A 288,358-nucleotide genomic window follows, 5' to 3' on the forward strand; every position below is an offset into this window, starting at 1 on the left:
TAACCCCAAAAAGGCCATTTGCAACACCTGACAGCCAGCATCAGCAGGGGTGGCAAAACTAGCAGCCTGACCACCACCAGCATGATCAGGCACATGGCAGCAAAGCAACCGACTTTGTGGGCCACACCCCAGGGTCCAGGAACAGTGTCTGCGGGTGGCATCATTGCTTCTTCTGCTGTTGTGCATGCAAGCCAAACCCCAGTCCATGGTGCATGCGAAGATACCTCCTGCCCTGCACCTGTCGTTGCACACTCTCAAGTAGCAGCATCAGGAAGCACGTTCATGTCCTTGTCCCAGTGCAGCGTTCAGTTGTCCATACCCCAGTCCTTGGAACGCAAGGGCAAATATGCAGCCAACAGCCCACAGGCCACACTACTAAATTCTCACATTTCACGACTGCTTGGGCCGAAATGTTGCCTTTTAGGCTCATGGAGACTGAAGCATTCCGCAACCTGATGGCGGCGGCCGTTCCTTGGTACTCGGTCCCCAGCCGCCACTATTTCTCCTGGTGTGCCATACTCGCATTACATAAGCACGTGTCCCAAAACATTAGCCGTGCCCTCAACAATGCAGTTACTGGGAAAGTCCACCTAACCACGGACATGTGGACAAGTGCTTGTGGGCAGGGATGGTAAATCTCGCTGATGCCACACTAGGTTAACATAGTGGAAGCGGGACCCAGTCGGACCTTGGGACGGAACACGTCCTCCCGACATCAAGGATTATGGGCCCTAGGTCAATCGAGGCTTGCCCCCACTGTCTACAGCTCCTGCACCTCATCCTCTTCAGCCTCCATCTTCAAAATGACCACATCAGTCACAAGCTGGAAGCACTGCAGCACTGCCTCGGCCAAGCGACAACAGGCTGTGCTGAAGCTAATATTCCTGGGGGAAAAACCACACAATGCTGAAGAGTTGTGGACAGCTCAGAAAGAGCAGGCAGATCTGTGGCTCACACCGCTGAACCTACAGCCAGGCATGGTTGTATGTGACAATGGCCGGAACTTGGTGGCGGCTCTGAGGCGAGGCGAGCTCACACATGTACCATGCCTGGCCCATGTGCTTAACCTCATGGTTCAGCGGTTTCTCAAATCCTACCCGGAGCTGCCTGATCTGATTGTTAAAGTGCGCCACCTGTGTGCCCATTTTAGAAAGTCACCTACAGCTTCCGCCGCCCTTGCCGTGTTTCAGCAGCGTTTGCAGTTTCTGGCTCACCGACTGGTGTGTGATGTCCCCACGCATTGAAACTCTACACTGCAGATGTTGGGAAGGATTTGTGAGCAGAAGAGGGCAGTTGTTGAGTACCAGCATCAACAAGGCCGTCCATATTCAGTTCAGACTCCACATATAAGACCTCAGGAGTGGATATGGATGTCAGACATATGTACCATCCTCCAAAACTTTGAGGACTCCACCAAGATGGTGAGCGGCGATGACGCCATAATTAGAGTCACCATCCCGCTTCTCTGTCTTCTGAAACGCTCTCTGCTCACAATCAAAGAGGATGCATTGCAGGCGGAGCACGATGAGATGGAGTAAGGAACTATACAGGGTGATTACAGACAGCCCAGCCTCATCTCATCCCAACATGAGGAAATGAGGAAGAGGAGGAGTAAGAAGAACAGGAGCTAGTTTCATGCGCTATAGATGGTGCTACCTGCACAGCTGTCATACCGTCTGTTCAGTGTGGATGGCCAGAGGACAGAGAGGAGGAGGAGAGCATGGTTAGTCATCCTCTTGGTGAGGACACGGAAGTCTTGCCTGTTAGTAGTCTGGCACACATGGCTGAGTTTATGTTACGCTGCCTTTCCCATGATCCTCACATTCTCAAAATTTTGGGTGACAGTCATTACTGGTTGGTGACATTTCTAGACCCACGCTACAAGGAGAACTTTATATCTCTTATTCCTGAGGCGGATAGGTCTACAAAAATGTGGCTGTACCAGAAGGCACTTGTTGCGCTGGCGGCAGAGGTCACACTTCGTTGGACAACCAAGGACTACAGGCGAGAGAGACACAATTTCAATCCAAAAGAACACTGTCAAAGTTCTGGGAGAGTTTTCTCAGCCCCTCCCATCGCACAAGCCCTGAGGTGCGGGGTACTCTCACAGGGAGTGCAAAGTTTGGGAAGATGCTGAGGGAGTACCTTGCCGACCGTACCAACGTCCTCCGTGATTCTTCTGTGCCTTATAATTATTTGGTATCCAAGCTGGACACGTGGAATGAACTGGCTCTCTATGCCTTGGAGGTCCTGGCCTGTCCTGCCGCCAGCGTTTTATTAGAGCGGGTTTTTAGTGCCGCTGGTGGAATTATAACTGATAAGCACATCCGCCTGTCAACTGAAAATGTTGACAGGCTGACTCTTATAAAAATGAACAAGGGCTGGATTGGGCCAGACTTCTCAACACCACCGAAATATAGCAGCGTAACAAACTCAAATCCAGTGTCTTTTCTTGGGAGGTGTATTCCCATGCACTTTTTCACATCCAGACATGGGTATACGCTTCCTGATTTTGGCTATTTGCTCTTGTCCTCCTCCTTCTCCTCATCCTCCACCACCATATCACCAGGGTGACCGTGGTCCGTGATGCAACACCCACATAATTTTTTTAAAGGGTGTTTATGATGCCCGTAAAAACAATAAATTTTATACAGTATGTTCATGTATACCCCCCAGGGGTAAATGTTTGTCAGCCCATACACTTATTGCATGGGCGTTACTAGTATAGGAGGCCCGCTCCTTTCTAATGGGAACATTTTTTTATGAGGCCAAATTTTTGGCAACCCTTGCATTCACTGCATAAGCAAACACAATGAGAGACCCACTTCCTAATAATGGGAATTTTGTTTTCAGGAGGCCCTCTGACCTTCACGTCTCTTCCAAGGGGCATTGGAGTGCCTCCAAATTTTTGGCAACCCTTGCATTCACTGCATAGGCAAACACAATGGGAGACCTTCTTCCTAATAGTGGGAACATTGTTTTCAGGAGGCCTTCCTCTAAGACTCTACAAAGGGGTATTGGAGTGCATCCAAATTTTCAAAGTGGTATTGGGGTGCGTCCAAATTTTGGGCAGCCCTGGCACTCACTGCATACGCAATAACAGTATAAGAGACCCACTCTTTAGTAATGGGAACAATAAAACATAGCCGGCTGATGGTTCTCTAAGAATAGTGAAGGCCGACTGCTGGTCCTTTAAGAATAGTAAAGGCCGCCTGATGGCCCTATAAAAATAGGCTTTGTGACTTTCAGAGTCCCTCTTTCATAAATTAAACACGATGTGTCTCATGATATCTCACACACCACATGGCCAGATAAGGTTGTAAAATGTTAAAATGACATTTCCTGGTGAATGCATTTGTTACGGTTGAAAGCAATGCAAAAGTGAAAAAAATGCATCAAAAACTCTATGTGTGAACATTGCACAAGGTGTGGAGGAGCATTTTTGTTTTTGGTTATTTATTTTGCTTTATATACAAGTCATTACCCTGGAAAGGATGTTCCTTAACATATTTCCCAGGAAAATCCATTTTGGTTTCGTTTTGGTATGTTTTATTGTAAGTCCGTAAAAGTGGCATAATACCTCTGACAACGTTGCTGACAGAAGTGACCTGGGAGTCAGAAATTCTTCCAGGGGACTTCCCCATGCTGTCCCCATGTCATTTGAGCACTGTTCCCATCGATTTGGGCAATTTTTAAGCCCTCTGCAGACCGCCGGGGGAAGCCGCCTGGAAAATGCTCGAGTTTCCCATAGACTTACATTGGGCTTGTTGCTTGGGTCGAGCACCCGAGTATTCCAATGTGCTCGACCTGAGCATCGAGCACCCAAGCATTTTAGTGCTCGCTCATCACTAATGCTGATTGTTTTAATGGTGTTAATTGTTATTTCTTACAGGCATCCTACAAGAAAAGGTCGTAATATTAGGTTGTTATCAATGTTTACGAACGTTATACCAATTTCACAATGCCAATTTGTATATAAAGTTATCCAACTTTCACCACTCTCAGAATTGGTCAGATTGACCAAGTAAGACGAATGTCAAGGACGACATTCAAAAAGGAGGGAAGATTGTGATATGCAGAAGTAGTGCTGTTGCTTTAAAAGCATTCAGCAACTATTAGAAGTAACACAAGCACATGAGACAGGAAGTGTTGTGCTCCAGTAGCATTCAGCAACTAGAGGTGTTAACACAGTCACAGGAGAAGGGGAGTGTTTTAGCAGAGCTCCAGAGGGATTGTGAGGAAGTTGTTTACTGTCTGGCTGGAGCCGAAGAGAAAGGTGGTGTGTGTGTTCTGTAGAGCCCCTGCCAGTGAAAAGGATTCAAGTCAGGAGTGAAGCTAAGCACAGGTCAGGTAGAGTTCCTGAATTAGCAGTGCAGAGTATTGTCAGGCAGAAAGATAAGAACTGGAAGAAATGGTGTCACAGGGATCATCTCCCTCAGCAAACCCTCTGCCCCTCCTCCATCTCACTGTGCTGTAAAGAATGCTGTGTTCATTAATGTGCCTTTGCATTAGAACTGTGCTGTCCTGTACTACTGGGAAGACTGTGAACTGCTGTGCTGCTAAGGAAACTGTACAGTTTGTCACTGGAGCCCGATGCTCATAAGATTTAACTTGCACTGGCCGTGCAGCTACTTATTGAATGCTACTGTTCTACTGTGTATGAGGACTCTTGTCAAGTGTGTCTGGTCAGCAAGTGAAACAACCTACAAGTCTGTGCCTGAGAGTCAATACCCCTGTGTGCCTGAGAGAAGCTGCAGCACATAGTCTATGGTTGCCCTGAGTAACGGTTCCCCAAGGATTCCAAAGAATTCATGTAACCTGTCTCGCCCCTATCTGAACCTAGCGGCGTGCGTGTAATAGATAGATAGTGGTGTGTCTCTCAAAAATTCCTCACATCTTAGTAGTAGTAAGTTTGGCCATATGTGTTGTTTCTGTCACATTTACTCTGATCACTATCCTATTGGAGAGTACTTTTTGTCTACTTACTCCAGGGATGTAACATTTTGTATGTGTAGAAGAAATTATTGAAGAATGGATAAAGAATGATGAAAGACTGGTGTTTTTGCTTTTTTCCCCGTTCCTTTAAAGCGTGGAAAGGAGATAAGTTATTTCAAGAATAGGAATATTTCACATCTTTATTGCTATCTTTTCCCTAGAGTTCTTCCTATTGACAAGCTGCTTTGCACAGTAGTGGATCCTTGAGCTTGCTGTTATTAAACCAATTGTAATAAAGATAAAACCAGCAGTTTTCAGTCAGTAAATGAGCAGGATCACAGAGCGCATGTAAATAGCCCAATTAAGTAGTTAGAAAACAAAACTCTGCCATGTGTCATCAATCAGCCATAGTCAGACAAGAGCCATCTGGGAGCACAAATAATCTTTTCAATCCATGCTAGCTGTGCAATCCTCTAGTGACAGGAAGGAGATAAAGGAAACACTGGAGTCCTTCAGAAGGCATAGGACAAGATGTAGTAATATTCTATGCCATAGTATATTCACACATTTTCTGCATTTAGGCCTAAGGGGCATATGCAAGCTGCAGGATTTTACTGATGTAAGGGTGGAGGGGATGGCGTTTCACCCTTCTGGTAATCCATGTTATCTTACATTTTCATACATTTATTTTACTGTACTATATGTATTATCCTCCTGGAAGCTTCAGTTCCTAGTAGTCAGGGTTGACGGGGTTAACTGTAGGGCCGGTATATAGATAGGGAGGAGGATTGGGGATCTGTGAGTCAGTTCCTGTTTTTATAGTTAGTTTGTTGGTGAGAGAGAGACAAGAAAGGACATCCTCTGAGAGGAAGAAAAATTATCATTGGGTATGTGTGGGAAGGAACCAGTAGAAAAAAAGAAAAAAAGAGAGGGGTCGCTCACTGGTCTATTCGGGTGCTCTGAAGAAAAAAGTAATCTCAATTGCAAAAAGAACTTCGGCACTCCATACATGAAAATATAAGAAATATTGTATCTGGACTAATGTCACTTTGAAAAATGAAGGTTTTTTTGCGCATAATTTGGCCAATTTATGTGTGCCCATCAACCACGACAAGGTCACCTTCGTATGATGGGAAACTACGCTACACTACCACTGGATATGCCACTCTTGGGCTGTAAGCCTGTATGGACAATATGTCTCTGCTTGGGCTTTTAACCTACAATGTATGGGCTGGTAGAGCTAGTTAAAACCACCTGTGACTGAATGGGAGGGACACATGGTCAGAAAAAAGGCTGTCAAACTTCTAATAGTGTGAACACGTACCTGGAGTGCCGAAGTTCTTTTTGCAATTGGGAAGGAACCAGTGTCAAAAGAAGCAAGTTTTATCAATAGAGCTTCAGTGGCGGTGGAGTTCTCCCTTACACGGGCAAGTCTGGGAACCTACAATAAGAAAATATAGGAACATATTTAGAAGAATGTTGAAAATGTCCTTAGTGCTGGACAGACCTGGAAGCTGCGGTCAGTGAGATGGTGTCAGCGGGTTTGGGCACATATAGGAAGACGATAGTGGAAGAACCTCCCTTATATCTGTTTCCAGGAAATATTAGTAGGAGTGCAGTGCCACAGGGCAACACATTGACCCGGGTGGTACTACACTGATGTGGAGGTTCTCTTCCTAGACTGAACTTACAGTAACGTTCATCATAAACATTGTGTCTCCGTCAGTATCCACTAAGATTTTGTCTCTGTATTACACAGAAGAGGACTGCAAGTCTATTGCCTGCTATCCTTTGTATGCCGGTCGGTTTGTTTTTAGCAAATAGTCTGGTTTCCTCATCCTTGGGTTAAAGTGGTCCAGCGACAAACGGATCATAGCAGAGATAAATTTTATGGTCTCTGAAGCAACATTACCACACACACACACCCAGGTACCTTTTTTTCCTGAAGTAGGCCATGGTGTGGGATACGAGTACCTTGCCTACAGCTACCACCACTAGCCCCGTTACAATGAGCAACCCATTCTTCACATTACCGAGGACTCTAATCCAGAATTCCAAAGGTCGCAAAAGTTAAAAGACTAGATTTACTGGCAGTGGCCGGCAGGGAGTAGTATCAGTCTCCTACACACTCCAAAAGATTTCAGGCAACTTGGGGGATAAAGGGTGAGAGAACTAGCTCTGTGACAGGATGGAAAAGATGGACAATACAACCACCTTTTATCTGAGAAGTGTGTCACAAACTATTATGACCTTCTTCGACACAATGCGAACAATACATGTGTCATCTCCTTTTCTGTACATACTGCTGAATTCCAGCAGTGTGTGGGAGTTTAGCATTTATTTTGCGGAGACTAGTCACTTTCCTATCCACTTGTGTTTTGCTGCAACGAGCTGGTATAAAATGAGCTCTCTGCTGCGAGCCATGGTTAGGGCTCTTTTCTATATAAACACCAGCAGACAGTCTCTGGCTGCCAGTTATTTAGTTACTTCAGCTAGACCTGGAAAAATTGAAACTTTGCTCTAGATTCTCTATGGGGTTAAGGTCAGGTGAGTTTGCTAGCCAATCAAGCTCAGTGATACTGTTGTTTGTAAACCAGGTATTGGTACTTTTGGCAGTATGGACAGGTACCAAGTCCTGCTGGAGAATGAAATTTCCATCTCCATAAAGCTTGTCGGCAGAGGGAAGCATGAAGTGCTCTAAAATTTCCTGGTAGACGACTGTGCTGACTTTGGTCTTGATAAAACACAATGGACCTACACCAGCAGATGACATGGCTCCCCAAACCATCACTGATTGTAGAAACTTCACACTGACCTCAAGCAGTTTGGATTGTGTGCCTCTCCACTCTTCCTCCAGACTCTGGGACCTTGATTTCCAAATGAAATGCAAAATTTACTTTCATCTGAAAACAACACCTTGGACAACTGAGCAAGAGTCCAGGTATTTTTCTCCTTGATCCAGGTAAAATACTTCTGGCGTTGTCTATTGGTCATGAGTGGCTTGATACAAGGAATGTGACACTTGTAGCCCATGACCTGGCTACGTCTGTGTGTGGTGGCTCTTGAAGCAATGACTCCAGCAGCAGTCCACTTCTTGTGAATCTCCCCCAAATTTTTGAATTACCTTTTCTTAACAATCCTTTCAAGGCTGCGGTTATCCCGGTTGCTTGTGCACCTTTTTCTACCACACTTTTTCCTTCCACTCAATTATCCATTAATATGCTTGGATATAGCACTCTGTGAACAGCCAGCTTATTTAGCCTTTTGACCTTTTGCGGCTTACCCTCCTTGTGGATTGTGTCAATGACTGTCTGCTGGACATCTGACAAGTCATCAGTCTTCCCCATGATTGTGGAGCCTACTGAAACAGACTAAGGGACCTTTTTTAAACGCTTAGGACACCTTTGCAGGTGTTTTTTTTCAATTATTCTAATTTACTGAGATAATGACTGTTGTGTTTTCATTGGCTCTAAGCCATAATCATCAACATTAACAGAAATAAACACTTGCAATAGATCACTCTGTTTGTAATGACTCTATATAATATATGAGTTTAACTTTTTGGATTGAAGATCTGAAATAAATTTACTTTTTGATGATATTCTTATTTAGTGAGAAGCACTTGTACATCCATTTACAGGGGTTTAAGGGTGAAGGCTGGGGTTCCTCTGGAATATGCCAGAGAGGGTGGCTAGTGCCATGTCTGCCAAGGTAGCTCTTTTGAGCCTGTAGCCTCTGACAGACATAACATAATAACTGGCCCAAATAAATGATGGATCCTCTCAAAATGGTGGTAGATCAGATTCAAGACCTGTCTCATTAAGTCCAGAGTCATGCCGGGCGGTTTAAGCATTATGAAGCCGCTCAGAGCGAAACCTCTGCAGCACCACCCTTGACCATTTCTGAACCCAAGGTTAACCTGCCTGACTGGGATTGAAGTAGCATATCTGGCTAAAAAGCTCAGCCATCTTTCATGAATCGGATGGGCAAATGTGACCACGCCTGGCTCCTCCCAGCCCAGCAGAGTTAATACAGAGTGACGTAAAAATTCCAATAGTTGCAATTTCTTCCGCAACTCAGCATTGCACAAAATATTGCTACTATTCAAAGCTTTTTTTGTGGCGGAAAAGCTTTGATGAATCGGCCCCTAAGTGTTGGAAACTTTAGTAGCACAACTACAGGGAACACAAATGATTACAGAGTGTCCCCTCAAATCATGTTATGTAGGACAGGATAGGTCTTCCAGAACAAGATATGAAGATTGTCAGCACTTTTCATTGTGGCAAAAATAAGCATCCTGAAAAAGAGACATTTGTTAACTTAGAATTCCCTTACAGGGTATATAAAAATGGCTCTTCCAAACAGAACAGTCACCATGGGTCCAGGTTCCGGTCGCCGCACTAATTTCACCCAGTCACATCCACAAATTGCGACTGTGACTGGCTCCATGTGCTCGTCCCCATAGTGGACGAGTGTAGGGACATCTTGTTATTGACATGCTCTAGTCTGGTCCGTAACTCAAACCAGACAAGTGCATGCAGCAATTTTTTTCACACAGACCATTGGTTCATGTGAAAATTTGTTAATGTGGTGCACATGTACTCTGGTTATTATTGGATCAGTGTGCTTGTTGAGCACATAAGCATCTGGACAAACCCTATGTCAAAGCTTGTGAGACCTTGTATTCAGTTTCTTCAAATGTCCCAAGAACTGAAAATTGGAAATCACAGTTAACTCTATCCAAAACAAATCTTATAGTTACTTTTTTTATTTTAAAATTTTTATCTTCTAATAGTCAAAGAAAATTGTTCTATAAAGAAATCCTTTAGTATGCCTATAGGTTAATTCAATAGCATATATTCCCTCACCATAGATTCTGTTTTTCTTTTTCGATTGAGCATGTATGTTCCTTGCTGAGGTAATGTATTGTGAAATCATTTTGCTTTAAAAGATCATTAAAACTAGCAAAATAAATAATTAAATATGATAAAGCTCACTTAGGTATTGATTTTGTGGACAGTTATTGAATTTTACCAGTTTATCACTGGGCTTGTTCATATGAATTGTATTGCCGCCTGTAGAGAACGAACATTCATACAGGGTACCTGATGAAGCAGCATGAGGTTTCCATTGGAAAATCACTAATACTTTTCAATGCCTCTTGGCCCCTGCTGAGCAAAATCCTGTATTTGGAACTGATCAGATATGTTGTATTACTAGTTGGCGATTCTATATGCAACAACAAGACTTACAATTAGCTATGCAGAAATCTGTAAATTACAGTAGAAAATTGCATCTTGTTTACAGCGTCTTATGCAATGTTGTCCCATTGAAAGAATAGAATCTATTATGTATATTCACGCAATAATATGAGTGTTTTATCGTTTCATAGTTTTAAGGATGAAAGAAGATAAAAGTCCATTGAGTTAGACCTATAACCTACATACTAATATGGAAGGAGGCAAAAACCTCATGAGGCAGATACTATTTGCCTCATATCAGAGCAAAAATTCCATCTAGACTCCATATAGTAGAGTAGTCCCATGGATCAACCTCTAGTGATGAGCGAGTGAATTCGTTACTATTTGCTATTCGCACGGATAGTACTGTATTCGGGTTACTCATTATTCGGTGAGTAGTTGTGTACTCGTCTCACTATATTCGGATATCCCGCCTGCAGTTTTGGCGCCTCCTTTGCAGTCACTAAACATGCTGGGCTTCTTAACCAATCACAGTAATGCCGCAGACATCTTGATTGTGGCATTACTGTGATTGGCTGGCCGCCCAGCGTCATTTGGTCTATTTAAGCCCTGCCGCCGCCATTTTGTGCACATTGCGTCCGGAGCCTGCATTCTACAAGCATAGGGAGAGATCGCTGAGCTGCTAGGGAGAGTGTTTAGGCTTCTTGATCAAACAAAAACCATTGTAAGGGCTACCTGCAGTGTGTACTAGTTCTGTGTGTTTAAAGGAGCCGCTCACTAGCTCCATAATACCACCAAAAAATTGCTCTTTTCAGAGCTGAAGACTCACAACAAAGTCAGAGTACAGGGAGGGAGAGATTATGTATTAGGTAGGGAGAGGTTAAAGTGTTCTTCCAGTGTCTCTTAAAACAGCTCTCGTCAGAGGCAAAGCAATATTTTTCCTGCACACAGAATTAGCATTGTGTGCTGCCTTTTTTTTCTTTTCAGCACTGGTCTATTTTCCCTTCTGTTTTAGAGGTCAGAGCCTGCCTTCTGTCCATATTAGCGTACGTAAAAAGTCTTTGGTTGTCCTGCACAAAGCAGTAGTCCAAACATTTCCTACTGCCTGCTACAAACAAGCACCAGGCCATTTTAACCACTATTTTGGAAGCCACCATTCCAAGGGCCTCCAATCACAAATAGTAGTTAGGCAGGAGTAGGAATACTGTCCTGGTTTGTCCACTGCACAATGTGCATAGGCTTTCTAAAAATTAGCCCTCTGGGCTGAGTCATGGTTGACAAGGGAAGGAAACATGGGAAGGGGGTGACATTAACAGCAGTAGCATGAATCTGCATTTTTGGTGAATTTACGTTGGCTTGCTCTCATCCGGAGGGATTACAAACTGTGGAGATATCCAGTCCTTGTTGAATTTAATTAGAGTAAGTCTGTCTGCATTTTCTGTGGAGACGCGTGTGCGCCTATCAATGATGATTGCCCCAGCGGAACTGAAAACACACTCAGACACCACACTAGCAGCCGGGCAGGCCAGCATCTCCAAGGCATATAACGAGAGGTCAGGCTAAGTGTTCAGCTTAGACATCCGATAATTAAAGGGGATTGAAGCATCAGAAAGGACACACGTATGGTCACTTAAGTACCCCTTGACCATGTTCTGCAACTTATCCCTTCTTGGCATTGTTACAGGCACAGATAGCCTTTACTGTTGTGCTGGTCTATTGAAAATTGCCCAATTTGTGCACATTTTCCCCCCACCTCTGTTGGAGCTGGTGTTCTTGTCTCTCCCCATTATCCCTTGGTGTTGAAAACAGCCGGTACCTCTGCCACCAGCATTGTCTGAGGGTGATGTTTTCAGCAACTGATCTACAACAGCCCTCTTGAACAATTCAATTGTAAAACTCTTTGTTGACTCCAAAAGGAGAAAAGTAAATTTCTCCTTGTACCGTGGATCGAGAAAGGTGGTCAACCAGTATAGATCGCTCTTGTCACCTGCACCTTAAAAACATCTCCAGAATCCGACCTTTTCTCACCTTTGAAACTGCTAAAATTCTTACTGTTGGTCTTATTCACTCTCGTCTGGACTACTGCAACTCTCTTCTGATCGGTCTCCCTCTTACCAAACTTTCTTCACTTCAATCCGTCCTGACTGCGGCAGCCAGGGTCGTATTTCTGTCCAGCTGCTTCACCGATGCCTCCATTTTGTGCCAGTCATTACACTGGTTTCCCATTTGCTACAGGGTCCAATATAAACTCATCACTCTCACCCACAAAGCTCTCCACAGTTCTGCACCACCTTATATCTCCTCTCTCATCTCTGTCTATCGCCCTACACATGCCCTCCATTCTACAAATGACCTAAGACTAACATCCCCCATAATCCGAACCTCACACCTCCGAACCTCTCCAAGACTTCTCTCGTGCTCCACCAGTTCTCTGGAATGCTCTACCCCAGATGAACCGACTGATGCCTAGCCACCACATCTTCAACCGCGCTTTAAAAACCCATCTCTTTAAATAAGCCTACTACCTCAATCACTCAGTAAGCAAACTTTCCCCTGTTCCCTCCTTCTAAATATTATTCTGAATCTGCACCCTACTATTCATCTGTCTCCATACCCTCCATGCACACGATAACTACACTCGATACTTGATTATTGCACTTAAACATAGTGGCTGATGACCGGATCATGCAGTCTTATATGAAAATCCCTACTTATAATTACCTGACCTGAAATAACAAGCACTTTTCTCCTATTGTGTCCACCCATTGCCTTGTTGAATGTATGCTTGTGAGCAGGAACCTCACTCCTAATGTAACTGTTTAAACTGAATTTATTATATTGTATTACATGTCTCCACTTAATTGTAAAGTGCTGTAGAATATGTTGGCACTATATAAATAAAAATTATTATTATTACTGTTGGATAAAATGTGTATCATGCGAGGGTCTAGCCACAGACAATTACACATTGCAAAAAGGCAAATGTTCTGTGTCCCCAACAGTAGAGACAGTACCCATCCTCTCCGCACGCTGACTTGCCTTCTCCTCCTCCTCCACGTCCTCCTCTCCAGCCCATCCAGGCTGGACAGACATAAAGCTTGGGTTGGGTGTCCCCTTTTTAGCATTACGAGTCCCCTCGGTAGCACAGAAAAACAAGTTGTCTCCCTCCTCATCACCCAATGTTGACTCAGAATATTGGCTAGGCTGGGTAATGTCACCCACTGGGAAATCTGGCTCCATACCAACATACTGGGCACTCAAAGCTTCCTCTTTGAGATTATGCAGTTATTGTTTCAAGAGACACAGCAGTGGGATGGTTACGCTGATAATAGCCTGATCATAGCTCACCAGGTTGGTGCAGTACTCAAAGTTCTCAAGAACCTCACAAATGTCAGCGATCCACACCCACTCGTCAGTTGTTATGTGTGGTGGCTGACTCTCAGTCTGACTGGCATGCTGAAGCTGGTATTCAGCTAATGCCCTCTGCTGTTCACTAATCCTGCAACTAGGCCTAGCTTCTGTGTCGTGTTGCTCTCTTCACCTGTCACTTGGTAGTAGGACCTTCTGCTGGCAACCACTATACCTGGGCGCCGTGGCCTTCGTGGTTCCTGATCATGTTAAGGGTTTAGCTTCAGGTCGGCCAGGGACTTGTAGTCCTCCTGGTATGACGGTGATCCCTACTGGGTATAAAGGGACCCCTGTAGGCGCGGACCCGGTGTCCGGTTTGTATACTCGGGGTGAGCCTATGATGCTGCTCTGCCCCCTCAACTCCTCTCTCCTCTTTTTCTTCGGCCACACTCGGGGCCCTCAATACAGAAGCAGCCGTGCTGCGTCTTCACTGCTCTCAGTGGCAGCACGCTCTCTCTCAGACTGAGACTCTGACTGAACTGTCTGGCTCCACCCTCCATATATATATCCCTAATGGACTCCCTCTGGTGGTATGAGGTGGAAGGGTAGAGGTGTTTGTTAGTAATGAGGGCCTCTTGTGGAGAAGTCCGTCCATGCACCCTTTTGGGTCCTGTGGTATCTGTTGTATAGCAGGGTGCCACACATATATCCTTTGTCCATTGACTTGCACAAGTGATATATTTGAGCTCGTCTAGTGCAGCTTTATTTTTCCGGTTCACAGAGTTCAGCCATACCTGAGAATCATAGGCCGCACTCACTGCTACCTTCTAGTACTCCATGTCTCTTGGCTATTTTCTCTGTAGTCTCTGCCCTTAAATGAGTTAAATAATAGTGAGGGCCCTACAATATGAATAAGTGAGGGCACTCTCAAATGTACACAAGAGACACCTCCAAAATTTCTAGAGGAGTGTACTTCAAAACGTATGTTACAGGGCCACACGAGGGCTCTCACAAAACTCATCTTTCCTGCCTACTGCAGGCCCTCTGAACATTTGAATTTAGGGCCACAGTATCACATGTTGGTGGAGGAGGAGGGTCAAGCCCAACGCTACAATGGGCACATTGTAAACTGCTATGGAATATGTGACACGCCCCCAGGGCAGTGGGGTACTCGGTGCCCGGGCCTATGGATGCTGGGGGGGGATATGTCACAGTGGCTGGCCCGGTCCGTGGCCCAGGGCGGTCAACAAAAAGGGGATAGTTTATATGGGATTTGTAGTTTGATCGTGACGCCACCTGTGGTTTCTGGTAATTTGTACCTGCACTGCTGCAGACCTCTGAGGCATTTGATAGGCAGCTAGGATGGAACAGCTCCCCACAGGTGGAGCGGGCCTCAGGGCAGTGTAGAGTTTGATGGTGGGTGGTGATGTTGGGGCTTGTAGTGCAGTCGGGATGGCGCAGCAGGAGTAACTGACAGAGACAGGGGATTCGCTTCAAAACCTTTACTGGTGCGGATGTCAGGTACGGTCCAAGGTACTCGGTAGGAAGGGTGCACTTCAGGACTTCTCCCCAGTGAGCGGGTATAGGGCCTCCTGGTCTGTGTCTCCCTCTCTCTAAGCTCCTGGCCAGCCTGCAACTGGGCCTAGCTTCTGTGTCGTGCTGTTCCTTCACCTGTCGCTTGGTAGTAGGACCTTCCGCTGGCAACCACTATCCCTGGGCACCCGGGCCTTTGTGGTTCCTGGTCCTGTAATGGGTTTAGCTTCAGGTCGGCCAGGGACTTGTAGTCCTCCTGGTATGCCGGTGATCCCTACTGGGTATAAAGGGACCCTGTAGGCGCGGTGTCCGGTTTATATACTCGGGGTGAGCCTATGATGCTCCTCGGCCCCTTCAACTCCTCTTTCCTTCCTCCTCTTGCCTCCGGCCACACTCGGGGGCCTCAATAAAGCAGCAGACGTGCTGCGTCTTTACTGGTCTCAGCGCCAGCACGCTCTCAGACTCTCTGAACTCAGTCTGACTGAACTGCCTGGCTCCACCCTCCATATATATATCCCTAACGGGCTCCCTCTGGTGGTATGAGGTGGAAGGGTGGAGGTGTTTGTTTGTAATGAGGGCCTCTTGTGGAGAAGTCCATCCATGCACCCTTTTGGGTCCTGTGGTACCTGTGAACAGCAGGGTGCCACATATGTATTCCACTAGCTGAGTGTCAATGATGAAGGGACCGCCCAACTGTCTAAGTAACAGCTGTCCCTCCAAAACGCATGTTACAGAGCCACCTGAGGCCTCTCAGGTCAAAGATCAACATACCTACTAATACGTTATAACTGTGCTTGTAAAGTGCTGGGGAATAGCGAACTAAAAATCATGTATGACAGAGGGACCTACAAAATGTATGTCAGGGCCCTCCCAATTGTAAAAGGCGATTCTAAAAAAGCCACAACAGTATGTGTGAACAAAGGCTAAAAGGGATATTTTTTGGTTTCTCTGGTTTATTTAGCCTTAAATACAAGTGATTATGCAGGAAATACTGCTTCTTAACCTTTTTGGCCGGTTAAATTCAATTTAGGTTAGGTTTGGTAGTTGTTCTTGTGTGTCTGTAAAAGTGGCGTAATACTGCGACAAACTTATTCCCAGAAACCATATGTGAGTCAGAAATGCATGCAGGCATATTCTCCAGGCTCTTCACATTCTGTTTCATCACTTTCCCATCCATTTCAGCCTTTTCCTCAGGCCCCCAGACCCCTTTGTAGTGTCCAGCAGAAAATTACTCGCATTTCCCATTGACTTACATTGTACTCGCTATTAGGAACGAATACGCAATTATTACAAGGTACTCGTTACGAGTATAGCGATTATGAATGTTACGGTACTCGCTCATCACTATCAACCTCCCATTTCTAAAATGTAGCACCCATAGCCTGTACTATTATATTTTTCAAGGCAGGCGTTCAGGTCATCCTTGCACTCTTTTAGTGAATCACCCATTACACTATGTTGTGGCAGTATGTTCCATAGTCTCATTTCCCTTAGGCTATGTGCCCACGATGCAGAAATGCTCCAGATTTTTTCCTGAGCGTTTCTGCATCTCCTTGGCAGAAAAAACGCATGCGGATTGTACATGCAGATTTCCTGCCAGGGACAAGCGGAAGTGAAGCGTTCCTCACATGCATTTCCGCATGCGGGTTGTCTAGCGCTTTCCAAGAGATTTTAGCATCACTTGGAAAGTGCGTGACAACTTGGTCACACTATATAAATCCATGCAAACGGCATGAATTTATATAGTGTGACCGAAAGAATGTTAAAAAATAAAAAATAAATATATACTTACCTTCTGATGGCCCCCGGTGTCCTTGTCTTGGCATGCCGGCAGCTCGCGGTCCTTTAGTCTACCGCGAGCTGCCGGCAAGCCGAGACAAGGACCCCAGGGGCCATCAGAAGGTAAGTATAATATTTATTTTTTATTTTATTCTTTTTTTTTACAGGTTCTATGGTACCCGGGTCCGGAGGAGAGTCTTCTCTTCTCTAAACCCAGGTACCATCCGCACATTGAAACGCATGGAATCCGCATGTACAGATTCAGTGATGCAGATTCCATGCGTTCCAGTGCTGCTAATTTTTCTGCAATGATAATCCGCAGCGGAAATTTCCGCAGCATGTGCACAGCACATGCGGATTATCATTGGGGAACATGGCAGGCCTTCTACCATGCGTTTTTTAAGCGTTTCTGCAGCAGAATTGCTGCTGCGGAAACGCTTAAAAAACGCATAGTGGGCACATAGCCTTACAGTAAAAAATTGCTATCTGTGATGATCAAGGCAAGGACAAGGTACTGTATTTTGGTTCCCTAAACAGGTGGGGCCAATAGCTTCCCCCACCACCAAGCAAACGAATGGGTCAGAGACTAAGGTAATAGGACCTGTAAAACATTCTTCCTCCCCTCAAGATGTGTCAGGTAAAAAGCTCAGACGACCACTTCCACTAGAATTTTTAACTTTTTCACCAAAAAATACCAACAAACGTAAACAAAAGTTGTATACATTAGGGTTCAATTTCACAGGAATAGGAATCATTTATTGTTTGTGGACCATTTACACAGTACCAAGGACAAAGAGCGATATTCATCCCTGACATTCTATACTTTCAATTTCAAACCCAAGGATTTGATTTAAGTAATGAGAAAGCAAGCAAAGATGTCTCCAGCAGGACCAGGGTTGTGTATATCTTGTTAAAACTTCACTTTTAATTTCAAATTATAAAAGCCAAGGATGAGTTACAGAATGAGCACTATAGCGGCTCTTAGAGAGATACATGCAGAAACAAAAACAAAAAGATCTTTTTTGTTTCTGCATGTATCTCTCACTCATTTTGTATTTCCACTAATTTTGTATTCCATTCTATCTCATGTCCAATTTTATGTAGTTTTTGTGCTTTTTTGCTGTAGTTAATTTTAGCTGCCAATAATGGGTTAATTCTCCTCTGGGCTGTGGTCCAACACCTGAAGCAATCACCAAAAAGTGTTTTTTATTTAACTTCAGCTAGTAGGCTTAGTTCTCACATTATTCCATGAATAAGGTTTAGCCGAAACGCGTTGGAATGTGCTGTACCTAAGAGCCGCTATATTGCTCATTCTGTAACTCATCCTTGGCTTTTATAATTTGAAATTAAAAGTGAAGTTTTAACAAGATATACACAACCCTGGTCCTGCTGGAGACATCTTTGCTTGCTTTCTCATTACTTGAACTTTGGAGCCCGTGACCTGGGCGTCTCCGCTGCAAGACTTCGTTGGGACTGGATGAGTCTGGCTATTACATGGTGAGCTGACATACGTTTTCCCTTTCCCTTTCCCCTTGTTTTTTCATTGTTACTTGGATGGTCCTATTAGTCTTGCTCCCTATTTTTGTTGTCTAATATACTCTATTCTCCTTATATTGAAATGGAGAACTATAATGATGAAAACAAACGACAACAGAAATTAGCCTCCATTTTTTCTGTAAATACAGAAGCCAGTACACCCACAACTAGCGGCTCTTCAAACTGCGATTTTAAATCTCTTTTTAAAGAATTGGAATCAAAAATGAGAAAAGAAACAAAAATGTGGGGGGATTGCACTTTTTTAAAATCCTATGTCTCTAGAAACATGATCCCGCGTGGATTAAGGATAAAAAAATCCTGCACTTTTCCTTATCCAGAAAATTTCAAAAAGGAGTGGGATGAAATACTCTCTACATGTTCGTTAAATCTGATGTCTTTGATTATTAAATATGAAGATATGGAACTTATAAAAATAAAGGAGGAAATTAATTCTGTACGTGGCTCAATAAATTCTTATGGGCACAATGAAGAAATTACAGCATTAAACAAAGAAATCCTTCAAAAAATTGAAAAACTGGAAAATGAACTGATTGAAAATAAAAAATCTAAGTTCAACAGAGACCTACAGGATTATGAAACTAATGAAGTTTACTCCTGGAAAGCTAATAGACGGTTAACCAGAGGAAAAGACAGGTACAGAAACAGATCGGTCAGCTTTGCCAGCTACAACACCTCTGTTAACTCCTCACTGTCAACATCAAGGGAAAACGGGTCAGATACCTCACTAAATTCAGAAGCCAGCTCATCATACAGTTTAAGATCAAGCAGTGATAAACATTTCTTGACTTCAAAAAACGATCAAGGAGAGGGGGCAAGAAACATAAAAAGAAAATAAACGAAAAAACAACATCTTCACCATTGGTAATGACTTCAGAGATATGGAACATTTCTTCTTACATCCTATCAGAAAATCAGATAAATGTCTTATCAAAAGGACTGAATTTTGCACCAACATCGGAATTTGATCTGTTTAAAACTATTCTTGATGTCAACAAACTGGCTAGAAATCTTACGATCAAATGTCATTTTTATAATGAAAGAGAGACACGTGATTTACTTTTTACTGAGGATCCTTTGCATGAAGCACAAGAATTGATTCCACCATTAAAAGACTTATGTAATCTAACACTCTTAAGAAATCTACAATCAGACTCTAGAACTCCAGAAATTTCACTAAATAAGTCTTTCAAAACACATAATCCCTTGTTTTATCCGCTTAAATCTAGACCAGCGGTATTAGACAACTTTCAAGAACTAATTGAAAGAGACTTGGTCAATCTGAATAATAACCATACCTTTGCTCTGCAGAATTTGAGAAAAGAAGAGCAAAAAGCCCTAGAGGAAATCAAAGAGAACAAGGATTTAATAATTAAAAGAGCTGATAAAGGAGGGGCAATAGTGGCATTAAATGCAGGTCTTTATAAAAAACTTAATTTAAATATGCTCAATGATAACACCATTTACCAAAATTTGCCAACTAATCCAACTAGTATTATTCAAAAAAATTTTTTTTCTTTATTGAATGAAGGCCTAAGTTTGGGAGCACTGGATAAAAAAATCTTTGAATATCTTGCTATAGAACATCCTGTTATTCCCATTCTCCACTCACTTCCTAAAATACATAAAGATGTCTTTCCCCCTCCGCTTAGACCCATCATCTCAGGAATTGGCTCTCTTGGTGAGAGACTTGGAGAATGGGTGGATCATTACTTACAACCTTTGGTTGTTGATATACCAGGATATATTAGAGATTCTAAAACCATCGCCAATACTTTTGATGGATTTGAGTGGAACAGGGATTTTGAATGGCTTACATGCGATGTAGAGGGGTTATACCCCTCTATACCGCACGATATTGCCATTCGCTGTTTAGATAAGTTTCTTGAAAAATATAGCTCTTATGAAACCAATATACAAAATTTTCTTATTTCAGCAGTAGGATTTTTGTTGAATAATAATTTTTTCACCTTTGATGGTCGCTATTATCTGCAAAAACGGGGAGTCAGCATGGGGGGAAAATTCTCCCCATCATTGGCTAATATTGTCATGGCCACCTGGGAAGAGACCGATGTTTTTTCAGATTCAAACCCGTTTTTGAAATATATTGCTTGGTATGGGCGATATATAGATGATTTACTTCTTGTTTGGACAGGCTCTCCCCATCTTATCACAGATTTTGTTAAATATATCAATAAAAATAATTATAATCTTAAATTTACATCTCACACTGACAAAAAATCTATTAACTTTTTAGATGTAACACTTGAAGGTAATGATGATATGAAGCGAGTTTTGATCTCACCATTTAGGAAAAAAACGGCAGGTAATAGCATTCTGCAAGCAAGCTCTTGCCATCCTCCCCACAATATTAAAAATATCCCAGTGGGAGAAATGATCAGGTTAAAGAGGAACTCCTCAACAGAAAAGAGTTATCAAGAGGCAGCCTCCAGCACTAAAAACAGACTAGCTTTAAGAGGATACTCTAAAGGCATTCTAAACAGAGCAGAAAAAATAGTAGCTAATATAGACAGAAAGGATTTATTGAAAAATCGATTCAAAAAAGAACCAAGCAGATTTAAAAATACGAAAAAAAAGGTTGTGTTTACTACACAATTTAGCCCACAGTTCAACAGTATTGTCAATATCATAAAAAAATATATACCCATGCTAAATCAGGACCCCACTCTAGTGAAAATCATGGACAATTGTTCCATAAAATATATAGCTAAAAAAGCTCCCACTATAGGTTCACTGGTTTCTCCGAGTCTTTTTTGTACAAAAAATTCTCATTTTCCATCAGAAACCTGGCTCACTTTAAAAGGGTTTTATAATTGTGGCCATAGTAGGTGCATTTCTTGCAAATACGCACACAAAAGTGTTTCCTTTCAGTCTGAAATCACCAAAAAAATATACAAAATCAGCACCTTCTTAAACTGCAATTCAGAAGGGGTTATATACCTTGCAGAATGTATTGCTTGTAAGCTACAGTATGTAGGCTGTACCACAGGACCTTTAAAAATACGCATCCGTCGTCATATGTCGGATGCATGTAATCCTAACAGCCTAAACAAATCGACAGTTTTGTCCACCATGGAGATCTAAATAACTTCAGATTTAAAGCAATAGAAAAAGTTTTTAAGCCGGAGAGAGGTGGTGACCACAGGAGAAAAATCCTGAACCGAGAATCATTCTGGATTTTTCTCTTGTGTACTAGATTTCCACAAGGTTTGAATGTGAGACAGGATCTCATTTTACAATACACTTAGTCTCACGTATTCATGTTCGACAGTACTTTGATAATATATTTCCTTTGTGGTCATAATAGAATGCACTGTCTAACTGTTTAACTGCTTTATTGTTCAATGCTTATATTTATGACTTTTGCATCCTTTTTCCATAAAAGGGAAAAAAAAAAAGAAAAAAAAAAAAAATTTTTTTTTTTTTGTTTTTTAATTTTTTTTTCAAAGATATATATATATATTTTTTTTAATGGGACTACATATACTAACTATATTTATACTCTAATGGTGTTTAAACAGTCATGCTCACCAGACATAAAGGATGCTTAGTGATTATTATGATCATTATCATGTGTTTTACTGCTCCACGGCATAAAAGATCTTTTTGTTTTTGTTTCTGCATGTATCTCTCACTCATTTTGTATTTCCACTAATTTTGTATTCCATTCTATCTCATGTCCAATTTTATGTAGTTTTTGTGCTTTTTTGCTGTAGTTAATTTGAGCTGCCAATAATGGGTTAATTCTCCTCTGGGCTGTGGTCCAACACCTGAAGCAATCACCAAAAAGTGTTTTTTATTTAACTTCAGCTAGTAGGCTTAGTTCTCACATTATTCCATGAATAAGGTTTAGCCGAAACGCGTTGGAATGTGCTGTACCTAAGAGCCGCTATATTGCTCATTCTGTAACTCATCCTTGGCTTTTATAATTTGAAATTAAAAGTGAAGTTTTAACAAGATATATACAACCCTGGTCCTGCTGGAGACATCTTTGCTTGCTTTCTCATTACTTGAACTTTGGTAGCCCGTGACCTGGGCGTCTCCGCTGCAAGACTTCGTTGGGACTGGATGAGTCTGGCTATTACATGGTGAGCTGACATACGTTTTCCCTTTCCCTTTCCCCTTGTTTTTTCAAGGATTTGATTTATTCTGTAACTGTTGATGATTTGAATAGTGTACTGACTCATTTGCATCAACCATTTAGGAAAATCAGAGAAAGATAGCATTTGCATAATGTGGAACTCGGTGTAATGTCCCTCACATCCTTCGATATGATATGATGTCCCCGCAGCTCCCAGTATAATGTCACCCACATAATATGATGTCCCCACAGCCCCTCACTCAGTGGCCAGATAATATAAGAAAAATGAAAAAAAAAACATATCCTCACCTAATCCAAGCTCCCCGTCCACCGCAGCCTCCATCTACTCTTGTATCTCCATTAGCAGTGGGTGGCACAATGGCATCACTAAATGATGTCCCTTGCGTCCCCAACAGGACCCAGGTCAGAAGTAGCCTGCATCTTGCTGGAGTTACCGGTGGAGAACAGCTACCTATACTTTTAATTATATTATATATATATCAATTATATTTCGTATCAATGTTTCAAATGTGATGTTTTTAATTTGTGGGTCAAAGTGTGTATTAATATAATAAATACTAACATTTTAGAACATACAATTCTTTATCTTGACTGACATGCAGGACATAGCAGTGCTGAATGTGTAACTACGGATGAAGCAGTGCTGAATAAATTACTAAGGATGTAGCAGAGCTAAATGTGTTAGTATGCAAAAAGCAGTGCTCAATGCGTTATTATGGATGAAGTAGAGCTGAATGTGTTACTATTAGTGATGAGCGAACGTGCTCGCCATTGCTCAGTACTCACCCCAGCATCACTGGGCTCGGCGAGCAATTCCGGGTTGCTCGGGCGGGAACTCGGGTCCCCTCCCTGCATATTTGGCGCTCTTTAGAGAGCCAATGAACATGCAGGGATTGCTTGCCACGCACTGTAATGCCGTAGCCATGTTGGTTGTGGGCATTACACACAGCTACGCTATGCTCGTCACAGTCTACCCCAGAATCAGACACAATAGGGAGAGGTGCTGCTGCGTCAGGGAGAGATTTGCTTGTTCATAGTTAGTATAGGTATTCCACAACATACATATATATATCTCCAACTGAACTAACTGAGGACTAATCCAGCTGCATATAATCAGTGCTAGGCAGGCAGTGTATGTGGAAGACTGCAGTGTATAACAGCACAAGATGGTTCATTGAATGTCCTGTCTGCTGCTGCTGTAATAATTACAGATATTTCTAGACAGCCCCAGATATCAGGGGTCAGGGCAATTTTTTTTTTATCTTAATCCTAGTTATTTGCTTAAAAAGCAATCCAGAATACATCATTTTTCTGCTCACTGCAGAATAAAGCCAGATCTGTTCCATAATACAGCGATAAAAATCTAGAAATTTGAACTGAACGTGGAAAATATTGGCCTCCTTTTCCATTCTGTTGCAGTGTGTCGGTGAAGCTATTCACACTAGGTCGCCGTGTAGAATAATATTAGTAAATTACAGGCCTACAATTTAAAGCCGTGGTTCTCTGTCAGACATATCACCGTAAAGACTTCTAAAATCATACATTTCTTCCATTTTCATTCCATTGCAGTGTGTCAGTGAAGCTATTCACACTAGGTCTCTGTGTAGAATAATATTAGTAAATTACAGGCCTACAATTTAAAGCCATGGTTCTCTGTCAGACATATCACATATAACTGCATTCCAAAATCAGTCATTTCTCGTGAATGTGGAAAATATTGTCCTCCATTTAAAATGGGCAAGGTGCGTGGCAAGGGACGGGGAAGTGGACGTGATGGTGATGATGCATGCAGAGGCCGAGGACGTGGCCGTGGGCAAGCTGAAATTGTGCCACAACAAACACCCACATCTTGTCGCTTGACCTTCCTGTCTCAATTACTAGGGGATGGCAGAACACCACTATTGAACACAGAGCAGTGTGAAAAGGTTATTGGTTGGACAGCAGATAATGCTTCCAGTCACTTTGCCACCACCTCCACCCTGTCTTCCACACGGTCAAGTCTCAGTAGCTGTGAGTCTGGACCGCATATTCCTCACCCTAATCCTCCTTCCTCCCACCACGCCGAGTACCCAGAGACAACTGATCCCACACTTGGACACTGCAAGGTGGCAGTCGGTGGCGAGTGGCATGTCAGTTTCAGTGATTAAATCATCACCCTGGCCCGCTACAGAGAAAGGGGACTCTGAGAATCCGTGTGTGTGTGTGTGTTGTGTGTGTTGTGTGTGTTGTGGTGCTTCCGTGGAGGAGACCTCCATACTCACTTCTGACCCGCTGTCCCGGGTGTTGAGTCTTTTAGCATTCAGAAGGAGAAAACCAGACCAGCTTAAAAACGTAAAAACTTCTTTACTTGCTGCCAGTCACATACAGGGAGTAACAAGTGATACAGTCTCTTTGTGATCTCTTCACATACAGCGGCACTTTACCAGTGATGAAAGACACGGACACTGATTTGGATATGAAGATTAACGCCGAATGCTCCAGCTCTATGGGTAACTCCATTCTCTGTCCCATTGCCTGACCTGCTTGAATCCACCTTCCTGATGTGGTTGTCCTGTTAGGTGAAGTTCCCAAATTGACCTCTCCATGTACTTCTGTTCTTGCTGTCCCCACTATCTAGACTGCTTGGATTCAGCTTCCAGATAAGGTTGTCCAAAAACTCCCAGAATGTGAAACACACACACACCCTTCTCCTGCACTTTCTCCTGTGTCCTCCTGACATGTCCTCACTAATCACTGTCCCTCACTCAACTAGAATTGTTTGCCACCAGGAAGTCTCTCTGTTCTTTGCTACAAATGCCCCTCCCACACTGGAGCAGCTCACAAGACTATTAACTGTTTCAACTACTATAGTGCCCACATCTGTACTCTCATACCCAGGGCCGGCGTCAGCACCCGGCGCACCCGGGCAAGTGCCGGGGCCCTGAGCAGGTGGGGGGTCCACTCGCAGTCGGGCACCCCGCCAGCGCCCGTCCTTCTCCCCTGCTTTCTCAGGGCCCTGGCAGTCGGATACTTGCCTCTCATCATGCCTCCGCAGATCCGCTGTCTTCCTGCTGTGTGCTCCCTGTGACGTCTCAGGTCAGAGGGTGCGGTGACGTCTTTCCACCACGCCTTCCCCTGAGCCATCACAGGCAGCGCAGAGCGGGAAGACGCCGGCGATGCTGGAACCTGGACCTGAGCAGCGGGAGCAGGTGAGGAGTGAGGTGAGTATTTGATTTTTTTTTTTTTAAATGTATGGAGGCATGGGGAATTATATGTGGGGGTGACATCCTGCATGGGGCATTTTAAAGAGAGGGGTGTGACATACTGCATGGGGCATTTTAAAGAGAGGGGTGTGACATACTGCATGGGGCATTTTAAAGAGAGGGGGGTGATATCCTGCATGGGCCATTTTAAAGAGAGGGGGGTGATATCCTGCATGGGGCATTTTAAAGAGAGGGGGGTGATATCCTGCATGGGGCATTATATGGTGGGGAAAGGGACATCCTGCATGGGGAATTATATGGGGGGGTGATATCCTGCATGGGGCATTATATGGGGGTGACATCCAGCATGGGGCATTATATGGGGGGGGGAGTGATATCCTGCATGGGGCATTATATGGGGGGAGCGACATCCTGCATGGGGCATTATATGGGGGGAGCGACATCCTGCATGGGGCATTATATGGGGGGTGACATCCTGCATGGGGCATTATAAGGGGGGGCAGCCTGCATGAGGCATTATAATGGGGGAACAGCCTGCATGGAGCATTATATGGGCGCCAGTATCCTGTACGGAACGTTTTATGGGGGCCAGTATTCTGTACGGAGCGTTATATGGGGGCCAGTATCCTGTATGGAACGTTTTATGGGGGCCAGTATTCTGTATGGAGCATTATATGGGGGCCAGTATCCTGTATGGAACGTTTTATGGGGGCCAGTATTCCATACGGAGCGTTATATGGGGACCAATATTCTGTATGGAGCATTTTACGGGTGCCAGTATACCAGGGCCGGCGTCCGCACCCGGCACACCCGGGCAAGTGCTATGGGACCCGTGAGCGGAGGAGAGCGGTGTCAGCGCCCGCTCCCCCCGCTTGCTCAGGGCCCCGGCAGCTTGCACAATACTTACCTCTCCCCGTGCCTCCGCAGCAGCTCCGGTCTCTTCCGCGGCTGCAGCACTGTGACATCTCAGGTCATAGGGTGCGGTGACGTCTTTCCACCGAGCTCTCTCCTGAGCCGTCACAGCGCAGAGCGGAAAGATGCCGGCGACCCTGAGGAGTCCGGAGCAGCGGTAGCAGGTGAGAAGTGAGGTGAGTATTTGATTTTTTTTTTATTAATGCATGGAGGCATGGGGCATTCTAAGGGAGGTGGAGTGTGACATCCTGCATGGGGCATTATAAGGGAGTGGGGGGTGACATCCAGCATGGGGCATTATAAGGGAGTGGGGGGTGACATCCAGCATGGGGAATTATAAGGGAGTGGGGGGTGACATTCTGCATGGGGCATTATAAGGGAGGTGGGTGTGTGACATCCTGCATGGGGCATTATAAGGGAGGTGGGTGTGTGACATCCTGCATGGGGCATTATAAGGGAGTGGGTGTGTGACATCCTGCATGGGGCATTATAAGGGAGGTGGGTGTGTGACATCCTGCATGGGGCATTATAAGGGGGTGAGGTGACATCCTGCATGGGGCATTATAAGGGGGGGGGGAGGTGACATCCTGCATGGGGCATTATAAGGGGGGGGGAGAGGTGACATCCTGCATGGGGCATTATAAGGGAAGGGGGGTATGACATCCTGCATGGGGCATTATAAGGGAAGGGGGGGTGACATCCTGCATGGGGCATTAAAAGGGGGGGGGGAGTGACATCCTGCATGGGGCATTATAAGGGAAGGGGGTGGGTGACATCCTGCATAGGGCATTATATGGGGGGGGAGTGACATCCTGCATGGGGCATTATATGGGGGGGGGAGTGACATCCCGCATGGGGCATTATATTGGGGGAAGTGACATCCTGCATGGGGCATTGTAAGGGAAGTGACATCCTGCATGAGGAATTATATGGGCAGGGGGGAACAGCCTGCGTGGGGCATTATGTGGGGGGGGAAAGCCTGCGTGGGGCATTATGTGTGGGGGGGAAAGCCTGCGTGGGGCATTATGTGGGGGGGGAAAGCCTGCGTGGGGCATTATGTGGGGGGGAACAGCCTGCATGAGGCATTATGGGTGGGGCACAGCCTGCATGGAGCGTTATAAGGGGGCCAGTATCCTGTGTGGAGCGTTATATGGTGGACAGTACCCTGTATGGAGCGTTATATGGGGGCCAGTATTCTGTATGGAGCGATTCGCTGGTTTCTGAGCTATTGTGTAATTCACAATAGATATCTGTCATGTAATGTAAGAAGGGAAATCTTTGGCATTATATATATTTCTCTGCCGTATCTGTGCATCATGAATTGTGGTATGTGTTAAAGGGGCCCACTGAGACTCTTTTGCCCAGGGCCCACAAAAACCTGGAGCCAGCCCTGCAGTATACTGTGTGCAGCGATTCGCCGGTTTCTGAGCTATTGTGGAATTTATAATAGATATAACTCATGTAATGTAAGAAGTGAAATCTTTGCATTGTACTATACCTATATTTCTCTGCGGTATCTGTGCATCATGAATCGTGGTATGTGTTAAAGGGGCCCACTGAAGCAAAAAAATAAGAAAGAGACAATGTAATATGGAAATGCGCACCTATGAGTCAATAGTGTTAAATCAAAAAATTCCAAAATTTATTAATGTGCACTGACACAAACATGCTAAAACCAATTAAAAACAGAAGCCATACAAAAAGACCATGTCCACAAGTAATCAATGACCTGAAGGTACAGATAATGACATAGATCAATTGCTAGGTACACTCTCCCGTAAGAACATGTTACAAATAACCGCCATACATCAAATACTGCAGTTTGGCTGAACAAAATGGCAGGTATAGAGGATCATATAGGCAGAAACATGTAGGTATATAGTATAATAAAGATATAGAACTCAAAACCAGGCGTCCCTGGAGAAAATATTTAACCTCAGTATAGCACCTATATAATGGCTCATATAACACATGTATAACTATACCAGTGTGCGGGCAAAAAACCTGAAATGCAGATTAGTGTAGCCACTCCAACCTGTCAAAGGCAGTGTTATTCATATATACCCCCATGTGGTGGGATGAAGAGGAATGCATGTGGATGTAGTGGGGAAAATGGGAGAGGGACCATAGAAGTCAATACGGCTTTATCAGGGCAGGTCCTGATGCTTGAGCGTCAATGCACATATTTATAGTTATATATATACACAATATGATTACCTGGTTCCACAAACCGGTGTGCGGAGCGCACTATCTCCGGAGCAGGAAGAGGAAGTAAGTGAAAGAACAAGTCACATGAGAGGTATCACATGACACCTACCCATAAGGCAAAGCGCTGTCAGCGCCTGCACAAACCAATGAAAAAACAAGTGTGGGCAAAAACGCCCACACACAATATGGAGCGTCGGTGAACGAGGGACTGAATGCATATGTCAATGCGAGCATGGATTCTCCTGCAGGATGGTAAAGATTAAATGCAAATCAACAGATGTGAAACTATGTATAATAAGTAAAGGAGGAAAAGGAAGGGGAAGAAAGAACGATCAGAGATAGCTAATATATAGCCCAATAAGATATGGGATATTTAACCCAAATAGTCATCATTGAAGATCCATATATTAAATGGGGGGGGAAAGGAATAATGAATATGAAGAGAAAGATGTGCGCATCCAGGTGCACATGGACACACACATCAGAGAATGTAACATGCAACATGCACAGCGACGTTATTATGTACATGTGCATGTTCAAATCCCTGAGGACAAAAAGCCACCAATAAAACATAATAGGACAAATATGTTTAGTAAGGTATATTTAGAGATGCTAAGATTTATTCAGGGCCACATATCACGGCTCATAATTGGTTTGGGGCGCAAACTGCATGAGCAATATAAAATAAGCCAAATGATAAATAAGTAGGATAGAGGGAATATATATTTTTTGATGTAATGAGATTGACTCCCTGTCAATTCTATGTAACAACAGATCAAGATAGTAGAAGCTCTAGCGACATGATGTGATCTTCCGGAAATGTCTTTATTAATAGAGTTCATTACCCAGTGCATATATGCAGTACGAATTGATTAAGGACCCCAAAGATAATTCATGCCAGTCAGATAGGGCATTACTGTGATGTTGCAACAATTGTCCAGGAGTTTGATTCCCACTCTTTATAGAATAAGGTAGTCCCATCCAAAGAGAAATCCAAAGAAAAGAGCAAGAGGACAACAAAGATGAATGAGGAGGCAGATTCATATTCCTTATCCAGGTTAACCCAGAAAGCCAGTGTAGAGGAGTTCTTTGTTGAGGCCCAACGGAGCAACCGAGCGTAGTGTAAATATCCACCTGGATTCCAAGCGTAATAATAATTTGTGGTTGCTACCACCTCTGTTGTTGTTGTGGATTTTCTGTAAGCCAAAGATAGAAACATTATGAGGTTTGCCACCATGTTCGGTCAAGAAGTGTGAGGCTATAGGGGTAAGTGTTTTTTCTTTACTAAAATCCGAAGATGCTAAATATATAGTAGATAGATGTTTCTGAGCCCACCTCCTCAGTTCTTGGGATGTTTGGCCACATATACTTTAGGGCAGTAGCAAATAATTGCATAGACGACATTTTTCGTCTTGCAATTAATGTATGGTCTAAGTGGATGATGCTGATTGTCCAAAGGATTTAAAAAATAATTTCTTGTGGGACGCATGTAGGGGCAGACGTTGCAATCTCCACAAGGAACCCCTCAAGGAGAAACCACGGTTCAGCCTGACAGTATGTCTAACAAAATGGCTGGACATGAGCAAGTCACAAAGAGTGGGGGCCCTCCTGGCAGCCATCAGGGGTTTAGGACTAACAATAGAAGAAGTTTGTTTATCAAAGGTGAGTACAGACCAATGTTGATTTAAAATATTCCTCACCTGATTGCAACCCATACTGTGACTGGTAATGAACCTGGGGGCAGTGTCCGATGGTCGATGACGTGGTGTCAAGAGGGATTCCTGGTTTTGAATCTTGGTCCTCTGGAAAGCCCTCGATATAATCTTTTTAGGGTATACCCTTTGCTTGAGCCTCTCCATTAGCTCCCTCGCCTGTTTATAGAAGTCACCGTCTTGGGTAGAATTCCGTCGGATATGCAAGAACTGAACTGACTGACAGGAATCCCTTTCCTAGTATGTGATGAGTGGAAGCTGTTATATCGGAGCAAGCTATTGGTAGAGGTGGGTTTGCGAAAAAGATCAGTAATCAGTCTCTGGTCCGAGATGGTAATCCTTAGGTCCAAAAACGTGGCGGTACTAGACGAAATAGATTGGGTTAAGAAGGTGTTATGGTTCAAGTCACAGATGAATTGTGAGCAATCTTCCTCTGTGCCCGAGCAAACAAAAAATAAATCGTCTATGTACCTGTGCCAGTGGGATACCCATTGTTGGAAGGTCGTCATCTGAGACACCACCGTTTCCTCCCACCATCCTAAGAAGATATTTGCATATGCGGGCGCACACCGTACGCCCATTGCCATGCCTGAGATTTGATGGTAGTATTGTCTATCAAACAAAAAATAGTTATGACAGAGTATGAAATTTAGCAAATCAATAATAAAAGTTTTATACATGCGATTTTGATCCTCCATTTGATCAAGAAAGAAGGTGAGAGCTGTAACACCGTCCTTATGAGCAATATTGGAGTATAATGATTCTATATCGCAAGTTATAATTAATGATTTGTCTGGAAGAGTGATGTCATGGCATATTTTGATAAAGTAGGAAGAGTCCCTGATATACGAGGGTAAGGAAATGACCAAAGGCTGTAAGAAGAAATCCACATAAGAACCAGCATGTTCACAGAGGCTCCCTATGCTAGAAATGATGGGCCTTCCTGGTTGCCGCTCGATATCCTTATGCACCTTAGACAAAAGGTAAAAGGTAGGTGTTACAGGATGTTCTACCTCAATAAATTTGTTTTCATTAGGGGAGATGACCCCGAGATCACAGGCTTGATTTAGCAGCCCCCGGAATCGTTTGAGATATACCTGTGTTGGATCCGAGGGCAATCTCTGGTAGAACCGGAGGTTGTAGAGTTGTCTCGATGCCTCCTCTAGATAGAGGTGTATGGGCCAGATGATGACGTTGCCCCCCTTGTCTGCCTCCTTGATAAGAAAACTATTGTTATTTTTACTTTGGACTTAGTAAACTTTGGAATTTTTTGATTTAACACTATTGACTCATAGGTGTACATTTCCATATTACATTGTCTCTTTCTTCTTTTTTTGCTTCAGATTATCTTGTCAATGTAGGTATTTTGCACCCGGTCATTTTTTGCCCTATGATTGGCACTGGTGTACCCCCATTTACATATATCTATCAAGGGGCCCACTGAGACTCTTTCGCCCGGGGCCCAGAAAAACCTGGAGCCGGCCCAACTAATACCTAACCTCTAGCTGTCTCTTAACCCATCAGACATTAGATATTATACATGCTCATATATAAACATAAAGTAAGACATCATGTGCACAAAGAGGGAAGAGGTGCATGACCGTCCCGGTCACCCTCTTACAAAGCTGTTCACTTTTCCATTTGTAGATTTGGGCCTCTTGACCGGCCAACTTCAAGCGAGTCAAGAAGAGAACGCTTGTAGCGATGGCCAAATATTGGAGCAGCCACGGTCACACAAAGGTAACGGTGATAAAGTGCAATTACTGTCGCAAGAGGTGGATGATGATGATAAGACACAATTGCCATAAAGTCAGGAGGAGGACCAGGGTGCAGAAGTGGAAGACGAGATGGTGGATGATATAGTAACTGATCCAACCTGGTAGGGGGGCAAACAGAGTGAAGACAGCAGCACACAGAGGGAGGGAGGCGTGGCACCACAACAGGTAGGAAGAAGCAGTGTGGTGGCCACAGACACAAGGTGGTAATGTGTTCCTCGTAACGCCAACACGACGGAACTTGCCAGTACAACTGTTAGTTCTTCCCAAGTCTGGTTATTTTTTAAATACTCTGCAGATAACCCCAAAAAGGCCATTTGCACCAACTGCCAGGTCAGCATCAGCAGGGGTAGCAAAACTACCAGCCTGACCACCACCAGCATGATCAGGCACATGGCAGCAAAGCACCCGACTAAGTGGGCCGAACCCCAGGGTCCAGCAACAATGTCTGCGGGTGGCACCACTGCTTCTTCCTCTGTTGTGCATGCACGCCAATCCCCTGTCCATGCCAAGATGCCTCCTGTCCTGCACGTGTCATTGCACACTCTCAAGTAGCACCATCAGCAAGTACATCCACGTTCTTGTCCCAGCGCAGCGTTCAGTTGTCCCTACCCCAGTCCTTGGAGTGCAAGCGCAAATATGCAACCAACGCCCCACAGACTACAATACTAAATTCAGTATGCACTCGAAATGTTGCCTTTTAGGCTCGTGGAGACGGAAGCTTTCCGCAACCTGATGGTGGCAGCCGTCCCTCGGTACTCGGTCCCCAGCCACCACTATTTCTCCCGGTATGCCATCCCCGCATTACATGAGCACATGTCCCACAATATTAGATGTGTCCTCAACAACGCAGTTGCTGGGAAAGTCCACATAACCAAGGAAAAGTGGACAAGTGCTTGTGGGCAGGTACATCTCGCTGATGGCAAACTGGGTTAATATAGTGGAAGCCAGGACCCAGTCGGACCTTGGGACGGAACACATCATCCCGACGCCTAGGACTGCGGGCCCTAGGTCAATCAGGGTTGCCCCCACGGTTTACAGCTCCTACACCTCCTCATCCTCTTCAGCATCCATCTCCGAAATGACCACATCAGTCGCAAGCTGGAAGCACTGCAGCACTGCATTGGCCAAGCGGCAACAGGCTGTGCTGAAGCTAATATGCTTAGGTGACAAACCACACAATGCTGAAGAGTTGTGGACAGCTCTGAAAGAGCAGGCAGATCTGTGGCTGACACCTCTGACCCTACAGCCATGCATGGTCGTGTGTGACAATGGCCAGAATCTGGTGGCAGCTCTGAGGTGAGGAGAGCTCACACACGTACCATGCCAGGCCCATGTGTTTAACCTCGTGGTTCAGTGGTTTCTCAAAACCTACCTGGATCTGCTGGATCTGCTTGTCAAAGAACGGTGCCTGTGTGCCCATTTTAGAAAGTTAGCTACAGCTTCTGCCGCCCTTGTCGTGCTTCAGCAGCGTTTGCAGCTTTCAGCTCACCGACTGATCTGCGATGTCCCCACGCTTTGGAACTCTACATTGCAGATGTTGGGAAGGATTTGTGAGCAGAAGAGGGCAGTTGTTGAGTACCAGCATCAACAAGGCCGTCGGTATTCAGGTCAGACTCCACACATAAAACCTCAGGAGTGGACATGGATGTCAGACATCTGTACCATCCTCCAAAACTTTGAGGACTCCACCAAGATGGTGAGCAGCGATGACGCCATAATTAGTGCCACCAAACCGCTTATCTGTCTTCTGAAATGCTCTTCTCTCAATTAAAGAGGATGCATTGGAGGCGGAGCACGATGAGATGGAGCAAGGAACCATACAGGGTGATTCCACACAGCCCAGCCTCAACTCATCTTAACGTGGATTGGGTGACGAAGAGGAGGAGGAGGAGGAACAAGAGATATTTTCCTGCGCTATAGACGGTCCTACCTGCACAACTGTCATACCGTCTGTTCAGCATGGATGGCCTGAGGACAGGGAGGCGGAGGAAGAAGAGGAGGATGAGGAGTAGAGCATGGTCAGTCGACCTCTTGGTGAGGACATAGAAGTCTTGTCTGTTTGCAGTCTGGCACACATGGCTGAGTTTATGTTATGCTGCCTTTTCCGTGACCCTCTCTTTGTCCAAATTTTGGGTGACAGTCATTACTGGTTGGTGACGCTTCTAGACCCACGCTACAGGGAGAACTTTCTGTCTCTTATTCTCTTGCAGGACAGGCCTAATAAAATGGTGCAGTATGAGAAGGCCCTTGTTGTGGAATTATTAAAAAAATCCCATCTTGCAAAAGAGGTCACAGTTCGTTGGACAACCAAGGAGTACAGGCGAGAGAGCCACAAATGCAATCCAGCAGAGGTAGGGGAACACTGTTAAAGTTCTAGGACAATTTTCTCAGACCCTCCCATCGCACAGGCCCTGAGGCGCCAGATACTCTCTCAAGGAGTGCAAAGTTTCGGAAGATGGTGAGGGAGTACATTGCCGACCGTGCCAACTTACTCCATGATTACTCTGTGCCTTATAATTATTGGATATCCAAGCTGAACACTTGGCATGAACTGGCTCTCTACACCTTGGAGGTCCTGGATAGTGTTGAGCCACCCCTGTAGTGTTCGGGTTCGGTTCGGTTCGTCGAACACCGGGATGTTCGAGGAACTGTTCGTCGAACTGTTCGTCGAACACCTTAGAACACCTTCGAACACCGTTAAAACCAATGGCAGGCAAACAAAAACACATAGAAACACATAGAAAACACCTTCAAAGGTGTCCAAAAGCTGACAAACTGCTCAGAAGACGCTTTCTTTAAAAAAGCCGGCCGGCAATTCAGCAGCGGCATACACCGGTACCCGACAATTTAGACAAGAAGGAATAGAGCATCACACATAGATTAGATAGATAGAAACATGTCAGTCACACATATAAGAAGCACAGTGACAGTGTTGCTTACTGTACTTGTCATTTAGTGTAAAGGATTTATTAAAAAAAATAATAGTGTTTTCATGCACCGTCTCTTTAAAAAAGCCGGCCGGCAATTCAGCAGCGGTACCCAACAATTTAGAACAGAAAGATAGAGCATCACACATAGATTAGATAGATAGAAACATGTCAGTCACACATATAAGAAGCACAGTGACAGTGTTGCTTACTGTACTTGTCATTTAGTGTAAAGGATTTATTAAAAAAAATAATAGTGTTTTCATGCACTGTCTCTTTAAAAAAGCCGGCCGGCAATTCAGCAGCGGTACCCAACAATTTAGAACAGAAAGATAGAGCATCACACATAGATTAGATAGATAGAAACATGTCAGTCACATATATATGAAGTACAGTGACAGTGTTGATTACTGTACTTGTCATTTAGTGTTAAAATAAAGGATTTATTATTTAAAAAAATTGGCGTGGGGTTCCCAGTAATTTTAGTCTCTAGCGGAGGTTAAGCAGACGGCTGGGGCAGATGTTTGAAGCCTGGGAAGGGGGTAATACCCATGGAGCTTCCCAGGCTACTAATATCAGCCCCCAGCTGAATATATAGCCTTTACTAGCTATTAAAATGGGGGACCCCCCCCAAAAAATGACGTAGGGTCCCCCCTATTTTAATAGCTAGCAAAGGCTAGGCAGACAGCTGGGGGCTGATATTAATAGCCCTGGAAGAGAGCCATGAATATTGGCCCCCTCCCAGGCTAGAAACACCAGCCGTCAGCCATCCCAGAAATGGCGCATCCATAGGATGCGCCAATTCTGGCACTTAGCCTCGCTCTTTCCACTGCCCTGTAGCGGTGGCAGTGGGGTAATAGGGCTGGGGTTGATGTCCGCTTATAATGCCAGCTGACATCAAGCCCAGGTTAGTAATGGAGAGGCGTCTATAAGACACCCCCATTACTAACCCCATAGTCAAAGTTAAAAAAAAAAACACAAACACCCAGAATAAAGTCCTTTAATTGAAATAAAGACACAATTCTTTATTGTTCTAAATTAAACCATACTTACCGTCACGCCCATTCCAGCTGAAGCCAACGATCTCCTGCAATAAAAGTAAAATAATAAACCAACATCATCCTTACCTTTCCATGGTTCCCACGACAGCTTCAGCTCTGCTACATCGAGATGACAGGCTGGACCGCAGCAGAACGCTGCCATCCAGCCTGTCATCCCGCAGACATTGAGAAGCACAGGCATGCTTGCGCTCCTCAGTGTCTCGCTGTGACGGCATAAAGATGAGACGAGTTCATGTCCAATGAACTCAGCTCACCTCATGCACGTCACTGACAGCGTGGGAGAATTCTCACGCTGAAGCGCTGAGTGCAGGAGAATTTTCCCACGCTGTCAGTGACGTGCATGAGGCTGATATTTAAATTTGGCGCACAAATCGGTGATTGGTCGCGGGCAGCGTCCGCGACAAATCAGCACAGTAGTGTTTAACTTTGGCGGCAAGATCAGTGATTGGTCGCCGTCAAGACGGCGACCAATCACCGATTTGTGCGGCACATTTAAATAGTGGTCGCGACCAATTGGATGTCAGCACCGCTCCCCGGTCCTCCCTTTACACCCTAGCCGCTGATGTCCCCACAGTATCCGCATGGTGTTACAAATGGCCGGACATTTGTGTTAAAAATCGCTGATTGGTCGCTGGCGCTGCCCGCGACCAATCACCGATTTGGGCGCCAAATTTAAATATCGGCCGCGACCAATCACCCATCTTGGCTCCACATTTAAACACCGCTGTACTGATTGGTCGCGGACGCTATTTAAATGTGGCGCCAAAATCGGTGATTGGTCGCGCCCAGCGTCGGCGACCAATCAGCACAGCGGTGTTTAAATGTGGAGCCAAGATCGGTGATTGGTTGCGGCCGATATTTAAATTTGGCGCCCAAATCGCTGATTGGTCGCGGGCAGCGCCAGCGATCAATCAGCGATATTTAACACAAATGTCCGAATCTTTGTAACACCATGCGGATACTGTGGGGACATCAGCGGCTAGGGTGTGAAGGGACGACCGGGGAGCGGCGCTGCGGGTCGGGATACTTCTGCTGCGAGTAGTCGCTCATCTCCCGGCTTCTCGCAGCGGAAGTATCCGACCAGGCAGTGGCGCTCCCCGGTCCTCACAAATACGATTCGCTGATTGGTCGCGCTCTCCGCACGCGACCAATCAGTGATCTTGGCGCTAAAGTTAAACACCGCTCTGCTGATTGGTCGCGGACGCTGCCCGCGACCAATCACCGATTTGGGCGCCACATTTAAATAGCGGCCGCGACCAATCAGCGAGCTTGGCGCCAAATTTAAACAACGCTCTGCTGATTGGTCGCGGACGCCAGATGCGTCCAATCAGTGAGATTGGCGCCAAATTTAAACAACGCTCTGCTGATTGGTCGCGGACTCCAGCCGCTACCAATCAGCGAGATTGGCACCAAATTTAAACCCCGCTCTGCTAATTTGTCGCGGATGCCGGCCGCGACTAATCAGCATTATTGGCGCAAAATTTAAACACCGCTCTGCTGATTGATCGCGGTCGCCGTCCGCGACCAATCAGCAGTATTGGCGCCAAATTTAAACCCTGCTCGACTGATTGGTCACGGTTGCCGGCCGCGACCAATCAGCAGTATTGGCGCCAAATTTAAACCCCGCTCTGCTAATTGGTCGCGGATGCCGGCCGCGACTAATCAGCAGTATTGGCGCCAAATTTAAACCCCGCTCTGCTAATTGGTCGCGGATGCCGGCCGCGACTAATCAGCATTATTGGCGCCAAATTTAAACACCGCTCTGCTGATTGATCGCGGTCGCCGTCCGCGACCAATCAGCAGTATTGGCGCCAAATTTAAACTCTGCTCGGCTGATTGGTCACGGTTGCCGGCCGCGATCAATCAGCAGTATTGGCGCCAAATTTAAACCCCGCTTTGCTGATTGGTCGCGGCCGGCAACTGTGACCAATCAGCGATTTTGGCGCCAAATTTAAACCCCGCTCTGCTGATTGGTCGCGACCGCCGGCCGCGACTAATCAACATTGTTGCCGCCAAATTTAAACACCGCTCTGCTGAATGGTCGCGGTCGTGACCAATCACCATTATTGGCGCCAAATTTAAACACCGCTTTGCTGATTGGTCGCGACCGCAACCAATCAGCATTATTGACGCAAAATTTAAACACCGCTTTGCTGATTGGTCGCGACCGCGACCAATCCGCATTATTGGCGCAAAATTTAAACCCCGCTCTGCTGATTAGTCGCGACCGCCGGCCGTGACCAATCAGCGATATAGTCGCCAAATTTCAACACCGCTTTGCTGATTGGTCGCGGTTGCCGGCCGCGACTAATCAGCATTATTGGCGCCAAATTTAAACACCGCTCTGCTGATTGATCGCGACCGCAACCAATCAGCATTATTGGCGCAAAATTTAAACCCCGCTCTGCTGATTAGTCGCGACCGCCGGCCGTGACCAATCAGCGATATAGTCGCCAAATTTCAACACCGCTTTGCTGATTGGTCGCGGTTGCTGGCCGCGACCAGTCAGCGATTTTGGCACCAAATTTAAACACCGCTCTGCTGATTGCGCCGGGTCAGCCGCATACATATTCTAGAATACCCGATGCGTTAGAATCGGGCCACCATCTAGTTTCATGAAATAATTTAAAAAAAAATTGACGTGGGGCTTCGCACTATATTTGTGTCCAGCCAGGTACAGCAGGCAGGAACGGGCTGCCCCCAACCACCAGCTGCCTATTTGTACCTGGCCAGACACAACAATATAGGAAAGCCCTTTTTTTCTTAATTATTTCATGAATTTCATAAAATAATTAAAAAAAAAAAAATACGTGGGGCTTCGCCCTATTTTTGTGTCCAGCCAGGTACAACTAGGCAGCTGGGGGATGGAATCTGCAGCGCAGGGAGGCCCAAGCTTTCTAGGTCCCCCCCCCCCGCTGCAAAATGCAGTCCGCAGCCGCCCCGGAAAATGGCGCATTCATAGAAGCGCCATCTTCTGGCGCTGTACCCAACTCATCCAGGGCCCTGGTGCGGTGGCTCACTGGGTAATAAAGGGGTTAGGGCCAGCTTGGCATTATCAGCTGGCCCTAAGCCCGAAATTCATGGGGTCACGCCAATATTAGACATGACCGCCATGAATTTCTAGTAAAGTATTTAAAAAAAACACAACACCCAGAAAAAAGTCCTTTAATTGAAATAAACACACAATTCTTTATTGTTCTACATTAAACCATACTTACCATCACGCCCATTCCAGCTGAAGCCAACGATCTCCTGCAATAAAAGAAAAATAATAAACCAACCTCATCCTTACCTTTCCATGGTTCCCACGACAGCTTCAGCTCTGCTACATCGAGATGACAGGCTGGACCGCAGCAGAACACTACCATCCAGCCTGTCATCCCGCAGACACTGAGAAGTGCAGGCTTGCTTGCGCTCCTCAGTGTCTCGCTGTGACGGCATAAAGATGAGCCGAGGTCATGTCCAATGAACTCGGCTCACCTCATGCACGTCACTGACAGCGTGGGAGAATTCTCCTGCACTCAGCACTTCAGCGTGAGAATTCTCCCACGCTGTCAGAGACGTACATGAGGTCAGCTGAGTTCATTGGACATGAATGAGCTCACCTCATGCACGTCACTGACAGCGTGGGAAAATTCTCACGCTGAAGCGCTGAGTGCAGGAGAATTTTCCCACGCTGTCAGTGATGTGCATGAGGTGAGCTCATTCATCTCCAATGATCTCAGCTCACCTCATGCAAGTCACTGACAGCGTGGGAAAATTCTCCTGCACTCAGCGCTACAGTGTGAGAATTCTCCCACGCTGTCAGTGACGTGCATGAGGTGAGCTGAGTTCATTGGACATGAACTCGTCTCATCTTTATGCCGTCACAGCCAGACACTGCAGAACGCAAGCATGCCTGCGCTTCTCAGTGTCCGCGGGATGACAGGCTGGATGGCGGCGTTCTGCTGCGGTCCAGCCTGTCATCTCGATGTAGCAGAGCTGAAGCTGTCGTGGGAACCATGGAAAGGTAAGGATGAGGTTGCTTTATTATTTTTCTTTTATTGCAGGAGATCGTTGGCTTCAGCTGGAATGGGCGTGGTGGTAAGTATGGTTTAATTTAGAACAATAAAGGAATGTGTCTTTATTTCAATTAAAGGACTTTATTCTGGGTGTTTGTGTTTTCTTTTAACTTTGACTATGGGGTTAGTAATGGGGGTGTCTTATAGACGCCTCTCCATTACTAACTTGGGCTTGATGTCAGCTGGCATTATAAGCTGACATCAACCCCAACCCTATTACCCCCTGCCACCGCTACAGGGCAGTGGGAAGAGCGAGGCTAAGTGCCAGAATTGGCGCATCCTAAGGATGCGCCATTTCTGGGGTGGCTGACGGCTGGTGCTTCTAGCCTGGGAGGGGGCCAATATTCATGGCACCCTTCCTGGGCTATTACTATTAGCCTCCAGCTGTCTGCCTAGCCTTTGCTAGCTATTAAAATAGGGGGGACCCTACGTCATTTTTTTGGGGGGGTCCCCCATTTTAATAGCTAGTAAAGGCTAGGTATTCCGCTGGGGGCTGATATTAGTAGCCTGGGAAGCTCCGTGGGTATTACCCCCTTCCCAGACTTCAAACATTTGCCCCAGCCGTCTGCTTAACCTCCGCTAGAGACTAAAATTACGGGGAACCCCACGCCAATTTTTTTTTAAATAAATCCTTTATTTTAACACTAAATGACAAGTACAGTAATTAACACTGTCACTGTACTTCATATATATGTGACTGACATGTTTCTATCTATCTAATCTATGTATGATTCTCTATTCCTTCTATTCTAAATTGTCGGGTACAGATGCTGAATTGCCGGCCGGCTTTTTTAAAGAGACAGTGCATGAAAACACTATTATTTTTTAAAATAAATCCTTTACACTAAATGACAAGTACAGTAAGCAACACTGTCACTGTACTTCATATATATGTGACTGACATGTTTCTATCTATCTAATCTATGTGTGATTCTCTATTCCTTCTATTCTAAATTGTTGGGTACAGATGCTGAATTGTCGGCCGGCTTTTTTAAAGAGACAGTGCATGAAAACACTATTATTTTTTTTTAATAAATCCTTTACACTAAATGACAAGTACAGTAAGCAACACTGTTGTAACATACCTGGCGGCGTCCTTGCATAGTGGTCCATCTCCCACTGTGCAAGAGCGCGCACTTGATCTCCAGTCCAGGGTGTCTCTCTGGCTTCCCTCCATGCTGTCTGTTTGCTTCTGTGTCTGCTGCTTAAGGGCGGCGCCCGATCACTTCCTGCTTTTTGTACCTGCTGCAGGCACACCCCTTGTGCGTCCTCAGCCTATTGCTGTCTATCACCTGGTATTTAAACCAGCTGCCCCAATTAACTGATGCCTGAGCATCTTGCCCTTTCAGTTGGCTTTTGTCTTTGACATGCCAGGTCCTGTCTATGTTACCTGTCTTGCAGTATCTGTTTCCATGTCTGTACTGTGTCCTATCTGTGTACCTTAACCTGCAATCTGTACTCGTTCCTTGCCTGTTCGTTCCGCCTTCCTGGAGGCTGTATTTCCAGGCCAGTCTGAACACGCTCCTTGCCTGTTCGTCTCGCCTCTCTGGGGGCCGTATTCCCAGACCCGCTCCTGTATCCCGCTGCAGTGTCGGTCTCTTCCGTACACTCAGTTCCAGTCTGAACTCTCTCCTATCTTTTACCTGTTTTTTCTCTATGTCCGTTCCTTTCCTTTTTCTGCAGAGTCTGTACTCGTACCTAACTCCTGCTCGTTGTCACTGTACTTCCGTTTGTGAGTTTGTGGTCCACTCGCTACTTCTCTGCAAGTACCCTGTGGGTATCTGGTTCTGCCTTTCCCTTCTAGTCTGTTCTGTGTGAACAGAGCCTTGTCCACCGCGTCTGCGGTTTTCGCTTTGCTCAGCTCTGTCCGCCGCGTCTGCGGTTTTCGCTTTGCTCAGCTCTGTCCGCCGCGTCTGCGGTTTTCGCTTTGCTCAGCTCTGTCCGCCGCGTCTGCGGTTTTCGCTTTGCTCAGCTCTGTCCGCCGCGTCTGCGGTTTTCGCTTTGCTCAGCTCTGTCCGCCGCGTCTGCGGTTTTCGCTTTGCTCAGCTCTGTCCGCCGCGTCTGCGGTTTTCGCTTTGCTCGGCTCTGTCCGCCACGTCTGCGGTTTTCGCTTTGCTCGGCTCTGTCCGCCGCGTCTGCGGTTTTCGCTTTGCTCGGCTCTGTCCGCCGCGTCTGCGGTTTTCGCTTTGCTCGGCTCTGTCCGCCGCGTCTGCGGTTTTCGCTTTGCTCGGCTCTGTCCGCCGCGTCTGCGGTTTTCGCTTTGCTCGGCTCTGTCCGCCGCGTCTGCGGTTTTCGCTTTGCTCGGCTCTGTCCGCCGCGTCTGCGGTTTTCGCTTTGCTCGGCTCTGTTCGCCGCGTCTGCGGTTTTCGCTTTGCTCGGCTCTGTCCGCCGCGTCTGCGGTTTTCGCTTTGCTCGGCTCTGTCCGCCGCGTCTGCGGTTTTCGTTTTGCTCGGCTCTGTCCGCCGCGTCTGCGGTTTTCGCTTTGCTCGGCCCTGTCCGCCGCGTCTGCGGTTTTCGCTTTGCTCGGCCCTGTCCGCCGCGTCTGCGGTTTTCGCTTTGCTCGGCCCTGTCCGCCGCGTCTGCGGTTTTCGCTTTGCTCGGCCCTGTCCGCCGCGTCTGCGGTTTTCGCTTTGCTCGGCCCTGTCCGCCGCGTCTGCGGTTTTCGCTTTGCTCGGCCCTGTCCGCCGCGTCTGCGGTTTTCGCTTTGCTCGGCCCTGTCCGCCGCGTCTGCGGTTTTCGCTTTGCTCGGCCCTGTCCGCCGCGTCTGCGGTTTTCGCTTTGCTCGGCCCTGTCCGCCGCGTCTGCGGTTTTCGCTTTGCTCGGCCCTGTCCGCCGCGTCTGCGGTTTTCGCTTTGCTCGGCCCTGTCCGCCGCGTCTGCGGTTTTCGCTTTGCTCGGCCCTGTCCGCCGCGTCTGCGATTTTCGCTTTGCTCGGCCCTGTCCGCCGCGTTTGCGGTTTTCGCTTTGCTCGGCCCTGTCCGCCGCGTCTGCGGTTTTCGCTTTGCTCGGCCCTGTCCGCCGCGTCTGCGGTTTTCGCTTTGCTCGGCCCTGTCCGCCGCGTCTGCGGTTTTCGCTTTGCTCGGCCCTGTCCGCCGCGTCTGCGGTTTCGAATTTGTCTCCCAGTCTGTACTGGACCCTACCCAGCCTGCGCTCTAGTCTGCCTGTCCCTGTATTCCCCGGTGTGGGTCAACAGCTGTGTCCGGAGTCTGACCTGGAGTAGACCCTGGTTCCTCTGCTCGGTTCCTCCCTGGTGCACTGGCGTCGTATGCCGTCGTGCGACCTTGGTCGGATCGGGCAGATACTTAGTTACGCCCCTCCAGGCACTCTTCGGTTCATGGCACAGTGGAATCACTACATAAACAAGCACACGCCAGTCAGTCCGGGCGTGTGCATTACAGCATGCTCAGGCCATGGTTCCCGTTGAGCCCCACGGCCTTCGCTCTCTGAGAAGTTTTCCAGCGAATACATGCATTAAAATAAATAAATAAATTTTTTTTTTTCCCTTTAGCTGAGTTCCAGGCGAATTACGCACCCGTCCAGATGGATCTATCTGCTCTCGTTCCTGCGTATCCGCTACGTTATTATGGGGATCCAAGACAAAGTCGTGCATTTGTGGAGCAATGCATGCTACACTTCAAGTTCTACCCTCTGTTTTCCCACCGATCGGGTTAAGGTGGCATTCATTATGTCTTACCTGGCGGGTGATGCCTTGGAATGGATCAACCCCCTATATGAAACACAGGATCTGATCCTCCTGGACCTAATGGCCTTCCTGGTGGCCTTTCTAATGGTCTTCGATGATCCTAACCCGGAGGCTCCTGCTGAAGCTTCACTTCCCAATATTCCGGAGCAGCCCCAATGGGTAATGTGTGTGGGTAGCGCAATAGTCCTGCAGCCCAATGAGACTACTGCCCACCCAGAATCCTCACAGGGTGACTACGCTTTCCGGAATACTTCTCCCAACCTCAAGAGGCAGTCCAGACGTGCTAGACGTAGAGGCAAGCCGTCACGCCAGGGTCTGTCCTCCCTGAGACCTCCTGACCCCAACCTTTGAAGTCCCTAATGAAGCTTCATCTCCCTGTATCCCGGAGAAGCCCCAACGGGTAATGTGCGTGGGTAGTGCACCAGTTCTCCTGCCCGAAGAGACTTCTGCCCATCCAGACTCCACACAGGAGAACTTCCTGCACCCGGCATCAGATGCTTCACCCACTTTAACCGGTGTGCATGTCCAAGGATGCTCCAAAGCTGTGGTTACCTCAGAGTCTGTGCACTTCTATTACCTGGCGGAGGACCCACAGTTGCCTCCTGAATCCTCCGGGATACCACTCGATGACAAATGGAGAGAGACTTCTCTACACCCGGTACTCGATACTTTGTCCGCTTCGTCCTGTGAGCCTGACAATGGGTACCCCAAAGTGGTAGTTACCCCCGAGTCTCTACACCCCTCCGACCAGGCGGAGGACCTCCAGTTGTCTCCTGAACCCTTCGGGGTGCTACCTGGTAGCGAAAGGACAGAGACTCTCCTATACTCTGTACCTGATACCTCGCTCGCTTCGTCCAGTGAGTCCAACCTAGTGTACTCCGAAGCAGAGGTTACTCCCGAGTCTCTACACCCCTCCGACCAGGCGGAGGACCTCCAGTTGTCTCCAGAACCCTTCGGGGTGCTACCTGGTAGCGAAAGGACAGAGACTCTCCTATACTCTGTACCTGATACCTCGCTCGCTTCGTCCACTGAGTCCAACCTTGTGTACTCCGAAGCAGTGGTTACCCCCGAGTCTCTGCACTCCTCCAACCCGGCGGAGGACTTCCAGTTGTCTCCTGAACCCTCTGGGGTGCTACCTGATAATAAGTGGAGAGAGACTTCCTTGTGTGCTGTTCCTGGTACTCCACTCGTTTCGTCTGTTGCTGAGGATGGCTGGATAGGAGGTAGCATCCTAGCTACCCAGATGAGACCAGTTTCTCCAGTGGACAGTGGAAGTGATCTCCTTGAAGTAAAGGATTGGCCCTCGAATTCCCTGCGGAACATTCTGGCAGGCCTGAAGAAGAGGGGGCGTAAGGGGGGGGTACTGTAACATACCTGGCGGCGTCCTTGCATAGTGGTCCATCTCCCACTGTGCAAGAGCGCGCACTTGATCTCCAGTCCAGGGTGTCTCTCTGGCTTCCCTCCATGCTGTCTGTTTGCTTCTGTGTCTGCTGCTTAAGGGCGGCGCCCGATCACTTCCTGCTTTTTGTACCTGCTGCAGGCACACCCCTTGTGCGTCCTCAGCCTATTGCTGTCTATCACCTGGTATTTAAACCAGCTGCCCCAATTAACTGATGCCTGAGCATCTTGCCCTTTCAGTTGGCTTTTGTCTCTGACATGTCAGGTCCTGTCTATGTTACCTGTCTTGCAGTATCTGTTTCCATGTCTGTACTGTGTCCTATCTGTGTACCTTAACCTGCAGTCTGTACTCGTTCCTTGCCTGTTCGTCCCGCCTCTCTGGGGGCCGTATTCCCAGACCCGCTCCTGTATCCCGCTGCAGTGTCGGTCTCTTCCGTACACTCAGTTCCAGTCTGAACTCTCTCCTATCTTTTACCTGTTTTTTCTCTATGTCCGTTCCTTTCCTTTTTCTGCAGAGTCTGTACTCGTACCTAACTCCTGCTCGTTGTCACTGTACTTCCGTTTGTGAGTTTGTGGTCCACTCGCTACTTCTCTGCAAGTACCCTGTGGGTATCTGGTTCTGCCTTTCCCTTCTAGTCTGTTCTGTGTGAACAGAGCCTTGTCCACCGCGTCTGCGGTTTTTGCTTTGCTCAGCTCTGTCCACCGCGTCTGCGGTTTTCGCTTTGCTCAGCTCTGTCCGCCGCGTCTGCGGTTTTCGCTTTGCTCAGCTCTGTCCGCCGCGTCTGCGGTTTTCGCTTTGCTCAGCTCTGTCCGCCGCGTCTGCGGTTTTCGCTTTGCTCAGCTCTGTCCGCCGCGTCTGCGGTTTTCGCTTTGCTCAGCTCTGTCCGCCGCGTCTGCGGTTTTCGCTTTGCTCAGCTCTGTCCGCCGCGTCTGCGGTTTTCGCTTTGCTCAGCTCTGTCCGCCGCGTCTGCGGTTTTCGCTTTGCTCAGCTCTGTCCGCCGCGTCTGCGGTTTTCGCTTTGCTCAGCTCTGTCCGCCGCGTCTGCGGTTTTCGCTTTGCTCAGCTCTGTCCGCCGCGTCTGCGGTTTTCGCTTTGCTCAGCTCTGTCCGCCGCGTCTGCGGTTTTCGCTTTGCTCAGCTCTGTCCGCCGCGTCTGCGGTTTTCGCTTTGCTCAGCTCTGTCCGTCGCGTCTGCGGTTTTCGCTTTGCTCAGCTCTGTCCGCCGCGTCTGCGGTTTTCGCTTTGCTCAGCTCTGTCCGCCGCGTCTGCGGTTTTCGCTTTGCTCAGCTCTGTCCGCCGCGTCTGCGGTTTTCGCTTTGCTCAGCTCTGTCCGCCGCGTCTGCGGTTTTCGCTTTGCTCAGCTCTGTCCGCCGCGTCTGCGGTTTTCGCTTTGCTCAGCTCTGTCCGCCGCGTCTGCGGTTTTCGCTTTGCTCAGCACTGTCCGCCGCGTCTGCGGTTTTCGCTTTGCTCAGCTCTGTCCGCCGCGTCTGCGGTTTTCGCTTTGCTCAGCTCTGTCCGCCGCGTCTGCGGTTTTCGCTTTGCTCTGCTCTGTCCGCCGTGTCTGCGGTTTTCGCTTTGCTCTGCTCTGTCCGCCGCGTCTGCGGTTTTCGCTTTGCTCTGCTCTGTCCGCCGCGTCTGCGGTTTTCGCTTTGCTCGGCCCTGTCCGCCGCGTCTGCGGTTTCGAATTTGTCTCCCAGTCTGTACTGGACCCTACCCAGCCTGCGCTCTAGTCTGCCTGTCCCTGTATTCCCCGGTGTGGGTCAACAGCCGTGTCCGGAGTCTGACCTGGAGTAGACCCTGGTTCCTCTGCTCGGTTCCTCCCTGGTGCACTGGCGTCGTATGCCGTCGTGCGACCTTGGTCGGATCGGGCAGATACTTAGTTACGCCCCTCCAGGCACTCTCCGGTTCATGGCACAGTGGAATCACTACATAAACAAGCACACGCCAGTCAGTCCGGGCGTGTGCATTACAACTGTCACTGTACTTCATATATATGTGACTGACATGTTTCTATCTATCTAATCTATGTGTGATTCTTTATTCTTTCTATTCTAAATTGTCGGGTACAGATGCTGAATTTTTTAAAGAGACGGTGCATGAAAACACTATTATTTTTTTTGATAAATCCTTTACACTAAATGACAAGTACAGTAAGCAACACTGTCACTGTACTTCATATATATGTGACTGACATGTTTCTATCTAGCTAATCTATGTGTGATTCTCTATTCCTTCTATTCTAAATTGTCGGGTACAGATGCTGAATTGCCGGCCGGCTTTTTTAAAGAGACAGTGCATGAAAACACTATTATTTTTTTTAATAAATCCTTTACACTAAATGACAAGTACAGTAAGCAACACTGTCACTGTACTTCATATATATGTGGCTGACATGTTTCTATCTATCTAATCTATGTGTGAAGCTCTATTCTTTCGGTTCTAAATTGTCGGGTACCGGTGTATGCCGCTGCTGAATTGCCGGCTTTTCATGTTTCACTGTTGGCACTGTTCCCATCGATTTGGGCAATCACTGTAATGCCACAACCACCATGGCTGTGGTATTACAGTGAGTGGCAGACAATCCCTGCATGATTGGTGCTCAAAATAGCACCAGACATGCAGGACACGCTTTTGGTGCACGAACAGTTATCGAACATAACCTCGAACAGCCGAATTTTTTGCAAATCGTTCGGGTTCGTCGAACAACTCGAACACCGCCCAAAACAGCTCGAATTTGAGATTGGCGAACAGTTCTAGTCGAACACCGCTCATCTCTAGTCCTGGACTGCCCTGCCCCTATTGTTTTGTCAGAGCGGGTTTTTAGTGCCGCCGGTAGAATTATAACCTATAGTCGCATCCGCCTGTCAACTGCAAATGCTGACAGGCTGACTCTTATAAAAATGAACAAGGGCTGGATTGGGCCAGACTTCTCAACACCACCGAATGATAACAGAGTAACATAAACTCAAATACAGTGTCTTTTTTGGGGAGGTCTAACCCTACTACCATGCACCTCTGTCGTCACACCCGCACATGGGTATATGCTTCCTTATTTTGTCTATTTGCTCTTGTCCTCCTCCTTCTCCACATCCTCATTATCCACCACCATATCACCATCATATGTACCATATCAACATATCTACGTCTCTTGCAAGGAGAATTGGAGTTCCTCCAAATTTTTGGCAGACGTTGCTTCACTGCATAGGCAAACAGTAAGGGAGACACCCTTCCTAATAATGGGAACATTGTTTTCAGGAGGCCCTCCAACCTCTACATCTCTTGCAAGGGGCATTGGAATTCCTCCAAATTTTTGGCAGCCATTGCTTCACTGCATACCCTTTAACTGTATAGCAGACCCTCTCCTTTCTAATGGGAACATGTTGTTGCTGTGGCCCAGCTCTATGTGTCCTTAAATTGCTAGTGGGGTTTTTTCCCAAATTTTGGCAGCCCTTGCAGTCACAGCATGGGCATTACCACTATAGGAGACCCGCTCCTTTATAATGGGAACATTTTTTTTACTGAGACCCTCCTCTATGTCTCTTCAAAGGGGTATTGGATTGTGTCCAAACTTTTGGCAGCCCTTACAGTCACTGCATACACAATAACAGTATAGCAGACCCATTCAATAATAATGGGAACAACAAAGCATAGCCGGCTGATGGCTCTCTAATAGTGTTGAGCAAGAATGCTCGACACTGCTCGGTACTCGCCCGAGCATCTCACTACTCGGGATGTTCGGCGAGCACCGAGCATTTCCAGGTTACTCGGGCGGGAGCTCAGGTCTCCGCCCTGCACGTTTGGCGCTCTTTACAGAGCCAATGAACATGCAGGGATTGCCAGCCAGTCACTGTAATGCCGCAGCCATGTTGTTTGTGGGCATTACAGTGATTGGCTGGCCGCACAGCGTCACCTCGAGTATTTAAAACCGGGCGCCGCCATCTTGTACACAGTCACTCCGGATCAGACAGTGTAGGGAGAGTGCTGCTGACCTAGGGAGAAATTTATACTGCGAAATAGGTAGTGTAGGATCTCTAAAGCCTGCCAAATCAAACAAACAGTCCTTCTCAGGACTAATATCCATCCCAGATATCAGGCAGGCAGGCTGTATAGGAGACGCAGTGGTTATACCAACAAACGCTGCATTACAGTCCTGTGTGCTTCTGCTGGTCAAATTGCTAGACTTATTCCCCGATCTCAGGGGCCAGGAAAAATCCTTTTTTTTTTCATCTAAATCCTGTATATTTTTTTTTCCTCAGTCAGACTGTCCAAATACGCATCTTATTAACCTTTTGGTATCCCCCCCCCCCCCCCCAAAAAAAAAATTGAGTGTGTCTGTGACTGTTCAGACACCAATATATCTGTTTAAAAGAGTCTGGTGTAGGCCAGAAAAATATAACTGTGGTTTTGCAGTTCCACGGGTCAAATCTCTGTATTATCCTGTTTTGGGCATTTTTTGCCATAAAAAAAAACAGTAATAGTGTCTCCCTGATTGTTCAGACACAAATATATCTGTTTGAAAGATTCTGGTGTAGGCCAGAAAAGTATAACTGTGGTTTTGCAGTTCCACAGGTCAAATCTCTGTATTATCCTTTTTTTGGCATTTTTGGCCGTAAAAAAAACTGTAATAGTGTCTCCCTGACTGGTCAGACACAAATATATCTGTTTGAAAGATTCTGGTGTAGGCCAGAAAAATATAACTGTGGTTTTCCTCTTCCACGGTTCTAATCTCCTTTTTATTACCCTTTCTCCATTGATAGTGCGAGTGTAAGCTATTTTACTTCATTTACAATGGGCAAGGCGCGTGGCAAGGGACGTGGAACTGGACGTTCTGGTGATTGTGCGTGTAGAGGATGGGGCCGTGGCCAAGGTGAAAATGTGCCACAACCAACAGCCACATCTTCTCGCTCCCAGTTCTTGACTGAATTACTAGGGAAGCACACAACAACAAGACCACTATTGCAAACTGATCAGTGTGAACAGGTTATTAATTGGATAGCAGATAATACAGGAAGAAGCAATGTGGTGGCCGCAGACAGAAGGCGGGCAACCGTTCCCTGTTACACCAACACGAAGGACGTTGCCAGTACAACCGGTTTGTCTTCCAGAGTCTGGAATTTTTTTAAAGACTCTGCTGATAACCCCAAAAAGGCCATTTGTACCACCTGCCATGCCAGCATCAGCAGGGGTGACAAAACTACCAGCCTGACCACCACCAGCATGATCAGGCACATGGCAGCAAAGCACCCGACTTTGTGGGGTGAACCCCAGGGTCCACGACGAGTGTCAGCGGGTGTCACCACTGCTTCTTCCGCTGTTGTGCGTGTAATAGAACCCCCTGTTGTGCGTGCAAGGCAATCCCCTGTCCATACTGCATGCAAAGATGCTCCCTCCTCTTGTTAGAACTCTCCTGTTAGGTTTTTTCCATCTTGCTGGTCACATGACCTTGTTTGCCTATTTAATCCTGCACCGCCCTCCTGGCCTTGCTGGACTTCATTGTAATTTCCACTCTTAAGTTAGCCTGGTGCTTAGTTACCTTTCTCAGTCTGTTTAGCTTGGTCTTCGGACCTTTATGTTCTATGTTGTGTGCTTGTCTTTTACTGCTACAATTTCTGCTAGGAGGTGCCCAACTTTATCCCAGTCCCTAGTTCTTGTAGGGATCTAGCTTAGTTCTATTGTAGGGACAGATCTCCTTTCTTTCCTTAGTGCTTGTAGCAGATCTTAACAGTAAGTCCAGCCCAAAAATATCTCTAAGGAAAGACTTCCAGTTTCCATCATGGTGTCGGTTCAGGATTTGGCTCAACGTCTGCAGGGACTCTCTCTGGAGGTGGCCGAGCTCCAACAACACGTGAGTAGCTGTTCTGGAGCACATTTTGTGGAGCCAAAGGTACGTTTGCCTGATTTATTCTTTGGTGATCAACAGGAATTGTTTTCCTTTAAAAATGCTTGTTTATTGTATTTTCGTTTGAGACCCAGATCCTCTGGTGATGAATCACAGCGCATAGGGTTCATAATGTCACTTTTGCGCAAAGAACCTCAGGGATGGGCCTTTTCTCTCCAACCTAGTGATCTATGCTTTAGATCAGTGGATAGTTTTTTTTCTGCTTTGGGTTTGTTGTATGATGATCCTGATTGTGTCTCATCAGCTGAGACTGAATTAAGACATTTGAGGCAGGGATCAGGTAATGTGGAAAAATATTGTTCTCACTTCTGTCGGTGGTCTGCCCAGGTGGGGTGGAATCATTCAGCTTTGAAAAGTTTGTTTCTTGCGAGGCTAGGTGAAAGGGTTAAGGATTTGCTGATTGCTTATCCCACACCAGGAAACTTGCAGGAGGCTATGCAATTAGCTATACGGGTGGACAGGAGACTGCGTGCAAGGGTTAATGAAAGTAAATCCTCTGCCATGTCAGCTCCGAGTCTTGAGAGGGTCTGTACTGACATTGGAGAGCCAATGGAGATCGGGGCGATGGCACCCCGCTCTCAGGAAAAAGACCGCAGATCTTCTGAAGGTTTGTGCTTTTATTGCGGAAAATCTGATCATTTTATTAAGAACTGTGTACTTCGTATGAACAAAGAAAAAAAAAGGTCATTTATTCCCGTATTGCCTGTTTAAATTCTAAGGGGGTATTTCTTTCTGCTACTACCACTGCTCAGGAAGAATTAATTGGATTTCGGATATTTGTGGAATGTGGTTCTACTCTGAATGTGATTGATGGGGGATTCTTGGAAAAACTTAAATTAAAACCCAAACCTTTGTCATCCCCTATTGCTGTGGTTTCTGTCGATGGCTCCCCCTTGAAGAGTGTTACTCACAAGGTCTGTGAATTTCCCCTCACTATTAATGGTGTTCATCAAGAAAATTTGGATTTGGTGGTATTAAATAATTTGCCTTCTCCAGTAATTTTGGGGTTACCCTGGTTAAAATTGCACAATCCTGTACTGGATTGGTCTACCAATGAAATTAAGTCCTGGAGTCCTAAGTGTTATGACAAGTGTTGTAACGGACGTATTGCTGCGGTGGAAAAAGGGGAATTACCTGTACCTATTCAGGATTTTTGGAGAGTTTTTTCTGAGGAGGAGTCACAAATATTGCCTCCCCATAGAGACTATGATTGTACCATTGAATTTGTCCCTGGAGCGACTCTTCCTAAAAGTCATTTATTTAATCTTACTATTCCTGAGAGAAAGGCTTTGGAGGAATACATACAGACTAGCTTGGCCGCCGGTCACATTAGGCCTTCCAAGTCTCCTGTGGCTGTTGGATTTTTTTTTGTTAAGAAAAAGGACGGCGGTTTACGTCCTTGTCTGGACTTTCGTGAGATTAATAAAATTACTGTATGCAATCCTTACCCACTGCCATTGATTCCTGATCTGTTTAACCAGTTAGTGGGGGCCAAGTGGTTTTCTAAAATTGATCTCCGGGGGGCATACAATTTGTTGCTCATGAAGGAGGGTGATGAATGGAAGACTGCTTTTAACACTCCTGTGGGTCATTTTGAGAACCTGGTTATGCCTTTTGGTCTTACCAATGCTCCAGCATTTTTTCAGAATCTTATTAATGACATCCTTAGACCTTTGATCGGCAAAAATGTGGTTGTGTATTTGGATGACATTTTGATTTATTCGCCTGATCTGGAGTCTCATTGGCGGAGCGTACGTGAGGTATTACAGTTATTAATTGACAATTCGCTTTTTGCTAAGCTGGAGAAATGTGAGTTTGCTGTACAGAGAATTAGTTTTTTGGGCTACATTATCTCCAGCGAAGGCTTTGAGATGGACCCTGTGAAGGTTCAGGCGGTTCAGGAATGGCCTAGGCCTATTGGTTTGAAATCGATACAGAGGTTTTTGGGTTTCGCCAATTGTTACAGAAAATTCATTAAAAATCTTTCTATTATTGTCAAACCACTGACCGATCTCACCAGGAAAGGTGCTAATGTGGTTCAGTGGACTACTGAGGCCATTGAAGCTTTTGTGTTTCTAAAGGAGAGGTTCAGCTCTGCTCCTATCCTTATGCAGCCTGATGTGACTAAGCCGTTTTTGGTTGAGGTTGATGCTTCTTCGGTGGGGGTTGGTGCGGTGTTGTCTCAGGAAATCAAGGATGGAGTACATCCCTGTGCTTTTTTTTCAAAAAAATTTTCTGAGACTGAACTTAATTACGATATTGGTAATCGGGAATTGCTGGCTATTAAACTCGCATTTGAACACTGGCGTCATCTCTTGGAAGGTGCTGATTTTCCCATTCAGGTTTTCACTGATCATAAAAATCTGATCTATCTTGATGCTGCCAAGCGCTTGAATGCCCGTCAGGCTAGGTGGGCACTTTTTTTCTCGCGGTTTAATTTTTCCGTTACTTACATCCCGGGTACCAAGAATGTTAAAGCTGATGCTTTGTCTCGCAGCTTTTCTCCCATGGTCGGTGCTGAGGAGGAGGGGAGCATTTTACAAGAAGGTGTTGTGATTGCTGCATTGGACTCCGTTTTGGAAGATGAGATTCTTAAAGCACAGGAGAATGCCCCATCTAACACTCCCCATGGGAGGTTGTTTGTGCCTAGGACCTTTAGGAGAGATTTGTTTGTTGAGTGTCATGAGTCTCAGTTGGCAGGTCATCCAGGAATTTCTGAGACCAAGAGACTTGTGGGTCGCAGTTTTTGGTGGCCTGGATGGCAGAAGGAAGTCATTAAGTGTGTGCGTCAATGTACGGTGTGTGCTAGATCTAAGTCTTCACATACTCCTGCAGCGGGGTTGCTTTGCCCTCTGGAGGTTCCTAGTGCACCTTGGACACATCTGGCTATGGACTTTATTACTGACCTTCCCCCCTCTGAGGGTTTCACAGTCATCTGGGTGGTCGTGGACCGTTTTAGCAAGATGTGTCACTTGGTTCCTTTCATCAAACTGCCCTGCGCTAAGACACTCGCTAAGGCCTTTGTCAAGGAAATTGTCCGACTACATGGCGTTCCTACTGACATTGTTTCAGATAGGGGACCTCAGTTCGTGGCTCATTTTTGGCGTGCTTTTTGTGACAGGTTGGGAGTTCATTTGTCATTTTCATCCGGATATCATCCTGAGTCTAATGGCCAGACAGTAAGGAAGAATCAGGATGTTGAGCAGTTCTTGCGTTGTTTTGTGGCAGCAATCAGGAGGGGTGGTCTGAGTTTCTGCCACTTGCTGAGTTTGCTCTTAACAACCATACATCCTCTTCTGCTGGTTGTTCTCCTTTTTTTTGTTGCTCTGGGAGACATCCGTCTTTTGGGTCATTCTCCAAATTGGTATCGGCTGTGCCTGAGGAGGAGAGCTTTTCCGGTGACTTGGAGAGAGTTTGGACGGATGTGCGTGGTAATCTTCAGGAGGCTAACAAAAAATCTAAGAGGTACTTTGATAGGAAACGGCAAGAGGTTTTGTTTGCTATTGGTGACATGGTTTGGTTGTCCTCTAAGAATCTGTGGTTGAGGATTCCTTCTAAAAAATTGGGTCCCAAGTTTGTAGGGCCCTTTAAGGTGTTTCAGGTAGTTAACCAATCTGCTGTTAGGTTGGAGGTTCCGACCTTCTGGAAGATTAATCCGGTGTTTTATGTTTCTCTGTTGAAAAGAGCTTGTGTGTCGGATGGAGACGTCTCTGCCACTGTTCCTCCGGTGATGGAGGACGGGGAATACGAAATTTCCCGCATCCTAAATTCTAGATGGTATAGAGGGAGTTTGCAGTATCTCGTCGCTTGGAAAGGTTTCGGACCCGAGGATAACTCATGGGTGAGGGCGGATGATTTTTCTGCTTCCAGACTTGTCAGAGCGTTTCACAAGAGGTTTCCTGATAAGCCTGGGCCTAGGGGATCCGGAGGATCCTCATAGAAGAGGGGGTACTGTTAGGTTTTTTCTAACAGGAGAGTTCTATCTTGCTGGTCACATGACCTTGTTTGCCTATTTAATCCTGCTCTGCCCTTCTGGCCTTGCTGGACTTCATTGTAATTTCTACTCTTAAGTTAGCCTGGTGCTTAGTTACCTTTCTCAGTCTGCTTAGCTTGGTCTTCGGACCTTTATGTTCTATGATGTGTGTTTGTCTTTTACTGCTACAAATTCTGCTAGGAGGTGCCCAACTTTATCCCAGTCCCTAGTTCTTGTAGGGATCTAGCTTAGTTCTATTGTAGGAACAGATCTCCTTTCTTTCCTTAGTGCTTGTAGCAGATCTTAACACCTCTCAGTCTTCACTTGTTATGGCAGTTTCTCAAGAAACAGCATCAACGTCCACGTCCACGTCCCACCGCAGCGTTCAATTGTCCATATCCCAGAGCTTTGAATGAAAGCGCAAATTCGCAGCCAATGCCCCACAGGCCACAGTCCTAAATTCGCACATTTCACGACTCCTTGCGTTGGAAATGATGCCTTTTAGGCTGATGGAGACGGAATCCTTCCACAACCTTATGGCGGTGGCCGTCCCTCGGTACTTGGTCCCCAGCCGACACTATTTTGCCCGGTGTGCCATCCCCGCACTACACAAGCACGTGTCCCAAAACATCTGCCGTGCCATCAACAACGTAGTTACTGGGAGAGTCCACCTGACAACGGACACGTGGACAAGTGCTTGTGGCCAGGGACGGTACATCTCCCTGACGGCACACTGGGTAAACATAGTGGAAGCCGGGACCCAGTCAGACCTTGGGACGGAACACATCCTCCCCACACTGAGGATTGCGGGTCCTATGTCATTCAGAGTTGCCCCCACAGTATACAGCTCCTGCGCATCATCCTCCTCCTCCTCCTCATGTTCAGCCTCCATCTCAAATATCACATCAGTTACAAGCTGGAAGCACTGCAGTACTGCCTCAGCCAAGCTGCAACAGGCTGTGCTGAAACTCATAAGCTTAGGTGATAAACCTCACACTGCTTGTGAGTTGAGGACAGCTGTGAAAGAGCATGCAGATCTGTGGCTGAGACCGCTGAACCTACATCCAGGCATGGTTGTGTGTGACAATGGCCGTAACCTGGTGGTGGCTCTGAGGCGAGGCAAGATCACACACGTACCATGCCTGGCTCATGTGCTTAACCTCGTGGTTCAGCGGTTTCTTAAATCGTACCCCAAGTTGCCAGATCTGCTCGTCAAAGTACGCCACCTGTCAGCTCATTTTCGCAAGTCGGCTACAGCTTCCGCCACCCTTGCTGTGTTGCAGCAGCGTTTGCAGCTCCCGGCACAACGACTGGTGTGTGATGTCCCCACACATTGGAACTCTACCCTCCACATGTTGCAAAGGATTTGTGAGCAGAAGAGAGCAGTTGTGGAGTACCAGCTGCAACAAGGCCGTCGATATTCAGGTCAGACTCCACACATAAGACCTCAGGAGTGGACCTGGATGTCTGACATATGTATCATCCTGACAAACACCAAGATGGTGAGTGGCGATGACGCCATCATTAGCGTCAGCATCCCCCATCTGTCTTTTGCAATGCTCTCTGCAGAGAATTAAAGAGGAGGCATTGCAGCCAGAGTATGATGAGATGGATCAAGAAGCCATAGCAGGCGATTACACACAGCCCAGCCTCATCTCATCCCAACGTGCATTGGGGTACAATGAGGGAGAGGAGGAGGAGGAAGAACAGGAGCTGGTATCTTGCGCTATAGACGGTAGCACCTGTACAACTGTCATACAGTCGGTTCAGCCTGGGTGGCCTGAGGACAGGGGGGAGGAGGAGTAGGAGGAGGAGGAGGAGAGCATGGTCAGTCATCATCTTGGTGAGGACACGGAAGTCTTGCCCGTTACCAGTCTGGCACGCATGGCTGACTTTATGTTACGCTGCCTTAACCGTGACCCTCGCGTTGTCAAAATGTTGGGTGACAGTCATTACTGGTTGGTGACACTTTTAGACCCCTGCTACAAAGAGAACTTTCACTCTCTTATTCCTGAGGTGGAGAGGTCTACAAAAATGTGGCAGTACCAGTAGGCCTTTGCTGCAGAACTGTTAAAAAAATTCCCATCTGAACACGCTAGCGGCAGAGGTCACAGTTTGTTGCCCAACCAAGGCGTACAGGCGAGAGAGACACAACTCCAATCCAGCAGAGGCAGGGAACACTGTCAACATTCTGGGACAGTTTTCTAAGATCCGCCCAGCTTACAGGCCCTGAGGTGCGGGGTACTCTCACAAGGAGTGGAAAGTTTCAAAAGATGGTGAGGGAGTACCTTGCCGACCGTACCACCGTCCTCCGTGATTCCTCTGTGCCTTTTAATTATTGGGTATCCAAGCTGGACACTTGTAATGAACTCGCTCTGTACGCCTTGGAGGTCCTGGCCTGCCCTGCCGCTAGCGTGTTATCGGAGCGTGTTTTTAGTGCCGCTGGGGGAATTATAACTGATAAGCGCACTCGCCTGTCAACTGACAATGCTGACAAGCTGACCCTTATCAAAATGAACAAGGGCTGGATTGGGCCAGACTTCTCATCACCACCAAATGACAGCAGAGTAACATAAAGTCAAATCCACTGTGTTATTTCGGGAGGTGTATTCCCATGCACCGCTTCACACCCACACATGGGTATACGCTTCCTCATTTCGGCTGTATTTTGCTCTTCTCCTTATCCTCAGCCTCCACCACCACTATACCACCAGGGTGACCGTGGTCCGTGTTGCCAGCATTGCAAGTTCCTCCGTCCTAATTTTTGCCAGCTTTTGCTTGGAAGGCATAGGCAAAGACTATCGGAGACCCACTCCCCAATAATGAGAATAATGTTTTTAATATGCTGTACTGCATGGCTCTTGTAAGGGGCATTAAAATCATCTTGTTAAGCTACTGCAACCTCCACGTCTCTTCCAAGGGGCATTTAAACCGTCTTGTTAAGCTACTGCGACCTCCACCATTCTTCCAAGGGGCATTTAAACCATCTTGTTAATCTACTGCAACTTCCACGTCTCATCCAAGGGGCATTTAAACCGTTTTGTTAAGCTACTGCGACCTCCACGTCTCTTCCAAGGGGCATTAAAACCGTCTTGTTAAGCAACTGAGACCTCCACCACTTTTCCAGGGGGCATTAAAACCGTCTTGTTAAGCTGCTGCAACCTCCACGTCTCTTCCAAGGGGCATTTAAACCGTCTTGTTAAGCTACTGCGGCCTCCACCATTCTTCCAAGGGGCATTTAAACCGTCTTGTTAAGTTACTGCAACCTCCACGTCTCTTCCAAGGGGCATTTAAACCGTCTTGTTAAGCTACTGCGACCTCCACGTCTCTTCCAAGGGGCTTTTAAACCATTTTGTTAAGCTACTGCAACCTCCACGTCTCTTCCAAGAGGCATTTAAACTGTCTTGTTAAGCTACTGCGACCTCCACGTCTCTTCCAAGGGGCATTTAAACCGTTTTGTTAAGCTACTGCGACCTCCACGTCTCTTCCAAGGGGCATTTAAACCATTTTGTTAAGCTACTGCAACCTCCACGTCTCTTCCAAGAGGCATTTACACTGTCTTGTTAAGCTACTGCGACCTCCACCTCTCTTCCAAGGGGCATTAAAACTGTCTTGTTAAGCTTCTGCGACCTCCACGTCTCTTCCAAGGGACATTTAAACCGTCTTGTTAAGCAACTGAGACCTCCACCACTTTTCCAAGGGGCATTAAAACCATCTTGTTAAGCTACTGCGGCCTCCACCACTTTTTCAAGGGGCATTGATATTGTCTTTTTATATCACTGCGAACTCCACCATTCTTCCAACGGGCATTGCATTTCCTCCTAATTTTAGTCAGCTTTTGCTTTTCAATGCATAGGCGAACACTAAGGGAGACCCAATCCCCAATAATGGTAGAAGGTTTTTAGTATGCTGTAATCCACATCTGTTTCAAGGGGCATTGCATTTCCTCATAATTTTTGGAAAGCCTTCCATTCACTGCTTAGGCCAACAGTGCACAGGAGACCCAGTTGCTATAAATGGAAAAAACGGTTTAGTTAAGGCCCTCTGACCTCCATGTCACTTCTAAGGGGCATTGGAGTGCCTCGCCAATTTTTGGTAGGCATTGCACCTCTCTTTTTGGTACAGAAACATATCCTATTAGACATGTGTGGTTGACTGTCCTGATATTGATGTGAATGGTCCCTGTTCCTCCTGCTCTTTCTCCTTTTCCACCACCTCATCCATCATTCATCACCTGAAGCTTTATTTAACGGGAGTCATAGAACTGGGATAATAGCAGGAAAACATCCAGCAATCCTCGGAGGAGGTAGGATATGCGCCAAAATGCTGACCACCTCAGGCCTAGCCGCTACTACATACATGCGCTTGCATTCCAAGAAAACAAAGCAGATGCTAACTTCTATCATCATCATCATGCTCCTCACCTTGGCACTCTCAAATCCCCTGAAGGAGAAGCCAGGGCCCACCGGAGGAGTCTGGTTCTCTGGTGGGCTCGTCCAATGCTGCCCTAAAGCAGGCCAGGCTAAGAAAAGTCTGTGAGGAAATGTTCCAAGGGGAAATAGGGGCGACTGGGGACCGTTTATGGACACCCGGCCTCCCCCAGGCGGCTGGGGACTGTGTGTGGACACCCGGCCGCGGGGCGGCTGGGGACCGAGTATGGACACCCGGCCACCCCCTGGCAGCTGGGGACCGAGCGTGGACAAATGGCCGCCGGGTGGCAGGGGACTGAATATGGATACCAGGCCGCCGACACAGCTATGACATGGTGGCCGGCGACTGCCTCCACATGCCTAAAAGGCCCAATTTCAAGTGCAAGCAAGCTAACAGTATGGTATTGCAGCCTGGGGGTGGGTGGGTGGCAGGTTGCACACTTGCGCTTGCATTCCAAGAAAACAAATCAGATGCTAACTTCTATCATCATCATCATGCTCCTCACCTTGGCACTCTCAACTCCCGTAATGGAGAAGCCAGGGCCCACCGGAGGAGTCTGGTTTTCTGGTGGGCTCGTCCAATGCTGTCCTAAAGCAGGCCAGGCTAAGAAAAGTGTGTGGGGGGATGTTCCAAGGAGAAATAGGGGTGGCTGGGGAACGTTTATGGACACCCGGCCGCCCCCAGGCAGCTGGGAACCGTGTGTGGAAACCCGGCCGCCGGGCGGCTGGGGACTGAGTATGGATACCTCGCTGCCGAAGCAGCCATGAGGTAGTGGCCAGCTTCGGCCTCCTCCAAACTAAAAGGCCCCATTTCAAGTGCAAGCAAGCTAGCAGTATGGTATTGCAGCCTGGGGGGTGGGTGGGTGGCAGGTTACACACTTACGCTTGCATTGCAAGGAATGTGGGAGGTACAATTGAGCACTGCCCTGGACAAGGACTTGCATGGGGATAGTTGCAAGTCTGCATCTTCTGATGCGGAAAGGATCACTTCTGATGGGCACACTTTTAGGCAGTGACCTGGGTGTCAGAGATGCTTCCAGGGGTCTTCCCCATGCTGTTCCCACGTCTTTTCAGCACTGTATGCATGTGTCACACAGCACATGGCCAGATAAGATAGTAAAATGTTAAAATGACATTTCCCGGTGAATGCATTTGTCACGGTTGAAAGCAATACAATAGTGCAAAAACGCATAAAAAATGCTACTTGTGAACATAGCCCAAGGTGTGGAGGAGTATTTTTGTTTTTGGTTATTTATTTTAAATTATACACAAGTCTTTACCCTGGAAAGGAAGTTCCTTAACATATTTCACAGGAAAACCGTTTCAGTTTTATTGTGAGCCCATTAAAGTGGCTTAATACCTCTGACCACGTTGTTGACAGCAGTGACCTGGGGGTCAGAAATGCTTCCTGGGGCAATGCCCATGCTGTCCCCATGTCATTTTAGCACTGTCACTATCGTTTTGGGCACTTTTTAGGCTTTCTACAGACTGCCGGGGGTGCCGCCGCAAAAATGTTCGGGTCTCCCATAGACTAACATTGGGCTCGTTGCTCTGGACGAGCACCCGAGTATCACGGCGAGCTCGGCCCGAGCTTCGAGCACCCGAGCATTTTAGTGCTCGCTCAACACTACTCTCTAACAATAGCGAGGGCCAACTGCTGGCCCTTTAAGAATAGTAAGGGCCGCCTGATAGCCCTATAAAAATAGGCTTTGTAACTTTCAGAGTCCCTCCATCATAAATGAAGCAGGATGTGTCTGATGATGTGTCACACACCACATGGCCAGATAAGGTTGTAAAATGACATTTCCTGGTGAATGCATTTGTCTTAAAAAATAAAGTAAAAAAAATAAAAATAAAAAATAAATAAAAACACAGTAGGATATTTGTTCAGTATAAAAACCAAACTCGCCAATATAACCTCAATGTAATCACATTGTTCAGCTCCTGCACCTCCTCCTCTAGTTTGGCCTCCATCTCCAAAATGACCACATCAGTCACAAGCTGAAATCACTGCAGCACTGCCTTGGCCAAGCGGCAGCAGGCTGTGCTGAAGATAACATGCTTAATGCTTAGGTGACAAACCGCCCACCGCTGCAGAGTTGTTGAAAGCTGTAACACAGCAGCCTGATCTGTGGCTCTTACTGCTGAACATACAGCCAGGCATGGTCGTGTGTGACAATGGGCGGAACCTGGTGGTGACGGAGAAATGACATCCGGAGTAGATTCGGTTTTCCTCTATGCCAGTCCTTTCACCGAGCTAAAAAATATGGTTGTGGTGAAATACAACTTCCACTGAGAAGCAGTTTCAAACTGAAAAACATTGGGCCCACCAGAGGATTTGATTCTGAGGGCTCAACTTTCTCCCCCGCTCAAGAGCCCTATAGCTGCTGCATAGTTTGCGCTATCTTGGACTCTCCTGATGGAGAAGCCAGGGCCCATCCGAGGATTCTCGGGTGGGCCCGTCCAACACTGCCAAGAAGCAGCCCTGGCTAAGAAATGTGGTTGGGAAGGTTTCCAGACACTCTGTGGCTGCATTTTTAATGTGGACTGGCTCCATACCGTCCCTGGCCACATTCACCTGTCCACGTGTTTGTGGTTAGGCGGTACTTCCCAGTAAGTGCACTGGGGAGGGCACGGGTAATGTTGTGGGACCCGTGCTTGTGGAAGGCGGAGACGACAACGGGAGAAATAGTGGCTGCTGGGGACCGAGTATGGACACCCGGCCGCTGCCATGAGGTTGTGGACAGCTTCCGCCTCCACGAGCCTAAAAGGCCACATTTCAAGTGCAAGCAACTGCCCAGAAATTTGGCAGTTTACTATTGCGGCCTTTGGGTGGGTGGCTGGCTGCATACTTGTGCTTGCATTCCAAGTAACAGAAAACTAAGCAGATCGTGGCCTCCATCATCATCATGGCCTCACCTGGGCACTATAAACTCTCCTGATGGAGAAGCCAGGGCCCACTGGAGGAGTCTTCGGTTCTATGGTGGGCCTGTCCAACTCTGTCGAGACGCAACCCAGGCTAAAAAAAAGGGTGTGGGAAGGTTCCCGGACACTCAATGGCTGCTTTTTTTAATGTGGATTGGATGTGCTTATGCATGTTATTTCTCAAACCACATTGCAGATCAGGCCATTGTCCAACTCTGTAGTCATGAAATTAAAGGCACAAAGAAAGATGTTTGTATGTTGAAGCATCACAGACAAGTGCGAGCTGATATTGGACAGGCTGCAATTGCTTATGCAACAAGGAGCATTAGAGAATTTCCTGGGAGAAATGACACCAGAGTAGATATGGTTTTCCTCTATGCCAGTCCTTTCACCGAGCTAAAAAATATAGCTGTGGTGGAATACAACTGTCACTGAGAAGCAGTGTCAGACTGAGAAACATTGGGCCCACCAGAGGATTTGATTCTGAGGGCTCACATTTCTCCTCCACTCAAGAGCCCCATAGCAGCTGCAAAGTTTGCACCTATCATGAACTCTCCTGATGGAGAAGACAGGGCCCACCCGAGGATTCTCTGGTTGACCTGTCCAACCCTGCCAAGAAGCAGCCCTGGCTAAGAAATGTGTTTGGGAAGGTTCCCGGACACTCTATGGTTGCATTTTTAATGTGGACTTGCTCCGTACCGTCCCTGGCCACATTCATCTGTCCACGTGTTTGTGGTTAGGCGGTACTTCCCAGTAAGTGCACTGGGGAGGGCACGGGTAATGTTGTGGGACCCGTGCTTGTGGAAGGCAGAGACGATACCGAGAGAAATAGTGGTGGCTGGGGACCGAGTATGGACACCTGGCCGTCGCTGCCATGAGGTTGTGGACAGCTTCCGGTTCCACAAGCCTAAAAGGCCACATTTCAAGTGCAAGCAGCTGTCAAAAATTTGGCAGTATAGTATTGCAGCCTGTGGGTGGGTGGGTGGCTGGCTGCATACATGCACTTGCATTCCAAGGAATGGGGTAGGAACAACTGAGCGCTGCGCTGGGACAAGGATGTGGACGGTGATTGTTGTAAGTCTGCAATGACAGAGGCATCTTCGCATGCACCGAGGATCACTTGTGATGGGCACACTTTTAGGCAGTGACCTGGAAGTCAGAGATGCTTCCAGGGGTCTTCCCCATGTTGTTCCCATGTCTTTTCAGCACTGTATGCATGTGTCTGATGATGTGTCACACACCACATGGCGAGATAAGGTTGTAAAATATTAAAATGACATTTCCCAGTGAATGCATTTGTCTTGGTTGAAAGCAATGGAAAAGTCCAAAAACGCATCAAAAACGCTACGTGTGAATATAGCCCATGTTGTGGAGGAGCATTTTTGTTTTTGGTTATATATTTTGCCTTATATACAAGTCATTACCCTGGAAAGGATGTTCCTTAACATTTTTCCAAGGAAAATCCATTTTGGTTTAGTTTTTGCATGTTTTATTGTGAGTCCGTAAAAGTGGCTTAATACCTCTGACAACATTGTTGACATCAGTGACCTAGGCATCCGAAATGCTTCCAGGGGTCTTCCCCATGCTGATCCCATGTCATTTGAGCACTGTTCCCATCGATTTGGGCAATTTTTAGGCCCTCTGCAGTTCGTCGAGGGGAGCCGCCGGAAAAATGCTCGAGTTTCCCATAGACTTTCATTGGGCTCGTTACTCGGTCCGAGCACCCGAGCATTCCAATTTGCTCTACCCGAACAACTAGTACCAGAGCATTTTAGTGCTCTCTCATTACTAGTTACTATGGCTAAAGCAGAGCAGAATGTGTTACTATAGATGAAGTAGAGTTGTAATACATTTGGCTTTGCTTCATTCATAGTAACACATTCAGCTCTGCTACTTCAGTAGTAACACATACAGCTCTGCTTCATTTTCATTTAAATTTGAGGATTTGGTCAGGATTAATGGTGTCCATAATGCTTAGAAATACAGGCAGATACTCATCTATTGTGCAATACCATGAAGGAGGGGTCTGATTGGCTCGAAATTTATTCTGCAGCAGAATAACGACTCCAACATACAGTCAATGTTGTAATGAACTATCATCTGCAGAAAGAACAAGGAGTCCTGGAGGTGATGATAGTGCCACACAGAGATCCAATCTCAACATCATCGAATCCGTCTGGGACTATATGAAAAGACATAAGAATTCTCGCAAGTATATATCCATGAAAGATTGGTGGTTAGTTTTCTAAGATGTTTAGAACAACCTCCCTGCTGGGTTCTTTCAAAAACTATGTGAAAGTGTACCTAGAAGAATTGATGCTATTTTGAAGGCAATTGGAGTCATACAAAATATTAATTTGATTAAGATTTTTTTTCATTCATTTACTTTAGATTTTGTTGACAAAAATTAACTATTTTTAAAGCATTCTGAATTTTTTTTTTCACCCCTGCCTAAAACTTTTGTACTATATGACAAGATGTGTAATAACATCCCTGAAAAGATGTGTAAGAACACTCAGAGGTCTCCTAGGACTATATTAAACCCCTTTCACACAAGCATAACCTTTGTAATGTCAGTGACATCACCATAGAAACAGATGGTAACCCAGTAGTAATGAGAAGCCCATTTAAAAAAATAGTGCACTGACAGACTTTTCATGTTTTTTAAATAAAAAAAGGGTACATAAAATTCTTCTTCTTAGTCTTTCATGATCAGGCAGTCCATTCTGTGAAAAACACTGTCTTAGTCTGACGGTGTCGCTGTCAGAGGTAACACCACCCTGCTATGACCAACATGAGTGATGTGCCATATATTTCAAGGTAAAAAATGCCACTAGTGTGCCAGCACAAAAACATGCACTGCATTGGAGATATCATAAAAGAGTGATACGATGTACTAAGGGACATTCACTCACTTCGATTTTATCTTAGGTTTTGTCTGTTTAGTGGTGAGTGTGAACATGCGCCTACACGTTTCATGAATGCTATTTTATTTCTTTCGGTTTTTATTTCAGGATTTTGCACTCTGTGCAAATAAGTGTAACGGGTCTGGGAGGCGGAACCTCTGAGCTACTATACAAGGGGGCAGTCCTTGTAAGGGAGCGGGTGGCGACCAGGGAAGACGGGCAGGCAGTCACAGCAGGTGAGCGGGACAGTCTCTGGGTGAACGGGCTGGAGGTCACGGCAAGTGACCGGGGCAGTCTCTGGGTAAAGGGTAGGTACGACCTGTGATGGCTGAGCCTCCAGGTAGGCTAGCTGGCAGATGGTAGATGTGTGCTCCCAGGTGAGCAAGCGAGAGTCTCTGGATAAACGGGCAGGAGTCTCTGGAATGGCAGGTAGTCACAGCACGTGACGGCGGAGCCTCCAGGTAGGCCAACAGACAGGCAGCAGATGAGCGCTCCCAGGTGAGCGGGCAGGAGTCTCTGGAATGGCAGGTGGTCACAGCACGTGACGGCGGAGCCTCCAGGTAGGCCAACAGACAGGCAGCAGATGAGCGCTCCCAGGTGAGCGGGCAGGAGTCTCTGGAATGGCAGGTGGTCACAGCACGTGACGGCGGAGCCTCCAGGTAGGCTAGCAGGCAGGTAGCAGATGTGCGCTCCCAGGTGAGCGGGCAAGCTGGTCCATAGACAGACTGACAGAAGTAGGAAGGCAGACCGTCGGACCTCAGGCTAGCAAGCAGGTAGGAGGAATGTCAGGCAGGAAACAGACAGCAAACTGGCAGGTTTCTGGCAGGTAACTGGCAACGGGACCTGAGGGCTGAAGCAGAGTAGTGAACAGTGCAACAACATTGCTCGGGCACCTCCATTTTGGAGGAGGTGCCTTATATATGGTGAAGTCCTCCGGCCATTGGCCGGGGACTCCTTAGGACGGCGCCCGCGGCCCCTTTAAGAGGGAGGGAGCGCGCGCGCGCGCGCCCTAAGCACAGTGGCCGGGAAGGAGCGCGCGCTGCCAGCAGAGCGGGAGGAGGACGCCGGGCTCGGAGCAGAGGGGTGAGGGGAACAGCGTCCCTGCCTAGCAGAGGGCAGGGACGCCGGCGCTACAGTACCCCCCCCTTTAGGCCCCCCTTTTTTAGGCCAGAGAGAAATTTAGCTAGGATGAGAGGGGCATGGATGTTCTCCTGGGGCTCCCACGTTCTCTCTTCAGGACCAAACCCCTTCCAATCTACTAGAAAAAAGGTCTTCCCTCTTACCCTTTTGGTGGCCAGAATGTTCTCTACCTCAAATTCGTTTTCAGCGGAAACCGGAGCAGGAGGCGTACCTGTAGACTTGGAAAAAGAGTTAAGTACCACAGGTTTGAGGAGAGATACATGGAAGGAGTTAGGGATCTGCAAGTTGGCCGGGAGTTTCAATTTATAGGCCACCGGGTTGATCTGACTGATGACCTCCAGAGGACCGATGAACCGAGGCCCTAACTTATAGGAAGGAATCTTGAGCCGGACATACTTGGACGAGAGCCAGACCTTATCCCCTGGACGGAATTGAGGAGGATCCAGACGTTTTTTGTCAGCATGTCTTTTCATACGCTCAGATGACAGAAGGAGTGCGGACCGGGTACTCTCCCATATGGAAGAAAATTTGTTAACAAGAGATTCCGCAGCCGGATTGTCCACAGAGGTGGAGACAGGAAAAGGGATCCGAGGATGCTGACCGAAGACCACAAAAAACGGGGATTTGGAGGAAGATTCGCTCTCGTGATTGTTGTAAGAAAATTCGGCCCATGGCAGGAGATCCACCCAGTCTGAATGGTGGGCATTAACGAAGTGCCGGAGGTAACTGGTCAGGTTCTGATTGATCCGCTCCACTTGACCATTAGACTGTGGGTGGTAAGCGGAGGAGAAGTCCAGGGTGACGTCTAGCAGTTTACAAGTGGCTCTCCAGAAGCGTGAGGTGAACTGTACCCCACGATCTGACACTATGTGGAGGGGCAGTCCATGAAGACGGAAGATGTGGCGGATAAAGTCTTTAGCCAGCTCGGGTGCAGACGGGAGGCCTGGCAGGGGAACGAAATGAGCCATCTTGGAAAAGCGGTCAGCGACCACCCAATTGACCGTACAACCGGCAGAGACGGGGAGATCAGTTATAAAGTCCATTGCTATATGCTGCCAGGGGGCAGCAGGTACTGGGAGCGGAAGGAGGCGACCGGCTGGCAGATGTCTCAGAACCTTGTTGCGGGCGCAGGACACACAGGCAGAAACAAAGTCTATTACGTCCTTGTGCAGGGTAGGCCACCAGTAGTGCCGGGTAATAAGCTGGAGGGTCTTTTTCTGACCGGCGTGGCCAGCTAGTTTAGACGAGTGACCCCAGTGTAGGATCTTCTCCCGATCAGGTACTGATACGAACGTCTTACCGGGAGGGAGACGATTTAGACTCACGGGAGCCACCTGCATTACTCTGGCGGGATCGATGATGTGTTTCGGTTCTTCCTCGAGATCAGACACCAGAAAGGATCGGGACAAGGCGTCCGCCTTGATGTTCTTGTCAGCCGGGCGAAAATGAAGAATAAAATCAAAGCGAGCAAAAAACAAGGACCACCGAGCTTGGCGCGGGTTAAGTCTCTGGGCATGCTGGAGGTAAGCCAAGTTCTTGTGGTCAGTGTAAATTATTACCGGGTGAAGAGCCCCTTCGAGCAGGTAACGCCACTCCTCCAATGCCAGCTTGATGGCCAATAACTCTCGATCTCCTATGGAATAGTTGTGCTCAGAAGAGGAGAAGAGTTTGGAGAAGAAGCCACAAGTTACCATTCTCCCGGAAGATGATTTTTGGGTAAGTACCGCTCCGGCTCCAGAGGAGGAGGCGTCAACCTCCAGGAAGAACTGCTTATTGCCATCTGGGCGATGCAGCACCGGGGCGGAAGAGAGCCTGTTTTAAGGAAAGAAAGGCCTCCTCTGCTTCGGGCGGCCACTCTCTGGGATTAGTGCCCTTACGGGTGAGCGCGGAAATTGGGGCAGTCCGGGAAGAGAAGTGCGGTATGAAGAGGCGGTAGTAGTTGGCGAAGCCCAGGAACCGCTGAATGGCCTTCAACCCCTCCGGTCGGGGCCATTTCTCGATGGCAGACAGTTTCTCTGGATCCATTCGTAGGCCGGTCTGAGAAATGATGTAGCCCAAAAACGGAAGCGAGGTCTGCTCAAAGAGGCACTTCTCATATTTAGCGAAGAGGTGATTCTGCCTGAGCCTGAGCAGGACCTGACGAACGTCTCTCCGGTGAGTCTGGAGATCCGGAGAGAAGACCAAGATGTCGTCCAGGTACACCACTACGCAGGAGTAGAGAAGGTCCCGGAAGATGTCATTGACCAACTCTTGAAAGACGGCAGGAGCATTACAGAGACCAAAGGGCATTACCAGATATTCATAGTGGCCGTCCCGGGTGTTGAATGCAGTCTTCCATTCATCCCCTTGACGGACCTCAGGCTAGCAAGCAGGTAGGAGGAATGTCAGGCAGGAAACAGACAGCAAACTGGCAGGTTTCTGGCAGGTAACTGGCAACGGGACCTGAGGGCTGAAGCAGAGTAGTGAACAGTGCAACAACATTGCTCGGGCACCTCCATTTTGGAGGAGGTGCCTTATATATGGTGAAGTCCTCCGGCCATTGGCCGGGGACTCCTTAGGACAGCGCGCGCGGCCCCTTTAAGAGGGAGGGAGCGCGCGCGCGCCCTAAGCACAGTGGCCGGGAAGGAGCGCGCGCTGCCAGCAGAGCGGGAGGAGGACGCCGGGCTCGGAGCAGAGGGGTGAGGGGAACAGCGTCCCTGCCTAGCAGAGGGCAGGGACGCCGGCGCTACAATAAGGGTGTGGCCTCCCCTTTCTTTGAGCTGGACATTACATTTATATAGCTTCCGATTGCTGGGTGTCCATTAGTCGGGGTCTCGGTCCTGCTCGGCACCTATTCACATTTATATAATTTGACATATGGTAAGGTTTTAATACGAGAGGATAGGATCGTCCCAAATAGGGTCACCTTGACGTGATGGGATACCCTATGTTATTTTCATGCACTATTGCTATTTATTTACTGAGAGGTATTTGCTCACTTTGTTTTTATCTTAGGTTTTGTTTCTTTTTTTTACAAAGTATATTAGAAAGAATTGCTTGGGGGCACAGGGTATTTTATAATTTACACATTTCACTGCAGGTTCCTGCACTTTTATCAAGTTTATTAATATAAAAAAAAACAACCGCTCATTGTATACAAAACTGAACATGATGAAACATCAGGAATAGACTCCCTGCTAAGGGCGTGATTACAATCTGTGCTTGAATAATTCAAATATTTTTATAAATAGAATTTCACAAGCGTGCTATACAAAATTCATAGAGTATAAATAACATTATACCTGAGAAAACATCATTTAAACAGTATATATTAGGGAAAAGATGATTTCCATCTCTGAGTGATAATTTAGCTACCAGTGCTGCAGCATTAAAGTGTGAGACATAAATGATAATTCAGTCAAACAATCCACTTAAAATCCTCTCTGTAAAAACTATTTGGAAATGTTTTTTAAAAGAAATGTATACTTTTTTTCATACATGCTTTTTCAATCTTAGTTAAACCATTGGAAGTCAATGTTTGCATTCTAAAAATCAAAAAAATCTTCTTGATTATTCGAAAGGTTTATATATACTGTGTAATTTAAGTTCTGCGTGTGATAGTACTGTGGCCTTGGACAGCTGCTTCCATTGTTAGTGGTGGTGCTTCTGATGCTGCTAGTGGCTTCCACAGTCTTAGCCGTGGTATGGGTTTTGTTAATTTTATACTACCCTATCCATTGCTATTGCCAGTTTTTCTTTTACCATGCATATTATACAACACTTTTCACAATCTTTCAATCCCATTTATTCAATTACGCAACCCCTGCCAAAAAGGACAAAATAAAAAATGTAAATAGGTACACGTATAGAAAACAAAATGTGGCGATCCCACACAGTATTGGTCTGTTGTGTACAGTTGTAAAATTGGACTACTAAAACATGTGAGCAAAAACAGACATGCACATTATCATTTTTCATATCTATTTTGACTCTTTGCCGGATCAAATAAATAACACTGCAGAAAGACCTACAGTCTCTTGTTCATTTTGTGGTGCTGAGGTTTCCACTTCGATAACACTGTTTTTAGATACTATCAATATGAAAGCATGCAGTTAGCTTGCTGGTATGGTTTTAGTCCCATCACAAGTGTAACTTGGCAATGATCTAGAAAAAATGTGTTGACCCAGCCTATCTATTCTACAGTTTCATGGCTTTTCTTTTCTCCCTTTTTATACAGCTATGCTATGGTCTATGATGTCCTTCCAGTACCTATATTCATCATAAAGTGTCTGCTGCATTCCCTGCCTCTGCTTTTATACAGGCTATGATAGTCCTTTCTGATTGACTGTGTTATACCATATGATGTGATAGTTGTTAGGCATTAAGGGGAAGTCCACCTGGCTGCACTCAAAGTCATGTGAGCCTTCTCTTGCGTGTGTAAAACTGGTTCAGCCTTATTTCGAGCTATTCACACAATGCAAATCACAAATTTTCATGTTTTACAAATACCCCAAAATTTTCCACAAATTCGATTTGCATCAAATCAATTCACTGATCTTCTAGTATGAGCTCATGGCAGTTTCTATGCACCATTTTATCGAATTATACAAAACAAATCTGTAATCTAACCATGCAGGTGAAATTGTATTTCAATTTTAAAAATGTATTCAAATAAATATTTGAAAGGTTATGGCATTGGTACTTTCATTCTCTTGTAGAAGGCCATATGTCAGGAACACACCATAAGTGATTCCAACATCAATCACTTGGTTCTCATATTAGTCTACAAATAGTACTTAGGTCTCACGTATAATGAAGTATACTGCTTATGGAGAAGGTTCCAACCATGTGATATATTGCTTCACATACCATAAAAACGTATTTCCATAATGATTCCTGAACTGTACCACATGGAATCCCTGCTGTTCTTCACATAGTTGCCTTAACTTCTTTTGCTCTATCCAAATCTATTGACAGAGAATTGATTAAATCAGCTTTTATTGCCCTCAGGAGGACGAACAAGGAGAGATGAATTGATGTGACATTGATTGTTCATATCTGCAGCAGCACTTAGAGGAGATTGTGAAGGTTGTTATCCATTGGTAAGAAATGTATTAAAGTGTGACTTCAGTACATTAAAAGAACATAGTAATGGAATATTCAAAGTAATAATTACATCTGCACATCCTCAAATATAAGGACTCACCCACCGTCTATAGTAAAATAACTGACAAATCAATCCAACCTTTTTTGTGATCTGCAAGACCACTCTGTTGCTGCTGGTAAGTTCGGGAGAATGGCTAAAATATTTTGCATGGGGCCTTACAAGTGGACTTCACCTGCCTGTGGTCCAGGGCAAACCTAGTTGAACCATGCATTTTATATATAATAAACGCAAGACAGAATCCTTGACGCAATTGACTCGCCCCCTGGGCCGTGGGGCACTCGGGACCGGGCTTCAGGGCAATGCTGGGAGTAGTGGTGGCGACCCGGTCCCGTGGCTCAGGGTGGTCAGACCAGTGGTAGTCTGCTATGTGCTGTAGGTAATGTCCGACTACGCCACCCGTGGATTGTGGCTATTATGAACCGCCGCTGCAAGGCAGACCGCTGAGGCTGATGGTGTTTGCAGCTGAGGTAGTGTTACTTCCCACGGGAAGAGTGCAGCCCCAGGGCAGTGTAGAGGATGGTGGGGGTGATGGTTCAGAGAGTCCCAGTGCCGTTAGTGCTGGAGGAGCAAGGCGTACACAGACAACGTACTGCAGTTCAATGTCTTTTACTCACAGTTCATATACTCCGGGTCACTTCGGCGCAAGCAGTGACCACCCAAGCCGTGCGGTGTCCACCAGGTGAGGGACTCAGTCAACCCCCAGGCACTTCAGGAGTATGTTTCAGAGCTCCTTCCTATCCTTCCTTCGGCTCATGCCCCGCCAGTGACCAAGCTTTTGTCCAGCTCCCGCGGGTCTATGCGGGCAAACGTGGGCCCCGTTTCCCGCTACCCTATATGGTATGCCTTTCTAGCAAAGTTTAGCAAGGGGTCGCACCAAGTGATGGTAGCGACCTCCGGTTCTTGGCTGAAGATTATTAGCTTCCACCAAATTGGTATCCGGTACCATCTTCTTGCCTGACCCGTCACCCGATTCACGTTGGTCCTTAGGGTCCCTTCCTCCTTCTTATTCCTGAGCCCTTCTGTTTCTTGACCACTTCTTTCCCTTTCCTGTTCCTTCTGTTTCTGTTCCTTTCTTCTGTTCCGGCCTTCACTCTAGGCCTGCCTCTGAGCAGAGCTCCTACAGAGCCTCTGCTCCCTGTCTTCTCTTCTGCGTTCTCCACCAAACAGACTGAACCTGAACTGACCCCTGATCTAAGATGGTGCCCACCTTTTATACTTCCCTCTAGAACATGAGCCATGGTGACCAGCAACCAATGAGCTCCTACCTACGCTCAGGGACCGTCCCCTCCTGCTCCTACATCACCGGGTTTTCCTCCCCCCTCCCCACTCCAGCCAGAGACATGGTCTGTCGTGCCTGCATTACTGTCTAATGGGAGCACCGTTGAGCTGTACCCCGGAAATGGGGTGTGTGTGCTGCATGCAGCTACCTGAGCCCTGGTCCATACTCCATCCTTACCCGGGAGTGGAATATCACACCTCTGGCAGAGGTGCAATACCTCTGTAGTGACCGAGCCCTCGGGGCGCTACACAATCATCCACTTAAGTGTCAGTGTCTACCCTATCAACCTTATATGAGTATGATGCCTTCTGAAGCTATCATGGTGAATAGACCACAGCTAACATAGAATTAAGGTTTGATTCCTCGTTTGATCACTGTCTCCAACCTGGTAGTGACAAAAACTAACACTAGGACAACCTTTTAAGCTCCAAGTCCTGGCACGGGCCCAATCCTGACGCAAAAATTAACACTAGTCAATGCCCACAAGATACTAAGCATTACAAAAAAAGTGAGGGTAATGGTAAAAAAGAGAGTAATCGTGGAAGACATATTAGCATGTTGTTGTCCCCTGCAGCAGGGTAACAATCTTTTTGTATGGACTCTCCTAAGAGAATACACACCACTCAATGCCCCAAAAATTCCTCACTTCTATCATGAATGAGAAAGATGGTAAAAATGAATGAAGTAAATAATGGCTTAGTTTTTAAGCTGTGTCAAAACAACTTTTTTGAGAAATGGCTATGGGGACAAACAAGTGCAATAGGATGTTATCTAGATAACAGTATTGAAGGAATAGCGATGCTGCTCACCTGATGTGGGACACAACGCTAAATATGTATTAGAGTAGAGGTTTCCAGCTACTGCAGCCCCACAGATTGGCAGACCCAATGTAATATTCAAATAGTAGTAGATGCGGGTAACTTGTGCTGCTGGTAGTATATCTGAAGGGGGTACAGGGCTGATTGCTGTGGGCAGGAACTGAGTTATCTTTGCCCTGAAACCCCTCTTCTAAACAGGAATCTGACATGTGTGTGATGTGCTGTGAGATTCGTTCTGTACTCACTTGTCATACGGGTTTCCTTATTACCTCCCCATCCATGGGACTGGATACAGCTGCACACATAACACGACACTTTTTGTCTGGCTTAACAGGTTCAGCTTTACTGCGCAATTCGGATACATGCAGTTGCAGCACACAAAATGAGACATAGTCCCATCCGGTTGATGTTCCCTTTGTTCAGTGTACTATCAGTCCTTGCCTTCATTCTGCCCACACCTCAACATATTCTGTTGGCACCACGGTCTTTCTATCAGACATTACAGCTTTCCTGAGGCCCACCATCTTTCCCTTTCACTATGACCCGGTCAGACTCTTCCACCTAGGGAAGAAAGTCATGCAATCCTATGCCTCTTCTGGGTCCTATTCCCTGGACCGCCCCAGGATCTGCGCAAAACTTCAGATGTGTCCTCATACTGTACTGGAGACTTGTAACTGACAGGACCCTTTGCCACTGCTGCATCCACTGAACTTGAACCAGTCACCTGATCATGCTTTTGACATAACTGCTGAACCGCAGAGAAAGAGAACATAGTGAGAAGGTAAGCAATTAAAATGGAGCTGAAGAACCAAGGGAGTTTTATTGTGGGGCAATTGCTGTGAGGGGTCAATATGGAGATAAAAAAGTGTGAAGGTACAATATGCAGGACAGGATGGGGGGCAGTATTGGGGACAATATGGGAGGGACAGTATGCAGAGGGAGTAAAATCTGTGAGGAGAGGGCATAGCATAGAGACTGGAAGTGTGACGGGTGGAGCAGTAGGAGTGAGTAGGAGACACACTATAGAGAGTGGGTAGTATGGGGGAATATTATGTGAGGAGACAGTATGGGGCACAGAGAGAGGGCAGTGTGGGGGGACATATGCAGAGCAGGAAAATTGTGAGTAGGTGGCAGAGTATAGAAACTGGACATTATGGGGGTACACAATGTGTGGAGACAGCATGGTGAATTTAACTAATAAGGGTGGACAGTGGACCATTATAGCTAATAAGGGTGTACAGCGTGGTGGTCAAAACTAATAAGAGGGGACAATTTGCTGGTTATAGCTAGTAAGGCAGACAGTGTGGTGGTAATGGCTAATAAGGGCAGACAATTTAACGGTTATAGCTAATAAAGACGGATGGTGTGGTAGTTATAGCTCACAAGGGGGGACAGTGTGACGGTTATTGCTAATAAGGGTGGATAGTGTGGCGTTTATTGCTAATAAGAGCGGACAATGGGGGACTTATAGCTAATAAGGGCATAGAAACAGTGTGGGGGCTAACGTTCAGAAAGATGAACAGTGTGTGGAGGTTATAGCTCATAAGAGGCGATGATGAGGCAATATTTTATAAGACAGCACAGAGTGGAGGCCATTTACTATAGAAGAGACTGTGAAGGGTACAAATTTTGTACAGGAATCACAGTGACTGGCAATTACATATTCTGGGGCACAAGGTAGGGCAGATATTTTTTTTAAGTACATTATATTAACAACACTGTTATTTTTAAGGGCACCAAATCGGCATCAGCTGCAGAAAACATGAGAAGATGGAAGTCTACAGACATGAGATGTGGAAAGTCATCATGGTGTCTGGACCAAATGGAGAGGAAAGGGGAGAGAATGTGTATAATCAGAGAAGATGTCACCTTTGAGATACCTGGGTGTAACTGTTCATTTGCGATACAGACAATGTCTTATTGTCTCATCAGTGCTGTGGTTGTTATACTGTTCCGCAGTCTAATTATGGCTGTTAACAACTCCCAGTATCTCCTTACCAATGCTATGGACATACTGTGAGTTGTAGGTTCATATTAAAAAAAAATTATATGGGTCTGACCTTAGCATTTTATTCACATACTAATGATTGTTCTGGTTATGTATTTCTGTACTAATGATGGTTCTGATGCTATACTCATGTACAGATTGTGGTTCTGATGATAAAAACTGTGTCCAATGGAGAACAAAAGATGTGAAACTACAACTCCCAACATTCTAAAACTGATGAGCTGTGCTGTAGTTGGAGCTTGAGTTGCAGTTTTTCACTCAACATTGAGAGAGTTAGAAAGAGAAATTAGTTGGTATGGACTGGAATGGTTGGACTGTACGCAAATATGAAAATCAAATATGAGCTGTCAAATGACGACTGCTCAAACCACTTAAACTGTGAATAAGAAGGGAGAGCTAAATGTTTTGTGCAGTAAAACCTAGATTTGCCTCTGATCATATGGTTGTTTCAATGCAGCCTCACATTGAGTAGAAGTGTGTTTAAAATATACTTTTCCATTTTAGACAATTTTGAAACCCACTGAAGGCACTATTGACGGGCCCAGGGGATGGGGGCGACTCGGCGTTAGTTTTAGACTTGTTGTTAGTTTTGGGGGGATGCCGCGGTGGCCGGCTCCTGGGCCCGTACCCTGGGGTCACTCTTAAAAAGCAAAGGAGGAATGGGGAAAAGGTATATGGGATTGGGAAAAGTTTGTGACGCCACCCGTGGTGTCTGGTGAGGATCACCAGCGCTGCTACAGTCCTGTGAGGCCGGTGATCAGGCACCTTAGATGGTGCTTCTCTCCATAGGTGGAGCAGGGCCTCAGGGCAGCGTAGGAGAGGGGATGCAGGACAGAGGGGACCCAGCCGGGTCGGAGGAGGGATAGGCACACACACGACAGTTCACTTCAGTACCTTTACTGGTGGTGTTTCAGGCATGATCCAGGGCACTGTAGAGTGAAGGGTGCATTTCAGGACTCTCCCCAGTGAGCGGGCGTGGGGCCTCCTGTTTCTTGCATTTTCCTGTTAAGTTTATGACCTGCCTGGAGCTAGGCCTAACTTGGTCTCTGTCTTGCACCGGCTGACCTAGTGGTAGGGCCTTCTGATGGAGTTCACTCTCCCTGGTCTCATGGGCCTCAGTGACTCCTGACCCAGGTATATCAGTCAGCTTTTGGTGTTCCTGGGACATATAGTTCACCAGGGGTTCCAGTAGTTTCTGCCGGTCGTAGAGATCATTGCAGACACGGACCCGGTGTCCGATATATGGTCTTGGGGTGAGCTGGCTAAGCTCCTCTGCCCCCTATGTAACTCGCTTACTACACTTGCCTTCGGCCGCCCTCGGGGCCCTCGCTAGGCTTCACACTGGCAGTAGGCCTTGCTACTCTTCGCCGCTCTTATGGCGTCAGCACGCCTTAGCCTCACTAACCTGAGCTCCCTGAGTCTAGGCTGGACTGGCAACTTCTCTGGCTGCAGCAGACTGACCTCCTCACAGACTAGACTCTCTGTGGACGCCAGACTTAGACTGAACTGCCTAGCTCCACCTTCCCTTTTTATATCCCTATCCAGGCTCCCTCTGGTGGTCTGAGGTAGAAGGTGGAGGTGTGTGAAGGTTACGAGGGCCTTTTGTGGAGGAATCCGTCCATGCACCCCTCTAGGATCTGTGGCACCAATGCACAGCAGGGCGCCACTTTATGGGCCCACCAGAGTTGATGAGCAAGGCAGGATTAGAGGTGTTGTGATGAATAAGCTTGGAGAATCAATACTCAGCACACAAAAGTAGTTTCCAGCAAAAGATTCCACTTTAATGAAATGCGGCCGGGGTTTATATACACCCCTGACAGAAAGGGCTTTATGCCAAGAAGCAAGTAGCTGCTCTGTGGGATTTAGAGAGAGATGTGTCTAGGTGTCTGATTTTACTCAGTTTCTCAGTCATTTGGAACGTGTAGGCGGGGGTTTTTGTGTAAAGGTGCTATGTGATAGATTTAGAGCATAAAATGGGGACTGAGAAGACAAAATGGATCCTGATTTCCCACAAACACTAATGCTGAAAAAAAAAACACATTGGAGATTTGATCATCCCTCATGATTTCATTTCCGCAGTCTAGCCTCAGCAAATTTTCTATTGATACTCTTAAGGCTATAGCACATAATGCAATTATAAAGCTTAGTTAAAATTGTCTGAATTGATCATTAAGAAAGGACTAAAGTCTGAATAGGCAAATATATGTGAGAGCCAATGAATTCAACACTGGCCCTGGTCATTTTATTCCTTTAAAAACTTAAATACACAATTGGGAAATCAGTGATAAAGGCAAAAGTAGGAAATCTAGCACTTAGTCATCTCAACAGCAATACTTAGTGCCAAGAAGATGCATAAAGGCTAATGAAATCTTTTCAGGTGTAGAAAAGAAATGAATGCATATTGAATAGTCATATTAACCTACATAATGAGCAGGATTGCTTTTAGATCTGTAAGAACACAGAAGATGGTGGGATTTGTAGGACAACAATAATACTGTTTCCATATAGTAATATAATAAAAATTTGATCACTTACTAAAAACATTGATATCGTATAAATGAATATTGCAAAATCAATTTTGATTTCTCTGCTTGGCTGTATGATAAACCATTGAATATAATGAGTCAAATGTGATTTCATAAACAAACAGAATGATGCCTACAAACCTGAAAGGGGCTTTTTTTTTCTAGAACTAGTTATACTTTCTTTTATCAATTGGTGGGGGTCAGAGTAGATGGTCAACCAGGATTAGATGCTAACGCCCTATCCTAGCCACATACCAGCAATTTCTTAAACTCACTTTACAGATACAGTTCTCAGCATAAATGAGTACATCCCAACAGATTTGTCAGAAAACCTTTCATTTCCTTTCAGAATCAACATTTTCTAGGGCCTACCATACTACAAAACAATTCCACAAATGTGGGCCGTTTATTGCAAACAAGATGTGTTATTTTGCACACTTAAAAAGTTATTTTCCTAACAGATTCATTGAAGACCATGTTTCAAAAATGAGTACACCCCATTGAAAATCTTAGAAGCAAAAATAAAGTTTAGACTACAAATTTCGAATTAACAAGAATTCAAGCACAGGTGAGTATCATTATTCATTTAACAGGTGTCCAGCAGACAGTTGACTATAAAAGGGTGTTAGTTAACAAAGAAAACAACTCTGCATTTTATGCTGACAGCAATGGCACCACATGGAAGAGAAAACATACTTTGAAAAGCTGGACGGGGACTTTGCGTACCAGCTGATTAGTCCAAGGCAGATGCCGGCAGCTTATTCCCACCCTGATCCCTTAGACTGACAGGTCTCTCCTTTGCACAGACATAGGCTGAGACCTATCAATCTAGGTAAGTTGGGTGGGAAGAAGCCACTAGAGACCTGCCTCGAAGTAGTCAGCCGAAGCACAAAGTCCCCGAAAGGCTTTTTGCATTATGTTTTCTCTAAAATGCCACAGCATTTCAGAATAAAACATACATGACTGCAGCTAGGACAGCCAGACTCACACTTCATGTTTTTAATGACAGGTTTGCTTTAAAAATGTGCAAATGTTATTTTTCACAGAACCACTAGTATGTGATCTGCATATGCACGTGCAGAATTATTTAATTGAATGCAATAACAAACATGATCAGGAGAGTCCCCAAAATAATAACCTTAAAAATGATTTAGACCAGGGGTGGGCAATTAACCCTTTTACCCCCGAGGGTGATTTGCACGTTAATGACCGGGCCAATTTTTACAATTCTGACCACTGTCACTTTATGAGGTAATTACTCTGGAAAGCTTTAACGGATCCCCCTGATTCTGAGATTGTTTTTCATGACATATTGTACTTCATGATTGTGGTAAAAAATTTTTTATATCACTTGCGTTTATTTGTGAAAAAAATGTAAATTTGACAAATATATTCAAAATTTCGCAATTTTCAAAGTTTGAATTGTTATGCCCTTAAATCACATAGATATGTCACACAAAATAGTTAATAAATAACATTTCCAGCATGTCTACTTTACATTAGCACAATTTTGAACCAAATTGTTTTTTTATTAGGGAGCTATAAGGGTTAAAAGTTGACCAGCAATTTCTCATTTTTACAACAAAATTTACAAAACCATTTTTTTTAGGGACCACATCACATTTGAAGTCACTTTGAGGGGTCTATATGACAGAAAATACCCAAAAGTGACACAATTCTAAAAACTGCACCCCTCAAGGTGCTCAAAACCACATTCAAGAAGTTTATTAACCCTTCAGGTGCTTCACAGGAATTTCTGGAATGGGGAAGAAAAGAATGAACATTTAACTTTTTTCACAAAAATGTTACTTTAGACCCCAATTTTTTTATTTTCACAAGGGTAACAGGAGAAATTAGACCCCAAAAGTTGTTGTGCAATTTCTCTTGAGTACGCTGATACCTCATATGTGGGGGAAAGCCATTGCTTGGGCGCACGACAGGGCTCGGAGGGAAAGAGCACCCTTTGTCATTTTCAACTCAAAACTCGCTGTAATTGACAGCGGAGGTCATGTCGCGTTTGGAGAGCCCCTGATGTGCCTAAACAGTGGAAACTCCCCACAAGTGACCCCATTTTGGAAATTAGACCCCTTAAGGAACTTATTTAGATGTGTGTTGAGCAGTTTGAACGCCCAAGTGTTTCACAAAAGTTAATAGCGTAGAGCCGTGAAAAAAGCAAACATTTTTTTTCCACAAAACGATCTTTTATCTGCAATTTTTTTATTTTCACGAGGGTAACAGGAGAAATTGGACCCCAAATGTTGTTGTGCAATTTCTCCTGAGTATGCTGATACCCTATATGTGGGGGAAAGCAATTGTTTGGGCACACGGCAGGACTCGGAAGGGAAGGAGTGACACTTTGGAATGCAGACTTTGATGGAATGGTCTGTGGGTGTCATGTCGCATTTGCAGAGTCCCTGATGTGCCTAAAGGTACCAGGTGCTTCACAGAAAATTATAATATTGACTTGTGAAAACAAAAAAAAACATTTTTTCCACAAAAATGTTAAAAAAAATATTTTCACAAGGGTAACAGGAGAAATTGGACCTCAAAATCAGTTGTCCAACTTTTCCTGAGTACGCTGATACCCCATGTGTTGGAGAAAACTACTGTTTGGGCGCATGTCAGGGCTCGGAAAGGGAAGGAGTAACTCTTTGGAATGTAGACTTTGATGGCATGTTCTGCAGGCTTCATTTCGCGTTTGCAGAGTCCCTGATGTGCCTAAACAGTAGAAATGCCCAATAAGTGCCCTCTTTTTGGAAAATAGACCCCCCATTGAATTTATCTAGATGTGTTGTGAGAACTTTAAACCCCCAGGTGCTTCACAAAAAAATATAATGTTGACTTGTGAAAAAAAAAAAAAAAATTTCCTCAAAAATGTAAAAAAAAAATATTTTCACAAGGGTAACAGGAGAAAGTGGAGCTCAAAATCTGTTGTCCAACTTCTCCTGAGTATGCTGATATCCCATGTGTTGGAGAAAACTACCACTTCGTCACCACTGTCAAATATCAGGGTCTTGATAACTACCTCCTGGAAGTGAAGATATGATGTAGAAGTCTGGCCTGCACATTGTGACAGAAGGAAAGCGCTGTGCATTGCCACCTGTACAAAGTGCACGGCCAACTTCTTGTACCACACCTTGGCCTTTCTCAAAGCACTGTACGGCTGGAGGACTTGATCAGAGAGATCAACTCCCCATATCTACTTCTTTGTACCCCACTACACAGTCTGGTTTGACGACCTGTGTAGTGGAACCTCGTACAGTGCTGAGGGTGCTGCCATCACCATGTATGGTGGTTAAGAGAAGGACTTCCCTCTCTGTCCTTGTACTTGACCACCAGCAGGTGGTCGCTACATTGGGCTCTACTCTCACCACTTCTGAGCAGCTGCCCAATTAGAGTCTTTGGGAGGCCTCTCTGATTTTTGCAGACAGCACCGCAGGCGCTGGTACCTTGCGCAGAGAGGGACTTGAAGAGAGGGACACTGGTATAAAAGTTATCCACGTACAGGTCATAACCTTTATCCAGCAGTGGATGCAACAAGTCCCACACAATTTTCCCACTCTCTCCCAGAACAGGGGGGCATTCAGGTGGTTCAATCCGGGAGTCCTTCCCTTCGTAAACTCTAAATTTGTGAGTGTACCCTGAGGTACTCTCACAAAGTTTATACAGCTTGATTCTGTACATGGCCCTCTTACTGGGCAGGTACTGCCGGAATCTAAGCTGACAATTAAAATGGATTAAGGACTCATCCACGCAGATGTCCCTTTGGGGCACGTACACTTCAGCAAACTTGTTGTTGAAGTGCTCGATGACTGGCCGAAATTTGAAAAGACGATCAGGACACCTTGAATTATCGTTGTAACGCAAGAACTTGTGGATGGCCTCAAAACGTGTCCGGGACATGACTAGAGATGAGCGTTGTTCAACTCGAACTGTTCGCCAATCTCAAATTCGAGCTGTTTTGGGTGGTGTTCGAGCCGTTCGGCGAACACGAACGATTTGAGAAAAATTCGGCTGTTCGAGGTTATGTTCGATAACTGTTCGTGCACCAAAATCATAACTGGATTTTTTCTCAGTAATGATGAAAATTAATGTTAATACGTAGTTTGAGTGTACAGCGGGGCGGGGGGAGGGGCAGGGGATGGATCTCTGCAGGAATAATGAAGATCTCCATTTTTTTTTCTCTTTCCCGCATTTACAGTGGGGAGGTGCAATCTGTCAGCATATCAGCAGCGCACACACGGAGCGAAGTGTTTTTTTTCACACAAGCAAGGGTATGTGTCATTGGCAGTGTATGTCACATGTCCATCTATACTGACCTCCATCAGGTTGCAAATTGAATATAATTTTTTTCTGCATCTACCTCTGAAAAAATATTTGGGCTTCTAGCAGTGTGTGGGACTTGTTCTATTAGTCCATCTATACTGACCTCCATCACGTTGCAAATTGAATATATTTTTTTTCTGCATCTAGCTGTGAAAAAATATTTGGCCTTCTAGCTGTGTGTGGGACTTGTTCTATTAGTCCATCTATACTGACCTCCATCAGGTTGCAAACTGAATATAATTTTTTTCTGCATCTAGCTCTGAAAAAATATTTGGCCTTCTAGCAGTGTGTGGGACTTTCTCTATTAGTCCATCTATACTGACCTCCATCAGGTTGCAAATGAAAAATAATTTTTATCTGCATCTAGCTCTGAAAAAATATTTGTCCTTCTAGCAGTGTGTGGGACTTTCTCTATTAGTCCATCTATACTGACCTCCATCAGGTTGCAAATTCAAAATAATTTTTTGTCTGCATCTAGCTCTGAAAAATTTTTTGGCCTTCTAGCAGTGTGTGGGACTTTCTCTATTAGTCCATCTATACTGACCTCCATCAGGTTGCAAATTCAAAATAATTTTGTGTCTGCATCTAGCTCTGAAAAATTTTTTGGCCTTCTAGCAGTGTGTGGGACTTTCTCTATTAGTCCATCTATACTGACCTCCATCAGGTTGCAAATTCAAAATAATTTTTTGTCTGCATCTAGCTCTGAAAAATATTTGGCCTTCTAGCAGTGTGTGGGACTTTCTCTATTAGTCCATCTATACTGACCTCCATCAGGTTGCAAATGAAAAATAATTTTTATCTGCATCTAGCTCTGAAAAAATATTTGGCCTTCTAGCAGTGTGTGGGACTTTCTCTATTAGTCCATCTATACTGACCTCCATCAGGTTGCAAATTAAAAATAATTTTTATCTGCATCTAGCTCTGAAAAAATATTTGGCCTTCTAGCAGTGTGTGGGACTCATTGTATTAGGCCATCTATACCAAGCTCCACCAGCTTTTAAATTAATAATAATTTTTAGCTGCATCTAGCCCTGAAAATAATTTTTCTTCCCAATAGTGGTAGCAATAGAAATATGGGGCGCGCGACTGGCTTACAAAAATATACGCTTCATAACAAAAAACACCAGCCTAGCGCACTGCATTAATAAGATGGCATCATCGTCTCTCCCAGTGCTAGGCCTACTACCCAGGCTAGCATTCCTGTGCCTAAAACACAATGTATGGGTCCGCGCTAGCCACTATGCTGAGGGGTCTAAAGCTGCTGCTAACGCTTTATAACAATTCAATTGGCAGATTTTCACAGAGCTCTTCCACAACGCCCACCCATCGGGCAACAGTTGCCCACCTTCCCTATGGGATCTAGTGGCGAATAGTTGATGCCATTAATCAGAGCGTCAGTTGCCCCGTCTACGTGGCAAGCATACGGTAAGGCATGGGAAGAGTGGACACGACTAGTAGCAGGCAGACGGGTTGACCAATGTGAACAAGCCAGATCACAAGTCACCATAGAATTTCTCCACCAGCTAATGATGAGGGGCATATCAGGGGCGTCAGCGCAGCGGTGTTTGACCGGAGTAGCATTTCACTTCCAACTACTGAATTGGGGAGATGTGACAAAGATTCATCATCAGACAATCCATAAAAGGGTGGAAAAGGGGTCAGCCAAGTCAGGAGTGTAGACGTCCCGTCTGGTGTCACTAAAACTGATTTCTCACATCATATCCCTAACACCATTAACATGACACTCACAATTTGAAGCAACACTACTGTCTACTGCATTTGTGATCGCCTTCTTCGGGGCGCTATGCATAAGCGAATTAGTCCCTCAATCCAAAATTACCACCAGTGGAGGCTTATTACACCAGGACGTAGTCATAACCAATAATGCAATACGTCTACGCATACACAAATCGAAAACGGTTCCAGCGGGCAGGGGCACTTGGGTACTTCTACAACCCACAAACGGTACACTGAGTCGGGTAACAATAGTAAAAACATATCTAACCATCAGAGCACAAAGTAATTTCTTCCTATCACACATTGATGGAATGCCATTATCAAGATACCAGTTCCAAGCTATATTTAATAAATGCATAACATCGGCAGGGAACCACCCCAAAGATTATGGGACACACTCATTCCTCATAGGCACGGCCACGGAAGCAGCAAGTGCAGGACTGTCAGAAACGGAAGTTCAGAGGATAGGGAGATGGCGATCCACGTGTTTGGCAAGATACATAAGACCGGACTTGTTATCCTAACGTGGTTTGTTTCTTTTACAGGTGACGCTAAGCCAACAGTGTGGGTGATAGGCCACTCGTATATGTATTGGGCAGAAAAAAGGGCGAAAGTCTGCCCAGGCGGGAGGAAATTAGAGTTTCATAACACATATTTCAACTAGAGAGGTATTAGAGGCCTGCTATGGCCACAGGTACTAATGGAGGTAATCAAGGTAGGGAGAGAGGCAAGATGTCCGGTCATTTTAGTTATACAGGCCGGGGGAAACAACCTAGGTCATCACAACAGCGCATAACTAATGGCAATAATGAAACTAGACACTGAGCGCTTCAGAGAATTTTTCACAAAACTAGCTATAGTATGGTCAGAGATTGTGCCGATAGCAGTATGGCAAGGTGCGCGACACATCACGGCCATCGAACGGACAAGGCGGGTAATAAATATTCGGATGGCAAAATTTAGAAGAGACAGAGGCAGTGTAGTGGTACGACACCGACAACTGGAAGGAGATAAAGCAGGCCACATACAGCCCAACGTTGTTCACTTAATGGATATTGTACTGGACATATTCCTGTCAGGACTCCAGGACGGAGTGGAACAAGCGTTAAGAGTGATGGGTGGGGGTCAGAGTCCTGCATACGAGTACGCAGGATCCTCCGTGGCCTGGAAATAGAAAGGACATGTTGGAGAGTTACACTTGTTGGCCAACTTGCCGGAGTGGAGACCCAGGGCATGCTGCAACAAGCTGAATTATTTTAGAAATAAAATGCCTTTCTAATGGAATGAGTATAAAGAGTTAATAAAGCTGTGACCGATCCTCACCCATCCAGTTGTAAGAGTTACATTATTGTATTGTCAAGGAAAGGGGGGCGGTAGGGGGGCTGAGCGTCTGTGTTTGGTTGGGGGTCCCCACAGTCTGCCTAGGCTAGATGCATTTAAAAATTCTTATTAGATACACAGGCGGTGCAGCTTGCTTCGCAGCTGGGCTACTACGCCCAAAGTATTGCCTAGGCTAGATGCAGTTAAAAATTCTACGCTGACTAGCAGACACTGAAGATTTGAAGCAGACCTCTGAGTAAACAGCTCTTCAGACTCAACCATCTGTGTTACCCCAAGTCATAGTGTATGTAGTTTCTTACAGTTAAAAGGGTGGGGGGAGCGACCCAACCCACCTGGAATTGACGATGCCAACGTCACGTAAGACACAACAAGGAGACTCCAAAAAGAGTCTCCATTTTTTCCCAAAATTGTGGCACAGACACCACTTAACCCTAGAACGCATACCTGGGGCCTCGCAGGCCCGCCCTGTTAATTGTTTTCTATTTTCTGCAAGATTACTTTAGTTCGAATTTTGAAACTCTAGGTATTCTTCATGTACATAGTTGTTTGTCATTTGAGTTTGAGTTATTCCATGTTATTTGCACACGGGCCTAAAAGGCCCCAGGTATATGAAAGTGTAGATTTTTATGGTCATGCGTTCTAGGGTTAAGTGGCATCAATTGCCCCACAGTAGCTTAAAACGGTTGGTGAGGTGATTTTACCAAATCCTCAAGGTTTTAGTCTCCCAAGGATAACACAGGGGTAGAAAAGTCCTTGCGAATCCATGATTTGTTCATCTTTATGAACGTGAGTCTGTCTACATTCTCAGTGGACAGACGCGTGCGCTTATCTGTCAGCACACCACCAGCAGCGCTGAACACACATTCAGAGAGAACACTGGCTGCAGGGCATGACAAGATCTCCAAGGCGTGAGTGGCGAGCTCCGGCCATTTTTCCAAATTGGAATACCAAAATGAGCAAGGGTCCAGTGACACAGTCATGGCTTCGATGTTCACTTGGAGATACTCCTGCACCATCCTCTCTAGGCATTGACTATGTGTCAGACTTCTTGTCTCCTGTGGCCTTGCAAAGGATGGTCTAAAAAAGTGGTGAAACGATTCCACAAAATTGCTGTTACCAGCAGATACTGTGTTACTGTTACGGTTTGAGTGATGAAGACTCGACAGTCCCACGGTTGGCAAGTTAGAACTGTGAGATTCACTACGTGCACCACTGGTGTTTTGTGGAAAAGCACATGTAAGATTCTGCAACAGCGTCTGCAGATACTCCTGCATGCGTCAATCCCTTTTTATGGCAGGAATTATTTCGGCAAATTTACTTTTGTACCGGGGATCTAAGAGTGTGGCAACCCAGTAGTCGGGATTACTTTGAATTCTGACAATCTGAGGGTCATGTTGCAGGTAGTGCAGCAAGAAGGCACTCATGTGTCTTGCGCATCCAGGAGGACCAAGTCCTTGTTGTGTTGGTAGCGAGGTAAGAATCATGCTTCCTTCCTCTGCCCTCTCCCCCCAACCTCGCACAACAGAAATGTGATCAAGGTCTCCCTCATCTGATGAGTCTTCCATGCCCATCGCCAGTTCCTCCTCCACTTCTTCCTCGGCTCCTGCACCTTCCTCAACAGTTTGGCTGCTACCATGCGCCCTGGTTAATCCCTCTCCCCCACCCTCCCATGCCTGCCGCCTTGGTGCTGCCGACCGTCTGGACCTTGGAGATGTTATCCCTTCCGCATACGACTCCTCCTCTACTTCCTCCACCTCCTCTTGTCCCACCACCTGACTCTGAATTCTGTTTAATGTGTGCTCCAGCATGTAAATCACCGGAATAGTCATGCTGATAATGGCATCGTCGTCAGCACTAAACATCTTCGTCGCCATTTCAAAACTGTGCAGAAGGGTGTGTGGCGCCCCTGAGGGCTCAGTCGCCACAGAGTTACTGCATCTCACCCAGAGGCGTGGTATCTCACTCTCAGGTAAGGAAGGCATATGGCTCGGGACCCTAACACCTGCATCCAACACATACCCGCAGTGGGGGTAGGGCGAGATTGCTCCTAAGGGAGAGCACAGTCCCAGGTCCCTAGCTGGTGGGAGGGTCCTATGTAGTGGGTGCTTAGAGGAGCAGCTTAGCGGAGCACATGACAGGGAGAGTATAAATAGGAAGCCATCTTAGAAAGAGCAAGCCAGTCAGAGGAGGAAAAGTGACAGGAGCAGAGGCTCGGCATGAGCTCTGCTCCAGAGGCGGGCCTAGCCTGGGAGGCCCAGGACTGAAGGAGAGAAGAGAGGAGTGGGAGCAGGAAGGCTCCAGGAACCGAAGGGACCCTAGGGCTACGGGCCGTGCAGAAGGCCACCCGTACTCCTGCTGCTACCAGGAGGTAGAGGGGTCAGGCCAGATAAGGGGAACCGGTCCCTCAACTAGCGGAGAAACAGCAAGGCTCAACTAGAAACCGGAGGCTGCAGCATTTCATGTACTGCAGGTAAAAGTCCACACCAGTCTCACTAAGAAGGTAGCCACATAGGACCCAGGGGACGGAACACAAGTCGCCCGCCAAGGCCCGAGGATACCGGATAGAAGTGTCACTGGGTGTGAGGTGCAGGGAGAAGGCCAGAGAAAGGACACACAGAAGGGGGTCCTGCTAAGTACTCCGGAGCTATCTGGGGGTGGACTGAGCCCCTCACTGAGTACGCACAGCACGACGGGTGAGATTGCTCTGGTACCTGTAATCTGGACTGCAACAACTGTGAGTAAAGATCTTGGGACTGCATCACACGGACTCTGTGTTCATTACTGACTCCCTGCACTACAACCACCATCATCCACCTACACTGCCCTGAAGCTACACTCTTCCTGTGGTGAGTAATAATACCATTGCTGCAAACCCACCAGCTTCAGAGGACTGTTCCGCAGCGGCGGCCCCTTTTGCCCCACTCCAGAGGTGGCGTAGTCGGACATTATAAAATCCATATATACAAATTACCCTTGGATTGACCGCCCTGGATCACGGACCGGGTCACCGCCACAGTGACTACAACCCCCAACGTCTACCGGCCCGGCTCAGGGTACCCCACGGGCCAGGGGCCGCGTCAACTTCATAGGTCCCTGATCTGAGACCACTCCTGCAGCGTGATTTGCCCCACCTCTGGATCTCGTTGGCCCAGGCTATACGTCAGAACGTATTGCACCAGGGCTTGTCGGTGCTGCCACAGTCGCTGCAACATGGTCAGAGTTGAATTCCACCGTGTCGGCACATCGCATTTCAGCCGGTGAACTGGCAGGCCCAACGACTTCTGTAGAGATGTAAGTCGTTGAGCTGCGGGATGCAAATGGCGGAAGTGAGCACACAGCGACCTTTGCCCTCTGCAGAAGGTCATCTAGTCCGGGATAGTGGGCTAACAATTTATGGACAACCAGGTTCAACACGTGAGCCATACAAGGCACGTGTGTGACATTGCCCCGGCGAAGGGCACCCAGGTTTGCAGCATTGTCGCACACGGCCTTCCCTGGTTGCAGGTCCAGTGGAGACAACCATTCATGAAACTGGGTCTCCAGAGCTGACCACAGGCGGACATGTTAGGTTGCCTTGATCCAAAGGTGGTGCTCTCGATGTCAGAGAGCGCTCAACACCAGCAGGTGTTTCCACTTCCCAATGAACTGACGACCTGCCAATCACACTGGCTGTTGCAGGTAAAGAGGTGGCAGGTCTGCGTCCAAAAACATGTGTGACTGCTGTCCCCCCAGTCACAGATGATGAAGAGGTCGCGGATGCACAAGATGGGGCAGACGGTGGTTGGCCCAGCCTGCTAGGCCGCATTGTAGCACAGTGAGCTTCCCACTGCAGCTTATGCTTCATATCCATGTGACGGTACATGCATGAAGTACTCAAACTATGGATTTTTTGGCCTCTACTTAGCTTTTGGTGACAAATATTACAGATATTACAGATAACACGAGTTGGGTCATCCTTATCATTCTGAATAAATGCCCAGGCTATGCAAGGCTTAGAGCCCATGCGACCTGAAGAGCCACTACGACTTGTGGTCAGAGGCAGAGTTGTGGTTGAGGATGCAGTTGTTGATGTGCTTCCAGTGCTCCGTCTCTGTCCAGGAAGGCGCAACCTAACCTCGTCGTCAATAGCATCTGTGACTCCCCGCTGTGCTTGGTATCACATATCCTAGAAGAGTGTATTGATGGAATCCTCCACAAGAGGCCCCCATAAACATTCACACATCTCCACCTTCCACCTCAGACCAGCAGAGGGAGCCCGTTAGGGATATAAATAGGGAAGGTGGAGCTAGGCAGTTCAGTTCCTCTGAAGAGTTCCTGCAGTAGAGAAGCCTAAGAGAGGTCAGTCTGCAGTGGAGCTCAGTCTAGTCTAGAGAACTCAGTTAATAGTTCAGCAGTGGAGCACGAGGCTCCTGCTAGCTAGATTCAGTAAGGCATAACCGGAATCCCTGGAGAACTACAAGTCTCAGGATCGCTAAGGTGCTGATACGTAACAGAGCCAGGAGACACTTAGGCCCCGCATAGTGGGAGCGTGAACTCCAAGAGAAGGCACTACCACAAGGTCAGCCAGCGCAGGACAGAGACAAAGTTAGGCCTAGCTCCAGGCAGGTCAGAAACTTACTACGCAGAGGCAAGAAACAGGAGGCCCTACACCCGCTCATTGGGGAGGATCCTGATATTCACCCTTCACCCTACAGTGCTCCGGGATGTGCCTGAATTTCCTCCAGTAAAAGGTACTGAAGTGACTACCGTGTCCGTTCCCGTTCTTGCTCTGACCCAGCTGGGTCTCGCCTGTCCTGCATTCCCCCTGCATACGCTGCCCTGAGACCTAGCTCCACCTGTGCGGAGCTATACCATCGAGCTGCCTTATCACGGGTCTCAGTGGACTGCTGCAGCGCTGGTGCTTCTCACCAGATACCACAGGTGGCGTCACGAACTCTTATAAAATTAACAATTATCCACTCTTTTAAAGAGTGACCCCAGGGTACGGGCCAGGGAGCCGACCACCGCGACATCCCCAAGGCCAGGCAAAGGCCCGGGTACCGAGTCATCCCCATCCCCTGGGCTAGTCACATCCTCCTCCACCTCCTCCGTTGACCTCATCGACTGGCTGACTGTGGGTTGACAGTAAGTGGGATCTCCAACCTCGTCATCATCACCCTGTGTGTTATCACACCCGTCGTCCTCAAAGCCAACCTCTTCCTGCCCTGACCGAGAAGTCAAGTTGTCGCTCCAATCAGGTATTTGAGTCTCATCATCGTCTTCATCATTGTCTCCACCAACAGGAGTGACAGTTTGGGAACGAGGGTCTACATTATGCTCAGAACCTTCTTCATCTGGTCCTGGATCCGACTTATAAAGATTCAGGGCATCAGTGCAGATCATTTCCTCGTCTGGATTAACAGAAGCTCTGGAGCAGACCTCCATTTCCCAGGCTATAGTATGAGTAAACAGCTCTGCAGACTCAACCATCTGTGTTACCCCATACTCAGACGGGCAGCTGGAGACTTGGGAGCTGTGAGGAAGCAAGTACGATTGGGGTGACACCTCTGAGGACTGGAGTATTTGTGATGTTGAAATTGAGGTGGAGGAGAGCCCACTTGAAGGAGCACTTGATATCCGCTGAAGCTCCTGCTGTTTTTGTGCCTCATCTGGAATTTGTAGTGATGGGCGTGTCCGTAAGAAAGGGATCGTATCACATTGTCCACGAAAAGAAGTCGACATCTTAGTTTGGCTGGAAGATGGTCTTTCTTCTGCAGATGTTACCCCCCCCCCACCGCGGGGGGGCTCGACCCACCAGCGGACAGGCACCAGTATTGGGAGTGGGGGGCTGGCCGTCAGGGTCCACCGCGGCTCTGGCACAAACCCAGCGACACGGAGGTGGCACGAGCAGGAACGAACTGGCCGTGTTGGCTTCTCACTTTTTGGATTTTAGAAGGGCATGACATGCCTATATCTGTGTCTCCCCCTCCTTTTACTCCTCCACCTCTTTTCTTTTCGCATGACTATATGTACTTGTCACTTTTCCATGTGTTAGTTATGTCTTCTGAGCAGTTTGTTAGCTTTTGGACACCTTTAAAGGTGTTTTCTATGTGTTTCTATGTGTTTTTGTTTGCCTGCCATTGGTTTTAACGGTGTTCGAAGGTGTTCGACGAACAGTTCGGCGAACACACGGGTGTTCGACGAACCGAACTCGAACACTACGGGGGTGGCTCAACACTAGACATGACCATTCGGAACACTGGCGTGTTATACAAAATTTCAACACTCCAGTATTGCCAAAGTTCTGGCTTCTTCAGGATCCCCATATGAAGGACCAGGCCCCAAAACTTCATAATTTCTACTGCGTCTACAGTTCCAAAAATTGATGAGTATACAAATTAGTTTGGCCCACCATGAGGTTTATAAAATCCTCAGAGAAAAAGACTTTGAAAAAGTCCATTTCTGTGAGGCCAGTGGTGTCAAACTTGATTCCTGGTTCCGCCATGAAATCAGGAATCAGTGGCTCATAATTTTCAGGGGGCGAGGTCCATATGGGGTCAGTAGTGGGGGGCGCTGGTTCATCTTCTCTCCTGGGATGACTGCATGGCAGTTTAGCAGCACCTGAGGAGGAAGAAGAGGAGGAGAAGGAAGACGACTAGGAGTCGGAAAAATAAGGAAATGTTGGATCCTCGCCCTCGCTGTCAGTGTCAGAGGCAAGGAAAGCATATGCCTCCTCCGCTGAGTTTGGGATGAGCTGGACATTTTTTTGTTATCTGTGTGGTGTGTGTGTGTCAATACTTTATTTAGAGTGTGTGTGTGTGTCAGTGTGCTTGGGTGTAAATTTTTTTTTCCTGGAAAAAAAGAGAGAAAAAAAAGGAAAAACCGTATGTGGTGCAAACAGTGAGCATGAGTGCGGATTGGTTAACCATGTCACCGATCAACACTTGGCGGCTGCTGGGTGTGCGTGCGGATGTGGTGCAAAGGACGAGGCAGTGTAAAACAGCGAGCACAAGTGCGGATCAGTGATCTGTGGTCACTGATAAGCGCTCGGCAGCTGCAGGAAAAAAAATGACAAAATTCGAGCGATCAAGTACTGATCAAGTAAGGATCAGCAATTAGTGGCAGAAAGGGGGATGGGAACAGGGACAGGTGGATTGGAGTGAATGAGGAGAGATCAGAAAATCCATCTTGTTATCGTCTTTCAGATGTCGTCTTTCAGCTCTCTTCTGCAAGATGTCTTCTGTAGCAAGAGCAGGAGCGACAATTGTGGTGTCACAGGTGTCTATGGCACCGCAAGGCCCAGCATGGCGCACAATCGGACAGCGCGAATGCCCTCTAGAAAAGAAAAAAGTTTAGTGGGAAAAGCGCGAGTGCTGATCGGTGATCTGCGTCACCGATAAATGCTTGACGACTGTTGGATGCATGCACGGAGGTGGTGCAAAGTGAGGGGGGGGGGGAATTGACAGGGACAAAATAAAGTCCTGAAAAGCAGCGAGCATGGACGTTGATCTGTGACGTAGTAACTGGTCAGCGCTCGGCCGCTGCAGGAAGCACATAAAAAAAAAAACTGAGGAGGGGGGTAAAATGAGGGCGGGGGAGGTGGATTGAGGTGGATGAGGGGAGAACAGAGATGGACTTACCAAGGTCTTCTCTGTTCTTCTTTCAGCAGCAGCAGGATCAGGAGCAGGTCTGGAGCAGGATCAACAGCAGACCTGAGCAGGAGCTGGAGACCCAAGCAGGAGCCTGGAGCTTGGAGAATGGAGCCTGGAGACCCGAGCAGGAGCCTGGAGACCCGAGCAGGAGCCTGGAGCCTGGAGACCGGAGCCTGGAGACCGAGCAGGAGCCTGAAGCCTGGAGACCGGAGCCTGGAGACCGGAGCCTGGAGCCCGAGCAGGAGCCTGGAGCCTGGAGACCGGAACCTGGAGACCTGAGCAGGAGCCTGGATCCTGGAGACCGGAGCCTGGAACCCGGAGCCTGGAGACCTGAACAGGAGCCTGGAGCCTGGAGACCGGAGCCTGAAGACCAGAGCCTGGAGACAGGAGCCTGGAACAGGTAGGAAATGGTGTTGTGGTGTCACAGGTGCTTCTGTGGCACCACAAGGCCCAGCACAGAGGTGATCAAATGTGACCTATCTGTAGAAATCCTCACCAAGTGTGAGGAGCTGCAGGGTGGTCTCAGGGGCGTGAAAGGGTGCTGACAGGCAGGTCGCAGGCCGGTCACCACCCGGTTGCCTCCCGGTCAGGTAGTCTGATTGGTGCGATCGATGATGACATCAATCGCACCAATCAGAGATAACTGGGGCCTGGGCAGCATCACAGGGGGTCACCGGGAGGTTACAGGCAGGTCACAAGCCGGTCACCGCCCTGTGACCGCCCTGTCACCTGTGTTCAGGTACTCTGATAGGAGCCATCAATGTCATCATCGATTGCTCCAATCAGAGCTGTCTGGAGGTCTGCACACATCACAGAGGGTCATGGGGCGGTGACAGGCAGGTCACAAGTCGGTCACCGCCCCGTGACCGTCCTGTCACTGCGCAGCCGCGCTATGATCGGTTCGATCAATGTGATCATAGCGGGTTGGGGCCAGGGCTGGGGTTCCTAGGCAACAGCCTTGGATCGGTGCTCTTATGAGCACCGATCCTAGGCTGCACATCACTGTTTCCGGAAACAGTGAGAAATGCTGTGATTGGCTGTTCAGAATTGAACAGCTAATCACAGCGATCCTGGCAGCGGGGGGGGGGGGGGGTGGCGACGCCCCCCGGGATGACAGCACCATCTACCCTGAGGTAAGATGGCGCCGGAAACAATGCAATCACTGTGACTTCGGTCATGGTGCCTCATTAAATATCGCGCATAATAGTGTGTAGCTGGCCCATATGGCCCAGGGCGCAGCTACGTACTATTACTGACTTGGTCAGAAAGGGGTTAATATTAACTTTCACTTAATATTGAGCAGACATACTGTAAGTCTATCTATTGACGAGCTGCTAGTGTTAATATATGTTATGATAGGACTTACTGTAAAATGTATTCTAATCAGTAATAGCTAATCAGTCTTCCCTCACAGTATTATGCCTCCTTACAGTCTCCCACACATTATAATGGCTTCCACAGTTTCTTCACAGAAGTATGATGTCCCAACAGTGCTTCACACACTATTATGAACTCCATATAGTATGATGTCCCCACACAAGTACTGACCAATAACTAAAAAAAAAATACCCTCACCTATCCACATTCCTCCGCTGCTTCGCTCTGTGCCTGAAGTTAGTGACCATCGCACCTGCTGTGCGGAGAGATTAAGACAAACAGGCTGAATGATGGAAAAGGAAGATGGCGGCTATCTTCTCCATCATGTATTCACCAGTATCTGCTCAGATATTGATGAAATTCAAGCTGAAGAGTTGGTCGCATGGTGTGGGACACCACAAGATCCAGCCCTTTGGCTGTTCCAGTCTGCAGGCAATACTTTGCCCAAGTCTGTCATAGACCATAGTCTAAATGGTATGACCCTGGGGAAAAGAGTCTGTGGAATTCACAAGAGTAAAACTTAGAATTAGATAAAATTGGAATTTTGAATTATGATCTTGTGGTGAGAAACACTGGGCTGTATTCTGGCCAGTAAGTAAATGTGTGTTCAGTTTATCAGGACATGACTTTTCCAGCATCATACCTAGCTCCAATATACTATTAGGTTGTCTGGACAAATCAGCTAAAATTAGAAAACTTATTGTGAGAGGAAATTGTGTATGACAAATTGCCCATATTATTGTCAAGGTACTAGCACACTACTATAGTGGACCCATATCTTCCTCAATTACATAGAGGATGAAGGCAATGCTTTGATATTAAATGTTCCTTTATTGGACGATGTGTGGATCAATATGATAAGAGCTCTTCAGACATTCCGTAAAAAGTTTCCTATTCGAGAGGGAGCAGTTGGATATCTCGTAGTCCCAAATGATGAATTTACTTCAAGAGGATCCTTTATTTTGCTCTAACAGAATATCTGATGTCTTGTATACGACATCTGCAGACAGAATCTTCCAGCCACATTAGCATCAAGAAAATCTGTGCACTCTCATGAAGACCCAAAGGCAGGTTCAGCAATAGCTGGAATACAGTGACTTTCATACATCAAGCGAAATTAAATACTCTGCTGCACATTGTGTTCTGCGGTGGGACATCTGTGGCTGTTTGTCTCCCTGACTGATGATTGCTGCTAACTTTTATTTATAGGGAGGCTTCAATATGGCCATTTATCCTGTGCATGACTGTACCTGAAGTTTCCAGCCCCTGGTTCTGGATGATGAATCTCTGTGACTTCAGGCAAAATATCTACCCCTCAATTGTATTCACAACTGCCGCTTATTTAACAGGGCAAAAGCTAAGCAGCAGTGGAAATTATGCTCTAGGAAGAAGATTATTTTGTCCCTGTTACTTAAAAAACTTCAACAAACTTGCAAAAAAATATATATCTGTTGTGAAAATCTTAGAGGGATTATCCTACTGATGAAAATAATTCTTAAAATTCTCTAGACTGGTTAAAACTAATAAAATAAATGATACAACAACCCCCTTTCCACAACGTTCTGTGCCTTCTCATCCTTCACACACCAGCCAGAAATGCCCACTCAGCCAATTTCTCCCCTGAGAAGGGAATCTTCTATCTGCTGGCGGATTGCAGTGCTGACTTAAAGGGGTATTCCTATCTCCAATATCCTATCCCAATATGCAGTAGGTGTAATAATAATAATATTAGCAAATACCTACAATTAGAAATGTAGTATAGTTTTTCTGATTTGCTATGTCTCTTTCCTCATTACATTGCAAGATGCACACATATTCATATATTACGTGTCACTCACACCTTGTATACATGACTCACACATTTCTTGAACCTTACATACATGACACACACAAATCTCTAACACATAACATTTATGTCACATGTCACTTATACCTTATATACATGACACACTTCACTCACACATTACAAACATGACACTCACACATTATATAAGATGCACACATGTCACTCACGCCTTACATACATAACACTAACATGTCACTCATACATAAGGCACATGATACACATGTCTCCACATATTACATACATGACATATGTTACAAATAGTAATGAGCGAGCATGCTCTCTACTGCTCGGTGCTTGTGTGGCGCCCCTGAGGGTTCGGTCGCCACAGAGGTACTGCATCTCACCCAGAGGTGTGGTATCTCACTCTCAGGTAAGGAAGGAGTACAGCTCAGGACCCTAACACCTGCATCCAACACACCACTCCAGGCCGGCTGGAAGGGCAAGACGCACTGTGCTTCCTCCTGAGCCCTGACCCTGGCTGAAGTGGGGGGAACCTAGTAAAGGGGAACCATGTAGTGGATGTGGGTGGAGGACGTAGTTAAGGGGAGCACATAGAAGAAAGATATAAGTACAGACACCATCTTAGATCAGTGTGTTCAGTCAGAGGAGGAAAGTATCAGGAGCAGAGGCTCTCTATGAGCTCTGCTCCAGAGGCGGGCCTGGACAGTGAGGCCCAAGGCTGAGAGGAGGAGGAGAGAAGAGAGGCGAGGAAGCAGAGAGGCTCCAGGAACAGAAGAAGGGACCATAGGCGTACGGGCCGTGCAGAAGGTCACCCGTACGCCCGCATCTACCAGGAGGTGGAGGGGTCAGGCTGTATACAGGGTACCGGATCCCTCAACTAGCAGAAGATTGCACATCTTAACTAGAAACCGGAGGCTGTAGTATTTCATGTCCTGTAGCCAACATTCCATACCAGTCTCACCAGGAAGGTAACTACATAGGACCCAGGGGACAGAACAGACGTCGCCCACCAAGGCCCTCAGATACTGGACTGGGACACTTGGTATGAGGTTCAGGGAGACAGGCAGAGAGGAGACACAGAAGGGGGTCCTGCTAAGTACTCCAGAGATATCTGAGGGTGGACTGAACCCCTCACTTAGTAAACGCAGCATGACGTGGACAGTTATACTGAGCTCTGTAACTTGGACTGCAATAACAGTGAGTAAAGACCCTGGGACTGCACCACCTTGTCTCTGTGTTTCTTGCTGCACCAACACTCCCTGCACTACAACGCCCAGCACAACCACCAACATCCACACCCTGCTCTGAAGCTAACTCTTCCTCTGGGGAGTCATAACATCCTTGCTGCAATACCACCAGCTTCAGAGGACTGTTCCACAGCAGCAGCTTCCCCCTTTAGCCGCATTCCACAGGTGGCATAGTCGGACTCTTTAATAAAACCTATACATATAATTTCCCTTGGATTGACCGCCCTGGGTCACGGACCGGGTCACCGCCACTGTGACTACAACCCCCAGCATCTACCAGCCCAGCACTGGGTACCCCATGGCCCAGGGGGCGCGTCACTCGCCCCAGCATGTCACTGCTCGAGACGCTCGGCACTCGCCGAGAATTTCTGGGTTGCTCGGGCGGGAACTCGGGTCTCCTCCCTGCATTTTTGGCGCTCTTTAGAGAGCCAATGAACATGCAGGGATTGCTTGCCATGCACTGTAATACCGTAGCCATGTTGGTTGTGGGCATTACAGTGATTGGCTGGCCGCACAGCGTCATCAGGTCTATATCAGACCTGGCGCCGCCATGCACGTCACAGTTACTCCAGATCAGACAGTGTATGGAGAGCTGCTGCTGTGTCAGGGAGAGATTTGGTCATGTATTAGGTAGTGTGGGGAGAAAAACCGTACATTACACATTTCCATCTTAACAAACAGTCCTTCTGAGGGCTAATCCATCTGCAGAGATATCAGGCAGGCAGGGTGTATAGGCAGGCGGTGTATATAGCAGACTGCAGTGCATATAGCACAAGAGGCTCCATTCCAATTCTGCATTCTGCTGCTGTTAGATATTTCCATACAAAGGCCCAGGTCTCAGAGGCCAGGAATACTTTTATTTGGATTTAAATCCTCATTATTTGCTTAAAAATCAATCCAGAGAACACGTTTTTTCTGCGCCATTTGCTTGTTTTGGGAGATGTGCTGCTGCATCAGGGACAGATTTGCTTGTGTATTAGGTAGTGTAGGGAGAAAAACCGTACATTACACATATCCATCTTAACAAACAGTCCTTCTGAGGACTATTCCATCTGCAGAGATATCAGGCAGGCAGCGTGTATAGGCAGGCAGTGTATATAGCAGACTGCAGTGCATATAGCACAAGAGGCTCCATTCCAATTCTGCCTTCTGCTGCTGTTAGATATTTCTATACAAAGGCCCTGGTCTCAGGGGCCAGGAATACTTTTCTTTGGATCTTAATCCTCATTATTTGCTTAAAAAGCAATCCAGAGAACACCATTTTTTCTGCGCCATTTGCTTGCTGGCACTGCAGAATACAGCCAGGTCCTTTCCATATTAGAGCACTAGAAATCCAGCTATTTAAAACTGTGTTTTCTCCGTCAAACGGATCACATATACGTTGTCAGAAAATACTGCCATTTCTGGCCTCCATTAAAAATTTCCTTTAGTGTGTCATTGAAGCAATTCACCGCAGTTTGCTGTTCAAACTACTTACCTACAGGCCAGGTATTTAAAACTCTGTTTTCTCTATCACACAGATCACATATAAGTTCACTCCAAACTCAGTCATTTGTAGTGAGCGTGGAAGATACTGTCCTCCATTTAAAATGGGCAAGGCACATGGCAAGGAATGGGGAACTGGACGTGATGGTAATGGTGCATGCAGAGGCTGAGGACAAGGCCGTGGGCAAGCTGAAATTTTGCCACAACAAACACCCACATCTTCTCGCCTGACCTTCCTGTACCAATTTTTAGGAGACCGCAGCACACCACTATTGAACCCAGAGCAGTGTCAAAAGGTTGTTGGTTGGATAGCGGATAATGGTTCCAGTCACTTAGCCACCACCCCCTCCACCCTATCTTCCACACGGTCAAGTCTCAGTAGCCGTGAGTCTGGACCGCATATTCCTCACCCTGAGACAACTGATCCCACACTTGGAAACTCTGAAGAGCTGTCACTTTTCCATTTATAGATTCGGGCCTCTCGCCCGGTCCACTTGAAGTGGGGCAAGAGGAGATCGCGTGTAGCGATGCCCAAATTTATGAGCAGCCACGGTCACAAGAAGGCGACAGTGGGAAAGTGTCACAAGAGGTGGACGATGATGAGACATTGTGGCGCCCCTGAGGGTTTGGTTGCCACAGAAGTACTGCACCTCACCCAGAGGTGTGGTGTCTCCCTTTCTCTCAGGTAAGGAGGGAGTGCTGCACAGAACCCCAACACCTACATCCAACACTACACTACCCCAGGCCAGCTGGAGGAGCAAGACGGCGGGATGTGGAGCCTGAGCTGGAGGAAGGCCATCCCGACCGGAACCTGTATCCGGGAGACCGTGTCATGTTCACCCGGCATCATGGTGAGCGTGGCTGGTATGCCCTGCATGTGTACCATGCCAACAAGGACGCACCGCTGCAGGAAGTCCCTCGTGACCCGGCTGGGTCAGTGAAGAATGAGGAGTACCCCAGGAGTGGTCCCCAGTACTAGGCGTAGTACTGGGACTGCACATAACTGTATATAGTCATCCATCAGGGTGCTGTTTTGCCATTTTGGTTTATAGTGTGTTTTCTTAGGTACCCGTAAGGGTATAGAGACAGTAGGGAAGAGGACAGTGATCTCCCTAAGGACTTACCATTGTAAATAGTTCAGCACTTCTTAAAGTGCACCCTATTGGTTTTATAAGAGCAATCTTTACCTCAGAACAAAAACCCGTTTGGCGTGGCGGAAGACGAGGTCCAGTACCTGGATCGTCTATGCCCTGCAGCCACGCCCAGGGCCTACGTTGAGGGTTTGCGGACGGGTCCCTCATTCTGCTGCTGTTGCACCCTGGTGCAGAAACTTTCTTGAAAAATGTTTTATATGAAAAATGCTCTTATAAAGTTTTACAAATGTAACGTTTAAAAATGATGTGCCTCCCATAAAGGGAAGAATGTTTTCCAGTCTTATATGCGAATGCATTCTAAAATTTTGCATGTCATTTATTCCATGTTTTTTCTTTGTTCCAGCCTGCGGACATGCTGTGTTTTACTGGGTTGGGAATGTGGCGCCCCTGAGGGTTCGGTCTAGAGGTACTGCACCTCACCCAGAGGTGTGTGTCTCCCTTTCTTTCAGGTAAGGAGGGAGTGCTGCGCGGAACCCCAACACCTACATCCAACACTACACTACCCCAGGCCAGCTGGAGGAGCAAGACGCAATGTAGTATTCTTCTGACCTCTGACCCTGGCTGGGCTGGGGGAACCCAAAGTTAGGGGGAACCAGTAGTGGGTGCGGGTGGAGGAAGTAGTTCATGGGAGCACTCATACAGTAGATATATAAATAGGAAAATGCGAAAAAAAGAAAAGCGACAACAGAGCCCCAAATAAGCATAGAAAAAGTATAAATTTATTGAATACACATGTCAAAAAGTGATACATTTAAAGAGCTTAAAGGCACAGAGTGCCACATATGTAGTTAAAAAACCAAGGACACCAAAAAGCCCCCACAACAATAACCCAATGTAAACAGCAATAAAGGGTGTATATTAATACTACCATAAATATATGAATCTGTAACAACTCCAGAAAGGGACATTTCCCAGATATCTGAAAGTATGCAAAAGGAGGGTAAGTAAAGCCTATAAGGAATGAAAGGCAAAAGGATATATAAACAGCCAATAGTTACCCAAATTGCAAGTACCAATAGTGAGTTCAAATAGAGGGAAAAGAGGGGGGGCCTTATGGTGTCACCCCTACGCGCGTTTCGGCAGGCCTTCGTCAGGGGGCATGGAGGTAAAGAGCACTAAGGCCTCTTAAATAGCCAAACCAATGATTAGTAGATGGTGCACAGCTGCTGGGAACGTGTGTATGTGTGCCCAAGGACCTTAATGACGCTTCTCGCGTCATAGTGGGCGGGGCGAGCCGCGGCGTCCGCATCACGTGACGCCCACGTGACAGTCAGCTGACTGGCACACAGGTCCTCACATGGAGATGCAGAGAGCCGCGGCGTGCGCCGCCAGCATGACACGGGAGCGTTCACAGTCACTAGGCAACCCAGTAAGGAATAAATATGTGTGTGCGATGGCAAGGCCTGCACATGATAAACAGCATGTGAAACCAAGCCAGCAGACACGCACATGGTGTAAGGAACAAGGCAGTAAGCCAAGAGAAAAGGGAACAAAAATGTGCATAATAGCAGGTTCATACCCACCAAATGAGCATGGCAAAAAAACCTTTCTTAGTATTTTACAATCAGATATATAGGTATAGTAGCAGTAGTATATAATTATTGTATCAAGGACCAATGTAAATAGCATTATCCGGAAAGAATTGTCATAATTAGGGCAAAGTGGCCCACAAGATTATCAAAAATAAATTTGCATAACAGCCATACATTGAATAGGATGATGAAATCAACATATCCGTAATGTACAAAAACACAGAAAAAGGTTATGTAGCAGCTGACATAGTTGACAAGAAGATGAATCCGCCTAGGAAGCATGAATTGAGAAGCAGCAGGTGTGGAGTTTTGCACCAAATAAGGAGGCTAGAATGGAGACCACAGTGTGTTGACCACGTAAATAGATGGGATAAAAATATCTAAAAAGTGGATAAAAATGTGGAACAAATTAGTAACACATAGCACATAGATTGCGACACAGGTGAGGTTATGAGAGGATGGCCACAACCAGGAGACAATCACAAAAAGGGAACAAAGCTAAGGGACTCGTTCAAGCCCTTGGGATGTACAGTATCTAATTGCCATATCCAGCGGGCCTCCAATTGGGCCAGCCGTTGGCTCATTTTGCCACTACGAATGGTGGAAGGAAGAAGGTCTATACCCCGAACTCTCAACCCAGAACTATCACAATTGTGATGAAGTTTGAAGTGACGAGGAATGGTCCTGAGCGTGGAAGCATCCGCGTGACCTGCCACAGACTGGATGCCCAGAACATGCTCGCGAACTCGAATTTTAAGTTGGCGGGAAGTTAGTCCCACATATATAAGGCCACAAGGACAGGTGGCAAAGTAGATCACGTATCTTGACATACAGTTGATCGACTTACGTATGTCATATGTCCTTGTATGAGATGAATTAAAGAATTGGGTAGCATGTTCAATATTAGGGCAAGCAATGCAGCGGCCACACGGCCTGCATCCAGGCGCAGGACCAGACCCGTCAATAAAAGCCCTTTCCCGAATGGGTTGATAGTGGCTACGGACCAAAAGGTCTCGGAGATTTCTAGACCTCCTAATGGTAATGTTGGGAGAAGGGGGTATAAATTTGGAAATGATAGGATCAGTTTGTAAGATGGGCCAAGCCTTGGTAAGGCAGGAACGCATACGGGCAAATTGGGAGTTATATTGTGTGATAAATCTCACATGATTCTTCTGATTAACCTTAGCTGTATTTTTGTAAAGTAAATCATGTCGTTTAGACCATAGTGCCCGGTTGAACGCCTTTTTAACAGAGCGCCTACTGTAGCCTCTCTCGAGAAACCGTATTTTGAGATCATAAGCTTGCTTAATAAATTCCCGATCGTCGGAACAAATTCGACGTAATCTGAGAAACTGACCAATAGGTACTGAACGAATCATGTACCTTGGGTGTGCTGAAGAGGCATGTAGAAGGCAGTTGGTGTCCGTGGTTTTCCTGAAGATACTAGTCTGCAGGAATTCACGCTCATCTTTTTGAATGGTAACATCCAAGAACGTAATTTTATTTTTGTCGCATTGAAATGTAATAAATATATTGAGATCATTTAGATTGAGGGACTGCATGAAAGATTGCAGTTGTTCCTCAGTTCCCTGCCAAATGAACAGTATGTCATCAATGTACCGCATCCAAAAGGGGATGCGGTCCATTGATGACAGCTGATCGTGTAGGGCAAGGTCCCTCTCCCACAGCCCCAGGAATAAATTAGCGTAAGCCGGTGCAAAGGAGGCCCCCATGGCCGTTCCCTGGAGCTGGAGGTAGAAGGAGCCTTTGAAAATAAAAAAATTATGTGTGAGTGAGAACTCGAGGAGCTCAAGAATGAGTAGTACAATGTCAGCCGGCAAATTAGAATTAGTGAGGAAGAAGTGAGTGGCCTTGATGCCATCTGTATGTTTAATACTCGTATATAGTGACTCGACGTCACCTGTCACCAACAGCATATCCTCACCAAGGCTAAGACCATCCACCTTTTTAAGCAGATCCCCAGTATCCAGCAGGAACGAGGGCAAAGTCTCCACTAATGGTTGAAGTTTGGATTCGATCCAAGAGTTAACATTTTCAAGGAAGCCACCCGTGCCAGATATGATAGGGCGCCCAGGTGGTGTCTCCATATTCTTATGTATCTTGGGGAGAAGGTAGAAGGTTGCTATCGAGGGCTCCACGACTTGTAGCGCCAAAGCCAGCTCTTTTGTTATGACTCCATTCTCCAGCGCCATATTAATGATTTTGGATAATTTAGCAACGAATGACTGTAGGGGATTAAATGTCAGACGTTTGTAGCACAATTCATTAGAGAGTTGACGGTAGGCCTCCTTCTCATAGAGGGTAGTAGGCCATATAACAACATTACCGCCTTTGTCGGCTGGCTTGAGTACCACATCGGGGAGCCCACGAAGCAACCTCAACCTCTCCCTTTCAAGATAAGACAAATTATCATGTTCCACAAAGTGGGGAATCTTATTAAATTCCTTAGACACCACCTGGACGAACATATCAACACTGGCACAGGTGGAAAGTGGAGGGAATTTTTTGGAGCGAAGCCTGATGGAACTGGGGATCTTACCTTCTTCGGTGTCCGCACTCTCCCGGGCCAAGTCTTCCAAAGTATCTAACGCTTCTTGTTCCTCCTCGGTAGGAAAAAGAGAGTGAAGATGTGCATCAAAAAAGTGTTTTTTATAAATCAACTTGCGTGCAAAAAGATGGAGATCTTTAATGGCCGTGAAGCAATCAAATTTGGCCTTCGGAGCATAGGTGAGGCCTTTATTCAAAATGCCAAGGTCGGTAGAACTAAGTTGATAATTGCTAAGATTGATTACCTTATTATCCATCTTTGTTCCCTTGGGGGAGTTGAGATATATAAATAGGTAGACATCTTTACAGTAGGGGAGTTGGTGTAGGGACAGTTCAGAGGAACAGTCTTGGAGCAGAGTCTCTTTAGGAGCTCTGCTCCACTACAAGGGCCCAGGACTGAGGCCCAGGAGGGGAGCAGGGAGTAGGCTCCGTTCTACAGAAGGGATCCTAGGGGGTATGGCGAGTGCAGGTGGCACCCATACACCCCAAACCTGCCAAGTTTCAGGAGGATCTAGGCCGCAAGAAGGGGACCGGCCCCTGGCCCAGTCGTGCAGCTTCAAGCCTCGGCTGGAAAAACCGGAGGCTTCTGACTTCTATAGCCAGGAGCCAAACTCTCACTTCAATCCAAAAGTAAGGTCAAGCAGGTCTGTGCAACTCCGACGGACAGGGGGGACCTCGCAGCACCCGAATAGGATTCACAGTGGGAAGCGCAGGGCAGGAGGGAGTAAAGACCCAGCGTGAAGTCGGCCTAGGAAGGCACATAGGAAAGTGGGGTTCTGCCAGGCACACCCGAACGGCCTGAGGAAGGACTGAACCCCTGCCCGGTGAACGCAGCGCGACGCGGGAGGCTTGCACCAGTACAGTGCACCTGTGGACTGTCTAAGAACTGTGAGTAAATCTTGGATGACTGCACTGAACTGCCTCCGCTCCTTTATTTCGCCATGCCATTTCCCTCCCTGCACTACAACGCCCAGCGTACCTCCATCTATTCTTCACTGCCCTGAGGCCTGCTCCACCTGTGGGGAGCCATTCCATCTCAAGCTGCCCTACCATCTGCCTCAGATGACTGTTGCAGCGCTGGTGATCCTCACCAGACACCACAGGTGGCATCACGAAAAACCCCAAATAATAGAAGTTTCCCCCATTTCACTGACCGCCCTGGGTCACGGACCGGGCCAGCCACTGTGATATCCCCCGGCAACCAGAGGCCCGGCTGCCGAGTACCCCACGGCCCTGGGGGCGCGTAAACACAATTGCCAGAAAGTCAGGAGGAGGACCATGACTTTTATTGCAGCAGATCGTTGGCTTCAGCTGGAATGGGCGTGATGGTAAGTATGGATTAATTTAGAACAATAAAGAATTGTGTCTTTATTTCAATTAAAGGACTTTATTCTGGGTGTTTGTGTTTTTTTGTAACTTTGACTATGGGGTTAGTAATGGGGGTGTCTTATAGACGCCTCTCCATTACTAACCTGGGCTTGATGTCAGCTGGCATTATAAGCTTACATCAACCCCAACCCTATTACCCCACTGCCACCGCTACAGGGCAGTGGGAAGAGCGAGGCTAAGTGCCAGAATTGGCGCATCCTATGGATGCGCCATTTCTGGGGTGGCTGACGGCTGGTGTTTCTAGCCTGGGAGGGGGCCAATATTCATGGCACCCTTCCTGGGCTATTAATATCAGCCCCCAGCTGTCTGCCTAGACTTTGCTAGCTATTAAAATAGGGGGGACCCCACGTAATTTTTTTGGGGGTCCTCCATTTTAATAGCTAGTAAAGGCTAGGTATTCAGCTGGGGGCTGATATTAGTAGCCTGGGAAGCTCCGTGGGTATTACCCCCTTCCCAGGCTTCAAACATCTGCCCCAGCCGTCTGCTTAACCTCCGCTAGAGACTAAAATTACGGGGAACCCCACGCCAATTTTTTTTTTAATAAATCCTTTATTTTAACACTAAATGACAAGTACAGTAATCAACACTATCACTGTACTTCTTATAAATGTGACTGACATGTTTCTATCTATTTAATCTATGTGTGATGCTCTATTCTTTCTGTTATAAATTGTCGGGTACCGATGCTGAATTGCCGGCCGGCTTTTTTAAAGAGACGGTGCATGAAAACACTAATATTTTCTTAAATAAATCCTTTAACACTAAATGACAAGTACAGTGACCAACACTGTCACTGTACTTCTTATATATGTGACTGACATGTTTCTATCTATCTAATCTATGTGTGATGCTCTATTCCTTCTTGTCTAAATTGTCGGGTATCGGTGTATGCCGCTGCAGAATTGCCGGCCGGCTTTTTTAAAGAGAGTGTCTTCTGAGCAGTTTGTCAGCTTTTGGACACCTTTGAAGGTGTTTTCTATGTGTTTCTATGTGTTTTTGTTTGCCTGCCATTGGTTTTAACGGTGTTCGACGGTGTTCGACGGTGTTCTAAGGTGTTCGACGAATAGTTCCTCGAACATCCCGGTGTTCGACAAACCGAACCGAACCCGAACACTACGGGGGTGGCTCAACACTATTTATGACTTTCAGAGTCCCTCCATCATAAATAAAAAAGGATGTGTCTGATGATGTGTCACACACCACATTGCCAGATAAGATTGTAAAGTGATAAAATGACATTTCCGGGTGAATGCATTTGTCTTAAAATATAACGTTAAAAAAAAACAAAACAATAGGATCTTTCTTTAGTATAAAAAACAGCGTCACCAATTTAACCTCAATGTAATCACATTGTTCAGCTTATGCACCTCCTCCTCCATCTCCGAAATTACCACATCATAGTTACATAGTTAGTAAAGCCGAATAAAGACTTGCGTCCATCAAGTTCGACCTGTTAGTTCTGTAATTGCTAAAGTTGATCCAGAGGAGGGCAAAAACCCCAAATGATTTAGCCAATCTTCACCTGAGGAAAAATTCCCTCCCGACTCTGAAACCAGCAGTCAGAATAAATCCCTGTATCAACCTACTATTTTATTCTATTTTTAAGTATATGCAGAAATCTGCCTGGTATCTAGAAATGCATCCAGTCCCCGCTTGAACTGGTGTAGTGAATCCGACATTACCGTCTCCTCACTCAGTGAATTCCATATTCTCACTGCTCTTACCGTAAAGAACCCCTTCCTATGCTGGTGCTGAAACCTTTTCTCTTCCAGTCTTAGTGAGTGCCCTCTTGTTACCGTAATATCCCTCCTTTTGAACAAATCCCGGGCAAGGTCTCTATACTGTCCCCTAACATATTTGTACACATTTATTATGTCCCCCCTCAACCTTCTCTTTTCCAGACTGAATAGTCCTAGTTTTGCCAACCTCTCTGGGTATTGCAGTCCCTCCATTCCCTTTATTAATTTTGTTGCCCTCCTTTGTACCTTTTCAAGCTCATTTATATCCTTTCTATATATTGGGGCCCATAACTGAGCACAGTATTCCAAGTGTGGTCTGACCAGTGCTTTGTACAGTGGAAGAACAATGTTCTCCTCCTTTTCAGCTATACCTCTTCTGATACATCCCATTACCCTGTTTGCCCTTACAGCAGCGGCCTGACTTTGGGCACTCCAATTTAGTTTGCTATCAATCAAGATGCCCAAGTCCTTCTCCATCTCTGAATTCCCCAATGATTTCCCATTCAGTGAGTACTGGTGACTTCCATTTTTCCTTCCCATATGTATGACCTTACATTTCTCCTCGTTAAACCTCATTTGCCATTTAATGCTCCACCTACCCAGCTTATCCAAATCCCTCTGTAGGTCTTCACTATCCTCTTTTGTATTAATTGTTTTACATAACTTTGTGTCATCTGCAAATATTGATATTTTACTATTTATCCCGTTGACTATGTCGTTAATAAAGATATTAAATAACATTGGGCCTAGTACAGACCCCTGTGGTACCCCACTAGTGACGCTTACCCAATCTGAGTATATTCCATTTATAACCACCCTCTGCCTTCTATCCTTTAGCCAGTTAGCTACCCACTTGCAGACATTTTCCCCCAGCCCCATCATTCTCATTTTGTATACCAACCTATTATGTGGCACGCTATCGAACGCTTTTGAGAAGTCGAGATACACGACATCCACTGGTTCCCCCTGATCTACTCGAGAGCTAACCTCCTCGTAGAAGTCAATCAGGTTTGTTTGGCAGGAGCGATTCCTCATGAATCCATGTTGGTTCGGGGTTAATAGATTATTAGCGTCAAGATGCTCCATGATTGCCTCATTAATAAAGCCTTCAAAAATTTTGACCACAACGGACGTCAGACTCACCGGCCGATAGTTTCCGGTGTTACTTTTTGCTCCCTTTTTGAATATTGGCACTACATTCGCCTGTCGCCAATCAAGTGGTACAGACCCAGTCTCAACAGAGTCCTTAAATATAAGATATAACGGTCTGTCTATCACATTACTTAGTTCCCTTAGTACCCGTGGGTGTATGCCATCAGGTCCTGGTGATTTGTTTATTTTAATGTTACTGAGGCGTTTCTGTACCCCAGCTTGGGTTAGATTTGTCATACTTAGTGGAGGATTAAGCTTGTCACTTCTCATTTCGCCTGTTAGTTCTTTTTCCTTTGTGAAAGTTGACGAAAAAAATTTATTTAATAGATTAGCTTTATCCTCATCTTTCTCTATGATTTTGCCTTCATCACTTTTTATCGGTCCAATATTATTCGATTTAATCCTTTTACTATTTATATACGTAAAGAACAGTTTGGGATTTGATCTACTTTCCCTAGCAATACGTCTCTCTGTTTCCTCCTTTGCTATTTTTATTTGTTTTTTGCAGGTTCTCGTTTTTTCCTTGTAACACATTAGTGCCTCCTTGCTGTTTTCCTGTTTTAATCTCTTGAATGCCTCTTTTTTGCTATTTAACGCCCCTTTTACGTTCTTATTCAACCATATTGGTTTCCTCTTATTTCTGGCCCTTTTATTCCCATACGGTATATACCTCTCGCACTGAGTATTCAGAATTCTTTTGAAGGTTTCCCATTTACTATTCGTATTACCTTGATTAAGAACTTTGTCCCAGTCTATAAGTTGAAGGTTTTCTTTCAGCTGATCAAACTTCGCCCTCCTAAAGTTTAATGTTTTAGTTGTTCCCTTATTGATAACCCTACTGAAGGGCATTTTGAAATTGATAATATTATGATCGCTATTACCTAGGTGCCCCCCTATCTGTACCTCAGCTATTCTATCAGGCCTATTAGTCAATATTAAGTCCAACACTGCCTTCCCTCTCGTTGGTTCCTGCACTAGTTGGGAGAGATAATTATCCTTGATATTTGTCAAGAACCTTTTTCCTTTCTGCGATCTACAGGTTTCTGTTTCCCAGTCAATATCCGGGTAGTTGAAATCCCCCATTACAATCACTTCATTATGTTTTGCTACTTTGTCTATTTGTCCTAATAGCAGTTTCTCATTCTCCTCTGTTATATTAGGTGGCTTATAGCAGAACCCCAGTAATATTTTATTATTATTTTTTGCCCCCTCTATCTCTACCCACATGGACTCGACCCCCTCTTCTCCCTCTCCTATATCTTCCCTTAGTCTGGGCTTTAGACGTGACTTTACATATAAGCAGACTCCTCCGGTCCCTTCCCTGCCACATCAGTCACAAGCTGAGAGCACTGCAGCACTGCCTTGGCCAAGCGGCAACAGTCAGTGCTGAAGATAACATGCTTAATGCTTAATTGACAAACCGCCCAGCGCTGCAGAGTTGTTGAAAGCTGTAACACAGCAGCCTGATCTGTGGCTCTCACCACTGAACATACAGCCTGGCATGGTCGTGTGTGACAATGGGCGGAACCTGGTGACGGAGAAATGACAGCCGGGGTAGATACGGTTTCCCTCTATGCCAGTCCTTTCACCGAGCTAAAGAATATGGCTGTGGTGGAATACAACTCCCACTGAGCAGCTGTTTCAGATTGAAAAACATTGTCTGCACCAGAGGATTTGATTCTGAGGGCTAACCTTTCTCCCCCGCTCAAGAGCTTCATAGCAGCTGCAAAGTTAGCGCTATCATGAACTCTTCTGAGGTAGAAGCCAAGGCACACCAGAGGATTCTCTGGTGGGCCCATTCAACCCTGCCGAAAAGCAGCCCTGGCTAAGAAAAGTGTGGGGGAAGGTTCACAGACACTCTATGGCTGCTTTTTTAATGTGGATCTGTGGCGCCCTGCTGCGCATTGGTGCCACAGATTCTAAAGGGGTGCATGGACGGATTCCTCCACAAGAGGCCCTCATAGCATACACACACCTCTACCTTCCACCTAAGAACACCAGAGGGAGCCCGGATAGGGATATAAAAAGGGAAGGTGGAGCTAGGCAGTTCAGTCTACAGTCTGCTGCAGCCAGAGAAGTTGCCAGGTCAGTACAGACTCAAGGAGCTCAGTTAGTGAGCCTAAGGCGTGCCGACGCCATAAGAGCGGTGAAGAGTAGCGAGGCCTACTGCCAGTGTGAAGCCTAGTGAGGGCCCCGAGCGCGGCCGAAGGCAAGCGGAGTAAGCGAGCTACGTAGGGGGCAGAGGAGCTTAACAAGCTCACCCCAGAAAACATATACCGGACACCGGGTCCGCGTCTACAGGGCCGTATACCCCCCTGTAGAGACAACCGGAGACCCCTGGAAGACTTCAGGTCCCAGTATCACCCAAGAGCTGATACGTACCAGAGCCAGGAGTCACGGAGGCACCGCAAGCTGGGAGGGTGTACTCCAAGAGAAGGCCCTACCACAAAGTCAGCCGGTGCAGGACAGAGACAAAGTTAGGCATAGCTACAGGCAGGTCAGAAACTTACTACACAAAGGCAAGAAACAGGAGGCCCTATACCCGCTCACTGGGGAGAATCCTGATATGCACCCTTCACCCTACAGTGCTCCGGAATGTGCCTCGATTTCCATCAACAAAAGGTACTGAAGTGAACTGTGTGTTTGCCTATCCTTCTTCAGGCCCGGCTGGGTTCTCCCTGTCCTGCATCCCTACATCCACGCTGCCCTGAGGCCTAGCTCCGTCTGTGGGGAGCTATACTGTAATGCACACGCCCGGACTGACTGGCGTGTGCGTGTATATGTAGTGATTCCACTGGACCGTACCAGAGAGTGAATGCCTGGAGGGGCGTAACTAAGTATCCACCCGATCCGACTAAGGTCGCACGACAGCATACGACGCCAGTGCACCAAGGAGGGACCGAGCAGAGGGACCAGGTGCTACTCCAGGTCAGACCCCGGACACGGCTGTTGACCCACACCGGGGAATACAGGAACAGGCAGGTTAGGCTGGCACACAGACTGGTGGGTACAGGCAGACACGGCAGGTATGCAGACGGGTGGATGCTGGCAAGCACGACTGGTATGCAAACAGGGAGGTAATGGCAGGTACGGCCAGTATGCAGGCAGGTGGATGTTGGTAAGCACGACTGGTATGCAGGCAGGGAGGTACTGGCAGGTACGACAGGTTGGAGCACAGAGTGGATAGGACCCAGTACAGACTGGGACTCAGGAACAGAACCGCAGATACGGTGGACAAACACAGCAGAGTGAGGCCGCCCGGAGCGGTGAGCAAGAGCAGAGCAAGACGAGGCCGCCTGGAGCGGTGAGCGAGAGTATAGCAGGACGAGGCCGCCTGGAGCAGCGAGCAAAGGGTCAGAGCAGAGCGAGACTGCCGGAGCAGCGAGCAAAGGGTCAGAGCAGAGCGAGACTGCCGGAGCAGTGAGCAAAGGCTCAGAGCAGAGCGAGACTGCCGGAGCAGCGAGCAAAGGGTCAGAGCAGAGCGAGACTGCCATAGCAACGAGCAAAGGGTCAGAGCCGAGCGAGACTACTGGAGCAGCGAGCAAAGGGTCAGAGCAGAGCGAGACTGCCGGAGCAGCGAGCAAAGGGTCAGAGCAGAACGAGACTGCCGGAGCAGCGAGCAAAGGGTTAGAGCAGAGCGAGACTGCCAGAGCAGCGAGCAAAGAGTCAGAGAGACTGCCGGAGCAGCGAGCAAAGGGTCAGAGCAGAGCTAGACTGCCAGAGCAGCGAGCAAAGGGTCAGAGCAGACCGAGACTGCCGGAGCAGTGAGCAAAGGGTCAGAGCAGAGCGAGACCTCCTGGAGTGGTGAGCAAAGGCAGAGGAGGCAAGAACCGCCGGAGCGGCGAGCAAGGCAGAGCAGAGGGGACAGGGCTCTGTTCACACGGAACAGACAGGAAGGGAAAGGCAGAACCAGATACCCACAGGGTACTTGCAGTGAAGTAGTGAGTGGACCACAAACTCACAAACGGAAGTACAGTGACAACGAGCAGGAGTTAGGTACGAGTTCAGACTCTGCAGAAAAAGGGAAGATATGGGCGTAGAGAGAAATGGGAAACAGGCTGGAAGATGGTTAGGGCAGGAACAGACACTGGGAAAGGACACAGACAACAGATCTAGGTATGCGGCCCCTAGAGGGTGGAAGGAACAGGCAAAGAGCGTGTTCACACGGGCCTGGAATTACAGCCTCCAGGAAGGGCAGCTGGCTAGAGTACACAGACAGGACACAGTTCAGACACGGGAACTGATACCGCAAGGCAGGAAACATAGACAGGACCTGGCACATCAGTGACAAGAAGCCAACTGACAGAACAAGATGCTCAGGCAAGGATTCCAGGGAGGAGCTGGGTTAAATACCAGGTGACAGACAGCAATAGGCTGAGGACGCATTAGGGGTGTGTCTGCAGCAGCTACAAGAAACAGGAAGTTCAGCGGGCGTCGCCCTAAGCAGACAGAGCAGAGCAGAGCAGACCATATGGAAAGAAGCCAAAGTGATAGTCTGGACTGGAAATCAAGTGCGTGCTCTTGCACAGTGGGAGATGGACCACTATGCAAGGATGCCACCAGGTATGTTACAGTACCCCCCCCTTACGCCCCCTCTTCTTCAGGCCTGCCAGAATCTTCCACAGGGAATTCGAGGGCCAATCCTTCACTTCAAGGAGATTACTTCTGCTGTCCACAGAAAAAACTGGACTCATCTGGGTAGCTAGGATGCTACCTCCTATCCAGCCATCCTCAGCAACAGACGAAATGGGTGGAGTACCAGGAACAGCACACAAGGAAGTCTCTCTCCACATAATTTCAGGTGGCACCCCAGAGGGTACAGGAGATAACTGGAAGTCCTCCGCTGGGTTGGAGGGGGGCAGAGACTCGGGGGTAACCTCTGCTTCGGGGTACATTTTGTCAAGCTCACAGGATGAAATGGGCGAGGTATCAGGTACAAGGTGTAGAAATATCACTGTCCCTTTGCTATCTGCTGGTACCCCGGAGGATTCAGGAAACAACTGGAGGTCCTCCGCCGGGTCGGAGGAGTGCACAGACTCAGGGGTAACCTCTGCTTCGGAGTACACTAGGTCGGACTCACTGGACGAAGCGGGCGAGTTATCAGGTACCGAGTATAGGAAAGTCTCTGTCCATTCACTACCAGGTAGCACCCCGAAGGGTTCTGGAGACAACTGGAGGTCCTCCGCCTGGTCGGAGGGGTATAGAGACTCCGGAGTAACCTCTGCTTCGGCGTACACTAGGTCGGACTCACTGGACGAAGCGGGCGAGGTATCAGGTACAGAGTATAGGAAAGTCTCTGTCCATTCGCTACCAGGTAGCACCCTGAAGGGTTCAGGAGACAACTGGAGGTCCTCCGCCTGGTCGGAGGGGTGTAGGGACTCGGGGGTAACCTCTGCTTCGGAGTACACTAGGTCGGACTCACTGGACGAAGCGGGCGAGGTATCAGGTACAGAGTATAGGAAAGTCTCTGTCCATTCGCTACCAGGTAGCACCCCGAAGGGTTCAGGAGACAACTGGAGGTCCTCCGCCTGGTCGGAGGGGTGTAGAGACTCGGAGGTAATCACTGCTTCGGAGTACCCTTGGACCGGCTCACCGGTTAAAGTGGGTGAAGTATCAGATACAGGGTGCAGGAAGTCCTCCTGTGTGGATTCTGGGTGGGCAGCAGTCTCTTCGTTCAGGAGAACTGGTGCGCTACCCTCGCACATTACCCATCGGGGCTGCTCCGGGATATTGGGAAGTGAAGCTTCAGCAGGGACTTCAAGGTTGGGGTCAGGAGGTCTTTGGGAGGACAGACCCTGGCGTGACGGCTCGCCTCTACGCCTAGCACGTCTGGACTGCCTCTTGAGGTTGGGAGAAGTATTCCGGAGAGCGTAGTCATCCTGTGTGGATTCTGGGTGGGCAGTAGTCTCTTCAGGCAGGAGGACTAGTGCGCTACCCACACACATTACCCATCGGGGCTGCTCCGGGATATTGGGAAGTGAAGCTTCAGCAGGGGCCTCCGTGTTAGGGTCATCGAAGACCAGTAGAAAGGCCACCAGGAAGGCCTGCAGGTCCAGGACGATAGGATCCTGTGCGTCCCATAGGGGGGTGATCCATTTCAAGGCATCACCCGCTAGGTAAGACATCATGAATCCCACCTTAACCCGATCGGTGGGAAAATAAAGAGGGTAGAACTTGAAGTGTAGCATGCATTGCTCCACAAATGCACGATTCTGTCTTGGATCCCCATAGTAACGTGGCGGATCCGCAGGAACGGGTGCAGAAAGCTCCATCTGGACGGGTGCATAATTCGCCTGGAACTCAGCTAGTAGCAAAAAAAATAAATTTCTTCTAGATGCACGTATTTGCTGGAAAACGTCACAGAGAACGAAGGCCGTGGGGCTCAACGGGAACCATGGCCTGAGCATGCTGTAATGCACACGCCCGGACTGACTGGCGTGTGCGTGTATATGTAGTGATTCCACTGGACCGTACCGGAGAGTGAATGCCTGGAGGGGCATAACTAAGTATCCACCCGATCCGACCAAGGTCGCACGACGGCATACGACGCCAGTGCACCAAGGAGGGACCGAGCAGAGGGACCAGGTGCTACTCCAGGTCAGACCCCGGACACGGCTGTTGACCCACACCGGGGAATACAGGAACAGGCTGGTTAGGCTGGCACACAGACTGGTGGGTACAGGCAGACACGGCAGGTATGCAGACGGGTGGATGCTGGCAAGCACGACTGGTATGCAAACAGTGAGGTACTGGCAGGTACGGCCGGTATGCAGGCAGGTGGATGTTGGTAAGCACGACTGGTATGCAGGCAGGGAGGTACTGGCAGGTACGACAGGTTGGAGCACAGAGTGGATAGGACCCCTTTACAGACTGGGACTCAGGAACAGAACCGCAGATGCGGTGGACAAACACAGCAGAGTGAGGCCGCCCGGAGCGGCGAGCAAGAGCAGAGCAAGACGAGACCACCTGGAGGGGTGAGCGAGAGTAGAGCAGGACGAGGTCACCTGGAGCAGCGATCAAAGGGTCAGAGCAGAGCGAGACTGCCGGAGCAGCGAGCAAAGGGTCAGAGCAGAGCGAGACTGCCGGAGCAGCGAGCAAAGGGTCAGAGCAGAGCGAGACTGCCGGAGCAGCGAGCAAAGGGTCAGAGCAGAGCGAGACTGCCGGAGCAGCGAGCAACGGGTCAGAGCAGAGCGAGACTGCCGGAGCAGCGAGCAAAGGGTCAGAGCAGAGCGAGACTGCCGAAGCAGCGAGCAAAGGGTCAGAGCAGAGCGAGACTGCCGGAGCAGCGAGCAAAGGGTCAGAGCAGAGCGAGACTGCCGGAGCAGCGAGCAAAGGGTCAGAGCAGAGCGAGACTGCCGGAGCAGTGAGCAAAGGGTTAGAGCAGAGCGAGACTGCCGGAGCAGCGAGCAAAGGGCAGAGAGACTGCCTGAGCAGCGAGCAAAGGGTCAGAGCAGAGCGAGACTGCCGGAGCAGCGAGCAAAGGGTCAGAGCAGAGCGAGACTGCCGGAGCAGCGAGCAAAGGGTCAGAGTAGAGCGAGACTGCCATAGCAGCGAGCAAAGGGTCAGAGCAGAGCGAGACTGCCGGAGCAGCGAGCAAAGGGTCAGAGCAGAGCGAGACTGCCAGAGCAGCGAGCAAAGGGTCAGAGCAGACCGAGACTGCCGGAGCAGTGAGCAAAGGGTCAGAGCAGAGCGAGACCGCCTGGAGCGGTGAGCAGATGCAGAGCAGGAAAGATCCACCGGAGCGGCGAGTAAGGCAGAGCAGAGGGGACAGGGCTCTGTTCACACGGAACAGACAGGAAGGGAAAGGCAGAACCAGATACCCACAGGGTACTTGCAGTGAAGTAGCGAGTGGACCACAAACTCACGAACGGAAGTACAGTGACAACGAGCAGGAGTTAGGTACGAGTTCAGACTCTGCAGAAAAAGGGAAGATATGGGCGTAGAGAGAAACGGGAAACAAGCTGGAAGATGGCTAGGGTAGGAACAGACACTGGGAAAGGACACAGACAACAGATCTAGGTATGCAGCCCCTAGAGGGCGGAAGGAACAGGCAAAGAGCGTGTTCACACGGGCCTGGAATTACAGCCTCCAGGAAGGGCAGCTGGCTACAGTACACAGACAGGACACAGTTCAGACACGGGAACTGATACCACAAGGCAGGAAACATAGACAGGACCTGGCACATCAATGACAAGAAGCCAACTGACAGAACAAGATGCTCAGGCAAGGATTCCAGGGAGGAGCTGGGTTAAATACCAGGTGACAGACAGCAATAGGCTGAGGACGCATTAGGGGTGTGTCTGCAGCAGCTACAAGAAACAGGAAGTTCAGCGGGCGTCGCCCTAAGCAGACAGAGCAGAGCAGACCATATGGAAAGAAGCCAAAGTGATAGTCTGGACTGGAAATCAAGTGCGCGCTCTTGCACAGTGGGAGATGGACCACTATGCAAGGACGCCGCCAGGTATGTTACATATACCACCCAAGCTGCCTTAACACCGGCCTCAGTGGGCTGCCGCAGCGCTGGTGGTCCTCACCAGACACCACAGGTGGCGTCACGAACTTTCACATTATTATCCACCCTTTTAAAGAGAGGCCCAGGGTACTACTGCGACATCCTCCAAAATCAACAACAAGGCCCGGGCGGCGAATCCTCCCCATACCCTGGGCGCATCAGATCGGCCATGCTTATGCATGTTATTTCTCAAAACGCATTACAGATCAGGCCATTGTCCAACTCCGTATTCAAGAAATTCAATGCGCAAAGAAAGATATGTGTGTGTGTCAAAGCACCACAGACAAGTGAGAGTTGATGTTGGACGGGCTGCCATTGTTTCTGCAACAAGCTCAATTACAGGACTTCCTGGGAGAAATTGCAAGCAGGGTACATACGGTTTCCCTCTATGCCAGTCCTTTCACCGAGCTAAATACAACTTTTAGCAAAAAAAGTTGTGGACTGGTTCCGTACCGTCCCTGGCCACATTCACCTGTCCACGTGTTTGTGTTTAGGCGGTCCTTCCCAGTAAGTGCACTGAGGAGGGCACAGGTAATGTTGTGGGACCCGTGCTTGTGGAAGGCGGAGGCGATACTGGGAAATATAGTGACAGCTGGGGACCGAGTATGGACACCCGGCCGCTGCCGGCATGAGGTTGTGAAAAGCTTCTGCCTCCACAAGCTTAAAAGGACATATTTCAAGTGCAAAGAGCTGCCCAGAAATCTGTCAGTTTAGTATTGCGGCCTGTGGGTAGGTGGGTGGCTGGCTGCATACTTGCACTTGCATTCCAAGTAACAGAAAACTAAGCAGATGGTGGCCTCTATCATCATCATGGCCTCACCTCGGCACTATGAACTCTCCTGACAGAGAAGCCAAGGCCCACCGGAGGAGTCTCCGGTTCTCTGATGAGCCCGTCCAACCCTGCCGGAAAGCAGCCCTGGCTAAGAAAAGTGTGGGGGAAGGTTCCCGGACACTCTATGGCTGCTTTTTTAATGTGGATCGGCCATGCTTATGCATGTTATTTCTCAAAACGCATTACAGATCAGGCCATTGTCCAACTCTGTATTCAAGAAATAAAATGCGCAAAGAAAGATGTATGTGTGTGTCAAAGCACCACCCACAAGTGTGAGTTGATGTTGGATGGGCTGCCATTGCTTCTGCAACAAGCTCAATTACACAACTTACTGGGAGAAATGACATGCAGGGTACATACGGTCCCTGGCCACATTCACCTGTCCACGTGTTTGTGTTTAGGCTTGTCCTTCCCAGTAAGTGCACTGGGGAGGGCACGGGAAATGTTGTGGGACCCGTGCTTGTGGAAGGTGGAGGCGATATCGGGACATATAGTGCCGGCTGGGGACCGAGTATGGACACCCGGCCGCCACCGGCATGAGGTTGTGAAAAGCTTCTGCCTCTACGAGCCTAAAAGGCCACATTTCAAGTGCAAGCAGCTGTCAAAAATTTGACAATATAATATTGCAGCCTGATGGTGGGTGGGTGGGTGCCTGCATACTTGCACTTGCATTCCAAGGAATGGGGTAGGGACAACTGAATGCTGCAGTGGGACAAGGACATGGATGGTGATTGTTGCAAGTCTATAATGACAAGTGCATGGCGGGAGGCATCTTCGCATGCACCAAGGATCACTTATGATGGGCACACTTTTAGGCAGTGAACAGGGAGTCAGAGATGCATCCCGAGGTCTTCCCCATGCTGTTCCCATGTCTTTTCAGCACTGTATGCATGTGTCTAATGATGTGTCACACACCACATGGCCAGATAAGGTTGTAAAATGTTAAAATGACATTTCCCACTGTATGCATTTGTCTTGGTTGAAAGCAATTCAAAAGTGTAAAAACGCATCAAAAACGCTATGTGTGAACATAGCCCAAGGTGTGGAGGAGTATTTTTGTTATTCGTTATTTATTTTGCCTTATATACAAGTCATTACCCTGGAAAGGATGTTCCTTAACATATTTCCAGGAAAATCAGTTTTGGTTTCGTTTTTGTATGTTTTATTGTGAGTCCGTAAAACCACGTTGTTGACAGCAGTGATTTGGGAGTCAGAGATGCTTCCAGGGTTCTTCCCCATGCTGTTCCCATGTCATTTGAGCACTATTCCCATCGATTTGGGCAATTTTTAGACCCTCTGCAGATCGCCGGGGAGGGGGGGGCGCCTGAAAAATGCTCTAGTTTCCCATAGACTTACATTGGGCTCGTTGCACTGGGGAGGGCACGGGTAATGTTGTGGGACCAGAGCACCCGAGCATTCCAATTTGCTCGACCCGAGCAACGAGTACCCGAGCATTTTAGTGCCCGCTCATCACTAGTCACAAAATATTAAAGGGTTAGTCTTACTCTGCTTACTTCCACATCAAACGGGGTAAGTGACATCACATATTTTTATACCTCTTGATCGTAGACTAATCTCACCAGGTTTTATCAGTGTACATGACATTGCCTGTCCTGCTCACCTTTTGATGTGGAAGTGAGCTAAGCAGGAGTGACTCTTTAAATACCTAGATATGTCATGTCATGCAAGTCAGTGAAGCATTACATACATGCTGTGGATATGTTACAAATTGCATACATGTTGCACAAATCACTTACACATTATACACACATGGTACACACCAAACACATGTCATTCACACTACTATTACACTGCACTTTGCCCCTGGCTTCTTCATGCTGACATCCACACTGTGATAACTACCAGGTCCAAGATGTACAGTGGTGGCCAAAAGTATTGGCACCCCTGCAATTCTGTCAGATAATACTCAGTTTCTTCCTGAAAATGATTGCAATCACAAATTCTTTGGTATTATTATCTTCATTTAATTTGTCTTCAATGAAAAAACACAAAAAGAATTGTCCTAAAGCCAAATTGGATATAATTCCACACCAAACCTAAAAAAGGGGGTGGACAAAAGTATTGGCACCCTTTGAAAAATCATGTGATGCTTCTCTAATTCGTGTAATTAACAGCACCTGTAACTTACCTGTGGCACCTAACAGGTGTTGGCAATAACTAAATTACACTTGCAGCCAGTTAACATGGATTAAAGTTGACTCAACCTCTGTCCTGTGTCCTTGTGTGTACCACATTGAGCATGGAGAAAAGAAAGAAGACCAAAGAACTGTCTGAGGACTTGAGAAACCAAATTGTGAGGAAGCATGAGCAATCTCAAGGCTACAAGTCCATCTCCAAAGACCTGAATGTTCCTGTGTCTTCCGTGCGCAGTGTCATCAAGAAGTTTAAAGCCCATGGCACTGTGGCTAACCTCCCTAGATGTGGACGGAAAAGAAAAATTGACGAGAGATTTTAACGCAAGATTGTGCGGATGGTGAATAAAGAACCTCGACTAACATCCAAACAAGTTCAAGCTGCCCTGCAGTCCGAGGGTACAACAGTGTCAACCCATACTATCCGTTGGCGTCTGAATGAAAAGGGACTGTATGGTAGGATACCCAGGAAGACCCCACGTCTTACCCCGAGACATAAAAAAGCCAGGCTGGAGTTTGCCAAAACTTAACTGAGAAAGCCTAAAACGTTTTTGGAAGAATGTTCTCTGGTCAGATGAGACAAAAGTAGAGCTTTTTGGGAAAAAGCATCAACATAGAGTGTACAGGAAAAAAAAAGAGGCATTCAAAGAAAAGAACACGGTCCCTACAGTCAAACATGGCGGAGGTTCCCTGATGTTTTGGGGTTGCTTTCCTGCCTCTGGCACTGGACTGCTTGACTGTGTGCATGGCATTATGAAGTCTGAAGACTACCAATAAGTTTTGCAGCATAATGTAGGGCCCAGTGTGAGAAAGCTGTGTCTACCTCAGAGGTCATGGGTCTTCCAGCAGAACAATGACCCAAAACACACTTCCAAAAGCACTATAAAATGGTTTGAGAGAAAGCACTGGAGACTTCTAAGGTGGCCAGCAATGAGTCCAGACCTGAATCCCATAGAACACCTGTGGAGAGATCTCAAAATGGCAGTTTGGAGAAGGCACCCTTCAAATATCAGGGACCTGGAGCAGTTTGCCAAAGAAGAATGGTCTACAATTCCAGCAGAGCATTGTAAGAAACTCATTGATGGTTACCGGAAGCGGTTGTTTGCAGTTATTTTGGCTAAAGGTTGCGCAACCAAGTATTAGGCTGAGGGTGCCAATACTTTTGTCTGGCCCATTTTTGGAGTTTTGTGTGAAATGATCAATGATTTGATTTTTGCTTCATTCTCTTTTGTGTTTTTTCCTTGCAAGCAAATTAAATGAAGATAATAATACCAAAGAATTTGTGATTGCAATCATTTTCAGGAAGAAACTGAGTATTATCTGACAGAATTGCAGGGGTGCCAATACTTTTGGCCACCACTGTAGTTAAAGAGTTGGTCTGGCACCTAAAATATATTTTCTAAATGTCTATCCTTATACCCTAATCACTTTTGTAATTTGCTTTATTATACTTTTCCATATCTATCTAATCCTCAAATGTGTTTTTTTTATTGTACTTCCTGTGAACCATTGTTTGAGTGCCGTCTCAAACGTGACATCACAGGAGGCTGGGGCTCCATTCATTCCCCACAGTGTCCATCACCCCTCCTGGAAAAGGACATCATAAGGGGGCAGAGCTGCATTTGCTCACTAGTTTCTTGCATCGCCTCCTGATCTGAAAACATCCTGGATCCTGGGTGATGAATGCTGTGGGGAGAGGTGAGTGCAGTGTCGGCACTCTAAATTTATCTCTGCCACCATAGTCTTTAACTGAGAGTAGACGTCATCAGGGGGAAGAGATAGAAGCAGTGAGTGACATCAATGATTCAAGAAACTGCAGGTAAAAAATGCATATGCACTATAGTGCATTTCTTTAGCACAACTAAATTTAAAACGCATATAATCTGCATATGACTTTATCAATAACGTTTTGTCAAAGCCAAATACCAAGAAGTATCAAAAACAAAGAAGCTTTATTTAAAACATGACTCATCAAAACGAGAAAAAATGCATCATCCATGTTAAAAACCGTACACAAAAATGCAATGAAAAACAGCAAGCAACACAATTTAAATATTAGGTGCAGAAATGATGCAGAAGTTCTGCAGCGTCAAAGACTCAACAAAAGCTCATCATGGAAATGTAGCCTAAGGGTATGTTCCCACGATCCGAAGTCGCTTGCGGCCCCGACTCTGCAGACAGAGCACCTGGGCGGCTTCTGCCCTCATTTATGCAAATGAGTGGCGCAATTTTTTTTTAACGTGCAGACTTTCCTCATAGATGTTAATCTATGGGGAAAGTCCACATGCGGACCCGCAAGAGAAATGAACATGCTGCGGTCTGAAAGACGCACCGCATGTCCGTATCCTCAGGTGATTCGCAGCCTCAGATGCACGCATAGTGGACATGGGATTTCTAGAAGTTCCATCCACTATGCTGTAACATCTGGACGCTGCAGGTTTAACACTGTATAAACATGTAGCATAAAAACTCACAATGGGTCCTGACCGTGGGACATACCCTAAAGCACCAGAGTTTGGATGTGATTGCTATTGCTACACTCTCTACAGCTATACCTTTATGATGTTTGAAGTGATGGACCTAGAATAAGGAATTAGTTACTACATAGTCATAGAAGTCATTAAACTAACACATTGATTCATGTGAATAATCATTTCTGAATTATCCAATCACTTACCATTACTGTAGAGATCAATTCTGTCTTTTTTACACAGCCATTTTCTGAATTTTATTCATTTTATGTGGAAGTCTTTTATCCTTTTTATGCATGTAATCTTCATTGCAATACTTTTTATTTTATTGTTTCATTAAATTGTCACTAGTACATATAGATGTGAATATAATGTTATGTGTGTATGAGTGTTCATTATTTACTAAGATATTTCCAGTATGGCATTAACATTTTAAGAAATTCCATGACTAGCAGATGTGCCACCCTCTTATCCTTACTAGTTTATATCTAGGAGTTGTTATGTTAGCCTAAGATCAGGTAGTGATCAGAACAACTATGTACTATATTGCTGCTTTCTGCCTAACAGGACAACACAATTGTCCACAGGTTCCATTCACTTTAAGACCAGTGTCACAGGAGAGTATGTTATCTCATGCGAGAGAATCAGGCTCATTATGCAAATGTCACTTGGGTCAAACTCTGTCAGAGCTTGAGCCGTGTCAGTGCACTGTGCTCCGATCTTCTCACATGAGATAATCGCAGAACAGGTGCGGAGGAGACTGAGAAAGTATTTTCTTCATTTCTTCCATTGCCAGTGTCCGCGGTAATTGTACTGCACTCAGATAACATCTGAGTGCAGTCTGGAGTTTTTCACACACTCATAGACTTGTATGGGTGCATGTGATCCAATTCTTGGATGCACTCCCAGCATTCTGCGATTATTTTTTCATGCTGAATCAGCAGGAGAAAAATAATTGCAGATCTGAGCTACCCCATAGAATAACACTGGCCCAAGTGCTATCAAATAAAAGAATGCATAGCACACGGCCATGTTATACGCTTGTGTGAGTGAGCCCTCCTCCACACAGCTGTATTATCGGTCTGAGTGCTGTCCGTGGCAAAAACGGAAGCTATGTGGGGCTCATGCCGTATATGAGAGTCTGCGTGAGGCTCGTGTTGTATATAGGGAGACCATGTGCGGCTTGTGTCACCCAGGGGGATATAGGGGGACTCGGTACCCGGGCCTTTTACCTTGCTTAGGATGTCACGGCGGTCGGCTCCCGGGCCTGTACTCTGGGGACTCTCTTGAAAAAGGGGTTTTTAGTGTATAGTTTGTTTCGTGACGCCACCTGTGGTTTCCGGTAATGGTTACCGGCGCTGCTGCAGACCTCCGGGGGTGATGAAATGGCAGCTGGGATGTTTCTGCTCCCCACAGGCGGAGCGGACCCCCGGGGCAGAGTTGATGGAAGGATGCAGGTGAGAGATGGCCAGGTCAGGGGACGGACACTCATACAGGGGATTCGCTTCAGTACCTTTACTGGTGTAACGGCAGGTATGGTCCAGGGTACTTGCTAGGAAGGGTGCACTTCAGGACTTCTCCCCAGTGAGCGGGTATAAGGCCTCCTGTTCTGTGTCTCCCTCTCTCTAAGCTTCTAGCCAGCCTGAAACTTGGCCTAGCTTCTGTGTTGTGTTGCTCTCTCACCTGACCGCTTGGTAGTAGGACCTTTCTTTGGCAACCACTATCCCTGGACGCCGGGGCCTTTGTGGTTCCTAGTCCGGTTATTGCTGGTAGCTTCAGGATGACCAGGGGTCTGGAAGCCTCCTGGTATGCCGGTTGTCCCTACTGGGTATAGAGGACCCTGTAGGTGCGGACCCGGTGTCCGGTTTGTGTCTTGGGGTGAGCCTATGATGCTCCTCTGCCCCCTCAACTCCTCTCTCCTCTCCTCTTTGCCTCCGGCCACACTCGGGGCCCTCAATACAGCAGCAGACGTGCTGCGTCTTCACTGCTGTCAGTGGCAGCACACTCTCTGAACTACTAACTGAACTGACTGGCTCCACCCTCCATATATATATCCCTATCAGGGCTCCCTCTGGTGGTATGAAATGGAAGGGTGGAGGTGTTTGTTTGTAATGAGGGCCTCTTGTGGAGAAGTCTATCCATGCACCCTTTGGGTCCTGTGGTACCTGTGAACAGCAGGGTGCCACAGGCTCTTGCTGTATATTGGAGTCTGTGTGAGGCTCATGCTGTATATAGGGAGACCATGTGGGGCTCATGCTGTATATGGGAGGCTGAGTGGGGCTCATGCTGCATATAGGGAGACCATGTGGGGCTCATGCTGCATATGGGAGGCTGAGTGGGGTTCATGCTGTATATAGGAGGGCTATGTGAGGCTCATGCTGTATATAGAGAGACTATGTGGGGCTCATGCTGTATATAGTGAGGCTATGTGGGGCTCATGCTATGCATAAAAGGATATGTTGAGCTCATGCTGTATATGGGAGGCTATGTGGGGCTCATGCTGTATATGAGAGGCTACTATATGTGGGGTTCATGCTGTATATGGGAGGCTATGTGGGGTTCATGCTGTATATGGCAGGCTATGTGGGTCTCATGCTGTATGTGGGAGGCTATGAGTGGGCTCATGCGTTATCTGGGAGGCTATGTGATGGCCCATGCGGTATATGGGAGACTATATGGAGGTTCATGCTGTATATCGGAGCTGCTGCTGTGAGGGTTCATACTGTATATAAGAGGCTATATGGGGGCTCATACTGTATATAAGAGGCTATGTGGGGGCTCATACTGTATATTGGAGACTATGTGGAGGCTCTTGCGGTATATAGGGAGTTGTGAGTGGGCTCATACATTATACAGGGGGGGCTGTGTGCATGCTCATATGGTATAATGAGAGATGTCAGCATACTTAATTCTGCTCAATATTAAGGTATACAATTAAGACTTCCGATCATGCTAAGTGGGCCGACAAGTCTGGTGACACTATTGCTCCATCAATTAGTCAAATCCCTCATTTACATATCATAAATGGACTTTAGAAATACTTTTTTTTAAAGATCTGTTTATGTGTGTAATGTACAGGAACTGTTAGGCAGGGTATTTACATATGCAGACATAACTGCTGGTGGTTCTGGGATCACGAGGGACCTGACAGGTTCCCTTTAATATAAAATAATTATAATTATTATGTTAATATTAATATTGAGCAGAATAAATTTCAGCCTATTGGTTTGGCCCTCCACAATAGTCATGTGAGAAAATTAATAGTTCAACCCTGCCCTGGACAATTCCTTTAACTCCTGAGCGGTCCATAATCCATATATGTTGCTGCTGCTTTAAATAACACCACAACAGCTTCAGCTCTTGATTCGGTCGCCTCTCTGACACATGCCAAAGCTCGCACACTCAATAGGCAACCCTGGCACACTAATCTGACTAAAGAACTGCGAAGGGCCTCCAGGGTTGTTGAGCGATGATGGAAAAGATCCCACTCCAATGAGCACTTCATCGCATTGAAACAATCCCTCACTATTTTCAAGTACACACTCACAGGAGCAAAACAAACATATTTCTCATCTCTCATATCCTCTCTGTCTCACGACCCCAAACAGCTATTCAACACTTTCAATTCTCTCCTCCATCCCCCAGTGCCTCCTTCCTCTCCTCTCATCTCAGCTGAAGAGTTTGCCTCATTCTTCAAGCAGAAGATTGACACCATCAGACAAGGCTTTTGCCTAAAGTCCCCACAGCCCCCCCCCCTCATATCTACTCAACCTTCCTCCTCCAAAACCAACTTCTCCACCATTACAGAAGATCAAATTTCCTCATTACTCTCCAAATCACACCTCACCACCTGCGAACTTGACCAATCCTGTTCCACCTCATCCCTAACCTTACCACAGTCTTCATCCCAACCCTAACCCACCTCTTCAACCTGTCACTAACAACCGGCGTCTTCCTCTCATGTTTCAAACATGCCTCAATCACACCCATCCTCAAAAAGCCCTCCCTTGACCCATCCTCTGTCTAGCTATCGCCCCATATCACTTCTCCCCTATGCCTCAAAACTACTGGAACAACACGTCCAACTTGAACTGTCCTCCCACCTCTCCTCCTGCTCCCTTTTCGACCGCTTACACTCTGGCTTCCGACCGCACCATTCCACTGAAACTGCCCTGACTAAAGTCACCAATGACCTACTAACCACCAAATTCAAGTGACACTACTCCGTGCTCCTTCTCCTGGACCTGTCATCTGCCTTTGACACAGTGGACCATTCCCTCTCACTACAGACTCTCTCATCTCTTGGCATCACGGACTTGGCCCTATCTTGGATCTCTTCATACCTAACAGACCGGACATTCAGAGTCTCCCATTCACACATCACCTCCTCATCTCATCCCCTATCTGTCGGTGTCCCCCAAGGCTCGGTTCTAGGGCTCTTCTCCATCTACACCTTCGGCCTGGGACAGCTAATAGAGTCTCATGGCTTTTAGTATCACCTCTATGCTGATGACACACAGATCTACCTCTCTGGACCCGATATCAACTCCTTACTAACCAAAATCCCACAATGTCTGTCCGCTATTTCATCTTTCTTCACTGCTAGATTTCTAAAACTTAACACTTAACTTAAACTAAACTTAACGTGCCAGAGCTGGTGTGTCACTCTCCATAAGGAGAAACGTTACCCCTTAGACCTAAAACTTAACATGGATAAAACTGAATTCATCATCTTCCCCCATCTGACCTATCCATCAAAATGAATTGCTGCCCACTCTCCCCAGTTCCACAAGCTCAATGCCTTGGGGTAAACCTGGACTCTGACCTCTCATTCAAACCACATATCCAAACCCTTTCCACTTCCTGCCCACTCCAACTCAAAAATATCTTCCGGATCCGCAAATTCCTCAGCAAAGACTCTGCAAAAACACTAGTGCATGCCCTCATCATCTTCCGCCTCGACTACTGCAACCTCCTGCTCTGTGGCCTCCCTTTTAACACTCTCGTACCCCTCCAATCTATCCTAAATTCTTCTGCCCGACTAATCCACCTGTACCCCCGCTACTCCGCGGCCTCTCCCCTCTGTCAATCCCTTCACTGGCTCCCCATTGCCCAGAGACTCAAGTTCAAGACTCTAACCCTGACATACAAAGCCATCCACAACCTGTCTCCCCCATACATCTGTGACCTAGTCTCCCGGTACTTACCTCCACGCAACCTCCGATCTTCACAAGATCTCCTTCTCTACTCCCCTCTTATTTCCTCTTCCCATAATTGCATACAAGATTTCTCCCGTGCTTCCCCCCTACTCTGGAACTCTCTACTCCAACATATCAGACTCTCTCCTACCATGGAAACTTTCAAAAGGAACCTGAAGACCCACCTCTTTCGACAAACCTACAACCTGCAGTAACCACCGCTCCACCATACCGCTGCACAACCAGCTCTACCCTCACCTACTGTATCATCGCCCATCCCCTGTAGATAGTGAGCCCTCCCGGGCAGGGTCCTCTCTCCTCCTGACTCATTTTGTTCAAAATTATTGTTTCTGCTATGTATACCCCTTTTTCACATGTAAAGCACCATAGAATAAATGGCGCTATAATAATAAATAATAATAATATATGCATCATGAGCGCTTGCTTTCTTCTTTAGAATGTAACATTTGGGAAATTTAATTCCCCAGAAATGCCCTTTAGGATAGGGTCACACCAATGTACTTTCTCTCATCCAAGAGAATCAGTCTGATTATGCTAATCACCTTCTGATTACAATCTGAACACATTTTGATCAGAGTGTGATCATAGTGTGAGAAAATTTTCTAGGATATGTAGAAAATGGAAAAAAATCTTTGCATTCTTTTCCATTCTATCATCCAAGTGTGGTCTGATTTTTTCCATGGATTCATTGTCTTGCATGGCTGAGTTCGATCTGAATATTGGATGCAAATTGTGCATGTGCGAGGAAAAAATCAGACATGTGCAAAGCCCCATTGAATAACGTTGGTCTGAGTGTGATCCGATGTTTTGTCGGATTGCACTAGGACCAAAAATACGGTCATCTACATGAGCTTTAAGACTAGAGATGAGCGGTGTTCGACTAGAACTGTTCGCCAATCTCAAATTCGAGCTGTTTTGGGCGGTGTTCGAGTTGTTCGACGAACCCGAACGATTTGCAAAAAATTCGGCTGTTCGAGGTTATGTTCGATAACTGTTCGTGCACCAAAAGCGTGTCCTGTATGTCTGGCGCTATTTTGAGCACCAATCATGCAGGGATTGCCTGCCACTCACTGTAATGCCACAGCCATGGTGGTTGTGGCATTACAGTGATTGCCCAAATCGATGGGAACAGTGCCAACAGTGAAACATGAAAAGCGGCAATTCAGCAGCGGCATAGACTGGTACCCGACAATTTAGAACAGAAAGAATAGAGCATCACACAATGAGGTGAGCTCATTCATGTCCAATGATCTCAGCTCACCTCATGCACGTCACTGACAGCATGGGAGAATTCTCACGCTGTAGCGCTGAGTGCAGGAGAATTTTCCCACGCTGTCAGTGACGTGCATGAGGTGAGCTGAGATCATTGGACATGAACTCGTCTCATCTTTATGCCGTCACAGCGAGACACTGAGGAGCCCAAGCATGCCTGCCCTTCTCAGTGTCTGCGGGATGACAGGCTGGATGGCAGCATTCTGCTGCGGTCCAGCCTGTCATCTCGATGTAGCAGAGCTGAAGCTGTCGTGGGAACCATGGAAAGGTAAGGATGAGGTTGCTTTATTATTTTACTTTTATTGCAGAAGACATTGGCTTCAGCTGGAATGGGCGTGACGGTAAGTATGGTTTAATTTAGAACAATAAAGAATTGTGTGTTTATTTCAATTAAAGGACTTTATTCTGGGTGTTGTGTTTTTTTTAAATACTTTACTAGAAATTCATGGCGGTCATGTCTAATATTGGCGTGACCCCATGAATTTCGGGCTTAGGGCCAGCTGATAATGCCAAGCTGGCCCTAGCCCCTTTATTACCCAGTGAGCCACCGCACCAGGGCCCTGGATGAGTTGGGTACAGCGCCAGAAGATGGCGCTTCTATGAACGCGCCATTTTCCGGGGTGGCTGCGGACTGCAATTTGCAGCGGGGGAAGGGCCCAGAAAGCTTGAGCCTCCCTGCGCTGCAGATTCCAGCCCCCAGCTGCCTAGTTGTACCTGGCTGGACACAAAAATAGGGCGAAGCCCCACATATTTTTTTTTTAATTATTTCATGAAATTCATGAAATAATTAAGAAAAAAAGGGCTTCCCTATATTGTTGTGTCCAACCAGGTACAAATAGGCAGCTGGTGGTTGGGGGCAGCCCGTTCCTGCCTGCTGTACCTGGCTGGACATAAATATAGTGCGCATCGGGTATTCTAGAATATGTATGCGGCAGACCCGGCGCAATCAGCAGAGCGGTGTTTAAATTTGGCACCAAAATCGCTGACTGGTCGCGGCCAGCAACCGCGACCAATCAGCAAAGCGGTGTTGAAATTTGGCGACTATATCGCTGATTGGTCACGGCCGGCGGTTGCGACTAATCAGCAGAGCGGGGTTTAAATTTTGCGACAATAATGCTGATTGGTCGCGGTCGCGACCAATCAGCAAAGCGGTGTTTAAATTTTGCGCCAATAATGCTGATTGGTTGCGGTTGCGACCAATCAGCAAAGCGGTGTTTAAATTTGGCGCCAATAATGGTGATTGGTCACGACCGCGACCATTCAGCAGGGCGGTGTTTAAATTTGGCGGTAACGATGTTGATTAGTCGCGGCCGGCGGTCGCGACCAATCAGCAGAGCGGGGTTTAAATTTGGCGCCAATAATGCTGATTGGTCGCAATCGCCGGTCGCGACCAATCAGCAGAGCGGTGTTTCAATTTGGCACCAAAATCGCTGATTGGTCGCGGCCGGCAACCGTGACCCATCAGCAGAGCGGGGTTTAAATTTGGCGCCAATACTGCTGATTGGTCGCGGCCGGCAACCGTGACCAATCAGCCGAGCAGGGTTTAAATTTGGCACCAATACTGCTGATTGGTTGCGGACGGCGACCGCGATCAATCAGCAGAGCGGTGTTTAAATTTGGCGCCAATAATGCTGATTAGTCACGGCCGGCATCCGCGACCAGATAGCAGAGCTGGGTTTAAATTTGGCGCCAATCTCGCTGATTGGTCGCGGCTGGACCCCACGTCATTTTTTTGGGGGGGTCCCCCATTTTAATGGCTAGTAAAGGCTAGGTATTCAGCTGGGGGCTGATATTAGTAGCCTGGGAAGCTCCGTGGGTATTATCCCCTTCCCAGGCTTCAAACATCTGCCCCAGCCGTCTGCTTAACATCCGCTAGAGACTAAAATTACGGGGAACCCCACGCCAAATTTTTTTTTAATAAATCCTTTATTTTAACACTAAATGACAAGTACAGTGATCAACACTATCACTGTACTTCTTATATATGTGACTGACATGTTTCTATCTATCTAATCTATGTGTGATGCTCTATCTTTCTGTTCTAAATTGTCGGGTACCGAGGCTGAATTGCCGGCCGGCTTTTTTAAAGAGACGGTGCATGAAAACACTATTATTTTTTAAAATAAATCCTTTACACTAAATGACAAGTACAGTAACCAACACTGTCACTGTACTTATTATATATGTGATTGGCATGTTTATATCTATCTATGTGTGATGCTCTATTCTTTCTGTTATAAATTGTCGGGTACCGCTGCTGAATTGCCGGCCGGCTTTTTTAAAGGGACGGTGCACGAAAACACTATTATTTTTTTTAATAAATCCTTTACACTAAATGACAAGTACAGTAAGCAACACTGTCACTGTGCTTCTTATATGTGTGACTGACATGTTTCTATCTATCTAATCTATGTGTGATGCTCTATTCCTTCTTGTCTAAATTGTCGGGTACCGGTGTATGCCGCTGCTGAATTGCCGGCCGGCTTTTTTAAAGAGAGCGTCTTCTGAGCAGTTTGTCAGCTTTTGGACACCTTTGAAGGTGTTTTCTATGTGTTTCTATGTGTTTTTGTTTGCCTGCCATTGGTTTTAACGGTGTTCGACGGTGTTCTAAGGTGTTCGACGAACAGTTCAACGAACAGTTCCTCGAACATCCCGGTGTTCGACGAACCGAACCCGAACACTACGGGGGTGGCTCAACACTATTTAAGACTTCTATGTTTGTGTTTGGTTATTATTAACCCCCACCCCTTTTGTGGACTGATCCCCATGATTGTACGTGCCCAAACAGATCTGTTAACGAGTGTGACCCTGTGAAGGGCAGAGACTAGTGATGAGCGAGCACTAAAATGATCGCGTACTCGTTGTTCGAGTCGAGCAAATTGGAATGCTCAAGTGCTCGGTCCAAGTAGCAAGTCCAATGTAAGTCTATGGGAAACTCAAGCATTTTTCAGGCGGCGTCCCCCAGCGGTCTGCAGAGGGCCTAAAAATTGCCCAAATTGATGGGAACAGTGCTCAAATGACATGGGAACAGCATGGGGAAGACCCCTAGAAGCATTTCTGACTCACAGGTCAATGAAATCTAACCTAAACCTCCAGCACTAATAAATGAGGAAACAATTGTATATTATTTCAAAAAATTTGTTTTAATTCCAAAGAGTGACCATAATGAGATAGTAACCAATGGAATGTTTCGTTTCGGCTAATTGCCTTTATCAAGGTTATCTGTGTTGATGAAAAATATTACATTTAATAAGGTCACACAAATAATAAAGCCATACATATCACATACGTATAGCGTCCCTGCGGGTTCAGTCACCACAGAGGTACTGCATCTCACCCAGAGGTGTAGAACACCACTCTCAGGTAAGGAGGGAGTACTACCCGGGACCCACACACCCGCATCCAACACACTCCACTTCAGTAGGGAAGGGCGAGATTGCTCCTAAGGGAGAGTACAGTCCCTGGTCCCTAGCTGGAGGGTGGAACCATGTAGTGGGTGTGGGTGGAGGAAGTAGTTCAGAAGAGCACCATCAGTAGGAGTATAAGAAGAGGGGGAACCATCTAGAAGGGTCCAGTCCTGCTCAGCAGAGCAGTGTAGGAGGGTCCAGGCTCCTGGCTCCAGTGCTTAGAGCAGGAGCTGAGTGGAGAGAGGAGTTGGGCCTAGTCTGAGAGGCCCAGGAGAGAGAGTGAGAGAGGACAGGAGCAGAGGGAAGGCTTCAGAGACAGAGGGGATCCCAGGGGCATAGTGAGTGCAGGAAGCCACACGTGTGCCCGAATCTACAAGGCCATAGAGGGAAGTAGTGCCCCTTGCAAGAGACGTAGAGGTCGGAGGGCCTCCTAAAAACAATGTTCCCATTATTAACAACTGGTTCTCCCATACTGTTTGCCTATGCAGTGAAGCAACGGCTGCCAAAAATTTGGAGGAACTCCAATGCCCCTACCAAAAGACCTAGAGGTCGGAGGGCCTTGTGAAAACATTGTTCCCATTATTAGGAAGTGGATCTCTCATACTGTTTGCCTATACAATGAAGCTAAAGCTTCCAAAAATTGGGAGGAACGCCAATGCCCCTTGAAAGAGACTTAGAAGTTGGAGGGCCTCCTGAAAGCAATGTTCCTATTATTAGGAAGTAGGTCTCCCATACTGTTTGCCTAAGCAGTGAAGCAACGGCTGCCAAAAATTTGGAGGAACTCCAATGTCCCTTCCAAGAGATATAGAGGTCGGAGGGTCTCCTGAAAACAATGTGCTTTTTATTAGGAAGTGGGTCTCCCATACTGTTTGCCTATGCAGTGAAGCAACGGCTGCCAAAAATTTGGAGGAACTCCAATGCCCTTTGCAAGAGACATAGAGGTCGGAGGGCCTCCTGAAAACAATGTTCCCATTATTAGGAAGTGGGTCTCCCATACTGTTTACCTATGCAGTGAAGCAACATCTTCCAAAAATTTGGAGGAACTCCAATGCCCCTACCAAGAGACGCAGAGGTCGGATGGCCTCCTGAAAACAATGTTCCCATTATTAGGAAGTGGGTCTCCCATACTGTTTACCTATGCAGTGAAACAACGTCTTACAAAAATTTGGAGGCACTCCAATGCCCCTTGCAAGAGACGTAGAGGTCGGAGGGCCTCCTGAAAACAATGTTCTGATTATTTTGAAGTGGGTCTCCCATACTGTTTGCCTATGCAGTGAAGCAACGGCTGCCAAAAATGTTGAGGAACTCCAATTCCCCTTGCAAGAGACCTAGAGGTCAGAGGGCCTCCTGAAAACAATGTTCCCAATATTAGAAAGTGGGTCTCCCATACTGTTTGCCTATGCAATGAAGCAATGGCTGCCAAAACTTTGAAGGAACTCCAATGTCCCTTGCATTTTCATTTGACAGGCAGATGCGCCTATCGGTTATAATTCCACCAGCGGCACTAAAAACTCGCTCTGACAAAACGCTAGCGGCAGGGCAGGCCAGGACCTCCAAGGCGTAGAGAGCCAGTTCATGCCACCTGTCCAGCTTGGATAACCAATAATTATAAAGCATGGAGGAATCACGGAGGACATTGGTAGGGTCGGCAAGGTACTCCCTCACCATCTTCCAAAACTTTTCCCTCCTTGTGAGAGTACCCCGCCCATCAGGGCTTCTGCAATGGGAGGGTCTGAGAAAACTGTCCCAGATCTTTGACAGTGTTCCACTGCCTCTGCTGGATTGCATTTGTGTCTATCTCGCATGTACTCCTTGGTTGTCCAACGAAGTGTGACGTATGCCACCAGCGTTTTCAGATGGGAATCTTTTTAATAATTCCTCAACAAGGACATTCTGGTACTGCCCCATTTTATTAGGCCTGTCCAGCGTGGGAATAAGAGACAGAAAGTTCTCCTTGTAGCGTGGGACTAGAAATGTCAACAACCAATAATGACTATCAGCCAAAATTTGGACAACGCGAGGGTAACGTGAAAGGCAGCGTAACATAAACTCAGCCATGTGTGCCAGACTGCAAAGAGGCAAGACTTCCATGTCCTCAGCAAGAGGATGACTGACAATGCTCTCCTCCTCATCCTCCTCCTCTTCCTTCTCCTCCCTGTCCTCAGGCCATCCACGCTGAACAGACGGTAAGACAATTGTGCAGGCAGTACAGTCGCAGGAAACTAGCTCCTCTTCTTCCTCCTCCTCCTCTTCCTCATTGTCACCCAATCGGGATCATGACACTAATTGTGGCGTCATCACAGCTCACCATCTTGGTGGAGTCCTCAAAATTTTAGAGGATGGTACAGATGTCTTACATCCATGTCCACTCCTGAGGTACTATGTGTGGGGTCTGAACTGAATACTGATGGCCTTGTTGATGCTGGTAATCAACAACTGCCCTCTTCTGCTCACAAATCCTTCCCAACATCTGCAATGTAGAGTTCCAACGCGTGGGGACATCGCAGATCAGTCGGTGAGCTGGAAGCTGCAAACACTGCTGAAGCATGGCAAGGGCGATGGAAGCTGTATCTGACTTTCTAAAATGGGCCCACAGGCGGCATACTTTGACAAGCAGATCTGGAAGATCCGGGTAGATTTTGAGAAACCACTGAGCCATGAGGTTAAGCACATGGGCCAGGCATGGTACGTATGTGAGCTCGCCTCGCCTCAGAGCTGCCAAGAGGTTCCGGCCATTGTCACACATGACCATACCTGGCTGTAGGGTCAGAAGTGTCAGCCACAGATCTGCCTGCTCTTTCAGAGCTGTCCACAACTCTTCAGCATTGTGTGGTCTGTCATCTTAGCATATTAGCTTCAGCACAGCCTGTTGTCGCTTGGGCAAGGCAGTGCTGCAGTGCTTCCAGCTTGCGATTAATGTGGTCATTTTGGAGGTGGAGGCTGAAGAAGAGGAGGAGGAGGTGCAGGAGCTGTAGAATATGGGGGCAACCCTGATTGCCCCAAGGCCCACAATCCTTGGCGTTGGGAGGATGTGTTCCGTCCCGGGATCCGACTGGGTCCCGGCTTCGACTATATTAACCCAGTGTGCCATCAGCGAGATGTATTATCCCTGCCCACAAGCACATGTCCACGTGTCTGTGGTTAGGTGGAGTTTCTCAGTAACTGCGTTGTTGAAGGCACGTCTAATGTTATGGGACACGTGCTTGTGTAATGCGAGGACGGCATACCGGGAGAAATAGTGGCGGCTGGGGACCGAGTACCAAGGAACAGATGTCGCCATCATGTTGTGGAAAGCTTCCATCTCCATGAGCCTGAAAGGCAACATTTCGAGCGCAAGCATTCGCAAAATGTGTGACTTTAGTAGTGTGGACTGTGGGGCGTTGGCTGCGTATTTGCGCTTGCGTTCCAAGGACTGGGGTAGGGACAACTGAACGCTGTGCTGGGACAAGGATGTGGACGTGCTTGCTGATGGTGCTAGTTCAGCGTGTTCAATGACATGTGCAAGGTGGGAGGCATCTTGGCATGCGCCGTAGACAGGGGATTGGTGTGCACGCACAACGGCGGAACAAGCAGTGGTGTCACCCACAGACACTGTTGCTGGACCCTGGGGTTTGGCCCAATTAGTCGGTGCTGGTGGAGTTCAGGGTGCTAGTTTTGCTACCCCTGCTGATACTGGCCTGGCAGGTGGTGCAAATTGACTTTTTGGGGTTATCTGCAGAGTCTTTAAAAAACAACCAGACTCGAGAAGACCTAACTTGCACTGGCAACTTCCGTCGTGTTGGCGTAGTGAGGAACTCTTTCCTGTCTTGTGTCTGCAACCTCCACACTGCTTCTTCCTGCCTGTTGTGGTGCTACGCCTCCCTCCCCCTGTTTGCTGCTGTCCTCGCTCTGTATGTCCCTCTGCCAGGTTGGGTCAGTTACTTTATCATCCACCACCTCGTCTTCCACTTCCGCACCCTGGTCCTCCTCCTGACTTTCTGGCAATTGTGTCTCATCATCATCATCATCCACCTCTTTTGACAGTAATTGCATTTTCCCACTGTCGCATTTGTGTGACCTTGCTTCCAATATTTGGGCATCGCTACACGCATTCTCCGCTTGACTCGCTTGTAGCTGGCCAGGCGAGAGGCCCGAATCTACAAATGGAAAAGTGAACAGCTCTTCTGAGTGTCCAAGTGTGGGTTTTGTTGTCTCCGGGCACTTGGAATGGTGGGAGGAAGGAGGATCAGTGTGAGGAATATGTGGTCCAGACTTATGGCTACTGAGACTTGACCGTGTGGAACAAAGGGTGGTGATGGTGGTGGCAAAGTGACTGGAAGTATTATCTGCTATCCAACCAATAACCTTTTGACACTGCTCTGGGTTCAATAATGGTGTTCTGCGGTCCTCTAGTATTTGGGACAGGAAGGTTGAGCAACAAGATATGGGTGTATGGGTGCTTGTTGTGGCACAATTTCAGCTTGCCCACAGCCACATCCTCGGCCTCTGCATGCACCATCACCATCATGTCCACTTCCCCGTCATTTGCCACGAACCTTGCCCATTTTAAATAGAGGACAATATTTTCCACGTTCAAGAGAAATGTCTGACTTTAGAACGCAGTTATATGCGATATGTCTGACAGAGAACCACGATTTTAAATAGCAGGCCTGTAATTTACTAATATTATTCTACACAGAGACCTAGTGTGAATAGCTTGACTGACACACTGCAATGACATGGAAGGAAGAAATGGCACATTTTGGAACACTGTTATATATGTGATACGTCTGAGAAAGAACCATAGTTTTAAATAGCAGGCCTGTAATTTACGAATTCTATTCTTCACAGACACCTAGTGTGAATAACTTGACCGACACACTGCAACAGAATGGAAGTGAAAGAAATGTCTGATTTTGGAACAGTCTTATAGGTGATATGTCTGACAGAGAACCACGGTTTTAAATAGCAGTCCTGTAATTTACTAATACTATTCTTCACAGACACCTAGTATGAATAGCTTAACCGACACACTGCAACAGAATGGAAAAGGAGGCCAATATTTTCCACATTCAGTTCAAATTTCTGGATTTTTATTCATTAAATATGAAACAGATCTGGCTTTATTCTGCAGTGAGAACAAGCAAATGAAGCAGAAAAATGGTGGACTCTGGATTGCTTTTAAAGCAAATAACCAGGATTAAGATAAAAAAAATATTGGCCTGGCCCCTGATATCTGGGGCTATGTCTACAAATATCTGTAATTATTACAGCAGCAGCAGCAGGTTCAATGGACCCTTTTGTGCTGTATCATACACTGCAGTCTGCCACATACACTGCCTGCCTAGCACTGATTATATGCAGCTGGATTAGTCCTCAGAAGGACTGTTAGTTCAGTTGGATATACAGTACAGACCAAAAGTTTGGACACACCTTCTCATTTAAAGATTTTTCGGTATTTTCATGACTATGAAAATTGTACATTCACACTGAAGGCATCAAAACTATGTATTAACACATGTGGAATTATATACTTAACAAAAATGTGTGAAACAACGGAAAATATGTCTTATATTCTAGGTTCTTCAAAGTAACCACCTTTTGCTTTGATGACTGCTTTGCACACTCTTGGCATTCTCTTGATCAGCTTCAAGAGGTAGTCACCGGAAATGGTCTTCCAACAATCTTGAATGAGTTCCCAGAGATGCTTAGCACTTGTTTTCCCTTTTGCCTTCACTCTGCGGGCCAGCTCACCCCAAACCATCTCGATTGGGTTCAGGTCTGGTGACTGTGGAGGCCAAGTCATCTGGCGTAGCACCCCATCACTCTCCTTCTTGGTCAAATAGCCCTTACACAGCCTGGAGGTGTGTTTGGGGTTATTGCCCTTTTGAAAAATAAATGATGGTCCAACTAAACGCAAACCGGATGGAATAGCATGCCGCTGCAAGATGCTGTGGTAGCCATGCTGGTTCAGTATGCCTTCAAATTTGAATAAATCCCCAACAGTGTCACCAGCAAAGCACCCACACAACATCACACCTCCTCCTCCATGCTTCACGGTGGGAACCAGGCATGTAGAGTCCATAGGTCATAGTCATAGGTCATAGTTAGTAAAGCCGAATAAAGACTTGCGTCCATCAAGTTCGACCTGTTAGTTCTGTAATTGCTAAAGTTGATCCAGAGGAGGGCAAAAACCCCAAATGATTTAGCCAATCTTCACCTGAGGAAAAATTCCCTCCCGACTCTGAAACCAGCAGTCAGAATAAATCCCTGTATCAACCTACTATTTTATTCTATTTTTAAGTATATGCAGAAATCTGCCTGGTATCTAGAAAAGCATCCAGTCCCCGCTTGAACTGGTTTAGTGAATCCGACATTACCGTCTCCTCACTCAGTGAATTCCATATTCTCACTGCTCTTACCGTAAACAACCCCTTCCTATGCTGGTGCTGAAACCTTTTCTCTTCCAGTCTTAGTGAATGCCCTCTTGTTACCGTAATATCCCTCCTTTTGAACAAATCCCGGGCAAGGTCTCAATACTGTCCCCTAACATATTTGTACACATTTATTATGTCCCCCCTCAACCTTCTCTTTTCCAGGCTGAATAGTCCTAGTTTTGCCAACCTCTCTGGGTATTGCAGTCCCTCCATTCCCCTTATTAATTTTGTTGCCCTCCTTTGTACCTTTTCAAGCTCATTTATATCCTTTCTATATATTGGGGCCCATAACTGAGCACAGTATTCCAAGTGTGGTCTGACCAGTGCTTTGTACAGTGGAAGAACAATGTTCTCATCCTTTGCAGCTATACCTCTTCTGATACATCCCATTACCCTGTTTGCCCTTACAGCAGCGGCCTGACTTTGGGCACTTCAATTTAGTTTGCTATCAATCAAAATGCCCAAGTCCTTCTCCATCTCTGAATTCCCCAATGATTTCCCATTCAGTGAGTACTGGTGACTTCCATTTTTCCTTCCCATGTGTATGACCTTACATTTCTCCTCGTTAAACCTCATTTGCCATTTAATGCTCCACCTACCCAGCTTATCCAAATCCCTCTGTAGGTCTTCACTATCCTCTTTTGTATTAATTGTTTTACATAACTTTGTGTCATCTGCAAACATTGATATTTTACTATTTATCCCGTTGACTATGTCGTTAATAAAGATATTAAATAACATTGGGCCTAGTACAGACCCCTGTGGTACCCCACTAGTGACGCTTACCCAATCTGAGTATATTCCATTTATAACCACCCTCTGCCTTCTATCCTTTAGCCAGTTAGCTACCCACTTGCAGACATTTTCCCCCAGCCCCATCATTCTCATTTTGTATACCAACCTATTATGTGGCACGCTATCGAACGCTTTTGAGAAGTCGAGATACACGACATCCACTGGTTCCCCCTGATCTACTCGAGAGCTAACCTCCTCGTAGAAGTCAATCAGGTTTGTTTGGCAGGAGCGATTCCTCATGAATCCATGTTGGTTCGGGGTTAATAGATTATTAGCATCAAGATGCTCCATGATTGCCTCATTAATAAAGCCTTCAAAAATTTTGCCCACAACGGACGTCAGACTCACCGGCCGATAGTTTCCGGTGTTACTTTTTGCTCCCTTTTTGAATATTGGCACTACATTCGCCTGTCGCCAATCAAGTGGTACAGACCCAGTCTCAACAGAGTCCTTAAATATAAGATATAACGGTCTGTCTATCACATTACTTAGTTCCCTTAGTACCCGTGGGTGTATGCCATCAGGTCCTGGTGATTTGTTTATTTTAATGTTACTGAGGCGTTTCTGTACCCCAGCTTGGGTTAGATTTGTCATACTTAGTGGAGGATTAAGCTTGTCACTTCTCATTTCGCCTGTTCGTTCTTTTTCCTTTGTGAAAGTTGACGAAAAAAATTTATTTAATAGATTAGCTTTATCCTCATCTTTCTCTATGATTTTGCCTTCATCACTTTTTATCGGTCCAATATTATTCGATTTAATCCTTTTACTATTTATATACGTAAAGAACAGTTTGGGATTTGATCTACTTTCCCTAGCAATACGTCTCTCTGTTTCCTCCTTTGCTATTTTTATTTGTTTTTTGCAGGTTCTCGTTTTTTCCTTGTAACACATTAGTGCCTCCTTGCTGTTTTCCTGTTTTAATCTCTTGAATGCCTCTTTTTTGCTATTTAACACCCCTTTTACGTTCTTATTCTACCATATTGGTTTCCTCTTGTTTCTGGCCCTTTTATTCCCATACGGTATATACCTCTCGCACTGAGTATTCAGAATTCTTTTGAAGGTTTCCCATTTACTATTCGTATTCCTTTGATTAAGAACTTTGTCCCAGTCTATAAGTTGAAGGTTTTCTTTCAGCTGATCAAACTTCGCCCTCCTAAAGTTTAATGTTTTAGTTGTTCCCTTATTGATAACCCTACTGAAGGGCATTTTGAAATTGATAATACAGTTATATGAAAAAGTTTGGGCACCCCTATTAATCTTAAGCTTAATGTTTTATAAAAATTGGTGTTTTTGCAACAGCTATTTCAGTTTGATATATGTAATAACTGTTGGACACAGTAATGTTTCTGCCTTGAAATAAGGTTTATTGTACTAACAGAAAATGTGCAATCTGCATTCAAACAAAATTTGACAGGTGCATAAGAATGGGCACCTCACCAGAAAAGTGACATTAATATTTAGTAGATCCTCCTTTTGCAAACAAAACAGCCTCTAGTCGCTTCCTGTAGCTTTTAATGAGTTCCTGGATCCTGGATGAAGGTATTTTTGACCATTCCTCTTTACAAAACAATTCCAGTTCAGTTAAGTTTGATGGTCGCCGAGCATGGACAGCCCTCTTCAAATGATCCCACAGATGTTCAATGATATTCAGGCTGGGGACTGGGATGGCCATTCCAGAACATTGTAATTGTTCCTCTGCATGAATGCCTGAGTAGATTTGGAGCGGTGTTTTGGCTCATTGTCTTGCTGAAAGATCCATCCCCTGCGTAACTTCAACTTTATCACTGATTCTTGAATATTATTGTCAAGAATCTGCTGATACTGATTGGAATCCATGCGTCCCTCAACTTTAACAAGATTCCCGGTGCCGGCATTGGCCACACAGCCCCAAAGCATGATGGAACCTCCACTAAATTTAACTGTGGGCAGCAAGTGTTTTTCTTGGAATGCTGTGTTTTTGTGCCGCCATGCATAACGCCTTTTTGTATGACCAAACAACTCAATCTTGGTTTCATCAGTCCACATGACCTTCTTCCAAAAAGAAATTGGCTTCTCCAAATGTGCTTTTGCATACCTCAGCCGACTCTGTTTGTGGTGTGCTTGCAGAAACGGATTCTTTCGCATCACTCTCCCATACAGCTTCTCCTTGTGCAAAGTGCGTTGTATAGTTGACCGATGCACAGTGACACCATCTGCAGCAAGTTGATGCTGCAGCTCTCTGGAGGTGGTCTGAGGATTGTCCTTGACTGATCTCACCATTCTTCTTCTCTGCGTTTCTGATGTTTTTCTTGGCCTGCCACTTCTGGCCTTAACAAGAACTGTCCCTGTGTTCTTCCATTTCCTTACTATGTTCCTCACAGTGGAAACTGACAGGTTAAATCTCTGAGACAGCTTTTTGTATCCTTCCCCTGAACAACTATGTTGAATAATCTTTGTTTTCAGATCATTTGACAGTTGTTTTGAGGAGCCCATGATGCCACTCTTCAGAGGAGATTCAAACAGGAGAACAACTTGCAAGTGGCCACTTTAAGTAGCTTTTCTCATGATTGCATACACCTTGCTATGAAGTTCAAAGCTCAATGAGGTTACAAAACCAAAAAAAGTGCTTTAGTAAGTCAGTAAAAAGTAGGTAGGAGTATTTAAAACAAGAAAATGATAAGGGTGCCCATACTTATGCACCTGTCAAATTTTGTTTGAATGCAGATTGCACATTTTCTGTTAGTACAATAAACCTCATTTCAAGGCAGAAACATTACTGTGTCCAACAGTTATTACATATATCAAACTGAAATAGCTGTTGCAAAAACACCAATTTTTATAAAACATTAAGCTTAAGATTAATAGGGGTGCCCAAACTTTTTCATATAACTGTATTATGATCGCTATTACCTAGGTGCCCCCCTATCTGTACCTCAGTTATTCTATCAGGCCTATTAGTCAATATTAAGTCCAACACTGCCTTCCCTCTCGTTGGTTCCTGCACTAGTTGGATCCGTTCACCTTTTCTGCGTCGCACAAAGACACGGTGGTTGGAACCAAAGATCTCAAATTTGGACTCATCAGACCAAAGCACAGATTTCCACTGGTCTAGTGTCCATTCCTTGTGTTCTTTAGCCCAAGCATGTCTCTTCTGCTTGTTGCCTGTCCTTAGCAGTGGTTTCCTAGCAGCTATTTTACCATGAACGCCTGCTGCACAAAGTCTCCTCTTAACAGTTATTGTAGAGATGTGTCTGCTGCTAGAACTCTGTGTGGCATTGACCTGGTCTCTAATCTGAGCTGCTCTTAACCTGCGATTTCTGAGGCTGGTGACTTGGATAAACTTATCCTCTGGAGCAGAGGTGACTCTTGGTCTTCCTTTCCTGGGGCGGTCCTCTTGTGAGCCAGTTTCTTTGTAGCGCTTGATGGTTTTTGCAACTGCACTTGGGGACACTTTCAAAGTTTGCCCAATTTTTCGGACTGACTGACCTTCATTTCTTGAAGTAATTATGGCCACTCGTTTTTCTTTACTTAGCTGCTTTTTTCTTGCCATAATACAAATTCTAACAGTCTATTCAGTAGGACTATCAGCTGTGTATCCACCAGACTTCTGCACAACACAACTGATGGTCCCAACCCCATTTATAAGGCAAAAAATCCCACTTATTAAACCTGACAGGGCACACCTATGAAGTAAAAACCATTTCCGGTGACTACCCAATCGAGATGGTTTGGGGTGAGTTGGACCGCAGAGTGAAGCAAAAAAGCCAACAAATGCTAAGCATCTCTGGGAACTCCTTCAAGATTGTTGGAAGACCATTTCCAGTGACTACCTCTTGAAGCTCATCAAGAGAATGCCAAGAGTGTGCAAAGCAATCATCAAAGCAAAAGGTGGCTACTTTGAAGAACCTAGAATATAAGACATATTTTCAGTTGTTTCACACTTTTTGTTAAGTATATAATTCCACATGTGTTAATTCATAGTTTTGATGCCTTCAGTGTGAATGTACAATTTTCATAGATACGAAAATACAGAAAAATCTTTAAATGAGAAGGTGCGTCCAAACTTTTGATCTGTACTGTATATGACACGCCCCCTGGGCCGTGGGGGGCACCTGGAGCCGGGCCTTGTAAATGCTGGGGGTTGTAGTCACCATGGCGGCGACCCGGTCCGTGACCCAGGGCGGTCAAACCATAGTAGTCTATGTGTACTAATTGCAATGTCCGACTACGCCACCTGTGGATTGCGGTTATTAGTAACCGCCGCTGCGCGGCAGACCACTGAAGCTGGTTGTATGTGCAGCAAGGTGATGTAACTCCCCACAGGTAGAGTGTAGCTTCAGGGCAGCGCGTATGGATGATGGTGGTGATAGTGCAATGTGTCGCGGTGCAAGAATGATCAAAGAGTCCAGATGATGTAGTCCCAGGTCTTTTACTCACGGTTAGAGCAGTTCCAGTTACAGGGCCAGTGTAAGAGCCCACGGCGTCCTGTGCTCACGCAGTAAGGGGCTCGGTCGACCCTCAGGTATCTCTGGAGCATCTAGCAGTACCCCCTTCTGTGTGTCCTCTCTGGCCTCTCTCCTTGTACCTCACACCTGGCGGCACCTTTGTCCAGTTTCCTCGAGCCTTGGCGGGCGACGTGTGTTCTGTCCCCTGGACCTATGTGGCTACCTTACTGGTGGCTGGTGTGGACGGCTTGCCGTACTTGAAGTGCTGCAGCCTCCGGTTCCCAGTTGAGTCCTGTTGTCTCTGCTAGCTGGGGGACCCGGTTCCCCTTCTGTGGCCTGACCCCCCCCACCTCTTGGCAGCGGCGGGCGTACCGGTGGCTTACTGCATGGCCCGTGCCCCTGGGGTACCTTCTCGTCTCGTCCTGGAGCCTCTCCTGCTCCCCTTCTCCCTCCTTCAGGATCAGGCCTCCTGACTAGGCCCGCCTGTGGAGCAGAGCTCTGCAGAGCCTTTGCTCCTGTCACTTTCACTCTCCACCACTAACTAACTCACTCCCTGAACCAAGATGGTTCCTTGTTTTTATACTTCCTACTCCAGTACTCCCAGAATCTACGCCCTCCACCCATCCATTACTTAGTTCCCCCACTCTAAGTGGTTCCTCCCCACTCCAGCCAGGGATCAGGGACTGTGCTCTCCCGTAGGAGCAATCTCGCCCTGTGCCCCGGAAATGTGGTGTAGTGGATGTAGTGTTAGGGTCCTGAGCCATACTCCTTCCTTACCTGAGAGTGAGATACCACACCTCTGGATGAGATGCAATACCTCTGTGGCGACCGAACCCTCAGGGGCGCCACATATACATGTTGTGGAATACCTATACTAACTATAAACACGCAAATCTCTCCCTGACGCAGCACCACCTCTCCCTACTATGCCTGATTCCGGGGTACACTGTGACGAGCATAATGGCGCCAGGTCTTACACAGACCTGATGATGCTGTGCGGCCAGCAATCATTATAATGCCAACCAACATGGCTACGACATTACTGTGCGTGGCAGGCAATCCCTGCATGTTCATTGGCTCTATAAAGAGCGCAAAACACGCAGGGAGGGGACCCAATTTCCCACCTGAGCAACCAGGAAATATTCGCTGAGCGCCGAGTTTGTCGAGCACAGTCATGCTTGGATGAATACCGAGCAGTGGCGAGCGTGTTCGCTCATCACTAATAGAGACGTGTAGGTACAGTATTTTCTTAATTCAAACTTTCACTGTTAAGATAGATGAAAATTTTAGTCAAACCTGACAGTTATTTTCTTGAAATGTATGTTTAAGAATTGTTAATAGCAATAGTTTTGTTGGCTGGACTGTCCTGACTAGGGAGGAGGAATACACGAGACTTGGGTATCCAGCAATTAATATAACTGTAAATGGACTGGTATCTGGCTCAGCAAGAAACCTCCTGATCTGGCAAACAATTCGACACATGCAGCACAACCCTGGGATATACAGTGTGTGTTGTAACAAGGCAATAGTGGGTCTCGGTACTAAATAATGCAAATGTTCTGTATAGTAAAAGAAATGTACATTGATATGTTTGCATCTTTACAAATATTAGGAGATGTTTATATGTCCCTTGGAAAATTATAATTGCTCTGGATGCCAACTGTAATTACATAATTATGGAAAGGATTGCAGTCCAGAAAATGTAATATCACTAACAGTATTTGCCAGGGGATTGAAATTGCAAATATATGCTTAAAAAATGCAAGACCACAAATAGGTCTAATTAAAACATAGGCTCCTTTTTGAAAAATGACTATCATAGTAAAGGTAGCCTCTTTTTGGAGGCAAAAATGAACGTCTATAGAGGAGTCCACATTAGGTAAATTCATTTCCTGTAAAAATAGCAAATGGGGCATGGAATCAGTGATATTACTATTATATAAAGGCACAAAAGGGGGATCAATTACAATTTTTAGGCACAAAGTGGCAATTATTACGTAGAGACACAAAATGGAAAGTATCACTGGAGGCATCGGAGCACAAGCTGGTGGTAAATGTGGGGACTAGAGATTAGCAAACATGTTCGGAAAACGTTAGTTCTTTTCAAATTTGGCATGAACGTTGTTCATTCGGATTCATGTTCGGATTCCTAAGCCTTTTGCGCAAAAATCGGCAAAAGTCAGCCTGAAAACGAACATCCCTGGTTTCCCGAGCTTCATCTGCATGACAGCGCAGGAAACAGGGGCAGTGATTGGCGGTAAAAAGCTCATCGCGGGTCATAGACGCCGGCTGATGGGGGTAGAAGCTGTCACAGTAAACAGCGAGCGCAAGTGTTTTTGCCGTGATTTTGTAGTAGCTTTTGCCTGCATTTTTTCAGTGCATTCAATGGCTGAAGAACGTAGGCAAAAACGCACAGAGAATTGACATGCTGAAGATTAGTTTCTATTTTCATTTTTGGTGCGCTTCAATTGCGTTTTTCACTTATTGAGTGCACTGAAAAAATGCAGGCAAAAAACGGGGCAAAAATGCACAGAGAATTGACATGCTGAAGATTATTTTCTTCACCAAACCTGCAAGTCAAAAAATATTCAACATGTGTATGACACTTCAGGCTTCTCATTCACTTTGCTGCGGAAAAAACGTGTTTTTGCATGCGTTTTTTATGTGTTTTTGTACAGCAATGAATGCTTTTTAAGAAATGTGGGACATCGCTTTAACCCTTGGATTACCATCAGACCCGGGGTGAGTATTTTCGCTGCATCCAAAACGCAGCGTTCTAATGCCGCACTTGTTTTGTTAGTACATTGGATCCATCTCATGTAAGACATTTCAATTAGTCAAAACCTGCAGCGGAGACTAGTGTATCCGGTAAAAGAAATTGACACGCTGTGGGTGAGTCTACGCAGCATCAACAACAAGCACAGTGGGCATGGGATTTCTTATGAATGAAATAAATTGAAGAATTAAATAAAAAAAATGGTGTGGGCTCCTGCGTCATTTTCATAACCAGCAGAGGGAAAGCCGGCCACTGGGGGCTGATATTACTAGCCAGGGAAGGGGCCATTAGCCAAAGATGTTCCCTGGCTTTTAATAACAGCCCACATCAGTTTGCTTAACCTTCACTGGCTAGACTACAGTGGAACACCAGAAAAAAATTGACATAGGGTCCCCCTATAAAATTTAACCAGCAAAGGCTAAACAGACAGCTGTGAGCTGATATTAATAGCCAGGGAAGGGGCCATATATCCTGGCCCCCTCCGAGGCTAATAATATCAGCCCTCAGCGGCCCCAGAAATGGCTTATGCATAAGATGCACCAAATCTGGCACTTAGCCTCCGCTCTTCTAACTTGCCCTGTGGCGGTGGCAAGTGAGGTAGTAGGGTTAGGGTTCATGTCAGCCTTGTATAGGCAGCTGACATGAAACCCAGGTTAGTAATGGAGAGACGTCCCCATTACTAACCCCATAGTTGTTAGAACCCTCCTGTTTGTTTTTTCCATCTTGTGTTTTGCGGTCACGTGACCATCTGCCTTATATACCAGCTCCACCCTTTTGGCTGTGCTGGACTTCAGTGTTGTTTGACTGTTTTGCTAGCCAGGTGCTTCAGTGCCTTTCTCTGTCAGTTCACTTGGTTCTTCTGGGACCTCTAGTACCTTTTTGTCAGTTTGTCTTTTTGTGTTCTGCAACAACTTTCTCTGTTCAGGAGGTGTCCCATTTTTGTTCCAGTCCTTAGTTCTTTTAGGGACCCCTCCCCCTATGCTATAGGTCTTCATTCAGACTAGCCAAGGACTAAGGTGGGTCTGTTCGCAAGGAACAGGCAGCCCGCTACATCATAGGGATTCAGCTAAGTCTTACTGTAGGGACAGCTTTCCCCTTTCTTTCCTTAGTACATGTTGCAGATCATAACAATAGTAAGGTTTGGAAATAAACATACAGACTAAGAAAAATCCTTTATTTGAAATAAAAGTCAACACGGTTTTAATAATTTATTTAGAAATGAAAAACCCTGTATACTCACCTAACGCCTAATTCTCTGAAGCCATTGTCACCTGTAAAAAAAACAAAACAACCATATCCCTCACCTGTCCGCCCTGATCACATAATCCCAAGTGTCCCACAATGATGATTTGTAGGACAATCACATCAGCAGGCTATACACTGACAGGAGTGTAATCACTCCTGTGCCAGTGTACAGTGCTGAGCTGCAATGAGTGAGGTCGCTGAAGTTCATCGGCTGAGATCTCCGGTGATCTCACTTATGGCACCACTGCTGGGTGAGAATTTTCTCAAGCGGCACTGCAGTAAGTGAAGTCATATGACAGCAGGCACCGGCTGATGTGGGTAGTAGTCTCATCAGTCGGCGTCTATGACCCGCGGTAAGCTTTTTACCGTGGGTCACTGTCACAGCTGAAGGATCACGCTGACATCTGACAGCATGATGCCGCAGAGCTGTGACCCACGGTAACAATGTTACCGCCGATCACAGCCCGTTTCCCACGCTGTCATGCAGATGACAGCATGGGAAACCAGGGATGTTCGGGGCCCCGTTCGGGTTCATGTTCGGGCTCTAGTTAATGCGATAATCTAAACTATTTTCTAATATACTTTCATTAAAAATTCCCTATCCTTCCCTAACTACATTATCTAACTCATTTTATTTATTTTTTACAACTTCTTTTTTGATTACACCTTGTTTGAGAGTCCTAGTGCATACTGGGATACTCAAACGAAGTGTCATCAGGGGGCTATGTTTGAGTAACCAACCCAGAATGCACTGGGATTCTCACACAAAGTGTCATGAAAAAGGAAGTTGCCAAAAAAAAGAAAAGAAAAGAAAGCAGTTAGATATTGTACTTTGGGGAGGATAGGGAATTTTTAATTAAAGTATATTAGAAAATAGGTTAGATTATTGAATTAACCCCTTCACGACCTTGGATGTATAGGTACATTCAAGGTCGTGTCCCAGCGCAGAGCCCGCATCTTTCCTTGCACATGACAGCTGATCTAATTAACCTCTAATAGCCGCGGGTGGATCATATTTCTGGTCAATTTCTGACAGCGGCATTTAACATGCGCCATGTGGAAATGAATCATAAGACTTGCCCATCGGCGCCCCTGTCAAGTGATCACTGGGTTTTCATGACAGCTGGGGGTCTGCAGAAGACCCCCATGCCTGTCATTCTTAATCTCCTATGAACACTGGCCCATGGCCGGAGTTCATAGGAGATAATGATTTATGCTACACATAGCCGGACTGAAGCCCGGCTATGTGTAGCACAGGTGATCGCATGATCGCAGCTTCAAGGCTCCTAAGGAGACTGTTGAAGCAAATAAAAAGTTAAAAAAAAAATAAAAAAAACATAAAAGTTCAAATCAGCTCCCTTTTGCCCCATTCAAAATAAAACAATAAAAATACACCAATTTGGTATTACTGCATTCAGTAATGTCCGATCTATCAAAATATAAAGTAAATTAATCTGATTGGTAAATGGTGAAACAAGTAATAAAAATCGAAGCGCCAGAATTAGGTTTTTTGGTAGCCACAACATTGCAATAAAATGCAATAACAGGCGATCAAAACATTGTATCAATAAAAACGTCAGCTCAGCACACAAAAAATAAGCCCTCACCCATTCCCTGATCCCGAAAAATGGAGACGATACAGGTCTCAGAAAATGGTGACATTTTTTTTTCTTGCAAATTTCTGTTTTTTTCTCACCACTTAAATAAAAAGAACCTATATATGTTTGGTAGTTTGGTATCTGTGTACTCGTACTGACCTGGAGAATCATATTGGCAGGTTAATTTTTGCATTTAGTGAACATGGGAAATGAAAAACCTAAAAAAACTATTTTGGAATTGCACTTTTTTTTGCAATTTCACCGCATTTAGAATTTTTTGCCAGTTTTCCAGTAAACGATATGGTAAAATCAATGGTGTCATTCAAAATTAACAACTCATTCTGCAAAAAACAAGCCCTCACATGGCCATATTGACCAAAAAATAAAAAAGTAAAAAAAAACTAAAGCGCAAAAATGGAAGATTGCAAGCTGGTAAAGGGGCTAAATAGATAGTGATTTAGCAGGAAAATTGATTTGATTTGTATATTTTGGACCAGCCCTTTAAAGGGGTTTGCCACGAAAGTCTGCAGCAAATCTTTGTGATTGCAGTCTTGTGAATCCTCACAGCGCGCAGTCAGGATTCTCCGGTGCGGGCGGCGATAGCGGGCAGTCATGTGACAACAAGTATGTCACATTCTGACTACATGTGCTTGGCCTCGCTTAATTAATTTGCACTGAGCAAGGATATTGTGAGTTGGGTAAGGAATATTGTAGGCCGCATCTAGTGATGTGATCAGATTGTATCTTTTGTCGTGGTAACTGGCCTCTATTGAAGAAGATGGCAGAAATATGTCATTAGTAGTGTTGAGCGATACCTTCCGATATCAGGAAATATCGTATCGGATTGGATCGGGCCGATACCCAAAAAGTATCGGATATCGCCGATTCCGATACCGGAAACCAATGCAAGTCAATGGGACACAAATATCGGAATGAAAATAAACCCTTTCTTTCCTTGTAGGTTAATTCTACATGAAGTAAAACAACTAAGAATAATGTAGAATGACATGAAAAGCCGGCAATTCATCAGCGGCATACACCGGTACCCGACAATTTACAACAGAAAGAATAGAGCATCACACATAGATTAGATAGATAGAAACATGTCAGTCACATATATATGAAGTACAGTGACAGTGTTGCTTACTGTACTTGTCATTTAGTGTAAAGGATTTATTAAAAAAAATATTAGTGTTTTCGTGCACCGTCTCTTTAAAAAAGCCAGCCGGCAATTCAGCAGCGGTACCCGACAATTTATAACAGAAAGAATAGAGCTTCACACATAGATTAGATAGATAGAAACATGTCAGTCACATATATATGAAGTACAGTGACAGTGTTGCTTACTGTACTTGTCATTTAGTGTAAAGGATTTATTTAAAAAAATAATAGTGTTTTCATGCACCGTCTCTTTAAGAAAGCCGGCCGGCAATTCAGCATCTGTACCCGACAATTTAGAACAGAAAGAATAGAGAATCACACATAGATTAGATAGATAGAAACATGTCAGTCACATATATATGAAGTACAGTGACAGTGTTGATTACTGTACTTGTCATTTAGTGTTAAAATAAAGGATTTATTTAAAAAAAAATTGGCGTGGGGTTCCCCTTAATTTTAGGCTCTAGCGGAGGTTAAGCAGACAGCTGGGGCAAATGTTTGAAGCCTGGGAAGGGGGTAATACCCACGGAGCTTCCCAGGCTACTAATATCAGCCCCCAGCTGAATACCTAGCCTTTACTAGCTATTAAAATGGGGGAACCCCCCCAAAAAAATAACGTGGGGTCCCCCCTAATTTAATAGCTAGCACAGGCTAGGCAGACAGCTGGGGGCTGATATTAATAGCCCAGGAAGGGTGCCATGAATATTGGCCCCCTCCCAGGCTAGAAACACCAGCCGTCAGCCGCCCCAGAAATGGCGCATCCATAGGATGCGCCAATTCTGGCACTTAGCCTCGCTCTTCCACGCTGCCCTGGTGCGGTGGCAGGGGGTAATAGGGTTGGGGTTGATGTCAGCTTATAATGCCAGCTGACATCAAGCCCAGGTTAGTAATGGAGAGGCGTCTATAAGACACCCCCATTACTAACCCCATAGTCAAAGTTAAAAGAAAACACAAACACCCAGAGTAAAGTCCTTTAATTGAAATAAAGACACAATTCTTTATTGTTCTAAATTAAACCATACTTACCATCACGCCCATTCCAGCTGAAGCCAACGATCTCCTGCAATAAAAGAAAAATAATAAAGCAACCTCATCCTTACCTTTCGATGGTTCCCAGGACAGCTCCAGCTCTGCTACATCGAGATGACAGGATGGACCGCAGCAGAAAGCTGCCATCCAGCCTGTCATCCCGCGGACACTGAGAAGCGCAGGCATGCTTGCGCTCCTCAGTGTCTCTCTGTGACGTCATCCAGATGAGCCGAGTTCATGTCCAATGAACTCAGCTCACCTCATGCACGTCACTGACAGCGTGGGAAAGTTCTCCTGCACTCAGCGCTTCAGCGTGAGAATTCTCCCACGCTGTCAGTGACATACATGAGGTGAGGTCATGTCCAATGAACTCAGCTCACCTCATGCACGTCACTGACAGTGTGGGAAAATTCTCACGCTGAAGTGCTGAGTGCAGGAGAATTTTCCCACGCTGTCAGTGACGTACATGAGGTGAGCTGAGTTCATTGGACATGACCTCGGCTCATCTTTATGCCGTCACAGCCAGACATTGAGGAGCACAAGCATGCCTGTGCTTCTCAGTGTCTGCGGGATGACAGGATGGATGGCAGCGTTCTGCTGCGGTCCAGCCTGTCATCTCGATGTAGCAGAGCTGAAGCTGTCGTGGGAGCCATGGAAAGGTAAGGATGAGGTTGCTTTATTATTTTACTTTTATTGCAGGAGATCGTTGGCTTCAGCTGGAATGGGCGTGATGGTAAGTATGGTTTAATTTAGAACAATAAAGAATTGTGTGTTTATTTCAATTAAAGGACTTTTTTCTGGGTGTTGTGTTTTTTTAAATACTTTACTAGAAATTCATGGTGGTCATGTCTAATATTGGCGTGACCCCATGAATTTTGGGCTTAGGGCCAGCTGATAATACCAAGCTGGCCTTAACCCCTTTATTACCCAGTGAGCCACCGCACCAGGGCCCTGGATGAGTTGGGTACAGCGCCAGAAGATGGCGCTTCAATGAACGCGCCATTTTCTGGGGCGGCTGCGGACTGCAATTTGCAGCGGGGGTGGCCCAGAAAGCTTGGGTCTCCCTGCGCTGCGGATTCCAGCCCCCAGCTGCATAGTTGTATCTGGCTGGACACAAAAATAGGGCGAAGCCCCAAGCATTTTTTTTTTTAATTATTTCATGAAATTCATGGAATAATTAAGAAAAAAAGGGCTTCCCTATATTGTTGTGTCCAACCAGGTACAAATAGGCAGCTGGTGGTTGGGGGCAGCCCGTTCCTGCCTGCTGTACCTGACTGGACACAAATATAGGGCGAAGCCCCACATAATTTTTTTTTAATTATTTCATGAATTTCCTGAAATAATTAAAAAAAAATTGACGTGGGGCTTCACACTATATTTGTGTCCAGCCAGGTACAGCAGGCAGGAACGGGCTGCCCCCAACCACCAGCTGCCTATTTGTACCTGGCCAGACACAACAATATAGGGAAGCCCTTTTTTTCTTAATTATTTCATGAATTTCATGAAATAATTAAAAAAAATTGAAGTGGGGCTTCGCACTATATTTGTGTCCAGCCAGGTACAGCAGGCAGGAGCGGGCTGCCCCCAACCACCAGCTGCCTATTTGTACCTGGCCGGACACAACAATATAGGGAAGGCCTTTTTTTCTTAATTATTTCATGAATTTCATGAAATAATTAAAAAAAAAGTACGTGGGGCTTCGCCCTATTTTTGTGTCCAGCCAGGTACAACTAGGCAGCTGGGGGCTGGAATCTGCTGCGCAGGGAGGCCCAAGCTTTCTGGGCCCACCCCCGCTACAAATTGCAGTCCGCAGCCACCCCGGAAAATGGTGCGTTCATAGAAGCGCCATCTTCTGGCGCTGTACCCAACTCATCCAGGGCCCTGGTGCGGTGGCTCACTGGGTAATAAAGGGGTTAGGGCCAGCTTGGTATTATCAGCTGGCCCCAAGCCCAAAATTCATGGGGTCACGCCAGTATTAGACATGACCGCCATGAATTTCTAGTAAAGTGTTTAAAAAAAACACAACACCCAGAATAAAGTCCTTTAATTGAAATAAAGACACAATTCTTTATTGTTCTAAATTAAACCATACTTACCATCACACCCATTCCAGCTGAAGCCAACGATCTCCTGCAATAAAAGAAAAATAATAAAGCAACCTCATCCTTACCTTTCCATGGTTCCCACGACAGCTCCAGCTCTGCTACATCGAGATGACAGGCTGGACCGCAGCAGAACGCTGCCATCCAGTCTGTCATCCCGCAGACACTGAGAAGCGCAGGCATGCTTGCGCTCCTCACTGTCTCGCTGTGACGGCATCCAGATGAGCCGAGGTCATGTCCAATGAACTCGGCTCACCTCATGCACGTCACTGACAGCGTGGGAAAATTCTCACGCTGAAGCGGTGAGTGCAGGAGAATTCTCCCACGCTGTCAGTGACGTGCAGGAGGTGAGCTGAGTTCATTGGACATGAGCTCACCTTATGCACGTCACTGACAGCGTGGGAGAATTCTCCTGCACTCACCGCTTCAGCGTGAGAATTTTCCCACGCTGTCAGTGACGTGCATGAGGTGAGCCGAGTTCATTGGACATGAACTCGGCTCATCTGGATGTCGTCACAGAGAGACGCTGAGCAGCGCAAGCAAGCCTGCGCTTCTCAGTGTCTGCGGGATGAGAGGCTGGATGGCAGCATTCTGCTGCGGTCCAGCCTGTCATCTCGATGTAGCAGAGCTGAAGCTGTCGTGGGAACCATGGAAAGGTAAGGATGAGGTTGCTTTATTATTTTTCTTTTATTGCAGGAGATCGTTGGCTTCAGCTGGAATGGGCGTGACGGTAAGTATGGTTTAATTTAGAACAATAAAGGATTGTGTCTTTATTTCAATTAAAGGACTTTATTCTGGGTGTTTGTGTTTTTTTTAACTTTGACTATGGGGTTAGTAATGGGGGTGTCTTATAGACGCCTCTCCATTACTAACCTGGGCTTGATGTCAGCTGGCATTATAAGCTGACATCAACCCCAACCCTATTACCCCCTGCCACCGCACCAGGGCAGCGTGGAAGAGCGAGGCTAAGTGCCAGAATTGGCGCATCCTATGAATGCGCCATTTCTGGGGCGGCTGACGGCTGGTGTTTCTAGCCTGGGAGGGGGCCAATATTCATGGCTCCCTTCCTGGGCTATTAATATCAGCCCCCAGCTGTCTGCCTAGCCTTTGCTAGCTATTAAATTAGGGGGGACCCCACGTCATTTTTTTGGGGGGGTCCCCCATTTTAATAGCTAGTAAAGACTAGGTATTCAGCTGGGGGCTGATATTAGTAGCCTGGGAAGCTCCGTGGGTATTACCCCCTTCCCAGGCTTCAAACATCTGCCCCAGCCGTCTGCTTAACCTCCGCTAGAGCCTAAAATTAAGGGGAACCCCACGCCAATTTTTTTAATAATAAATCCTTTATTTTAATACTAAATGACAAGTACAGTAACCAACACTATCACTGTACTTCATATATATGTGACTGACATGTTTCTATCTATCTAATCTATGTGTGATGCTCTATCTTTCTGTTCTAAATTGTCGGGTACCGCTGCTGAATTGCCGGCCGGCTTTTTTAAAGAGACAGTGCATGAAAACACTATTATTTTTTTAAATAAATCCTTTACACTAAATGACAAGTACAGTAAGCAACACTATCACTGTACTTCATATATATGTGACTGACATGTTTCTATCTATCTAATCTATGTGTGAAGCTCTATTCTTTCTGTTCTAAATTGTCGGGTACAGATGCTGAATTGCCGGCAGGCTTTTTTAAAGAGACGGTGCATGAAAACACTAATATTTTTTTTAATAAATCCTTTACACTAAATGACAAGTGCAGTAACCAACACTGTCACTGTGCTTCTTATATGTGTGACTGACATGTTTCTATCTATCTAATCTATGTGTGATGCTCTATTCCTTCTTGTCTAAATTGTCGGGTACCGGTGTATGCCGCTGCTGAATTTGCCGGCCGGCTTTTTTAAAGAGAGTGTCTTCTGAGCAGTTTGTCAGCTTTTGGACACCTTTGCAGGTGTTTTCTATGTGTTTCTATGTGTTTTTGTTTGCCTGCCATTGGTTTTAACGGTGTTCGACGGTGTTCTAAGGTGTTCGACGAACAGTTCGACGAACAGTTCCTCGAACATCCCGGTGTTCGACGAACCGAACCGAACCCGAACACTACGGGGGTGGCTCAACACTACTCACAATAAAACATACAAAAACTAAACCACAATGGATTTTCCTGGGAAATATGTTAACCCTAGAACACATACCTGGGGCCTCGCAGGCCCGCCCTGTTAATTGTTTTATATTTTCTGCAAGATTACTTTAGTTAGAATTTTGAAACTCTAGGTATTCCTCAGGTATATAGTTGTTTGTAATTTTTTTTGAGTTATTCCATGTTATTTGCACACGGGTCTAAAAGGCCCCAGGTATGTGAAAAAGTAGATTTTTATGGTCATGCGTTCTAGGGTTAAGGAACATCCTTTCCAGGGTAATGACTTGTATATAAGGCAAAATAAATAACCAAAAACAAAAATACTCCTCTACACCTTCGGCTATGTTCATACATAGAGTTTTTGATGCGTTTTTGCACTTTTGCATTGCTTTCAACTGTGACAAATCCATTCACCAGGAAATGTCATTTTAACATTTAACAACCTTATCTGGCCATGTGGTGTGTGAGACATGATCAGACACATCCTGTTTCATTTATGAAGGAGGGACTCTGAAAGTCACAAAGCTTATTTTTATAGGGCCAGAAGGCGACCTTTACTATTCTTAAAGGTCCAGCAGTCGGCCCTCACTATTCTTTGAGAGCCATCAGCCGGCTATGCTTTGTTCTTCCCATTACTAAAGAGTGGGTCTCCTATACTGTTATTGCGTATGCAGTGAGTGGCAGGGATGCCAAAAATTTGAATGCATCCCAATACCCTTTTGAAAATTTGGACACACCTCAATACCCCTTTGAAGAGATTTAGAGGAGTGCCTCCTGAAAACAATGTTCCCACTATTAGCAAGTGGGTCTCCCAAACTGTTTGCCTATGCAGTGAATGCAAGGGCTGCCAAAAATTTGGACCTACTCCAATGCCCCTTGGAAGAGACGCAGACGAGGGCCTCCTGAAAAAAAATGTTCCTATTATTAGAAAGTGGGTATCCCATTGTGTCTGCCTATGTAGTAAATGCAAGGGTTGCCAAAAATTTGGAGGCACTCCAATGCCCCTTGGAAGAGACGTGGAGGTCAGAGGGCCTCCTGAAAACACTGTTCCCATTATTAGGAAGTGGGTCTCCCATACTGTTGGCCTATGCAGTGAATGCAGAGGTTGCCAAAAAATGGGAGGCACTCCAATGCCCCTTGGAAGAGACGTGGAGGTCAGAGGGCCTCCTGAAAACAATGTTCCCATTATTAGGATGTGGGTCTTCCATAGTGTTGGCCTATGCAGTGAATACAAGGGCTGACAAAAATTGGGAGGCACTCCAATGCCCCTTGGAAGAGACGTAGAGGGCCTCATGAGAAAATGTTCCCATTTTTAGGAAGTGGGTCTCCCATAGTGTTGGCATATGCAGTGAATGCAAGGGCTGCCAAAAATTGGGAGGCACTCCAATGCCCCTTGGAAAAGACGTGGAGAAGGGCCTCATAAAAAATGTTCCCATTAGAAAGGAGCGGGTCTCCGATACTTGTAATGCTCATGCACTAAGAGTTCATGCCACGAGTCCAGCTTGGATACCCAATATTTGTAAGGCACAGAGGAATCACGGAGGCCGTTGGTACAGTCGGCAAGGTACTCCCTCAGCATCTTCCATAACTTTGCACTCCTTGTGAGAGTACCCCGCGCCTCTGGGCCTGTGCGATGGGAGGGGTTGAGAACACTCTCCCAGAACTTTGACAGTGTTCCCCCTGGCTCAGCTGAATTGGAGTTGTGTCTCTCTCACCTGTATTCCTTGGTTGTCCAACGAACTGTGACCTCTGCTGCCACCGTTTTCAGATGGGAATTTTTTTAATAGTTAGAATCATAGAATCATAGAATGGTAGACTTGGAAGGGACCTCCTGGGTCATCTGGTCCAACCCCCTGCTCAAAGCAGGATTCACTAGATCATCTCAGACAGATGTCTGTCCAGCCTCTGTTTGAAGACGTCCATTGAAGGGGAACTCACCACCTCTCGTGGCAGCCTGTTCCACTCATTAATCACTCTAACTGTCAAAAAGTTTTTTCTAATATCTAATCTGTGTCTCCTCCCATTTAGTTTCATCCCATTGCTTCTAGTCTTTCCTTGTGCAAATGAGAATAAAGATGATCCTTCTACAATGTGACAGCCCTTGACATATTTGTAGACAGCTATTAAGTTTCCTCTCAGTCTTCTTTTTTGCAAGCTAAACATTCCCAAATCCTGCAACCGTTCCTCATAGGACATGGTTTGCAGACCAGTCACCATTCTGGTCGCTCTTCTCTGAACTTGCTCCAGTTTGTCTATGTCTTTTTTAAAATGTGGTGCCCAAAACTGTACACAGTATTCCAGATGAGGTCTGACCAAAGAGGAGTAAAGACCGATAATGACTTCACGTGATCTAGACTGTATGCTTCTGTTAATACATCCCAGAATTGTATTTGCCTTTTTTGCTGCTGCATCACACTGTTGACTCATGTTCAGTCTATGATCTATTAGTATACCTAAGTCTTTTTCACATGTACTGTTGCTTAGCTCTATTCCTCCCATTCTGTATATGCTTTTTTCATTTTTATTGCCCAGATGTAGTACTTTGCATTTTTCCCTGTTAAAAACAATTCTGTTGGTTGCTGCCCACTGCTCCAGTTTATTTAGGTCTTTTTGAATCCTCTCTCTCTCTTCTCTAGTATTAGCTATCCCTCCTAGCTTTATGTCATCAGCAAATTTAATCAGTTTACCCTCAATTCCTTCATCTAAATCATTGATAAAGATGTTGAACAATACAGGTCCCAGGACGGAGCCCTGTGGTACCCCACTTGAGACATTCATCCAGCTGGATGTGAAGCCATTTACAACCACCCTTTGAGTCCGATCACTAAGCCAGTTATGAATCCACCTAACAGTTGCCTGGTCCATTGCATACTTGGTCATTTTTTCAATAAGGATGGTGTGAGATACTTTGTCAAATGCTTTGCTGAAGTCAAGATATACTATATCTACAGCATTTCCCTGATCCACCCAGTCAGTGATTCTGTCATAGAAGGAAATTAAGTTAGTCTGACATGACTTGTTAGTTACAAACCCATGCTGACTCTGGTTAATCACTTCATTCTTATCCATGTACTTACATACATGTTGTTTAATAATTTGTTCAAAGATCTTTCCTGGTATAGAAGTCAGACTCACCGGCCTATAGTTCCCTGGGTCCACCTTCTTCCCCTTTTTGAAGATAGGAACAACATTTGCTCTTCTCCAGTCTTCTGGGACTTCTCCTGTTCTCCAAGAATTTTCAAAGATTATGGAGAGTGGTTCTAAAATTTCTTCTACGATCTCCTTCAGTACTCTGGGGTGTAATTCATCTGGACCTGGAGACTTGAACTCATTTATGTTAGCTAAATATTCCCTCACAATCTTTCTGTTTACAGATAACTTGGATTCCTCTATTCCTTTAAAAGGACAGTGAAGATCAGTTGATGTTACATTTTCTTTCTGAGAGAAAACAGATGCAAAATAGGAATTAAAAAGTTCGGCCTTCTCAACATCCTCTCTTACCATTTCTCCATTTTCATCCTGTAAAAATCCTATAGCATCTTTGACTTTTCTTTTACTTTTGACATACCCCCAAAATCCTTTTTTATTGCTTTTGACATCTCTTGCAAGCCTTAATTCATTGTCAGCTTTAGCTAACCTAATACGTGCCCTACAGGATCTGCAGACTGCATTATAATCTTCTTTAGATATGCCTCCCTCTTTCCATTTAATAAACATTTCTTTCTTTCTTTTTAGCATGTGTTTAAGTTCTGTGTTCATCCATCCTGGTTTCCTTAAATGCTTCCCATTCTTCCTACTTTTCGGGATTGTTAACGATTGTGCTTTGAGAATCTCATTTTTAAAAATTTCCCATCCTTCCTGGACATTTTTGTCCTTAAGGACATCCAGCCATTGGATCCCTCCTATTCTCTTTCTGAGTCTCTTAAAATCTGCCTTTCTAAAATCTAACCTTGAAGTCTGAGTCTTCACATGTCTTCCTCCTCTAGTTATCCAAAATTCTATAATAGCATGATCGCTGCTTCCTAGGGTCCCAGCCACCTTTACCTCCTCAACCATTTCCTCCCTGTTTATAAGGATTAGATCCAAAGTAGCAGATCCCCTTGTTTTCTCCCCTACCTTTTGGAAGATAAAGTTGTCAGCAAGAGAGGATAAGAATTTGCTTGACCTGTTAGTTTTACTTGAGAGAGATTCCCAACAAATGTCTGGATAGTTGAAATCTCCCATGACCACTACGTCATATTTTTTGGAGAACTTGGTCATTTGATACATAAAGAGTTCATCCATATCTTCAGCTTGCCCAGGTGGCCTGTAGTAAATGCCTACAATGGTGTCCTTTCCGTTGTTCTCTCCTTGTATTCTTACCCAAACAGTTTCCACAGAACTTCCAGTCTCTGAAGCTTCAATCTCTGTGCAGATATACGCTTTTCTAACATACAATGCAACACCTCCTCCTCGTTTATCAAGTCTGTTTCTTGCAAATAAGTTGTATCCTTTTAGCCTTTTATTCCAATCATGTGTATCGTCCCACCAAGTTTCAGTGATTCCAATGACATCATATTCCTTTTCCTGCATTAGTAGTTCCAATTCTCCTTGTTTGTTGCCCATGCTTTGTGCATTTGTATAAAAACATTTTAGTTTGTGATTGGTTTCTCTTCCTCCCATATTTTTATTATTTAAATTGTTTTGTCTTTGTTCTTCCTTTCCACTTCCAGTAGCAGAGATCTCAATAGTATTTGTCAGCTGTATGGCTTTTTCTGGCCTTTTGCTTCCCTTCCCACATTGTTCTAGTTCCGCAACAAAGGCCTTCTGGTACTGCCCCATTTTTGTAGATCTGTCCGCCTCATGAATAAGAGATAGAAAGTTCTCCTTGTAGCGTGGGTCTAGAAGTTTCATCAACCAGTAATGACTGTCGCCCAAAATTTTGAGAACACGAGGGTCACGGGAAAGGCAGCGTAACAAACTCAGGCATGCGCACCAGACTGCTAACAGGCAAGACTTCTGTGTCCTTACCAAGAGGATAACTGACCATACTACTCTCCTCCTCCTCCTTCCTGTCCTCAGGCCATCCATGCTGAACAGATGGTATGACAGTGGTGCAGGTAGTACGGTCTATAGTGCATGAAACTATCTCCTGTTCTTCCTTCTCCTCCTCTTCCTCATTGTCACGCAATCCACATTGGGATGAGATGAGGCTGGGCTGTGTGTAATCACCCTGAATGGTTCCTTTTTCCATCTCATCATGCTCCGCCTGCAATGCATCCTCTTTGATTGTGAGCAGAGAGCATTTCAGAAGACAGAGAAGCGGGATGGGGATGCTAATCATGGCATTCACCATCTTGGTGGAGTCCTTAAAGTTTTGGAGGATGGTACATATGTCTGACATCCATGTCCACTCCTGAGGTCTTTATATGTGGAGTCTGAACTGAATACCGATGGCCTTGTTGATGCTGATAGTCGACAACTGCCCTCTTCTGCTCACAAATCCTTCCCAACATCTGCAGTGTAGAGTTTCAATGCGTGGGGACATCACACACCAGTCGGTGAGCTGGAAGCTGCAAATGCTGCTGAAGCACGGCAAGGACGGTGTAATCTGTAGCTGACTTTCTAAAATGGGCACACAGGTGGTGTACTTTGACAAGCAGATCCACCAGCTCCGGGTAGGTTTTGAGAAACCGCTGAAACACGAGGTTAAGCACATGGGCCAGGCATGGTACATGTGTGAGCTTGCCTGGCCTCAGAGCCGCCACCAGGTACCGACCATTGTCACACACAACCATGCCTGGCTGTAGGTTCAGCGGTGTGAGCCACAGATCTGCCTGCTCATTCAGAGCTGTCCATAGCTCTTCAGCATTGTGCGGTTTGTCACCTAAGCATATTAGCTTCAGCACAGCCTGTTGCCGCTTCGCTGAGGCAGTGCTTCAGTGCTTCCAGCTTGTGACTGATGTGGTCATTCCGGAGATGGAGGCTGAAGAAGAGGAGGATGCTGAGCAGGATGAGGTGCAGGAGGTGTAGACTGTGGGGGCAACCCTGATTGACCTAAGGCCCGCAATCCTTGGCATTGGGAGGATGTGTTCCGTCCCAAGGTCCGACTGGGTCCCGGCTTCCACTATGTTAACCCAGTGTACCGTCAGCGAGATGTACCATCCCAGCCCACAAGAACTTGTCCACATGTCCGTGGTTAGGTGGACTTTCCCAGTAACTGCATTTTTGAGGGCAGGGCTTATGTTGTGGGACACGTGCTTGTGTAACGCGGGGACGGCACACAGGGAGAAATAGTGGCGGCTGGGGACTGAGTACCGAGTGACTGCCGCCACCTTCAGGTTGCGGAAAGCTTCGGTCTCCATGAGCCTAAAAGGCAACATTTCGAGCACAAGCAGTCGCGAAATGTGAGAATTGTAACATCCCTGGTGGCGTGCTGGCATGGCTTACCATCTCCCACCATGCAAGACCGCCAACTTGCCTATCAGTCCAGGCTGCACACTTTGCTCCAGTACTTGCTGTGTGCATGTCTCTTGTCTGATTGCTTAGGGTGGCGGCGCGGTTACTGCCTGATTCTTAAAGTTACAGTGTGCGCACTCCTAATGCGTCCCCAGCCTATTGCTGTGAGTCACTGGATACTTAAACTCCCTCCATTCAGTAGGAGGTACCTGAGCAACGCTTTCTTTCAGTGTGTTCTGTGCAACTGAGCTGCCAGGTCCTGTCCTGTATCTTGTCTGTTTCCGCCACCCTTTGGGCTGTATACCCAGGCCCTTTACCTGTATCTGTGACTTCCAGTCTGTCTCCGCCACCCTGGGGGCTGAGTTCCCAGGCTCGTTCCTGTATCTTGTTCCTGGTTCAGTTCCTGTCTGAACTGTGTCCTAGCCCTTTACCTGTTTGTCTCTATGTCCGAACCTTCCCTTTTCCTGCAGTGTCTGAACCTGTACTTAACTCGTTGTCTCTGTACTTCTGTTTGTGAGTTTTGTGTCCACTCGCTACTTCATTGCAAGTACCTTGGGTGTATCTGGTTCTGCTTGTCCCGTTTCCCTGCCTCCATATCTACCTCCTGTATTGTAGCTATCTTCCTGTGTTTCCCAGTCTGTTGCATGTGAACAGAGCCCTGTCCTGTCTGCCTGCACTTTCTGCTCTGCGGTTTCGCTCTGCTCTGTTCTGCCTCGCTTGTCCACCGCACCTGCGGTTTAGTTCTGCCTCGCTTGTCCACCGCACCTGCGGTTTTGCTCTGCTCTGCTTGTCCACCGCACCTGCGGTTTCGCTCTGCTCTGCTTGTCCACCGCACCTGCGGTTTCGCTCTGCTCTGCTTGTCCACCGCACCTGCGGCTTCGCTCTGCTCTGCTTGTCCACCACACCTGCGGCTTCGCTGTGCTCTGCTTGTCCACCGCACCTGCGGTTTTGCTCTGTTCTGCTTGTCCACTGCACCTGCGGTTTCACTCTGCTCTGCTTGTCCTCCGCACCTGCAGTTTCGCTCTGCTCTGCTTGTCCTCCGCACCTGCGGTTTCGCTCTGCTCTGCTTGTCCTCCGCGCCTGCTGTTCTTCGCTGCTTGTCCACCGCACCTGAGGCTCTGTTCTTATATCCCAGTCTGTACTGGTCCCTATCCAGCCTGCGTTCCTACCTGCCAGTATCTGACTGTCTGCATTCCTGCCGTGCCTGCCAGTACCCGCCTGTCTGCATACCAGCCGTGCCTGCCAGTACCCGCCTGTCTGCATACCAGCCGTGCCTGCCAGTACCCGCCTGTCTGCATACCAGCAAGGCTTGCCAGCACCCACCTGTCTGCATACCAGCTGTGCCTGCCCATTCCTGCATTCCCCGGTGTGGGTCAACATCTGTGACCAGTGTCTGACCTGGATTAGCACCTGGGCACCTCCCACATCCCCCCTCAGACCACGGAGTCGATTAAGCCGCCTCTGGCGAGGCCCCTAGTCACGCCCCTCCAGGCACTCCTCGGTTCGTGGCCCAGTGGGACCACTAACCACACTCACGCCAGTCAGTCCTGGCATGAGCGTAACAGGAATTTAATAGTGTGGCCTGTGGGGCGTTGGCTGCGTATTTGCACTTGCATTCCAAGGACTGGGGTAGGGATAACTGAACGCTGCACTGGGACAAGGACGTGCTTGCTGATGGTGCTAGTTGAGTGTGCAACGACAGGTGCAGGGCAGGAGGCATCTTCGAATGCACTATGGACAGGGGATTGGCTATATGCACAACAGTAGAAGAAGCAGTGGTGTCACCCGCAGACACTGTTCCTGGACCCTGGGGTTTGGCCTACAAAGTCAGTTGCTTTGCTGCCATGTGCCTGATCATGCTGGTGGTGGTCAGGCTGGTAGTTTTGATACCCCTGCTGATGCTGACCTGGCAGGTAGTGCAAATGGCCTTTTTGGGGTTATCGGCAGAGTCTTTAAAAAACAACCAGACTCGGGAAGACCTAACAGCTGTACTAGCAACTTCCGTCGTGTTGGTGTTACGGGGAGTGGTTGCCCACCTTCTGTCTGCGGCCACCACACTGCTTCTTCCTGCCTGGTAGGGTGCTAGGCCTACCTCATCCTGTGTGCTGCTTTGGGCATCGCTACATGCGATCTCCTCTTGCTCCGCTTCAAGTGGATCAGGCGAGAGGCCCGAATTTATAATTAGAAAAGTGAACAGCTCTTTAGAGTGTCCAAGTGTGGGATCAGTTGTCTCAGTGCACTCGGCATGGTGGGAGGAAGGAGGATCAGGGTGAAGAATATGCAGTCAAGACTCATGGCTACTGAGACTTGACTGTGTGGAAGACAGGGTGGTGGTGGTGACAAAGTGATTGGATGCATGATCCACTATCCAACCAGTAACCTTTTCACACTGCTCTGGGTTCAATAGTAGTGTGCTGCAGTCCCCTAGTGATTGGGACTTGAAGGTTGGGTGAGAAGATGTGGGTGTTTGTTGTGGCACAATTTCAGCTTGCCCACGGTCTCGGCCTCTGCATGCACCATCACCATCACATCCAGTTCCCCGTCCCTTGTCACGCGCCTTGCCCATTTTAAATGGAGGACAATATCTTCCACGCTCACTACAAATGGCTGAATATGGAGTGAACTTATATGTGATCCGTGTGACGGACAAACCACAGTTTTAAACAGCCGGCCTGTAGGTAACTATTTTTAACAGCAAGCTGGTGTCAATAACTTCGCTGACACACTGAAACAAAATTTTAATGGAGGCCAGAAATGGCAGAATTTTGAGTGCAATTATATGTGATCCATGTGATGGACAAACCACAGTTTTAAATAGCTTGATTTTTAGAGCTGTAACATGGAAAAGACCTGGCTGCATTCTGCAGTGCCAACAAGCAAATGGCACAGAAAAATGGTGTTCTCTGGATTGCTTTTTAAGCAAATAATCAGGATTAAGATAAAAGAAAAAAATATTCCTGACTCCTGATACCTGGGCCTATTTCTACAAATATCTGTAAGAGCACCAGCAGACAGAACTGGAATGGACCCTCTTGCTATATGCACTGCAGTCTGCTATATACCCTGGCTGCCTGCCTAGCACTGATATCTCTGCAGCTGGATTAGTCGTCAGAAGGACTGTTAGTTGAGCGCCAAACATACAAGGAGGGGACCCGAGCATCTGCCCGAGCATCTCGGAAGTACTTGGCGAGCTCCGAGCATCTCGAGTACTGAGATGCTCGGGCGAGTACCGAGAACTTGCGAGTATGCTCACTCATCACTAGTAAGGTCCCTAACTTGAGCAATCCCAAAGTTCTCTCCGGACACTTCCAACTCAGAGAAGTTGAGCTTCTCGGTTACCATCTTATCCTCCTCACCGACTATGAACTGGGTTTTGTCCGAGACACTCAGTTCAACCCCTTTTTTCCACAAATCCCAAAACAAGGAAAAGTCTCGCTCCAATATGAGTGGATGTATCAAGTCCTTGACTACCCCAACCTCATGGGACTGGGCACCGCAGTCTGTTCCCATGGTTACTCTGGCGACAGGGTAGTCCTTGGTGTCTCCATATATACAGCAAACGCCCATGGATTTTGGTAGGGATCAACTGGTGGGGAAGTGTAGCCCTGATCAGGGTCACCAGACTTCCGGAGTCCAACAGTCCAAGTACCATCAGACCATTAATTGACACAGCACATGCCTGAGGCCCTTCGCCAGGTTGACAGTCCAAACTACTGGCTGGATAGGTGTAATAGGAACAATGCCGGCCTAGGCTTAAGTCCATTGGTTCAGGGGACATATGACACCAGGCGGCTATGTGTCCAGGATTGTGAAATCACCAAAAGACCACATCCTTAACAACAGCCTTTGGCGGACCCTCAGTAGGATCGGGACGCATCCCGTTTTTGGCTCTAGATACCATCTTTGGGTACTCCAGTACGGAAAAGTGATAATGTCCAATTTCCCATGGGATTTTTCAACAACCTAGTACCTCTCTACGAGGCCAACCAGGTCATCAGCGTTCTGAGGGTCGCACGGGCCAACCCAGGTCTGTACTGGCTTGGGAAGGGAGTGGATGAATCTGTCAATCACCACATGCTCGACTATCTGGGCAGGAGTGAAAGACTCTGGCTGCAACCACTTTTGGACTAGATGTAACAAGTCAAACATCTGCGAGCGAGGGGGCTTGTCATCAGCATATGCCCAGTGGTGGACTCTTTGAGCTCTAAAAGACATAGTCACTTCTGAGCGTGCCAATATCTCAGTCTTTAACATGGCATACTCTTCTGCATCCTGTAGGGCCAGGTCATAATAAGCCTTTTGGGGTTCACCCATTAAATAGGGGGCCAGCATCTCCGCCCACTGCTCCGACGGCAGCTACCTTTTTGAACACAGTCAAAAATGCTTCAACATCCTCACCTTGGGTCATCTTTTGCATAGCTTGCCTTACTGTCTTCTGGATGTATGAGACATCACCTGGACTTGGTGGAAGGGCGGTTTCTCTTCTGTGGACATCCACTGCCAGGAGTTCCATCTGCTGTTGCTGCTGTTGAATCTCCTGCATCAGGAGTTTATTTGTCTCCTGCTGTACCTGCTGCCGCCCTCGGTGCTGCTGCTCTCTTTGCTGCTGGTGCTTCTGGTGCTGTTTTCTTTTGCTGCTGGAACTGCTGCTGCTGGCTTAGGATCAGGTTCTTAATCAGCTCCTCCATTTTATCTGACCGCTATTCCATCCCTCTAGCCGCCTTCACCCAGGACATGCAGCAGTCACACTTGCATCCCAGGGATGTTGCCTGCACTTCTAGCACCAACTGTGGTAGTGCAATTCACTCGGCTCCACAGAAGTAGAGACAGGAACGCTTCTTGGGTTAATCTCCTGCTGGTTTATTAGGATATGGCATAAACCAATGCAAGATTCATCAAAATAAGCATGGCCATCCTTGTACAACGAGAATCAAAAGATAATGAATAGCACAGTCCGTAGGCCAGCGGGGTTCTGCCTGCTCCTGGTACAACAACAAAGTTCACCTAAACACTTCTGTGGAGTTCTCTTGCCTCCACACACACAGACTGGAGATGTCCTTGTCTCCAAACACAAACTAGAGAAAAAAACCTCAGTCACTGGACATTTAACTTCCCCAACCACACCCTTAAGGTGGAGATATGGTGAGTTGCCGTCCCACCCATCCCTGGCAGCTACTCACAAAAAACCCAACCCTGTCATGGCTGATTAACCTCTCTCAGCACATACTGTACATATATATACCACGTGGGTACATATATATATATATATATATATATATATATTGTATACAGTGGGAGAAATAAGTATTTGATCCCTTGCTGTTTTTGTAAGGGATCACATGATACATGAACAGTCTATAATTTGAAGGATAGGTTAATTTTAACATTGAGAGAGAGAATATCCCCCCAAAAAATCAAGAAAATCCCATTGTATAAATTTGATAATTTCTTTTGCACTTTGCAGTGAGAAATAGTATTTTATCCGCTACAAACCATTATGAGTTCTGGCTCCTACAGACCAGTTAGACGCTCCTAATCAACTCATTACCTGCATTAAACACAGCTGTCTTACATAGTCACCTGTATAAAAGACTCCTGTCCACAGACTCAATCAGTCAGACTCTAACCTCTACAACATGGGCAAGACCAATGAGCTTTCTAAGGATGTCAGGGACAATATCATAGACCTGTACAAAGTTGGAATGGGCTACAAAACCATAAGTAAGACGCTGGGTGAGGAGGCAACTGTTGGTGCAATAGTAAGAAAATGAAAGAAATACAAAATAATTGTCAATCGACATTGATCTGGGGCACCATGCAAAATCTCACCTCGTGGGGTATCCTTGATCATGAGGAAGGTGAGAGATCAGCCTAGAACTACACGGGGGGAACTTGTTAATAATTTCAAGGCAGCTGAGACCACAGTCACCAAGAAAACCATTGGTAACACATTACGCCTTAAAGGTTTAAAATCCTGCAGTGCCCGCAAGGTCCCCCTGCTCAAGAAGGCACATGTGCAGGCCCGTCTGAAGTTTGCCAATGAACACCTGAATGATTCTGTGAGTTATTGTGAGAAGGTGCTGTGGTCAGATGAGACAAAAATTGAGTTCTTTGGCATTAACTCAACTGGCCGTGTTTGGAGGAAGAGGAAGGATGAGTACAACCCTAAGAACATTGTCCCAACCGTGAAGCATGGTGGGGGAAAGATTATACTTTGGGGGTACTTTTCTGCAAAGGGGACATGACGACTGCACCGTACGGAAGGGAAGATGGATGGGATCATGTATCGCGAGATTTTGGCCAACAACCCCCTTCACTCAGTAAGAGCATTGAAGATGGGTTGTGGCTGGGTCTTCCAGCAAGGCAACGACCCAAAACATACAGCCAAGGCAACAAAGGAGTAGCTAAAAAAGAAGCACATTAAGGTCATGGAGTGGCCTAGCCAGTCTCCAGACCTTAATCCCATAGAAAACTTATGGAGGGAGTTGAAGCTCCGAGTTGCCAAGCCACAGACTCAAAATCTTAATGATTTAGAGATGATCCGCAAAGAGGAGTGGACCAAAATGCCACCTGCGCAACCTCATCTTCAACTATAAAAAATGTCTGACTGCTGTGCTTGCCAACAAGCGTTTTGCCACCAAGTATTAAGTGTTATTTAGCAGAGGGATCAAATACTTATTTCTCACTGCAAAATGCAAAAAAAAAATTATCTAATTTATGCAATGTGATTTTCTTGAATTTTTTTGGATATTCTATCTCTCAATGTTAAAATTAACCTACCCTTCAAATTATAGACTGTTCATGTCTTTGTGAGTGGGCAAACTTACAAAAACATCAAGGGATCAAATACTTATTTCCCCCACTGTATATATATGTGTGTGTGTGTGTGTGTGTGTGTGTGAAGACATATATTTTTATGTATGTGCTTTGTATGTGTTTACATGCGTGTGTGCTATGTGTATGCATACATACTGTATGTGTGTCACATACAGTGTGTATGTAGCTGTTACACGTGTGTCAGGAGATCCCTTCATTTGGCATTACAGACACCTTCTTAGATCTGTCTCACTCTAGGACCCAGCGGCTACCTTCCTCTTGCTAATTAACACCCTGGCCTGGGTGTATAAATACCTTCACTTTGCAAAAGGGAGGCGCTGATGATATTCACATGACCCCTTGTGAAGGCTTGGAGCAAGTTCAGTTCTTACTTCCTCTCTGGTGCTAGGAGGACTTGTGTGCAATCTCTCTGAAGTCGACTCAAGCTAAGCTACTTCCCCCTTGTCTGTCTCCCCTTGCTGTCTTTAGTGTTAGAAGGGACTGACTAGTGCTCATCCCCCTGTTCCCTAGCCAGACTGTAGCTCTAGGGAGAGACAGGGTTTTAGGTTCCTGCTCGGCGATTGGTGAGAAACTAATATAGGGATGGTAGGGAAGGACAGAGTGATATCAGATCAGCCTAGGAGGTCTCCACCCCCTCTGTCCTTAATGTCTTGGCTCCCTTCCCCGCTCCCTTCCCCTCATCCCTTCGTGTTGCACTTTGTCTTTCCTATACTGTGCGCGACAGTAGCATTAACATTGAAAACACTGGCAGCGCAGATGAGAGTTCACAGATGTAAAAATGTCAGCAATCATCCAAAATGCTTCTGATTTATCGGGTGATTGAATTGTCTATGGTGGAACAAAAATCATTGTTCTTAGCGGGACATCGCCGGTGTAAAATGCAGATGTGCTTCTGATAGCATGATACTGTATGGGGAAAAATGCTGATTATTCTGTCCTCATCAGTCTTCATCAGCAGGTGTAAAGAGGCCAGCAAACAAGCTCGGAACGACTTCAATATGACTTCAGTGTGGGATCTTCCTCTTTAATAATATTTGTAAGGATGGAGGGCATCGCCTAAAATGTATATATATTAATTAAATTGTATTCAACACATCACATACAAAAACATATGAATCGATAAAGCAACAAGAGAAAGAAGTATGCATAGACATGGATCACCAAAAATAAATATATTTTAAATAATTTTAATGTGCAAAAAAATAGACAAACACACCAAAATAAAAACAATTAAAAAAGCACAACGCTTAAACATAGTCATCAGCTACAACATAATATTGTGTTGATCAAACCTTTATAGAAAAGTCAGCAATGGGTATAACTTATACAGCCCTATGTGATACAACCTGGTACAGCCTATAAATATTCATACTCAGATAATACTCACACTGAGGGAATTGTTAATGCTGTGGGCACAATCCACCAACATAGATATACAGGCATCCAAATAAGGCTATGTGCCACGATGCAGAAATGCTGCATATTTTTTCCGCTTCTCCCTGGCAGGAAAAACGCATGCAGATTTTACATGCATTTTTCCCGCCAGGTAGAAGCATTTGTCAAGCGTTTTTGCATGTATTTCTGTATGCGGGTTATCAAGCGCTTTTCCAAGCGATTTTAGCATCACTTGGAAAGTGCTTGACAACTTGGTCACCCTATATAAATCCATGCAACCGGCATGGATTTATATAGTGTGACCAAGTAATAGTTAAAAAAAAAGAATAAGAAAGGTGAAAAATAAAAAATAAAGATTATACCTTACCTTCCAAAATAGGTTATGAATAACAAGTATTACTTTGAAACATGTCAACCGATACTCTGGATGCATCTCTTTTGGGACTAGTTCCTCAGATGATAGATTTATTCTTATATTTATGTGGATTTTTATGGAATTATTTCCCTTTTATGGATGGACTTTTCCTTAAATAAAATTGCATGTTTTATTTGAAGTGCTGGATCAACTGCCTTTGTTACATGGTCTTCCTCTTTAACCCAATTGGCAGATCTTGATTGTGTGGTCCCGATGTTTGCCATGGCAGTGCATGAAGAAATAATGGCCTTAGAGTCTGCAGGCTATAGTGACCAGTTTAGAAGTTATCCAAATTTAGGTGGTAAAAATACACTTTTTCATTCCTGTCATGCCTGTATGACCTCCCTACAATGCCTGGGCATGCTCCTGATGAGGTTGCGGATGGTCTCCTGTGGGATCTCCTCCCAGACCTGGACTAAAGCATCCGCCAACTCCTGGACAGTCTGTGGTGCAACGTGACATTGGTGGATGGAGCGAGACATAATGTCCCAGATGTGCTCAATCGCATTCAGTTCTGGGGAATGGGCGGGCCAGTCCATAGCTTCAATGCCTTCATCTTGCAGGAACTGCTGACACACTCCAGCCACATGAGGTCTGGCATTGTCCTGCATTAGGAGGAACCCAGGGCCAACCGCACCAGCATATGGTCTCACAAGGGGTCTGAGGATCTCATCTCGGTACCTAATGGCAGTCAGGCTACCTCTGGCAAGCACATGGAGGGCTGTGAGGCCCTCCAAAGAAATGCCACAGAACACCAGGATTGGCAAAGTCGCCACTGGCGCCCTGTGCTCTTCACAGATGAAAGCAGGTTCACACTGAGCACATGTGACAGACGTGACAGAGTCTGGAGATGCCGTGGAGAGCGATCTGCTGCCTGCAACATTCTTCAGCATGACCGGTTTGGCAGTGGGTCAGTAATGGTGTGGGGTGGCATTTCTTTGGAGGGCCGCAAAGCCCTAGCATGTGTTATTTGAATGTTCCCTTTTTTATTTTGAGCAGTGTATAATGTTTGTGAAGGAGACCTGCCCAGCCACATGATGTAGGGACAGACATAGTTAAAGATCGAAACTAGCCCAAAGTGGGAGGGGAAAGTACCAGTAAAAAGAGACTGCATCCTGATAGCAGGAAGATTGGAAAGTACAGTAACCAAGGTCAAGTTCAAGTTGCAGTGGGCAAGCATCTATCATTGGAGGCAGTGGGAAGTCTTACTGGAATCCCTTGTGGACATTCCTGTAACATCCAGAGCTCAAGACTCGGTACAGGTACTACGAAGAGTGTCTTAATCTCTTGTGTACAGAGGACGATGGTCATGGAACCACTTGAAGGGAAGGTAACAGATCCTGGGTACACTGGAGGTTCACAGGAACAGTAAATATAGGGATAGTATAGGAGGAACAGATAATAATGATGAAGATGTAATGTACTAAGGAAACAAGTACTAAGAAGTGTTATGCCCTATACTGTGTGTTACAATCTGATGAACTTGAACTGTTCAGTAAATGTTTGCTTGTTGAAACAAACTATGTGTAGCCTGAGTCATGTGCTGCAGCTCCTTAAGATGGAGGCCTGGAGACAACAGAGTCCTGCGGCCTACAAGTGAGTATCACACTCACTTGTAGGCCGCAGGCCTCCGTTGTCTCTAGGCCTTTATCTTCAGGAGCATCACGGACCCCACACCTGGTAGCACATTGGGACTGGGACAGTGGCAGGGTGTTATGGAGCAGAAGCTTGTCCACGGCTACCGCCCACGGGCACTTTACACAAAGATTCACTAAAAACTAGCTATCTGTTATCTAATAATAAAATATTTTGCTTCATTCCACTGTGCATTTTCCACTATAATTTTTCATTGTGTCTATCCCATTTCCTTGACAGCTGTCAAGGTCTTCTTGTATCTAGGATCACATTGGTAACTACATTGCCTTGATTTGCGACAGCAGCCAAGAGGGCTGCCAAATTTAATTGGCGTGATAGAAAATAGATCATGTTACACCCGTTATTTTACAAATTCATCTAATAAATATATTTCCTATGTAGTTAATATAAGCTTCATCCTTGTTACAGAACACAAAAATACAGTAAGTAATAAATTAACATAGCGAACAAACCACCTTAGTTGCCCAGCAAGCCAATGAAAGTCATCTTCATATAGTGTGCCCTTGACTTTGGCCAGACATCATACAAGCCCATTATGTCGCCATACTCAGTTCTACCGCGTCCCGGAGAAGGAGATGCACTGCTGGAGTCTGAACATAAGTTAATTATATCTTTATAAAATGATTTCTAAACCAATTCCCTTTCAAAAGTAGGTGATTGAATTTCAAAATTAGCCAGAAAAATTAATTCCAACAATGCATACCGCCAGGCAATAATGTATTCTAGTACCCAACAATCCTTATTAATGGAAATTACAGCCATAGGTCCCACAAGGAACTATATAGCAAAAAATAGATTAGGAAAATATACTTCTATACCATCTCTTTGCTCACTTATAGGGGGCAGTGAGTGACATTGAATGACCTTGTACAGCAGCAGCTGATAACGACCGTGCATTAAAATCAGATTGTGTAAAGTCGATTCGGTGGATACAGTCTAGCTGAAGCAGATGGAACTGTGTCCTGTACATGAACTCAAAGAGCTGGTAATAACTAGACACAAAAACGACAAAGATAGAAAACAAAAAGGTTATGAGGGCATATCAGGAAATGGAATAGATTCCAAGTTAGCATTGGCAGATAGGTGGTTATTTGCAAGGTGTAAAAGACAGAAAATGGAAAATAACAGGCCTAACAGTCTGGATGCTATTGAGAAGGTAACCTGAGAGGCCAAATACAGATTAGGTGTTCCTCTATATACCGTAATACTTTCATCTCAGGTCAGATTTTTGGTGTCATTTCACGCATCCGGTAGACATAGTAACACTGTCTACAAGGAGTTAAGATGACGCACAGTCCCGCTTATTTTGGTGTGCTGTAAACAGCTTGTTGTGTCTGTAGGGGTGAGAATCATAATGACCTTAGCTTCTGGGCTTCAAGGACACTGGGGATGAGCCATCTGTTTTTGCTGCCCACCACGCCTACATGCTGCATGGCATATGTATCTGGCAGAGGCCCAAGTACAGGGGGGCAGAAGGATGGCCAATGTAACTCTTGCTGTCCTGGTCTTACTATATCATTATCTTTTCTTCTACAATTAAAGCTAGACTACCAGCAATATGTGTCAGCTTAAAATGTAACTTTTAATCAATTTAGTTTAAAACTGTATGTAAGAAATACATTTCTGTAAGTAATGCTCCCATACAGATGGAAATACAGGAGCAAAGCCGAGAAAAAGAAGCCTTACCCACACAAGCTATAAGTACACTAAAATGCAACTTGTCTGATATAAATGAAGCAAACTCATCAGTTTGGTCTTGTTTCAACTTGTTACATATGCAGGGTCCCAGGAGTCATAATGAGGTGGAGGATTTGGTACCTTTTGCGTCCATGTGTCTCGACATTTGCCAACTCGCAGGCCGTGACTTACTCTATTGTGCTTTTAGAACTTGCATTACTCCTCAAATACCCCAGAAGAAGATGCTTCTGCCCTGACGATGGCAGTACCACACTAACTCACATAAATCAGACTAGGTGTCCTTTCTCATGCTTCTAACAAGCTTTTTTATTTAATGGACAAAAATACATCGGTGGAACGGCAACCAGGATAGGAAATTCTTAGACATTGATGTAAACTATATTATGTGCTTCCAGGATGTCGGGTAGCACTTCTATCTAATGGTCAAGGAGATATGTCTTTGGGCACATGATTGTCAGTGTAACATTGATTGTATTTGAAAAACAGCTTTCCATTTTGCAGTGTTTTTAAAGAAGCAATCCCATTTTTATCCTCTTAATATATTGCAATCATCATATTATATGGCACTGTGTACTTACAATTGCTCATTTTGCCCTTCTACCCAGTAAATTATTCTCTTTTCTCTGCTTTGTGTAGAAACAGGAAGTCTATTCTTTCTACATATATCATTCCCCTCTTCAACTGCTGACCCTGCTGCTCCTTCCTCCCCTCTGCCAGGGACTTTTGCTTCCTATTACTTTCCTTCTAGAGCTTAGAAGATTCGGCTAGTCAGTTTTTAATCATGCAATTTCATAGACCTAATGGAAAAGAGAAGAATAAACTACAGGTTGTCCATGAAGTTCAGCATCACACATAGTTACTAGTGATGAGCGAGCGTGCATACCACTGCTCAATACTCGCCCGAGCATCTCACTGCTCAAGATGCTCGGTGCTCGGCGAATATTTCTGGGATGCTCGGATGGGAACTCGGGTCCCCACCCTGCATGTTTGACGGTCTTTATTAGTGTTGAGCCACCCCCGTAGTGTTCGAGTTCGGTTCGGTTCGTCGAACACCCGTGTGTTCGCCGAACTGTTCGTCGAACTGTTCGTCGAACACCTTCGAACACCGTTAAAACCAATGGCAGGCAAACAAAAACACATAGAAACACATAGAAAACACCTTCAAAGGCGTCCAAAAGCTGACAAACTGCTCAGAAGACACAACTAACACATGGAAAAGTGGCAAGTACATATAGTCATGCGAAAAGAAAAGAGGTGGAGGAGTAAAAGGAGGGGGAGACACAGATATAGGCATGTCATGCCCTTCTAAAATCCAAAAAGTGAGAAGCCGACACGTTCAGTCCGCTCCTGCCCATGCCACCTCCGTGTCGCCGGGTTTGTGCCAGAGCCGCGGTGAACCCTGATGGCCAGCCCCCCTCTCCCAATACTGGTGCCTGTCCGCTGGTGGGTCGAGCGAGCCCCCCTGTGGTGGAGGCAGCTCTAAGCTTTTTAATTTAAATTGTCTCTCTAATTTGAATGAATACACTTTAAGTCCGTTTACAAGGAGCTATTGGAGGGCAAGTCTCATGCCAGCAGCCGCGTAATTCCAGCTCCAGTAGCGTCCACTAAAGCTGCTGCAGTTAAAAAGCTTTTATAAGGATCGAGCTCGGCTGTCCACCGCAAGGCATCCTACTGCCAGTCCCAGCCCCTATGCCTTGGGATGCCTCCTGATGACCACTGAGTATCCCGTGGTCCCGAAGCATTTCCTTTGAAAAAATTAAGTGTCCAAACTACAGGTGGTGTAGCTTGCTTAACAGCCGGGATAATCCGCTGACTAGCAGACACTGCTACTAGGCACAAAGTATTTCCTGGGCTAGATGCAGTTAAAAATTTGTAATTAGATACTCTTGTTGGATGCTGAGAAAGCATTCCATAGAGTCTCCTGGCACGCCATATATGATTCTCTTAAAAAGCTTGGGGTAGGGGTCTAGGGGACCCTTTTATAGCCAAAATCACGGCCCTGTATCACAATACGTCACCTAGGCTGAAGATAAATGGAACTGTAGCACCCTGAGGGCTCGGTTGCTACAGAGGTATTGCACCTCACCCAGAGGTGTGATATCTCACTCTCAGGTAAGGATGGAGTGTGGATCAGGACCCGACACCTGCATGCATTACACCACATTGCCGTGGGGCAGGGCGACCAATATGCCTCTGAGATGGGCACGACAGTCCCTGTCCCTGGCTGGAGTGGGGGGAGGGAACACTGAGGAAGGGGAACCCTGTAGTGCAGGAGCAGGGAGGAAGCAGTTCCTGAGTGCATTGACAAGGGAGTATAAAAGGTGGGCACCATCTTAGTTCAGTGCAGAGAAGTCTGAGCAGAAGTGGCAGGGAGCAGGGGCTCTGCATGAGCTCTGCTCTGGAGGCGGGCCTAGTAACAGAGGCCCAGGCCTGGAAGAGGGAGAAGGAAGGAAGAGGAGCGGAGAAGGCTCCAGGAACGAGGAATGAAGGGATCCCAGGGGTGCGGACGGGCGAGTCGCCACCGCACGCCCGAATCCACCTGCGTGGAGGGGTCAGGCCAAAGGGGGAGACCGGTCCCCGAAACCAGTGGAGGCAGGAAACGACCCTCAGCTAGAAACCGGAGGCTGTGACATTTTATGTGGCGCAGCCCCTCGCTACACCCGCTAGGAAGGCACCACATAGGGTCAGGGAAACTGGCGCCAAGTTTACCAACAGGAGGCCCGAGGCAGCCGGACAGAAGGGTTGGTAAGAAAGGCCAGACAAAGGACACACAAAGGGGGTCCTGTGAAGCGCTCCAAAGTTATCTGGGAGTTGTCTGAGCCCCTCACCTGGTGAGCACAGTACGACGTGAGCAGCCGTTACCTGCAGACGTGGTCTGGATAATAAGAACTGTGAGTAAAGGCCCTGGAGTGCATCACTGACTCCGTGTCGTTACTAGTGTTGAGCCACCCCCGTAGTGTTCGAGTTCGGTTCGGTTCGTCGAACACCCGTGTGTTCGCCGAACTGTTCGTCGAACTGTTCGTCGAACGCCTTCGAACACCGTTAAAACCAATGGCAGGCAAACAAAAACACATAGAAACACATAGAAAACACCTTCAAAGGTGTCCAAAAGCTGACAAACTGCTCAGAAGACACAACTAACACATGGAAAAGTGACAAGTACATATAGTCATGCGAAAATAAAAGAGGTGGAGGAGTAAAAGGAGGGGGAGACACAGATATAGGCATGTCATGCCCTTCTAAAATCCAAAAAGTGAGAAGCCGACACGGCCAGTCCGCTCCTGCCCGTGCCACCTCCGTGTCGCCGGGTTTGTGCCAGAGCCGCGGTGAACCCTGATGGCCAGCCCCCCTCTCCCAATACTGGTGCCTGTCCGCTGGTGGGTCGAGCGAGCCCCCCTGTGGTGGAGGCAGCTCTAAGCTTTTTAATTTAAATTGTCTCTCTAATTTGAATGAATACACTTTAAATCCATTTACAAGGATCTATTGGAGGGCAAGTCTCATGCCAGCAGCCGCGTAATTCCAGCTCCAGTAGCGTCCACTAAAGCTGCTGCAGTTAAAAAGCTTTTATAAGGATCGAGCTCGGCTGTCCACCGCAAGGCATCCTACTGCCAGTCCCAGCCCCTATGCCTTGGGGTGCCTCCTGATGCTCTTCACTGAGTATCCCATGGTCCCGAAGCATTTCCTTTGAAAAAATTAAGTGTCTAAACTACAGGTGGTGTAGCTTGCTTAACAGCCGGGATAATCTGCTGACTAGCAGACACTGCTACTAGGCACAAAGTATTTCCTGGGCTAGATGCAGTTAAAAATTTGTAATTAGATACTCTCGTTGGATGCTGAGAAAGCATTCCATAGAGTCTCCTGGCACGCCATATATGATTCTCTTAAAAAGCTTGGGGTAGGGGTCTAGGGGACCCTTTTATAGCCAAAATCACGGCCCTGTATCGCAATACGTCACCTAGACTGAAGATAAATGGAACTGTAGCACCCTGAGGGCTCGGTTGCTACAGACGTATTGCACCTCACCCAGAGGTGTGATATCTCACTCTCAGGTAAGGATGGAGTGTGGATCAGGACCCGACACCTGCATGCATTACACCACATTGCCGTGGGGCAGGGCGACCAATATGCCCCTGAGATGGGCACGACAGTCCCTGTCCCTGGCTGGAGTGGGGGGAGGGAACACTGAGGAAGGGGAACCCTGTAGTGCAGGAGCAGGGAGGAAGCAGTTCCTGGGTGCATTGAGAAGGGAGTATAAAAGGTGGGCACCTGTGAAGTGCTCCAAAGTTATCTGGGAGTTGTCTGAGCCCCTCACCTGGTGAGCACAGTACGACGTGGGCAGCCGTTACCTGCAGACGTGGTCTGGATAATAAGAACTGTGAGTAAAGGCCCTGGACTGCATCACTGACTCCGTGTCGTTACTGCTGCTGCCCTGCACCATCACCCCCATCCTCCGCATACACTGCCCTGAGGCTATACTCCTCCCGTGGGGAGTTATGCTACGCTCTGCTGCACCCACAACACCAGCCTCAGCGGTCTGCCCTGTAGCGGTGGTTCACTCTGACCGCAATCCACGGGTGGCGTAGTCGGACATTTAAACATCAAAACCACATAAATAGTTCCGCCACTGGTTTGATCGCCCTGAGCCACGGAACCGGGTCGCCGCCACGAAGACTACAACCACCAGCATCCACCAAAAAGGGTCCGGCTCCGGGTGTCCCAAGGCCCAGGGGGTGCGTCAGAACATTTTCATCACCTTTCACAATCACCAATGGGACAAGGCAGGGATGTCCTCTGTCCCCTCTCTTATACATCCTAGTGACGGAGCACCTGCTCTCATCAATTCGCCATAACCCCAATATTAGGTGGATTGAGGTGGGAGGCACCGAGTACAAGTGCTCTCTATTTGCTGATGATGTCCTAGTATATATCACTCAATCACATATATCCATCCATGCTGTTATGGCTGAAATAGATCACTTTGTTACATGGTAAAATTTTAAAATCAATGCAGCGAAGTCTGAGGCCCTCGATGTCTCCCTCCCCAAATCCATATAAGATTCCATCCAGTCCAACTTTCCCTTTGCCTGGCCCTCACAGGGTATCAAATACTTAGGAATTCCTATTCATAGAGACCTCTCCCATCTATGTTATCTTAATTTTGGGCCCTTTATTGAACAATTCCATACAGACCACGGTTGGCAAGTTAGAACTGTAAGATTCACTACGTGAACTGCTGGTGTTTTGTGGAAAAGCACATGTACACCGCGTTCCAAATTATTATGCAAAAAGTGTTTAGGAGTGATAAGGGAAGAATTTGTTTGTTTGTCAGTTAAACTCATTGATGGTGATGTGTGTCAGGGCTCTTTATATCACTGTAAGCAATCTCAGACACCTGTGCTAATTAGTTTGGCAGGTGTGTCCAATGAAAGGCAAGACTACTTAAGAAGGCTCTCTCACATTATTAAGCAGCCTACATTTTCTGCCAAAATGGGAAAGAAAAAGGATGTGTCGGCTGCTGAGAAGCAACAAATTGTGGAGTGTTTAGGTCAAGGCATGACTACAATCAACATTGTGCGATGATCAGGATGAAGTGTCTTGGCAATCAAGAAGTATGTAGCTGATTCACAGTACACACGTGTGCGTGCTGATAAGGGCAAATTGAGGACTCTTTCCTACAGGCAATTACGTCAGGTTGAAAGAGCAGCGGCAAAAAAGCCTTGTCATAGCAGCAGACAAGTTTTTGAAGCTGCTTGTGCCTCCAACGTCCCCCGAACAACAAGATGCAGGGTCCTTCAGAGGTTTGCAGCTGTGCATACGCCATCCTGTCGACCTCCTCTATCCACTTCACACAAGCAGAAACGGCTCCAGTGGGCCAAACATTACATGAAGACTGATTTCAAAACTGTTTTGTTCACGGATGAGTGCCGAGCAGCGCTCGATGGTCCAGATGGATGGAGTGGAGGATGGCTGGTTGATGGACACCCCACGCAAACACGGCTACAGCGCCAACAAGGAGGAGGTGGAGTAATGTTTTGGGCTGGAATCATGGGGAGAGAGATTGTCGGCCCCTTTAGGATCCCTGAAGGCGCTAAAGATGAACTCCATAATGTATGTGGATTTTCTCAAACAGCACTTCCTGCCATGGTTCAAGAAGAAGAACCGTGTATTTCACAGCAAGATCATTTTTTTGCATGATAATGCACCATCTCATGCTGCACATAAAACATCTGCATCTCTGGCTGATATGGGCATAAAAGGGGACAAGCTTATGGTGTGACCCCCATGCTCCCCTGACCTCTACCCCATTCAGAACCTCTGGAGCATCATCAAAAGGAGTGTCTATGATGGCTGGAGGCAGTTCACATCTAAGCAACAGCTCTGGGAGGGTATTCTGTCCTCATGCAAAACAATTGAAGCAGAAACCATCCAAAACCTGACAAATTCAATGGACGAGAGAGTTCAGAAGCTCCTTTCGAACAAGGGGTCCTATGTGAAAATGGAACATCACCTAGAATAAAGTTTTGAGTTGAAAACTGTTTGATTTCAGTTTCTAATAACCTGCTAATACTTATAATTTCAAAAATGACAATTTTTTTGGTCTTTATTAAAATAAAAAGCTTGATCGAAAAGTTTGGGGGATCTAAGAGTGTGGCAACCCAGTAGTCATGATTACTTCGAATTCTGACAATATGAGGGTCATGTTGCAGGTAGTGCAGCAAGAAGGCACTTATGTGTCTTGCGCATCTCGGAGCCCCAAAATTATTTTCCGGGCTAGATGCAGCTAAAAATTATTATTAATTTTAAATCTGGTGGAGCTTAGTATAGATGGCCTAATAGGATCAGTGCTGCACACTGCTACAAAGCCCAAATTATTTTCCAGCCAAGATACAGATAAACATGATTAGTAATTTTAAATCTGGTGGAGCTTATTATAGATGGCCTAATAGAATCAGTGCTGCACACTGCTACAAAGCCCAAATTATTTTCCAGCCAAGATACAGATAAACATGATTAGTAATTTGAAAGCTTAAAATGGTTGGTAGGGTGATTTTAACCAATCATCAAGCTTTTACTCTCCCCAGGATGACACAGGGGTAGAAAAGTCGTTTCGGATCCATGATTTGTTCATCTTTATGAACGTGAGTCTGTCTACATTATCAGTGGAGAGCCACGTGCGCTTATCTGTCAGCACACCACCAGCAGCGCTGAACACACGTTCAGACAGAACGCTGGCTGCGGGGCATGACAAGATCTCCAAGGCGTAAGTGGCTAGCTCCGGCCATTTATCCAGATTGGAAGCCCAAAAAGAGCAAGGGTCCAGTGACACAGTCATGGCTTCAATGTTTACTTGGAGATACTCCTGTACCATCGTCTCTAGGCGTTGACTATGTGTCAGACTTCTTGTCTCCTGTGACCTTGCAAAGGATGGGCTAAAAAAGTGGTGAAATGATTCCGCAAAATTGATGTTACCAGCAGATACTGTGGTTCTGTTACGGTTTGAGTGCTGAACACATGACGGTCCCACGGTTGGCAAGTTGGAACTGTGAGATTCACTACGTGCACCACTGGTGTTTTGTGGAAAAGCACATGTAAGATTCTGCAACAGTCTCTGCTGATACTCCTGCATGCGTGCATCCCTTTCTATGGCAGGAATAATTTCTGCAAATTTACTTTTGTACCGGGGATCTAACAGTGTGGCAACCCAGTAGTCAGGATTATTTCTAATTCTCACAATTCGAGGGTCATGTTGCAGGTAGTGCAGCAAGAAGGCACTCATGTGTGTTGCGCATCCAGGAGCACCAAGTCCCTGTTGTGTTGGTGGCGAGGTAACAATCATGCTTCCTTCCTCTGTCCTCTCCCCCCAACCTCGCACAACAGAAATGTGATCAAGGTCTCCCTCATCTGATGAGTCTTCCATCAGTTCGTCCTCCACTTCTTCCTGGGCTCCTGCACCTTCCTCACTAGTTTGGCTGCTACCATGCGCCCTGGTAAAACCATCTCCCCCACCCTCACATGCCTGCCGCCTTGGTGCTGCCGACCGTCTGGACCTTGCAGATGTTAGCCCTTCCGCATACAACTCCTCCTCTACTTCCTCCACCTCCTCTTGTGCCACCACCTGACTCCGAATTCTGTTTAACATGTGCTCCAGCATATAAATCACCGGAATAGTCATGCTGATAATGGCATCGTCAGCACTAAACATCTTCGTCGCCATTTCAAAACTGTGCAGAAGGGTGCATAGGTCCCTGATCTGAGACCACTCCTCCAGCGTGATTTGCCCCACCTCTGGATCTCGTTGGCCCAGGCTATACGTCAGAACGTATTGCACCAGGGCTTGTCGGTGCTGCCACAGTCGCTGCAACATGTGCAGAGTTGAATTCCACCGGGTAGGCACATCGCATTTTAGCCGGTGAAGTGGCAGGCCCAACGACTTCTGTAGAGATGTAAGTCGCTGAGCTGCGGGATGCGAACGGCGGAAGTGAGCACACAGCGACCGTGCCCTCTGCAGAAGGCCATCTAGTCTGGGATAGTGGGCTAAAAATTTCTGGACAACCAGGTTCAACACGTGAGCCATACAAGGCACGTGTGTGACATTGCCCCGGCGAAGGGCCGCAACCAGGTTTGCAGCATTGTCGCACACGGCCTTCCCTGGTTTCAGGTCCAGTGGAGACAACCATTCATGAAATTGGTTCTCCAGAGCTGACCACAACTCCTCAGCTGTGTGACTCACATTTCCCAGACATTTCAAAGTAAAAACCGCCTGATGACGTTGAGCCCTACTGCCAGCATAGTAAGGAGGTGTGCAGGATCGCTTCTGCGCAGTTAGAAAGCTTGTGGCATGACCAGACAGGCTTTGGGTGCAGGTGGAAGACCGAGAGGAGGTTGAGGAGGCAGAAGCAGTGGAGGAACTTTGACATAAAGAGGATTGACGCACAACTCGTGGGGACGGCAAGACTTGGACAGCAGCCCCTTGTCCTGCTGTCACCATAGTTACCCAGTGCCCAGTCAGCGACATGTAACGCCCCTGTCCATGCCTACTCGTCCAAGTGTCTGTGGTGAAATGCACCCTGTCACACACAGAGTTTCTCAAAGAAGCGGTGATGTTGTGTGCGACATGCTGGTGGAGCGCAGGCACACCTTTCTTTGAGAAGTCGTGCCGACTGGGCATCTGGTACTGGGGCACTGCGACGGACATAAGGTCTCGAAAATCCTCTGTGTCCACCAGGCGGAAAGGCAGCATTTCTGTAGCCAAGAGCTTGCAGATGGTGAAATTCAACCTCTTAGCTTTCTCATGGCTAGGAGGAAATGGTCTTTTACTTGTCCACATCTGAGGGACCGAGGGCTGGCTATTGTGCTTAGACGGGGTTGATAAGGGTGTCCCCGGCAAACTGCCGGTCTGTGAGGAAGATGCAGGCGTACATGTTAGGTTGCCTTCATCCAAAGGTGGTGCTATCGATGTCGGACAGCGCTCAACACCAGCTGGTGTTACCACCTCCAAAGAAAATGATGACCTGCCAATCACGCTGGCTGTTGCGGGTAAAGAGGTGGCAGGTCTGCGCCCCAAAACAGGTGTGACTGCTGTCCCCCCAGTCACAGAGGATGAAGAGGCCGCGGATGCACAAGATATGGCAGACGGTGGTTGGCCCGGCTGGCTAGGCCGCATTGTAGCACACTGAGCTTCCCACTGCAACTTATGCTTCATGTCCATGTGCCGGTTCATGCATGAAGTACTCAAACTATGTATTTTTTGGCCTCTACTTAGCTTTTGCTGACAAATGTTACAGATAACACGAGTTGGGTCATCTTTATCGATCTGAAAAAATGCCCAGGCTATGCAAGGCTTAGCACCCATGCGACCTGAAGAGCCACCACGACTTGTGGTGAGAGGCAGAGTTGTGTTTGAGGATGCAGTTGTTGACGTGCTTCCAGTACTACGTCTCTGTCCAGGAAGGCGCAACCTGACCTCGTCGTCACTAGCATCTTCCTCCACCTCCTCTGCTGACCTCATCTCTTGGCTGACTGTGGGTTGACAGTAAGTGGGATCTCCAACCTCATCATCGTCACCCTGTGCGTTATCACACCCGTCGTCCTCAGAGCCAACCTGTTCCTGCCCTGACAAAAAACTAAAGTTGTCGCTCCAATCAGGTATTTGAGTCTCATCATCGTCTTCCTCATTGTCTCCACAAACAGGAGTTACAGTTTGGGAATGAGGGTCTACATTATGGTCAGAACCTTCTGCGTCTGGTCCTGGATCCAACTCATAAAGATTCTGGGCATCAGTGCAGATCATTTCCTCGTCTGGATTCACAGAAGCGCTGGAGTCGACCTCTGATTCCCAGGCTATAGTATGAGTAAACAGCTCTGCAGACTCAACCATCTGTTCTACCTCATACTCAGACGGGCAGCTGGAGATTTGGGAGCTGTAAGGAAGCAAGTGCGATTGGGGTGACACCTTTGAGGACTGGAGTATTTGTGATGTTGAAGTTGATGTGGAGGAGAGCCCACTTAAAGGAGCACTTGATATCCGTTGAAGCACCTGCTGTTTTTGTGCCTCATCTGGAATTTGTAGCGATTGGCGTGGCCGTAAGAAAGGGATCTTATCACATTGTCCGCTAAAAGAAGTAGACATTTTAGTTTGGCTGGAAGATGGTCTTTCTTCTGCAGATTTTACTGTTGCTTTAACACCTACCCCACGGACACAACCTTTTTTCCCCTTCCCAACACGCCTATTCCCCTTTCCACCAGCAGCAGGCCTTTTTCCACTCATTTTGGTGGTTAACTAATTCACAACTCTGGAGTTGTTTGCACAAAAAAACAATGGATGGTAACCGAGCAGAGCTGAGTGGCCAAACTGTGGTATTAGGCCAAAACTATTGGCTGGGTTAGATGCAGAAAAAAATTATATTAGATTTGCAACCTGATGGAGGTCAGTATAGATGGACTAATAGAACAAGTCCCACACACAGCTAGAAGCCCAAATATTTTTTTCAGAGGTAGATGCAGAAAAAAAATATATTCAGTTTGCAACCTGATGGAGGTCAGTATAGATGGACTAATGGAGAAAGTCCCACACACTGCTACAAGGCCAAATATTTTTTCAGAGCTAGAAGCAGGCAAAAAATTATTTTGAATTTGCAACCTGATGGAGGTCAGTATAGGTGGACTAATAGAACAGGTCCCACACACTGCTAGAAGGCCAAATATTTTTTCAGAGCTAGATGCAGAAAAAAATTATATTCAGTTTGCAACCTGATGGAGGTCAGTATAGATGGACTAATAGAGAAAGTCCGACACACTACTAGAAGGCCAAATATTTTTTCAGAGCTAGATGCAGAAAAAAATTATATTCAGTTTGCAACCTGATGGAGGTCAGTATAGATGGACTAATAGAGAAAGTCCGACACACTACTAGAAGGCCAAATATTTTTTCAGAGGTAGATGCAGAAAAAAATATATTCAGTTTGCAACCTGATGGAGGTCAGTATAGATGGACTAATAGATCAAGTCCCACACACTGCTAGAAGCCCAAATATTTTTTCAGAGGTACTGTAGATGCAGATAAAAATTAGTTTTAATTTGCAACCTGATGGAGGTCAGTATAGATGGACTAATAGAGAAAGTCCGACACACTACTAGAAGGCCAAATATTTTTTCAGAGGTAGATGCAGAAAAAAATATATTCAGTTTGCAACCTGATGGAGGTCAGTATAGATGGATTAATAGAACAAGACCCACACACAGCTAGAAGCCCAATATTTTTTCAGAGGTAGATGCAGAAAAAAATATATTCAGTTTGCAACCTGATGGAGGTCAGTATAGATGGACTAATAGAGAAAGTCCGACACACTACTAGAAGGCCAAATATTTTTTCAGAGGTAGATGCAGAAAAAAATATATTCAGTTTGCAACCTGATGGAGGTCAGTATAGATGGATTAATAGAACAAGACCCACACACAGCTAGAAGCCCAATATTTTTTCAGAGGTAGATGCAGAAAAAACTATATTCAGTTTGCAACCTGATGGAGGTCAGTATAGATGGATTAATAGAACAAGACCCACACACAGCTAGAAGCCCAATATTTTTTCAGAGGTAGATGCAGAAAAAAATATATTCAGTTTGCAACCTGATGGAGGTCAGTATAGATGGATTAATAGAACAAGACCCACACACAGCTAGAAGCCCAATATTTTTTCAGAGGTAGATGCAGAAAAAACTATATTCAGTTTGCAACCTGATGGAGGTCAGTATAGATGGACTAATAGAACAAGTCCCACACACTGCTAGAAGCCCAATATTTTTTCAGAGGTACTGTAGATGCAGATAAAAATTATTTTTAATTTGCAACCTGATGGAGGTCAGTATAGATGGACTAATAGAACAGGTCCCACACACTGCTAGAAGGCCAAATATTTTTTCAGAGCTAGATGCAGAAAAAAATTATATTCAGTTTGCAACCTGATGGAGGTCAGTATAGATGGACTAATAGAGAAAGTCCGACACATTACTAGAAGGCCAAATATTTTTTCAGAGCTAGATGCAGAAAAAAATTATATTCAGTTTGCAACCTGATGGAGGTCAGTATAGATGGACTAATAGAGAAAGTCCGACACACTACTAGAAGGCCAAATATTTTTTCAGAGGTAGATGCAGAAAAAAATATATTCAGTTTGCAACCTGATGGAGGTCAGTATAGATGGACTAATAGATCAAGTCCCACACACTGCTAGAAGCCCAAATATTTTTTCAGAGGTACTGTAGATGCAGATAAAAATTAGTTTTAATTTGCAACCTGATGGAGGTCAGTATAGATGGACTAATAGAGAAAGTCCGACACACTACTAGAAGGCCAAATATTTTTTCAGAGGTAGATGCAGAAAAAAATATATTCAGTTTGCAACCTGATGGAGGTCAGTATAGATGGATTAATAGAACAAGACCCACACACAGCTAGAAGCACAATATTTTTTCAGAGGTAGATGCAGAAAAAAATATATTCAGTTTGCAACCTGATGGAGGTCAGTATAGATGGACTAATAGAGAAAGTCCGACACACTACTAGAAGGCCAAATATTTTTTCAGAGGTAGATGCAGAAAAAAATATATTCAGTTTGCAACCTGATGGAGGTCAGTATAGATGGATTAATAGAACAAGACCCACACACAGCTAGAAGCCCAATATTTTTTCAGAGGTAGATGCAGAAAAAACTATATTCAGTTTGCAACCTGATGGAGGTCAGTATAGATGGATTAATAGAACAAGACCCACACACAGCTAGAAGCCCAATATTTTTTCAGAGGTAGATGCAGAAAAAAATATATTCAGTTTGCAACCTGATGGAGGTCAGTATAGATGGATTAATAGAACAAGACCCACACACAGCTAGAAGCCCAATATTTTTTCAGAGGTAGATGCAGAAAAAACTATATTCAGTTTGCAACCTGATGGAGGTCAGTATAGATGGACTAATAGAACAAGTCCCACACACTGCTAGAAGCCCAATATTTTTTCAGAGGTACTGTAGATGCAGATAAAAATTATTTTTAATTTGCAACCTGATGGAGGTCAGTATAGATGGACTAATAGAGAAAGTCCGACACACTACTAGAAGGCCAAATATTTTTTCAGAGCTAGATGCAGAAAAAAATTATATTCAGTTTGCAACCTGATGGAGGTCAGTATAGATGGACTAATAGAAAAAGTCCGACACGCTACTAGAAGGCCAAATATTTTTTCAGAGGTAGATGCAGAAAAAAATATATTCAGTTTGCAACCTGATGGAGGTCAGTATAGATGGACTAATAGAACAAGTCCCACACACTGCTAGAAGCCCAAATATTTTTTCAGAGGTACTGTAGATGCAGATAAAAATTAGTTTTAATTTGCAACCTGATGGAGGTAAGTATAGATGGACTAATAGAATGATGCTATGCCCAAAAGATTTTACTTCACTAGGTGCAGTAAAAAAATTGGTATTCTATACACAGGTGGTATATCTTGCAACACAGATAGGCTACTCCACTGACTAACACACTCTGCAATAGACCAAAAAGGATTAGCTTTGCTAGATTCAGCCAAATGCTGTGAAAAAAACTTGCACAGCACTGGCACAGACCTGCCTGGCAAAAACTGATAGGAACTCATGTAACCTAGTCCTGAAAAGGACTCCAATTACAATTAGTCTTTACTCCCACAACCTATCTATTTAAGAGCACAGACCTCCCTGATAAAAGTCATAGGAAATGCTGTAACCTAGTCCTTAAAAGGACTGCAATCACAACTATTCCCTACTCCCAAGCTATCTGTATATTTGTGCGAAAATTGGCTTGAAATTAACAAGGTATAGCGCACACAGCAACAGCGGTGCCGTCTAACACGCAGCTGCAGCAGTGAGAAAATGGTGGCGACGGGGAAAATGGCTTGGTCTTATAGGGCAAGGACATGTGACATACACTGCCAATGACACATGCCCTTGCTTGTGTGAAAAAAAGCACTTCGCTCCGTGTGTGCGCTGCTGATAGGCTGACAGATTGCACCTCCCCACTGTAAATGCGGGAAAGAGAAAAAAAAATGGAGATCTTCATTGTTCCTGCAGAGATCCATCCCCTGCCCCTCCCCCCACCCCGCTGTACACTCAAACTGCGTATTAACATTAATTTTCATCATTACTGAGAAAAAATCCAGTTATGATTTTGGTGCACGAACAGTTATCGAACATAACCTCGAACAGCCGAATTTTTCTCAAATTGTTCGTGTTCGCCGAACGGCTCGAACACCGCCCAAAACAGCTCGAATTTGAGATTGGCGAACAGTTCGAGTAGAACAACGCTCATCTCTAGTCGTTACTGCTGCTGCCCTGCACCATCACCCCCATCCTCCGCATACACTGCCCTGAGGCTATACTCCTCCCGTGGGGAGTTATGCTACGCTCTGCTGCACCCACAACACCAGCCTCAGCGGTCTGCCCTGCAGCGGCGGTTCACTCTGACCGCAATCCACGGGTGGCGTAGTCGGACATTTAAACATCAAAACCACATAAATAGTTCCGCCACTGGTATGACCACCCTGAGCCACGGAACCGGGACGCCGCCACGAAGACTACAACCACCAGCATCCACCAAAAAGGGTCCGGCTCCGGGTGTCCCAAGGCCCAGGTGGTGCATCAGAACATTTTCATCACCTTTCACAATCACCAATGGGACAAGGCAGGGATGTCCTCTGTCCCCTCTCTTATACATCCTAGTGACGGAGCACCTGCTCTCATCAATTCGCCATAACCCCAAAATTAGGTGGATTGAGGTGGGAGGCACCGAGTACAAGTGCTCTCTATTTGCTGATGATGTCCTAGTATATATCACTCAATAACATATATCCATCCATGCTGTTATGGCTGAAATAGATCACTTTGTTACATGGTAAAATTTTAAAATCAATGCAGCGAAGTCTGAGGCCCTCGATGTCTCCCTCCCCAAATCCATATAGGATTCCATCCAGTCCAACTTTCCCTTTGCCTGGCCCTCACAGGGTATCAAATACTTAGGAATTCCTATTCATAGAGACCTCTCCCATCTATGTTATCTTAATTTTGGGCCCTTTATTGAACAACTTCATACAGACCACGGTTGGCAAGTTAGAACTGTAAGATTCACTACGTGAACCACTGGTGTTTTGTGGAAAAGCACATGTACACTGTGTTCCAAATTATTATGCAAAAAGTGTTTAGGAGTGATAAGGGAAGAATTTGTTTGTTTGTCAGTTAAACTCATTGATGGTGATGTGTGTCAGGGCTCTTTATATCACTGTAAGCAATTGCAGACACCTGTGCTAATTAGTTTGGCAGGTGTGTCCAATGAAAGGCAAGACTACTTAAGAAGGCTGTCTCACATTATTAAGCAGCCTACATTTTCTGCCAAAATGGGAAAGAAAAAGGATGTGTCGGCTGCTGAGAAGCAACAAATTGTGGAGTGTTTAGGTCAAGGCATGACTACAATCAACATTGTGCGATGATCAGGATGAAGTGTCTTGGCAATCAAGAAGTATGTAGCTGATTCACAGTACACACGTGTGCGTGCTGATAAGGGCAAATTGAGGACTCTTTCCTACAGGCAATTACGTCAGGTTAAAAGAGCAGCGGCAAAAAAGCCTTGTCATAGCAGCAGACAAGTTTTTGAAGCTGTTGGTGCCTCCAACGTCCCCCGAACAACAAGATGCAGGGTCCTTCAGAGGTTTGCAGCTGTGCATACGCCATCCTGTCGACCTCCTCTATCCACTTCACACAAGCAGAAACGGCTCCAGTGGGCTAAACATTACATGAAGACTGATTTCAAAACTGTTTTGTTCACGGATGAGTGCCGTGCAGCGCTCGATGGTCCAGATGGATGGAGTGGAGGATGGCTGGTTGATGGACACCCCACGCAAACACGGCTACAGCGCCAACAAGGAGGAGGTGGAGTAATGTTTTGGGCTGGAATCATGGGGAGAGAGATTGTCGGCCCCTTTAGGATCCCTGAAGGCGCTAAAGATGAACTCCATAATGTATGTGGATTTTCTCAAACAGCACTTCCTGCCATGGTTCAAGAAGAAGAACCGTGTATTTCACAGCAAGATCATTTTTTTGCATGATAATGCACCATCTCATGCTGCACATAAAACATCTGCATCTCTGGCTGATATGGGCATAAAAGGGGACAAACTTATGGTGTGACCCCCATGCTCCCCTGACCTCTACCCCATTCAGAACCTCTGGAGCATCATCAAAAGGAGTGTCTATGATGGCGGGAGGCAGTTCACATCTAAGCAACAGCTCTGGGAGGGTATTCTGTCCTCATGCAAAACAATTGAAGCAGAAACCATCCAAAACCTGACAAATTCAATGGACGAGAGAGTTCAGAAGCTCCTTTCGAACAAGGGGTCCTATGTGAAAATGTAACATCACCTACAATAAAGTTTTGAGTTGAAAACTGTTTGATTTCAGTTTCTAATAACCTGCTAATGCTTATAATTTCAAAAATGACAATTTTTTTGGTCTTTATTAAAATAAAAAGCTTGATCGAAAAGTTTGGGGGATCTAAGAGTGTGGCAACCCAGTAGTCATGATTACTTCGAATTCTGACAATATGAGGGTCATGTTGCAGGTAGTGCAGCAAGAAGGCACTTATGTGTCTTGCGCATCTCGGAGCCCCAAAATTATTTTCCGGGCTAGATGCAGCTAAAAATTATTATTAATTTTAAATCTGTTGGAGCTTAGTATAGATGGCCTAATAGGATCAGTGCTGCACACTGCTACAAAGCCCAAATTATTTTCCAGCCATGATACAGATAAACATGATTAGTAATTTTAAATCTGGTGGAGCTTATTATAGATGGCCTAATAGAATCAGTGCTGCACACTGCTACAAAGCCCAAATTATTTTCCAGCCAAGATACAGGTAAACATGATTAGTAATTTGAAAGCTTAAAATGGTTGGTAGGGTGATTTTAACCAATCATCAAGCTTTTACTCTCCCCAGGATGACACAGGGGTAGAAAAGTCGTTTCGGATCCATGATTTGTTCATCTTTATGAACGTGAGTCTGTCTACATTATCAGTGGAGAGCCACGTGCGCTTATCTGTCAGCACACCACCAGCAGCGCTGAACACACGTTCAGACAGAACGCTGGCTGCGGGGCATGACAAGATCTCCAAGGCGTAAGTGGCTAGCTCCGGCCATTTATCCAGATTGGAAGCCCAAAAAGAGCAAGGGTCCAGTGACACAGTCATGGCTTCAATGTTTACTTGGAGATACTCCTGTACCATCGTCTCTAGGCGTTGACTATGTGTCAGACTTCTTGTCTCCTGTGACCTTGCAAAGGATGGGCTAAAAAAGTGGTGAAATGATTCCGCAAAATTGATGTTACCAGCAGATACTGTGGTTCTGTTACGGTTTGAGTGCTGAACACATGACGGTCCCACGGTTGGCAAGTTGGAACTGTGAGATTCACTACGTGCACCACTGGTGTTTTGTGGAAAAGCACATGTAAGATTCTGCAACAGTCTCTGCTGATACTCCTGCATGCGTGCATCCCTTTCTATGGCAGGAATAATTTCTGCAAATTTACTTTTGTACCGGGGATCTAACAGTGTGGCAACCCAGTAGTCAGGATTATTTCTAATTCTCACAATTCGAGGGTCATGTTGCAGGTAGTGCAGCAAGAAGGCACTCATGTGTGTTGCGCATCCAGGAGCACCAAGTCCCTGTTGTGTTGGTGGCGAGGTAACAATCATGCTTCCTTCCTCTGTCCTCTCCCCCCAACCTCGCACAACAGAAATGTGATCAAGGTCTCCCTCATCTGATGAGTCTTCCATCAGTTCGTCCTCCACTTCTTCCTGGGCTCCTGCACCTTCCTCACTAGTTTGGCTGCTACCATGCGCCCTGGTAAAACCATCTCCCCCACCCTCACATGCCTGCCGCCTTGGTGCTGCCGACCGTCTGGACCTTGCAGATGTTAGCCCTTCCGCATACAACTCCTCCTCTACTTCCTCCACCTCCTCTTGTGCCACCACCTGACTCCGAATTCTGTTTAACATGTGCTCCAGCATATAAATCACCGGAATAGTCATGCTGATAATGGCATCGTCAGCACTAAACATCTTCGTCGCCATTTCAAAACTGTGCAGAAGGGTGCATAGGTCCCTGATCTGAGACCACTCCTCCAGCGTGATTTGCCCCACCTCTGGATCTCGTTGGCCCAGGCTATACGTCAGAACGTATTGCACCAGGGCTTGTCGGTGCTGCCACAGTCGCTGCAACATGTGCAGAGTTGAATTCCACCGGGTAGGCACATCGCATTTTAGCCGGTGAAGTGGCAGGCCCAACGACATCTGTAGAGATGTAAGTCGCTGAGCTGCGGGATGCGAACGGCGGAAGTGAGCACACAGCGACCGTGCCCTCTGCAGAAGGCCATCTAGTCTGGGATAGTGGGCTAAAAATTTCTGGACAACCAGGTTCAACACGTGAGCCATACAAGGCACGTGTGTGACATTGCCCCGGCGAAGGGCCGCAACCAGGTTTGCAGCATTGTCGCACACGGCCTTCCCTGGTTTCAGGTCCAGTGGAGACAACCATTCATGAAATTGGTTCTCCAGAGCTGACCACAACTCCTCAGCTGTGTGACTCACATTTCCCAGACATTTCAAAGTAAAAACCGCCTGATGACGTTGAGCCCTACTACCAGCATAGTAAGGAGGTGTGCAGGATCGCTTCTGCGCAGTTAGAAAGCTTGTGGCATGACCAGACAGGCTTTGGGTGCAGGTGGAAGACCGAGAGGAGGTTGAGGAGGCAGAAGCAGTGGAGGAACTTTGACATAAAGAGGATTGACGCACAACTCGTGGGGACGGCAAGACTTGGACAGCAGCCCCTTGTCCTGCTGTCACCATAGTTACCCAGTGCCCAGTCAGCGACATGTAACGCCCCTGTCCATGCCTACTCGTCCAAGTGTCTGTGGTGAAATGCACCCTGTCACACACAGAGTTTCTCAAAGAAGCGGTGATGTTGTGTGCGACATGCTGGTGGAGCGCAGGCACACCTTTCTTTGAGAAGTCGTGCCGACTGGGCATCTGGTACTGGGGCACTGCGACGGACATAAGGTCTCGAAAATCCTCTGTGTCCACCAGGCGGAAAGGCAGCATTTCTGTAGCCAAGAGCTTGCAGATGGTGAAATTCAACCTCTTAGCTTTCTCATGGCTAGGAGGAAATGGTCTTTTACTTGTCCACATCTGAGGGACCGAGGGCTGGCTATTGTGCTTAGACGGGGTTGATAAGGGTGTCCCCGGCAAACTGCCGGTCTGTGAGGAAGATGCAGGCGGACATGTTAGGTTGCCTTGATCCAAAGGTGGTGCTATCGATGTCGGACAGCGCTCAACACCAGCTGGTGTTACCACCTCCAAAGAAAATGATGACCTGCCAATCACGCTGGCTGTTGCGGGTAAAGAGGTGGCAGGTCTGCGCCCCAAAACAGGTGTGACTGCTGTCCCCCCAGTCACAGAGGATGAAGAGGCCGCGGATGCACAAGATATGGCAGACGGTGGTTGGCCCGGCTGGCTAGGCCGCATTGTAGCACACTGAGCTTCCCACTGCAACTTATGCTTCATGTCCATGTGCCGGTTCATGCATGAAGTACTCAAACTATGTATTTTTTGGCCTCTACTTAGCTTTTGCTGACAAATGTTACAGATAACACGAGTTGGGTCATCTTTATCGATCTGAAAAAATGCCCAGGCTATGCAAGGCTTAGCACCCATGCGACCTGAAGAGCCACCACGACTTGTGGTGAGAGGCAGAGTTGTGTTTGAGGATGCAGTTGTTGACGTGCTTCCAGTACTACGTCTCTGTCCAGGAAGGCGCAACCTGACCTCGTCGTCACTAGCATCTTCCTCCACCTCCTCTGCTGACCTCATCTCTTGGCTGACTGTGGGTTGACAGTAAGTGGGATCTCCAACCTCATCATCGTCACCCTGTGCGTTATCACACCCGTCGTCCTCAGAGCCAACCTGTTCCTGCCCTGACAAAAAACTAAAGTTGTCGCTCCAATCAGGTATTTGAGTCTCATCATCGTCTTCCTCATTGTCTCCACCAACAGGAGTTACAGTTTGGGAATGAGGGTCTACATTATGGTCAGAACCTTCTGCGTCTGGTCCTGGATCCGACTCATAAAGATTCTGGGCATCAGTGCAGATCATTTCCTCGTCTGGATTCACAGAAGCGCTGGAGTCGACCTCTGATTCCCAGGCTATAGTATGAGTAAACAGCTCTGCAGACTCAACCATCTGTTCTACCTCATACTCAGACGGGCAGCTGGAGATTTGGGAGCTGTAAGGAAGCAAGTGCGATTGGGGTGACACCTTTGAGGACTGGAGTATTTGTGATGTTGAAGTTGATGTGGAGGAGAGCCCACTTAAAGGAGCACTTGATATCCGTTGAAGCACCTGCTGTTTTTGTGCCTCATCTGGAATTTGTAGCGATTGGCGTGGCCGTAAGAAAGGGATCTTATCACATTGTCCGCTAAAAGAAGTAGACATTTTAGTTTGGCTGGAAGATGGTCTTTCTTCTGCAGATTTTACTGTTGCTTTAACACCTACCCCACGGACACAACCTTTTTTCCCCTTCCCAACACACCTATTCCCCTTTCCACCAGCAGCAGGCCTTTTTCCACTCATTTTGGTGGTTAACTAATTCACAACTCTGGAGTTGTTTGCACAAAAAAACAATGGATGGGAACCGAGCAGAGCTGAGTGGCCAAACTGTGGTATTAGGCCAAAACTATTGGCTGGGTTAGATGCAGAAAAAAATTATATTAGATTTGCAACCTGATGGAGGTCAGTATAGATGGACTAATAGAACAAGTCCCACACACAGCTAGAAGCCCAAATATTTTTTTCAGAGGTAGATGCAGAAAAAAAATATATTCAGTTTGCAACCTGATGGAGGTCAGTATAGATGGACTAATAGAGAAAGTCCCACACACTCCTAGAAGGCCAAATATTTTTTCAGAGCTAGAAGCAGACAAAAAATTATTTTGAATTTGCAACCTGATGGAGGTCAGTATAGGTGGACTAATAGAACAGGTCCCACACACTGCTAGAAGGCCAAATATTTTTTCAGAGCTAGATGCAGAAAAAAATTATATTCAGTTTGCAACCTGATGGAGGTCAGTATAGATGGACTAATAGAACAAGTCCCACACACAGCTAGAAGCCCAAATATTTTTTCAGAGGTAGATGCAGATAAAAATTATTTTTAATTTGCAACCTGATGGAGGTCAGTATAGATGGACTAATAGAGAAAGTCCCACACACTGCTAGAAGGCCAAATATTTTTTCAGAGCTAGATGCAGAAAAAAATTATATTCAGTTTGCAACCTGATGGAGGTCTGTATAGATGGATTAATAGAACAAGTCCCACACACAGCTAGAAGCCCAATATTTTTTCAGAGGTAGATGCAGAAAAAAAATTATTTTTAATTTGCAACCTGATGGAGGTCAGTATAGATGGACTAATAGAGAAAGTCCCAAACACTGCTAGAAGGCCAAATATTTTTTTCAGAGCTAGATGCAGAAAAAAATTATATTCAGTTTGCAACCTGATGGAGGTCAGTATAGATGGACTAATAGAACAAGTCCCACACACAGCTAGAAGCCCAAATATTTTTTCAGAGGTAGATGCAGATAAAAATTATTTTTAATTTGCAACCTGATGGAGGTCAGTATAGATGGACTAATAGAGAAAGTCCCACACACTGCTAGAAGGCCAAATATTTTTTCAGAGCTAGATGCAGAAAAAAATTATATTCAGTTTGCAACCTGATGGAGGTCTGTATAGATGGATTAATAGAACAAGTCCCACACACAGCTAGAAGCCCAATATTTTTTCAGAGGTAGATGCAGAAAAAAAATTATTTTTAATTTGCAACCTGATGAAGGTCAGTATAGATGGACTAATAGAGAAAGTCCTACACACTGCTAGAAGGCCAAATATTTTTTCAGAGCTAGATGCAGAAAAAAATTATATTCAGTTTGCAACCTGATGGAGGTCAGTATAGATGGACTAATAGAACAAGTCCCACACACAGCTAGAAGCCCAAATATTTTTTCAGAGGTAGATGCAGATAAAAATTATTTTTAATTTGCAACCTGATGGAGGTCAGTATAGATGGACTAATAGAGAAAGTCCCACACACTGCTAGAAGGCCAAATATTTTTTCAGAGCTAGATGCAGAAAAAAATTATATTCAGTTTGCAACCTGATGGAGGTCTGTATAGATGGATTAATAGAACAAGTCCCACACACAGCTAGAAGCCCAATATTTTTTCAGAGGTAGATGCAGAAAAAAAAATATTTTTAATTTGCAACCTGATGGAGGTCAGTATAGATGGACTAATAGAGAAAGTCCCACACACTGCTAGAAGGCCAAATATTTTTTCAGAGCTAGATGCAGAAAAAAATTATATTCAGTTTGCAACCTGATGGAGGTCAGTATAGATGGACTAATAGAACAAGTCCCACACACAGCTAGAAGCCCAAATATTTTTTCAGAGGTAGATGCAGATAAAAATTATTTTTAATTTGCAACCTGATGGAGGTCAGTATAGATGGACTAATAGAGAAAGTCCCACACACTGCTAGAAGGCCAAATATTTTTTCAGAGCTAGATGCAGATAAAAAATATTTTTAATTTGCAACCTGATGGAGGTCAGTATAGATGGACAAATAGAGAAAGTCCCACACACTGCTATAAGCCCAAATATTTTTTCAGAGCTAGATGCAGAAAAAAATTCTATTCAATTTGCAACCTGATGGAGGTCAGTATAGATGGACTAATAGAATGATGCTATGCCCAAAAGGTTTTACTTCACTAGGTGCAGTAAAAAAATTGGTATTCTATACACAGGTGGTATATCTTGCAGCACAGATAGGCTAGTCCACTGACTAACACACTCTGCAATAGGCGAAAAAGGATTAGCTTTGCTAGATTCAGCCAAATGCTGTGAAAAAAAACTTGCACAGCACTGGCACAGACCTGTCTGGCAAAAACTGATAGGAACTCATGTAACCTAGTCCTGAAAAGGACTGCAATTACAATTAGTCTTTACTCCCACAATCTATCTATTTAAGAGCACAGACCTGCCTTATAAAAGTCGTAGGAAATGCTGTAACCTAGTCCTTAAAAGGACTGCAATCACAACTATTCCCTACTCCCAAGCTATCTGTAGATTTGTGCGAAAATTGGCTTGAAATTAACAAGGTATAGCGCACACAGCAACAGCGGTGCCGTCTAACACGCAGCTGCAGCAGTGAGAAAATGGTGGCGACTGGGAAAATGGCTTGGTCTTATAGGGCAAGGACATGTGACATACACTGCCAATGACACATGCCCTTGCTTGTGTGAAAAATAGCAGTTCGCTCCGTGTGTGCGCTGCTGATAGGCTGACAGACTGCACCTCCCCACTGCAAATGCGGGAAAGAGAAAAAAAAATGGAGATCTTCATTATTCCTGCAGAGATCCATCCCCTGCCCCTCCCCCCACCCCGCTGTACACTCAAACTGTGTATTAACATTAATTTTCATCATTACTGAGAAAAAATCCAGTTATGATTTTGGTGCACGAACAGTTATCGAACATAACCTCGAACAGCAGAATTTTTCTCAAATCGTTCGTGTTCGCCGAACGGCTCGAACACCGCCCAAAACAGCTCGAATTTGAGATTGGCGAACAGTTCGAGTAGAACAACGCTCATCTCTAGTCTTTATACAGCCAATGAACAAGCAGGGATTGTCTGCCACTCACTGTAATGCCGTAGCGATGTTGGTTGTGGCAATATAGTGATTGGCTGGCCGCATAGAGTCATCAGGTCTATATAAAACCCTAAGCTCGTCACAGTCTATCCCGGAAACAGGCAGAGTAGGGAGAGGTGCTGCTGTGTGAGGGACAGAATTGGCGGTGTAATAGTTAGATATAGCTATTCCACAATAAGACACATATCCATCTGAACTAACAGGCCTTCTGAGGACTAATCCAGCTGCATATATTCAGTGGTAATAGCAGGAGTTTGGCAGGCAGGGTTTTAGGACAGTGTATACTGCACAATAGGGTCCATTGCATGTTCTTTCTGCTGCTGCCTGTTACAGATAGCCATTGGACTAGATATGAGGGCTTTTATTTTTTTTTACTGCTCCATTTGCTTGTTGGCAATGCAGAATACAGCCAGACCTTTTCCATCATCAGACGTGATCCCATATTACTGCAGTACAAATCCATAAATTTGTAGGGAACATGTAAAATATTCTACTCCACTTAAAGTTTAGTGTGTTGGTGAACCTATTCGCACGTGGTCGCTGAGCTATACTAAACTAGAAGGGCAGTGCTTAAAACCGTGGGCATTCGTCAAACGTATCAGATATTATTGCGGTACAAATCCAGCAATTTGTAGGAATGCAAGATATTATCCTCTATTTACAGTTTGGCAGCAGTGTGATAGTGAAGCTATTTACACGTGGTCGCTGACCAATAATAGTAAACTACAAGGCCGGTATTTAAAACCGTGGGCGTCTATCAGACGTATCAGATATTATCCTCCATTTACAGTTTGGCAGCAGGGTGTTGATGAACCTATTCACACGTAGTCGCTGCCTATAATAGTAAACTACAAGGCCGATGTTTCAAACAGTGTGCGTCCGTCAGACGTGTCAGATATTACTGCGGTACAAATCCAGCACTTTGTAGGAACCATGCAAGATATTATCTTCCATTTACAGTTTGGCAGCAGTGTGGTATTGAAGCTATTCACACGTGGTCACTGCCAATAATATTAAACTACAAGGCCGGTGTTTAAAACCGTGTGTGTCTGTCAGACGTATCAGATAATATCCTCCATTTACAGTTTGGAAGCAGTGTGTTGGTGAACCTATTCACACGTGGTCGCTGCCAATAATAGTAAACTACAAGGCCGGTGTTTAAAACAGTGTGCGACCGTCAGACGTATCAGATATTACTGCGGTACAAATCCAGCACTTTGTAGGGGACGTGCTAGATATTATTCTCCATTTACAGTTTGGCAGCAGTGCGTTGGTGAACTTATTCACACGTGGTCACTGTCAATAATAGTAAACTACAAGGCCAGTGTTTAAAACAGTGTGTGACCGTCATACGTATCAGATATTTCTGCGGTACAAATCCAGCAATTTGTAGGGAACGTGTAAAATATTTAACTCTATTTAAAATGAGCAAGACGCAGGGCAAGGGACAGGGAAGTGGACGTGATGGTGCATGCAGAGGTCGAGGCCATGGGCAAGCTGAAATTGTGCTACAACAAACACCCACATCATGTCGCCCGACCTTCCTGTCCAAATTACTTGGGGACCGCAGCACACCACTATTGAACCCAGGGTAGTGTCAAAAGGTTGTTGTTGGATAGCAGATAATGCTTCCCGTCACTTTGCCACCACGACCATCACCCTTTCTTCCACACGGTCATGTCTCAGTAGCCATGAGTCTGGACCACATATTCCTCACCCTGATCCTCCTTCCTCCCACCATTGCTAAGTGCCCGGAGACAACTGATCCAACACTTGGACAGTCCGAAGAGCTGTTCACTTTTCCATGGATAGATTCAGGCCTCTCGCCCTGCCAGCTTCAATCGGTGCAAGAGGAGATCGCATATAGCGATGCAAAAAAATTTGAGCAGCCACAATCACATGAAAGTGATGGTGGGAAAGTGCAATTACTGTCGGAAGAGGTGGATTATAATGATGAGACACAATTGCCATACACAAGTCAGGAGGAGGACCAGGGTGCAGAAGTGGAAGACAGCAGCACAGAGGGGGAGGGAGGCGTAGAACCACAACAGGCGGGAACAAGCAGTGGGGTGGCGACAAACACAAGGCGGGCAACTGTTCCCCGGAACACCAACTTTCTACGGAAGTTGCCAGTCCAACTGTTAGGTCTTCCAGAGTCTGGCTCTTTTTTAAAGACTGTCCAGATGACCCCAAAAAGGCCATTTGCACCATATGCCAGGCCGGCATCAGCAGGGGCAGCAAAACTACCAGCCTGATCACCACCAGCATGCTCAGGCACATGACAACAAAGCACCCAACTAGGTAGGATGAATGCCAGGGTGCAGAAACAGTGTCTGCGGGTGCCAACACTGCCTGTTCCGCTGTCCATGGTGAAGGCAAAGATGCCTCCCACCTGTAGTTACACACTTGCAACCACCACCATCATCATCCACATCCTTGTCCCAGTGCAGCGTTCAGTTGTGCCTACCCCAGTCCTTTGAATGTAAGCGCAAATACACAGCCAACCACCCACAGGTCACACTGCTAAACTCCCACATTTCAAGAATGCTTGCACTTGAAATGTTGCCTTTTAGGCTTGTGGAGATGGAAAATTTCCGCAACCTGATGGCTGCAGCCATCCCTCGACACTCGGACCTAGACGCCACTATTTCTCCCTGTGTGCCATCCCCGCATTACACAAGCATGTGTCCCAGAACATTAGCTGTGCCCTCAACAATGCAGTTACTGGCAAGGTCCACCTAACCACGGACACGTGGACAAGTGCTTGTGGGCAAGGGTGGTACATCTAGCTGGGGGCACACTGGGTTAATATAGTGGAAGCCGGGACCCAGTCAGACCCTGGGATGGAACACGTCCTCCCAACGCTGAGGATTGCGGGCCCTGAGTCAATCAGGGTTGCCCCCAATTACCTGCAGCTCCTGCACCTCCTCATCCTCCTCTTCAGCCTCCATCTCCGAAATGACCACATCAGTTGGAAGCTGGAAGCACTGTAGCACTGCCTCGGCCAAGCGGCAGCATGCACTAATATGCTTAGGTGACAAACCCGCACACTGCTTGTGTGATCTGTCCTGAAAACTGCATTATATCTCCATGCAATGCTCTGCAGCCTATCAATTTCTGGTATATATTTTTCACTGCTTGTGTGATCTGTCCTGAAAACTGCATTATATCTCCATGCAATGCTCTGCAGCCTATCAATTTCTGGTATATATTTTTCACTGCTTGTGTGATCTGTCCTGAAAACTGCATTATATCTCCATGCAATGCTCTGCAGCCTATCAATTTCTGGTATATATTTTTTCACTCCTCTAGCTTTTTTATTCCATGATACTTAAAGGTCATCACACTTACTTTAAGAGTTTATGATCCATGCCGAGTTTACTAGTCTGTTTTTTTTTTTTTTTTTTTTCCCTGCACTTTATGGTCTCCTGTTGTCTTTTAAGCTAGTGATTGATTGTTAATGAGTTAAATCTGTGCAGATCTAAGCAGATACGTCCCTATATATTGAGACTTAGTTAAGGGGAGGCATTTATGCGGGGGCATTTATGCATATAGCATTTATGCATACTTTATCGAAGTGCCATAATTTAGCAAAGTGCCCTGGCAGTTAGAAAATGGCAGTTGGACAGGGCAGGAGACAGGTAAGACATGCAAGACAATTAAACAAACTTGCTTCCAGGTCATCTTTTTGGCAAACAGTATTCACCATTTGTATCTGTGCCATTTATACTCTGGTTGCTACAATCATCCACATTCACCGTTCACCCACAAATGCGGCACACTTCATCCATATTAATCCCTCACTCCTCTCTTCTCCTATGTACAGTTGTCATGCTCTCTTCACAATGTTATACCACGCAGATCCATTCATTCCCACCATACAACGCAGGAAACGCTCTCACAAATCACTCAATCATCTGCTCACTCTCTGTATCTTCCTTCTATTAGTCGCAGGTGATATTTCTCCCAACCCAGGACCCTCCAGTAATAATAACACTAACTCTTTCCCTGTTACATTCAGAAACCCTGCTAATCTCATTAATATTCCCTGCATATCTTCTGTCTCATTCAACTGTGCCCTTTGGAATGCACGCTCAGCTTGTAATAAACTCTCTTACATCCATGACTTTTTCCTCTCTAATTCCCTCAACCTTCTGGCTCTCACTGAAACCTGGATCCAGCAGTCGGACACCACCGCCGCTGCAGCTCTCTCCTATGGTGGCCTACATTTCTCTCATACCCCGCGACCTGACAACAGATCAGGTGGAGGTGTTGGTCTGCTTCTTTCAACAAAATGTACTTTTCAGGTTATCCCCCCTGTACCCTCCCTTATCTTCCCGTCCTTTGAGGCCCACACAGTCAGACTCTACCGGCCCTTCTCCCTGCGAGTGGCGGTTGTCTATCGCCCCCCAGGTCCCCTCCGTCAATTCCTGGATCACTTTGCTGCCTGGCTTACAAATTTTCTATCCTGCGACATCCCCACGATAATCATGGGAGACTTTAACCCCTTAATAACATCTGACGTACTAATACGCGTCTGTGCCCTGGGACTTAAGAGCCAGACCCGTATTAGTACGTCATCGCGATTACGCCCGCACACAGGCTGTGCGGGCGCGATCGCCGCCGGGTGTCAGCTGATTGTCACAGCTGACACCCGGTACTATGTGCAGGGAGCGGTCACGCACCGCTCCCAGCACATTAACCCCCGCGATGCTGCGATCGAAGTCGATCGAAGTCGATCGCGGCATTGCGGGGGCAAGGGGAGGTGATCGGCGATACTCACCTCCTCTTCCGGCTTCCAGCGCAGTCTGCAAAGGCTTCCCGGGTGTTGCCATGACGACCCGATGTCGTCATGACAACATCCGGGTCACCAGAGAGCAGGAAGATTGCTTGGACATGCGCAGTGCATCTCCAAGCAATCTTCACACTGTGCACTTCTGACAGCCTTCATGGCATAGGGATGGTGCTCCATTCCTGTGCCATGCAGGCGATCAGAAAAAAAAAAGTGAAAGTCCCAGAGTGGGACAAAGTAATAAAGTGTATAAACTGTCTGAAAGTGGAAAAAAAAAAAAAAAATGTGCAAAAATATTATAAAAAAATAAAAAAAATAATACACCAAAAATAAAAATATAATGTACCCATCAATAAATATTATTATAAAAAAAATAAAAAAAAAACAATAAAAGTACACATATTTGGTATCGCCGCGTCCGGAACAACCTGACCTATAAAACTGTCCCACTAGTTAACCCCTTCAGTGAACACGGTAAAAAAAAAAAAAAAAAAACCAAGCAAAAAACAGTGCTTTATCACCATACCGCCAAACAAAAAGTGGAATAACACGCGATCAAAAAGACGCATATAAATAAAAATGATACCGCTGAAAACGTCATCTCGTCCCGCAAAAAACAAGCCGCCATATAGCTCCATCAGCCGAAAAATAAAAAAGTTATAGCTCTCAGAATAAAGCGATACTAAAAAATATTTTTTTCTATAAAATAGCTTTTATTGTGTATAAGCGCCAAAACATAGAAAAATGATACAAATGTGGTACCGCTGTAAACGTACTGACCCGAAGAGTAAAGCTGCCTCATCAATTTTACCACACGCGGAACAGAATAAAAAAAAAAAAAAAAAACAATTCCTGAATTGTTGGTTTTTGTTTATTCTGCCTCCCAAAAATCGGAATAGAAAGCGATCAAAAAATGTCACGTGCCTGAAAATGGCACCAATAACAACGTCAAGTCATCCCGCAAAAAACGAGCCGTCACATGACTGTCTGCCAAAATCTGGAAAAATTATAGCTCTCAAAATATGGCGATGCAAAAACTAGATTTTACAAAAAATGCGTCTTTTAGTGTGTGACAGCTGTCAGTCATAAAAACCCCATATGATTCTGGCATTGCTGTAATCACACCGACCCGAAGAATAAAGTCGTCTAATCACTTATACCGCACAAGGAACGGCGTCAAAAATAAACTCTTGAGTTAGGATTGGGCTAGGGTTAGGGCTGGGTTTGGGGCTAGGGTTGTGCTGGGGCTAGGGTTGTGCTGGGGCTAGGGTTGTGCTAGGGTTAGGGCTGGGGTTGGGATTTTTTTCAAAAGTAAGAAAAAAAGATGACGATATGGCGACTAGTGTTGAGAGCAAGTGCTCGCTACTTGAGTTTGCATCGGGTGCTCTGGTATGCATTTAGTATCGTGGGTATTTGAGTGACATGCTCGAGTCTCTGCCCCATATGCTTCGCGGCCAAAAAACTTTACGGGGATTGCCTGCCATGCACGAGCGATCCCCGCATGTTTTTTTTTGGGTGTCTAATAACCGTGAAACATGCGGAGCAGGGACTCGAGCATGTCACTCGAGCACACGCTGTACATGGTGCATACCTGAGTACCCGATGCAAACTCAAGTAGCGAGCACTTGCGCTCAAGAATAATGAAAACTTATTCAATATGATGACCTAATGTAAACAAATAATGTGCCGTACCTCTGGGTTCAAAATGTTCACTATACACCTTAATAAAATCTTTGAGGGGTATAGTTTCCAAAATGGGGACACTTGTGGGGGAGCTCCACTGTTTAGGCACATCACGGGCTCTCCAAACGCGACATGGTGTCCGCTAACAAATTGAATGGAAAATCGGCTCAAATTGTTAGCGGACGCCATGTTGCGTTTGGAGAGCCCCTGTGTGTCCAAACATTGGAGCTCCCCCACAAGTGACCCCATTTTGGAAACTAGACCCCCCAAGGCACCTATCTAGATGCATAGTGAGCACTTAGAACCCCCAGGTGCTTCACAAATTGATTCGTAAAAATGAAAAAGTGAAAATAAAACACTTTTTCATTTTTATGAATCAATTTGTGAAGCACCTGGGGTTCCAAGTGCTCACTATGAATCTAGATAGGTGCCTTGGGGGGTCTAGTTTCCAAAATGGGGTCACTTGTGGGGGAGCTCCAATGTTTGGGCACACAGGGACTCTCTAAATGCAACATGGTATCCGCTAACAAATTGAATGGAAAATCGGCTCAAATTGTTAGCGGACACCACATTGCGTTTGGAGAGCCCCTCTGTGCCCAAACTTTGGAGCTCCCCCACAAGTGACCCCATTTTGGAAACTAGACCCCCCAAGGCACCTTTCTAGATGCATAGTGAGCACTTGGAACCCCCAGGTGCTTCACAAATTGATTCGTAAAAATGAAAAAGTGAAAAAAAAAACACTTTTTCATTTTTATGAATCAATTTGTGAAGAACCTGGGATTCCAAGTGCTCACTATGAATCTAGATAGGTGCCTTGGGGGGTCTAGTTTCCAAAATGGGGTCACTTGTGGGGGAGCTCCAATGTTTGGGCACACAGGGACTCTCCAAATGCAACATGATATCCGCTAACAAATTGTCGGCTCAAATTGTTAGCGGATATCATGTTGCATTTGGAGAGTCCCTGTGTGCCCAAACATTGGAGCTCCTCCACAAGTGACCCCATTTTGGAAACTAGACCCCCCAAGGCACCTATCTAGATGCATAGTGAGCACTTGGAACCCCTAGGTGCTTCACAAATTAATTCGTAAAAATGAAAAAGTGTTTTTTTTTTCACTTTTTCATTATTACGAATCAATTTGTGAAGCACCTGGGGGTTCCAAGTGCTCACTATGCATCTAGAAAGGTGCCTTGGGGGGTCTAGTTTCCAAAATGGGGTCACTTGTGGGGGAGCTCCAAAGTTTGGGCACAGAGGGGCTCTCCAAACGCAATGTGGCGTCCGCTAACAATTTGAGCCGATTTTCCATTCAATTTGTTAGCGGATACCATGTTGCATTTAGAGAGTCCCTGTGTGCCCAAACACTGGAGCTCCCCCACAAGTGACCCCATTTTGGAAACTAGACCCCCCAAGGCACCTATCTAGATGCATAGTGAGCACTTGGAACCCCTAGGTGCTTCACAAATTGATTCGTAAAAATGAAAAAGTGTTTTTTTTTTCACTTTTTCATTATTACGAATCAATTTGTGAAGCACCTGGGGGTTCCAAGTGCTCACTATGCATCTAGAAAGGTGCCTTGGGGGGTCTAGTTTCCAAAATGGGGTCACTTGTGGGGGAGCTCCAAAGTTTGGGCACAGAGAAGCTCTCCAAACGCAATGTGGTGTCCGCTAACAATTTGAGCCGATTTTCCATTCAATTTGTTAGCGGATACCATGTTGCATTTAGAGAGTCCCTGTGTGCCCAAACATTGGAGCTCTCCCACAAGTGACCCCATTTTGGAAACTAGACCCCCCAAGGCACCTATCTAGATGCATAGTGAGCAGTTGGAACCCCCAGGTGCTTCACAAATTGATTCATAAAAATGAAAAAGTGTTTTTTTTTTGTCACTTTTTCATTGTTACGAATCAATTTGTGAAGCACCTGGGGGTTCCAAGTGCTCACTATGCATCTAGATAGGTGCCTTGGGGGGTCTAGTTTCCAAAATGGGGTCACTTGTGGGGGAGCTCCAATGTTTGGGCACACAGCAGCTCTCCAAACGCAACATGGTGTCGCTAACAATTTGAGCCAATTTTGCGTTAAATTTGTTAGCGGACACCATGTTGCATTTAGAGAGCCGCTGTGTGCCCAAATATTGGAGCTCCCCACAAGTGACCCCATTTTGGAAACTAGACCACCCAAGGCACCTATCTAGATGCATAGTGAGCACTTGGAACCCTCAGGTGCTTCACAAATTGATTCATACAAATGAAAAAGTGTTTTTTTTTTCACTTTTTCATTGTTACGAATCAATTTGTGAAGCACCTGGGGGTTCCAAGTGCTCACTATGCATCTAGATAGGTGCCTTGGGGGGTCTAGTTTCCAAAATGGGGTCACTTGTGGGGGAGCTCCAATGTTTGGGCACACAGGGACTCTCTAAATGCAACATGGTGTCCTCTAACAAATTTAACGGAAAATCGGCTCAAATTGTTAGCGACACCATGTTGCGTTTGGAGAGCCGCTGTGTGCCCAAACATTGGAGCTCCCCCACAAGTGACCCCATTTTGGAAACTAGACCCCCCAAGGCACCTATCTAGATGCATTGTGAGCACTTGGAACACTCAGGTGCTTCACAAATTGATTCATAAAAATGAAAAAGTGTTTTTTTTTTTCACTTTTTCATTGTTACGAATCAATTTGTGAAGCACCTGGGGGTTCCAAGTGCTCACTATGCATCTAGAAAGGTGCCTTGGGGGGTCTAGTTTCCAAAATGGGGTCACTTGTGGGGGAGCTCCAAAGTTTGGGCACACATGGGCTCTCCAAACACAACATGGCGTCCGCTAATTATTCAAGCAAATTTTACAATCAAAAAGTCAAATAGCGCTCCTTCCCTTCCGAGCCCTGCCGTGCGCCCAAACAGTATTTTTTCCCCAAATATTGGGTATCTGCGTGCCCAGGGGAAATTGCACAACAAATTTTGGGGTCCATTTTTTCTTGTTACCCCTGTGAAAATAAAAAAAATTGGGTCTAAATTAACATTTTTGTGAAAAAAGTTAAATGTTCATTTTTTTCTTCCACATTCAAAAAATTCCTGTGAAGCACCTGAAGGGTTAATAAAGTTCTTGAATGTGGTTTTGAGCACCTTGAGGGGTGCAGTTTTTAGAATGGTGTCACTTTTGGGTATTTTCTGTCATAAAGACCCCTCAAAGTGACTTCAAATGTGATGTGGTCCCTAAAAAAATGGTTTTGTAAATTTTGTTGGAAAAATGAGAAATCGCTGGTCAACTTTTAACCCTTATAGCTCCCTAACAAAAAAAAATTTTGGTTCCAAAATTGTGCTGATGTAAAGTAGACATGTGGGAAATGTTATTTATTAACTCTTTTGTGTGACATATCGCTCTGATTTCAGGGCTTAAAAATTCAAATTTTGAAAATTGCAAAATTTTCAAAATTTTCGCCAAATTTCCGTTTTTTTCACAAATAAACGCAAGTGATATCGAAGAAATTTTTCCACAATCATGAAGTACAATATGTCACGAAAAAACAATCTCAGAATCAGGGGGATCCGTTGAAGCGTTCGAGAGTAATTACCTCATAAAGTGACAGTGGTCAGAATTGTAAAAATTGGCCCGGTCATTAACGTGCAAACCACCCGCGGGGCTTAAGGGGTTAACATCCCAATTGGCGATCCTCTTTCCCCATCTGCCACGCATCTTTTATCATTAACCTCCTCCTTCGGCCTTTCACAGCTTGCTAATTCTCCTACACATGAGGACGGGAACACATTGGACCTGATCTTCTCCCGGCTTTGCTCAGTACATGACTTTACTAACTCTCCCCTTCCACTCTCTGACCATAATCTTCTTTCATTCTCTGTCAAGAACTGTGACTCTACTCAAGACACTCCCACCGTCCACACTTATAGAAATTTACGCGCCATTAACACCCAGAAATTTATAAAAAAGTTGCAATCATCATTGGCCCCAATCTCCTCCCTCTCATGTCCCGAATCTGCATTGAAGCATTATAACAAAATAATGCTATGCGCCCTGGATGAAGCCGCACCTCCTACACAAAGAACAATTCGGCATAGACGGCGACAACCCTGGCACACGCCTCAAACACGTCTTCTCCAGAGGTACTCCAGGTGCGCTGAACGGCTGTGGAGAAAATCAAATCTGCCCGAAGATTTCCTCCACTATAAATTTATGCTGAAAACATAAAACTCTGCCCTTCACCTCTCCAAACAAACCTACTTTAACAACCTCATCATCTCACTTTCCAATAATCCTAAACGACTCTTTGACACGTTTCATTCTCTCCTCAATCAAACAGCACAGGCCCCGACCACCGACCTCAGCGCTGACGATCTGGCTAACTATTTCAAAGAAAAAATTGACCATATCCGACAGGAAATTTTCTCCCAATCCCCAAATGTTATGCATGCTCCCCCCCGCCACATTGTATCTTGCTCATTTTCTGACTTCGAACCAGTCACGGAAGATGAAGTGATCAGGCTCCTTGCATCTTCTCGCCCTACCACCTGCACCAGCGACCCTATTCCCTCACATCTCCTTCAGTCCCTTGCTCCAGCTGTCACCTCTCACCTAACTAAAATTTTCAACCTTTCCCTCTCATCTGGTATCTTTCCCTCTTCTTTTAAACACGCCAGCATACAACCATTACTTAAAAAACCATCCCTCGACCAGAACTGCACGGCCAACTACAGACCTGTTTCCAATCTTCCCTTTATCTCTAAACTCCTGGAACGCCTGGTCCACTCCCGTCTAATCCGCTATCTCTCAGACAACTCTCTTCTTGACCCTTTACAATCTGGTTTCCGCTCTTTACATTCTACTGAAACTGCCCTCACTAAAGTCTCTAATGATCTACTAACAGCTAAATCTAATGGTCACTACTCCCTGCTGATTCTCCTGGATCTCTCTGCAGCATTCGACACTGTGGATCATCAGCTCCTCCTCACTATGCTCCGCACTATTGGCCTCAAGGACACGGTTCTCTCCTGGTTCTCCTCTTATCTCTCTGACCGCTCCTTCTCTGTGTCTTTTGCCGGCTCCTCCTCCTCCCTACTTCCTCTTACTGTCGGGGTTCCTCAAGGATCAGTCCTCGGCCCCCTTCTTTTCTCCTTATACACCGCTCCTATTGGACAAACAATCAGTAGATTCGGTTTTCAGTACCATCTCTATGCTGATGACACCCAATTATACACCTCTGCTCCGGACATCACCCCTGCATTACTACAAAAGACCAGTGATTGTCTTTCTGCTGTGTCTAACATTATGTCCTCCCTCTACCTAAAACTGAATCTGTCAAAAACTGAACTACTCGTCTTTCCTCCCTCCATTAATATACCTGTGCCCGATATTGCCATCTCCGTTTGTGGCTCAACCATTACTCCCCAGGTACAAGCCCGCTGTCTTGGGGTCATTTTTGATTCAGATCTTTCTTTCACTCCTCACATCAAATCACTCGCTCGTTCATGTCATCTACACCTCAAAAACATCTCAAGAATCAGGACTTTTCTCACCTTTGACTCGGCAAAAACTCTTACTGTCGCTCTTATTCATTCTCGTCTTGACTATTGCAACGCTCTACTAATCGGTCTCCCTCTTACTAAACTCTCCCCTCTCCAATCCGTCCTGAACGCAGCAGCCAGGATCATATTCCTCGCCAACCGCTACTCAGATGCCTCTTCCCTGTGCCAGTCATTGCATTGGTTGCCCATCCAATATAGAGTTCGTTTTAAACTTATCACGCTGACCCACAAAGCGCTCCATGCTTCAGTACCCCCCTACATCTCCTCCCTTGTCTCAGTCTACCACCCTACACGTGCCCTCCGTTCTGCAAATGACTTGAAACTAAAATCCTCCATAATCCGAACTTCCCACTCCCGTCTCCAAGATTTCTCGCGTGCTGCGCCAATTCTCTGGAATGCACTACCCAGGACAGTTCGATTAATTCCCAATACCCACAGTTTCAAGCGAACCCTAAAAACACATTTCTTTAGACTGGCGTATCACCTAAACACACTCTGTCCACCCCAGCTTTCCCCCATATTAAAATCTTCTTCAACTTCGGGTTCAAACCAACCATGCACATAAAAGCCTCTGTCAGGACTGCACACATACTGGCTGGCGACCAGTCCATGTATTATTATTTATCCTATTCAGTATATCAAGGCTGCATTATACAATATATGTACTTTTTACCTTTTGTGTCTCCCCCACTTCCTCATAGACTGTAAGCTCGCGAGCAGGGCCCTCACTCCGTTCGATATGAGATATGCTTATTCTGTATTGTCTGTATAAGTCCCCCCTAAAATTTGTAAAGTGCTGCGGAATATGTTGGCGCTATAAAAATAAACTATTATTATTATTATTATTATTATTATAGTTGTTGACAGCTGTAAAGGAGCAGACAGATCTGTGGCTGTCACCGCTAAACCTACAGGCAGGCATGGTCGTGTATCGTGTGTGACAATGGCCGGTACCTGGTAGCGGCTCTGAAGCAAGGCAAGCTCGCACACGTACCATGCCTGGCCCATGTGCTCAACTTAGTGGTTTAGCAGTTTATCAAACCTACCCGGATCTGCCAGAGCGGGTTGTGAAAGTAAACCGACTGTGTGCCTATTTTAGGAAGTCAGCTACAGCTTCTGTGACCCTTGCTGTGCTTCAGCAGCATTTGCAGCTTCCAGCTCACCAACTGGTGTGCGATGTCACCATTCATTGATACTCAACCTTGCAGATGTTGGGAAGGATTTGTGGGCAGCACAGGGCACTTGTTGAGTACCAGCTTCAAAACCTCCCATCGGTATTCAGGTCAGCCTCCGCACAGAAGAGCTCAGGAGTAGGCATGGATGTAAAACATCTAAGCTTTCCTTCAAAACTTTGAGGACTCCACCAAGATGGTGAGTGGCGATGATGCCATAATTAGCGTCACCATCCCGCTACTTTGTGTACCGAAATGCTCGCTGCTCACAATTAAAGAGGAGGCATTGCAGGCGCAGCACGATGAGTTGGAGCAAGGAACCATACAGGGTGAGTCCACACAGCCCAGCCTCATCTCATCCCAACGTGGATTGGGTGATAATGAGGAAGAGGAGGAGTATGAGGAAGAACAGGAGCTAGTTTCCTGCGCTATAGACGGTACTACCCACACAACTGTCATACTGTCTGTTAAGCGTGGATGGCCTGAGGAGAGGGAGAATGAGGAGGATGAGGAAGAGAGCACGGTCAGTCATCCTCTTGGTGAGAACAAGGAAGTCTTGCCTGTTAGAAGTCTGCCACACACGGCTCAGTTTATGTTACACTGCCTTTCCCATGACCCTTGCGTTGTCCAAATTTTGGGTGACAGACGTTACTGGTTGGTGACAATTCTAGACCCATGCTACAAGGAGAACTTTCTATCTCTCATTCCCATGGCATAGAGGTCTATTAAAATGTTGCAGTACCAGAAGGCCCTTGTTGCGGAATTATTTAAAAAATTTCCATCTGAAAATGCTGCCGGCAAAGGTCACAGTTCGTTAGACAACCTAGGAGTACAGGCGAGGGAGACACAAATATGAAGCAGCAGAGGCAGGGGAACACTGTCAAAGGTGTGGGACAGTTTTCTCAGACCCTCCCATCGCCCAGGCCCTGATTCATGGGGTATTCTCACAAGTAGGGATCATTTTTCGAAGATGCTGAAGTAGTACCTTGCCGACCGTACCAACGTCCTTCGTGATTCCTCTATGCCTTATAATTATTGGGTATCCAAGCTGGACATGTGGCATGAACTGACTACTCCTTGGAGGTCCTGGCCAGCGCTGCCGCTAGCGTTTTGTCCGAGCGGATTTTTAGTGCCGCCGGGGGCATTATAATTGATAGGCGCATCCACCTGTCAATTGAAAATGCTGACAGGCTGACACTTAAAAAATGAACAAGGGCTGGATTGGGCCAGACTTCTCAACACCACTGAATGATAGCAGTGGAACATAAACTCAAATTCAGTGTTTTTTTTTGGGAGGTTTCTTCCCGTGCACCTCTTCACACCTAGACATGGGTATACTCTTCTTGATTTTTTCTATTTTTTGTTGTCCTCCACCTTCTCCTCATCCTCCATCACAATATCACCAGGCTGACCGTGATTCAACACCCACATAATTTTTTTAAGGGTGTTTATGATGCCCATAGGAAATTATTGTTATATATTATGTTCATGTATACCCCCCAGGGGCAAATGTTTTTCAGCCCATGTGACGCGCCCCTGGGCCTGCTGTGTCGCGCAGCGTCTCGCGCACGGGGGCTTACCCGGAACCGGATCAGATGAGGGTTGTAGTCTCCGAGTGGCGGGGACCCGGTCCGTGCCCAGGGGGTCAGACTCAGTGTGTGGCAGTCTTGATAGATGTTATTTGAGTGTCGACTACGCCACCCGTTGATTTGCAGCTATGGAGCTGCCGCTGCAGGGCAGACCGCTGAAGCCGGTGTAGAATTGTGCAGCGTGATAGTATAACCCCCAACGGGAGGGGTATGGCCTCAGGGCAGCCGACGTGGAAGATGGGGGTAGCAGGAACCACTCAGAGACGGTGTGGTGTAATTCAGGGTCTTTACTGGTAACAACGATAGACCCTCCCGGAGTACTTGCTAGTGAACGGGGCCTGGTCAGTCCTTGAGCAGATGGGATCTCCCCTGGCCAGGCGGAGTTGTAGGCCTCCCAAACTGACTGTACTCTTCTGACTACCTTGCTAGAAGCGGATATAAGTAGCCCACGTCCCTGAGTGTACCGCGTGGTGCTCACCCGTATGGCCGGTGACTCGGGGCCTTCTATTGGCTTCCGCTCCACGATGGCGGTGCTGGTCCCTCACGTGTGACCGTGCCTTCGGGTTTCTGGGCCTGAGGACCTGAAATCCCCTGCCGGTCGGCTTCTGCTGCTGGGTAAGAGTTAGTCCCCACAGCCTCGGACGCCGGGTCCGGTAAGAAAGCTTCTCAGTCAGGGCGAGCTCTGCAGCTGCCAGCCCCTGACTCGTAGTAGTATTGCTCCCACTGAGCTTCAGCTGTTTCTTCCTATGACTGTCTCTTGTCTCTACTCTCCTTGACTCCTAACCCTGCTTCAGCCCCGGGTTTATATAGGGGAAGTTCTTCCCCTCCCAAGACTGGGCAGGAGGTGTGGCATGCACAGGATCCCTGACCAAAGGACCTCCCACCTGCTCTCAGACATAACATCTCTATCACTGTGGTAACCAGACCCCTGGGGTGTCACATTCCCCCCTAGTGAAATTTAGTACTCCGGGACTAAACATATTTTAGAAAAACATATAAAGATGGTCACGGCGTGTCCGCAACCGGGTGCAGTTTTGAAAAGCAAGGTGTCCATTTCACCAAACAGGGAGACGTAACCAGGTAGGGGTCTGTCCTACCCCGAGTCCTTAACAGTCTTTAGTCCGTCCTGGGTTACGCTCCAACTATGTACAAGGATTCCCGGTAAATCCACCAAGGACTCCTACAAATAACTAGAAACACAAAATTATACACAAGCAACAATACACAGGTAAATATAAATAAAACAATTTATACACTTCAAATCCTCCACCGTGCGGGTAACTGGCCTCTAGTGGCCCTAGTGGACCTACGGAGCTGACTGCCTAGCCCTGAACTACAGGGTGTAGGAGCTGTCAAGGGTAAACTGGGCAGCTGTCTACCGGCTCTTTGGTTCACTAGGGATATGGCAGGCTCACTGCAAGCAGAGGGTTGATCCTCCTGATCTGCTGGTGTGGAGTCTTCTGCCTCCTGGACCGGCTGTTCTTCCAGCTCTACCTGTTGCTCCGTAGGTGCTTGGGATGCTGGTTGGAGGAAGGTGAGTACGGGTACCACAACTGCACCATTGACTTGAGTCCAAGACCGAGGGAAGTCCCCGAGCACAGTACTAACCATATCTTCCCTTTCCTCTACGGGTCGATGGTCTTCTTGTTCCTCTTCAGGGTTCCTCAGTTGTTCGGGACACTTCTTCAGGTGGTCCTGGGATACAATAGCTGTGGTTTCCCCTCCGTCTTTACTGATGGTACAAACCTTCGGGTTCTCGTGGCTTGAGGGCAGTACGGTGTACGGGTCCTTTTCCCACTGGTCGTCCAACTTGTGGAGCCGTCTCTTCCTCTTCAAGACCTGCTCTCCGGGTACCAGGGGAACAGCGGGAGCATACTGGTTGTAAGTTTTCTCTTGTCTTTCCCTAGCCTGACAGAGACTTCGCTCCACGCTCTCCTGTATTCTCCGGTACTGCTGCTACCTCTCCGTGTCCCAGTCTGTTTCTGGTGAAGTGTCCTCGGGTGTCAGGACTCCCATTTCCAGGTCAACAGGTAACTTACCAGGTCTTGCCCTCATTAGGTAAGCCGGGGTACAGTTGGTGGAACCTACCGGGATGTGGTTGTATAGGTCCACCAGATCGGGCAACTTCTCAGGCCACAGACTGCGTTCTTCCAGGGGCAACGTTTTTAAAAGATCCATTACCACCTGGTTCATTTTCTCACAAAGTCCATTAGTTTGCGGATGGTAGGGTGTCGTCCTTATCTTCTGGCAGCCATACAGATTGCAGAATTCCTGGAAGACCTCCGCTTCAAAGGCAGGTCCCTGGTCCGTCAGCACTTGGTCCGGGTACCCGTGTGGACGGCAAAAGTGCTGCTGGAAGGCTCTAGCTGCTGTTTGAGCCGTTAAGTCCTTGACGGGGACGACAACCAAGAACCGGGAGTAATGATCCACGATGGTTAACGCGTAGACGTAGCCACTTCTGCTTGGGGTCAGTTTTACATGATCCAAGGCTACCAGTTCCAACGGTTGCCGGGTGACGATGGACTGCAGGGGAGTCTTCTGGCTGGCACGGTCCTTCCTTCTCAGGTTGCACGGGCCACAGTCTCTGCACCACTTCTCAATGGTTCCCCTCATGCCTACCAAGTGGAATCGCTCGCGCAGCAGGAACTCCAGCTTCTTCCACCCGAAATGTCCAGCTCCGTCGTGGTATGCCTCCATCACCATGGCTGCGTCTCTTCGTGGCACCACTACTTGCCAGAGTAGTTCATGCGTCCGGGAGTTAACCATTCTGCGGCACAACTTCCCCTTGTAAAGGAACAGTCGACTCTTCTCTGCCCATAGTTGTTTGGCTTCCTCCGGAGCGTCTGGTTCAAGGCAAGCCTCCGGGCGAGTCAGCATCTCCTTCACCAGTCGGACGGCAGGGTCGCTGTCTTGCGTTTCCGCCCAGTTGTAGTGAGGTAAGGGGTTCAACGTAGCAGCCTGCTTATTCCTTACCCGGTGGGAATACTGGATAGTCCCATGACGGTGGAACGCAGGGAGTTCAACTTCTTCCAGTCCCTCCGGATCTTCTCCTTCGTCCGGCAGGTTGGGCATCCTGGACAGGGCATCCGCGTTGGTATTGGAGCGTCCGGCCCGGTATTTGATTGTGAACTCGTAGTTGGACAGACGGGCCATCCACCTCTGCTCCAGGGCACCGAGTCTTGCCGTGTCCAGGTGTGTCAACGGGTTGTTATCCGTGTACACGGTGAACCGGGAAGAAGCGAGGTAATGCTTAAAGCGCTCGGTGACTGCCCATACTACGGCCAGGAACTCTAGCTTAAATGAGCTGTAATTCTCGGGGTTCCTTTCGGTGGGTCGCAGTTTTCGGCTGGCGTAGGCGATTACTCGTTCCTTCCCCTGCTGGATCTGGGACAGTACGGCTCCTAGCCCGATGTTACTGGCGTCGGTGTAGAGGATAAAGGGCTGGCTATAATCCGGGTACGCCAGGATTTCGTCCCCCGTGAGGGCCATCTTCAGCTGGCGGAAGGACTCTTTTTCCAACTCCTCCCATTTGAAGGGCGGCTTCTGGTTCTTGGCCTTCCGGGACTGGCCTATCAGGAGGTCCTGCATAGGTGCTGCCTTTTTGGTGAAACCGGGAATAAACCTTCGGTAGTAGCCTACCAACCCGAGGAACTGCCGCACTTCTTTTACGCTGGAGGGGCTTGGCCATTCCTTAATTGCGGTGATCTTATCAGGGTCGGGAGCCACTCCGTCAGCGCTCACCACGTGTCCCAGGTACTGCACCTTTGGTTTCAGGAGGTGACACTTGGAGGGTTTCACCTTTAGGCCGTAACTCGCCAGAGCTTCGAACACTTCCGCCAGGTGTTTCAGGTGGTCCTCATACGTCTTGGAATATACGATGACATCGTCCAGGTACAACAAGACCGTCTCGAAGTTTCTGTGGCCCAGACAACACTCCATTAGTCGTTGGAAGGTTCCTGGTGCGTTGCAGAGTCCGAACGGCATGCAGGTGAACTCGCTAAGTCCCATCGGGGTGGTGAATGCGGTCTTCTCCCGGTCCGCCTCTGCTACAGGAACCTGCCAGTACCCGCTAGTGAGATCCAAGGTAGAGAAGAAGTTAGCAGATCTTAAAGCAGCCAATGACTCCTCTATCCTTGGTAAGGGGTACGCATCCTTGTGTGTGATACGGTTGATTTTCCGGTAATCTACACACATCCTCATGGTGTTGTCTTTTTTTCTGACTAAGACTAGTGGAGCTGCCCAGGGGCTACAGCTATCCCTGATCACCCCAGCCTCCTTCATGTCTCTAAGCATCCCTTTGGCGTGTTGGTAGTGGGCAGGGGGTACGGGTCGATACCTCTCTTTTATAGGAGGATGGTCTCCCGTGGGGATGTGGTGTTCTACCCCCTTGACTCGCCCGAAGTCTAACGGGTGTTTACTGAACACTCTCTCGTACTCCTGAACCACCCGATAGACTCCTTGTTTCTGGTGTGAGGGAGTGGAGTCAGTACCCAGATGTAGTTGCTGACACCAGTTCTCCTTGTTTTTCTTAGAGCCGTTACCTTCCTCCGGGTGAGATGGAGGCAAGGGTTCCACAGATTGTATAGAATTTTGATTAATGGTATATAATTTGGCTAGCGTGGCATACCGGGGCAGGTACACTTCCCTCTCCCCGATATTTATTATGCGAACGGGCACCTTCCCATGGCGTACATCAACCACCCCCCGTGCTGTCAAAATGGTGGGCCTACTGTCTGAGTAAACTGGTTCTACCATTGCCTGGTAATCCCTACCTCTCAGACCAATAGCTGCCCGGCACCAAATCATCATTTCACTTTTTGGGGGCATGGCAATAGGAAAAGGGTCACACATTCTTACGCTACCAATCTCACCGCCGGAGAGTTCCACCTGTTGCCGTCGCATCAGTGCCCGGATCTCTTTCTGGAGCACCCGCTGCTCGCCGGAGCTGGCGTTCTTGGCAACCTGCTGTAAAAGGAAAATCACCTCTGCAAAACAATTTTCAATTACATTAGTTCCTAGAGTTATTTTTGGGTGACTCTCATGTTTGTCAATATCTACAATGATCAGTCCCTGTGCTGCCAGTTCGACTCTACCGATTTTGATGGTCACCTCTTTAAATCCGATCTGTGGCACGGGCTGGCCATTGCTGGCGATGATACTCAAGTCGTCGTCAGGGTAGCGGGTAATATCCGAGTCATTCCAGTACTGCTTAAAGAGCACGTACGGGATGGTGGTGACCTGCGACCCGGTGTCCAGTAGGGCACTCATGGGAATGCCATCCAGTACCACCGGCAAGACTGGACGTCCTCCCACATATCTGTCGCGCCAGTTCGATGGGCCTGGTGATCTTTTTCCTGGGGGTTGGCCCTCTACCCCAGGTTGTGCCCGTTTAAAGAACAGTACCTTGCCATATGTCCGGGTTGATTGCAGCGGCGGCAGATGGGTCGTCCGTCCTCGCTGTATCGGTCACTGGGTCTTCCTCTGGCCGGTGGGGTCCTCCTTGGTCGACGCCACGGGATGTCCTCCGGTCCGGATGCCAGCTGGATCTTCCCTGGGGTGGAAACCTGTAAAGACTGCACAGTTCGGGTTAGCGCAGCAACGCTCTTAGCTAGCTCTTGGACCTGATGGTGTAGGTCTGGAGCCGGGTCATTGTCCAAAGCCTGCGCATCAGCTCCCACAGGCCCTGCCGACAAGGGCGCCGCCTCCTGGTGGTAAGTAATAGCTGGGCGCCTGTGGGTCATAACGCCACCCGATGCCGGTTCTCGGAGCACCCGGATGGCTCTGTCCTTGAACTGTGCAAAGCCCAGATGGGGATCCTGTAAGGCCATCGCCCGCAACTGGGTTCGGTGGGCATTACAATACAGTCCCTCTATAAATTGTTCAGTCAACAGCCTGTCCTCGTTTCCCACTCCATCAGGGTCGGTCTGCTTAATGGCCCTCAGGGCCTCTTGTAGGTTTAGTGCATAGTCCCTTATACTCTCATGCGCTCGCTGCTTGCACCCGTAGAATCTAAGCTTAATCTCAGCTGAGGTGCGGGTATCAAAGGTATCCTTCAGCCGGGTTAGTATCCCTGCGACAGTCTTCCTCCCAGGTGGCCAGGATTTTACTTCCCTTTTAGCTGCCCCGGTTAGTTGGGCCACCAGGATGCTCACTTTTTGCTCTTCTGTGAGGGGGTACACCTGGAAGAGGCTATCCAGCTTTTCTCTAAAGTCATGCAGGGTATGTGACTCCCCTGAGTACTGGGGTAGCCAAGCTGCTCCCGGGATATAGGGCATGGTGAAGGGCATAACTGCAGCAGCGGTGGCGCTGGCGGGGGTTGAGGCAGTGAAGCTCTCCTCCGTATCCGACATCTTCCTCCCCCCTAGTGGACCGTGGCCTACCTTGCGATGATCCTGTTCCGTAGGCCGCGGCTCCGCAGTAGATCGTCAGGGTTGAGGACCTTCCGTCGCGCTCCGGTGACGTCGGCGTCTGCTGGGCTCCTTCCAGGACCTTACGCAACGTCCGGACGTGAGGCGGGGCTTCAGTTCTCGCGCGCTTTCGAAGTCCACGCCCCTCTTCTTCCTGCGCGGCGTCCTCAAGATGGCGTCCAACGGCGGGAAAACTCCACGGATGGCGGGAAGAAGGCCGAAGATGGCGCCGGATGGCGGGAAAACTTCGCGGATGGCGGGAAGAAGGCAGAAGATGGCGCCGGATGGCGGGAAACCTCACCACTGGTAAGTTTGAACAGTCTTTGCTTTTCAGGCACGCAGTACCCGGTGGTTGCGGGCACGAAATCCTGCCGACTACGCCAAAGTTGACGCGCCCCTGGGCCTGCTGTGACGCGCAGCGTCTCGCGCACGGGGGCTTACACGGAACCGGATCAGATGAGGGTTGTAGTCTCCGAGTGGCGGGGACCCGGTCCGTGCCCAGGGGGTCAGACTCAGTGTGTGGCAGTCTTGATAGATGTTATTTGAGTGTCGACTACGCCACCCGTTGATTTGCAGCTATGGAGCTGCCGCTGCAGGGCAGACCGCTGAGGCCGGTGTAGAATTGTGCAGCGTGATAGTATAACCCCCAACGGGAGGGGTATGGCCTCAGGGCAGCCGACGTGGAAGATGGGGGTAGCAGGAACCACTCAGAGACGGTGTGGTGTAATTCAGGGTCTTTACTGGTAACAACGATAGACCCTCCCGGAGTACTTGCTAGTGAACGGGGCCTGGTCAGTCCTTGAGCAGATGGGATCTCCCCTGGCCAGGCGGAGTTGTAGGCCTCGCAAACTGACTGTACTCTTCTGGCTACCTTGCTAGAAGCGGATATAAGTAGCCCACGTCCCTGAGTGTACCGCGTGGTGCTCACCCGTATGGCCGGTGACTCGGGGCCTTCTATTGGCTTCCGCTCCACGATGGCGGTGCTGGTCCCACACGTGTGACCGTGCCTTCGGGTTTCTGGGCCTAAGGACCTGAAATCCCCTGCCGGTCGGCTTCTGCTGCTGGGTAAGAGTTAGTCCCCACAGCCTCGGACGCCGGGTCCGGTAAGAAAGCTTCTCAGTCAGGGCGAGCTCTGCAGCTGCCAGCCCCTGACTCGTAGTAGTATTGCTCCCACTGAGCTCCAGCTGTTTCTTCCTATGACTGTCTCTTGTCTCTACTCTCCTTGACTCCTAACCCTGCTTCAGCCCCGGGTTTATATAGGGGAAGTTCTTCCCCTCCCAAGACTGGGCAGGAGGTGTGGCATGCACAGGATCCCTGACCAAAGGACCTCCCACCTGCTCTCAGACATAACATCTCTATCACTGTGGCAACCAGACCCCTGGGGTGTCACACATGCACTTAGTGCATGGGTATTACCAGTATAGGAGACACACTCCTTAACAATAATAACAATTTTTTTAATGAGGACCTTCTCTTGTATTCACTGCATAGGCAAGAACAGTATAGGAGACCCACTGTTTAATAATGGCAACAACAAAGCATAGCCGGCTGATGGCTCTCTAACACTAGTGAGGGCCGACTGCTGGCCCTTTAACAATAGTAAGGGCTGCCTGATGGCCCTGTAAAATAGGCTTTGTGACTTTCAGAGTCACTCCTTAATAAATGAAACAGGATGTGTCTGATCATGTCTCACATACCACATGGGCAGATAAGGTAGTAAAATGACATTTACTGGTGAATGTATTTTTCACAGTTGAAAGCAATGCAAAATTGCAGAAACGCATCAGAAACGGTACGTGTGAACATAGCCCAAGGTGTGTAGGAACATTTTTTTAAATACAAGTCATTACCCTGGAAAGAATGTCCCTTGAAGTTTTTTCCAGGAAAATCCTTTTTGGCTTAGTTTTTGTGTGTTTAATTGTGAGTCCGTAAAAGTGGCGTAATACTCTGACAACATTGTGACCTGGGAGTCTCAGATGCTTCCAGGGGTCTCCCTCATGCTGTTCCCATATCATTTGAGCACTGTTCCCATCGATTTGGCCAATTTTTAGGCCCCCTCCAGACATCCGGGGGGCAACCGGAAAAATGCTCGAGTTTCCCACCCCATTGACTTACATTGGGCTCGTTGCTCGGGTCGAGCATTCGAGCATTACGATTTGCTCAACCCGAGTAATGAGCATCCGAGCATTTTAGTGCTGGCTCATCACTAATAGTTACATTGTTATGTAGGTTGAAAAAAGACTTTGGTCTATCAAGTTCAACCTTTCTCCAGTAGATATACATTCTCTATCACTAGATTTTTATAACCAACAATACCATTTGTTGTGAGAAATGCAGCCTGCCCTTTTTTAAAAGTTGTTATAGTGACTGACTGCCATTAGGATCTCATGCAGATGGGCATTCCACATTCAAGCAATGCAAGGAGATGTAGCAAAATCTCTAGGCACCAGTGTGTGAATTTTACAAAATTCCAAACCTGCTGCTTTGTAGGATAAATCAGGTGGTGCAATGCTTAACACAACGTCTTGGCAAAGTTAGAAGATAAATAGAACAGCAACACTCACCATATCCGTAGGCTAAAAGTCCTTTATTTCATGTAGAATTGGACATCAGGTAGAACAGTGTTTCATAAAAGCAGGGGAGACATGCGGGGAGAGACAGTTGAACAGTCCACCTGTCTCTCCCCGCATGTCTCCTCTGCTTTTATGAAACACTGTTGTACCTGATGTCCAATTCTACATGAAATAAAGGACTTTTAGCCTACGGATATGGTGAGTGTTGCTGTTCTATTTATCTTCTAACTTTGCTATTCCACATTCTGACTGCTCTGACTGTAAAGAACGCTTTCCTATTTAGCTGTTGGAGTCACCTTTCTTCCACCTCTAATGAGTGCCCCTGGTCCTTAGTATGGTCTATGGAAGGAATAAGTCATGTGCCAGTCCTTTCTACTGACCACACATATATTTATACATACTGTAAAATGAGATCTCCTCTGAGATGCCTTTTTTCTAAGCTAAATAAGCCCAACTTTTCCAACCTCCCATCATATAAGTGGCCTTCCATCCCTTGAAATGATCTTGTTGCCTGCCTTTGAACTGACTCTAACTTTCAAATATTCGTTTTAAAATGTGGAGCCCAAAACTAGATTTCATATTTTAGATGTGGTCTCACAAGTGATTTATAAAGGAGTAACCATACATTGTCATGGCACCATGGTCGGTCTCACAGCCGCGTAATTTTTCTGTTCAGTCATTAGACCATGCATAAAGCAAATGGTTTCATCTATGTGTAAGTTAACTTATGATATATAAGCATATTTTAATGGATAAACTAATATAGATTCAGGACTTTTTATTTTTATTAGTCCTGCACTATTTGCTTGGTATAGGCGTATTTGTGCTGTAAGTGCAAGCAGGAGCTATTTAAAAGTAAGGTGTTCTCATTGGTGTATACAGATCACAAATTTTGTCATTGGGGCATTTATAGGACACATACAGGTCACTACAGGGCGACCTACTTTTTAGAACATCGGTTCTTCATGTACAATACTGGCAACATATGAGAGTGAGCGCTAACGACCCCATTGCCTTTCTCTTTTACAAAGGGTTTGGTAGAATGAACTATTACCATGAAGGGGAATTCTATTGGGAATAATGACATTTCCACAACTCCTTTCAATGTAGAAACTAGTAGATATTAGAGATGAGTGGATCGATGAAATGAAAGATCAAGTATGAGTCAAATTCCCTCCACCCCCCCTAAAAAAAAAAAAAACCTTTCCCGGCACCACTTACCACACTGCTGAAGCATCAGAATGCAGGTGAATGTCTTTTTGCATAGCCGCACAAGCTTCCCAAAATGCTTCCCAATTTACAGATTATCATATCTTGGTCAGTAGTGTTGAGCGAGCACTAAAATGCTCGGGTGCTCGAAGCTCGGGCCGAGCTCGCCGTGATACTCGGGTGCTCAACCCGAGCAACGAGCCCAATGTTAGTCTATGGGAGACTCGAGCATTTTTGCGGTGGCACCCCCGGCAGTCTTTTAAAAGCCTAACAAGTGCCCAAAACAATAGTGACAGTGCTCAAATGACATGGGGACAGCATGGGGATCGCCCCAGGAAGCATTTCTGACCCCCAGGTCACTGCTGTCAACAACGTGGTCAGAGGTATTAAGCCACTTTTACGGGCTCACAATAAAATGTTCAAAAACAAAAGTGAAACTTTTTTCCTGTGAAATATGTTAAGGAACATCCTTTCCAGGGTAAAGACTTGTGTATAAGTTAAAATAAATGACCAAAAACAAAAATACTCCTCCACACCTTCGGCTATGTTCACAAGTAGCATTTTTTATGCGTTTTTGCACTTTTGTATTGCTTTCAACTATGACAAATGCATTCACCGGGAAATGTAATTTTAATATTTTACAACCTTATCTGGCCATGTGCTGTGTGACACATGCATAAAGTGCTGAAAAGACATGGGAACAGCATGGGGAAGACCCCTGGAAGCATCTCTGACTCCCAGGTCACTGTCTAAAAGTGTGCCCATCATAAGTGATCCTTGCCGCATCAGAAGATGCAGACTTGCAACTATCCCCAAGCAAGTTCTAGTCCCAGGGCAGTGTTCAATTGTACCTCCCCCATTCCTTGCAATGCAAGCGCAAGTATGCAGCCTGCCACCCATCCACCCCCAGGCTGCAATACCATACTGCTTGCTTGCTTGAACTTGAAATTGGGCCTTTTAGGCATGTGGAGGCGGAATCTGGTCACCACATCATGGCTGTGTTGGCGGCCTGGAATCCATACTCAGTCCCCAGCTGCCCGGCGGCTGGGTGTCCATACTCGGTCCCCAGCCGCCCCGCGGCCGGGTGTCCACACACGGTCCCCAGCCGCCTGGGGGCAGCCGGGTGTGCATAAACGGTCCCCAGCCGCCCCTATTTCTCCTTGGAACATCCCCCCACACACTTTTCTTAGCCCGGCCTGCTTTAGGCAGCATTGGACGAGCCCACCAGAGAACCAGACTCCTCCGGTGGGCCCTGACTTCTCCATCGGTGGAGTTGAGAGTGCCAAGGTGAGGAGCATGATGATGATGACAGAAGTTAGCATCTGCTATGTTTTCTTTTAATGCAAGTGTAAGTGTGCAGCCTGCCACCCACCCACCCCCAGATTGCAATTCCATACTGCTAGCTTGCACTTGAAATGGGGCCTTTTAGTTTGGAGGAGGCCGAAGCTGGCCACTACCTCATGGCTGCTTCGGCAGCGAGGTATCCATACTCAGTCCCCAGCCGCCCCTATTTGTCCTGGTGTGCCTTATACATAAGATTAAGCGCGTATACCAAAACATTACCTGTGCCCTCCACAGTGCATTTAGTGGGAAGGAGAGCCTATTCCACTGTAGTGTGTGCATGCCAAACCCCTGTTCATGGTACATGCGAAGATGCCTCCCACCTTGCACCTGTCATTGCAGACTTGCAACTATCCCCATTCAAGTCCTTGTCCCAGGGCAGTGTTCAATTGTACCTCTCCCATTCCTTGCAATGCACAAGCGCAAGTATGCAGCCTGCCACCCACCCACCCCCAGGCTGCAATACCATACTGCTTGCTTGCTTGCACTTTAAACTGGGCCTTTTAGGCATGTGGAGGCAGAATCTGGCCACCACGCCATGGCTGTGTCGGCGGCCTGGTATCCATACTCAGTCCCCAGCCACCTGGTGGCCGGGTGTCCCCGCTTGCTCCCCAGCCTCCAGGGGGTGGCCGGGTGTCCATACTCGGTCCCCAGCCACCCCTATTTGTCCCGCTAACCTTTCCCACACTTTTCTTAGCCTGGCCTGCTTTAGGGCAGCATTGGCCGAGCCCACCGGACTATCAGACTCCTCCAGTGGGCCCTGGCTTCTCCATCAGGGGAGTTGAGAGTGCCAAGGTGAGGAGCATGATGAGGATGATAGAAGTTAGCATCTGCTTTGTTTTGTTGTAATGCAAGCGCATGTATGTAGTAGCGGCTAGGCCTGAGGTGGTCAGCGTTTTGGCGCATATCCTACCTCCTCTGAGGATTGCTGGATGTTTTCCTGCTACTATCCAAGTTCTATGACTCCCGTTAAAACAAAGCTTGAGGTGATAAATGATGGATGAGGTAGTGGCAAAGGAGAAAAAGCAGGAGGAACAGGGACCATTCACATCAATATCAGGCCAGTCAACCAGATATGTCTTGTAGGATATGTTTCTGTAACAAAAGGAGCGGTTCGGCTACACAGTTATAGGGCATACAGTGAGTGCAATGCCTACCAAAAATTTCGAGGCACTCCACCAATGCCCCTTGGAAATGACATGGAGGTCAGAGGGCGTTAACTAAACCTTTTTTTCCATTTATAGCAACTGGGTCTCCTGCGCACTGTTGGCCTAAGCAGTGAATGGAAGGCTTTCCAAAAATTATGAGGAACTGCAATGCCCCTGTTAGAACCTTGCTGTTAGTTTTTTTTTCCTTTGCTGGTCACATGACCTTGTTGGCCTATTTAATCCTGCTCCGCCCTTCTGGCTTTGCTGGACTTCATTGTATATCTACTTTCTAGCTAGCCTGTGCTCTGTGTCTTGCTCTGTTAGTTTGCTTGGTTTACTGACCTCTATGTTCTTTATATTTTGTTTGTTCGTCTGTCTGCTACTATTTCTGTTAGGAGGTGTCCCATATTCCTCCCAGTCCTTAGTACTTGTAGGGATTCCTCCCCCACATCTATAGGTCTTCGTACAGACTAGCTTAGGACTTTAGCAGGTCTGATCGCAGGATCAGGTTCCCTGTTACATCGTAGGGATTCAGCTGAGTTCTATCGTAGGGACAGATCTCCTCTCTTTCCTTAGCTCTGGTAGCAGAACATAACAGTAAGTCCAGCCAGCAAATTCTCTAAGGAAAGATTTTTCTGTTCCATCATGGTGTCGGTTCAGGATTTGGCTCATCGCCTGCAGGGACTCTCTCTGGAAGTGGCCGAGCTCCGTCAGCACGTGAGTAACTGTTCTGGAGCACATTTCTTGGAGCCTAAGGTATGTTTGCCGGATTTATTTTTTGGTGAACATCGAGAATTTTTTTCATTTAAAAATGCTTGCTTATTGTATTTTCGTTTGAGACCCAAGTCCTCTGGGGATGAATCCCAGCGCGTAGGGTTCATAATGTCACTTTTGCGCAAAGAGCCTCAGGAGTGGGCCTTTTCTTTGCAACCTAGTGATACATGCTTCAGATCAGTGGATAGTTTTTTTTCTGCTTTAGGACTATTATATGATGATCCTGACCGTGTCGCATCAGCTGAAACTGAGTTGAGACGTTTAAAACAAGGATCAGGTAATGTCGAAAAATATTGTACACATTTTCGTCGTTGGTCCACTCAAACAGGGTGGAACGATTCTGCTCTGAAAAGTCTATTTCTTGCTGGGCTCAGTGAAAGGGTTAAAGACCTGCTAATTGCTTATCCTACACCTGAGGATTTGCAACAGGCTATGCAATTAGCTATACGGGTGGATAGAAGACTGCGTGCTAGGGTTAATGAGAGCAAATCCTCTGCTATGTCAGTTTCTGGTTATGATAATGTGTGTACTAACAGTGGTGAACCGATGGAGATTGGATCGGTGGCACCTCGCTCTCAAGAAAAAGACCGTCGTTTTTCGGAAGGCTTGTGTTTCTATTGCGGAAAATCTGGTCATTTGATTAAAGGCTGTGAGCTTCGTATGAAGAAAGAAAAAAAAATGGTCAGTCATGCCCGTATTGCCTGTTTAAATTCCAAGGGTGTATTTTTAGCTGCTTCCACTATTGCTCAGGAAAAATTAATGGAATTTCGGGTGTTTGTTGATTGAGGGTCTACACTGAATGTAATTGATGGGGGATTCGTGGAAAAACTCAATTTAAAACCTGAACCTTTATCATCCCCCATTGCTGTGGTTTCTGTGGATGGCTCCCCTTTGAAGAATATTACTCTCAAGGTCTGTGAATTTCCTCTCACTATTAATGGTGTTCACCATGAGAAATTGGATTTGGTAGTGTTGAATAACTTGCCTTCTCCAGTAATATTGGGATTGCCCTGGTTAAAATGTCACAATCCTGTACTGGATTGGTCTACCAGTGAAATTAAATCCTGGAGCCATAAATGTTATGACAAGTGTTGTAACGGGCGTATTGCAGCTTTGGATAGGGGAGAATTGCCTGTTCCTATTCAGGATTTTTGGAGAGTTTTTTCTGAGAAGGAATCGCAGGTTTTGCCTCCCCATAGAGACTATGATTGTTCTATTGAATTTGTCCCTGGAGCGACTCTTCCTAAAAGTCGTTTATTTAACCTTACTATTCCTGAGAGGAAGGCTTTGGAGGAATACATACAGACAAGTTTGGCCGCCGGTCACATTAGGCCCTCTAAGTCTCCTGTGGCGGTTGGATTTTTTTTTGTAAAAAAAAAGGACGGCGGTTCACGTCCTTGTCTGGATTTTCGTGAGATTAACAAAATTACGGTACGCAATCCTTACCCACTGCCATTGATTCCTGATCTGTTTAACCAGTTATTGGGGGCCAAGTGGTTCTCTAAAATTGACCTTAAGGGGGCATACAATCTGTTGCGCATGAAGGAGGGTGATGAATGGAAGACTGCTTTTAACACTCCTGTGGGTCATTTTGAGAATCTGGTTATGCCTTTTGGTCTTACTAATGCTCCTGCATTTTTTCAGAATCTGATTAATGACATCCTTAGACCTTTGATCGGTAAAAATGTGGTTGTGTATTTGGATGACATTTTGATTTATTCGCCAGATCTGGAGTCTCATTGGCGGAGCGTGCGTGAGGTATTACAGTTATTAATGGACAATTCGCTTTTTGCTAAGCTGGAGAAATGTGAGTTCGCTGTACAGAGAATTAGTTTTTTGGGCTACATTATCTCCAGCAAAGGTTTTGAGATGGATCCGGTTAAGGTTCAGGCTGTGCAGGAATGGCCTAGGCCTATTGGTTTGAAATCGATACAGAGGTTTTTGGGTTTCGCCAATTACTATAGAAAATTCATAAAAAAATTTTCTAGTATTGTCAAACCTCTGACTGATCTCACCAGGAAAGGTGCTGATGCGGTTCAGTGGTCTTCTGAGGCCATTGAAGCTTTTGTGTATCTCAAGGAGAGGTTCACCTCTGCTCCCATCCTTATGCAGCCTGATGTTACTAGGCCGTTTTTGGTTGAGGTTGATGCTTCCTCTGTGGGGGTTGGCGCAGTATTGTCTCAGGATAACGGGGATGGATTACATCCCTGTGCCTTTTTTTCAAAAAAATTTTCGGAGACTGAATTGAATTACGATATTGGTAATCGGGAATTATTGGCTATTAAACTCGCATTTGAACACTGGCGCCACTTCTTGGAAGGTGCGGAATTTCCCGTTCAGGTTCTTACGGATCATAAAAATCTGATATATCTTGACGCTGCCAAGCGCCTGAATGCCCGTCAGGCTAGGTGGGCACTGTTTTTCTCGCGGTTTAATTTCTCCGTTACTTACATCCCTGGTACTAAGAATGTTAAGGCGGATGCCTTGTCTCGCAGTTTTTCTCCCATAGTCGGTGCTGAGAAAGAGGAAAACATTTTACAAGAAGGTGTTGTGATAGCTGCTTTAGACTCCGTTTTGGAAGATGAGATTCTTAAAGCTCAGGAGAATGCCCCATCTAACACTCCTCATGGGAGGTTGTTTGTGCCTGGGACCTTTAGGAGAGATTTGTTTGTTGAGTGTCACGAATCTCGGTTGGCAGGTCATCCCGGAATCTCTGAGACCAAGAGACTGGTGGGTCGCAGTTTTTGGTGGCCTGGATGGCAGAAGGAAGTCATTAAGTGGGTACGCCAATGTACTGTATGTGCTAGATCTAAGTCCTCACATACTCCTGCTGCGGGGTTGCTTTGTCCTTTGGAGGTCCCCAGTGCTCCTTGGACACATTTGGCTATGGACTTTATAACTGACCTTCCCCCCTCTGAGGGTTTTACTGTCATCTGGGTGGTCGTGGACCGTTTTAGTAAGATGTGTCACTTGGTTCCCTTCATCAAACTGCCCTGCGCTAAAACTCTCGCTAAGGCCTTTGTCAAGGAAATTGTCAGACTTCATGGCGTTCCTACTGACATTGTTTCTGATAGGGGTCCTCAGTTCGTGGCTCGTTTTTGGCGTGCCTTTTGTGACAGGTTGGGAATTCATTTGTCGTTTTCGTCCGGATATCTTCCTGAATCTAATGGCCAGACAGAAAGGAAAAACCAGGATGTTGAGCAGTTCTTGCGTTGTTTTGTGGCAGACAATCAAGAGGGGTGGTCTGAGTTTCTGCCACTTGCCGAATTTGCTCTGAACAATCATACATCTTCTTCTGCTGGTTGTTCGCCTTTTTTTTGTTGTTCTGGGAGACATCCGTCGTTTGGGTCGTTCTCCAAGTTGGGATCTGCCGTGCCTGAGGAGGAGAATTTTTCCGGTGATTTGGAAAGAGTTTGGACGGATGTGCGTGGTAATCTTCAGGAGGCCAACAGAAAATCTAAAGACTACTTTGATAGGAAACGACAGGAGGTTTTGTTCGCTGTTGGTGACATGGTTTGGTTGTCCTCTAGGAATCTGCGGTTGAGGATTCCTTCTAAGAAATTGGGTCCCAAGTTTGTAGGGCCCTTTAAGGTGCTTCAGGTTGTCAACCAATCTGCTGTTAGGTTGGAGGTTCCTACCTCCTGGAGAATTAATCCGGTCTTTCATGTCTCTCTGTTAAAAAAAGCTGTTGTGTCGGATGGTGACGCCTCTGCCTCTGTTCCTCCGGTGGTGGAGGACGGGGAATATGAAATTTCTCGCATCCTTGACTCTAGACGGTATAGAGGTAGTTTGTAGTATCTTGTGGCCTGGAAAGGTTTCGGACCCGAGGATAACTCTTGGGTGAGGTCAGATGATGTTTCCGCGTCCAGACTTATCAGAGCGTTTCACAGGAGATTTCCTGATAAGCCTGGTCCTAGGGGATCCGGAGGATCCTCTTAGAAGGGGGGGTACTGTTAGAACCTTGCTGTTAGGTTTTTTTTCCTTTGCTGGTCACATGACCTTGTTGGCCTATTTAATCCTGCTCCGCCCTTCTGGCTTTGCTGGACTTCATTGTATATCTACTTTCTAGCTATCCTGTGCTCTGTGTCTTGCTCTGTTAGTTTGCTTGGTTTACTGACCTCTATGTTCTTTATATTTTGTTTGTTCGTCTGTCTGCTACTATTTCTGTTAGGAGGTGTCCCATATTCCTCCCAGTCCTTAGTACTTGTAGGGATTCCTCCCCCACATCTATAGGTCTTCGTACAGACTAGCTTAGGACTTTAGCAGGTCTGATCGCAGGATCAGGTTCCCTGTTACATCGTAGGGATTCAGCTGAGTTCTATCGTAGGGACAGATCTCCTCTCTTTCCTTAGCTCTGGTAGCAGAACATAACAGCCCCTTACAAGAGCCATGTGTGGCACCCTAGGGGTCTGGTCACCACAGTAATAGAGATATTACGTCGGAGAGCAAGTGAGAGGTTTCCTGGTCAGGATCCCTTAAACATGCAACATCCTCCTGCCCCAGTCCTGGGAGGGGAGAATTCTGCCCTTATAAACTGGATCTGGGGCAGGGTTGAGTGAGTCAGAGAACAGAGAACAGTCAGAGTCAGAGTGAGAGCAAGGGAAAGTAACAGCATGGAGCTCTGTAGGAGCTAGGAGCTAAAGACCAGGGGCTGGAAGCTGAGCAGAGCTCGCCCTGGCAGAAGACAATAGGAACCGGACAGAGGAGTCCGAGGCTGTGAGGACTTATATATCCAGCAGCAGAAACCAGCCGGCAGGGGATTTCAGGTCCTCTGGCCATAGAAGCCCGGAGGCTCAGTCACAAGCAAGGGACCAGCACCGCGTCGTGGAGCGGAGGCTAACAGAAGGCCCCAAGTCACCAGCCATACGGGTGAGCACTACACGGTACACTCAGGGACGTGGGCTACTTCTACCCGCTTACAGCAAGGTAGCCAGGAAGAGTGCAGACAGATGGGGAGATCTACAACTCCACCTGGCCAGGGGAACTCCTGCTTGCTCACAGACTGACCAGGCCTCTTATGCTAGCCAGTACTCCCGGGAGGGTCTACCTTATAATCATCAGTAAAGACCCTGAACTGCACTGCAAAGACTCTGAGTCGTTCCTGCTGCGCTCGTGCACCTTCACCCCCATCATCCACACTCACTGCCCTGAGGCTATACTCCTCCCGTGGGGAGTTATCCCATTCTCTGCTGCGCACACAACACCAGCCTCAGCGGTCTGCCTCGCAGCGGTGGTACTCCCTGACTGCAATCCACGGGTGGCACAGTCGGACAATTAACCTCAAAACCTAAGAAAGACTGCCACTGGTTTGACCAGACTGAGCCACGGGACCGGGTCACCGCCACGGAGACTACAGACCCCAGAGACCTGGCACCGGGTATCCCACACACGTGTACACACGGCCCAGGGGGTGCGTCACATGCAGTACAGCATATTACAAACATAAGTCCCATTATTGGGGAGTGGGTGTCCCATAGTATTTGCTTATGCCTTGCAAGCAAAAGCTGCCAAAAATTAGGACGGAGCAACTTGCAATGCCCCTTACAAGAGCCATGCAGTACAGCATATTACAAACATAAGTCCCATTATTGGGGAGTGGGTCTCCCATAGTATTTGCTTATGCTTTCCAAGCAAAAGCTGCCAAAAATTAGGACGGAGCAACTTGCAATGCCCCTTACAAGAGCCATGCAGTAAAGCATATTACAAACATAAGTCCCATTATTGGGGAGTGGGTCTCCCATAGTATTTGCTTATGCTTTCCAAGCAAAAGCTGCCAAAAATTAGGACGGAGCAACTTGCAATGCCCCTTACAAGAGCCATGCAGTACAGCATATTACAAACATAAGTCCCATTATTGGGGAGTGGGTGTCCCATAGTATTTGCTTATGCCTTGCAAGCAAAAGCTGCCAAAAATAAGGACGGAGGAACTTGCAATGCTGGCACCCTGGTGGTATAGTGGTGGTGGAGGCTGAGGATAAGGAGAAGAAGATAAAACAGCCGAAACGAGGAAGCGTATACCCATGTGTGGGTGTGAAGCGGTGCATGTGAATACACCTCCCGAAATAACACAGTGGATTTGACTTTATGTTACTCTGCTGTCATTTGGTGGTGATGAGAAGTCTGGCCCAATCCAGCCCTTGTTCATTTTGATAAGGGTCAGCTTGTCAGCATTGTCAGTTGACAGGCGAGTGCGCTTATCACTTATAATTCCCCCAGCGGCACTAAAAACACGCTCCGATAACACGCTAGCGGCAGGGCAGGCCAGGACCTCCAAGGCGTACAGAGCGAGTTCATTCCAAGTGTCCAGCTTGGATACCCAATAATTAAAAGGCACAGAGGAATCACGGAGGACGCTGGTACGGTCGGCAAGGTACTCCCTCACCATTTTTTGAAACTTTCCACTCCTTGTGAGAGTACCCCGTGCCTCAGGGCCTGTAAGCTGGGCGGGTGTCAGAAAACTGTCCCAGAACGTTGACAGTGTTCCCCTGCCTCTGCTGGATTGGAGTTGCATCTCTCTCGCCTGTACGCCTTGGTTGGGCAATGAACTGTGACCTCTGCCGCTAGCGTGTTCACATGGGAATTTTTTTAAGAGTTCTGCAGCAAGGACCTTCTGGTACTGCCCCATTTTTGTAGACCTCTCCACCTCAGGAATAAGAGAGTGAAAGTTCTCCTTGTAGCGGTGGTCTACAAGTGTCACCAACCAGTAATGACTGTCACCCAACATTTTGACAACGCGAGGGTCACGGTTAAGGCAGCGTAACATAAAGTCAGCCATGTGTGCGAGACTGGTAACGGGCAAGATTTCCGTGTCCTCACCAAGATGACGACTGACCATGCTCTCCTCCTCCTCCTCTTCCTCCTCCCCCCTGTCCTCAGGCAACCCACGCTGAATCGACGGTATGACACTTGTACAGGTACTACTGTCTACAACGCATGATATCAGCTCCTGTTCTTCCTCCTCCTCCTCCTCGTCCTCTCCCTCATTGTCCCCCAATGCACATTGGGATGAGATGAGGCTGGGCTGTGTGTAATCGCCCGCTACGGCTTTTTGATCCATCTCATCATACTCTGGCTGCAATGCCTCCTCTTTAATTCTCTGCAGAGAGCGTTGCAAAAGACAGACAAGTGGGATGCTGACACTAATGATGGCGTCATCGCCACTCACCATCTTGGTGGCCTCCTCAAAGTTTGTCAGGATGGTACATATGTCAGACATCCAGGTCCACTCCTGAGGTCTTATGTGTGGAGTCTGACCTGAATATCGACGGCCTTGTTGCAGCTGGTACTCCACAACTGCTCTCTTCTGCTCACAAATCCTTTGCAACATGTGGCGGGTAGAGTTCCAACGTGTGGGGACATCACACACCAGTCGGTGTGCCGGAAGCTGCAAACGCTGCTGCAACACAGCAAGGGCGGCGGAAGCTGTAGCCGACTTGCGAAAATGAGCTGACAGGCGGCGTACTTTCACGAGCAGATCTGGCAACTTGGGGTACGATTTAAGAAACCGCTGAACCACGAGGTTAAGCACATGAGCCAGGCATGGTACGTGTGTGATCTCACCTCGCCTCAGAGCCGCCACCAGGTTACGGCCATTGTCACACACGACCATGCCGGGATGTAGGTTCAGCGGTCTCAGCCACAGATCTGTCTGCTCTTTCACAGCTGTCCACAACTCACAAGCAGTGTGAGGTTTATCACCTAAGCTTATGAGTTTCAGCACAGCCTGTTGCCGCTTGGCGGAGGCAGTACTGCAATGCTTCCAGCTTGTAACTGATGTGGTGATATCTGAGATGGAGGCTGAACATGAGGAGGAAGAGGAGGAGGAGGATGCGCAGGAGCTGTACACTGTGGGAGCAACTCTGACTGACATAGGGCCCGCAATCCTCAGTGTGGGGAGGATGTGTTCCGTCCCAAGGTCCGACTGGGTCCCGGCTTCCACTATGTTTACCCAGTGTGCCGTCAGGGAGATGTACCGTCCCTGGCCACAAGCACTTGTCCACGTGTCCGTTGTCAGGTGGACTCTCCCAGTAACTGCGTTGTTGAGGGCACGGCAGATGCTTTGGGATACGTGCTTGTGTAGTGCGGGGATGGCACACCGGGCAAAATAGTGTCGGCTGGGGACCGAGTACCGAGGGACGGCCACCGCCATAAGATTGCGGAAGGATTCCGTCTCCACCAGCCTCAAAGGCAGCATTTCCAACGCAAGCAGTCGTGAAATGTGCGAATTTAGGACTGTGGCCTGTGGGGCGTTAGCTGCGAATTTCCGCTTTCGTTCAAAGGTCTGGGATATGGACAATTGAACGCTGCGGTGGGACGTGGACATGGACGTTGATGCAGTTTCTTGAGAAACTGCCATAACAAGTGAAGACTGAGAGGAGGGGGCATCTTTACATGCAGTATGGACAGGGGATTGCCTTGCACACACAACAGGGGGTTCTATTGCACGCACAACAGTGGAAAAAGCAGTGGTGACACCCGCTGACACTGGTCGTGGACCCTGGGTTTCGCCCCACAAAGTCGGGTGCTTTGCTACCATGTGCCTGATCATGCTGGTGGTGGTCAGGCTGGTAGTTTTGTCACCCCTGCTGATGCTGGCATGGCAGGTGGAACATATGGCCTTTTTGGGGTTATCAGCAGAGTCTTTAAAAAAATTCCAGACTCTGGAAGACCTACCGCTTGTACTGGCAACGTCCCTCGTGTTGGTGTAACGGGAAACGGTTGCCTGCCTTCTGTCTGTGGCCACCACACTGCTTCTTCCTGCCTGTTGGGGTACTCTGCCTCCCTCCCCCTGTGTGCTGCTGGCCTCACTCTGCATGTCCTCCTTCCACGTTGGGTCAGTTACTAGATCATCCACAACCTCCTCCTCTTCCACTTGCGCACCACGATCCTCCTCCTCACTTCCTGGCAATTGTGTCTCGTCATCGTCCACCTCTTGTGACAGATTGCCAACGTCGACTTCCTGTGGCCGTGGCTGTTCAAATATTTGGGCATCGCAACATGGGATCTCCTCTTCCACCACTTCAAGCGTATCAGGCGAGGGGCCCAAATATGGAAATGGACCAGTGAACAGCTCTTCAGAGTGTCCAAGTGTGGGATCACTTGCTGTCTGACGACACTCGGCATGATGGGAGGAAGGAGCATCAGGGTGAGGAGGAGTATGCGGTCGAGACTCACGGCTACTAAGAGTTGACCATGTGGAAGACAGACTGGAGGTGGTGGTGCCCAGGTAACTGGAAGTATTATCTGCTATCCAATTAATAACCTGTTCACACTGATCAGTTCTCAATACTGGTGTTGTTCTGTGCTTCCCTAATAATTCGGTCAAGAAGTGGGAGCGAGAAGATGTGGCTGTTGGTTGTGGCACATTTTCACCTTAGCCACGGCCCCGTCCTCTGCACGAACCATCACCAGAACGTCCACTTCCACGTCCCTTGCCACACGCCTTCCCATTGTAAATGAAGTAAAATAGCTTACACTTGCACTATCAATGGAAAAAGGGTAATAAAGAGTAGATTAGAACCGTGGAAGAGGAAAACCACAGTTATTGTTTACTGGGGTATACCACACTTTTTTAAATAGAGATATTTGCGGCTGAACAGTGAGCGACACACTCAAACTGCTTTTTTTTAGATACCAAAGGCCCAAAACTGGATAGTACAGCGATTTGACCCGTGGAACTGCGAAACCACACTGGGATGTCGGGCCTACACAAGACTATTTTCAACAGATATATTTTTGTGTCACAACAGTCAGGAGACACTACTGTTTTTCTTTACGGAAAAAACTACCAAAAGCTGAATAATAGAGATTTTTTACCGTGGGATGGCAAAACCACAGTTATTGTTTACTGGGGTATACCACACTTTTTTAAATAGAGATATTTGCGGCTGAACAGTGAGCGACACACTCAAACTGTTTTTTTTTAGATACAAATGGCCCAAAATGGATAATACAGAGGTTTGAACCGTGGAAGTGCAAAACAACACTTCTGTTTCTCTAGCCTACACCAGACTATTTTCAACAGTTATATTTGTGTCTGAAAAATCAGAGACACGCTTTTTTTGGGGGGGGGGGGGGGGGGACACACCAAAAGGTTAATAAGACGGGTATTTGTACAGTGTGAAGGAGGAAAAAAAAGGAGGATTTAGATGAAAAAAAAAGGATTTTTCCTGGCCCCCGACACCTGGTGCTAAGTCCAGCAATTTCAGCAACAGGAGCACACAGGACTGTAATTCAGCATTTGCTGGTATAACCACTGTGTCTCCTATACAGCCTGCCTGCCTGGTATCTGGGATGGATATTAGTCCTGAAAAGGACTGTTTGTTTGTTCTGGCAGCCTTTACAGACCCTACACTAACTATTTTGCAGTTTATATCTCTCCCTAAATCAGCAGCGCTGTCCCTACACTGTCTAATGCGGAGCGACTGTGTCCAAGATGGCGGCGCCCGGTTTTAAATACTCGAGGTGACGCTGTGTGGCCAGCCAATCACTGTAATGCCCAAAACCAACATGGCTGCAGCATTACAGTGACTGGCTAGCAATCCCTGCATGTTCATTGGCTCTGTAAAGAGCGCCAAACATGCCGGGCGGAGACCCGACCCGAGCTCCCGCCCGAGCAACCCGGAAATGCTCGGTGCTCGCCGAACATCCCAAGTAGCGTGATGCTCGGGCGAGTACCGAGCAGTGTCGAGCATGTTCGCTCAACACTAGTGGTCAGTACCTGGGCCATCACAGATAAGTGGCTCCCAGTGGATCACAATTTGTACAGCAGAGTCATTTTCCATCTCCAGTCACTAGGTAGGTCTATCTCTCTCCTGAAAAGTGTAAGCTCTTATTGTCAGTAGGGTACTTTCTTTCTCTCTCCTGTAGAGTTCTTATGTTCAGCGACGTCTTTCTCCTCTAGAGTGTAAGCTCTTGTGATCAGCGGCATCCTCTCTCTCTCTTTCCTGTAGAGTGTGAGCTCTTATGATCAGTGGAATCTTTTCTCTCTTTCCTGTAGAGTGGAAACTTTAATGGTTAGCGGTGTACTCTTTCTCCAGTCATGGCGGAAAGTGTTGGCACATTTGAAATTTTTCCAGAGAATGAAGTATTTCTCCCAGAAAATTATTTCAATTATACATGTTTTGTGATACACATAAAGGAAATAAATATGTGTATTTTAACAACACAAAAAACAGAGAAAAAAAGGCTAACTGGATGTAATTTCACAAAAAAAACAAAAATGGGCCAGACAAAATTGTTGGCACCCTCAACTTAATATTTGGTTGCACACCCTTTGGAATAAATAACTGCAAACAATCACTTCCTATAACCATCAACAAGCTTCTTACACCTCCCAACAGGAATTTTGGACCACTCTTCTTTTGCAAACTGCTCTAGGACTGAAGGGTGCTTTCTCCCAACAGCAATTTTAATATCTCGCCACATGTGTTCAATAGGATTTAGATCCGGACTCATTGCTGTACACTTCAGAACTCTCCAGTGCTTTGTTTCCATACCTTTCTGAGTGCTTCTTGAAGTATGTTTAGGGTCATTGTCCTGCTGGAAGACTCATGGCTTAGGACGCAAAACCAGCTTTCTGACGCTGGGCACTACATTGCGATCTAAAATCATTTGGTAGTCTTCAGATTTCATGATGCTTTGCACACAGTCAAGGCACCCAGTGCCAGAGAAAGCAGAACAATCCCAAAACATCTTTGAACCTCCACCATATTTGACTGCAGGTACTGTGTACTTTTCTTTGTAGGCCTCGTTCCGTTTTCAGTAAACAGTAGAATGATGTGTTTTACCTAACAGCTCTATCTTGGTCTCATCTGTCCACAAGATGCTGTGCCAGAAGGATTTTAGCTTACTAATGGACATTTTGACAAACTGCAGTCTAGCTTTTTTATGTCTGTCAGCAGTGAAGTCCTCCTGGGTCTCCTGCTATAGTGTTTCTTTTCATTCAAATGTTGATGAATAGTTAATGCTGCCACTGATGCACCCTTTGCCTGCAGGACAACTTGAATTTCTTTGGAACTTGATTGGGGCTGCTTATCCACAATCCAGACTATCCTGTGTTGCAACCTTTCATCAATTTTTCTCTGCCATCCATTTCCAGGGAGGTTAACTACAGTGCCATGGGTTGTAAACTTCTTGATTATATTGCGCACCCTGGACAAAGGAACATCAAGATCTCTGGAGATGGACTTGTAACCTTGAGATTGTTGATATTTTTCAATAATTTTGCCTCTCAAGTCCTCAGACAGTTCTCTTCTCCTCTTTCTTTTCTCCATGCTTAGCATGGAACACATGCAAAGATTGAGTCAACTTTTCTCTTTTTTATCTGGTTTCAGGTGTGGTTTTCATATTGCCCACACCTGTTACTTGCCAGAGGTGAATTTGAATGAGCATCGCATGCTTGAAACAAAGTTGTTTATCCACAAAGTTGGAAAGGTGCCAACAATTTTGTCCATCCCATTCTTGGGGCTTTGTGAAATTATGTCCAATTTGTCTTTTTTTCTCTGTTTTTTTGTGTTTCAATACACACAAAGGAAATAAACATGTGCATAACAAAACATGGATATCTGCAATAATTTGCTGGGAGACATACTTCATTTTCTGGAACAATTTCAAAGGTACCAATATTTTTGGTCATGACTGTGTATACATTTAAAATTATGGAAATCCAGAACTCTTATACAGCAAAATGAAAATAAAAGCATATGTAAACCTATAGAAATAATTCATGACTAAGTAAAAGTCTAAGTCCAAATTAAACATGTGATGTCCATAAGGAATGATAGGATAAAGCTACTGGGTTGGTAGAACATATGTGGAGCTATATCCCAGGTGGGAGTCTACAAGAAGACATATAAAAGCTGTTAGCAGCAGAACATCTAGAAGTTTAAATTTGTAAAACATTGGTTGATCAGATGGGGATTTCAGATGTCACAGCAGCAGACAGCTGGTCGAATGACATATTAAGGAAGGCCGATGACTCCTTATCTGCTGACACTTTGTGTGTATCTGAGATATTGACTGTGCAGAACAGAGTCCACTGGCAGTCAGATCCCATTTAAATCCAGTTGCCCGCATTAGTTCAACCAAACGGTGTGGCATTATTCCTTATATCAGTAGTATCCACTCCACTCCTGTATATACTCATGATTTATGCTTTACAAGAGATGCAATTAGAGGAGCACCAAGGTTAACCCTTAAACTAAAATAGCACACATTAAAGCTACTAGAAGAAACCTATTTACTTAGCACATTAACTAAAGATGAGTGGATCAGGAAAAATATGAATTCGCCTGTTTTTGCAGATTTTCTTGGCAAATTCGATTTGCAGCAAAATTATTCTCCAGGAATTTAAAGGAAATCTGTCAATTGGATCAACCCTTATAAGTTATCAATATTGACATGCAGGTCATAGAAAGCTGAATAAAAAGTTATACTGATATCTGCGATCCAATGTCTTATTATCTACTATATAATCGGCTTATCCCGTCTGTCTGTCCATCCAGGAAATCCCGTGTCGCTGATTCGTCCGCGGCCAATCAGTGACGTGGGATTTCAGAACAAGATGGCGGCCGTTAGCGGCTCATCTGCCGTATGGAGGTCAGCGGCGATGCAGCCGGGAGATGACCGGCGCTAGCTGGTCATCTCCTGGCTGCTCGTAGCAGAAGTACCCCGACTGGCGGCCTAGGCGGCGCCGCTCCCCGGTCCTCCTTTCACACCTGCCATCGGGAGATCAGCGGCCCTAGCCGCTGATCTCCCGACGGTAGCCGCATGGAGGTCAGCGGCGATGCAGCTGGGAGATGATCGGCGCTAGCCCAACATCTCCCAGCTGCTCGCAGCGGAAGTACCCGCACAGGCAGCGCCGCTCCCCGGTCCTCACTAACTCGGTTCGCCGATGGGTCGCGCCCGGTCGGCCGCATACATATTCTAGAATACTCGATGCGTTAGAATCGGGCCACCATCTAGTAGAGAAATAAGAGGGGTTAGCGGTGTGAGGTATGTACAGTAATGGCCGCTCTCTGCTCTCCTGATCTCACTGTAGAATTGTGTAAGATTATAAATGACACATCTGCAGGTTCCTCTCTTAGGGCCCAATTCATCACAGCTTTCACAGCAGAATTCTGGCATAAAAAGTTTGAAAAGTGGCAAAAATTAGGTACAACTCAGAGTTGCATCTAAATTTTGCAGGTTTTGGCATCTTCACTCCAATTTCTTCTAGCTCAGCTAAAATGGGTGGAGCTGGGAAAGGAAGGGGCCCGCGGGGGTGTGATACCACAGTCCATGTAATTCATGACAAACTGTAGAATTCCCTTTGCCAGAAATCTCACTCAGAAATCCACATTTTGTAGAATGCAAATTTTGTTAAATTCTAGTAGAATTCAATTCTACTTGAATATATTCGATCATTTCCAACATTAACCCTTTTATACCCAAGGGGAACAAAATTTCATCTTTTTAAATGCTTGAAACTTGAATATTTTAAAAAGTAAAAGTGAGGTTTTGTCTTTCTTAGGAGAATATTTATGTGTGCCTATTATCGGTCAACTATTCGTGTGCAGAATTATTATGCAGCTAAATGAAAAGCTTACATTTTCCCATCCCAATTGTTTATTTTCGTCTGTTAAAGTGAGAATAATAACCAAACAACTCAAAATGTACAAAATATATTTCTAACATTTCAAAAAATATATCAGTGACTAATATAACCACCCTTCTTTTCAATAACAGTCATGAACCTTCCATCCATGGAGACTGTCAGTTTCTTAATCTGCTGACAATGAACTGTTTGGGCAGCACCAACTACAGCCTCCCAGACACTGTTCAGAGAGGTGAACTGTTTTCCTTCACCATTAATCTCCTGTTTAAGAAAGGCCCACAAGTTCTCAATAGGGTTTATATCATGGAAGGAATGGGAACATGGTGCTCACAGTCTAGTCTTAGGGCATGTTCACACTTAGTTTTTAAATCTTTATTTTCAGCAAGAAAAATTTATGTGAAAAAATGTTTAAAAAAATTGTGTATTTTTGCGGTGTATTTTCTACATGTTTTTTTGTGTATGGGCTGTTTTTTTATTTGTAAATTTAATATATATATATATATATATATATATATATATATATATATATCACAAAAAATATATCTTTGTACCGTGTTAGCCAGTAGAAAAGTATCAGCAGAAAAATATTTTGTTACACTATGACTGATAGAGACCTGAGTTGTCTCAAATGCTTTCTATTTTTTACAAGCTTTTCAGTTAGCCATTGAAAGGTATCAGCCACTGAAGACTCTCAAATTTTAATATTCAATTCATTTAGATTTCAAATATGAAGAATTTTTCAATCCATTCAAGCAGAAACACCCCAAAAATTGATATGTTACTTCCAAAAGCCTACAACAGCACCATATGCATTGTAGGCTCTTCTTTTCCCATTGAAATGAATAGAACTCTTTTCCACAGAGTGTTTGAAGTGTTTTTTCATGTGGATTTTGGAGCAGAATAAAAAACTGTGTGAACATATACTAACACAAACCAGGGCTAGGTCGATCGAGCTCAATTAACCTATCAATAACTTATTGGAATTTTAAAGAACAATAACTTTAACATTATAACCTACGAGGAACAGTTATAGGATTTGTGAATGTTTAGCTTGCAAAAGAGAAGACTGAGAGGAGACTTAATAGCTGTCTACAAATATCTCAAGGGCTCAAGGGATCATCTTTATTCTCATTTGCTCATGGAAACATGAGAAGCAATGGGATGAAACTGAAAGGGAGAAGATACAGATTACATATTAGAAAAAACTATTTGACAATGAGGGTGATGAACGAGTGGAACAAGCGGCCACGAGAGGTGGTGAGTTCTCCTTCAATAGAAGTCTTCAAACACAGGCTGGACAGACATCTGTCTAAGATGGTTTAGTGAATCCTACATTGAGCAGGGGGTTGGACCAGATGACCCTGGAGGTCCTCTCCAACTCTAACTTTCTATGACGAAAATAGTGGAACCCAATGGAAACACATTGGTCTTCACATGGAAAGAATATGCAAAAGCCATAGAGACATTGCCTTGAGCCATCACACTGCCCCATAATGTTAGCTAGCAATCAGTAGAACAAGCACTTCTTCATAGTGCCATGACTTTCTTACTTTTGTTTTAGCTAATGTAGCAAAATATTGTATGAGGTTCAGCCAGGGACAATTACATCTAAAGCAACCAGTAGAACATATGATGTTAGGTTTGTCACATTTTTTGTATATTTTACAAATTTATTTATGTAGCACAATAATGTTGAGTATTCATTGCATTGTTCATTGTCTTTATATCAGTCTCTCATATTGTCCATTTCACCAATGTTCACACACACTCACTCACTAGGCTGTACTAGGTTTTTGAAAATCAAGAAATTTGGCATCTTTATTCTTACAATGCCATAAATTTTAGATGACTATTATCTTCGTGGAAATTGAAAAGCATAACCCAGAGTTTCAGACATTGATTTAGACCATAAATTTTGCAGATACCTGGACATTTATGGAAGAGACCATCATGAAGAGCATCCATCAGGTGGCCGGGCCATTAGCAACCCTGCTAGCAGGTGAAATCTAAAGGACACTAAAAAATCCTAGATAAAAATAAAATAAAGGTTATCAGCACGTAAGACAAATATAAATTCCAGTATAGAAATCAATGAGCTCTATAGAAAAATCCAAGATTTAGATCATTTATACTATTATTATCTACTAATTGTGCTATAAGTGTTTGGATCCATATCTTTTACTAACAAGGTGTAAGGTCATCACAGCATAATGAGATTTACAAGATTGGGATTGACCACACTCCCTAAATGGCTATACAAATGATACATTTCCATTCTTTTAATTTCCCTTTGGCAGTGGACGAGTTAAACTGGTCATCATTGAAGACACTCAGACTATTGACAATGAGGAGATGCTAATTACTGGTCAGATGAGGTCAAACTCAGCACAATTGGACTTTAAAGTGATTGATTAGGGCTCATTCTGCAAACGTTAGGACTTCTTGTCTGTGGGGAACAGAAAACCTTGAACCAGCAGATCCCTGATTTACTTCAATGTCTCCTCACCAGGGGACATGTAAATAGACAGGAGACTGAAGCTGTCTAATAAAATCATGATGCAGCTTCCTCAGGGAACATCACTTTTTCATTAGCTTTATTCATGTCACGTTTTAAGATACATGCATGATTTGAGATAAGGCTCTCTGGTGAACTGCTGTGTGGCACCTGTGTAAGGTGCCATATTCTCCCCTAAAGTGACAGCTGATACAAGATGAAGTTATAATACTAGAGTCAGGGACCATCCCGATTGGGTACACCTTGTCATGGTGGGATGGCTTTTACATTATTTTTAATCAAAAAATGTATATGTACTATTATATGTATTATATGTACTATTACTATTTACTTACTACAGGTCATATGCTCATTTTGTTTTTTTCTTGGGTTTTCATCGTATTCTCCCCTAGTAGCATTGCATAACCAGCTAATATGATATTTCTTTCTTGTACTCATGAATCTGTAGAGGGGACTTCTGTGTGCCTTCATAGGAAATCGGCATGAAGTATCTATGCTTTCCTTATGTTTGTGCAGATTTTTTCTGGATACCTTTGTCTTCTTCCATACGTCAATTAAAAAAAATACTAATAAATTAATTGGCTTCCAATGAAATTCACCTTAATCTATGTCTGAGATAGAAAACTTCATTGACAGCCCCGTTGGAGATGAGTGAAGGTGATGATGGTCCCTGCAGAGTGCTATGGTATATGTAAGTGCTATGTCAGCACCAGTAAATAAAATAATTGGAGAGTCATAAACTTATCGTATGGACCTACATATGGGTGTCGTATTATAGATCCATACAACACAGATCTGAAATATGATCGGTGAATAAGGCCATGAAATCACATTTACAGTTCCCCAAATCTGCCAATCCTCATTTTTCTAGCATTTCTATACAGTTGTTCGAATAGACCTGGCCTTCAATGACATTTTATTGCCTAATAAATGGCGCTGGATGCTTCATGTTTTATTCGATCTTCACATTTTTCTTCCTTTTCTGTTTTTTTGTCATACTCCGTTAATTAACCTAATTTAAATAATCGTATGGAATATGTTACAGTCATATTTATAGCTTTGGATATAAATAATGTTTTTAAACTTGGCAAGTATCCGGTGCCTCGGGGCTTTTCGCCTGCTAGCAATGCCTTCTGTTTCCCCTGCACTACAGCAGCTTCTGTTGCCTTCAATAACACACACTGTCTGCAAATGTGTCCATAGTAAAAAAAAAAAAAAACTGCACATTTTTTGGTAGTTTATGAGTTAACATGCGACAAAATGTATACCATTTTACAAACATGAGGCTCAGCTTGTCTGAAATCAGTGCGAGGACACAAAATACACAGGTCTCCTTAAGTGAAGAGTGAAAGGAGGGGGCGACACAAGGCAAGGCGCAGAGAGTGTGGAGAGATAATTATGTTTGTCTTGGGCTGGAGACCTGCAAGCCTCATTTATCATCCATAGCTCACAGGTGCAGTCTTGCATCTTCTGTTGCCTCAATAGGAAACTGACCATATGCACAAATAGAAAACCCAAAATTTACACTGGATTATATTTTTTCAGAATTAAAAAGTTTTTTTTCTCTGCATGTAGCTTCTAAATTGGGCGCCTGGAATACACAAGTGATCTTGCACTGAATGTCGCTACATCTTCATATGTTACATGCCAACGTTAGATTTGTGTGCAGGGGCCCATTAAGCCCCTTGACAGTTAATAATTGCCATCTTTTGTTTGTAGGACTCGGTGTTGTTAAAATTGATTATGATTACCGTATGTTATATGCGGGCACTGTGAAAGTATGTGGGGTTTCTAGTCAGCAATGATGTGGGCTGCAAAAAATGAAATTGTCAAGCACCTCTTAGCAAAACGAAATAAATGTACAGGTGCGGGCTGCTGTGACTGCATTGGACTAGCATATCATGTATCATTTATACAAATAGGTACAACAGCACTCTGAGCACAATAAGGTATATGAATAAATGCATTTTGAACTATATCACTGCAATATAGGCTTTGGTTATGTATTTTGATCAAATTGAATGATCCCATCTGCCAGCAACAAAGCAAATTCTACAGTTAAAAATCCAAACTAAGGGGCTCCACACACATTAGATCGCTTTCTGCTAAACGATAGTTCATCAATCATTCGGACAGCAGCTATCTGTCTCGATCACCCATGCACAGGAGAGCTCGCTCTGCAATCACTTGGACAACAGATATCTTTCCCGATTCATAAATGTGTAAGGGTGGTGGACTTTGATGCGGTGTTCCTACCCCTGAAGACACCAATCATGCAATGTGTATTGTGTCATGGGACTTTGAATATATTGTGTAATGCGAATTGTGTAGTAGTGTTATAAGTAACGTACAGTATAGGATGTGATAATGTATAGAATACGTATTATAGGGATCGGTAGTTGAATGTAGTTTAGGTAATGACTATAGGGTAAGATAAAGTTAATGATTGGGACTAGCCCATAATAAGAGGGGCTTAGTATTAGGGCAGGTGATTAATTCCTATAGTTAGTGCTTGGAGAGTGAAGAGATCAGTACTGCCATGGGGTGATCTACAGTAGAAGGAGACCTTAGGACAGAGATAGCGAGATCCTGAGAAGTGACTGACTAGTCATAAGGGCCTTCGGGAGAAGGGTCCGCGGATAATATCCTGAGTCATGAAACCCCAGAGCATGCAATGCCAAAGTTTGGTAGGACTAGTGGGAGTCCCAAGTGGTAGATCCAGGGCACCAGTAGTGGAAGAAATAGGATGCGGAACCGCTGAGTGAGTAGAGAGACTTGCTGACCATGACTGTAGCATTGAAGCTGGGTTGTGGCGAAGTAGGGTGAAACAGTGTGCCTCACTAGCCCTGGAGGAGACTACAGAGGAAGGATACTGTGTGAAGGAGAATGCTGTATGCTATAGAGGAATTGACTAGTGATTAGAGATGAGCGTTGTTCTACTCGAACTGTTCGCCAATCTCAAATTCGAGCTGTTTTGGGCGGTGTTCGAGCCGTTCGGCGAACACGAACAATTTGAGAAAAATTCGGCTGTTCGAGGTTATGTTCGATAACTGTTCGTGCACCAAAATCATAACTGGATTTTTTCTCAGTAATGATGAAAATTAATGTTAATACGCAGTTTAAGTGTACAGTGGGGTGGGGGGAGGGGCAGGGGATGGATCTCTGCAGGAACAATGAAGATCTCCATTTTTTTTCCTCTTTCCCGCATTTACAGTGGGGAGGTGCAATCTGTCAGCCTATCAGCAGCGCACACACGGAGCGAACTGCTTTTTTTCACACAAGCAAGGGCATGTGTCATTGGCAGTGTATGTCACATGTCCTTGCCCTATAAGACCAAGCCATTTTCCCCGTCGCCACCATTTTCTCACTGCTGCAGCTGCGTGTTAGACGGCACCGCTGTTGCTGTGTGCGCTATACCTTGTTAATTTCAAGCCAATTTTCGCACAAATCTACAGATAGCTTGGGAGTAGGGAATAGTTGTGATTGCAGTCCTTTTAAGGACTAGGTTACAGCATTTCCTACGACTTTTATCAGGCAGGTCTGTGCTCTTAAATAGATAGATTGTGGGAGTAAAGACTAATTGTAATTGGAGTCCTTTTCAGGACTAGGTTACATCAGTTCCTATCAGTTTTTGCCAGGCAGGTCTGTGCCAGTGCTGTGCAAGTTTTTTTCACAGCATTTGGCTGAATCTAGCAAAGCTAATCCTTTTTGGCCTATTGCAGAGTGTGTTAGTCAGTGGAGTAGCCTATCTGTGTTGCAAGATATACCACCTGTGTATAGAATACCAATTTTTTTACTGCACCTAGTGAAGTAAAGTATTTTGGGCATAGCATCATTCTATTAGTCCATCTATACTGACCTCCATCAGGTTGCAAATTGAATATAATTTTTTTCTGCATCTAGCTCTGAAAAAATATTGGGCTTCTAGCTGTGTGTGGGACTTGTTGTATTAGTCCATCTATACTGACCTCCATCAGGTTGCAAACTGCATATATTTTTTTCTTCATCTACCTCTGAAAAAATATTGGGCTTCTAGCTGTGTGTGGAACTTGTTCTATTAATCCATCTATACAGACCTCCATCAGGTTGCAAACTGAATATATTTTTTTCTGCATCTACCTCTGAAAAAATATTGGGCTTCTAGCTGTGTGTGGGACTTGTTCTATTAATCCATCTATACAGACCTCCATCAGGTTGCAAACTGAATATATTTTTTTCTGCATCTACCTCTGAAAAAATATTGGGCTTCTAGCTGTGTGTGGGACTTGTTGTATTAGTCCATCTATACTGACCTCCATCAGGTTGCAAACTGAATATATTTTTTTCTGCATCTAGCTCTGAAAAAATATTGGGCTTCTAGCTGTGTGTGGGACTTGTTCTATTAATCCATCTATACAGACCTCCATCAGGTTGCAAACTGAATATATTTTTTTCTGCATCTAGCTCTGAAAAAATATTTGGCCTTCTAGCAGTGTGTGGGACTTTCTCTATTAGTCCATCTATACTGACCTCCATCAGGTTGCAAATTGAATATAATTTTTTTTCTGCATCTAACCCAGCCAATAGTTTTGGCCTAATACCACACTTTGGCCACTCAGCTCTGCTCGGTTCCCATCCATTGTTTTTTTGTGCAAACAACTCCAGAGTTGTTAATTAGTTAACCACCAAAATGAGTGGAAAAAGGCCTGCTGCTGGTGGAAAGGGGAATAGGCGTGTTGGGAAGGGGAAAAAAGGTTGTGTCCGTGGGGTAGGTGTTAAAGCAACAGTAACATCTGCAGAAGAAAGACCATCTTCCAGCCAAACTAAAATGTCTACTTCTTTTAGCGGACAATGTGATAAGATCCCTTTCTTACGGCCACGCCAATCGCTACAAATTCCAGATGAGGCACAAAAACAGCAGGTGCTTCAACGGATATCAAGTGCTCCTTTAAGTGGGCTCTCCTCCACATCAACTTCAACATCACAAATACTCCAGTCCTCAAAGGTGTCACCCCAATCGCACTTGCTTCCTCACAGCTCCCAAATCTCCAGCTGCCCGTCTGAGTATGAGGTAGAACAGATGGTTGAGTCTGCAGAGCTGTTTACTCATACTATAGCCTGGGAATCAGAGGTCGACTCCAGCGCTTCTGTGAATCCAGACGAGGAAATGATCTGCACTGATGCCCAGAATCTTTATGAGTCGGATCCAGGACCAGACGCAGAAGGTTCTGAGCATAATGTAGACCCTCATTCCCAAACTGTAACTCCTGTTGGTGGAGACAATGAGGAAGACGATGATAAGACTCAAATACCTGATTGGAGCGACAACTTTAGTTTTTTGTCAGGGCAGGAACAGGTTGGCTCTGAGGACGACGGGTGTGATAACGCACAGGGTGATGATGATGAGGTTGGAGATCCCACTTACTGTCAACCCACAGTCAGCCAAGAGATGAGGTCAGCAGAGGAGGTGGAGGAAGATGCTAGTGACGACGAGGTCAGGTTGCGCTTTCCTGGACAGAGACGTAGTACTGGAAGCACGTCAACAACTGCATCCTCAAACACAACTCTGCCTCTCACCACAAGTTGTGGTGGCTCTTCAGGTCGCATGGGTGCTAAGCCTTGCATAGCCTGGGCATTTTTTCAGATCGATAAAGATGACCCAACTCGTGTTATCTGTAACATTTGTCAGCAAAAGCTAAGTAGAGGCCAAAAAATACATAGTTTGAGTACTTCATGCATGAACCGGCACATGGACATAAAGCATAAGTTGCAGTGGGAAGCTCAGTGTGCTACAATGCGGCCTAGCCGGCCGGGCCAACCACCGTCTGCCATATCTTGTGCATCCGCGGCCTCTTCATCCTCTGTGACTGGGGGGACAGCAGTCACACCTGTTTTGGGGCGCAGACCTGCCACCTCTTTACCCGCAACAGCCAGCGTGATTGGCAGGTCATCATTTTCTTTGGAGGTGGTAACACCAGCTGGTGTTGAGCGCTGTCCGACATCGATAGCACCACCTTTGGATCAAGGCAACCTAACATGTCCGCCTGCATCTTCCTCACAGACCGGCAGTTTGCCAGGGACACCCTTATCAACCCCGTCTAAGCACAATAGCCAGCCCTCGGTCCCTCAGATGTGGACAAGTAAAAGACCATTTCCTCCTAGCCATGAGAAAGCTAAGAGGTTGAATTTCACCATCTGCAAGTTCCTGGCTACAGAAATGCTGCCTTTCCGCCTGGTGGACACAGAGGATTTTCGAGACCTTATGTCCGTCGCAGTGCCCCAGTACCAGATGCCCAGTCGGCACTACTTCTCAAAGAAAGGTGTGCCTGCGCTCCACCAGCATGTCGCACACAACATCACCGCTTCTTTGAGAAACTCTGTGTGTGACAGGGTGCATTTCACCACAGACACTTGGACGAGTAGGCATGGACAGGGGCGTTACATGTCGCTGACTGGGCACTGGGTAACTATGGTGACAGCAGGACAAGGGGCTGCTGTCCAAGTCTTGCCGTCCCCACGAGTTGTGCGTCAATTCTCTTTATGTCAAAGTTCCTCCACTGCTTCTGCCTCCTCAACCTCCTCTCGATCTTCCACCTGCACCCAAAGCCTGTCTGGTCATGCCACAAGCTTTCTAACTGTGCAGAAGGGATCCTGCACACCTCCTTACTATGCTGGCAGTAGGGCTCAACGTCATCAGGCGGTTTTTACATTGAAATGTCTGGGAAATGTGAGTCACACAGCTGAGGAGTTGTGGTCAGCTCTGGAGAACCAATTTCATGAATGGTTGTCTCCACTGGACCTGAAACCAGGGAAGGCCGTGTGCGACAATGCTGCAAACCTGGGTGCGGCCCTTCGCCGGGGCAATGTCACACACGTGCCTTGTATGGCTCACGTGTTGAACCTGGTTGTCCAGCAATTTTTAGCCCACTATCCCAGACTAGATGGCCTTCTGCAGAGGGCACGGTCGCTGTGTGCTCACTTTCGCCGTTCGCTTCCCGCAGCTCAGCGACTTACATCTCTACAGAAGTCGTTGGGCCTGCCACTTCACCGGCTAAAATGCGATGTGCCTACCCGGTGGAATTCAACTCTGCACATGTTGCAGCGACTGTGGCAGCACCGACAAGCCCTGGTGCAATACGTTCTGACGTATAGCCTGGGCCAACGAGATCCAGAGGTGGGGCAAATCACTCTGGAGGAGTGGTCTCAGATCAGGGACCTATGCACCCTTCTGCACAGTTTTGAAATGGCAACGAAGATGTTTAGTGCTGACGATGCCATTATCAGCATGACTATTCTGGTGATTTACATGCTGGAGCACATGTTAAACAGAATTCGGAGTCAGGTGGTGGCACAAGAGGAGGTGGAGGAAGTAGAGGAGGAGGAGTTGTATGCGGAAGGGCTAACATCTGCAAGGTCCAGACGGTCGGCAGCACCAAGGCGGCAGGCATGTGAGGGTGGGGGAGATGGTTTTACCAGGGCGCATGGTAGCAGCCAAACTAGTGAGGAAGGTGCAGGAGCCCAGGAAGAAGTGGAGGACGAACTGATGGAAGACTCATCAGATGAGGGAGACCTTGATCACATTTCTGTTGTGCGAGGTTGGGGGGAGAGGACAGAGGAAGGAAGCATGATTGTTACCTCGCCACCAACACAACAGGGACTTGGTGCTCCTGGATGCGCAACACACATGAGTGCCTTCTTGCTGCACTACCTGCAACATGACCCTCGAATTGTGAGAATTAGAAATAATCCTGACTACTGGGTTGCCACACTGTTAGATCCCCGGTACAAAAGTAAATTTGCAGAAATTATTCCTGCCATAGAAAGGGATGCACGCATGCAGGAGTATCAGCAGAGACTGTTGCAGAATCTTACATGTGCTTTTCCACAAAATACCAGTGGTGCACGTAGTGAATCTCACAGTTCCAACTTGCCAACCGTGGGACCGTCAAGTGTTCAGCACTCAAACCGTAACAGAACCACAGTATCTGCTGGTAACATCAATTTTGCGGAATCATTTCACCACTTTTTTAGCCCATCCTTTGCAAGGCCACAGGAGACAAGAAGTCTGACACATAGTCAACGCCTAGAGACGATTGTAAAGGAGTATCTCCAAGTAAACATTGAAGCCATGACTGTGTCACTGGACCCTTGCTGTTTTTGGGCTTCCAATCTGGATAAATGGCCGGAGCTAGCCACTTACGCCTTGGAGATCTTGTCATGCCCCGCAGCCAGCGTTCTGTCTGAACGTGTGTTCAGCGCTGCTGGTGGTGTGCTGACAGATAAGCGCATGCGGCTCTCCACTGATAATGTAGACAGACTCACGTTCATAAAGATGAACAAATCATGGATCCGAAACGACTTTTCTACCCCTATGTCATCCTGGGGAGAGTAAAAGCTTGATGATTGGTTAAAATCACCCTACCAAACGTTTTAAGCTTTCAAATTACTAATCATGTTTATCTGTATCTTGGCTGGAAAATAATTTGGGCTTTGTAGCAGTGTGCAGCACTGATTCTATTAGGCCATCTATAATAAGCTCCACCAGATTTAAAATTACTAATCATGTTTATCTGTATCTTGACTGGAAAATAATTTGGGCTTTGTAGCAGTGTGCAGCACTGATCCTATTAGGCCATCTATACTAAAGCTTCACCAGATTTAAAATTAATAATAATTTTTAGCTGCATCTAGCCCGGAAAATAATTTTGGGGCTCCGAGATGCACAAGACACATAAGTGCCTTCTTGCTGCACTACCTGCAGCATGACCCTCATATTGTCAGAATTCGAAGTAATCATGACTACTGGGTTGCCACACTCTTAGATCCCCCAAACTTTTCGATCAACCTTTTCATTTTAATAAAGACCAAAAAAATGGTCATTTTTGAAATTATAAGCATTAGCAGGTTGTTAGAAACTGAAATCAAACAGTTTTCAACTCAAAACTTTATTCTAGGTGATGTTACATTTTCACATAGGACCCCTTGTTCGAAAGGAGCTTCTGAACTCTCTCGTCCATTGAATTTGTCAGGTTTTGGATGGTTTCTGCTTCAATTGTTTTGCATGAGGACAGAATACCCTCCCAGAGCTGTTGCTTAGATGTGAACTGCCTCCCGCCATCATAGACACTCCTTTTAATGATGCTCCAAAGGTTCTGAATGGGGTAGAGGTCAGGGGAGCATGGGGGTCACACCATAAGTTTGTCCCCTTTTATGCCCATATCAGCCAGAGATGCAGATGTTTTATGTGCAGCATGAGATGGTGCATTATCATGCAGAAAAATGATCTTGCTGTGAAATACACGGTTCTTCTTCTTGAACCATGGCAGGAAGTGCTGTTTGAGAAAATCCACATACATTATGGAGTTCATCTTTAGCGCCTTCAGGGATCCTAAAGGGGCCGACAATCTCTCTCCCCATGATTCCAGCCCAAAACATTACTCCACCTCCTCCTTGTTGGCGCTGTAGCCGTGTTTGCGTGGGGTGTCCATCAACCAGCCATCCTCCACTCCATCCATCTGGACCATCGAGCGCTGCACGGCACTCATCCGTGAACAAAACAGTTTTGAAATCAGTCTTCATGTAATGTTTGGCCCACTGGAGCCGCTTCTGCTTGTGTGAAGTGGATAGAGGAGGTCGACAGGATGGCGTATGCACAGCTGCAAACCTCTGAAGGACCCTGCATCTTGTTGTTCGGGGGACGTTGGAGGCACAAGCAGCTTCAAAAACTTGTCTGCTGCTATGACAAGGCTTTTTTGCCGCTGCTCTTTCAACCTGACGTAATTGCCTGTAGGAAAGAGTCCTCAATTTGCCCTTATCAGCACGCACACGTGTGTACTGTGAATCAGCTACATACTTCTTGATTGCCAAGACACTTCATCCTGATCATCGCACAATGTTGATTGTAGTCATGCCTTGACCTAAACACTCCACAATTTGTTGCTTCTCAGCAGCCGACACATCCTTTTTCTTTCCCATTTTGGCAGAAAATGTAGGCTGCTTAATAATGTGAGACAGCCTTCTTAAGTAGTCTTGCCTTTCATTGGACACACCTGCCAAACTAATTAGCACAGGTGTCTGCAATTGCTTACAGTGATATAAAGAGCCCTGACACACATCACCATCAATGAGTTTAACTGACAAACAAACAAATTCTTCCCTTATCACTCCTAAACACTTTTTGCATAATAATTTGGAACACAGTGTACATGTGCTTTTCCACAAAACACCAGTGGTTCACGTAGTGAATCTTACAGTTCTAACTTGCCAACCGTGGTCTGTATGGAGTTGTTCAATAAAGGGCCCAAAATTAAGATAACATAGATGGGAGAGGTCTCTATGAATAGGAATTCCTAAGTATTTGATACCCTGTGAGGGCCAGGCAAAGGGAAAGTTGGACTGGATGGAATCCTATATGGATTTGGGGAGGGAGACATCGAGGGCCTCAGACTTCGCTGCATTGATTTTAAAATTTGACCATGTAACAAAGTGATCTATTTCAGCCATAACAGCATGGATGGATATATGTGATTGAGTGATATATACTAGGACATCATCAGCAAATAGAGAGCACTTGTACTCGGTGCCTCCCACCTCAATCCACCTAATATTGGGGTTATGGCGAATTGATGAGAGCAGGTGCTCCGTCACTAGGATGTATAAGAGAGGGGACAGAGAACATCCCTGCCTTGTCCCATTGGTGATTGTGAAAGGTGATGAAAATGTTCTGACGCGCCCCCTGGGCCTTGGGACACCCGGAGCCGGACCCTTTTTGGTGGATGCTGGTGGTTGTAGACTCCGTGGCGGCGACCCGGTTCCGTGGCTCAGGGCGGTCAAACCAGTGGCGGAACTATTTATGTGGTTTTGATGTTTAAATGTCCGACTACGCCACCCGTGGATTGCGGTCAGAGTGAACCGCCGCTCCAGGGCAGACCGCTGAGGCTGGTGTTGTGGGTGCAGCAGAGCGTAGCATAACTCCCCACGGGAGGAGTATAGCCTCAGGGCAGTGTATGCGGAGGATGGGGGTGATGGTGCAGGGCAGCAGCAGTAATGACACGGAGTCAGTGATGCAGTCCAGGGCCTTTACTCACAGTTCTTATTATCCAGACCACGTCTGCAGGTAACGGCTGCCCACGTCGTACTGTGCTCACCAGGTGAGGGGCTCAGACAACTCCCAGATAACTTTGGAGTGCTTCACAGGACCCCCTTTGTGTGTCCTTTGTCTGGCCTTTCTTACCAACCCTTCTGTCCGGCTGCCTCGGGCCTCCTCTTGGTAAATTTGGCGCCAGTTTCCCTGACCCTATGTGGTGCCTTCCTAGCGGGTGTAGCGAGGGGCTGCGCCACATAAAATGTCACAGCCTCCTGTTTCTAGCTGAGGGTCGTTTCCTGCCTCCACTAGTTTCGGGGACCGGTCTCCCCCTTTGGCCTGACCCCTCCACGCAGGTGGATTCGGGCGTGCGGTGGCGACTCGCCCGTCCGCACCCCTGAGATCCCTTCGTTCCTCGTTCCTGGAGCCTTCTCCGCTCCTCTTCCTTCCTTCTCCCTCTTCCAGGCCTGGGGCTCTGTTACTAGGCCTGCCTACGGAGCAGAGCTCATGCAGAGCCCCTGCTCCCTGCCACTTTTGCTCAGACTTCTCTGCACTGAACTAAGATGGTGCCCACCTTTTATACTCCCTTCTCAATGCACCCAGGAACTGCTTCCTCCCTGCTCCTGCACTACAGGGTTCCCCTTCCTCAGTGTTCCCTCCCCCCACTCCAGCCAGGGACAGGGACTGTCGTGCCCATCTCAGGGGCATATTGGTCGCCCTGCCCCACGGCAATGTGGTGTAATGCATGCAGGTGTCGGGTCCTGATCCACACTAGATCCTTACCTGAGAGTGAGATATCACACCTCTGGGTGAGGTGCAATACCTCTGTAGCAACCGAGCCCTCAGGGTGCTACAGTTCCATTTATCTTCAGCCTAGGTGACGTATTGCGATACAGGGCCGTGATTTTGGCTATAAAAGGGTCCCCTAGACCCCTACCCCAAGCTTTTTAAGAGAATCATATATGGCGTGCCAGGAGACTCTATGGAATGCTTTCTCAGCATCCAACGAGAGTATCTAATTACAAATTTTTAACTGCATCTAGCCCAGGAAATACTTTGTGCCTAGTAGCAGTGTCTGCTAGTCAGCGGATTATCCCGGCTGTTAAGCAAGCTACACCACCTGTAGTTTGGACACTTCATTTTTTCAAAGGAAATGCTTCGGGACCACGGGATACTCAGTGAAGAGCATCAGGAGGCACCCCAAGGCATAGGGGCTCGGACTGGCAGTAGGATGCCTTGCGGTGGACAGCCGAGCTCGATCCTTATAAAAGCTTTTTAACTGCAGCAGCTTTAGTGGACGCTACTGGAGCTGGAATTACGCGGCTGCTGGCATGAGACTTGCCCTCCAATAGATCCTTGTAAATGGATTTAAAGTGTATTTATTCAAATTAGAGAGACAATTTAAATTAAAAAGCTTAGAGCTGCCTCCACCACAGGGGGGCTCGCTCGACCCACCAGCGGACAGGCACCAGTATTGGGAGAGGGGGGCTGGCCGTCAGGGTTCACCGCGGCTCTGGCACAAACCCGGCGACACGGAGGTGGCATGGGCAGGAGCGGACTGAACGTGTCGGCTTCTCACTTTTTGGATTTTAGAAGGGCATGACATGCCTATATCTGTGTCTCCCCCTCCTTTTACTCCTCCACCTCTTTTCTTTTCGCATGGCTATATGTACTTGTCACTTTTCCATGTGTTAGTTGTGTCTTCTGAGCAGTTTGTCAGCTTTTGGACACCTTTGAAGGTGTTTTCTATGTGTTTCTATGTGTTTTTGTTTGCCTGCCATTGGTTTTAACGGTGTTCGAAGGTGTTCGACGAACAGTTCGACGAACAGTTCGGCGAACACACGGGTGTTCGACGAACCGAACCGAACTCGAACACTACGGGGGTGGCTCAACACTACTAGTGATGAGCGAGTGTGCTCACCTCTGCTCGATACTCAATCAAGCATCGGGGTGCTTGGATACGCTCATTACTCAATCGAGTATCAGGGGTGCTTGAGCGCCATGATCAAATCCCCGCCCTGCATGTTTCACGGCTGTTAGACAGCTAGTAAACATGTGGGGATTGCCTGTCATACAAGGTAATGCTGTAGCCATGTTGGCTACTGGCATTACGGTGATTGGCCGGTCGCGTCTCTCACATCATCGGGTCTTATATAAGACCCAGTGATGCGATGCTCGGCACACTCTCCTCTGGAAGCAGATCAGGTGAGAGTTGATCTAGGTGGGAGACCTTAGAGCAGGCATATAGGCAGTGTTTAATTGCTATTGCAGTATTTGTATATTGCTGCTGCTCCATTAACCCCTTCGCAACCTTGGGTTTTGTCGTTTTTGCTTTTTCGTTTTTTGCTCCCTTTGTTCCCAGAGCCATATCGTTTTTATTTTTTGGACAATATGGCCGTGTGAGGGCTTATTTTTTGCGAGACAAGTTGTACTTTTCAACGCCATTACTAGTTTTACCATAGCGTGTACGGGAAAACGGGAAAAAAATTCCAAGTGCGGTAAAATTGCAAAAAAGTGCAATACCACAGTTGTTTTTTATTTATTTTTTTTACCACGTTCACTGAATGCTAAAACTGACCTGCCATTCTTATTCTCCAGGTCATTACAAGTTCGTAGACACCAAACATGTATAGGTTATTTTATATTTAAGTGGTGAAAAAAAATTCCAAAATTTGGTAAAAAAAAATAAAAAATAATAGTGTCATTTTCCGAGACCAGTAGCGTCTCCATTTTTCGGGATCTGGGGCTGGGTGAGGGCTTATTTTTTGCGTGCCGTGCTGACGTTTTTATTGATAACATTTTGGGGTAGATCTGATGTTTTGAACGCCCGTTATTGCATTTTATTGCAATTTTGCGGTGACCAAAAAACGTAATTCTGGCGTTTAGAATTTTTTTCTCGTTACACCGTTTACCGATCGGATTAATTCTTTTTTATATTGATAGATGGGGCGATTCTGAACGCGACGATACCAAATATGTGTATGTGGTTTTTTTTTTTTTATATTTTATTTTGAATGGGGCGAAAGGGGGGTGATTTAAACTTTTATATTTATTTTATTTTTTTTATATTTTTAAAAACATTTTTTTTTCACTTACTGCATGCTTCAATAGTCTCCATAGGATACTAGAAGCAGCAGTTGTCTGATCGTCTCTGCTACATACAGGGGATCAGCAGATCCCCTGCATATAGCAGAAATGGTCCTGTGCTATGAGCGCCGACCACTAGGTGGCGCTCATAGCGACGAGATCATGACAACCACAGGCGTCTGCTGCAGACCCTGGGTTGTCATGCACGCCCATCGGTGACCCGCGATCACGTGACGGGGTCACCGGTGGGCGGGGTTTATGACGCGCAACCCGGAAGCGCACGTTAAATGCTGCTGTCGGAGATTGACAGCGGCATTTAACATGTTAACAGCCGCGGGTGGATCGCGATTCCACCCGCGGCTGTTGCGGGCACATGTCAGCTGTAAGAATCAGCTGACATGTCAGCTGTAAGAATCAACTGACATGTGCTCGGTTCAGTGAGGGCTCAGCGCAGCAGCCCTCACTGAACCGGGGGTACGCAAATGTGCGTACTAATACGGCAAGGGTTGGAAAGGGGTTAAAACAAAAGTCCTTTTAAGGGCTACATACTGTCCTTTCTCAAGTAAAACCACTGTTACCTGGATTAAGTGTAGGGATAACTGGGGAGGAGGTATGGTTTTGGATTAGAGGTATATAGCCGGGGTTTATTGCCCTACAGTCCTTCTATAGGAATACTGCTGCTGCAACCTAAAAACAAAAATCCTTTTCAGGGCTACATAATTTCTTTTCCCTATTAATACTGGAAAGTTTGTAGGCATATATTATATACCTAATTTAAAATGCGCCGAGTGCGGTAAGGGACGGGGAAGTGGACGTGCTGCTGATGGTGGACGCAGAGGTCGAGGCTGTGGGCCAAGTGAAACTGTGCCTGCTGGTATATGGTTCATGAGAAATATTATTAGGGTAATAGGGTATACGGTTCAGGGTTTCTTCTTTATCTTGTCCACTTCCTCCTCCTCCTCTACCATATTAACAGGGTAAACAGGCAGCCCTCACTCATAATTTTTAGAGGATCATCAGACAGCCCTCGCTCATAATTTTTAGAGGTGACCCTCGCTCTTAATATTTCCAGGGTGAGTATGATGCTCTCCTTCATAATTTTTACAGGATCTGTATCAGGCCTACCTCTACAATTGTCTTACATATATATATGTATACCCACAGGGGTAAATCTTTTTCAGCCCTTGCACTTAGTGCATAGGCTTTATCGGTCTTAGAGTCCCACTCCTTAAAAATGGGAAAAAAATTATTTATGAGGCCCTCCTCTATGTGTCTTTCAAGGTGTATTGCAGGCCAGCCTTCTAATTTTTAGCAGCCATTGCAATTAGTTCATAGGCTTTATGAGTCTAGAATACCTAACAATTTTAACAGAATGTCTATGAGGCCCTCCTTATGTCTAATACAGGGTGTAATGGAGTCCCTCTTCTTTCTAATTTTTGGCAGTTTTTGCATTCTGCATAGGCTTTGTGAGTTTCAGAGACCCTCCTTCATAAATGAAACAGGATGTGTCTGACCATGTCACACACACCACATGCCCAGATAAGGTAGCAAAATGTTAAAATTACATTTACCAGTGACTACTGGTGAGTGTAGTTTTATTTCCCCCTCTACTATGTCATCCACTGTAGTCGTAGGCGACGGGGAAATACAGTGAAAGATGGCCCACCTATTAAGGGATGAAGGAGGCGATTTGTTTTCTCTTTTTAATTTTGCCTTATATACAAGTCATTATGCAGGAAAGGATGATTCCTAACATTTTTTCCCATAAAATCCATTTTATCTTCAGTTTTGTATGTTTTATTGTGTTTATTGTCAGTACGTTAAAGTGTAGTAATATTCTGACAACATTCTTCCCATGCTGTTCCCATTCCATTTGAGCGCTGTTTCCATCCACCTCAGCGATTTTCCTGCCTCCCCAACCGTCGTGTTAGGGTCTTCTGGAAAAATGTTCGAGTTTCCCATTGACTTACATTATACTCGGTACTCGAGTCAAGCCCATCTAAGCTTCCAACCTGCTCAATTTGAGTACCAAGCATTCGAGCATTTTAATGCTCGATCATCACTAGAAACTACCATAAGACTTTATACCCGCTATCCCTTGTACATAACCATCATCAAGTTATAGTTCAGTAAAGACTTTGTGTTTGAACAGCGGTCTCCTTTATATAACTGTGGAACCTATGGTCCTGGCCAGCCCATACCACCGGCTGCCAGCAGCCTGCACGGGTCGTAAGGTCCTCACAGCACAAGTCTACACACCCAGCCAGGACCCACACTTTCATGTAGTGCGCTGGGAGCGTAAAGGAAAATAAGTACCTCACCCGGGGCTACCGCCCCGCACTACACATGCACAGGAGAGCCCACTATGCAATCAATTGGACAGCAGCTATCTCTCCTGATTCATTAATGCACAGGAAAGCTCTCTCTGTAATCACTTGGACAGCAGTTATCTCTCCCAATTCATCCATGCATAGGAAAGCTTGCTCTGCAATCACTCAGAGCAGCTATCTCTCCCGTTTCATTCATGCATAGGAGAGCTGGCCTAGCGTTCCCATGCTCTCTAAGGCTGAGTTCACACGATGCGTATTTAATGCGTTTCCGCGGCGTTTTTGCAGTTGCGGAAACGCATTAAACACGCATGGTAGAAGGGCAGCAATGTTCTCCAATTGAAATCCGCATGTGCTGTGCCCATGATGCGGATTTTTCCGCAGCGTAAACGCTGCGCTCAAAAATCCGCAGCATGTCAATTAATTTTGCATAAACGCGGCGTTTTCGCCGCCATTGACTTGCATTAGAATGCGCCAATTCCGCAAGACTGCATCTGTACTTGCGTTATTGGTGCGTTCTAATGTGCGGATGGTACCCGGGTGTGGAGGAGAGGAGAGTCTCATCCACACCCAGGTACCATTTAAAAAGCTGTAAAACAAGAATGAAATAAAAAATATATATATACTTACCATTTGTCGGCCCGCGCAGCGCTCCTGCTTGGTTCCCGGCACTTGCAGTGAGTTGAAGGACCTGCGCTGACGTCAGAGTCATGTGACGGGTCACGTGACGCTGACGTCGGCAGGTCTTTCAATTCAAAGTTGCCGGCAGCCGGGAGAACGGAGTGTAAAGCAGGACAGCGCGGGCCATCGGAGGTAAGTATATACACTCTCTCGGGTCACACTATATAAATCCATGCTGTTTGCATGGATTTATATAGTGTGACCTAGTTGTCAAGCACTTTCCAGGTGATGCTAAAATCGCCTGGAAAGCGCTTGTCAATCCACATGCGGAAACGCATGTGAATTCGCATGTATTCCGCAGGAAAAACGCATGCACAATCTGCATGCGTTTTTTCTGCCAGGGAGATGCAGAAATGATGCAGAAATTTTCTGCTTCATTTCTGCATCGTGTGCACATACCCTAAGAGAGCTGCTGTGAGACATCTCTGTCAGTGGCTTACCTTGCCAAGAACAAAAGAATTAGCAGTCCAAAAGCAGGCATGCCAGATCCTTATCTCATCCAACACAATCATTTGTTGAGGGAGAGTCAGGAGACCCTCATACACATTAGACTGACAGCCAAGTCAGTCGATATTGTCAGTTGTACTCAAGTTACCTTTTCTGGGCCTAAATCTAGAAATTTAAAGAGCAGTCAAATTCCAGATCTAATTAAAAATAGAAAAGGTTAAAGGGGTATTTCCATCTTCAAGATCCTATCCAAATATTATTATTATTTATTATTATAGCGCCATTTATTCCATGGCGCTTTACATGTGAAAAAGGGGTATAATACAAGAACAGTTACAATAATCTTGAACACAATGTGACAGCGACTGGTACAGGAGGAGCGAGGACCCTGCCCGCGAGGGCTCACAATCTACAAGGGATGGGTGAGGATACAGTAGGTGAGGGTAGAGCTGGTCGTGCAGCAGTATGGTGGAGTGGTCGTTACTGCAGGTTGTAGGCTTGTCGGAAAAGGTGGGTCTTCAGGTTCCTTTTGAAGGTTTCCACGGTAGGCGATAGATTGGGGTAGAGAGGGGTCTGATAGATTGGGGTAGAGAGTTCCAGAGTAAGGGGGGAAGCACGGGAGAAATCTTGTATGCAATTGTGGGAGGAGGAGATAAGAGGGGAGTAGAGAAGGAGATCTTGTGAGGATTGGAGGCTGCGTGCGGGTATGTAACGGGAGACTAGGTCAGAGATATATGGAGGAGACAGGTTGTGGATGGCTTTATATGCCATGGTTAGGGTTTTAAACTGGAGTCTCTGAGCAATGGGGAGCCAGTGAAGAGATTGAAAGAGAGGAGAGGCCAGGGAATAGCGGGGGGACAGGTTGATTAGTCAAGCAGCAGAGTTTAGGATAGATTGGAGGGGTGCGAGAGTGTTAGAGGGGAGGCCACAGAGCAGGAGGTTGCAGTAGTCAAGGCGGGAGATGATGAGGGCATGCACTAGTGTTTTTGCAGATTCATGGTTGAGAAATGTGCGGATCCTGGAGATATTTTTGAGTTGGAGTCGGCAGGAAGTGGAAAGGGCTTGGATATGTGGTTTGAAGGAGAGTTCCGAGTCCAGGGTTACCCCAAGGCAACGAGCTTGAGGGACTGGGGAGAGTGGGCAGCCATTGACGTTGATAGATAGGTCAGTTGGGAGGGTTGAATGAGATGGCGGAAAGATGATGAATTCTGTTTTGTCCATGTTAAGTTTTAGAAATCTGGCAGAGAAGAAGGATGAAATAGCAGACAGACATTGTGGGATTTTGGTTAGTAAGGAGGTGATATCGGGTCCAGAGAGGTAGATCTGTGTGTCATCAGCATAGAGGTGATAATGAAAGCCATGAGACTCTATGAGCTGTCCCTGGCCGAAGGTGTAGATGGAGAAGAGCAGGGGTCCTAGAACTGAACCTTGGGGGACACCGACAGATAGGGGGCGAGATGAGGAGGTGGTGTGTGAGTGGGAGACACTGAATGTCCGGTCTGTTAGGTATGAGGAGATCCAGGATAGGGCCAAGTCTGTGATGCCGATAGATGAGAGAGTCTGTAGTAAGAGGGAATGGTCCACTGTGTCAAAGGCAGATGACAGGTCTAGGAGGAGGAGGACAGGGTAGTGTCACTTAGATTTGGCGGTTAGTAGGTCGTTGGTGACTTTAGTCAGTGCAGTTTCAGTAGAATGGTGCGGTTGGAAACCAGATTGTAGGCGGTCAAAGAGGGAGCAGGAGGAGAGGTGGGAGGACAGTTCAGAATGGACATGCTGTTCCAGTAGTTTTGAGGCATAGGGGAGAAGTGATATGGGGCGATAGTAAGACACAGAGGATGGGTCAAGGGAGGGCTTTTTGAGGATGGGTGTGATTGAGGCATGTTTGAAGCATGAGGGGAAGACACCAGTTGTTAGTGACAGGTTGAAGAGGTGGGCTAGGGCTGGGGTGACAGGTGGTGAGGTGTGATTTGGAGAGTAAGGAGGAAAGTTGATCTTCAGAAATGGTGGAGAAGGTGGTTTTGGATGAAGAGGGTTGAGTAGGTGTGGAGAGGGGCTGTGGGGGCTTTAGGCAAAAGCTTTGTCTGATGGTGTCAATCTTCTGATTGAAGAATGAGGCAAAGTCTTCGGCTGAAATAAGAGGAGAGGGAGGAGGCACTGGGGGACGGAGGAGAGAATTGAAGGTGTTGAATAGTTGTTTGGGGTTGTGAGACAGGGAGGATATGAGAGATGTGAAGTATGTTTGTTTTGCTGCAGTGAGTGTGGACTTGAAGGTAGTGAGGGACTGTTTGAATGCGATGACGTGCTCATGGGAGTGGGACCTTTTCCATCTACGCTCAGCAACCCTGGAGGCCCGTCGCAATTCTTTAATTAGGCTGGTGTGCCAGGGTTGTCTGTTGATTGTGCGAGCCTTGGTATGTGTGAGGGGGGCGACCGAATCGAGAGCTGCAGCGGTTGTGGTGTTGTATAAAGTGGCAGCAACATCTGCATCATGTAAGGAACTAATGTCTGTAAGAGGGAGGAGGGATTCAGAGAGTGAGTGTAGGTCAAGGTGTTTGAGATTTCTGTGAGGGTATGCAAGTTTGTGGAGTGGGGATTGTTGCCCCGGGGAGGAGAGAGAAGAGAATGTGAGTAGGTTGTGGTCAGAAAGAGGGAGAGGTGAGTTAGAGAGGTTAGATAGGGAACAGAGGCGGGTGAAGATGAAGTCCAGTGTGCGGCCGTCTTTGTGGGTGGGTGTGGAAGACCACTGAGTAAGACCAAAGGAGGAAGTGAGGGATAGAAGCTTAGAGGCAGCTGAGAGGGAAGTGTCAATGGGGATGTTAAAGTCGCCCATGAGGATAGTGGGGATGTCAACGGAGAGGAAATGAAGTATCCAAGTGGTGAAGTGGTCAAAGAAAGTGGTGGTTGATCCTGGGGGGCGGTAGATGACAGCCAGTTGGAGGTTGGATATGTAGTAGGTGTAATAATAATAACCTGGTTACGATCACTTATTTAGTGACAATTAGTTAGTTACTTAGTTAGCTGCTAGTGATCATAACCATGGATACCTAAGCTACTGCAATGCCCTGCACATGGGGTAAGTGACATATCAAGTCAGAAGAACAATACTACATTTCTAATTGGAGGCATTTGCTAATATTATTATTACACCTACTACATATTGGGATAGGATCTTGGAGATGGGAATACCCCTTTAAGTAAATCAAAATATCTTTATTACAACAAGGCTATAATAAAAGCACACAAAAAAACATTAGACATGATTAAAAGATATAAAATTCAGAGATCCAAGATGTGTAATGATTGTAAAGGGTAGTGAGTAATGACATGAAGTATAAATGTTAATCTAGTGGGACTTAATCAAGAAGATAAGAACTCAAAGATAGTAAGATAAATATAATCTCATGTGGAATTTATAGGCCAGTGAATATTTTATCCAGTAAAGAATCCAGTCTTCATAATGAAGATACTACATTAGCCACATTAGTCCTATAAATTAAAAAACATGACCATAATTAGTAAATATCAGAACCAATTATGAGATTAACTATCACAAATGTACTATATCACCAACATTGCACTGATACAATAAGATTAAGTTGCACAACTACAAAGCATGTTTCGCAAGAGCTTCATCAGAGAGTGATATCTTTTAACCCCTTAAGGACTGGAGCATTTTCCGTTTTTGCGTTTTCGTTTTTTGCTCCCCTTGTTCCCAGAGCCATAGCGTTTTTATTTTTTTGTCAATATGGCCATGTGAGGGCTTATTTTTTCGGGACGAGTTGTACTTTTCAACGACATTACTAGTTTTAACATATCGTGTACGGGAAAACGGGAAAAAAATTCCAAGCGCAGTGAAATTGCAAAAAAAGTGCAATACCACAGATGTTTTTTTTTTATTTTTTTTTACCACGTTCACTGAATGCTAAAACTGACCTGCCATTATTATTTTCCAGGTCATTACGAGTTCGTAGACACCAAACATGTATAGGTTCTTTTTTATTTAAGTAGTGAAAAAAAATCCCAAAGTTTGGTAAAACGCACCGAGCTGAAGTTTTTATTGATACTATTTTGGGGTAGATCCGATGTTTTGATCGCCCGTTATTGCATTTTATTGCAATTTTGCGGCGACCAAAAAACGTAATTCTGGCGTTTAGAATTTTCTCGTTACGCCGTTTACCGATCGGATTAATTCTTTTTTTATGCTGATAGATCGGGCGATTCTGAACGCGGCGATACCAAATATGTGTATGTGGGTTGTTTTTTTTATTATTTTATTTTGAATGGGGCGAAAGGGGGGTGATTTAAACTTTTATACTTTTTGCTTGCTTCTATAGTCTCCATAGGAGACTAGAAGCAGCACTCATTTGATCGGCTCTGCTGTTTACAGGGGATGAGCAGATCCCCTGCATGCAGCAGAAATGGTCCTGTGCTATGAGCGCCGGCCACTAGGTGGCGCTCATAGCGACCAGCTCATGACAACCACTGGTGTCTGCTGCAGACCCAGGGTTGTCATGACCACCCATCGGCGACCCGTGGTCATGTGACGGGGTCGCCGATGGGCGGGGTAAGTGACACGCTTCCCGGAAGCGCGAGTTAAATGCCGCTGTCGAATATTGACAGCGGCATTTAACATGTTAACAGCCGCGGGTGGATGGCACAAGGCGTACTAATACGCCCTATGTCGTAAAGGGGTTAATCATTTCTACTTTTTTGTGTTTTTATTTCAGTCTTGTTGTAAAAGTATTTTATTTACTAAAAAATCTGTTTTGATCTTTGAATACATATTTTAGGTTGTAAATTTAGTGGTATTCATTGCCATTTATTTAAAATTGGGTACTTTCTTCTAATATAGGTTATATTCTATTTCCAAAAAGCCTTGGTCAAATGGGAGACGACCAATAAAGTGGTGTAACATACCTGGCGGCGTCCTTGCATAGTGGTCCATCTCCCACTTGATCTCCAGTCCAGTTTGCTAGCCTGGCTTCCCTCCATGCTGTCTGTTTCCCTCTATGTCTGCTGCTTAAGGGCGGCGCCCGATCACTTCCTGCTTTTTGTACTTGCTGCAGACACACCCCTTGTGCGTCCTCAGCCTATTGCTGTCTGCCATCTGGTATTTAACCCAGCTGCTCCAATGAATCCCTGCCTGAGCATTGTGTTCTGTCAGTTGGCCTTTGGTCACTGATATGCCAGGTCCCGTTTATGTTTCCTGCCTTCGGTATCAGTTCCCGTGTCTGAACTGTGTCCTGTCTGTATTATCTTCTAGCCTGTTGTCTTCTGCCTATCCTGGAGGCTGTATTTCCAGGCCTGTGTGAACCCGCTCCTGTATCTTGCTGCTGTGTCTGTCCTTGTCTGAATACTCTCCTAACCTGTTTTGTTTTTCTCTATGTCCGTACTTTCCCTTTTTCTGCAGAGTCTGAACTCGTACCTAACTCCTGCTCGTTGTCACTGCACTTCCGTTTGTGAGTTTGTGGTCCACTCGCTACTTCTCTGCAAGTACCCTGTGGGTATCTGGTTCTGCCTTTCCCTTCTAGTCTGTTCCGTGTGTACAGAGCCCTGTCCCCACCGCGTCTGCGGTTTCGCTTTGCTCACCCCTGTCCACCGCGTTTGCGGTTTTCGCTTTGCTCAGCTCTGTCCACCGCGTTTGCGGCTTTCGCTTTGCTCAGCTCTGTCCACCGCGTCTGCGGTTTTCGCTTTGCTCAGCTCTGTCCACCGCGTCTGCGGTTTTCGCTTTGCTCAGCACTGTCCACCGCGTCTGCGGTTTTCGCGTTGCTCAGCTCTGTCCACCGCGTCTGCGGTTTTCGCTTTGCTCAGCTCTGTCCACCGCGTCTGCGGTTTTCGCTTTGCTCAGCTCTGTCCACCGCGTCTGCGGTTTTCGCTTTGCTCAGCTCTGTCCACCGCGTCTGCGGTTTTCGCTTTGCTCAGCTCTGTCCACCGCGTCTGAGGTTTTCGCTTTGCTCAGCTCTGTCCACCGCGTCTGCGGTTTTCGCTTTGCTCGGCACTGTCCACCGCGTCTGCGGTTTTCGCTTTGCTCAGCACTGTTCACCGCGTCTGCGGTTTTCGCGTTGCTCAGCTCTGTCCACCGCGTCTGCGGTTTTCGCTTTGCTCAGCTCTGTCCACCGCGTCTGCGGTTTTCGCTTTGCTCAGCTCTGTCCACCGCGTCTGCGGTTTTCGCTTTGCTCAGCTCTGTCCACCGCGTCTGCAGTTTTCGCTTTGCTCAGCTCTGTCCACCGCGTCTGCGGTTTTCGCTTTGCTCAGCTCTGTCCACCGCGTCTGCGGTTTTCGCTTTGCTCAGCTCTGTCCACCGCGTCTGCGGTTTTCGCTTTGCTCAGCTCTGTCCACCGCGTCTGCGGTTTTCGCTTTGCTCAGCTCTGTCCACCGCGTCTGCGGTTTTCGCTTTGCTCAGCTCTGTCCACCGCGTCTGCGGTTTTCGCTTTGCTCAGCTCTGTCCACCGCGTCTGCGGTTTTCGCTTTGCTCAGCTCTGTCCACCGCGTCTGCGGTTTTCGCTTTGCTCAGCTCTGTCCACCGCGTCTGCGGTTTTCGCTTTGCTCAGCTCTGTCCACCGCGTCTGCGGTTTTCGCTTTGCTGAGCTCTGTCCACCGCGTCTGCGGTTTTCGCTTTGCTCAGCTCTGTCCACCGCGTCTGCGGTTTTCGCTTTGCTCAGCTCTGTCCACTGCGTCTGCGGTTTTCGCTTTGCTCAGCTCTGTCCACCGCGTCTGCGGTTTTGAATTTGTCTCCCAGTCTGTACTGGACCCTACCCAGCCTGCGCTCTAGTCTGCCTGTTCCTGTATTCCCCGGTGTGGGTCAACAGCCGTGTCCGGAGTCTGACCTGGAGTCGACCCTGGTTCCTCTGCTCGGTTCCTCCCTGATGCACTGACGTCGTATGCCGTCGTGCGACCTTGGTCGGATCAGGCAGATACTTAGTTACGCCCCTCCAGGCACTCTCCGGTTCATTGCACAGTGGAATCACTACATAAACACGCACATGCCAGTCAGTCCGGGAGTGTGCATTACAGCATGCTCAGGCCATGGTTCCCGTTGAGCTCCACGGCCTTCGCTCTTTGAGACGTTTTCCAGGGAATACGTGCATTAAAAATAGCTGAGTTCCAGGCAAATTACGCACCTGTCCAGATGGATCTTTCTGCACTCGTTCCTGCGGATCCGCCACGTTACTATTAGAGATGAGCGTTGTTCTACTCGAACTGTGCGCCAATCTCAAATTCAAGCTGTTTTGGGCGGTGTTCGAGCCGTTCGGCGAACACGAACGATTTGAGAAAAATTCGGCTGTTCGAGGTTATGTTCGATAACTGTTCGTGCACCAAAATCATAACTGGATTTTTTCTCAGTAATGATGAAAATTAATGTTAATACGCAGTTTGAGTGTACAGCGGGGTGGGGGGAGGGGCAGGGGATGGATCTCTGCAGGAATAATGAAGATCTCCATTTTTTTTTCTCTTTCCCGCATTTGCAGTGGGGAGGTGCAGTCTGTCAGCCTATCAGCAGCGCACACACGGAGCAAAGTGCTGTTTTTCACACAAGCAAGGGCATGTGTCATTGGCAGTGTATGTCACATGTCCTTGCCCTATAAGACCAAGCCATTTTCCCCGTCGCCACCATTTTCTCACTCCTGCAGCTGCGTGTTAGATGGCACCGCTGTTGCTGTGTGCGCTATACCTTGTTAATTTCAAGCCAATTTTCGCACAAATCTACAGATAGCTTGGGAGTAGGGAATAGTTGTGATTGCAGTCCTTTTAAGGACTAGGTTACAGCATTTCCTACGACTTTTATCAGGCAGGTCTGTGCTCTTAAATAGATAGATTGTGGGAGTAAAGACTAATTGTAATTGCAGTCCTTTTCAGGACTAGGTTACATCAGTTCCTATCAGTTTTTGCCAGGCAGGTCTGTGCCAGTGCTGTGCAAGTTTTTTTCACAGCATTTGGCTGAATCTAGCAAAGCTAATCCTTTTTGGCCTATTGCAGAGTGTGTTAGTCAGTGGAGTAGCCTATCTGTGTTGCAAGATATACCACCTGTGTATAGAATAACAATTTTTTTACTGCACCTAGTGAAGTAAAATCTTTTGGGCATAGCATCATTCTATTAGTCCATCTATACTGACCTCCATCAGGTTGCAAATTGAATATAATTTTTTTCTGCATCTAGCTCTGAAAAAATATTTGGGCTTCTAGCAGTGTGTGGGACTTGTTCTATTAGTCCATCTATACTGACCTCCATCAGGTTGCAAACTGAATATATTTTTTTTCTGCATCTAGCTCTGAAAAAATATTTGGCCTTCTAGCAGTGTGTGGGACTTTCTCTATTAGTCCATCTATACTGACCTCCATCAGGTTGCAAATTAAAAATAATTTTTATCTGCATCTAGATCTGAAAAAATATTTGGCCTTCTAACAGTGTGTGGGACTTTCTCTATTAGTCCATCTATACTGACCTCCATCAGGTTGCAAATTAAAAATAATTTTTATCTGCATCTACCTCTGAAAAAATATTTGGGCTTCTAGCTGTGTGTGGGACTTGTTCTATTAGTCCATCTATACTGACCTCCATCAGGTTGCAAACTGAATATAATTTTTTTCTGCATCTAGCTCTGAAAAAATATTTGGCCTTCTAGCAGTGTGTGGGACTTTCTCTATTAGTCCATCTATACTGACCTCCATCAGGTTGCAAACTGAATATATATTTTTTCTGCATCTACCTCTGAAAAAATATTGGGCTTCTAGCTGTGTGTGGGACTTGTTCTATTAATCCATCTATACAGACCTCCATCAGGTTGCAAACTGAATATATTTTTTTTCTCCATCTACCTCTGAAAAAATATTGGGCTTCTAGCTGTGTGTGGGACTTGTTCTATTAATCCATCTATACAGACCTCCATCAGATTGCAAACTGAATATAATTTTTTTCTGCATCTAGCTCTGAAAAAATAGTTGGCCTTCTAGCAGTGTGTGGGACTTTCTCTATTAGTCCATATATACTGACCTCCATCAGGTTGCAAATTAAAAATAATTTTTATCTGCATCTAGCTCTGAAAAAATATTTGGCCTTCTAGCAGTGTATGGGACTATCTCTATTAGTCCATCTATACTGACCTCCATCAGGTTGCAAATTACAAATAATTTTTATCTGCATCTACCTCTGAAAAAATATTTGGGCTTCTAGCTGTGTGTGGGACTTGGTCTATTAGTCCATCTATACTGACCTCCATCAGGTTGCAAACTGAATATAATTTTTTTCTGCATCTAGCTCTGAAAAAATATTTGGCCTTCTAGTAGTGTGTGGGACTTTCTCTATTAGTCCATCTATACTGACCTCCATCAGGTTGCAAATTAAAAACAATTTTTATCTGCATCTACCTCTGAAAAAATATTTGGGCTTCTAGCTGTGTGTGGGACTTGTTCTATTAGTCCATCTATACTGACCTCCATCAGGTTGCAAATTGAATATAATTTTTTTCTACATCTAGCTCTGAAAAAATATTTGGCCTTCTAGCAGTGTGGGGGACTTTCTCTATTAGTCCATCTATACTGACCTCCATCAGGTTGCAAATTAAAATTAATTTTTTTTCTGCATCTACCTCTGAAAAAATATTGGGCTTCTAGCTGTGTGTGGGACTTGTTCTATTAATCCATCTATACAGACCTCCATCAGGTTGCAAACTGAATATAATTTTTTTCTGCATCTACCTCTGAAAAAATATTTGGGCTTCTAGCTGTGTGTGGGACTTGTTCTATTAGTCCATCTATACTGACCTCCATCAGGTTACAAACTGAATATAATTTTTTTCTGCATCTAGCTCTGAAAAAATATTTGGCCTTCTAGCAGTGTGTGGGATTTGTTCTATTAGTCCACCTATACTGACCTCCATCAGATTGCAAATTCAAAATAATTTTTTGTCTGCATCTAGCTCTGAAAAAATATTTGGCCTTCTAGCAGTGTGTGGGACTTTCTCTATTAGTCCATCTATACTGACCTCCATCAGGTTGCAAACTGAATATATTTTTTTTCTGCATCTACCTCTGAAAAAATATTTGGGCTTCTAGCTGTGTGTGGGACTTGTTCTATTAGTCCATCTATACTGACCTCCATCAGGTTGCAAATCGAATATAATTTTTTTCTCCATCTAACCTAGCCAATAGTTTTGGCCTAATACCACAGTTTGGCCACTCAGCTCTGCTCGGTTCCCATCCATTGTTTTTTTGTGCAAACAACTCCAGAGTTGTGAATTAGTTAACCACCAAAATGAGTGGAAAAAGGCCTGCTGCTGGTGGAAAGGGGAATAGGCGTGTTGGGAAAGGGAAAAAAGGTTGTGTCCGTGGGGTAGGTGTTAAAGCAACAGTAACATCTGCAGAAGAAAGACCATCTTCCAGCCAAACTAAAATGTCTACTTCTTTTAGCGGACAATGTGATAAGATCCCTTTCTTACGGCCACGCCAATCGCTACAAATTCCAGATGAGGCACAAAAACAGCAGGTGTTTCAACGGATATCAAGTGCTCCTTTAAGTGGGCTCTCCTCCACATCAACTTCAACATCACAAATACTCCAGTCCTCAAAGGTGTCACCCCAATCGCACTTGCTTCCTCACAGCTCCCAAATCTCCAGCTGCCCGTCTGAGTATGAGGTAGAACAGATGGTTGAGTCTGCAGAGCTGTTTACTCATACTATAGCCTGGGAATCAGAGGTCGACTCCAGCGCTTCTGTGAATCCAGATGAGGAAATGATCTGCACTGATGCCCAGAATCTTTATGAGTCGGATCCAGGACCAGACGCAGAAGGTTCTGACCATAATGTAGACCCTGATTCCCAAACTGTAACTCCTGTTGGTGGAGACAATGAGGAAGACGATGATGAGACTCAAATACCTGATTGGAACGACAACTTTACTTTTTTGTCAAGGCAGGAACAGGTTGGCTCTGAGGACGACGGGTGTGATAACGCACAGGGTGATGATGATGAGGTTGGAGATCCCACTTACTGTCAACCCACAGTCAGCCAAGAGATGAGGTCAGCAGAGGAGGTGGAGGAAGATGCTAGTGACGACGAGGTCAGGTTGCGCCTTCCTGGACAGAGACGTAGTACTGGAAGCACGTCAACAACTGCATCCTCAAACACAACTCTGCCTCTCACCACAAGTCGTGGTGGCTCTTCAGGTCGCATGGGTGCTAAGCCTTGCATAGCCTGGGCATTTTTTCAGATCGATAAAGATGACCCAACTCGTGTTATCTGTAACATTTGTCAGCAAAAGCTAAGTAGAGGCCAAAAAATACATAGTTTGAGTACTTCATGCATGAACCGGCACATGGACATGAAGCATAAGTTGCAGTGGGAAGCTCAGTGTGCTACAATGCGGCCTAGCCGGCCGGGCCAACCACTGTCTGCCATATCTTGTGCATCCGCGGCCTCTTCATCCTCTGTGACTGGGGGGACAGCAGTCACACCTGTTTTGGGGCGCAGACCTGCCACCTCTTTACCCGCAACAGCCAGCGTGATTGGCAGGACATCATTTTCTTTGGAGGTGGTAACACCAGCTGGTCTTGAGCGCTGTCCGACATCGATAGCACCACCTTTGGATCAAGGCAACCTAACATGTCTGCCTGCATCTTCCTCACAGACCGGCAGTTTGCCGGGGACACCCTTATCAACCCCGTCTAAGCACAATAGCCAGCCCTCGGTCCCTCAGATGTGGACAAGTAAAAGACCATTTCCTCCTAGCCATGAGAAAGCTAAGAGGTTGAATTTCACCATCTGCAAGCTCTTGGCTACAGAAATGCTGCCTTTCCGCCTGGTGGACACAGAGGATTTTCGAGACCTTATGTCCGTCGCAGTGCCCCAGTACCAGATGCCCAGTCGGCACTACTTCTCAAAGAAAGGTGTGCCTGCGCTCCACCAGCATGTCGCACACAACATCGCCGCTTCTTTGAGAAACTCTGTGTGTGACAGGGTGCATTTCACCACAGACACTTGGACGAGTAGGCATGGACAGGGGCGTTACATGTCGCTGACTGGGCACTGGGTAACTATGGTGACAGCAGGACAAGGGGCTGCTGTCCAAGTCTTGCCGTCCCCACGAGTTGTGCGTCAATCCTCTTTATGTCAAAGTTCCTTCCGCTGCTTCTGCCTCCTCAACCTCCTCTTGGTCTTCCACCTGCACCCAAAGCCTGTCTGGTCATGCCACAAGCTTTCTAACTGCGCAGAAGGGATCCTGCACACCTCCTTACTATGCTGGCAGTAGGGCTCAACGTCATCAGGCGGTTTTTACTTTGAAATGTCTGGGAAATGTGAGTCACACAGCTGAGGAGTTGTGGTCAGCTCTGGAGAACCAATTTCATGAATGGTTGTCTCCACTGGACCTGAAACCAGGGAAGGCCGTGTGCGACAATGCTGCAAACCTGGGTGCGGCCCTTCGCCGGGACAATGTCACACACGTGCCTTGTATGGCTCACGTGTTGAACCTGGTTGTCCAGCAATTTTTAGCCCACTATCCCAGACTAGATGGCCTTCTGCAGAGGGCACGGTCGCTGTGTGCTCACTTCCGCCGTTCGCATCCCGCAGCTCAGCGACTTACATCTCTACAGAAGTCGTTGGGCCTGCCACTTCACCGGCTAAAATGCGATGTGCCTACCCGGTGGAATTCAACTCTGCACATGTTGCAGCGACTATGGCAGCACCGACAAGCCCTGGTGCAATACGTTCTGACGTATAGCCTGGGCCAACGAGATCCAGAAGTGGGGCAAATCACGCTGGAGGAGTGGTCTCAGATCCGGGACCTATGCACCCTTCTGCACAGTTTTGAAATGGCGACGAAGATGTTTAGTGCTGACGATGCCATTATCAGCATGACTATTCTGGTGATTTACATGCTGGAGCACATGTTAAACAGAATTCGGAGTCAGGTGGTGGCACAAGAGGAGGTGGAGGAAGTAGAGGAGGAGGAGTTGAATGCGGAAGGGCTAACATCTGCAAGGTCCAGACGGTCGGCAGCACCAAGGCGGCAGGCATGTGAGGGTGGGGGAGATGGTTTTACCAGGGTGAATGGTAGCAGCCAAACTAGTGAGGAAGGTGCAGGAGCCCAGGAAGAAGTGGAGGACGAACTGATGGAAGACTCATCAGATGAGGGAGACCTTGATCACATTTCTGTTGTGCGAGGTTGGGGGGAGAGGACAGAGGAAGGAAGCATGATTGTTACGTCGCCACCAACACAACAGGGACTTGGTGCTCCGGGATGCGCAACACACATGAGTGCCTTCTTGCTGCACTACCTGCAACATGACCCTCGAATTGTGAGAATTAGAAATAATCCTGACTACTGGGTTGCCACACTGTTAGATCCCCGGTACAAAAGTAAATTTGCCGAAATTATTCCTGCCATAGAAAGGGATGCACGCATGCAGGAGTATCAGCAGAGACTGTTGCAGAATCTTACATGTGCTTTTCCACAAAACACCAGTGGTGCACGTAGTGATTCTCACAGTTCCAACTTGCCAACCGTGGGACCGTCAAGTGTTCAGCACTCAAACCGTAACAGAACCACAGTATCTGCTGGTAACATCAATTTTGCGGAATCATTTCACCACTTGTTTAGCCCATCCTTTGCAAGGCCACAGGAGACAAGAAGTCTGACACATAGTCAACGCCTAGAGACGATGGTACAGGAGTATCTCCAAGTAAACATTGAAGCCATGACTGTGTCACTGGACCCTTGCTCTTTTTGGGCTTCCAATCTGGATAAATGGCCGGAGCTAGCCACTTACGCCTTGGAGATCTTGTCATGCCCCGCAGCCAGCGTTCTGTCTGAACGTGTGTTCAGCGCTGCTGGTGGTGTGCTAACAGATAAGCGCACGCGGCTCTCCACTGATAATGTAGACAGACTCACGTTCATAAAGATGAACAAATCATGGATCCGAAACGACTTTTCTACCCCTGTGTCATCCTGGGGAGAGTAAAAGCTTGATGATTGGTTAAAATCACCCTACCAACCGTTTTAAGCTTTCAAATTACTAATCATGTTTATCTGTATCTTGGCTGGAAAATAATTTGGGCTTTGTAGCAGTGTGCAGCACTGATTCTATTAGGCCATCTATAATAAGCTCCACCAGATTTAAAATTACTAATCATGTTTATCTGTATCTTGGCTGGAAAATAATTTGGGCTTTGTAGCAGTGTGCAGCACTGATCCTATTAGTCCATCTATACTAAGCTCCACCAGATTTAAAATTAATAATAATTTTTAGCTGCATCTAGCCCGGAAAATAATTTTGGGGCTCCGAGATGCGCAAGACACATAAGTGCCTTCTTGCTGCACCACCTGCAACATGACCCTCATATTGTCAGAATTCGAAGTAATCATGACTACTGGGTTGCCACACTCTTAGATCCCCCAAACTTTTCGATCAACCTTTTCATTTTAATAAAGACCAAGAAAATGGTCATTTTTGAAATTATAAGCATTAGCAGGTTATTAGAAACTGAAATCAAACAGTTTTCAACTCAAAACTTTATTCTAGGTGATGTTACATTTTCACATAGGACCCCTTGTTCGAAAGGAGCTTCTGAACTCTCTCGTCCATTGAATTTGTCAGGTTTTGGATGGTTTCTGCTTCAATTGTTTTGCATGAGGACAGAATACCCTCCCAGAGGTGTTGCTTAGATGTGAACTGCCTCCCGCCATCATAGACACTCCTTTTGATGATGCTCCAGAGGTTCTGAATGGGGTAGAGGTCAGGGGAGCATGGGGGTCACACCATAAGTTTGTCCCCTTTTATGCCCATATCAGCCAGAGATGCAGATGTTTTATGTGCAGCATGAGATGGTGCATTATCATGCAAAAAAATGATCTTGCTGTGAAATACACGGTTCTTCTTCTTGAACCGTGGCAGGAAGTGCTGTTTGAGAAAATCCACATACATTATGGAGTTCATCTTTAGCGCCTTCAGGGATCCTAAAGGGGCCGACAATCTCTCTCCCCATGATTCCAGCCCAAAACATTACTCCACCTCCTCCTTGTTGGCGCTGTAACCGTGTTTGCGTGGGGTGTCCATCAACCAGCCATCCTCCACTCCATCCATCTGGACCATCGAGCGCTGCACGGCACTCATCCGTGAACAAAACAGTTTTGAAATCAGTCTTCATGTAATGTTTAGCCCACTGGAGCCATTTCTGCTTGTGTGAAGTGGATAGAGGAGGTCGACAGGATGGCGTATGCACAGCTGCAAACCTCTGAAGGACCCTGCATCTTGTTGTTCGGGGGACGTTGGAGGCACCAGCAGCTTCAAAAACTTGTCTGCTGCTATGACAAGGCTTTTTTGCCGCTGCTCTTTTAACCTGACGTAATTGCCTGTAGGAAAGAGTCCTCAATTTGCCCTTATCAGCACGCACACGTGTGTACTGTGAATCAGCTACATACTTCTTGATTGCCAAGACACTTCATCCTGATCATCGCACAATGTTGATTGTAGTCATGCCTTGACCTAAACACTCCACAATTTGTTGCTTCTCAGCAGCCGACACATCCTTTTTCTTTCCCATTTTGGCAGAAAATGTAGGCTGCTTAATAATGTGAGACAGCCTTCTTAAGTAGTCTTGCCTTTCATTGGACACACCTGCCAAACTAATTAGCACAGGTGTCTGCAATTGCTTACAATGATATAAAGAGCCCTGACACACATCTCCATCAATGAGTTTAACTGACAAACAAACAAATTCTTCCCTTATCACTCCTAAACACTTTTTGCATAATAATTTGGAACACAGTGTACATGTGCTTTTCCACAAAACACCAGTGGTTCACGTAGTGAATCTTACAGTTCTAACTTGCCAACCGTGGTCTGTATGGAGTTGTTCAATAAAGGGCCCAAAATTAAGATAACATAGATGGGAGAGGTGTCTATGAATAGGAATTCCTAAGTATTTGATACCCTGTGAGGGCCAGGCAAAGGGAAAGTTGGACTGGATGGAATCCTATATGGATTTGGGGAAGGAGACATCGAGGGCCTCAGACTTCGCTGCATTGATTTTAAAATTTGACCATGTAACAAAGTGATCTATTTCAGCCATAACAGCATGGATGGATATATGTGATTGAGTGATATATACTAGGACATCATCAGCAAATAGAGAGCACTTGTACTCGGTGCCTCCCACCTCAATCCACCTAATATTGGGGTTATGGCGAATTGATGAGAGCAGGTGCTCCGTCACTAGGATGTATAAGAGAGGGGACAGAGGACATCCCTGCCTTGTCCCATTGGTGATTGTGAAAGGTGATGAAAATGTTCTGATGCACCCCCTGGGCCTTGGGACACCCGGAGCCGGACCCTTTTTGGTGGATGCTGGTGGTTGTAGTCTTCGTGGCGGCGACCCGATTCCGTGGCTCAGGGTGGTCAAACCAGTGGCGGAACTATTTATGTGGTTTTGATGTTTAAATGTCCGACTACGCCACCCGTGGATTGCGGTCAGAGTGAACCGCCGCTGCAGGGCAGACCGCTGAGGCTGGTGTTGTGGGTACAGCAGAGCATAGCATAACTCCCCACGGGAGGAGTATAGCCTCAGGGCAGTGTATGCGGAGGATGGGGGTGATGGTGCAGGGCAGCAGCAGTAACGACACGGAGTCAGTGATGCAGTCCAGGGCCTTTACTCACAGTTCTTATTATCCAGACCACGTCTGCAGGTAACGGCTGCCCACGTCGTACTGTGCTCACCAGGTGAGGGGCTCAGACAACTCCCAGATAACTTTGGAGCGCTTCACAGGACCCCCTTTGTGTGTCCTTTGTCTGGCCTTTCTTACCAACCCTTCTGTCCGGCTGCCTCGGGCCTCCTCTTAGTAAACTTGGCGCCAGTTTCCCTGACCCTATGTGGTGCCTTCCTAGCGGGTGTAGCGAGGGGCTGCGCCACATGAAATGTCAGAGCCTCTGGTTTCTAGCTGAGGGTCGTTTCCTGCCTCCACTAGTTTCGGGGACCGGTCTCCCCCTTTGGCCTGACCCCTCCACGCAGGTGGATTCGGGCGTGCGGTGGCGAGTCGCCCGTCCGCACCTCTGGGATCCCTTCATTCCTCGTTCCTGGAGCCTTCTCCGTTCCTCTTCCTTCCTTCTCCCTCTTCCAGGCCTGGGCCTCTGTTACTAGGCCCGCCTCCGGAGCAGAGCTCATGCAGAGCCCCTGCTCCCTGCCACTTCTGCTCAGACTTCTCTGCACTGAACTAAGATGGTACCCACCTTTTATACTCCCTTCTCAATGCACCCAGGAACTGCTTCCTCCCTGCTCCTGCACTACAGGGTTCCCCTTCCTCAGTGTTCCCTCCCCCCACTCCAGCCAGGGACAGGGACTGTCGTGCCCATCTCAGAGGCATATTGGTCGCCCTGCTCCACGGCAATGTGGTGTAATGCATGCAGGTGTCGGGTCCTGATCCACACTCCATCCTTACCTGAGAGTGAGATATCACACCTCTGGGTGAGGTGCAATACCTCTGTAGCAACCGAGCCCTCAGGGTGCTACAGTTCCATTTATCTTCAGCCTAGGTGACGTATTGTGATACAGGGCCGTGATTTTGGCTATAAAAGGGTCCCCTAGACCCCTACCCCAAGCTTTTTAAGAGAATCATATATGGCGTGCCAGGAGACTCTATGGAATGCTTTTTCAGCATCCAACGAGAGTATCTAATTACAAATTTTTAACTGCATCTAGCCCAGGAAATACTTTGTGCCTAGTAGCAGTGTCTGCTAGTCAGCGGATTATCCCGGCTGTTAAGCAAGATACACCAACTGTAGTTTGGACACTTAATTTTTTCAAAGGAAATGCTTCAGGACCACGGGATACTCAGTGAAGAGCATCAGGAGACACCCCAAGGCATAGGGGCTGGGACTGGCAGTAGGATGCCTTGCAGTGGACAGCCGAGCTCGATCCTTATAAAAGCTTTTTAACTGCAGCAGCTTTAGTGGACGCTACTGGAGCTGGAATTACGCGGCTGCTGGCATGAGACTTGCCCTCCAATAGATCCTTGTAAATGGATTTAAAGTGTATTCATTCAAATTAGAGAGACAATTTAAATTAAAAAGCTTAGAGCTGCCTCCACCACAGGGGGGCTCGCTCGACCCACCAGCGGACAGGCACCAGTATTGGGAGAGGGGGGCTGGCCGTCAGGGTTCACCGTGGCTCTGGCACAAACCCGGCGACACGGAGGTGGCACGGGCAGGAGCGGACTGAACGTGTCGGCTTCTCACTTTTTGGATTTTAGAAGGGCATGACATGCCTATATTTGTGTCTCCCCCTCCTTTTACTTCTCCACCTCTTTTCTTTTCTCATGACTATATGTACTTGTCACTTTTCCATGTGTTAGTTGTGTCTTCTGAGCAGTTTGTCAGCTTTTGGACACCTTTGAAGGTGTTTTCTATGTGTTTCTATGTGTTTTTGTTTGCCTGCCATTGGTTTTAACAGTGTTCGAAGGTGTTCGATGAACAGTTTGACGAACAGTTCGGCGAACACACGGGTGTTCGACGAACCGAACCGAACTCGAACACTACGGGGGTGGCTCAACACTAGTTACTATGGGGATCTAAGACAGAGTCGTGCATTTGTGGAGCAATGCATGCTACACTTCAAGTTCTACCCTCTATGTTTTCCCACAGATCGGGCTAAGGTGGGATTCATGATGTCTTACCTAGCGGGTGATGCCTTGAATTGGATCACCCCCCTATGGGACTCACAGGATCCTATAGTCCTGGACATAATGCCTTCCTGGTGGCCTTTCTAATGGTCTTCGATGATCCTAACCCGGAGGCTTCTGTTGAAGCTTCACTTCCCAATATCCTGGAGCAGCCCCGATGGGTAATGTGTGTGGGTAGCGCAATAGTCCTCCAGCCCAATGAGTCTACTGCCCACCCAGAATCCTCACAGGGTGACTACACTCTCCGGAATACTTCTCCCAACCTCAAGAGGCAGTCCAGACGTGCTAGACGTAGAAGCAAGCCGTCACGCCAGGGTCTGTCCTCCCTGAGACCTCCTGACCCTAACCTTGAAGTCCCTACTGAAGCTTCATCTCCCTGTATCCCGGAGAAGTCCCAACGGGTAATGTGCGTGGGTAGTGCACCAGTTCTCCTGCCCGAAGAGACTGCTGCCCACCCAGAATCCACACCGGAGGACCCCCGGTTGCCTCCTGAATCCCCCGGGATACCACTTGATGACTATTGGAGAGAGACTTCCCTATACTCTGCACCTGTTACCTCGCCCGCTTCGTCCAGTGAGTCCGACCTAGTGTTCTCCGAAGCATAGGTTACCCCCGAGTCTCTACACCCCTCCGATCAGGCGGAGGATCTCCAGTTGTCTCTTGAACCCTTCGGGGTGCTACCTGGTAGCGAAAGGACAGAGACTTTCCTACACTCTGTACCTGATACCTCGCCCGCTTCATTCAGTGAGTCCGACCTAGTGTACTCCGAAGCAGAGGTTACCCCCGAGTCTCTACACCCCTCCGACCAGGCGGAGGACCTCCAGTTGTCTCCTGAACCCTTCGGGGTGCTACCTGATAGCGAATGGACAGAGACTCTCCTATACTCGGTACCTGATACCTCGGCTGCTTCATCCGGTGAGTCTGAACAAGTGTACTCCGAAGCAGAGGTTACCCCCGAGTCTCTGCACTCTTCCGACCCGGCGGAGGACCCCCAGTTGTTTCCTGAATCCTCCGGGGTACCACCTGATAACAAAGAGACAGTGACTTTTCTACACCTTGTACCTGATACCTCGCCCATTTCATCCTGTGAGCTTGACAAGATGTACCCCGAAGCAGAGTTTACCCTCGAGTCTCTGCACCCCTCCAACCCGTCGGAGGGCTTTCAGTTGTCTCCTGAACCCTCTGGGGTGCTACCTGATAATAAGTGGAGAGAGTCTTCCTTGTGTGCTATTCCTGGTACTCCACCCGTTTCGTCTGTTGCTGAGAATGGCTGGATAGGAGGTAGCATCCTAGCTAACCAGAGGAGACCAGTTTTTCCGGTGGACAGTGGAAGTGATCTCCTTGAAGTAAAGGATTGGCCCTCGAATTCCCTGCGGAACATTCTGGCAGGCCTGAAGAAGAGGGGGCGTAAGGGGGGGTACTGTAACATACCTGGCGGCGTCCTTGCATAGTGGTCCATCTCCCACTGTGCAAGAGCACGCACTTGATCTCCAGTCCAGTTTGCTAGCCTGGCTTCCCTCCATGCTGTCTGTTTGCCTCTGTGTCTGCTGCTTAAGGGCGGCGCCCGATCACTTCCTGCTTTTTGTACTTGCTGCAGACACACCCCTTGTGCGTCCTCAGCCTATTGCTGTCTGCCATCTGGTATTTAACCCAGCTGCTCCAATGAATCCCTGCCTGAGCATTGTGTTCTGTCAGTTGGACTTTGGTCACTGATATGCCAGGTCCCGTTTATGTTTCCTGCCTTCGGTATCAGTTCCCATGTCTGAACTGTGTCCTGTCTGTATTATCTTCTAGCCTGTTGTCTTCTGCCTATCCTGGAGGCTGTATTTCCAGGCCTGTGTGAACCCGCTCCTGTATCTTGCTGCTGTGTCTGTTCTTGTCTGAATACTCTCCTAGCCTGTTTTGTTTTTCTCTATGTCCGTACTTTCCCTTTTTCTGCAGAGTCTGAACTCGTACCTAACTCCTGCTCGTTGTCACTGCACTTCCGTTTGTGAGTTTGTGGTCCACTCGCTACTTTTCTGCAAGTACCCTGTGGGTATCTGGTTCTGCCTTTCCCTTCTAGTCTGTTCCGTGTGTACAGAGCCCTGTCCCCACCGCGTCTGCGGTTTCGCTTTGCTCACCCCTGTCCACCGCGTCTGCGGTTTTCGCTTTGCTCAGCTCTGTCCACCGCGTCTGCGGTTTTCGCTTTGCTCTGCCCTGTCCACCGCGTTTGCGGTTTCGAATTTGTCTCCCAGTCTGTACTGGACCCTACCCAGCCTGCGCTCTAGTCTGCCTGTTCCTGTATTCCCCGGTGTGGGTCTACGGCCGTGTCCGGAGTCTGACCTGGAGTAGACCCTTGTTCCTCTGCTCGGTTCCTCCCTGGTGCACTGGCCTCGTATGCCGTCGTGCGACCTTGGTCGGATCGGGCAGATACTTAGTTACGCCCCTCCAGGCACTCTCCGGTTCATTGCACAGTGGAATCACTACATAAACACGCACACGCCAGTCAGTCCGGGCGTGTGCATTACAAGTGGAAGTTCCTGTCTTTGTTTATTTTTCTGCAACAATCAAGTGCTTTAGATACACGACAACTGCAGCCAATCACTTGCCTCAGTAGTTTGTGTGCAGTACATGCAGACATTACCACTGTGGCCACAGATTGGTCAGGTAGATATACAGCAGGTATTTCTGCAAAGACTGTCAAGTTCATCCAGTGTGGCCGTACTGATGCTGTGGAGAATCTAACAGGTGAGTATTTGTTATTTTTTTCTTAATCTAATATGTGTATATATATATATTTTAAAACCTTATAAAATGTTACACTGCACATTGAAACTGTATGTAGTACTAGCGTTAAAGGGAACTTGACAGGTTAAATAATACTATTAACTTGCAGATGTAGGATTAACCTACAGAATATAGGGTTAGTCAGCAGGTTAATAGCGTTATGAAGGTGCCCGACCGCTGTATTGAAATTGCAGAATCTGGGGGAAAATTAACTTTATTCCCCCTGGGAGCCCCCAGCTTTCAGTCATAGAGGTGTGTCAGAGAAACTACAGAGTCCACTCAGTACACTGTGAGTGACAGCTGTAAGCACATCTCATCACTTTGACTAACAGCCAGCTCAGCGCTGATGCACTGCTGAGCCGGCTGTCAGTCAAAGTGCCAGGGGTGCGTACAGCTGTCATTCACTGCACTGTGAGGGATGACAGTAGCCTCGCCACCATGCCTTCATGACTAAAAGCTGGTGGCTCCCATGAAGAATAAAGTTTACTTTCAGTACAGTGTCCAGGCCTCTTCATAATGCTATTAACCTGCAGATTAACTTTATATCTGCAGGTTAATAGCATTATCCAGCCTGAAAGGTTCCCTTTAATGTAAAATGTTTCTCTTCTAGAGGTGGGCATGTATGTACTACTGATATCTGACATAATTAAGTTAACTACATAATGGGAATAGCTCAATATCACAATACCATGTTGCATCAATTACATTTATACCTAGACTCAAAACGCCAATGGGCTTGGGCTATAACCACGTTTGCATTGAGCAATCCTGACTATTAAGTATAAGTCTCAAATGTACCCAAGTAGGAATATGCCAAAAGCAGTGAACTAATTAGACCTGGTATCTGTCTGATGATTCAGGGTTAACTGAGTTTGAAAACTTGGTACAGGAATAATCCTAACAAAAGAGAATTCTAAATGTAGCCCTGTGCTTGCACCAGAAAACAAAGAAGAGTTTGCAGACAAGTCACGTACAGGCAAAGGGAGAGCTCTGCATTATCGGAACAACTTAATCCAGATAAAAATGAAAAGGTTGCAGGTCAATACATTGGTCATGAAAGACACACATTTTTCAATGTACACTCGGTAAAAAGAGGCTTTAGTTTTATCCCACCAAGAACTTTTATTTAGTAATTAGTGATGTAGCTCCTCTAGGATAAAAGCAAAGTTTGGGTTGGATCTTTGTTTCTTACTACTTCAACACATTTTCAGAATAAATGCTTAAGACTATAAAACTGCCTTCAAGCCCAAATCATAAGAAAAATGTCATAGTATGTTTCTCCTAACATTTGAAATAAAATGAAGAAGGCAGGATAAGACTGACCCTCCATAGTAAAAGAAGACCTTCTGGTGGGCAAGGCTCTGAGATAATGCTGGCTTCCAATGGTCAAACAAAACAACCCCATCTGGAAGTATACTGGAAGCCAATCACTAGCCGCTAGGGTGAATTTGTCATCATTAACAATTTATAACAAATTACATGTACATTCTCTGTATACATGGAGGCAAGAATTTTGTATTACATTCTCTTAATGTTCATAATTAAAGTGAGCCTCTTGAATTCTACAATTGTCAGTCAAGCAGAGGGGAGGGGTTATTAAGCTTCGAATTCAGACTTTGGAAAGTATTTGACCAAAAGCATCCGAGACAAGAGTCTTGCAAACCACATCCTACTAGTCAGTATTGCATGCGCGGTTTCTGATTAGTATTATAAACATAGTTTTACCAAAAGGCAGGCTAATATCTTTATTTCACCACTTTGCATATACACCTATTTAAAATAAACAATTATTAGTGTACCAAAAAAAAAATCTGTGGATTATGCTAAAATGGAAATATTCAATCTACTAAATGGACACCCTAGAGCATGGTTCCCCAACTCCAGTACTCAAGACCCACCAACGGGTCATGTTTTCAGGATTTCCTTAGTATTGCACAAGTGATGATTGCATCACCTGCACAGGCAATAATTCCATCACCTGGGCAATACTAAGGAAATCCTGAAAACATGACCTGTTGGTGGGCCTTGATGACTGGAGTTGGGGAACCCTGACCCTGAGATTCCCATTCTTATTGAGATATATTCTTATTATTTATTATTTTTTATTATTATAGCGGCATTTATTCCAAGGCGCTTTACATGTGAAAAAGAGGGTATGCATACAAAAACAATTACAATAATCTTGAACAAAACGAGTCAACGACTGGTACAGGAGGAGTGAGGACGCTGCCCGCGAGGGCTCACAATCTACAGGGGATGGGTGAGGATACAGTAGTTGAGCTGTAGCTGCACACTGGCCTCTGTATTCCCAAAACACTGTCCCCTGTATTCTCAAAACACTGTCCCTTAGATGCGGAAAATTCATGACACCGTATTTACGAGTTTCTGGCATCAGAAAGGTAAAAGATTTGTCTTTGCATAAAAATAATGTGACAGTTTGCCATTTTGCATCAGCTCCAGCACTTAAAGGAATGAAGCTTAAAAAAGAATGTGTATGCCATCTTAGCACAAAAAAAGTTACTAAAATGTATCCCAGAAAACTGTCGTACATTATAGCTAAAATTTACATCTGCTTAGGTGGGGGAGGGGCAATTTACGTGTTGTTTAAGGGGGTTGTCTGGGCATAGGATTTGATGACCTATCAGCAGGATGCAAACACTTTGAGTGCAGCGCCTTTCAAATTGTAGAAGTTGCTGCTGGCAACTCAAGGCATTATAGCATCTTTTCAAAAGAACAGGATTTGTCTGTTTAACCCCTTTCTGATGTGAGGCGTAATAATACATCTCTGTGACCTGGTCATTAACGTGCAAACAGCCTTCGGGGTAAAGGGGTTAATGGCCAGTGTGAACATGGTCCTATGCTGGTGGGATGTCAGGAGCTGGTCTTGTTCTAAGACTATTTGACCAATAAATGTAGAGCTGAGTCCCCGGCTCTAAGAGATGCAGACTTTTTCCAGCACGGTGCACCAGTTCATCAGTATCTCTGAGGCCTCAAGTCATTGTTCTCTCAGCCATTGGTCCCATTGTGTGAATGGTGATAGTAGACCTAGCAGAGCCGTCACCTCATGGGGTCTCACATGTAGTCCCAGGTGATGGGCTTCTAGAATATTCTTCATTCTTTGAGCTAAAAGCAAATGTTTAAGGGAGAGAGTGTAAACACTTCTGCCCATTCAGGGGGCTGATCCCAGGAGAGGGAGGACAATCAAGCCATGTGTTTTAGTGAGACTTGGTGTAATGATGTCGAAGAGAGAGGATCTAGGCTGAGGTCCTGGAGCCCATGGATAGATAGTTAGTGATGAGCAAGTGTATTTGTTACTATTCGTTATTCGCACGAATAGTACGGTATTCAGGTTAATCGTTATTCGGCAAGTATTTGTGTACTCACCTCGCTATATTCGGATGTCCCGCCCTGCAGTTTTGGCGCCTCCTTTGCAGCCACTAAACATGCTGGGCTTCTTAACCAATCACAGTAATGCCGCAGACATCTTGATTGTGGCATTACTGTGATTGACTGGCCGCCCAGCCTCATTTGGTCTATTTAAGCCCTGCCGCCGCCATTTTGTGCACATTGCGTCTGGAGCCTGCGTTCTACAAGCATAGGGAGAGATTGCTGAGCTGCTAGGGAGAGTGTTTAGGCCTCTTGATCAAACAAAAGCCCCTGTAAGGGCTACCTGCAGTGTGTACTAGCTCTGTGTTTAAAGGAGCCGTTCACTAGCTTCATAATACCACCAAAAAATAGCTCTTTTCAGAGCTGAAGACTCACAACAAAGTCAGAGTACAGGGGATAGCTTGTGTATTAGCTAGGGAGATGACAAAGTATTCTTCCAGTGTCCATCTTAAAACAGCTTGTCAGAGGCAAAGCAATATTTTTCCTGCACACACAGAATTAGCATTGTGTGCTGCCTTTTTTTTATTTTTTTTAGCACTGGTCTATTTTCCCTGCTGTTTTAGGGGTCAGAGACTGCCTTCTGTCCATATTAGTGTGCGTAAAAAATCTTTGATTGCCCTGCACAAAGCAGTAGGCCAACATTTCCTACTGCCTGCAACAAAGCAAGCAACAGGCCATTTTAACCACTATATTTGCTACAGAGTCCAATATAAACTCATCACTCTCACCCACAAAGCTCTCCACAGTTCTGCACCACCTTATATCTCCTCTCTCATCTCTGTCTATCGCCCTACACGTGCCCTCCATTTTACAAATGACCTAAGACTAACATCCCCCATAATCCGAACCTCGCACCTCCGAACCTCTCCAAGACTTCTCTTGTGCTCCACCAGTTCTCTGGAATGCTCTACCCCAGATGATCCAACTGATGCCTAGCCACCATGTCTTCAAGCGGGCTTTAAAACCCATCTCTTTAAACAAGCCTACCACCTCAATTACTCAGTAAACTAACTTTCTCCTGTTCCCTCCTTCTAAATATTATTCTGAATCTGTACCCTACTATTCATCTGTCTCCATACCCTCCATGCACACGATAACTACACTCGATACTTGATTATTGCACTTAAACATAGTGGCTGATGACCGGATCATGCAGTCTTATATGAAGATCCCTACTTATTATAATTGCCTGACCTTAAATAACAAGCACTTTTCACCTATTGTGTCCACCCATTGCCTTGCTGAATGTAAGCTTGTGAGCAGGGACCTCACTACTAATGTAACTGTTTAAACTGAATTTATTGTATGTAC

This window comes from Phyllobates terribilis, unplaced genomic scaffold (assembly GCF_046119375.1).
Source record: "Phyllobates terribilis strain yellow unplaced genomic scaffold, ASM4611937v1 Scaffold_5__5_contigs__length_657084704, whole genome shotgun sequence".
Lineage (NCBI taxonomy): Eukaryota > Metazoa > Chordata > Amphibia > Anura > Dendrobatidae > Phyllobates > Phyllobates terribilis.